General features: G+C 45.6%; 3 protein-coding genes and 2 long non-coding RNA genes across 19 annotated transcripts; 4 read left to right on the forward strand and 1 right to left on the reverse strand.

The window, feature by feature from the left end:
- Window positions 1-1507: 1507 nt before the first annotated feature.
- On the reverse strand, window positions 1508-112189 carry ZBTB46 (zinc finger and BTB domain containing 46). 6 transcript variants are annotated; one of them, XM_075900976.1, is made up of 8 exons: window positions 111898-112186; window positions 110801-111023; window positions 103424-103556; window positions 80300-81269; window positions 45148-45429; window positions 37439-37611; window positions 36308-36359; window positions 19675-36227 (listed from the first exon to the last, which is right to left on the reverse strand). In XM_075900976.1, exons 4-8 carry the CDS (start codon window positions 81234-81236, stop codon window positions 35641-35643), a joined length of 2031 nt encoding a protein of 676 aa, XP_075757091.1. In that variant the 5' UTR covers window positions 81237-81269; window positions 103424-103556; window positions 110801-111023; window positions 111898-112186; the 3' UTR covers window positions 19675-35640. The 6 variants fall into 6 exon arrangements, with proteins under 6 accessions (XP_075757095.1, XP_075757094.1, XP_075757091.1 ...); XM_075900977.1 differs by lacking the exon at window positions 111898-112186 and adding an exon at window positions 111358-111586; XM_075900980.1 differs by lacking the exons at window positions 19675-36227; window positions 36308-36359; window positions 37439-37611 and adding exons at window positions 1508-7038; window positions 19482-19657 and having other exon boundaries at window positions 111898-112100.
- Window positions 112190-112203: 14 nt separating this feature from the next.
- Window positions 112204-174174, forward strand: LOC142818830 (uncharacterized). Its single transcript, XR_012896480.1, has 3 exons — window positions 112204-112293; window positions 149901-150039; window positions 171909-174174. It is a non-coding gene; the product is annotated as an uncharacterized LOC142818830 (long non-coding RNA).
- LOC112547378 (uncharacterized) lies at window positions 112300-115138 on the forward strand. The gene is made up of 2 exons (XR_003091116.2): window positions 112300-112582; window positions 114805-115138. It is a non-coding gene; the product is annotated as an uncharacterized LOC112547378 (long non-coding RNA).
- A 16470-nt stretch (window positions 174175-190644) lies between the features above and the next one.
- ABHD16B (abhydrolase domain containing 16B) lies at window positions 190645-192626 on the forward strand. Its single transcript, XM_075900981.1, has one exon. It carries the CDS (start codon window positions 191074-191076, stop codon window positions 192418-192420), a length of 1347 nt encoding a protein of 448 aa, XP_075757096.1. The 5' UTR covers window positions 190645-191073; the 3' UTR covers window positions 192421-192626.
- Window positions 192627-192835: 209 nt separating this feature from the next.
- Window positions 192836-242999, forward strand: TPD52L2 (TPD52 like 2). Of its 10 annotated transcripts, none has more exons than XM_006132471.4 (8): window positions 192836-192973; window positions 194095-194285; window positions 207200-207345; window positions 209117-209265; window positions 214034-214093; window positions 222164-222265; window positions 232967-233015; window positions 242603-242999. In XM_006132471.4, the coding sequence occupies exons 2-8, from the start codon at window positions 194204-194206 to the stop codon at window positions 242672-242674; spliced, it is 660 nt and encodes a 219-aa protein (XP_006132533.3). In that variant the 5' UTR covers window positions 192836-192973; window positions 194095-194203; the 3' UTR covers window positions 242675-242999. The 10 variants fall into 10 exon arrangements, with proteins under 10 accessions (XP_006132533.3, XP_075757097.1, XP_075757098.1 ...); XM_075900982.1 differs by lacking the exon at window positions 242603-242999 and adding an exon at window positions 233325-236495 and having other exon boundaries at window positions 192837-192973; XM_075900983.1 differs by lacking the exons at window positions 214034-214093; window positions 242603-242999 and adding exons at window positions 212661-212720; window positions 233325-236495 and having other exon boundaries at window positions 192839-192973.
- The last annotated feature ends 6550 nt before the right edge of the window (window positions 243000-249549 follow it).

Here is a 249549-nt window from a genome sequence, read left to right on the forward strand (position 1 = left end):
AGAACTCGTGGGGAAACCTGGCTGGCAGGCTACGTTTACAGGCCCCAAAGGGAACAGGCAAAGGGACTAGGGGCTCAAAGGAAACCTCAGCTCCCTACAGCTACCCCTACCCTTCCTAGCCAGCACTGCCCTGAAACAACAGAGGTCTCCACTCCAGGGTAGCCCTGAGGACAGCGCGATTCCCCGTCCTTCATGCCAGAGCCACAGTGGCAGCCTGTGGCCAAGAGGAATCACCGCAGAGGAGTGAATTCCTAACAGCCGTCGATGGGCGCATTGGAGAGGGTGGGGTTGGAGCTGGACCAAGCTCCTTGGAGGTGATCTAAAAAAGGTGAGGCAGAGATCTCCAGTTTGATTTTCAGGCCCCTTTGAGACATTTTCCCCTGCATCCGCAGAATGGAACATCACTTTCCGAAAAAGCCTGTTCTGAGAACGGCATTGTCTGGGCATAACACAAATGTCACGGGAGTCATACCCGTCAAGCACAGCTTTTAAAGTCAGACCTCCTTTCACCTTCTCCCATAGCTTAGTCTAGTACAAAGGGCCGGAGCCAGCAGCAATGGCATCAGTTAAGAAAGGGAGACCTTTTGCTTAATGATAAAAACTTCCCAAGGGGTGGAATGGCTTCCCATTGTTTGGGACATTTAAAACTAGACTTGTCAAACAGTCATGAAGGTACAACAGAACCACATTCCTACACCAGCAGGGAGATAAGCTAGAGAGCTACTCCTGGAATTTCTAGTACCATTTTTCAATGAGGCCGGAAGAAAAACCGTTTTCAGTTTAGTGAGAAAATCTAAGGGAAACATCCTTCAAAATGTAAAAACAGCAAGTAGTCCCGTGGCATCGTAGAGACTAACAAAAATAGATATGTATCAGCATGAGCTTTCGTGGCCAGAACCCTCTTCCTCAGATGGGCTGGAAAAAGTTCTAAAATTTAGAAATTTTAAAGAAAGCTTCAAACCCAGGGAAAAATTCAATCAGACTCCAGATTCATTGATGTGGGGGAGGAGGGCGGAAGGGGAGGGGAGGAAGGAGGTTGAGCAAGAAGGAATATAATATGCTTCGGTATAAATCTCTGCATGAGCTCTACTTAACCTGGCCCCCTTTTATTCCTAAATGAATAGCTCTGATGCTCAGGTGGCCTTCAAGAGCATCTGTCTGTGAAAGCAAGTTAACAAGGGGAAAGGCCATTCAAGATGCTGAACCAAACTCTCTCCAATGATATTATGGGACTCCTGGACATCTATCATGACCTTCTAGTGTTCTATGATTCTATGATTGTTCCTTCTAAGATTTTTCCATACGTGAGCGGAGCGAGTTTTGTCTTGTGCACCAATATTGACATCATGTGCGCTTAGCCTGATGTGCGCCACTGTGGCACCCACCAGTTACTAACAAAAGTAAATATAAATGTAAATTGTGATGTAAGAAAAAAATACTAAATCAAGGGATAATTAATGTGCACGACCCTAGACTCAATCAGCATGTGGAATAAATCAAGACAATGTTTGTAGCAGCAATTTCCCAATTTATTGAAACTGATTGATTTTGCAAGTATGTCTAAGCTAATCCCATCACAGAAAGTAATCATAATCAGTAGGCAATACCTTTGGCACGCCTAGGCAGACAAGAAACTGTGAGATCAACTAGAAAATAAGGTAATATTTACCTGAACTACATTTACAGAAAATCAGTACAACACACGGTCATGTTCTCCCACTGACTTCTGATTACTAAAATCTCCCCACCTCCCCATAATATTAAACACATCTTCAATACAAACACAGGTTTATAATAATTAATATAAAGTCAGTATAATATAGAATATTCCCAGCAAAAAAAAAAAAAAATAGTCAACAATCTTCAAACACTGTCCTGGTGTTTTTTTTTTAATTTTTAGTTTTATTTTTGCAGACAGGTTTAAAGCATGTTGAAAAATAAATATATATGAAAGCATACACACAGCACTCTTACTATGCAGAAAGTCTAAAAAAGGCAGAAATCCAAAACACAATATAGAATCTAAAAATAAAAAGAACCATTAAGTATGGCTTTCTTAAGAGTTGCACATGTCACAGAATGAGCTAAAATAAGATTATCTTTCATAATATTGCAAAAAATTCCAGTTTTTGCATTTTCTTGGAGTTTTTTTTTTTTAAAGGGTGATGTGCAAAATTGGAAGCATTAAGGTGGATCTTTTTCATGGAGGCTCCTATTCAAAGATGGCAGTGTTCTGACGGAACCCTCTACTGCAAATGGAGAGTCAAAATATACAACTTTGTCAGGAACAAGAGTTTGACACACAATCCAAAGTAATAAATTCCCAAATATACACACACATATATAAAAAGTCAACTGAATGCAATTTTCACTTTGGAGTTGCAGAACATTTAAAGGCATAATTCAAGATACAAAACATAAAATGGGACCTAATGCTAAAGTAGGTTTCCTTTTGATAAGAAAATATTCCTTTAATAGTCCAAGCACTATTTGTTTTTCAAAAGAGCCAGTCACTTTGAAAACCTTCATGAGACATGTCCCCCTTCTTATGTCCCTGCAAAATCATTCTGTATCTTTGTGAGGTTTTTATGGTGACCTTACATTTTATATATTAAACCAACTATATTCAAATATATATATAAATTAGGATTTTTAAAAGATTTTTTGAAAGAAACAAAAAGTTGACAGGAAGGAAAAGCCAAGAACCTAAGTTGCCTGCATTGTTTGAGAACGTTTAAATGCAGTATTATACAAAGATATAACTTACTGCATCATTTAGCATTCTTTAGGTATTTATTTATAGAACTGAAGAAATACACTGAACTGCATGAAAACTTAGCAAAGCTTTGTTTGAGATGCTGTTTGTAGTTCTGGTCCTGTTTTATATATAAAAAGAAGAGAATAAAAAAAGAGATTTGGGATATAGTGATTACACATTACATATGCTTTAATAAAAAAAAAAAAAAAAAAAAGTTAACCACAACATTTCCACTGACACCAAATGTCTTAATTTTTCATTTTGAAGGAAATTATTTTCTGAAACTCAATCTGCATTTTTTTTAAGAAAATGAAATTTAAAAAGGGAACCTCAATAAAATATAAAAGTTTCTAAAGGGAAATATAAGAGTAGATGATAAAGATTATTTGACCTAGTGTTGGACAGAATGACATTTAGGTAAAATTTCTTTACATAGAACAGCAAAGAGAGAAATGTACATAGGTAGCTAATTTACACAAGTATCCGGACAGAGAAAAATGTGAGGTACGGTTGCTAACTCTACTCCTCAAACTTACAAAGTCTTAAACACCTGCACAAAGTTGTGCATTTGCTTATGGCTTTGCGGAATTGGGCCTGAAGACAGACCTGGAAATTGCTGGTATCTTTCCATGCTTAATTTCCTGCTTTCAAATCTTTGATTTCTTTTCATTTTTAAAATTAACCCTGCAGTTAAACACAGTGCAGCTTCAGATTTAAGTTTATAAAACATAGATAAGTGAAGTAACTGGTAAAGTTGTATAAAGAGACCCCCTTTCTATTTGATAGAAAGCATCACTGTTTTTAGAATCAACTTCTTTTTAAAAATAAAATCCCATGTCTCTCTGCAATAGGGTGTGGAAGTTTAAAAAGCTATTCCTGACAGGTATTTAATTTCCAAATCTGCACACCTCCATCAAAAACAAAGCACTTAAAATTATACATCACATATTAGAATGATTTATTTGGTATATATATTTATTTAGTGTAAGTTAGTAATATAGACACATGTGCTATATTATAATTTTAACAATATAACAAGTTAGTTTTTTGTGGGTTCCTCTCTCTCTCTCTCTTTTTTGCATCCTCAGTATGAAGAGCACAGAAGTGGCACTAGAAGAAAACATTTATGAAAGCCATTTGGCTTATTGTCCGCCATAAAAAAAAGGAAAAGAAAAAAGCAATATAAAATATTTCCAAATAAAACACAAAATAAAGCTAAGCACCCCCAAAATGTTCATACAAAATCAAGTTTGCCCAAAATGAGGGCGGGGACAAAGTCAACTCAGGATCAATACATTTTGTTTCTCCCTAGTGAATTTGTACAGTGGGGTGAGGGTGGACGAAAGAAGTGGAATGTCTTAGGAACTGAAGGTCATGTAGGTGGTTTCAGGGTTTTTTTCTCCATTTTAAAATAGATTTTATATATAAAGAGACAAGCTACTGGTATCTCTAAAGTATGTATTTGTCTATATGTGACCTGTGACTGCTGGAAGTTTAGGAAAAAAACGTAATATTTACAGAATAACTGGCAATAAATTGACAGCCTGCATATTTGATAGGTGAAAGTACGCAAGTTCATGTAACAGTGACCTGGTTTTATGATAACACAGAATGGACACAACTGCTGATTTCTTTTGCACTTAGAAAAAGGGATATAAAGGTCCAATCTTAAAACACTGGTTCTTTTAAAATATAGTAATAGGGCTTTATAACAAGCTAAAATGCAAAAAACAGCTGTTTACAGTTTCATAAACATGGTTTTATATGACCCTCCCACACTATTCCTTGAATATTCAGAGAATCTGGTTGCCCATTTTTGTTTGGTAATTTTCTCAATCCTAAATACGAGCAGCAGTGTAGACAGTAATAACAGAACTTTGCTTTGTGCTACCAGTAGATTTAAGAACATGGACTGTTTTAGAAAAAACATTTGTCCAAATTACCGACCAATACCAAACTTGAACAGTCACAATTTTGGTGCTTATACACAATGTGAAAGTACAAACCACTGTGAGAAGAGTCCCACAGTTTGGGGAGGAAGAAAACATGCAGAGGAAAACCGGTCAGTTTCTTGAAAAGAAAAAGAAACTCAAGATAGTTGCAGAGAAAAGGAATAAAATACATTAAATAATGGTGATTTGACCTTTCAAATACAGCAATGCCTAATGGTCCAGCTATTCTAGGGTGCCAAGTAGGTAGACACTTGCATTATGACACTTCACTGGGAAGAGATCAGTGGCACCAAATAGCTGAAATACCTAAAGATTTATTTACTGTGATTTTGTACAGTAGACTCTGCTTTTATTTTATTCCCTGGGTAGAACCATGCTTTCCATTTTTAAAAAAATTAAATACAAGGACTTAAAAGGTTTCCCCACAAGAAATTGCCTTTCCCACAATTGGGGGAAAAATAGCACCTTTTAATAATTTGGCTTCCTAGATTTAACTGGTTGCCTCTTGGTCTTGTTTGTGGCAGGTTTCAAGACCATCATTATCATAGACATTGTATAAAAATCTGCTCCAGAGCTAGAAAACAGTGAGGTCCTTCAGCCTTTTTATTTAAAAGCACCAAAACATAAAGGTGAAAGGTGAGCAGAAGCTTATATTCTGACCAGGACACTTTCACTGAGTTTTTTAAGTAAATGTCATAGGAAGGCAGCAGTGGCCAATATGACCTGAACTATTTGGAACACACCCATGTAAATTCTACTCTATACACAAAAAAAAAGAGAAGAGATGCTCTAGTGGAGAAATCTGGTTCTGTAAAAGGGAAGGCTCACAGAGAATCAACCTGGCTGAAGCAAAGGTAGTTCTACTTAGTCAGTTAAACATACAGACTATACTTACAAATTAAGTAACAATGCTTTAGCTTGGCAAAGATGAATAATATAACTTGGGTGAAATCTTGACTTTGGAGCTAGGATTTCTCCCCTTGTTTCTTGAGTTTTCTACAATTCATTTTGTTAACTGACTAGCACATTCCTAAAATTTGCATATAAATATGAAAAAAAGGCAGTTCGTTGACACCTAAGGAAGAAAGGCGACAACATGCATGTAAACCAAGCAACTGGGTACTAACTCCATGGGTCTTTTATAGCAAACACATCTTATGGACACACCAACACTCATTTCACACCATATTACTAAATAGGGTTGAAAAACTGGACACTGTTAAAAGTTGCCAGTGGGTTCAAATAATTTAATGATCTTTAACCTGATGGACCATTTGGAAGTAAAGACCCATGGTTGTGAAAGGGGTTCTTAAGGCGGCAGCCCGAATTGCTGTTTGATCTAATAGGTTCCATAAAAAAAAAAACATAAGTTAAAACAATTAAATATTTAAATTAATTATTTGTGCGAAAGACTTGGGGTATTATGGAGAAGCCCTCCAACACACAGGTCAATTTGCTTACACGATGCTCGTTTGTAAGTAAGTCCACTGCTGCTGTGAATTTAGAACAAACAAAACTTGAAAAAAAGTTGTTTGGGACACAAAACCTCCCTGCTATTTAATTCAGGGTGGGGAAGGTTTATAACAGGAACACGTACTTTATACATCTCCTAGTCTCTCTCTGTCTCTCCCTCGCAGTGCTCACGTCTTCAGAAACTCTAAGTCACTTGCATGCAATCTGATTTGCTCCCACAGAGAGGCAAAGACAGACAATCATATGTTTCCATGGGGGAAGAAGAGGAAGGGTAATGTAACTGATGCCACTAAAAGTGACACTTACTAATACCATATCTGAATGGGAGAGATAAAGGACTTGTTTGTTTAAAAAAAAACACAAACAACTGTTTTGCACACATGGACAACGACAAGGCTACTTAGTTTTTCCCAGCACACACTGTCTTCCCTCCCTCCCCCTACAAACAAAACTTTCCCCACCTCCCTAAGAAATCCAAGTAAAATCCTTGTCATTCTCCCCAGAGTTCTCTTGCTCCTGTGGAGAGTCAACATCTTCTTTGTCATCTTCTAGAATCACGTCATCCTGTGAGATTCCGACGTCATCTTTCCATTTTATATCATCGTCATCGCCCATCTCTTCATCTCCCTCCACTTTCATGTCATCTGGATCTTCCATGTACTGGCCTTCGCCAGGATATAATTCATCTGGAGAGCCTTCGCCTCCGTTCTGGTCTAAGTGGCCTGGTATGCCTCGACCAGAGCAATCGGCACAAACTCCGTGGCGGCGGGAGCCGTGCTTGATTCCCACGCTGGCTGCAGACATGAACACTCTGTTGCACACTTTGCATACGTATTTTTTGTCTTTGCTGTGGACCTAGGGAAGGAAAAATCACAAAGAAAAAGAAATTAAGGTGGAGAAGACGAAGCAGAGAATTGCAAACGTGGTCCATGAGAGAAGCAATGCTTTCTGTTTTGCTGTAAAGGGGAAAAAAATAGTGTGGCTTGTGACTATCACTGGCTGCTATTTGGGACAGAAATGATGGATCTCAAGTATGACTTTTCCCCTCTGTAGTTGTACTAATATTAGTAGGAAGGTATTTTACAATGGAAAATCTTTTTGTTTTGAAACACCTCCGACTGTGAAACCAATAATTTCAGTCTAGGAACCAACTTCTATTGGTCTACATTTACCATGGGGCAAGAGAGCACACACGACTAAAATTCCTACTACATTTTGAAAGTCACACATAATCTTAAAATAGCTACCACCAGATGTTAGTTAAAAGCTACCGGCAAACATGTCTCAAGGATACAACAAACATTTCAGTGTTTGCTATAGGTTGGATAAGGGGTCAGTCTACCTCAGGGCTGTGCCTAGACTGGCAAGTTTTTCTGTAAAATCATCTGCTTTTGAGGAAAAACTTGCCAGCTGTCTACACTGGCCGCTTGAATTTCCACAAAAGCACTGACGATCTCATGTAAGATTGTCAGTGCTTTTGCGGAAATACTATGCTGCTCCCGTTTGGGCAAAAGTCTTTTTCCGAAAAACTTTTGCACAAAAGGGCCAGTGTAGCCAGCAGAGATTTGTTTTCCGCAAAAAAGCCCCGATCGCGAAAATGGCAATCCGGGCTTTTTTGTGGAAAAGCGCGTCTAGATTGGCCACGGACGCTTTTCTGCAAAAAGTGCTTTTGCGGAAAAGCGTCCTGCCAATCTAGACACTCTTTTCCGCAAATGCTTTTAACAGAAAACTTTTCTGTTAAAAGCATTTCTGGAAAATCATGCCAGTGTAGACGTAGCCCAGGAGTATTTTGACTGGTATATCTATGTCAGCATAGCTACTGTGTGCAAAACACTACTATAGATACACTGCACTGATGTAAAGAGAGGTTTACTTTGGCAGCTCACCAGTTTGCAAAGACATGCCTTTGCAAAGCTTATCTTGGACTGGTAAAGTGTGTCCATGTGAGAGGTGTACCCTGTGTTAGTTGTATTGACACAGTTACCTGGGTACATTTTTCAAAAATGCTCTCAATGAAGACAGGTTCACAGGTGATAAATTATAAACAGCTGTCAGGATACTGTAATGGATGAATTTAGCAGTCTTTTTTCCATCACTATCAGCACAGGTGAAAGAATTAAAACCTTGCCAATGAATCCACTGAAATAAAAAAGCTAAACAAAAAAACCAAACCACCTTCTACTGCCCATCAGCTTCAAAAGTTGTGTCTGCTTTGACAGCTGAAGGTGGTTTGTCACAAAAGTTTCTGTTCCTTGAAAGAGTCACACAGCATTGTGTGTCTGAGCCCGGCATTATGCACTGCTGTTCCAATTACAGAGTACAAGCAGCTGTGGAAAAGTAATCTGCAGGATTTATTCAGCGGGAGAACATTGTTCGAATTGACCCAGACTTCACAGCATAATAACCAGAACTAAATACTTGAAGAGTGTGTATGTTCAAACACAGCACTTTACAAAGTACCCTCATACATGTGATCGCTGCCTTAGAGCATTTTCACGTTAGATGAAGCAAGGGATTGCATTTGCTCATTAAGCTCATTTGCTACACTCCACTCCTAAAGAAAAGAAAGCATCGGCTGGGTCAGGATTACTGAATTCTACTTCAATAGAGTCACACCAAAAATACTATGGTGTACACACGCTTTTAACAATTCTTTCTGTTAAGATGTTACGGTGCCAAGAGGGCTCTGGAAATAGGTATTCAAATAGATTGTGACTATTCTTTGAACTGATAGGCCTACCATGTCCACCAGAGAAAAGACCAATCTAATTTTGTCTGTTTGAGGCTACAAGCCCTGGTCTACGCTAGGGCGTTATTTCAACATCACCCCCCCCCCCCCAATTCAAAATAATAAGCAGAGCGTTGACACCGTCAAGCCCATTATTTCGAAATAATAGGCTGGTTATTTTGAAATCTGTACTCCTGCTTTTCTCAGGGAATAAGGCTTATTTCAAAATAGCAGTCGTGTGGACGCTCCGATGATGCTATTTCGAAATAACTCCCCAGAGTAATTTGAAGTAATTACTCCTCAGTGCTTCCTGGGGCTCTCAGTCAAGGTAGCGCATCCGCATTAACGGAGCTTGCCTTGGACTAATTTCCAGGCTTCCCCTTAGTGGGGACACGCTACAGTATTTCAATTTTGTTATTTCAGGAGTTATTTCAAATTTAGTTATTTTGAAATTATTTCCTAGAGTAGACATGTCCCAAAGCAATACAAACTATGTTGGTTATGCCACACAGTCACTGTAAGAAGGAATTGATTAAAAAAAAAACAAAATTAAAAGCTAGACTTTGACCTGACAATCTGAGTTATGAACAAATGCTTCCTCTCTTTCAAATAAGGCAGTAGCTTGGGCTTTTCAACGTAAGGAGATAGGAGGCCAAATTTTAAAGCAGAGCAACTTACATCACCTGATGCAAGGTATTTGTGTGACAATCTGAAATTAATCTGAAACCAATCAGGAAACATGCAAAATGCCATTGAGAGAGAAAAAAATAGGTCCAGATACAGCTGTGCTCTTAGTCTCCTTTGAACAGGAGATGGCAGTCTTGTAGCAGAAGAATGGGTCTGGACTCAGATCTGGGTTTAATTCCCAAATCTGCCACAGGCTGCCTGGTGAGCCTGGATAATTCACTTCATACTTGTGCCTAAATTACCGATTTGCCAAATGGGGAATACTACCCATTTCTTTTCTCCTACCCTTTGTCTGCTTTGTCGCAAGCTCTTTGGGGAAGGGGTCAGCCTCTCATTATATATTTGCAATAATGGGGCCCCAATTATGGTTGGCTAGCCAGGCACTATAATAAACTGTTTGGGTCCCTGGGGGATATAAATAATGAATAAAAACAGGCAGAGGAAATCCATTTTAACTAACTGCAGTTAAAAGAAAGAACTCTTGAAATTCCAGTAAAACCTGCATAGCAAACTTTTCTCTTCTTTTGGTGCTTTCCAAATTAATTGTATATGACCGACACAGCTAGTGCCAAGGCTAAATGCATGCAAGAGCGGGCTGAGCTGCTCATACTTTTGCTGCCTTCAGGAAAGGCTAGCTGTGCTGCAGGACCGAGAACTGCAATTACTGACAAGTCTGAATCCCCCAATGCCCTGTCTCAGCTCAAAGGAAAGGGGTTTCTAGATGTTTCAGAGTCACTGGATTGCACTTGACCACTATTGTGACATTGGCACAGACCCTGTGTCTGGCATTACATTCCCACAACAAAACATTTTCTTGAAATTTTATATCTACGAGCAACACTTCCTCACATAACTGTGGAGTTGTCAAACACTCCACTCCAGAGAACACTAAGCTCTCTGCTGATTTCTGTTCCTTAAAATTTGAGGCAGCTGGGAGTATAAAGAACACAATATCCCCAATCTCAGAGTTAGGTTATTTGATCAGTCTGTAATCATTCTGTTTAGCAATACTTATGGATTGTGTTAGGTGAGGGGCCATATGAGACCAGCACGTCTATGCATACCGCGCTAGAAATCGATCTTCTGGCACTCGATTTAGTGGGTCTAGTTAAGACATGCTAAATTGAACACTGAGGGCAGCTCTGGGCAATGCCAGTACTCCTCGCAGTCACAAGGAATAAGGGAATCCAACAGGAGCATTTGCTCCCGTCGGCCTCCTTTTGTGAAGATGACGTCAAGCTCGTCTTGCATTAAGCCGACTCCAGATACATGTATGACGCAGCTGGAGTTGTGTACCTTAACCCAAACTTCCAGGTCTAATGTAGACCTGGCCTTAGAGACTGACTATTAGGCTTATTCCCTAAAAAAATCTGTTAGTTTCTAAGGTGCCATGGTTGTTTTTGCAGACCAACATGGCTGGTCCTCTGATGGGCCCTCAAAGCTGCCAAGAAATGCAACTCATGAATGAGGAGCACAGGCTCAGGAAGCAGCTTGCTAGTCCAATCTGTATGTCTTTCCCCTTGAAGCACACAGCTCAATTGTGAGAACAGGTGTCTTGGACACATGAAAGAAGCCATAACTGGTTCCCCACCCTCCATCACAAGCACCATGTAGTTTTCTGGTCACTGATGGACTAGGCAATGTGAACGAGAAAGGAGAAAAAAAACCAAGAGAGCAAAGTCTAATTAAAATGGTCAAGAAAAAGGAGGAATGGGAGTAAGAGGAGGAGCATAAAAAAGAAGCAGAAGAGTAAAGTGAGTCAACAGAAAGATTAGAAACACAGTAACTGAATCAGCAGATAGCATGGGGAGATGAAGGACTTCAATAAAAGAAGAACTGCCTGTATTTCTTGTGCTCTTAACATAGTTGCACACAAAGTGCATCTACTCAAAGGGGGACATGGTGGCCCAAAACCCAAGGACAAGCATAATGATCACATCCGGGGAAGTTGTGGCCTCTTGGAAAAAAACTGGCCGAGGATCATGGACCACTTTCTAGGTGTCTGTTGGCATTCCAAGGCATTTGGGATCATGAGTGTGGGGGAAAAACACTTACTCAGAAGAAGGCCAGTTAAGAATATCATTAATTGAGTCACAGAAGAATTATATTTCCTGGATCTGATTGCCAAGCCAATTGTTCTATGGCAAGTCCTATGTTCTTATTCCTAGTACAAGCCACCTGGATCACCACCAGGCTACTAGGATGTTTAATTTCCTTTTCCGTTACCCAGCTGAACTAAAGGTATCTGTAGAGAGAACAAATGAACCACCTTTATCTACTCAACATACCACTATAGATAAGCTAGTTATGCTTCTGTTTTGATCAACACTTAGTTTACCAAAGCCCTGTGCATTCTTACTCCTATCAACTACACATTCTTCCATGCTCTGAAATAGTTTTCAAGTTGGGTTCTTGAAAACTATTTGAGATGATACCAGTGTATGTATTTCCATACATATGCGAAGCACATTTTTTTAAAAGTTGGATAGTAGACCTATGCTAAGGAAGGGATCTTAAAAGCTATTTAAAATTATCTTTGCTGCTTCCATGTATCAAATCATAGTGACTCACATTATTGGATTTTGCCATCCAAGAGAATTATTTTCATTCCCCTGGCTAACTCAAAAGACATATGATCTTTTGAAAATGCTGTTTGTCTCCAGCATTTAAAAATGACCACTTTCATAGAATCACAGAACACTAGAACTGGAAGGGACCTTGGAAAAACATCAAGTCCTCATAGCAGGACCAAGAACTGATCATCCCTGACAGGTGTCTGTCTAACCTGCTCTTAAATATCTCCAGTGATGGAGATTTCACAACCCTCATAGGCAATTTATTCCAGTGTTTAACCACCTTGACAGTTAGGAAGTTTTTCCTAATGTTCAACCTAAACCTCCCTTGATGTAATTTAAGCCCATTGCTTCTTGTCCTATCATCAGAGGCCAAGGAGAACAATTTTTCTCCCTCCTCCTTGCAACACCCTTTTAGATACTTGAAAACCATTATCATGTCCCCTCTCAGTCTTCTCTTTTCTAAATTAAACAAACCCAGTTCTTTTAGTTTTCCTTCATAGCTCATGTTCTCTAGACCTTTCATCATTTTTGTTGCTCTTCTTTGGACCTTCTCCAGTTTCTCCACATCTTTTTTGAAATGTGGTGCCCAGCACTTGACACAAGACTCTAAGTGAGGCCTAATCAATGCAGAGTAGAGCGGAAGAATGACTTCTCGTGTGTTGCTCACAACACTCCTGTTAACTCCTATTTAAATCCGTTAATGGCAGACAGACCCTGTCTTTATTGTATTCGGGAAAAAGAACATTCACCAATATTTCAAAGGGGGAGGGGAGGGTGGAATTGCCCTTGGTGCAACTGGTTTAAAAAAGAAAAAAAATTGTTCCCAGGACTAAAATGATCCAGGGAACCAGCTGGCATGAGAAGGTGTCTACAATGGCAAAACTAACAACAAAACTTGGAACTTTTGTTCCTGCAGGGGACAGAGCTGACTGCTTGGATGTGCCTACTGAACACCAGAAGACTCTCACCCAAAGGAAATAACAAAGAGACATCTCAGGGAGCAGTTGGTCCCAAGGCCAGATGGCTGGGCACTCATCCGAATGGACACATACTCATGGAAGGAAGTAAAAGATGATGGGGTTTTCGATACCATAGCAACCGATAACATAAGCCCCTTGATCATTCTGGTTTACGCGGTACGGGCTAACTGCCACCCTGTATATAAACACCACCATTTGGCAAGCTAAGACAAGACACTGGCATCTGCTGAAGGCAGACAACTGCCTACCAGCTGACGACATAACAATCCTTCCCAGAAAAAAGGAACTGAATATTGTTTCAGAAGGCATGCGTGAACTAAAGAAGCTGCATCCACGATGTAATAGCTACATGGAAAATATCCATTTTGTATTTTTTAAAAAGCTGTATCTGCTACCAGGACTTGGGTGTTCAGTAACAAGGGCAGCTGTTATTCTACTACATTTAAGTAATTTCTGGTCACTGTGGACACTTCAACCAGCAGGGGTCAGAACATTTTAGCAAACATAGGGACAACTCCCCATCCTCCACCAAGGAAAAAGCAAAACAAAATACAACTCCCAATAGCTACAATAGTCAATCAATGCTTTTTGCTGAAGCTGTTTAAAAATATTTGATTAGAGGTTTACAAATTTCCCTTGTAAGGTGGCATCTACTTTTGGTACACAATGTGCATTGCAACCTCAAGGAAAGCGAGTGATGATGTAATGTTAACCTATCCACATTATCCACTGATTACTTTTCCTACTATGTCTAAGCCCTAAGGGAAAGGTCATTAAAAAAAACTTATTTAGAATAGGGATTTCTCAGTACACATCGGTAAATCAGATAAAAAAAGGAAATACTGAAGAGATATTATATACCATCTGAGGTCATTTGTGTGTTTTGCAGAAGCACTCCTGCTGATCAAACTTCTCATAAAACTGACTTTTTATAGACAGCATTTTAAAGGGACAATATCAGATTTAAAACCATATTTTTAAAAATTAATTTCCCTATCCATGTTAATGTTGCATACATTACTAAAACTAGAATCTGTGTTGCTCAAACATTTTATATTTCACTCAACCTTGACAATGAAAATAAAAGATCGTCTGTTTTGTGTTTCCAGTCAATTTCACTTTCAGTTTCTTATCCTCTAGCTGCACAAAGAGAAAGTACTGTATGTGAGAACAAGGAATGCAAGGAAAATATTTGTTTAAAAACTTGGTCTGGATTTTAAGAAAGATACAACATAGAAACATTTCTACTGATCTTAGGTTATGCAAAATCTTTTTCAAAAAACATTTTTAAAACAAAAAATTGGGCTAAACATAAGCTAACACCATTGCTTTAAGCCTGGCATGTTAATTGAGGAACTGAAAGAAGCAAAGGCTTGGGTGGTTTAAATGCATTTCCTTTTCTCTACTTCAACTTGTTACCCTCAGATGTATGTTTGGGAGTTATTTTTGTAACAGGTGCAGTTTGCACTTGATGCACATCTACATTAATCTCAATTCTACCAGCAAACTGGCATTCAGAAGCACAAATGTCTGACGTACCAAAATAAAGTTATAAGACAAATAAGCACAAGACCCCAAGAGTTTCCTTACCTGTATTCAATTCACACAACCCACAACACATCCCTCTAAGTGAAGATCAAAATACAGACTGACCTAATAGCTTGTGGAAAGGAATACTTTCCTAACTGGGGAGAGGATATCCAACAAACACAACTATCAACTTTTTTTACTCTTATACAAAATCATTCCCTGTAGGGCTCCCATTTTTTGTGACAATATTGTCAGTGGGCTCCTCTGTGGAGTTTTTTTTTTAATCAGTAAACCTAATGAGTCCCTATTGTAATATCCAAAAAGTAAAGTGAACCTACCTAGTGCTTTTTCAGAGGAGGAACAATGGTCTGAACACAAAACCAGTTATAACTTTAACTTGATCTTAGTTGTGGTTTTCACTGTCAGGTTCGGGGCACCACACCTTGAGAGCTGATACACTCCAAAGGACAGCAACAAAAATGATAAAAGGTTTACAAAATGTGACTGATGATGAAAGGTTTAAAAAACTGGACATGTTCCGTCTTGAGAAAAAAAGGCTAAGGGGGAACCTACTAATCTTCAAGTGTGTCAAGAGCTGTTCTAAAGAGGACAGTGATCAGCTGTTTTCCATGTCCACTGAAGGTACAAGGAATAAACCATTTAATCAGCAGCAATGCGGACAGGGTAAACTTTATAACTATAAATATAGTTACATTATGGAACAGGCTTCTCAGGGAGGCTGTGGAGTCTCTGTTACTGGAGGGTATTTAGGAACAGATTAGGCAACACCCATCAGGGATGATCAAGATCAGGGCTACTCAACTTTGGAAGTCCTGGGGGTCACAATGATACAGCACATACAGAGGGCTGCAACTTAAGTGTGGTTGCGTATGTAGCCCAAGGTCCAGTGTGGTTCAGCAGCAGCCCTGGGAACTACAAGTTGTGGACTACAAACTGCAGCATATTGGAGAACTTCCTGGTTCCTGCCAGGATGCGCCCTCTACCCCCAGCAGGGTCTCAACAAGGACTGTGCTAGAAGCAGCACCCAGGCTGCATGCTGAGAAAAGGGGCTGCTGAACTGTTTTCCTCTTCTATGTTTTTTACAGGTAGGACCAGAAAGGGCTATAGAGGAGTTTAAGTGACACAAAGGGGGAACCTGGACTTGGTTATGTGGTTTAGTTGCTGTGGGAGTAGGAACATGTGTTCCAAGGGGGGCTGTGTTGTGTGCTGTAAGCTCTGCCCCCAGGAGGGTCTCAGCAAGGACTGTGCTAGAAGCAGCACCCAGGCTGCATGCTGAGAGAAGGGGCTGCTGAACTGTTTTCCTCTTCTATATTTTTTACAGAATAAAGCCTGTTCCTGGTGATTTGTCGGAATGGGTCTGGTCTGAGGTGCACTCACACATACACAACGCAGAGCACACCAAGCAGCCTCAGGCCTAGGTCTCCCCCGCCCCCCGTGGTATAAGAAGTCACAAGCTTCCCCTACGCTGAATAACCTCACACTGGGCTAGCCAACAGGAGGGGGTTACACATATATATGCAAACAGCTTCTTTCAGAATGACGGGCATGTATACAAAGATTAAGGCAAGACTACACAACACGCAGGCTCCATTTAAGTCAGTTCTGCTGCTATTAATAAAGTGCAATAGTTACCCAATTTCCACCCATGACAGCACTTTCAATGAGCAATGACAGTCCAGGAATTTTACTACTAAAATGCGTATCAACAGAAGACCATTCTACTGACTCGCCGTTGGGAAGCGTGTTCCCAGCGGAGTCCATGTTCAAAGGACCCCACCCGGGCCGTGTGTTGTACCCCATGTAAACCCAACCTGCACTGTGGGTTGCAAACAAATGGGCTGCAGGCCACATGAGGCCCGTGGGTTGCATGTTGAGTAGCCCTGGTCTAGATTTACTTGGTCCTGCCTCAGCTCTGGAGGATGATTTGACCTCTCAAGGTTCCTTGCTAAACGACATTTCTATGACTATTAACCCAATCTTTAGCTGATTGGACTCATCTGCTATATATTTGAGAGAGTTTATTCTCTGAGAGTGAGCGAGTCTGCCTGTCCATTCAAGAACTTCTCTCAAACGGTAAGAGCTAGAACCATCAAATCTGGTATGCAGCTTCTGCTTATCAAACTTAAAGCATACTCCTTGGTATGCAGCTTCTGCTTATCAAACTTAAAGCAAGTTAAGGGTTTAGATGTGCCATGGGAGGCTGACGTTCCCCACCCCCGACGCATACGGGGATGCATAAACCATACAGAAAAGAGACAATCAGCAGAGAGGTGAAAGGGGCTGGCGGGGGGCACACCTCCCTCCCAATCCAGAACTGCTCCAGTCCAGAGCCTCCCACCCCAGGTGTTCTTTAGGGAAAGTGGGGGGAGGGGACGTGCAGCTCCCCTCCCATTCATACAGGAACATGGCTGGCTGTTCCCCTTCATCAGGGAGTGAGGGGGAAGTGCACAGTTTGCTGCATTCCTCACTGTGGCTGGGGTGGGGGTACATGGGGCAGGCCAACCTGGACCTGCCTGAGCCAGGAGACATGCACCCTTCCCTCTGGGGCTTCCACAGGCAAGGAGAGGCTCTTCTCACCAGGCCCTAAGCTGCAGTGGTGAGAGAGGGCTGGGGCGGTCCTCTCTCCCAGTGGCAGCCTGCATACTGAACCCCTTCTCCCTAGCCCGACCCCAGAGCAATGATTTAAATGAAGAAAAACAAAAAATAATTGAGTTAAGGACCAAAGCATCGCAGGGTGCATTTTCTAGTTTTGATAATATCAATAGGAATTCTTTCTATTCCAATGTGGCACTTTCTCAGGACTTCATTCCTCGCTCGACAATTCTGTACCCCCAGTTGGCACTTTCAAAGCAACAAACTTAATTCTGGCCAGTGCTGGATTCTGACAGCAGACTCAACTATCTATATAAAAAAGTTATAGATCTCACAGAGATGTCTGATTCCACTGCCCATGTATATATTAAAAGAACTTTAACGCCACCTATAACACACAATGGTGTTTTTTCCACTATAATAAGAAAACACGTGCAAATTTCAGACTATTCAAATGAGTTATATTGAGCTCAAATTATCGTTTTAAATCACCTTTTCAAAATTTGGAGGCAGGAAATAGAGCTTCTTTGTGACTATCTGCTGTTTAAATTGTAACCAGTAACAAATACATCAGTTTACATTTATTTTTAATCTTTTGTGGTACCTTAATTTACATGTACTTCCCATGGAATCTATATCATCCAGAAAGAAAAGCTGTCTCCATCTTATATCTGTCAAAACCCATTAAGGTCTGTCTTATTCTGGAACGTGTTGGTCAGTCTTACAGCCCACAATCAAGGAGTGTTGCTTCTGAAGATAATACTTTCCACTGAATTCTCTAGTTAGAGCTATTTATAAATTAAAAATTAAAAAGGTAAGAAAAGGTGAAAAGCAAGCAAGCTACCGAACAGGGTCTAGTAATTTTTTTTTAGTGATTTCTCTTTTACTCTTTCTCTCCCAAAGTGATACAAGTTGATGTACGAGAAACTATTACTATGAAGCTGCTACCATCCCTAAAATGAAATCTGAAACTGGTGTTTGTACTACAGACTTGATTTAAGAGTGAGAGGGATGGTGTTAAGTCTTGGCTTTTGAAACTACTGCCAAAGTTGACATAAAATTTGTTCTTTTTAAACTAAAATGGTTACAAGGTGGGGTTTTTTGTTGTTGGAGAAAAATGTGAGTTAAAAGTTTAAAGATTCCTGTGTGTCGCATTCTAGCCCATTCTATTAAAAAACTTCACAAGGTTCTAATTTCTAGCTCTTCTAGTTTGTGTTACTGAATTTATTATAAAAAACAGAAACTGTCAGGATATTAAGGTTTTGAAAAAGTATCCAGTGAGTATGAACAACAATATTTGCCACAATATCTAATTTCATATCGCCAGATGGGACTTCATGTCATCATGGGACTTCGTGTCATCTGTACTACCCCACAGTATCACGCCACACCATCAAGGAGATGGACTGTCAAGTGCAAGTCTGTGAAAATCATGCTAACAAATACATGGAAAGCAAAATAATACTCCCAAGGAAATATGACCAACCCCCCAACATGGTGCATTTATAACAACATTGCAGTTGAGACAAGCTAACAAGTTACAGCAGCACACGGTGACCTTCTAGCAGCTCATTGAGCAGCAAGCAGTCTTTAATGAAATGAAATGATGTATTCAATGATAATTAAACACAACAGGATAGCGGTAGTCTTAGATCAGGATTTCTTTGCTTTTACTGGGTGGTGTATTACTTAAAAAAAAACAAAAAACAAAAACCCTGTTCCCAATTATTCAGCCTATTAGGCCAACATTTTTTATCTTAAAGGTAATGGTGCCTTGAAACACCAAAGCCTAATAGGTCCTCCATAGCAGTTTATGTTGCATTAAAAAGTAGTTTAGTATATTAAGAAGTGAGGATTGGAGTTTCAGTTTCCAGCTCAGTCCCTCACCTTGGGGCCAGGAGCACTAAACAGGGCATGCAGACCACTTCAAATAGTTCTTCAGCAATTCCTCTGGCTGAGTTGGAGGACCAGTTGTTGAATAACTCCAGAGGAACAGTAAGACAGACACTGGTGCTTTTAAAGGTGGGAAAAACAGGAGAGAGGTCTTCTGTATTCCATAACAGACTCAGAAGAGCACCAGGGGGAAAAACAGAATACAAATCTAAGTCAGGTGAAGTTCCTCTTCTCCTTAATCACAACAAACCATCGCTCTGTTTTTCAAATACTTCAAATGCTCCTACTTACCAAGGTGTGCCGTTTCATGTGCTCCCTGCGCGTGAATTTTTTTCCACATATTTCACAAGGATAGGGTCTTTCTCCTGTATGGGATCTCATGTGTCTCTTCAGGATACACTGATGCATGGCTGAGAAACTGCAGTATGGGCACTTGAATTTCTTTCTGATGACTGTGAATTCATTTACTGAAAAACAGCAACCAAATGCAGCAGGTTACAACTCAAAACATTGCAAATCATCCATTTTCTTGCTTAATTTTCATTTGTGTTTTTGCTCTCCAACCACAGTCCCACTGTTCTACGCTCTGCATAAGGAAAACATTTAACAAGCTCAGTTATGTTGCCCTATCTTTCTAATGTCTGCTTTAAGCAGCAGATTTTAACTACGGTACTTATACTATGTCAACACAGCTGGGAACTTCCAGTCTCTTCCCCAGAGAAGCCTGTTGATAAGACAGTCCATAAGGCTGTCAAATATTTAGCAACAGCAAAAGAATGAGTCAATTTCCTTAATGCCTGTTCAAGTACAAACCAAAAGGGGATTATAATCTGCTATAATGCTACATTATGTTCAGGAATTAGTTGGCCAACACAGAGATACTTGAAATTTGAGGACAGTTCTAGTTAGTGGTATTGCCCTGATGGACTGACCTGGCTACATGGAGAATCAGGTCAGAAGTAACTTGCTGTGAAGAGAGGATCACAGATGTGACATGCTGATGGCAGCGTATAGAATGTCTCTTTAAAACCTTAGGGTGTGTCTACATAGCACCCTAAACTTGAAATAAGATATGCAATTTGTGTTATTTTGATTGAATTTCGAAATAGGCTATTTCAAAATCTGGTGCATCTACACATTGCCAAATTTTGAAATAACACGCTATTTCGAGTCATCCATCCCTTAACCCTTGTGGAACGAGGGTTACCGGGATGCCAAAACAGCATGCCCATTATTTCAAAGTAATGGGTGGCTTGTTAAGACGCGGGCTAGCTATTTTGGGATCCCTTTAGGATCCCAAAATAGCTGCCTAGTGTAGACGTACCCTTTGTAAAACAAATGAGTGAAATGCAGTGTATAATAAACCAGGTGCCATGGCAGTGTTTTCATTCATGTTCAAAGACTGTGGGTGATCTTGAACAGATGATAAGAGTTCACCATGCAAGCAATAGCCATCTTGAAGCAGTATTACTATTTCTGTAAGGACAGAAATAGAAAGCACAAACAAAATGTTGAATTAAAGCACAGTTTTTTAAAGGGTGCTCACAGTACTTTGTTAGTTTAATTTTCTTATCACATTTTCCTGAATGATTTGGAAGAGAGAGTACTCCTGTACTGTCAATATTTCATCTTTTGTCATTCCTTTAGAGATAAAGCACACACATACTAGACTCCAGAGATACATACAGTATGAACAGCCTAACGGTCTACTTTGCTAGCAGAATGCACACAAACTGTGCTGATGTTCCCCCCTCCAAGCAAAAAATGAAAATGGAGAACAAAGTAGGTGAAAACAGAAGATCAGATATTCCTTAATGGAACCCATACATTATACATTTGAAGTCATTGTCGCTGTGCATGTAGTGTTTGATATCCTCTCACTAGTAAATCTCTTACTTGCCATTCCTATATGTTAAATATTTCCCACTTAAATTATCCTCTTTGGACAAAGCAGCTTTTGGAGAATGAAGGAAACAAGGTGGCTGTGTCTAGACTGGCAAGTTTTTCTGCAAAATCATCTGCTTTTGTGGAAAAACTTGCCAGCTGTCTACACTGTCCGCTTGAATTTCCACAAAAGCACTGATGATCTCATGTAAGATTGTCAGTGCTTTTGCAGAAAAACTATGCTGCTCCCATTCGGGCAAAAGTCTTTTTCCGAAAGACTTTTGTGCAAAAGGGCCAGTGTAGACAGCAGAGATTTCTTTTCCGCAAAAAAACCCCAATCGCAAAAATGGCGACGGGGGCTTTTTTGCGGAAAAGCGCGTCTAGATTGGCCATGGACGCTTTTCCGCAAAAAGTGCTTTTGCGGAAAAGCGTCCTGCCAATCTAGACGTTCTTTTCCGAAAATGCTTTTAATGGAAAACTTTTCCGTTCAAAGCATTTCCGGAAAATCATGCCAGTGTAGACGTAGCCAGTAAGTCTAAGGTCTATTAGTGTCTTATGTCAACGGTACACGGTTAAATTATTAGTCACTTTCTCAAATATTACATCCTGAAAAGATCCCACTAAGTCTGAGCTAGAGGCTCTCAGTACCTTACAGACTCATGCCCTTCAAGTGCAGTTGTACTCTGAAAAATGAACTATTTTAAAAGGACATCTTTGTACTCAGTAGGTCTGCGTGCTCCCTGTGTTTGTTCTGTCATCTGTGCTTATGCTGATGACTAGTTATTTAAAAAATAACTTTTATTTGCATTGTAGAGCAAACACAATGATGGGGAATTTAGGTTGGATTCTTCATGCAAATATAGTGAATACAGTCCTGCGAAACTCCAGTGACTAGTATGGGGTTGCATAACTGGAACTGAAGGAGATGCATAGGAACACATGGAAACAATTCGGGCAGAATTTTTATGACTGGAACTGATGTGTATGAGAAGGACAGAGTCTAACTTGACTGTCTCATTATTAAGTTTATAGGGTTAGTAATTGGAAAATCAGTCTTCTTACTGGTAAACTACACACACAAAGTAAAAATCAACAAAACCATGGAACCCCAGTGGGTTTTTTTTTTCAATAGACACTTTTCAGACTAGACCCTTACTCACATATAGGTGGTTATCGTTACTCAATGCAACTTACTTCTAAGCGCATAGACTGAAAATCCTTCACTCTTTTGGCCCACATTTAACTATTTAAAGTGCTGTGCCCTTAATAATGGCGAAAGAGTCATTCTGGTCTGCTATTCAACATAAAAAAAGATGTGTCTTGATATTCCATTAATTTCAATTGAATAATTTAAAAAATAGAATTATTCTTCCTCTCCCTCTTTGGGGCCATTTGCTGAATACTTGTATCAGATTTGGCTATTACATAATGGTTTCCTATACATTTAAATGTTACTCTTTGGCTGAATTCTAATTTTGAGACCTGAAGGTTGTGGATTCAAATAAAACCCCAAGGCAGAGGCACCTACCCAGTGTTTCAGTAGAAATAGAGGGGGAAGTACTATTAGGGCTAAAAACATTATCCCTTAGGGGATCATTCAACAACCTCTTCTATCTTTTGCTAATTGCCAGGTAGAAAGCTGCAGAGCACTTTAAAATAAAAAAGAAGGAAATGAGCATATTTTCATCCGCTGCCAAAAGCTAAGCACTAGTGACGCAAAAACATCGATTTTAAAAAATATTAAATGAAAAAATTGCCTTTTTTAACCCCCCATGCCTCCCAAAAAAGGATTTGACTTACTCTAGCACTGGAGAAATAATCTTCTCTGGACCAGTACTTAAAAAAAACCCCAAACTCCCCCAAAAAACCCACCACGCTCTGGATGTGTGCTGCCACATGCTGTATTTCAGATAATGCACAAAAGTGTTCCTAACAAGAACTGGTTGGAACACTATTGGCAATGTATTTTCATTGAAATATACTATTAATTTGAAGATTACATGTTTCAGAGACCTATTAGTTTTCTAAGGTTTTGAAGGTCCAAGACTCGTTGGTCATTTCTGACAAGTGAGATAACCAAACTGAAAATCTGATCTTTCTGTTCAGAAAAAAAAAAAGATATATCAGCACAATTCTATTTTGTGGGAACATGGGAACATTTGAGAAGGTTTTCGTTCGAACAGGGAAATCCGATTTCAACAACTCAAATGTTGCCGCAAAAGAAAATAGTCATCCTCCAGCTGGCTATAGTCCTGACCACTTATAGAGAGAAGATCCAAAGTATAGTTTCCTGCTCCAGCACATGGGACAGATATTTTTAAATCTCCTCAAATCAGCACTTGAAAATGAATAGTCATCATGCCTTTTCCCAAACTGTTGCTCTGTTGTATATTCCATAGCTTGTGTGTTCCACTCTGAAGTTACTTAAAGCAGCTCTGGAAAACTGTCATGAAAATTTACTAGTCCAAGCACAAAACCCACTCACCCACTAGTATCACGGCAATAATAGTGATGAATGAAAAAGAAAAAAGCCTATTTTATTCACTTGTCAAGATTAAGGGGATTACACACAGACATGCAAACTGCTTTGGGAGCGTTTGCCATGGAAGGGGCAAAATAAATGAAGGATGTAACATCTGAGTTCCTGGCACCATTCACAGTCTCAATAAAGCATCTTCTAATGTTCACTGCTCTGTGCCAGCTATTGTTCATAACACAATAGCAATAGCTTGCTTGAAAAGTTACTGTGCAATCAGTATTTAACTTGTTACTTATAAAGCACTATTGAAATAAACTAGAGAATGGAAAGATATTCTAGTCTATTTTATTTTTCCAATTTGCCAAGGAGAATTTACAGTGTATGAAAAATATTTTGCCTTTATACTGTTTCTAACACATTTCCCAGTCTATTTATTTTACGAGCAATCTTTAGCAGGTCTGAATATTATGAAGGATAAAGACATTTATGATAATCTGTTACCAATTGGAACGGAGATAGGATTTCTTTGCTGGTTGACCACTACCAATAAGTTATACAACCAAAATATCTGCACTCCACTGGATCACCATAGACCAAATAATACAGAACCTAGACTAGGTAAACAAGCTATAAGCAGATCAGGTAAAATCAGCCAAGGCCATTTTCAGTACTAACAATTTAAACATAACCTATAACTTAATAACACCCTTATGTAATTCTCAGCTTTCTAGTTCTGGAGGATTCCTTCACAGGCCTTTACAGGAATTCAGCTGCTCACAGGTGCAATAAACAAGGCTCCTGCAAGGCCAGCTTTATGAACAGATCTTCCCTCTCAAGCGCAGTTAACCAAATCAGTTAATAAAATGCTGTCCTATAGCATCTGAATTCAAACCCAACTGGGACCATTCAATGAAAATGCCTCAGGTTAACAGCACATTTGTGATATTTTGGATTAGCCTTCACCATCACCTAAACAAATGTCATTAATAGCAATCTACTGGTGAAATACACTATAAACAGAGGACTTGATCCTGTCTCTGGTGGGGTGTAGGAAATTTTCCCCTGCGGGTGTGTGAGCAGAGATGTGATCGCTGCAGCTATTTCTGCTGAGTTTAAAATGTTCTTAAGAAAAAATAAGTATAATCCTTGCAGTTGCAAAGGGAACCTTCCAAATGACAACTACCGTAAAATCTCGAGTATAGTGCGCACCCTGATTTTAGACTCTTAAAATCATGAAAAAACCAAACTCCTATGTATAATGCGCACCCATTATACAGGAGAACGGGAGGGAAGGAATGGGAAGGAAACCTGCCCCCCACCCAGCTGCCCTCGCGCTGAGCTAGTGCCTGCCTGGGGGCGTCCCCCGGCCAGGTGCTCGCGCGCTGAGCTCACGCCTGCCAGGACCACCCCCGCACCTCCCCAGCCCAGCTAGCGCCTCCAGAGGGTGAATTTAAAACTTTAAAAATAAAAAACACCTATGGATAATGCGTACCCCGACTTTGACGCTAAAAAATACGTGAAAAAGTGCGCATTATACTCGCAATTTTACGGTAATGTGGAACTGCCTTCCTGAGTCTTGAAAGGCCATTGTAAGTGCCTTTGCTGCTGCTACTACTATTGCATTCCCAGTGTAAGTGAAGTCAAGCTGACAAGACTATGGTTAGGTTCACTGCTGCTATTCAGAATCCTGACAACAACAAAGAAACTGTAAATCACCTTCATACTGCTGAAACCTCTTACTAGCAACAGAAATAGGTACCAGAGCTATTCAGAAGAGGTAACATGAAACAAAAATTGAAAAAGACTAATGTAGGTTAAAAAAGAAAATAAAAGAAAAAAAACAGTACTGGGCTGGTTAGAAAAACTGAAGAAAAAGTGCTGCCTGTTTCAACTGAAGAACTTCAGGCAGACAGAATATAGTTAACAGAGTTAGAATTAGGCAGCATGCCACCAAGGAGCAACTCTCAGAAATTAAGTGCCCCGAAGACTTTTCTGTGATACAGTTACATTCTGATTCATAGATTACAAAGGTAAGAAGGGATTACTGGGATCCTCTTGGCTGACATGCTGAGTAATTCAAGCCACAGGACTTCCCTGTATTAATTCCTGTTTGAAATGTAGCAGACCTGTTAGAAAAGCATCCAAACTTGATTTTAAAAATTTTCATTGATGAATAAACCATTATGACTCCTAGTAAACTGTTTCATTGGTTAATGACTCTCACTGTTAAAGATTTATACCTTATTTACAGTTTGAATTTGACTAGATTCAACATCCAGCCATTGGCTTTTATTATTAGACTTTTTTTCTTATCCTTTTTCTTATTTTCTTATTAGAAATTTAGATTTTAAATTGTGATCTAGTTAATCCTTAATCTTTGCTCAACTAGAGAGATTGAGCTCCTACAGTCTCTCACTCTAAGGCTTGTTTTGCAACCTTTTAATCATTCTTGTGGCTCTTCCCCAAAACTTCCACAATTCATCATCATCCTTCTTGAACTGTGGGCACCAGAACTGGACATGGTATTCCAGGAGTGGTCTCACCTGTTCCAGACATACAGCGGTAATACAACTCTCTACTCTTACTTTAGATTTTCCTGTATATGTCCAAGACTCAGAACATTTTTTTTTTGGCTACAGCTTCACACAGGAAATGCAAGCCTAGCTGATTATCCTCCAGAACTAGCAACTCATTTTTCAGAGTCACCGCTTCCCATAATAGTGTCCCCCATCCTGAAAGTGTGGTACATTCCTTATTCCCTAACTGTGCGACTTGATACATGGTCAGATTTAAAAAAAACCAAAACATTATTTGCTTGCTCTCAGATTACTAATCGATACAGACTACCTTGTTTCAATGATTTTCCCCTTTTATTATTCCTCCTCCTCCAATCTTTATAGCCTCTGCAAACCTTATTAGTGGTTATTTTATCTTTCCTTTCAGGTCCTTGATAAAAAACAAAATGCTAAATACAGTAGAGGGCTCAGAAGCAATCCTTGTATGTCTCCATTAGAAACACATCCACTCATAATTGCGCCTTTACATTTCAAGACCTGTCAGTTATCATTTTTAATCCATTTTAATTTTGCATCATTCTAGGTTTTTTTAAATCAATATGTGGTGGGGGACCAAGTAAACTATCTTACCAAAATTGAAGTATTTTCCTCCAACACTATTATAATTTTATCAACCAAATTCTTTAAAATGAGATTTCAAGTTAAGTCTGACAGTATTGTTTTCCATAAACCAAAGCTGATTGGCATTAATTATATTATCTTTCTTTAACTCTTTATTAATCATATCCAATAAAAGCTATGCCACTAGTTTGCCTGGAACAGCTGTTACACTGACAGGCCTATAGCTACCCATATCATACTGCTTACCCTTGAAAATACTGGCACCACATAAGTTTTCTTCCTATCTTCTGGAACTTTCTCAATGTTTCAAGAATTATTAAAAAAAAACAGTGTGATTGGTTCAGAAAACTGAAAGGTAAGAATGCCTTTTACTGTACACATTATTTCCTACAACACAAATGTGCCCCTTGGAGCGCTTCCCTCCACTTACTGTCCAGAAAACATAGGTTACGTCTAGACTACATCCCTTTTTCATAAAAGGGATGTAAATTAGACATATCGCAATTGCTAATGAAGCGGGGATTTAAATCTCCCACGCTTCATTAGCATAAAAATGGCTGCCGCTTTTTTTCGGCACGGAGCTTTGCCGGAAAAAAGCGCCAGTCTAGACGCTGATCTTGCAGAAAATAAAGCCTTTTCCGAAAGATCCCTTATCCCTCTTGAAATAAGGGAAGATAGTTATGTTTGAAGAGGTTATGTTTGTTACTGCAGACATAAAAGCCCCCAATTTCAAAGCTGAGGTATATAGTTGCAGAAGTTAACCAGTCACAGCTATATACAGCCGCTCCCCGACTTACGGCCACCTCCACTTACGACCAAAGCGGTCATAAATGCGGATCCGAGTTACGAATGGTGATCCACGCTTACAAACTGCGCGGTAGCCATGTAAACTCTATGGGATCCGAGTTACGAACAGTTCGAGTTACGGACCAAGTGTTGGTCCGTAACTCGTTCGTAACTCGGAGAGTGGCTGTACATATTTCCATTTACCCCACGTTGGGTGCATTCCCATAGTACATTTATGCAAATAAAGCAGGGCTGGGCAAAATGTGGCCTGGGGGCCAGATCCGGCCGACAGACTGTATCTGGCCACTTTCTATTTATACCTTACTGCCCAAATTTCTATACGGTGGCTCAGTTAGCAGATCCCATTTAAATGCCTCATGGTTGCGGTGCTACCCCGAGCTCTTTAAATAGCTGCAGCAACTCTATGCAGCTACCAGGCAACATGGTAGTGGTAGGGATGGGAACGGTGAGATCTTTGCTTTTTAATTCAAAGCCTGGGCCCACACAATTCTGAGGGGAGGCTAGTCCCCAGCCCCACCTCTTCCAGGGAAGTGGAGCCGGCCCATGATCACATACCAAAATTCATTAAGTGCCCCCCTCTGCCCACGAATATTATTGCCCACCCTGAAAGAAAGCCTGTATCCAGATACCTAAACAGTAAAAAAAAAAAAAAAAAAATCAGGCACAAATGCTCAAAGAGAATGGAGGAAGTCGATTAAACCAGTTTAACTATTTCTGCACACCAAGAGGAAGATACGAAAGTTATGTTAAATTCAAATACAAACTCTGTTTCCAATAACAGATCCAGAAAATTTTATACTAATGTCCCTCAAATTTACTGCTTCAGATATTACAATGAATCTCAATGCAGAGGACACATTTTTCCAGATAAACTCCATACACTTCAGATCAAACAGAAAAGACAATTTTTACAGTTTTAATTTTATTGAAAACTAAAACTATTTTGTCAAATATCCATATTTTTTATTTCTGCATTTATAAACCAAGCATTTGAAAAACAAAGGCATCATTAGAAAAACTGAAATACACAGCTTCATTTTAGAGTTTTCACAGTACAGTTAAACACATATGCCTACTATAAGCACATACATTTAGTGAACAAAATATTAAACCTTGGAAAAGTCATAAGAGTAATTTTGTCTAAATGACAAAACTTAAATGTACAAACTATTTGCCCTTAGTAAAAAGCCTAATATTAACTGTTGACAACACTTAAGAATAGCAGCATCTGTAAACAAGGATATGATCATCGGCTAGTTTACCTAGATCATTTCCAGTAGCAATGTGTAAAAAATCTCTGTATCGGGGTGGACAATAAGAAGCCCATGGCACCAGAAACAATTTACCAGGATTAGCCCCTGGCAGGCTGCCAAACCCTTTATTTACCTAAGCATCTGCAAGTATATTCGTTTGCAGCTCCCATTGGCTGCAGTTCACCATTACCCACCAATGGGAGCTATGGGAAGCAGTGGACTGACCTGCGCTGCTATCTGCAGCTGTCATTGGCAGGAAACAGTGAACCACAGCCAACAGCCATACCTGCGGATGTTCAGGTAAATAAAGCATCTGGCGGCCCGCCGTGAGCTAACTCTGGAGAAATGCATCTGGCCTGTGGGCCACTTATTGCTCACCCCTTTTCTATAAGAAGAATAGCACCAAGTAATGCATTACAAATAGAGTGGTATTTTTTAAAACGGGCAAAAATAATTTTAAAAACAAATCTATAGAAAGTTAGTAGTTTTAAAAAAAATATCTACAGTACTACAAGAACTTTGGTGTTACAGTCTCAAGTTATCTTACCTATTACACTGAGGTATATATTTTCACAGTTTTACAGTTTTAGAATTCTCTCCTCGCTAGTACATTTTATTTCCCCTCCTGCTTTTCAACCTGAAAAAAGTGATGTGCAGGTTTAAACTAGGGGTATAAGTCAGTAGTTGAGTCGAGTACTTGACTACTCCCATCCTCCCCTTGCTGTCTCTGTATCAGAGGCAGAAAGGGGGGGGGTGGTGGGAACAGGAGCCGGTGCTGGGGGAGTTGGCTTAAAAGCTGGCTCCCCCTAGCACCGTCTCTGCAGTGCTGCCTGCCCTCTACCACGCTGCTGCTTGTATCAGAGGCAGAGGCGGTAGGGAGGGACCATGGGTAGGGAAGGCTACTGCAAAGCAGCCTCTGCCTGCAGCGGGTTGAGGCTGCTCCGGCAGCAGCTCCTGTTCATGGCAGCCCAGGCTGGCTGTGGGCAGAGGCTGCTGTTGGAGCAGCCTTTATCCACGGCAAGCCCCGGCCGTTGCAAACTGGGGCTGCTGGACCCCGGCATGAGCTGGGACCGAGCAGTCCCGGCTCATGACAGGTCTGGCACTATTGTGACTCTGCATTTTAAATGTAGTAAGAGTCACCCGGCTCTCACTACATTTCAACTGCAGAGCCGCAGCGGGGCTAGCTTCTGGAGCAGCAGGAGCCAAGACAAAGCACCTTCCTTTATTGACTAATTATGTAGTCAATACAAATTGTGTCAACTCCACATTTAGTCAATTATCTGCCTCTTAACACCCATAGGTTTAACACAATTCTGTTTTATACACACATTTTCTGCATACAGTCTTTAAAAAAGTGTTTCAAGCCCCAAACAAATTCCCAGTGGTGAAAGATTAAGACTTTTGTTTCGTATAAATCTGGTCTTGTCGACTGTCACTGCTAAACACTGATAAATGTGTAGATGAAATAGGGGAAAAAAACCATTGTGCAAAGTTAACATGCGTTACTCCTATCATGTAACATTCACATCAATGATGTTACTTCTACTCTAATTTAGAATATGTACTCCAAGTCAATGACAAAGGGAAACTAATTTCACTTAGCACCACATAGTCTACAGAAGAAAATACACTGTGAGGTTTGTCTGCAGTTTGGAAGATTTGTAGATAATTCCCCTCCTCCCCCAACTCTAATCAGAGCCAAATTATGTTCTCTTAATATCTTGCTAATCTCATTTGCAACAATTATTCATCATTTTCTTTCTTTATTGATGATATCTTTGGGCGCCCTGGGATGATATCTTTGAGGGATTATGGATGTTGCTGGACCAAAGGAACCCAAGCAGCCGGGAGTGGGAGCCAGCCAGGAGTCCAGCAGCTGAGAATCCCGACCAGGCTGGCAGCAGTGTGGGAAGACCTGGCAGAAACATTTGGTGACAGGGTGAAGATCCTGTGGGCAGCAGGGAAGCATTAACCTTCCTAGGTCCAGCAAAGTCCCTGGTTTAGGATGCTCAGGTTAAAAGGATAACTTGTTTCCTGACCAAAATTCTTTCTGAAACAGCTGCTACATTCCTACACAGCTACATCAATATCAAAAGTTGACTATTTTACAAAACACTGCAGAACTATTGAATAAAAGTGCTATGTAAAACTCAGTTTTATTCTATACGTCTGTAATCTCTGCATATACTGTGTTACTGAATGACAATTATTGGAATACCAAATCTTTTGGATGTCAGAAAGTATTTCACAAAATGACATGAGGTAAATTTTTCTCTTTTCATTAACACATTAGACTGCATTTTATATTTTTAAGATCAAATTGCAGTTTTGTTATTTACATAGTAAAACCAATAATCCTCATCACATCATCTCCTACTCCCAAATTTTGAGTTTAAAAATATAAGTTTAAGAAAGTTTCTGTTATAACTATATAAACAACTGCTATATTTTTCCCTGAAATTCTGATGTTTGTGTTGTTAATTAACAAGCTCCTATCAGTGAAGGCAAGAATTTGCAGATAATACAAGAAGTTTAATAAGTATTTATACAGGTGTCAGGAATCAATAAAATAGATATTTACTGTACGTATTATAGTAAAATGCCTACTTAACCTAATAGAAAATAATTTCTTCTACCGCTAAATGAGCTCATTTGGATGTTAATTCAATTAAGTTCCTTAAACATTAGGGAAAGGAGAGGGCTAATTTAGTTAAAAGAATGTTATCTAGACACTTTCATAAAGACTCACACACAAAACAAAAACCCCGGACAAATTAAAAAGCCTCAAAATGGCAAACTGCAGGAAAAAGCTAACGAAAAACATTCTGCAAGGGCACAGAATGAGAAGACCAAGAAGGAGATGGTAAAGGGTCTTGCATGATCTGCCTACTCATTTTATTTATAAGATATATTCTAGAGATGTGAGGGACTAGTCAACAAATGCTTATCGGATAGTCAACAGGCTAGTTGACTAGTTGCTTCCCTTCCCTTTCTGCCTCTATCAGAAAGAGGCAGCAAGGGGGAGGAAGGGGTACTTCAAACAGGCAATGCCACTTGGACCCTGGGGCCACACCCTGGGCTCCACGCAGCGCTGCCATTTTGAAACCCTGTGTACAGCCCGGGGCCAGCTGGGATGTCCCTGGGCTGCACATGGCATTTCAAAGCAGCAGCACTGCGTGGAACCAGGGATCAGCTGCGGATTCCCCTGCTGACCCTAGGCACTGTGCGGCACTGCCGCTTTGAAACACTGCGGGGAGCCTGGCGTAGGGATCCTCGTGGTGTTTCGAAGTGGCAGTACAGCGTGGAGCCCAGAGTCAGCCAGCTGACCCCAGGGCTCCATACAGCGCTTTCACCTTTGAAGTGTAGCAGCAGCCTTAGGCCTGTTGCAGACACCCTATTGACTAATCGAATAGTTGATGAAAAATGTATCAACTATTCAATGAATCGATATTTAATACATTCAGTGACTAACAGTTCCATGTGTGTTTAATTACATTTACTACCATTGTGACAATTTGATTTCTAAAGACTGAACTGTAGCATAAGTCAGTGGTCCCCAACATGTGCCCGCGGGTGCCATGGCGCCCGCAGGGCCATCTGTGTGCGCCCGCCAAGTACTTGGGGCTGGCCTGGCCCCGGGCATGTGGCACACGGTAAGCGCTGGGCCCAGGAGCGCTGCGGATTGGCTGCCCCCGCTCTGGGCACGCGGCGCATGGGGGGAGCGCCGGCTCCGGGCGCGTGTGGCGCTTGGGGGGGGGGGGCGCCGGCCCCGGGCACGCGACCCTTGGAGGGGGCGCCGGCCCCGGGCACATGGTTATGGGGAGGGCCCGCCCCGCTCCGCCCTCTGGCGCCCGATGGACAAACGGCCACGCCCCCTGGCGCCCGGCGGACGAACGGCCACGCCCCTTGGTGCCCGGCAACATTAAATGGTTGGGGACCACTGGCATAAGTGAAGACAGACAGGAGCCAGATTTGTAATTGATATTGCACAGGTATTAATTCCTATAACACATAACTGCTCCCTCCCCCAAATAACTAATATGGACAGTATCTCTACCTGTAGCACATACCATCCTAACTTCCTGTGGGGTGTAATACTTTGGGTTAGCTGAGTTTAGTGTGCAGGTGTTAGTGGCTTGAACACAAAAGGTCAAACCATCTAGTAGCCCCTTGTTACCTTAAACTCTATGACACACTGTCACATGACAGTAGTCCTTTTAGGTATGCTGTGGTTACTCATGCTTCCCTTTCTGTTATCATCCAGATACGCCCTTATTAGCTCCTTCTATACTGCCACAGTTATTTTTCGAGAGGGCAGAGATCTTTTCCCCAGCTCCTTCTCATTGATCAGTTCCTTCCCACCTCCTCTCCCATCTGCCAAAGAGAACAGTAAATTTACTTAGCAATTGCCAAACATCAAAAAGGCAGATTAGTCACATCCATAATAGGAGGAGCAGGTTTATTCTAAAGCATATTTACCCATATCATTAATCAATAAGGGGAAAGTGCAATATAGACAAGAGAGAGTTTAACATGGCTTTCTTGCTGTATCAATTAACATGATGTGTTAATAGTTATATAGGTGCGGACTCTCAAACTGGGCCTGTGATCTGCTCAGACAGTGGGGTTGGGGCTGAGGTTGAGTGCAGTTTGAGACTCTCTGACCCTCAGCCCCCCAACTCTGGAGCTACAGGGAGGCAGACATAATTTACACCAGAGGAGGACAGAGTATAGCGGAGCACTGCTCCAGAATGCACCATTTCCTGACCAGACTGGGGGTCATGGAACCACCTCTTCCAGCTTTCCACTGATGGACAGTGCCTCTGCATGAGAAATTCTCCACTGACCATCTCCAGCTATTTTATCCCCACTTTCAAAAGCTTGCAAAGTGGATTTAGCAGGATAAGGAATCCGGCCCTTCATATTTAATCACCCCCCAAGTATATAATATTGTTTGTGCAAAGCTAAGCATTTCCCTGACTTGTTTTCCTGAGGTATGGCCACATCACAAGATAAGTACTTTGTTTGGAAATCACAGGACTACTTCTTCTAAAAGTTTTGTTTTCGTTTCCTAGTTACGTTGTCACGTGCATCAAAAGAACCATGATACAAATAAACCCTAACACACTATATAACACTTGAGCACCAAACTAAGTTGCTGACAACTTGTGAATTGTATGGAGTATTTCAAAAGCACTCTTCCGGTGCCTTCAACTACAACTGTCATAAGAGTAATTAAACTAATATGTATTTACATGAAAATACACAGCAAGCTGGGAGCTAAAAGTTCAGAGCTTTCAAATAATTGAACCAAAGTAATAAAATGGAAACTACAGTCAGACTTTAAAACTTTCAATAACAGTGTCTGATAGTCAAGCTCTCTCTCTCTCTCTCACACCAATGCAGTATTAACCTTTTTGGAGCAACAAGATCTATTTTTATGTACATTCAATTTGGCTAATTCAGCCACAATGTACAAGCCAAACTAATGTAGTTGAAAGACTAGAAGAAACTTAAAGTTTTTGAATGCCACACTCTTACTCAAATATAGACAATATCTCTAGGTTAACATTCAGCAGCATACTAAATCAAACTATTCTTAACCTTGGAGCAATTTAAAAACATCCTCGCATAATGTATAGAACATATGCCCAAGTAGCACAGTTTCTTAATGAGATACAGAAAACTGAACTTCTTTATAAATACTTTGTGGCACTGGGCAATAGCATAGTACTTTCATTAACTGGTAGTTTGGGGCAGAGATGGAACTAGCAGCTCAATCCCACAGTTGTGCAATTGCAAAGCTTGGCTCTTGTGGTTCTGTTTCTTTCATAACTTGGTTGATACAATATCAATCTAACCTTTGTCAAATAGCATTCCAGGAGAGTTATGTGGTCTTTAAAACTAGTATAAATGAAGACATCATTCAGCAACACAGAAATACTTGTCACAGTGGTTCAACATTGTCTCTCATTTAATCCAGGCAACAGAGTGCTTAAGAGAAGAGGAGGTGGCGGAGTACACCTATATGGTACATTGGCAGGAAGTTTTTTTTTTAAATCTCAAAATGTCATAATTTGTTAAACAGAAGGTCAGCCTCACCTTTTCTGGTAGGACTAAATTCCTCTTCCCACACCCGAGATCTGCTGCGATTTGTACTTCTCAGAACATATTCATTTAAACTGCAGTGCAGAACAAGCTTATAGCTCAACTTTGTAAGGCCTAACATCAGAGGGGGAAATCTCCTTTGATGACAAAGTCAACAAAGAGCCACGCCCAACTCCCAAATGCAGCTATTTTGTATACTTCTCAATAAACCCTTTGAGACTATTTTTAATAGAATGTATAAAGCAGAATTTTAAACCAAGGAAATGTTTACAATCACTTATTTTCATTAATACAGACCCATCACAGTATATAGGTACTGCATATAACATATTGCTGTAAATTGAATCTTTTAAAACCACTTTTAAAAATAACCAAATAAAAACTAATTATTGTTAAAACCATTATCTCTGTATAACAAATTCAGTCTTCTGTAAAGGCTTGAGCGTACATTAAAAATACACACAAGCAAAAGTTCTTAATCATGACAAGTAAAAATATGAAAATAACTCAATCTTTAATCATGAATAATCCAAAATGCCATTATATCATCTACTATAAAAATATTCTTACACAAAACTGCATCTTGATTCTAGAGTTTTTAGTTTAAAAAAAATCTGGAGCTGAAACAGTGCCTGACTAATCTGTCCAATATCTGGGAATTAGAGTGTTATAGTTTATCAAGTGGTAAACCCATTTTCTGCAAGTAACAATGCAGCAATATACGCCTTAATTTATGGATTTAATAAAAATTGCTTAAAACGCGATCCCATCTGACACCAATCTCATGGTTTTCTCATTTCCCTAAGATAGGTTTGATAAGCCTCCTCGGGTTCCTGATTTTGATCCAGAACTTCTTCACCTATTGGCTGAGCAGAGCCCAGGTAACACACTCTCATATGAGTGGTGAGGTTCTTTTGTGTACCAAAACCTTTGTTGCAAAAGAGACACACAAAAGTACGTTCATCTGAGTGCACAGACATAAGATGACGGTTCAGGTCTGTTTTGTCTCGAAAGAGTTTTAAGCAGTCAGGACACTGCATCTTCTTACGGTTAAAGTGGATTGTCTTTTCATGCCTATCCATATTTGATTTTAGAGTGAAGCTCGCAGGGCACTTAGAACACTGGAAACGGGCAAGCTGATCCTGGGACATATGATCAGTGAGGCTAGCGAGAACAGGTCTGGCATAGTCAATTAAATCAAAAGGCAGAATCATGGAAAAAGCATGCTCATGTATGTGCTCCTTTAACTCTTCAGTGCATTCAAAAACCCTTCTGCAGAAACCACAAGTCAGTCTCTTGGTTAGAGCTGAATCCAAGAACAGGTCTTCATTGGTAAAGTCTGTTTCTTCAGATCTTGAAATGTTCATATCTGAAACAGAAACACACACGTGTTAATTACTTTAAATACAAAATATTTTTTTTAGTAAAGGTATTCTTCTCTCCATTTACCTGTGTCAGAGTTGTCAAACTGCCACAGTGCTAAAAATCCATCATAGGAGGCCTGCAAATGGAAAGTGCAATTAAGTTAAAATAAAGACACACAGAAAATGCTTTTCACCCATACCCTGCCACCCACTGCTTTAACTGATATCCAGCATTCCATTCAGCAATAACTAATTTCTCTTCTACAAACTTTTCATCATTAACAAAATTCATATTTAGACTTAACTAAATGTGGTGGTTCAATTTTCAGAGTTGCCTAGCACACACAGCCCCCTTCAACTCAGCAAGAACCATGGGTGCAGAGCAATACTGAAAGTTAAGGTACTTTTATTTAAGAGCTGGCATATGGATCCAGGTATCTAAATTTGCCCTTAACCGCTATTTCTTTCCACAGAGAAATACCCATACCAAACAAAAGCATGCTCTCCTTAGTTTCATTTATGTTAAGCCTACATGATATCACTGATTCAAATGACAAATACAAGCTGATTTTTGCATAAGCGATTTGCACTATGCCATTGCACAGATGATAGCAACTCTCTCTATGGAGTAGAATGGATGATGTGGTCTAGGAAGGTTTGACCGAGATTGAGGATGGGTAGAGTGGTAAATTAACCTTTTTTACCAGGTGCAAAAAGAAGAGCTGTATTTTCCTCCATTTGTTTAATAAGGAGGCAAATATTTCATTATTTAAAGTTCATATTTTAGTTCAGAAACTTTTCCATTTTGAAAAGCAAGTCCTGTTTTTATCCACATTTGAGTACTAAAAGCATAATGGATACCTGTGTGTTCAGGCATCCTTATACTGTATTATAACTCTCTGTTTTTTGTGATAAAATGCACACATGCCATTTTTGTAAAAAAATACTAATTATTTTCAGATGCATGCTCCATTGAGGAAAGGAAAAAATAGGAAAGAGAGCTGCAAAGTTTAGGAAAACATTAGCTAACCCAGCCCAGAGCAAATTTGGATATATTTTTTCCTGAAGTTTAAAATTAACTATATTTTGAAAATGTAGCTCTCCAGTATGACATGGTAAAAATATAAAATATGGTTACTGCACATTTTTTTACTAAGGAGAATTTGTGTTAAAATCTAACATTTACAAATTTTTTACAGCTGCCTCTTGATCTTACCTGAGCTGAGGAAGACAGCTTTCCTTTTATCATGGTTTCTGGTGACATTTCACCAGTACAGGAGATCAGAGGGGGGCTCTGAGTGGCAAGGTGTGATGAAGGCAGCAGGGGAGATGGTGCTTCCACTTTGCCATCAAATTCGCCCCTTGAACGATTCAAGTTGGCGCCAGGCCCTGGGGAACACAGGAAACGAGTCTCACCCACGTGAACTAGCACCAGCTGGTGGTTTTAAAAAAGGCCCTGAAAAGGCAGTGAATGAGCACTTGCAGTTTATCTTCTGTCAGTGGGAGGGAACGCAGCAGTGTAGTGATGCCAAGCCTTTTGTGTTTTTAAAACCAGCCTCCCCACCCAAAATGCCAGTTGTTTGCATGTGATGTATGTGGTGGGGGGGCAAAATGGTCACAGCAGAAAAATGGTCACTAAAAAGAGTCACACAAGAAAAAGAAGCACAAAGTAGCACAAATATTCTGAACAATTACATCTCTGAAATACACTGCTTTAAAAAGTACTATTTAAACACAGAGCTCTAAGTTTTCCATGAACATATATACACAAAGGATTTATGAACTATCCATATAATTGTCTTAAAAATTTTTGTCAAAGCCTTAAGCCCAACATGTAACCATAATAAATAAATAAAAATAATTTGTTTTCTTTAGAATCCTTAATTCCAGGTCTAGAAAAGCTTTACAAAGGTGAGAAAGTATTACCCACATTTTATAACATAGGGTAGGTCCACACTGCACAGCTATTTCAAAATAAGCTATTCCAGATTAGTTATTCCAAAATAGCTTATTTCAAAATACCATGTCTACAATGCAGGGAAGGCTCAAAATTAGTCTGAGGCAGGCTTCCCTAATGTAGACGTGCTATCTCGATTTGGAGCCCTAGAAGGCATTGGGGAGGAGTAACTTAGAATGGCCCTGGTGATGGGCTATTTCGAAATAGCAGCAGTGGAGCATCTACACGTGCCTTATTTTGATGTAGCTATTTCGGAATAGGCATTATTCCTCATAGAATGAGGTTTTCAGACTTTGGAATAAGCCATCCATTATTTCAAAATTATTTTGAAAGAATGGAATGGCTGTGTAGATGCTCGCATTTTTATTGCAAAATAATGCTAGTTATTTTGAAATAACGGTTCAGTGTAGATGCACCTTCATGAGAGAGCAGAGAAATTAAGGGACATGTTCAAGAGTGCACAAATACTGTAAACCCTAAAAAAAAAAAAAGTTACATTCCACACCTCTCCTAAAATTTAAGGGAAAAGAAAACTTATTGGCCACTAAAAGGTCAACTTATTTTTGCTGTGCCAGACAAAACAAAAAAGTATATTCCTTTGTTCATACTGTGACAGCAGCTAAATAGCATACAGTACTCAACAGTATGCTGGCAATCAATGGTGAAAATATATAACAATGTTATGGTCAAGACAAGTTGCTATATAAATTTAAAACAGTAAATTAAACCTTAACAGCCATCTTAATTGTTGCCTCATTTCAAACACACAAAAAACCTTTGTTTGTGAAAAGAAAGTAGGCAAAAATCATCAGGAACAAATACTGTATATTCATTGTTAAATATGGTATTGTAAACTAAGCTGTAAAAAAGTAAAACTTAAAATACTTTATGTTCTTTCAAAGGTTTTTCATTCTTATTATAAAAGAGTACAATAACTTGCTTGCAAGATAGCAAAGGTGTGTAAAACTCGGCATAATTTTAATCAAATTATTAAATGTGCAAATATTAAGTCGCATGGCATAAACAATTATGTCACTAAAGATACAATCAAAATTACAATGTAGCTTTCACCTAAAACTATGTAAGAGTCTCTTATTTAAACCATTAACCACCAAACACAACCACCTAACATTTAATTAAATACCAAAAAAGATTAAAGTGACTTTAAGATGTCTTGTAATACTGCAACCAGGATTCCCCATTACTTTCTCAGTTTATTTAATTTTTAGTTCATGTGAAATATTACTGCTACTCTTGCACTACTGGTTGGCCTCCTCTGTTTCAGTCTTCTGTATTAAAGTTACTTTCACCATTTAGTTAGTTACATTCAGGGGTGATGAGCAAAGAACATTCTTAAGCTTTCCCTCTGATGGTGTTTCTATTTAGCAATAAACATTGCAAGGCAACGGGGAATGCCAATGAAAACTAAATGTAGGCAGCAATGAGGCAAATACATTATTAAGTAACTATCTCCAGTTTATAAACAGGTGCATTTATTCTCTTAATTTAGCATTAACATTTATGTGATTTCCAGGTGAATGGGCAATGATCTGTGGCAGTTTCAAGACACGTGGAGAGTACATAAGAATTTAAGAATGGCCATACTGGGTCAAACCAATGGTCCATCCTGTCCAGTAGCTTGTCTTCTGACAGCGGGCAATGCTAGGTGCTTCAGAGAGACTGCACAGCACAGGCAAGCATGGAGTGATCCATCCTGTTTGCCCACTCCCAGCTTCTGGCAGCTAGGGGAGCCCCTCGGCAATGAATTCCACAGATTGACTGTGCAGTGTGTGAAGAACTTATGTATGCTTTTTTTAAACCTCTTGCCTATTAATTGCATTGAGTGACCCAATTCTTGTGCTAAGTGAAGGAGTAAATAACACTTCCTTATTCACTTCCTTCACAACATTCATTATTTTATAGACACCTCTCATGTCTCCTCTTGGTGATCTCTTTTCCACACTGAACATTCTGAGTCTTTTTAGATCTCATCATTTTTGTTGCCCTTCTCTGTATCTTTTCCAGTTTTAATACATCTTTTTTGAGATACAGAGTAAAAAATATTTTCAACATTCAAATGAAGCAGGAAAAAAATCAGGCTTATAATATTACACCACTTTGGGTAATCACACAATCAATTCCCACCTACACAAACATATGAGATTATCAGGTGTTCTGAGTAAATCTACAATACCAATGCAGATTACTCTGTTTACATTGCAGCTCTGCACTGTAACTCTGGAGAACTTGCAGAAGGTGTCCAAATCAGGCTAAATGTTGCCTCAATCTTAGCAAAGTAAGAAATGGTGTTTTAGCTTTTGTAGTTTCCTTGCTAGTTCCCTTAGGAAGCTATACTTGGTATTCAATGTGAAGTGAACAGTTAGCCATTTATTAAAGCAACAGCAAAGGTTGACAGAATGGGCAATTTTTTGGATACTAAGGGGAAACAATATGACACTCCCAGACCTGCCAAGGGGGAGAAGCAAAGGGGGCAGTTGTCCTGGTACCCAGGAATTCCAAGGGGTCTGAGGCACCCAGCTGCCACCACCATAACTACGGCATCAGCCTCAAGTCCTTTAGAATCGCAGACAGAGTACCAGGCGGCATGCTCCAGAGCCCCACACCATGCACTCTGGCCAGCTCTGAGAGCTGGCTGGCCCAGCCCTGCCCCTTCCACCCAAGGCCCCATCCCTTCTAGAAGCACAGAGCTGCCCCTCCCACACATTGTTCAGTGCCCCGGCAACCATATTGACCCACTTAGACTCCCCTGAAAACGGAAAGGAAAGATATGCAGCATCAAATAGATACATAACAACAACAGTTAATATCTACTTATTTGTTTCCACAAATTACAAGTATCAATGTTTCATTAATGTTCTATATTATACATGTAAGTAAGTAAACAGTATCTGAGTTTAGATTTTAATCCATTCTAGCTAATATAGTAAGAAATATTAAGATTACTTTTTCTTTAAATTCTTCCATGGAAACAAGACAATCTTCTTAAACAGAAATTAAAATGATCAATTGTCCTATGATTAGCATGCTCAGGGAAAAACATGCACAGAGCTCAGTGACAGCTACATGAAAATAGTATCTTCCATTGCCAAAAGCACTAACAGATTAGACGGTAAACGTCTATGGAAAATTTACACTGAAATGCCAGAATTGTTATGACATGCTCAAAATGACTTCAACTCTCCTCTAAATATTGTAAGAAGTCCATGCCTACATGAATATCACTCGGGAAAACTGTGTAAATGTATTCATTTAACTTTTAGTGAAAGTATGAATTATTAGCTTCAATGAATATCTAGAAATAAAGTAATTAATTGGTTAGCCCAAAAGAAAAAAGCCCTTCGTACCATGTAATCTATGGTATAACATGCTTCATTATTAATTGCTTCTATAAACAGTTTCAATTACAATAGAGTAAAAAAGGAAGAGCCAAACATTTGGAGAACTTTATAACAGATGAATCTGAAACTATGAAAGGAGTAAATATTTTTTTAAATGAGAGTTGACTTCAGTCACCAGAAAACTAAAAACTTAACTGAATTGTTAGCTCTGGAAAACACGGAAAAAAATCTGAGCAATTTATTTCTTATATATCACCTGAATGACAAGAACTGAAAATCATCCCTTTTATTTTTAAGCTGATTTGAATTGGTTAAATTTACAAATACTGAATTATCATCTGTTCAGTTGTTCTACCCACAATATATTAATATCCACTGAAAAAAAATACTGCATTCCCATTGCCCATTAACTGAATATTAAGTATTCCACACCTCTCAGTGTCATCATAACAAAAGGTACAATGCTTCTGCATCCTCTAAAACGAATATTCATTAACAAAGAACTTTTTACTTTGTTTTGTTAACTTAATGTTTACAATACAGATCCACAGTAAAGTTCACAGGAAACAAAGCCTTTTAGTAAATCAGCAAGCAAAAAGATCTCCTGGGTTTAAATGTATTACAAAAATCAGTGAGGTATGAAGGCACCTTAATATATTTTCAATTAGCTTCTTAGAACAGCATGAACTACGCCAGAGAAAAACTAACAAAGCTGCATTTCTGCAGTAGCTAGGTCTGTAACCAGAATTTTACTAAGGAGGGTGCTCAAGAAGTTCATGAGTGTGTATAGGTTCCTCTCCGAAACTGCTGTGATCTCTTCCCACACGCCTCTCACAGAAGAGACACTGACTGACTGACACCTCTCCCCCATTATCACCCTTGCAAGTTGGGTTCCTCTGCCCTTCCCTAACCTGCTATGGCCATGGGGAACATAGACCCTCCCCCCTCTTCCTCCCCAGATTCCCCACCTCATTACATCCCTGACAATGACTGAGAAGTATACCCCCTTAGAAAGCTTGTATTTCAAACAAAAGTAAATAATCTTACAACCTGTTCCTCCTTACCTCAACCCTATTCACAAAAAGAGCAGTAAATATTAACAGCACTATTTAGGTCATGTCCTCACAGGACTTTTTTTTCGGTCAGGAAGACAACTGAATCAACAGAGGTTAAAATCAAACACACTTTTTTTTAAAAGCTTCAAGCTGAAAACTATTCTAGAAATGCTTAGTACACATCATTTTCAGAGATTTCTCAAATCAGAAAACAATGTGTTCTCATAGAACTTTGTTCACTACCTTTTCAACAAAATAAGTACCAAAGATTAAAATGACAAAACCCTAGATTTGTAAAAAAAGGTAAAGAATTGAAATAATAGGAAGAAAACATCCAAAATCTATTACTAACATAAAGTGATTGTACTTTATGAATCCATTAGCAGTACCCTAATCAGTTGATGCATTATAATTTATGAATATAGTCCTAAACACTGATTTACAAGCTATCACTTATGGCTGTTAACAAAAAAATAGGATATAAAGTTTAATGAGAAATGTAAGTGCAGAGAGTTAAATATCACTAAAGAATGAACATTAGAAAGATACTCAGATTGAAGTGACTATTTAAAAAGTTTCGCTTGCATAAAGACCAGATAATTAGGGCCTATATGGGTGAATTTCATATGCTGGTAAAAGCGAAAGGGAATGTGAAATAAAGTACCTGCCAACTTAGAACCAAGAAAAAGGGCTGCAACAGGGCAATCCTCCCAGTGTTGTTACCTTTGCCTATGAAGCAGAAGCTGCTTCATCATGTTATTACTCCCACAAGTAGTGGCTATGACACACTGCCTATGTAACAGGTAACACTCTGTTGATTGGCTCTATTTCCAGCCTCCAACCCATCTACAAGCGTGGTGAAGAGACGCTTTCTACAGAATGCAAGCTAGGCAAAAACTCTCCTGTGCATATACTCTACCTACTGGTTTCTCTATATATTTACAACAAAAGTTTAGGTGGCCATTGGAATGAGGCCATTTTCTCTCTAGGAGCAAGCAATCTGAACAACAGAGTATTCTACTATTTTGCTTAGAAAGATTAGCAAAGTAAAGAAACCATCCTAATATTAAAAAAAGATAATCCCTAAAACAAAACAAGAAAAAAGATATGCCTAAACTTTAAAAATACCCCACAGTTTTCTCATTTTTAAAATGAGACTAACTACACCAAAAATAAATTCCATTATTTTCATTTGGGGTGTGAGAAGGAATATTTAGATTTGCCATTATATTATTTTCAATTGCACTGTCACTGCACGGTATTCACCATGCAATTCAGGTGACTGTTAGTTTAAAAGGTGACCTAAACACTGGGCTTCAAAAATGAAAATAAATAAAAATCAAACACTTATTAAATGCTCTTTTCACTTTGTTTATTTGAGCCAATTATTTTCTCCCCTCATTTCTGGAAATTTTAAGTGAATATACACTGCTAATGGCCATCTCTGCTTTGTATAACACTCTAGTTTGTGTTTTGCTCTGCCAGTACTACTGAAAATACCATCTCAGTAACATACATGGTTCTTACAGCTATTTTCTTCAGCACACCTAAGTTTTACTAGTTCTATACCCTATAGAATCTAAAACATTTATAAAGACTTATACATAACTATAGATCTACCTTACAGGACAGGCAGGATATATACTCCGGTTCTTAATGATGTGTGACACAAAACCAGTAGAGTATAATCTGAATCAACAAAGAAATCATCCAGTACTATCATGTGTCCACATGCTTCAGACTTGAAGAAAGTACGTTTCAAGTTAGTAACTCACAGAATGATTGCTTTTGCTCTGAAGAAGAGTTCTGTATAAGCTCGTAAAGTTCTCTCTTTCACCAACACAACTTGGTCCTATAAAAGGTATCATTTCACCTACCCGGTCTCTCCAACAGCCAGGGACCAACAGGCATTACAGCAACAGTATAAATACTTTTACACAGATTATTTGAGGATATTTAGTAAATGTGTAAGTGTCTAGTTACAAGATGCTATCAAGAATTTTCCTTCCTTCCTCAATTCCAGTTTTTGTAATAATCAAATATTTAATTCTAAAAACACCACAACAAACAACAAGCATTCCTCACTGTGCGCAAGCAAAGTGGAAGTCAGTACAACTATGGAACCTCTATTGGTTCGTTATCAAATGCAGAAAATCTAAAGGAGGAAGCAAAAAAAGATTAGGCTTCTAGGATCTACAAACATGACTACACCTCTCATTTCCACCTGGCTTTAAGATTGATTCATTCTGAATCCAAATCCTACACAGCATCTTTAACAGAAAAAAGCCAAATATTCCATATTCTTTAAATGCATAAAGCCAGGCGCTAAAAATCTGTCAATAAGAACAATGTACAAATCAATGCAATAAAGTTGATACCGCATAACACTAGACAACAGGTTTCCAAACAATGTGGGATGTGGGTTCATACAGAAGTATAACCTATATATAAACAGTAATGGAATAATAATCCTAGAGTAACCTGAATTTCCTCCATTTTTCCTAGTTAGTTTTAAAATTAATCTTTAAGGAAAAATATTAAAGTATAAACTTACGAGATAAAGAATGTGTGCCTTTGGGTAAGTACTCGAATAGCAGAGAACTGTCCTCTCCCAGCATGTCAGCTTTCAGAGATAACAAGCTGTTCTTACTCATGAGGGCTGCTCGCAGGTTAGCAACTGTTGCAGCCTGAAGTGCATCATCCTTCTCTGGCGTAAGAGGCTGAGATAGGTAGCTAGCATCACCTCCTATGAGTGCTTCATCAACACTTGCGTAGAGGTCTGATCTCTCCATGCGGCTATCTGAACTGCTGGGATCTGTCACTGCCACATCAGCACCTATGTAAATAAAAACACCATTAAAGAAAAATACAAAATATTCAAACTTTCACGGTGAGATATCTACCACATGTGCATTTCTAATCTTAGGACTAAACAGATAGGCACCAATACTACATAGGAAGAGGGTTTATGGGTACTGTTTTCATAAGTAGATGATGGTGAGTTCTGGTTTGGGTCTCAACTTTTACTGTCCATAATATATTTTCTTTTTAACCAGTTACACATTTTTACCCAACCCAAAACATGCAACTCATATGCTTTTAATGTCCAGACTACAGTAAGATTAAAGTAAAAACTGTGTTAGCCTTTTCTGTTGCCAGCCAGTAAAGATTTATTCTAATATATGGTAAGAAACAAACTGAATGCAAGTACCTCTTCCATCCTTTGAGAAAGCCAGAGGGTGAATTGCAATATTATGTGATCCACAAGAATGGCCATACTGGGTCAGACCAAAGGTCCATTTAGCCCAGTTTCCACCAGATGCCCCAGAGGGAGTAAATACAACAGCTAATCATCATGTGATTCCTCTCCTGTCATCCATTTCCAGACAAACAGAGGATAAGGACACCATTCCTACCCATCCCAGCTAATAGCCAGCGATGGATCCAACGTCCATGAATTTATCTAGCTCTTTTTAGAACCCAGTTAAAGTCCTACTCTTCACAATATCTTCCGGCAAGGAGTTCCACAGGTTGACTGTGTGCTTCATGAAGAAAAACTTCCTTTTGTTTGTCTGAAATCTGCTACCTATTAATTTAATTAGGTGACTCCTAGTTCTTATATTATGGGAACAAGAAAATAACTTTTCCTTATTCACTTTTTCTACACCAGTCATGATTTTATAGACCTCTATCATATTCCCCTCTTAGTCGCCTCTTTTCCAAGCTGAAAAGTCCAATATTTTTTAATCTCTCTTCATATGAGACCCATTCCAAACCCCTGATCAATTTTGTGGTCCATAATCTTGAAACAGAGTAGTGTACACTAGGGATGTGTCAAGTACTTGAGTACTCACATCCCCTCCTGCTATCAGAGGCAACAAGGGAAGGGAGTAGGAGCTGGTCCTGGGGGGAGTTGGCTTAAGTGCTGGGAGGAACCGGCTTTGTCTCTGCAGTGCCATCTGCCCCTCCCTCCTGTGCACTGCTGCCTCTATCAGCCGGGGCTGGCCATGAACAGAGGCTGCTCTGGCAGCAGCTGCCAACTGGGACCCTCACGGACAATGGCTGTTGGACCTCGTGTGAGCTGGGACTAAGCAAGCCCAGTCCAGTCCCAGCTCGTGCCGGGTCTAGGAGCTATCCTTGCTGCAGCTGTGCAGTTTAAATGTAGTAGGAGCCAGACTACCTGCCCACAGCCTCAAAAGCCACAGCGGGGCGTAACTCCTGGAGGCCTCCTCTCTTATCAACTAATTGTGTAGTTGATAAAAATTCTATCGACTACATGATTAGCTATTTATTTGCTTCATAATATCCCTAGTGTACACATTACAAGATGCAAGAGATACATCAGAACCAATTCAAATAAGGTTCTCCTCCAGATCTTATGAACTAGTGGGATAGGGAACAGTATGTCTCTGTGTGCTGCCTCTGCCCCCCAGCACTGTCGTAACAGCCCTCATTGGCCAGGAGCCAGCCAATGGGAGCTGTGGGCACAAGCAACAAGCAGAGACATGCTGTTCCTATCCCCACAACGGGAGCACAGAGATGAGCCTGCAGCTGGCTGCTTCTGGAGCGGCATGGGGTCACGACAGGCAGGAAGCATGTCTGAGCCCTGGAAGACTGTAGTGGCTGGGGTTCACAATTGACTGACTGAGGCTCCAGGACTGAACATTCAATCGCAATTAAAGGGCTGGTGACTACTGCACTGAAAACTATAAGATCATAAGAACAGCCATAATAGACGGATTTTTGCTGTGACCAATATGTAGTCTTCTGACAGTGGACAATCCCGGGTACCCCAGAGGAAATGGGCAGAACAGGTAATCATCAAGTGATCCATGCCTGTCTCTCATTCCCATCTTCTGGCAAACAGAGGCTATGGACACCGTCCTGCCCATCAAGGCTAATACTTATTGATGATCCTATTCTCCATTCATTTATTTAGTTCTTTTTTGAACCCTGTTATAATCCTGGCTTTCACAACATCCTCTGGTAAAGAGTTCCACAGATTGACTATGCTCTGGGTGAAGAAATATCTGAAATATCTCCTTTTCAGAGAATCACAGAATGCTAGAACTGGAAGGGATCTCGAGAGGTCATCAAGTCCAGACCACCGTCCTCACAGCAGGACCAAGCATTGTCTAGATCATCCCTGACAGGTGTCTGTCCAACCTGCTTTTAAATATCTCCAATGATGGAGATTCCACAACCTCCTTAGGCAATTTATTCCAGTGTTTAATCACCCTGCATACTTGCGTTATTTGCTTTTATTCATCCTCTGTAATTTGACCTAGCGATGTTAAAGACTAGTCGACTATCGGATAAGCATTTGCTTACTGGATAGTCTTTTGAATAGTTGATATCTCTTCTCCCTCCTGCCCCCGCCTGCTGCCTCTGTGAGATAGTAGCAGCAAAGGGGAGGTGAAGGGGTACTTAAAAAATGGTAGTGCGAATCAGCTGCCCACAGCGTTTCCCTGGAACCTGGAATCAGCTGGGGAGTCCTGGCATGTTTTTGAAGAACCATCTATTTCTGAGTGGTAACAGCTAATTTACACCCTATAACCATGGTGTCCAACATGCTAGCCACTAGCTACATGTAACTATTTAGCCAGTTGAGTGTGGCTAGTTAATTATAACAGTACTGGTAACTGCTTCAGAACTGGTTGGACACCATGGCCCTATAATTTTATATGTATAGTTGGGATATATATATGTATAATATGTATGTTTTCCAATGTGCAAGACTCTGCCTTTATTGACCCTGAATTTTAGCTGTCATTTTGTTGCACAGTAACCCATCCAGTTTTGTAAGATCACTATAACTCTTCATAGTCATTTTTGGATTTAACTGTCTTGAGATATCTCAACAGCAAGAGAGTGAAAGGGCTTTGTTTGAAAATAATTCTTAAGTGGAAACCGCTACAAAACATAGAGAGATCAAAAAATTAAAAACTGAGACGATGGAGAAGGTACAAATACAAGCACAAATTAAATATTCAAAACAGAAAAATGTAAGGCAATCTACTCTGTGGGGAAAATAATCCACAATTATAATGTGAGTGACATGCTTGGAAAGCATGAATTCTGTAAACTACACAAAACTATCATCAAAACATACCAGCCCTATCAATATAACCATTTATCCACCCTTTACATCATGATGATGATTGACTATAATCTGTAAAAACCTGTATTTTATTCACCTGCCATAAAGCTTACTTGCCTAAGTCAAGAAAAATTTACAAAATTGGCTAAAACATACCTGGGGAACAGGCAGGAGTTTGAAGGCAGCTAGATACTGTGTACTGTGATACTGGACATTAAGTTGTGTATCCAGAAACATCATATACTAGGAAAATAATCCTTCCATATTGCATTGTTTATACTACGAAATGTATCAGACACTGACATTATGCCTCTGCAATGCATATAACTATACTAAAGCTGAAAATAACTACAAATGAAAACAGGACAAAAAACCCACATTCATCAGTGTTTCATAAACAGTGGGTGAGCACGACTTGGTACAAAGTTCAGCTACTATTTCTGAAACTGCTATGACACATTTGGTTTTGTTGCTGGTTACTAATTTGAAAGTCCATGTCTAAGTTCAGTCTGTTTACCAACTCCAGGTAAATCCCAGTATTATAAGAATGTTGGGCTGGAAAAGATCTTAAGAGGTGATCCCGTGGTTTTCAAAGCTGGGTTGCAGGCCCGCCCAGGAAAGCTTTGTTTATCTAAGCATTCATAGACACGGTTCACTGTTCCAAGCCAAGGTGAGCTGTGGGAAGCAACATGGGCCAGCCTACCGATTCCCGCAGCTCTCCTTGGCTCCCACACTGAAGCTCTGTCTATACTAAGATTAAAGCGCAGTCATGGTAGCACTTAGTGTGGTACTGTGGTCATGGCCAGAGCGCGCTCTCAGCACTCTAGCTAAATCAGCTTCACAAGAGTAACAGCTAACAGGCTGGGTGCCTGTTTACACTGGCACTTTACTTGATGCGTAAAGTAACTTGATGCGCTTGGGTGTGCGTGTGTCTTTTTACACTCCTGTGCAAGAAAGTTACAGCACAGTACCTTGCCAGTGTAGACAAGCCCTGAGGCAGGATTAAATATACATAAGCAATCCCTGACAGATGTTTTTCTAACTTGTTCTTAAAAACTTCAAATGAGAGGATTCTACAGTTGACACAGGTAACCTGTTCTAATGGTTAACTATCATTATAATTAGAAAGGTTTTTTTTTAGCACCTAACCTAAAACTCCCTTACTACAAACTAAGCCAATTACTTCTTGTTCTACCCTTGGTGGACATGGAAAACAATTCATCACTCTCCTGTTTATAACAATCTTTTCTAAAGAGTTACGTCACATCCATGTGATTCGAGATGGCATATCACTGAGTTCCTTTAGCTTTCCTCCCATTCAGGTAGACTTGAGGTTTTTGGAGCGAGCTATGTCTAGAAGGGCTATAATGAAATGTTTCAAAGGAGCAAACTTACACTTTGAATACCTTCCTAGAAAACCTAGTGCCACTACTGAATTATTTTCCACAGTAATATTTGATCAGCTAATCTCCAATTCTCATTCTAGGCACCTATATATTTATTTTGAACACTTAGCATAGGACATGTTCTTGGTAACTGTAGCATGAAAGAAACAAATGTCACTTGTCAGACCACATTACTCATGTGTCACAGCAGATCAGACTCAGAACGCTATTGGGATTTAGCACCTCAAGAAAAAATGCAGCTGATGCAGAATGGGGTATAGTCTTGACGACCACCAAGCCTCTCTGCTGAGCAGACCAGCCACCAAACTGAGGGTTCAGAGTTATAATGGAATGGCACTGAAAGGCAGCTGATCCTTTTGACCTGAAAAACAAGGAGCTCAAAGACCATTTCAAAACTCTTATGTTGCTAATTTGGGACCCAATGCAAAAGATTCTACACTCAAAGAGGATGATTCCAATCAAGAGGTCTATAAACAGTCACTAAGCTTTTAAGAATTTTTTTGAAGACTTCCACGTTAACTTCAGAAATCAGTCATATGGGAAGCTATGGAAAATGATAGGTACAACTTAACATACGCCTCCTGGGACCTGATAGCTTGAGTGACATCTGTGAGCAGACAGTAATGCATTTATGTCAGTCTTGCTACTCAAAGAAAACTGGTAATGCTCATGTCTGTCTATGATTGACATTAAGATGACACTTGGTTTAGAGCATGCAGATTATTGGATTGCTTCAAGTCTAAAGATATCTTACAATAATTGCAACCAATAAAACATGCATGTTTAGAGACCCTTAAAAAAGCAAATATCAAATAGCACATAATTTTTGAAAAGATCAGAAACTGAGCATTAAACTCTTCAGACCATACAAGAAATGCAAATTTATTTCAAACTATTTTGTTCTAAAAAAAATAGCAATTTGACCTTGACATACATTTCTCATTCAAGCCACATAAAAGGAATAATTACTCCCTGCCTTTGTTTTATAATCACTGCCTAATATTTGTATTACAGAACTGTTTTACTGATGTGCCATGAAAAAAAGGACTGATATTTCTGGACCATATACAAAAGAATGCTGTAGGATAACATTCTACTACTCAAGCTAGTTAAATACATTAAACAACAAGAAAGTTATCATGACTGCAAGAATTTCAGATTTTTTTTTAAGTTTAGGTTATCCTGTCTCAATAATCATCCACCAAACCTGTGTCATGTAACCAATGAACCAAAACCTGTTCTGTCCTTGATTAAAATTTACTGCTGCAGTAAGGAGAAGAGCAAGTCCATGAACTATGTTACAGTGCAGATAGAAGTTGACACAGATAAATGAAAAATTTAATTAAACTGTGGGAGTAGGATCAGAGAGTAAGAGTGAGCATTTAAAACATGCTTCCATCAACTAAAATGTATTAGCATCAGAGATAATTATTTGCAGGTCCATCAGATTTAATAAGCTTTTTAGATAAAGCTCTAATTATAAAAAGATTGTATTGTCCAGAAAAACAACATGAAGTATTAGTTCTCAAAGTTATCTGTGAAGAATTAAAACAAAAATAAGATGTGATAATGTAGCTCTAAAAATATTTGAACAACAAAAAAAGGAATAATGCATAATTCTAATCTTAAAGAGCTTGAAAAACAAACTTGACACTTACTTTTAAAATGACTAAACCTATTAACCTGGATGAAAAATATATGTGCCAACATCCCTAGACACAGATCATATGCTGAAAGAAAAAGCTCCTGCAATTTAAAGGTTGAATACAAATTGTGTACTGTAATTTCTTATTCCATTTAAGGCATCTGAAAAAAACTGACTCTTGCTTTTGTCATCCATTTATCGCATGTTGGCTTCACTCCACTTTTTGTTTTTATTTCCCACGGGATGAACTTCTTTAAACTGTTTTCCCATCTTAGTCTAACTCCTCCTAAACATTTTTTCTATCATACTTTTCTTTTTTCCCCCAGGTTCCAAAATCATTCTTCTCTTTTTTAATTTGTTCCATCCATTTCTTCCCCCTTTCTCCTGAATAGTGAATTTCTGAAAAAATGTTAACCCTCGCGTGTGAGAAGGCAGGATATTGATATACTAGGAACCAGCTAAAGTAATGGTGTCCAACCAGTTCTGAAGCGGTAGCTACTATTGTGACTACTGCTATAGCAAGCTAGCCACACTCAACTGGCCAAATAGCCACATGTGACTAGTGGTTAGTGTGTTGGACACCACGAAGCTAAAGGGAATTTGATTCCTCTACCATAAGTCCCTCTGTGGCTACCAGAATGAGAGAAAATAACTGTTTTCCCATCTCAGTCTTCAGAGACTCCTGAATGATGAGAGTGAAGACAAATCTCCACTGGAAGCTGAAGCTATATAAATTCAGGCTGAAAATAAGGTGTAAATTTTTAACAGTGAGGGTAACTAACCATTGGAATGACTGCTCAAGGGTTGTTCTGGATTCTCCCTCACTGAGCATTTTAAAATCAATATTGGATATTTTTCTGAAAGACACATTCTAGGAATTATTTTAAAGAAGTTCTGTGGTCTATGTTATACAGATCACACTAACCAAATGATCCCTTCTAGCCTTGGAAACTATAAATCTATGAATAAATTACCTGATTATTTTCTCTGTCTGATTTTTGGGTTCCCAAGCCAATAATTCCAGTGCCTGAATCCGCTGCTGTTATACACAATTTTAGGCACTGCAGCAGAATGAAAACACCCATCACTTTGGCTATGTAATTATGGCCTTTATGGTTCTGATTAGTAACATAAGAACTGATACAACTTTGGTCACTTTCATTCTGCTGAGGTGTGGCAAAGCTGTAAGTAACACTAAAGATACAAACTGCAGCACTTTATATTCTGTTTATGTTTAGAAGGTCTTCTTTAGCATAAGAGTTAGAAACTATATTTCTTTTAAATTAAAGCTTCAAGACTCCACCCAAGTAAATTCCTATATATGTCAATTCCTATATATGTAGTATCATATGCATCTGCAAAGCAGCCACTACCATATTATCTGGACATCTAATAAAGACAGACATTCCAAAGAACCTCTTATAACCAATTATGAATGGGCAATCCCACTTCTACTAAAGAAAGAACATCTTCTAAAATGTGTGGTTGTGATGGCAGGGAGGCAAGGAATTTTGATTTTGTGGGACCATACAAAACAAAAGGTGAAAACAGCTTTTCCTTCAGAAGTTGCTAGAGTTGATTTTTCTGTGGTATCACATTTTCTTCAAATGTCTTTATCCTACGTACAATAATGTTTCAAAAAAATAAAATAAAGTCTAGCATATAAATTGATAGCAGTGTATGATCTAATCTGTGGAAGCTAACTGTAATTATATATGCAGTCATCTGTAAGGAAGCTAGATGAATACCTAGCACACAGTGAGTACTACTGGAAATAAATATTTGGCACAGCAAAAATACAGGCATCTGATTTGTACTCTATAGTTATTTATAGAATATCTTCCTCATGCCCCCAGGTGGGATGAGACCGGTATATCCACACGTGGATAGATATGTTTAAAAAATATTGTCACTGAGGAATAGGAAGTCACCAGTCCCATCCACAGTCAGATGGGATTCTAGCCGGCAGGTAGAACAGGTTTATTAATCCACAGGGATACAACATAAAACAGACTTGTCATCTCAGAAACCAAAAACAGTTAGTACAATACACCTTAGGGAGAGAGGGCTCAGAGCCAAAGGCTCTGCTCTCCAAGCCAGCGTGACTCACTCATACAGCCAGCAGCCCATCTTCCCCTGCAACCAGCCCCACCTCCAGCTTTTGTTCAGCTTCCTAAGCAAAGGGTGCCACCTGATTACAGCCCCCTCCTGGGCTCAGGTTACAAAAAGCATCAGCCATTGTGTACCTGACACGGAAATTCCCACCATCATAAGCACTGGTGCAATGCCCAGGAAAACTGACACACACATGCACACACGCACACACACACTGGGTTACTACAGGGCAGTAGAAATCACATGCAACATAAAGCGAACAGAGCAAATACAATCCCCACTTGGTTACAACTATCAATAATATTTAACTTTGCATTTTAAACATGTCACGTTTATTTATAAATGTTGTGTTCATGTGTTTGTAACCCTAAATTAAGTGTGTAACCATCCAGTGTGAAGGGGACATTAACTTCACAAGCATGCACTGCAGCTGCCACAATGGCCTGCATCCAGCCACCTTCAGAACAGAACAAACCAAAGCTTTTATATGTATTGCGTTCTAGTGCAGTGTTTCTCAACCAGCGGTACAAGTAGCCTTAGGGATACTCGAGAGAAATCTGGGGGGTACATCAAGACAACTGAAATTTGGAGAAAACTGAATATTTGTTTTAAGTTTAACAGCGCTTTATTATTTTTGTACTTTTTATACCCAAAAATTTCATTGCCTGCCCGGCTACGATTAAGTTGTTTAAACAAATGTGTTGCAATGGTAGAAAAAAATTGTGTGTCTGTAAACTGCAGGTACTGGGGGTACTTATTTTTCTTTTTTGAAAAGGGGACACTTTATTAAAAAAAAGGCTGAGAAACACTGTTTTAGTGGCCATCTACTTTGCCCCCACTCTGAGTGCAGGAGCTCAGGTTTGCACCCTGGGGAAATAAGTATTAGAAAGACTGCCAGTGCCACATTAAAGATATAAACACAAACCCTCTTCTAAGTGACCACTTTAAAACACAAGATTGAAGGAAAATATTGTTTAAATGGAGTTGTTAAAAGCACATTAACTCCAGACAAGTTTAAATGGTCAGAGTAGTTACAGAATATTTTAGTTACCGGGATATATATTCTCCGGTGTTTTTAATCTGTAGAATAAGAGAGACCTATAGCTTTAAAGAAAAAGACGGCAAAGATAAAGATGGTAACTTTAAATAAACGGAAGTACTGAAACTCTAAGTTATAATTCATCATGAATAAAAACCCTTCATGTGTTTATATAGCATTTTCCTTCCCATCCCCCCCAAAACACCCAGGCTACTGTAAAGTTAGAGCACATTCAATCTGAAGTCAATAAGAGTTAAATATAACTTATGTATTAAAACAGAGGTTGACACAAAAAGTTATGTACAAAAATAACTCAGAGTCTACAACTCTGTTTTATCTTCAATAGAAAAATAATATCTAAAGCTCACAGCTGAATAAAACAAGATAGGATTCCACAATAAAGAAGACCCAATATCCAAAAGATACTTCATTTCAAGTACTTTCCCTAATGGGATGTGCCATTATAGTAATATATTAAGTTCCATATCTAGCATTTATGGCTAGCCTATTGTTGCTGGAAAGTCAAGTAAGTTCTAAAATATTTAGGTGCAAAGTCTGTGAACACATACATGCTTAACATTTTGCAAGCGGGATTGATGTTAGGGGAGGTCTACTGATGTGCATAAAGCTACCATATGTACCAATATTTGCAGGATTGAGGCCTTCTGATTGTATGATTCGTTATTTGTAAAATACTAAATTTTTTACACTGTTATAATATGTTAGTTATAAGAACAGATTCTGGCAATTTATTTATTGCATATTCCTTAAAATAGATAAGTCTACAAGAATTACAGGTTGGATCTCCCTGGTCTGGCACTTTTGGGACTTGAGTGGACCCAGATGAGGGATTTTGCCGGACGAGAGGAAGTCATTTCTGGTCCCCATGCTATTGGCCCCATCCTCTGCCCTGCCACCCCAATGGGCTTCCTGGCTTCCCTGGGCAGCCCATCTGGGTTGCTCGCTGGTCTTCCCCCCAGGAGCTCAGCTGGGTTGCATACTAGCTCAGGCCTCCTCTCCCAGATCTGCTAAGCCACATGCTGAGCTCCTGGGCCCCTCCTCCCCTGCACTGCACTGGGACTCTCTGCTGCTGGAACATCCATGGTTTACATGCCAGATCAGAGAGTCCCAGTTTATAGACAGAAGAGATTAATAGATGACATAGGATTGATAGAAAACAAGCCCTACTGTAGCTTACTGCAGAAGTGGAGCCCAGCAGCCAGTGGCATTGGAGGGGCCAGCACTGATATAGCAAATCCCCTGGTTCAGAACCGGTCAGGTCCAAGAATGCTGGACTATGGAGGTACAATCTGTACTAGGGATGTAATAGTGTAGTCCATTAACCGATAAGCAAAAGTTTATTGATTAATGCTATAGACTACATGCATTTCCCTCCCCGCCCTTGCCAGTAAAGGTTTTAGCAGGCTGGCCAGCAGTCCAGCTCAGTTCTGGCTTGCAACAGGTCTGGGTCCTACCCCTAATGCATCTGTGCATTTAAAGTGTATTAGGAGCTGGGTGGGCAGGCAGCCCAGCCCAGTTCCAGCTCGTGCCAGGTCCCGTAAAGGAAGCTGGTTTTTAAACTGGCTCCCCTTGCGGACCATCTCCCACATGGCACCCCATGTGAGGTCTCTGATACAGAGGCAGCAGCGAGGAGCGGCAGGGGGCTTCTCCAGCGTGGAGCCAGAGCACACTGGCTACTGACTCCGCCCCCGGGGACTACAGAATAGTTGACTAACCAATAAGAATTCATGAGGTTACTCGACTATTCAATTAACTGATATTTAACATCCCTAATCTGTACATGAAATTCAATAGGGCATTCCTTGCTTGTTTTATATCAACAATGCACTGTGAAACTCAACATTATAAAACACAGTTGATCTGTGTTCCTGCTAAGCTGCAGGGCAGCACAGCTTCACAGGCGATTAATCAGCCCCACCCAGTGAGAGACTCAGGGCTCCAAGCACAGAGCTGACTGAATGGGGCTGATGATCACCTGTGAAGCTGTGTTGCCCCACAGCTTAGAGGGAACACTGCAGTTGATTATGGCAACTGTGGTACTGCCAAGGCATTCCCTTCATGTACATACATGTGCATGTCTTCCTGCATGTATGCATATATAAAGAGCAGCTCTGTGTAAGCTCAAAGGTGTCTCTCTTTCAGCAACAGAAGTTGGTCCAATAAAAGCTATTACCTCCCCTCCCCGCTATCTTTCCAAGAATCCTACAACAGATGAACTCTGAAGAAGAGGGGAAAATAGTATGGCTTTGAACAGGCAATACTCTCAAAGAGCCACAGTCAGAATATTAAACTGTTTGTTCTTTTTTCTTAAGAGAGACCTCTGCATAATCCTACTTGCAAGATGCTAGCAACCCAGGAGGTTGAGCTGAAGAATTCTAACACTATAAAGATTGTAAAACTACCCTCAAAAGGTCAGATTCTAATATCCTTCTCTGTGTTTAATAATATTTTCATGGAATCATAGAATACTTGAACTGGAAGGGACCTCGGGAGATCATCAAGTCCAGTCCCCTGCAGGGCCAAACACGGTCTAGATCAGGGCTCCTCAACTTTGGAAGCCCCGGGGGCGATAATGATGCTCTCAGCACATGCCGAGGGCCACAACTTAAGTGTGGTTGCAGATATATGCAAATAGCTTCTTTCATATTGATGGACATTAATACAAAGCACTTCCCACAATGCCCCAGCGCTCCTGGCACCTTCTCCCTGAGGGCTAGAAACGCCAACACCCTGTACCTGCCTGTTCCAGCCAGCCCATCCACTTGCGTCTTTCAATGCTCACCCTGCCTGGGAGCGTGTTCCCTGTGAAGGCCATGTTCAAAGGATCCCATCCGCGGGCCATGTGTTGAGCCCTGCATAAACCCAAACCGCACCACGGGCGCAAACACAGGCTGCATGCAGCCCAAGGGCTGCATGTTGAGTAGCCCTGGTCTAGCTCATCCCTGATCGGTGTCTGTCTAACCTGCTCTTAAATATCTCTAGTGATGGAAATTCCACAACCTCCCTAGGCAATTTATTCCAGTGTTTAACCACCCTGACAGTTAAAAAGTTACAGTTTTTCCGAAACCTCCCTTGCTATAAATTAAGCTCATTGCTTCTTGTCGTATCCTCAGAGGCCAAGAACAAATTTTCCCTCATCTCTGTAACACCCTTTTAGATACCTGAAAACCTCTATCATGTCCCCTCTCAGTCTTTTCTAAATTAAACAAGCCCAATTCCTTCAGCCTTGACTCATAAATCATGTCTTCTAGACAATTAATCATTTTTGTTGATCTTCTCTGGACCTTCTCCAATTTCTCCACATCTGTCTTGAAATGTGGTGCCCAGAACTGGACACAATACTCCAATAGAGGCCTAATCAGTGCAGAGTGGAGCGGAAGAATGGCTTCTCATGTCTTGCTCACAACACTCCTGTTAATGCATCCCAGAATCACGTTTGCTTTTTTTTTTGCAACAGTGTCACAATGTTGACTCATTTTTAGCTTGTGGTCCTCTAGATCCCTTTCTGCAAAACTCCTCCCTAAACAGTCACTTCCCATTCTGTATGTGTGAAACAGATTATTCCTTCCTAAATGGAGGTCTTTGCATTTGTCCTTATTAAACTTCATCCTGTTTACCTTAGACCATTTCTCCAGTTTGTCCAGATCATTTTGAATTTTGACCCTATCCTCCAAAGCACTTGCAACCCCTCTCAGCTTGGTATCATCTGCAAGCTTAATAAGTATCCTCTCTATGACATCATCTAAATTGTTGATGAAGATATTCAACAGAACCGGTCCCAAAACAGACGCCTGCGGAACCCCACTTGTTATGCCTTTCCAGCATGACTGTAAAACCTTTAATAACTCTCTGAGGTTATCCAGCCAGTTATGCTCCCACTGTATAGTAGCCCCATCTAAGTTGTATTTGCCTAGAAGGTCATGCGAGACTACAGGCAGTCCCCGGGTTACGTACAAGATAGGGTCTGTAGGTTTATTCTTAAGTTGAATCTGTATGTAAGTCGGAACTGGTGTCCAGATTCAGCCGCTGCTGAAACTGACCAGCGGCTGACTACAGGAAGCCCGAGGCAGAGTTGCTCTGCCCCGGGCTTCCTGGAATCAGCCGCTGATCAGTTTCAACAGGCTGAATCTGGAGGCCAGTTCTGACTTACATACAGATTCAACTTAAGAACCCCAGGCGTCCCCAAGTCAGCTGCTGCTGAAACTGATCAGCAGCTGATTCCAGGAAGCCTGGGGCAGAGCAACTCTGCCTCGGGCTTCCTGTAATCAGCCGCTGGTCAGTTTCAGCAGCGGCTGACTTGGGGACGCCTGGGGCAGAGCAGCTGGGGTGCTGCCGGGTTGGTCCAGTAGCGCCCAGAGCAGTGCTGCGGGACCAACCGGCAGCAGCCCAGCTGCTCTACCACAGGCGTCCGGAGAAAAGCCTGGTCTGCTGGGGGGGAGGGGGGCGGCGCACTAGCTGCACCTCCCCCCCCCCCCAGCAGACCAGGGAGACGCGGGCGGCGGGACCGAGATGCACCGCGGTCCGGCCGCCCGGGTCCTCCGCGGCTTTGCTCCCCAGCAGACCAGGGAGACGCGGAGCAGCTTTTCTCGCCCCGGAGGACGCGGGCGGCGGGACTGCGGCGCATCTGGGCGTCCCGCCGCTCCCGTCCTCTGGGGCGAGAAAAGCCCCGTTCGTAACTGCGGATCCGACATAAGTTGGATCCGTGTAACTCGGGGACTGATTGTATATCAAATGCCTTACTAAAGTCTAGGTATACCATGTCCACCGCTTCTCCCTTATCCACAAGACTTGTTATCCTATCAAAGAAAGCTATCAAATTGGTTTGATATGATTTGTTCTTTACAAATCCATGCTAGCTGTTACCTATCACCCTCCAGATGTTTGAAGATGAATTCCTCAATTACCTGCTCCATTATCTTCCCTGACACAGAAGTTAAACTGACTGGTCTATAGTTTCCTGGGTTATTGTTATTTCCCTTTTTATAGATGGGCACTATATTTGCCCTTTTTCAGTCTTTTGGAATCTCTCCCAACTCCCATGATTTTTCTAAGATGATAGTTAAAGACTCAGCTACCTCCTCTGTCAGCCCCTTGAGCTGGCCCTGGTGATTTGTAGACATCTCACTTTTCTAAATAATTTTTAACTTGTTCTTTTTTGTTGTTGGTTTTGTTGCTTAACTTGTTCATTTTTGTTCTAAAGGTATTCCTACTGAAGTTAATGGTACTTTTTCTGGAGTAACGCACTAATCAACATATTTGGCGGGTATCAGAATATATCCCAATGCAGAATATCTGGATGCCAAGTTAACTGTGGCCAATACAGTCAAAATGAATACCCTTGATATGGGAAAAAGAGAAAGGACACTTCTCTGTACTAATGGCAATTTTGCAACAGAAACAGGAGGTATTTTATGGGAGCCAGTATGACAACTATGTGTGCAAGTAGCATCCTTTAAGGAGTCCTTTAAGTCAAAAGTCGCAAACTGGCTTAGATAGAAAGGGCAGGACTGATTAAAATTAATCTTTGAGAACTAGAAATTTCTGATGAAGCTGTTTGATTTCTGGAGGTCTGCAATGGGATGAAGACAGTCTTTTGGATATGATTCTGAAATACTGTTATATTAATTTACTACCACCAACCTATTTATGGGGAGATAACATTTTAAAAGTGTGGGTAACATGACGGAGAAAGTCACTCAATTATATGAGCACAAAGACAGGAGGGTGCTTGTGAAAAAATGACTATCCCAACTATCACACATGGCCTAATACCATTAAAGCAATGAAGTTTCATCTACTGATTCAGCAAGGTTTCCTGATCAATTTTAAAAATGGTAAATCCTTCCACAAAATTATATCTTCACAAAAAATAGTTTTCACATTAAGTCTGTTACTTTTGATATTAAATGGTGATGCATCCAACTCTCAAATTACAGACTGAAGTGGGTAAGGGAAAGCAAGAGTGGCGTCTGTTTAAGGGTATGTTATAAGCTTTGAAGAAATGTAACTGAATTACAAACTCAGCTAGAGAGCTGAAAACCCCCTTGTAAAATGCTTGAAAAGCATCTTGCATCAGAAGATTGAGACCCTGGAAAATAATCTTAAATGTTATAATCTTAGAGAGACATAAAGAAGTGCGGGATGGCATCCTTGTATTGTTTTACCTCATTTGACAGAAGTGTCCTTTTGATAAAAAGCTTTGGCTGCCTTAGCAGATAAATAAAGCAGTTAGAATGCCTTATAAATGTATTACTGCTAATCCATTACTGCTAAGCACTTCATCTAAAACAGTTTTAGGCCACACTTTTAAACATAGTTTTAACTTTGGTTTTAGGTAAGTGCCATATTATAAATGATATTTGGAAGTATTTAGGACATATTTTGTATCAAGGGAAGAAAATATATATTTTCCCAGATACTGTTTGGAAACTACAAACACAAAGGAAAAGATTTAATATCCTTGAAATAAGTTTCTTTGAGGACTGAGCCTAAGGTTTTGTACTAAATTGCAATGGTAGTTGATGGGAGGTAAAAATTGGATTTAGACACTAATTTTTTTTTAATCTGCACAATCCAAGCAGCATGGAGACCAAGAAAAGACACACAGGAGAGACCCAGATTAAGATTCTAATCAAAACCAGGAATGACAAACTATTGAAAAAGTTTTTTTTACTTCTGTTGTTACATCCAAATCAAACTTCGAAAATTGGAGTTAGACCCCAAATTTGCTCTCCCTGATGTGTATGGTTCCCTATTATAGCTTAACTGTTTAAGAGTTACATCATGCCACTTGGTAATAAGGAAACATGAGCCATTGGTCAATATCTGCTAATTTACAAACAAAAATCTTTCAACTGACCACTGAGCATCCAATGCTACCACAAAGGAGACCAACTGCTGTCAGTGGACAACAAACACAACCCTTCTCCTGGTGCTGTATGAAAGTCTTGGTTGAAACTTCATGTGGACTCTGATTGAGAATGGGCAACAGAATGGATAGCAAAGGTGTGTGAGGGCAAGGGATGTTAAATATTGGTTAACTGAATAGTCCATTAACCTTATGAATTCTTATTGGTTACTCAACTATTCTATAGTCCCTGGGAGTGGGGCCAGCAGCCAGCACACTCCAGCTCCATTCCTGAAGGGCCCCTGCCACTCTGCGCTGCTGCCTCTTCATCAGAAGCTGCAGAGTGGGCTGCTAGGTGGGAGCTGGTCCACAAGGGGAGCCAGTTTAAAAACCAGCTTCCCGCATGGACCAGCTGATACAGAGGCAGCAGCACAGAATGGCAGCAGCCTCTGTCCAGGAGGAGCGGCTGAGCTCCCAGACCTGGTGCAAACCGGAGCTGAGCTGGGCTGCCTGCCTGTCTGCACCTAATATACTTTAAATGCAGAGCTGCAGCAGGGGCCAGCCTGCTAAAAAAATTTACTGGCAGGAGGTGGGGAGGGAGGAATGCATGTAATCTATGGCATTAACCAATAGGCTTTTGCTCATCAGTTAATCAACTACACTATTACATCCCTAGTGAGGACTTCTGAATTTCATTTGTTAAGTTTCTTGGAAAAGTCAACTTCTATATAAAATCCTCACATTTGAATAAAACAGAATTTTTAACTGAATTTAATCCGTGCAAGTTGTTCTACAGGTCTTAAGCAAAGGTTTTTTTAACTGTTTATTTATACATCAATACTGGGGGTAAGCCCCCGGCGCACTATGTTCACCAACCCCCGCCCCCCTCTCTCTGGCTGCTTTTGTGGCCAGACAGCCTGTTAATCTTGCACGGTACCTGACTGCACTCTCCATGGCCCCAAGTCACTCTACTCTTCTCTGCTCCCTCCCCGCCACACCCTGAACAAATCCTCTTGGACAAATCCTGCCCCCTCACAGCCTTCAATTGCCAACCAGCCCTCCTCGCACCCTTCCTGCTCCTGCCCCAGCCGCCAATAAAACTGTTTGTTCGCATACAGAGTTCGGAGCATCTCCTGGCAAATAGCATGGGGAAGGGCTGGGCTCTGCAGGACTGTGAACCTCATGTGTAAACAAAAACCAAACACAATTAGTAAAATTGGGCCAACTCCAAATGATCCCCTTCATTCTGGGTGCTCCTGGGCAGCCAGCTCACTACAGAGGGGCAGGGGTTGGGTTATATGCAAGCAGCCAGGCAGGGAGAGAATTCCCTGCTGTCTATACACGGTTACTGCCAGTCTTTGCAGGGCGGCAGCACTCCAGATGTGCCCTTCCAGCTGGCAAGCGAGCTCCTGCTGTGGGCCTGGGACATGCTCTGTGCAGACAGGGCGCAATGGAGAGAGATGGAACCATGAGGGAGTCCCCAGCTTTACATGCCCACACCCTCCATTCCTACACCCCCATCATCCCTAACCCCTCTGCTCTGCACCCCCACATACAATCTATCCCTCTTTCTCCCTCCATATATACACCTTGCCCCCTCCCATAAATTCGTTGAGCTGTGTGCTCAGGCTCAGCCCAGCCTTTCCAAATGGGACTGTTGGGGTTTGAGTAATACCATGTGAACAGCCCTTGGGGTAGCTTTGCTCCATGGTGAGCCCAGGGAGCCCGGAGTGCAGAGCAGCCACTACGAAAAGCCGGGGAAGCAGCTGTGGTGCAGCATAACCACATCATCCCCAAAGGGCTAGGTGTGCAGTGTCACCGAGACCTGCCAAGCTCAGGACAGGCCTGAGAGAGCCCAACTGAGCCAGGGACCAGGCCCCGATGCTCTAATGGGTGCACCCCGTCCCTGCAAGGCTGGAGCACAATGCTGTGAGCAGAGCCTCCCTGGGAGCTAGAGAAGGAAAGCAGGGAGCTGGGGCCCAGCAGGAAGGGGGCAGTGCTTTGTGGTCAGAGGGGTGGACAAGGTGCCCCCAGACAGCGAGGCCTTCTCGAGGGGGCCCAAGGGACCCAGAGGGGACAAACCCCCAAAGGACTGTGCCTCCATAGCATTTGCAGGAGCCTGGGTGTCTTGGGGTGGGAGGCCCCTCTCTGTCTGTAGACCCTCAGCACCTCACTACAGGGGGCACCCAACACAGGCTGTGTCTGTGTCCTTGACCTCCTGCAGGATTCACTGATGCTTAGGGAGGCTCTCTGCCATGTTAGGTGGGAAGGAACCAGGCAGCAATGCTTCTGTGGGATGTGTTGGAGAAGTTGTTTGGCAGCTGCTGCTAGGGGACCAGGCCCCTGTGCTCCCCATCCCCACCCTGAAAGCTGCAGTACAGGGTCCCATCTGGGAGGCCAGGAGGTGCCGCCATGCCAAGTCCACCTGCTCCGCACGGGGGAGGAGGGAGGCCATGTGGCTCCCGCTCCCTCCCCCGGAGAGGTTGCATGGCTTGTGGCTCCCATGAACATTGGGGAAGGGGGAGGATGCATGGCTCCTGCCCACCCCCACCACCGCCCCCAAGCACTGAGGAAGGGGGAGACTACGCAGCTCATGGCTCCCGCAAGTGGAGGGAGGAAGGGGGGGAAGAAGGGGAGCGGAGGGAGGGGAAGGGAAGAGTCCTTGTGGCTCCTGTAATTTCCCAGAGCACAGGGTAGGGTATGCATCTGAGGGTGGAGAGAGAGGCAGTGGCATGCAGAGTGATGCATGATGTCATTTTGTCATCCTGCAAGAAATGTACACATGTACACACACACACACACACACACACACACACACACACACACACACACACTAATTTCTCGAGCTGTGTGTGTATCTACTCTCCTGTGGCGAGTAGATTTCAGCTGGTCGCCCCGTTCACTGGCAGTGCACGCATGTGCAATGCGGGTCTGGTGAGTGGATTTCGCTGCGGTTTGTTGAGTTGTGTGTGTGTGTGTGTGTGTGTGTGTGTGTGTGTGTGTGTATAAAGAGAGAGAGAGAGAGAGAGAGAGAGAGAGAGCGCAAACCTAAATTTGGGAGGGGGTGGATACTGGCTTGATGTCCCTTTAAAATACAGAACATGTATTTTTTTATTATTTATTTTATCTTCATCAAATTCAGAAAGCAGAACAACACTTTTTAACTGTTCAAAATGCATTTATAACTTTTATTTTCTTTTAAATATTTCCACTTTTAGGAGAACAAACTGTCCAGAACTGGAAAAAAACTGCAAGAAACTAGACTTATTCAAGGTGCCAAAGATGAAGCAGGTCTGGAAAAACATTCACTCACATTTCCACTTTTAATCTATTCAACAAGAACAAACTGAAAAGAGCTAAATTTATATAAAGCAAGATTGATTTGCAAACAACCAGAAAATATTCTTTGATTTGTCAGTGCTTTTATAGTTTTTCTCCATTAATCTTTTTAAAAAGAGGATTGTGGAGATATGGGTGGGTGTAGAAAGTGATAATTCACCTCAGGATGGCTCTCCAGAATGAGGCAACAGATAATCCCTAGTTAGCAAAAATGAAAACTCCTAGCAGACATAATTTTTCTACATATTACTATTTATTAAGTGAAGCTACTATTTTTACTTACAGCACTTAATTTGCATGATAGAATTCAGACATATTATACTAGATTCTGGATTATTTACACTTTGAGTTTTGATTGTTTAAAATATATATAAACAGCTGTAAATAGGATAAAAATGTACAATACTTTATAGAAAGATATAATCTTGGTTATTAAAGGAAAGATAAAAGGGCTTATTTGCATAACAATTCACAGCTTTATTACAGGAAGGACAAAGCAAAAAATGAATAATCAAGCACAAACTTATTCTAAGAACCTCTTGAAAACATCATAGACCTTCTAAAGTACAACTACACTTAACCAAAACAGTAATTTGACTAAGTTATCTCATTGGGGCTATACTTCATTTTCAATATGTTATGGGTTCTACAGAAACTTTTTACTGGTGTTCCCTGCTTGGACCTGGAGCGCTCTCTAATTTGTATAGAAGGCTGGCTTTGGATAATTCGTATTATTTTGTAAAAGTAGCCAATAACTTTTCAAATTTGCCATATATTGCTAAGTACCCAAAGGGAAAACTTCAAAGCTTGCTAGGCCAGCTACTCCATGTATTGTTTTAGCTAGAAAACTTCAGGCCAGGTCCCCTTTTGAGTGTATGCCCGGTGCCATGACACCAGTGGTGCCATTGTAAATCCAGTACTGGTTCTATTGCAGTTCAGTCTCCCTGAGTATCTGAACAACAGAACATCTAGAATACAAGGGGTTCAAAGTGCATTTCATTTGAAAGGTGAAGTTCTCCCAACTTTGCAAAATGGACTATGAACTGATTGTTATATGCCATTAATGATTTCCATATGACCAATGCAACAAATACATTTGATTAGAAAATCTAGAATCCTATTTCTATAATGAAAAGTGTTAACATAGAATATACCTGTTCTTCCAACAGACAACTCCAGATGTCTAAATGAATATAAAAGCAAGTCAAGAAAATGTTAGAAACACACCAAAATCTAGACTTGTCGAGTACCTGAAAACAGTACTTCATATTCTAAAAAACCCAACACTTACTCTTTCTAAGCATGCTAAAAAGATTTGTTTGCGCCCCTAGACTGGTTAAGGTCTATCAGAACCAGGATATTCATCTGAATACAAAGATGCATATTTTAGGAAAGATCACTTAAATGCCAAGTACTTTAGCCTACAAGAGGATAAGCTGATTTCCCTTACTGACAAAGTACAGAGCAGCTCAAATATGGGCTAATATGCTGTAAATCAGGGGTGGGCAATAATTTTTGCAGGGAGGCCACTTCATTAATTTTGGTATGTAGTCACGAGCTAGGCTCCTCCCCTCTGGAAGGCGTGGGAGTGGGGCTAGAGAAAGAGTGTGAGTGTGAAAGAGACACTCTGTATAAGAGTGATAGAAATGTAGCCGTGTTAGTCTGGTGTAGCTGAAACAAAAAACAGGGCTATGTAGCACTTTAAAGACTAACAAGATGGTTTATTAGGTGATGAGCTTTTGTGGGCCAGACCCACTTCCTCAGATCAAACAGTGGAAGAAAATTAGCATGACCATATATACCAAAGGATACAATCAAAAAAATGAACACATGAAAAGGACAAATCAAATTTCAGAACAGAAGGGGGTGCGGGAGGGGGGAGGAAAATGTCTGTGAGCTAATGATATTAGAGGTGATAATTGGGGAAGCTACCTTTGTAATGGGTAAGATAATTAATGTCTTTGTTTAGACCGAGGCGTAAAGCGTCAAATTTAAGCATGAATGACAGTTCAGAGGATTCTCCTTCAAGTCTGGTGTGAAAACGTCTTTGAAGCAGGATGCAGGTAATTAAGTCGTTGAGACAATGCCCTTTCTAGGTGAAGTGGCAAGAAACTGTTTTTTCTTTGTGATCCTGTCTGATATCTGTTTTGTGGGCATTGATTCTTTGGCAAAGTGTCTGAGACGTTTGTCCAATGTACATAGCAGACGGACACTTTCGGCACATGATAGCATAAATTATATTTATGGATGAGCAGGAATGTGTGTTCTTGATCTAACAACTCAATTGGTTAGATCCAATAATGGTATCAGCAGAGTGAATATGTGGACAAAGCTGGCAATGGGGTTTGTTGCAAGGGAAGGTACCAGGGTTGGTAGCAGTGTGATATGTCCTGTGGTTGTTGGTAAGAATCGTCTTGAGGTTAGGTGGTTGTCTATAGGAGACTATGGGTCTGTCTCCCAGAGCCTCTTGGAGTTTAGTATCCTGTTCCAGTATAGGCTGTAGTTTATTGATAATGTGTAGGACAGGTTTAAGCTGGGGGCTGTAGGTGATGACAAGTGGTGTTCTATTGTTGGTTTTCTTGGGTCTGTCTTGAAGTAGTTGGTTTCTAGGTATTCGTCTGGCTCTTTCAATTTGTTTTTTTATTTCTCCGGGTGGGTAGTTGAGGTTTATAAATGCTTGGTAGAGATCCTGAAGTTTCTGGTCTCTGTCAGTGGGATTAGAGCAGATGCGGTTGTATCGAAGGGCTTGGCTATAGACAATGGATCGTATGGTGTGTTCTGGATGGCAGCTGGAGGCATGTAGGTAACTGTATGAGTCGGTGGGTTTTCTGTAGAGAGTGGTGTCTAATTTTCCATTGGTGATTTGTACTGTGGTGTCCAGGAAATGGATCTCTCATGTAGAATGGTCCAGGCTGAGATTGATGGTGGGGTGTAGGTTGTTAAAATCTCTGTGGAATGTATAAGAGAGACTCTGTGACAGACTGAGTGTGTATGGCAGAGAGACTGAGACTGTGTGTGTCACAGAGACCATGGTGTGGCACAGAGACTGGAGAGTGTATGAGGCAGTGTGTACATGACAGTGACTGTTGTGTGTGGCATAGACTGTGTGGGGGATAGTGACATGGACTCCTGGTCTACACTACATTGGAAGGCTGAAGATACGCAACTCCACCTATGTAAATTACATAGCTGGAGTCAACATCTTATATCGCGTTTCCATGCCTTCCACCCAGCAGGAGGCTGTTACTCCTTGTGAGGAACAGGAGTACCGGTGCCGACAGGGGCACCCTGTGAGTTTGATTTAGCGGGTCTATAACCAGACCCGCTAAATCGAAACTCGGAAGGCTGACTTGCGCATAATGTAGACCTGCCCAGAGTGTGCATGTGCTGGCTTTTGCAGGGTAAGTTTCTGAGAGAAGCTACGCTCTATCTTCACTCTGCAGATGGGGTGTATGGGGAAATGGGGTGTAGGAAGAGTGTGTGTGTCAGAGAGAGAGAACGTGAGCAGAAGCACTGAAATCTTAGAAACAGTGCACTGCCTCTAAGACAGGTACTCCTTGGAGACACTTACCATCCATTCTTCTGACTGGAGTAGCTTTGCTATCTGTCTCCCTCTCCCAGATCCCTACTTTGCAGATATGGGATACGGGGGCAGGGGTACACTGACTTCAGCACTGCCCACTCCTCTCCCCACACAGCTAGCAGAAGAATACTGGGAACAGCTTGGCAGCAGGACGGAGGAAGGTGGGAGAAAGGGCAACTGAACACACGCTGCCAGCAGTAAGTATACACGCTTTGTTAATCAGCTGGGTGGGGCAAAGAGAAATGCTTGGCAGGCCTGATTTTGCCCACCTGTTGTAGATGGCATATCATTAAGGTCTACTGAACAACATTATCAGTCCACTAAATGTCAAAGGACATTTTGTCTAATGAGATGAAGAACAGGCTTTATTAGAGTTTAGTAAAATCTATAATACAGTGTTTTGAGATTTTGTACTTCTAAGAGATGCTGTAGATTGTATACTTTCTTTTGTAGATCCACTGGTTAGTTGCCAGATAGCTATGATGTTTTTGCTTAGCACTGCCTTTGCACAGATGTGGAGAAGGGGGGCGGAAAATAATTGGTCCAAGACATGTGCATTACAACAATGTTAAGCAGTATGAGCAGAATGAAGTTACAAACCTTTTTTTTTTTTTTTTTTTTAAATTCCAAGGTTAACTGTAAAATTGAACACTGGTGTTTCAATATTGCTACATTAGTAAACTAAAAACTGGTTTAGTAAAAAGTTGAGCTTGTCAGAGTAATAAGTGATGTTTTAAATTATAAAATTCAAGCCCGAATGTTGCTTCAAGTAGATTATTAGAACTACTTGGTTATTTAGACTTTGCTTTTATGCTTAGTTTGTGAAAGATCACATTTCTCGTTTTAAGTAGGAGACAGAATTATAAAGGTGGTTCTTGAGAAAGTTAAAGGTTAAGATTCCTGTGAAGATATCAGAATTTTTAGTATATGTACACTGAAGAGCAAAGTGACTGATGTTCATACTGGAGCAAAACTAACAACATGCCACTTCAAAAAAAGCTAATTAAAAATAGATTGTATCATAACCCCAGCTTAGTTGGCAAATTGCCAGACTATTATGGTTACCTTGCTATTACTTAGAGGTATACGGAAGATGCTAAATCAATTTGTGAAACAATTTTGCATTTTGTGACACTTCATGGTAGGTGGTAATACACTCAGTTCTTTCCCTGGAGAGCTGGGCTCTCTCTCTTTAAGGCCAGACGGGCAGGAATTTATTTCGGTGCTGTAATACCATCCCCAGGATTCTTGTTTTTTTTTAGTCTAAATGAGCTTAGGTCAGGTTCTGCATAGCACTGGGATAAGAAGATGGCCAGATTTTTAAATTATTGTGGAATACTCTCCCCTGCAAATGTACAAAATGTATAATTTTAATATATACAAGGAAATTGGCTTTAAGTAGCTGCCAGTTGCAGCAAAACAAATACAATGAATCCTGTATTAGTCAGCAGAATGTTCAATGAAGAGTTCATCCAAGAATATTCAGTGAAGTGTTCAGATACTTCACAATTAGTTATACATTTATGAAATTAATGAGATACAATCTTTACAGGAATAGCAGTTTCATGTTTCCATTATTAAAGGGTTAAGTCACGTTATTTTCAAGTCTCTCTGGAAATTGCTTTAAATTCAAAATTTTATTCCTTGCCTACACCCTTGCTTTAAAATGGCTCCACCCTAAACCACTTTTAGCTCAAAGCTGTTTCCTTTCCCCACCCTGCATTCCTTTTCCCCCAGGCTCCAAAGCTATTCTCCTTCTCCCTCTAAGAACAGCAGTGTTTCTGCTAATCTGCTTTAACTCCACAGATCAGAGAGCACTTCTCTTCTGAGTTTCTTTATTGCAACTTTAGTGCATTTGCAGCTTGAGTTGAGGCTATACCGTTCCCTATTATTTATCCACCTTTTTAACAAACATTCTATTATAATTTTGTTTAATCTAGACTTTCCCCTTATTTATAACCTTTTTTGAATATTGGAGATCAAGGGAGATCAAGTCTGCCTCTCTGCTGATGGACTCCGGACTCTCCTGGGGCCCATCAGCAGAACCAGTGGGGCTCTCCTCCCAGCTGCCAAGTTCCTGGCTCCACGCAGGGGGCAGAAAGAGGGGATGCTTCAAAGCAGCAATGCCACATGGATCCCGGGGCCAGACTCCAGGCTCCACGCAGCACTGCTGCTTTGAAACACCACACGAAGCCTGGGGCCAGCTGGAGAGTCCTCAAGCTGCACGTGATGTGTTTCAAAGTGGCAGCACCACATAAGCCTGGGGTCAGTGGGAAAATCCCCATCTGATCCCAGGCTCCATGAGGTACTGCCGCTTTGAAACGCCGCAGAGAGTCCAGTGTCAGGCTCCATGCGACATTTCAAAGCAGTACCACCACATGGAACCCGGGGTCAGCAGAAGAGTCCCCAGCTGATCTCGGGCTCCATGCGGTGCTGCTGCTTTGAAACACACCAAATGTAGCCTGAGGAAGCGTCTTTATCGACTAATCGAATAGTTGGTGCTCAGGAAGGAGCATGGCGGAAAGGGATCTAGGGGTCATAGTGGACCACAAGTTGAATATGAGTCAACAGTGTGATGCTGTTGCAAAAAAAGCAAATATGATTCTAGGTTGTATCAACAGGTGTGTTGTAAGCAAAACTCGTGAAGTCATTCTTCCGCTCTACTCTGCACTAGTTAGGCCTCAGCTGGAGTACTGTGTCCAGTTCTGGGCGCCACATTTCAAGAAAGATGTGGAGAAATTGGAAAGGGTACAGAGAAGAGCGACAAGAATGATTAAAGGTTTAGAGAACATGACCTATGAAGCCAGGCTTCATGAACTGGGCTTGTTTAGTTTGGAAAAAAGAAGATTAAGGGGGGACATGATAGCGGTTTTCAAATATCTAAAAGGGTGTCACAAAGAGGAAGGCGAAAATTTGTTCCTCTTGGTTTCTGAGGACAGGACAAGGAATAATGGGCTTAAAGTGCAGCAGGGGAGGTTTAGATTGGACATTAGGAAAAAATTCCTAACTGTCAGGGTGGTCAAATATTGGAATAAATTGCCAAGGGAGGTGGTGGAATCTCCCTCTCTGGAGATATTTAAGAACAGGTTAGATAGACATCTGTCAAGGATGGTGTAGACGGAGCTTGGTCCTGTCTTGAGGGCGGGGGGCTGGACTCGATGACCTCTTGAGGTCCCTTCCAGTCCTATTATTCTAAGATTCTATGATTAATCAATTAATCAAAATTTAACATCCCTACATCAAACTGAATACTTACTTCAGAACAAGTCTGTCTTAGTTCGGTAAATATTACTATAGCAGCTTAAATGAATTACAACAGATGTTTTTCCTTAGCGCTCTCTCTCCAGTTTATATGAAAATGGAATCAGCTGGTTGATATTTTGACAATTTAATTTGACTAAACACCAAATTCTAGCACTGCTGTGGGTAGCCTACAGGCACTGTCTCCTCATAGTGAAGCTGATGGCATACCAATAGAGAGTTAAAATATTGTATACAAATATTAGACACCTTACTTGCCCAACACCACCCTAGAGTTGGGGTTAACAAAAAATCTCAACCTTTCATTCAAAAAATATCCATTTGTTTGGGATATTAAGGACTGCTATTCTCAGACAGAACTCCAGTAGATATAACTTCTTCCCATATACCAAGCCCAAAAGAAAGAAAAAACCCATGGCTACCATTTTTCTCTAGTCTTTATGAAGAGCCACAGCAGAGGTCTTCAATAGCAGCAGCAGCAGGACTGCGTGGAGTCATAATCAAACTAGGTGACTGAGGCTATGTCTGTACAGCAGCATTATTTCAGAATAATGTCAGTTTATTCCAAAATAAAGTAGTGCACATCTACACAGCAAGCCTTTTATTTTGAAATAAGTTCGAAACAACAGGCTTTTTACTTTGATATCTGTAAACCTCATTTCATGAGAAAGGGAAGTCAGGGGAAGAGTGCCCTATTTCAAAATAACTCCTGTGTAGACAGTGTCAAAAGTCAAAATAAGCTATTTCAAGTTAAAGCGACTCAATTAGCATAGCTCAAGTTGGGTATCTTATTTCAAGTTTAGCCCTGCTGTGTAGATGTGCCCTAAGCCTTCTACATCATTGGCAATAATAAAAGTTGCACAGCATAAAGTGTTTTGACTGAAGAGTGTTTGGGTACCAACAATTTTAAGGCATAAAAAAGCAACAAATACATCTTGAAAACATGACACAGTTGTGATGGTAGATTAATTTGACCACAAATGGTAGTTATATCAGTTTACATTCCTAGGAGATTAGTAACAACTAGAGCCCCTCATTCAAAATACAGGTACCACGGGTGCTAACTGCTGAAACTTGGTTATAAGTTCCACAGACTCTGTATCTTGGAAAATGAATGGGTTCAGTTTCGGTTTGAAAAAAATCATTATGTTCTGCTAAGTGATATTGTTAATAGTAAACAAAAAAAGTGGCAGAGTTTAAATTATTTGAAAAAAGTAACATCTGTTTTTCAAGGCTAACAGCTCTCAATTTAACTTTTATAAATTGTGATTGCAGTACGTTTTGTCAGAAAAGGCTTACTGTAAAGGAGCATGTGTCTTTCCACAAGTCTCAATACCTCCTTAAAGGAAGAATGGAGTACTTTATTTCTAATACATCACTTGGTTACTCTGCTAGTTTCTTTTCTACAAGTCAAGATCTAGTAATCCTGTGACAGTGGTTGCCGCTATTGCTTGAAAGATATGAATATAACGTAGAGGGGTCAGTAACAGGAGCATGCCATAAACCCGTGTTTCTTAAACTTTTTATGACCAAGAAACACTAAACAATTTTTTTAAAATGAGGAACACCAAGGATTTTTGGTTGGGGGGGGGGGGAGGGAGTCGGGGAAAAAAAGGGACGGGAGAGGTGTGGGAGGAATTGAGAAAAAAGGGTTGGGGGGGGGAAACCCAACAAAAAAGGGTTGCCTGCCCCTTTAAGGGCAGCCATTTTGAATTCTATTGTTCTCTGCAGCACACCTCCAACTGCCTCGCCGCATACCAGTATGCCACGGAATACAGTTTAAGAAACTGCCATAAACCCTGCCTCTTTTGCCTTGCCTGGTTACTAGAACAACTAAGTAGCATACATTTCCACGCCTGGTCAAAAAGGCACTGTGGCAGCTCCCATTAGCATCACCAGTTGAGCCATTCGAAGTCCCGTCGGCGGTGTTAAGGCAGGGTAGTCCCTACCTGTCCTAACTTCGTACTGCACCCTGGAAGCAGCCAGCCATTCTGGCTCTTGGGCAGGAGGGCCAGGGAGCTCCACACATTACCCTGAGCACCAGTTCTGCACTTCCATTGGCTTGGAACTGTAGCCAATGGGAGCTGCAGGGGCAGGGCCTGCAGGCAAAAGCAGCATGTGGAGCCTCCTGGTCCTCCCCTGCCTAGGAGCGAGACCTGACAGATGCTTATGGGGTGCAGCTCAGAGCCAGGACAGGCTGGGAGCCTGTGTTAGCTCACTGCCTCGCTAACTGGAAGCCTTTCCCACACCCCTGCCCCAGGCCAGTGAAAGTGACTGAAAGTGGGGGAGAGCAAGCCACTCAGGGAAGGGGATGTATGACTCTGCTAGGGTGCTTGGTTTTGTGAGAGTAGAAAGCTGGCAACCCTACATACACTTAAGAAACTGAGCAAATGGGGACTGGACTCGATGACCTCTCGCGGTCCCTTCCAGTCCTAGTATTCTATGAAATAGCATAGCGATTTTCTCCCCAGACTGAAAAAGGGAAGGGTGGATTGACAGGTATGTCATAGAAAAGTAATTGACAAGACAGACAATTAAATCATCCTAAATTATGAAAAAAACCCAGCAACATTTATCCCAGATGTGAGGAAAGAGAAAGGCAGACTGGCAACACAATTTACAGTATTCCAAACAGTAAAGAAACACAACAAAAGCAATGAAGGAAAAGGGAGACTGAACTGCGTAAAGACCCTTTCAGACAAATATTATTTTCTTAGCCTTTTCACTAAGGGTATATCTAGACTACATGCCTCTGCTGACAGAGGCATGTAGATTAGGGTACCCGACATAGTCAATGAAGCGGGGATTTAAATAATATGTTTCACAGGGCATAAGGGATCGGTCAGCAAAGGCTTCCCCGGCCGACAGATCTGCCTCTAGACTGCCTCGCTGCGCCGGATCAGCTGATCGTCAGCACAGCATGGTGGCCATGTTTATTTTAATGACATTGACTATGTCGGGTACCCTAATCTACATGCCTGTCAGCAGAGGCACGTAGTCTAGACATACCCAGAAAATATTCAAACTCTTAGGGTATGAGGCTCCAGTCTAGTGGATTTAAATACAGCCTGCTTGGAACCATTTTAGTATGCACTGCCTTAGTAATAGAATGTATATTTTCTATTGAAATAAGCACCCCTACCTTAAGGGTCTTTACAGTTCAGTTGTGTACACTAGCAAACAATTTCAGAAAATAACTTATTACAAAAATCAACTTCATAACAGCATTGAAAAGTTTTAATACAAGGATTATTTTTGCAAAACAAGGGAGAGGTTTCAGGATTAGTACAGGTTACCTTCAACTCCTTACAAGAAAGGAAATAAATTTCATTCGCTTCCTATGCCAGCCCAGAAACTCTAAAATACACATCCCTCTAAAGCAGGGCTATTCAACATGTGGCCCGTGGCCTGTTGGTTTGCAGCCCGTGGTGCAGTTTGGCTACTCAACAGCCTGTGGGTGGGAACTTTTGAACATGGCCTCCACTGGGAACACGCTCCATACTGGCGAGACAATATAATGGTCTTCTTACCCAATATAATGGGTAAGGCCACTTTCAGATTCTTGACAGAGAAGCTTATATAAAAAGTTAAGGACAGTTTGAAAGGTTTTCATTTAGGGTTGCCAGATGTCTGGTATTTGCAGGCTCCATCTGGTAAAAAAACCCAGAAAATACCGGACATGTGAAATGTCTGATATTTCCTGTTTCCCTCAGATGGAAGCCCAGTGGGGACCATTTTCCCCTGCCACATCTGGTGAGGGCAGGGGAGTGAGGAGCACGGCAGAGTCGTAGTGAAGGGGGGCAGAAGGGGGCACTTGCCGGGCACCACGCTAGGGGGTGCTGAGCTGGGGTGGGAGTGGACTGTACGCTGCTCTGGCCCACGTGACCAGCAGAGACCCAGGAGCTGGCCACGTGATGCCTCCTTCTATACAATGTGAGCTGAGGCAACCGGGCCAGGCGGCAGGAGCAGCGACTTAAAAAATAAGATTAACTTACTCGTCCGTCCCATTCTTCTGGTGCCTGGCTCTGCCCGGGAGTGGCGGGGTGCTCCCGGTGCTAGAGATGCCTGACTCAGGGGGAGGGGGGAGTGCACTGGGATGGGGGACACTGTAGGGAGGCCTGGCTCTGGAGGAGGGGTGAGTGCATTGGGATGAGAGGACTGGAGGACCTGGCTCGGGGAGGGGTGGGTGCACTGGGGGTTAGTGTATGGCCCCAAACTGGAGGGAGTGGTGCAACTTTTACTAAAGAACTTTGGTCTCTCCCCTCCTTCCCCACCCCAACAGACTTTTTCCCCCCCAGTGGTTTTTTTTAGGGGGAGGGGGGCAGGGTGTTCGTTATTTTTTGTTAAACCATCTGGCAACCCTATTTTCATTAGAGTGGAGATTATTAGATTCACAGTAAGGAGAGGGCCGGAATTTGTTAAAAGGTGATGGTAACAAAACATGCTGAATATTCTAACACCTTGCTTGGGGGAAGGTGGGGGCGTGTGCCATAATCTAAATAGGTAAAACAATAGATGATCAGTTTTCCAGGGCTGGAACTTATCTATTACAGGTTTGTGAGGTGCTTAGCATATTTTTGGACACTAGCTTTCTGATTACCTATTTAAAGAAACCAAAAAAATCCTGGTGGCTAATCTAAGCACAGCTCTGAAGCCTAGCAGCTAGTAAATCTAGTAGCTAGCAAGAGGGCTGCTTCCATCTGCTGGAGATGGGAAATATTTATTTGAGACAGAAAGCTCTATTACTCACAGAAGTGGAGGAAGTGGTCATTTAAGCTCTGATTTCTTCCTACCTCCACCCACTGGAACTGTGGCTAGGCCTATGCTATAGCCTTTTTTCAGAAAAAGCTACACAAATCGTGCTCCACCATTTGCATAGCTTTTTCCAATTGCTTTTCCAGAGGAGGCTTTTCCACCATTTGGCCCCATCTAGACGGGGCCAAATGATGAGAAAGCTTCCTCTTTCGGAAGAGCCTGTATTCCTCATAGAACAAGGCATATGGGGCTCCCCAAAAAAAGTGCTTTTTCTCTTCTGCCTTTTTTTTTTTTTTTTTTTTTTTTTGCAGAAGAGCAAATGCATTCCCTGGATGTAGCGGAGTTTTTCTGGGATACCTCTGGTATCCCGGAAAACCCCCGCAGTCTAGATGTACCCTAAGATGAGAACTCATGTGAATTGCCTATTTAATTAGATTTTATCCACTGTACCTGCAGAGTTGAGCACAGGAAGGAAACTTGCAGCTGGCAAGCATCCTAAGTATGAAAGATAAAATTGTAACCAGGAAGAGGAAGCAAAAACACGAGATATGAAACAGAAAAACTGTCTCAGTTGCTTGAAACTCTTTTAGGGATTGATTCTGGCACTGTGGTGGATCTCAGAGTGCTCTTGCAAAAATATGTCAAGCACCATTTAATCTGCTTGCTCTTGTGGCAGGAAACAGTCTTGTGTAGAAGTTGCACATATGCTGCAAACAGGGCCGGACTAAGGGGTGGGCTAGCCGGGGAGCTGCCCAGAGCGCCATCCTATAGGGGCGCCCAGCTGCCGGCAGGCTGCAGCGGCCGCCCAGGGTGGGGGCCGTGTTAACGCCCAGCTGCCGGCAGGCTGCAGCGGCCGCCCAGGGTGGGGGCCGTGTTAACCCTCTCAGCACCAGCCAGCAGCGCCCTTCCCTCCGCGGCCACAGGGCCCTGCACGGCCAGGCGCAGCCTGTCTCAGGCTGCGCACTATTGGCCGTGGCTGGGCTGACTAGGCAGCACATGTGCTGTGCATCCGCCCACATGCCCCAGGGGCGGGCCCGCACATGCACCGTGCACCCGGAGGCTGGTCCTGGCTGCAAAAGAGCAACATCACTTCTGCAACAGTGAAGGGTGGAGAATTCAGTCTCTGATCACTTCTCCAGCTGGCTGAAGAAGGGATACCATGGGCTGGCCAGCCTTAAGATACCTCCCTTCTTCAGCAAGATTGCCTGTATTCAGGGCCATAGTGTTTGTAGAGCAGCAACCAGAAAGATGTCTGTAGGGGTAGGTCTACACTACCACCCTAGTTCGAACTAGGGTGGTAATGTAGGCAACCGGAGTTGCAAATGAAGCCCGGGATTTGAATTTCCCGGGCTTCATTTGCATAAAGCCAGGCGCCGCCATTTTTAAATGTCTGCTAGTGCGGACTCCGTGCCGCGTGTAGCCGCGCGGCACGGAGTCCGCACTAGTGGACATTTAAAAATGGCGGCGCCTGGCTTTATGCAAATGAAGCCCGGGAAATTCAAATCCCGAGCTTCATTTGCAACTCCGGTTGCCTACATTACCACCCTAGTTCAAACTAGGGTGGTAGTGTAGACATACCCTAGGTTCCTATCTGTGCTGGAATCCCACCATTTGTTTATTGATCACTGTCCAAAGTGAGCGAGCGAAATGCCAAAAATAAAGTACTGTAGGTTGTTTCTAATTAGTTTCTCTGATTGAATGGCACTACTGAAATCTGTAGGTTTTTAAAAAGGATTGAATTTTAAAAGTTCAGTAAATAGGGCGTACTAGGGGCTGCGCCCTGTGCTCTCCAACCTCCACCACCCTCCACAAAAGCAGCCAGAGAACCTGATGATGTCATTTTGTTGCGCAGCAGGAAAATCTTTGTAGCGAGAGAAGTGTTAATACACAAAATATTAAGGCTGCCTTAAACTATCGGACCGTTGTCTGCTTCCGTGAATGCTGAGGACTGCACTGAATCAATGCTGGAAATCTTTTTTTGGGTGGAGGGTGTTTGTGTGACCATTTTCAAGTTAATATGTTCAGTGCCTTAACAATGAAGAACTCAATTACACAGATCCTATCAATTCCAACAGCAGAATCTCTTATATTGTGCACTGAATATCTCTGACATATGTTTTAAGACAACTGTACTTTTAAAACAATCCTTGAACATACCCCTGCAATTAATTTTGCAGTTCCACTTTCACAGTCATTCCAGCATACTTGTATTTTACTCTATAAACCAGTCCAAAATGTCCACATTGTGGATAATATAAATGCTTGAGTGCTTTTTATGAGGTGGTGTGCAAGCCAGAAATACTTACGCTTAAACAACATCATATGCACTTAACTGGGAACAACAGGCTTTATTTAAGCCTGAAATTTGAGAACTATAAATGCAAAAATCATTATAATCCAATATTATCACTAGGTTATTTGGCATTGTTGGTTTTAAAATATTAAATAATTTAGGCTTTTATCATCAACCAATAAGAATGATCAAAATTACATGCAAGTTTGCTGCTGCACACAACAAAATAAATCCAAAAATATTTCTAGACTGTTACCCATTCCATCTAATTTGACTTTTCAAAACATTTAACATTCAAATCTTTTATTAATACTGCCCTTCAGCTTCAAGTATCATCAAATATATCAAATCTTTTCCCTAAAATTATAGTTCTGTTTTTTACAAGATATATGAAAGCATGTAATCATATTTACTTATTCATCTCTCTCTTTCTCCCTTCTTCCCCTTTTCTGGCTTTACCTACCAGCATGCAGTAACACAGATTTTGCTAATAACTCATGACAGGCTAGGATTTCCAAAGAATGCCAAGGGAGTTGTGCACCATAGTGCCATTGAATTTCAATGAGTGTAACGCCCTGAGCCTCTTTTGAAAATCTTGGCCATAACTTTGACAGGCAAATATTTATTCTTGAACCTATATAATTGGTGAATATAGTACATGTAGATGGACAATCCTCATGATTTTAAAGATAAACAAGGATGACGATTTAAAAAAGGTCCAAGAGAGTGTTTGTCTCCCTTACAATGCATTTGAAGTTGGTCATCTGAAACACTGCAGCTATTCATAATAAACTAATCATAAAGCTAAGAATGGAAGTCCTCCATGTAAAGCCACTAAACACTTGGCTGATATTAGATTAAGGAGGAACGTGGATGCTACGTTGTCCTTAACTGCCATCTGTCTACTGCTCTACAGAGGAACAACTACAGTGTTATCTAAGCAGGCCGTACAACTAAAATTGGTGCTCATGTAGGTACCTCACAGGCAATGTTAGCAACAGTAGTCTCATTAAGCTGCAGAGATTAGAGTACATGCAGTAGCAATTAAAAGACTATTTACTCTACACACCCCATGCTCCTCAACCTTTACCTGAAATGACTATTCTAATAGGTGGGCAGTTTCAATCCTTTACCTTATCAACACTCCTAGTAAGAATGGGAGTTTTGGTGACAAACAGATGTACATCAAGGATCTGACTTGAGCTACTATTTCATTCATAAATATTTATGAGATGACTAGGACATCAATTCTGTAACAACTAGGGATACATTTGAAAAGAAAAAGAAAAAAAACCCTCTTACTTGGGTCACGACTGTTATATGGCCATCCGGAGGCAGATAAAAAAGATGGCACTGGAGAGCTTGCCCTGCTGTCAGTCTCTACTTGCTGTGTAATATGACGCACAGTTTCTTTATTTTTTCTATTCTTTCTGCGTCCTGTGGGCTGCCAGCCATCTCCTGCTCCTTGTTCTGAGAAAGTGTTCTGTATTGCACTATCCTTGGCAGAACGCAAGTCATTCCCTCCATAATGAGAAGGTGAAATTTGCTCCTCTTTGATACGCAAAGACCCATAGCCCATGTCACTGGACCAAAGAGACTGGGATGAAATGTCATCGTGGCTATCTGTTTTTGGTTCCTGATCCTCTTTTCCATAACTGCTCCCTCCTTCATGACAGCTAGCAATGGCTGAATCACCAGAAGAGTTTGCTGGACTTGTTCGTCGAGCTAACCATGGAGAAATGCTCCTACCAGCCACCACTGCTGAAATCAAAGCATCTGTACTACTGCTGGAAGCAGCCCCAAGTTCATAATCAACAAGGTCATCTGAGGCATCAGACTTTATACTTATGTCAAGAGCCGCTTTTATGAAATTGTGACAGGCTTGTACAATATCAGTCATCTGAAGATAGCTAGCAGCAGACATCACCTCGATAACATTTCTGCTGGTCAATGCTAAGTGAGCAGAATACATGAAGTCAATGATAGCTTTAAAGCCCTGTGCAGTTACAATGTCTAAATGAGTGACAGTGGCCTGATCAGATGTTTTCTGAACCTGGCAGTACAGAGTCTTGAAGTAGCGGCTGCTCCCGAGCAGAACGTTTTTGTGAGCCTTGAAGATCTTCCCCTCCACTATAATGCAAACATCACAGAGGATGCCATGCTGTCTCTGCTCATTGAGCTCACGAAGCAGATGACGGTAATGGGAGGCAATTTCCATATCTTCCTTTCGGTTATTCATTTGGGAATCTTCCAGTTTCCTCGTCCACAGACTCTGAAGAGAGTAAGCAAAGCGTTACCTCAAAACACAAAACAATGGTAAGAATGTATTTTGTCAATAGCACTGGTGAAAGGATTTCAAACTGTACCAGACTAAAAGCTCTTCTAGGACTATTTTATCATAAAACAAAAATTACTGCCCAACACAGATTGTGTGTTCCTAATGTGATGAATCTTACCCATAATACTAGTATTCAAATAATTCACATTAAAAGAAATCAGAGTGAAAGTTCAATTCTACATCATACAGGAATATCTCAAATGTTATTTTACATGTACCAATAACTATATTTTAAGTTACTACAGGATTATGCTGAAAAAGTTTGTCAATAAGGGCTTGTTTACACAGTTGGATAACACACTATGGGAGGTAAGATTTTTAAAAGTGCAGTGATATGTGCATTAATTGCTGCAGGAGTACCCTGCTGGTGTGCACTAAAGGTTCCCTAGTGTGCTTTAACATAGGACTGTTTCAAGCAGTACTGTTACAGAACACTAGGGAATCTTTAGTGCACACAAGCGGTCAACAAGGTCCAATTAACATGCAACATGTTAGTGTTGTAGACAAGCTCTGTGTCCTAGTAAACTACCTGTCAGTTTTTATCCTAGTAAAATACCTGTCCTAGTAAACTACCTGTCAGTTTTTACCATTTAAGACTCTATAAAGAGCTAGAATTGAAACACTTAATGAATGCAAACTATGGATGTGAATGCTTAATCAATTAACTGGTAATCATCACCATTACTGGATGATGCTTACTGGTTACAGTTAACCAGCAGGGGCTGGAGCAGCCCCTGTCTGCGGTGACATTCCTGCCCAGACAGAGCAGCAGTGAGAGAGAGGGGCCACTCATCCTGGCCACGGTGGGCAGGAAGGCCATTCCAGCCCAACAGGGTTGGAACAACCCCCCCACCCCCATTTAAGTGGTTAACCAGTTAAGACATAACGTTTAACCAGTTAACTGATTAAACAGGATTTTACATACATAATGTAAACCACTGAGTAGTATCCTGTAGCAATAATATTTGAACTTGAATGGATTTGATTTATTCTCTGTATAACCATACTTTTTTCAGTACAGGGCCACTAAAACACTCTGTTTACCAGACACTGTGGACATATGCTTAGTAAGGATTCTCAGACTCCGAGAACAGTATTTGTTCATCAAACCTGGACTTTTAATCACCAATTCAGCAAACCCTTACAGTAGATTCCTACCAAGACTGGATGATGCTACTAGCTTTGCCAACATCAATAACTGTATTTTTAATTTAAATTCAATTTTTTAAATTAAAGAATGTTAAGGGAATATAATATACAATACACCATATATTGTATATTATATATAATCCCTGACATGTAATTTAAAATATATATATACACACATTTAACTACAAGAAGTCTCCCCTCTTAAAACAGCCAAAATATTAAAAGTTGATTTTTCTAAAGAAATTCATAAAACAAGATTGTTACAATTAAAAGGTTATTTTTCCATAATTCAAATAGGATCAAATTCACAAGACAAGTGATAAACGACTATTTAAATTTTAATACTACAATATCAACATGGACATAGTTCATATATGGTTTCCATACAGCATTAAATTAGGCACCTCTGTCTTACAGAGTGATTGATTTTTCTTCTGTGATACCAGGAATTAAGCTCATTATCCACTCAGTTTCTGCCAGACATGTATTCTCCTTCCAGGGACCTGAGAGAATTATTTCCACTGATATTATGCACATTATCTTTGACTGTCTCTCAGGTGAAATAATTCCATCTTCAGAAAAGTTATTTGGAATACATGAAGCAACCCTCCCCAATACCACACATCAGTATTCACAATCTCATTTGTGTGTTTCTAATCCCATAATTATTTTAATGTTTCTCCAGCAAAATTTTTAACTCTCCCAAACCCAGTCTACTGATCTTATTTGACGTCCATTGCAATGGAATTATAAATTAGTATCTAATTGTTTAATAGCTGTGAACATATAGGAGCCTCCATTATAAGGCAGAAGGTACTGTTTTGGTGAGGTAAAATAAGAAGTGAACAGTCCTGCGTCTGTCACTAAACCTTGATCGAACAGAAAACTCCCCAACCCCATGAAAATGGATTGAAAGTGCTATGTATCTGAGTAAGATATTAGAGATATAGGGCTGCCCCAGTAAGTATGGGCAATTATAATTACTTCAGCTTTTTCCAACTGAATTTTTGGCATATTTCTGCAAAGCAGAACACTCAGTGGGAAGTAGAGAAGCTCCTTGTTTCAAGGCTTGAACAAAATATCCATGGCAAAGGCAGGCTATTCCTCTGCCTGGAAAATCTGAATTATTTTACCATACTCACTCTACTGAGTGCCTTCCTTACAAGTGATCATTGCACTGTATAAAAAGTTGTGTTGCCTGAATTCCTTCTCCCGCCCATGAAAGCAGCTAGTATTCAAAACTAAATCACCACCAATTACTTTCAAAAATTGGGATGGGGAGGTATTCTTTTAGATCAATAGATATAAAAGTTTCTCCTTGAAATATGGCTGAAAGGAGTGAGTTTTAGCTCTCCACTGCAGATCTGGATTTATTAAGAGTCTGAGGAGTAGGATTACTGAAGTACAATCTTTCAGTAATCCTTTAAGGGGAAAAAAAGGAGAGGGAAAAGCAGATAAATGATATGCTATAAGATCTCTCTGATTAGGGTTCCCTGTGCTGATTATGGGACACCAGGTAAAATGACTCATATTCAAATGAATTTAACGACAATCAGATCTGTGAAGTACAAATATTCAAATTAACATCAAGTTGACTAACATCAAGTTGAAATACTGTGTAATTGGATTCTTTTTATTTATCTTATTTTTATGCTTTTAGGACTTACATGGTGAGAGATCTCACACACACACACACACACACACACACACACACACCCCTGCCACTCTCACACGGGAGGTGACTGACTGACCTAACCGTCCCTGCCCATTCCTGGCCAGCACCTTGGGCTGGAAAGTCTTGGACATTCCCAGAGTGTCCACTCAGCTAGTGGCTGTGAGGGAAGGGGCCTGCTAGCCAGTCTGTTGGTGAGCTAAGCACTCCATACAGGAACTGGATCTCTATGCAGCACTGGGAGAGGGATGCCACGCAAGGGAGCATATGGAGGAGCAGCAGGTGGAGGTAGAGGACAGCAAGAGGAGGAACATGTAAAAGGGCCAATGGGTGAACAGCAGAGGTGACACAAAATTGGCTGCTGCCTGTTGCCTGCCTGCTCTCACTAGTCACCACAACTCACAGTGCATAACCATTGCTGTCTGGAAACAGAATGAGGGGCAGAGGCCATACTGTCCAAGATCTGGCATGCAGAGGGATCTTGTGCTGATGGACCAGCAGGGGGAGGGGTCGGTCCAGCGTGTGTTGCAGCTTAGCCCTGCCACCAGCCTTCAGCCACTGGAACACTCCCCCCCCCCCCCCACTCTTTGCTGGTAGGTAGGTGGCTGGCGAACAGGGATTCAGGCGACAGCAGGACCCACCAGTACTAATGGGACACAAACAATACAGAAAAATGTGCCCATTAAAAAAAAAAAAAAAAAAAAAAAGTGGGACACTTATTGGCTAGCTTAAATACAGAGTCATGCCTTTAAAAACAGGACGTACAATCACACTTTCACTGATGACTTCAAAAGGTGAGCTATTGTTTCACACATTGCTTTGTCTATAGAGGTTCCTTAAGGTCTGCAATAATATAACAGTCTCCTCAGGAATGTGAAAAAAGAAACTCTTTTTAATTCAAGCAGGGCTTCTTTAACTGGGCCCCTTTAAGACTAAGCCCCTAGAGCTAAACTGAATCAATGTTTACTAGCCTTGTCCTTATGCACAGAGCATTTGCTAACCTCCCTAGATGAGGAGCACTTCTCACTGGATTTCACTATTTTCTGTTCAGTATATTCTTACCTGATTCTAGAGTCTACCAATAAAGGACAAAGTAGTACTTTCCCTCCCAATCACCAAGACCCTGGCAGGCTGAAAGAATCATTAACAAAAGTAGAGCAGAAGCTGGATGATCCTAGCTGGCTTGCCCATATTTCTAAGGGCAGTAAAGAGGAAGTGGAAAGTTGGAAGATACATTTGATGTTGAAGCTCTGAGCTCTCCCCCCCAAAACGTTTCCCTGTGGGACAGGCTCTTCTCACTGTAGGCCATGCAAATCTGCCAGGAATCTTGAGCTGGAAGGCTGACAGTAATATTTCTCCAAACCTGAAAAACCAACATGCTAAAATGGCAGTGTCAAGCTACAGACAGACTGCATGAGAGCTAAAGTCAGTTTAGAGTGGAGATTTCCCCCAAAGAAAGTGAGGGAGCTCAATTATTCTGCTCTGAGTTAAGGCTCTACTCAAATATTACGTATACAAGTGGAAAGAGTACCGGAAACCAGGCTGTGCAGGGCCATAGTAGGTGGCTTACTGCAAAAGCACCATAGTTGCATTACTGTAGCACCTAAAAATCTTAATCATGGACCAGCATCCCACTATGGGTAGAACATACACAACAAAAAGATGGTCTCTGTCTCACACATCTTACAATCCAAGGATAACACTAAATAATACAGTAAAAGGAAACAATGAGACAATATTGGTCAGCATAACCAGTCTCAGCAGTTATCTCACTGATGTGCTATCAAATTTTTCTATGTACCATGGAAAGGTTTTGAAGGAGCATCGTGACGTAACTTTGTAGATGGTGGGGGAGTGGGGCTCCTCCTAAGTGTGATGGATAGAGTAGGCAAAGGCATGAAAGAGCTTGTTTGAAAGTTTAATGGAGTTGGCAATGGAGGGTGCCATCAGCAGACCGATCAAAGGCAGAAGTCATCTCGATAGAGAATGGCATGACAGGTAGGGTGGAAATAGGCCATGAAATTCCTTGAAAGTGAAGACAAATTGCTTATGTTTCATGCAAAGAGATGTGCTGCATACTGAGAATTTTCTAGTCCTTGGGTTCTTTGATACTTGAGAGGGAAGGAGGAACACTAACTCTGAGCCTAACAAAAATCACACAACAGTAAGTCTGAGACAGGCAGTATAGCTGCAAAAGAAAAGTGGAAAAAACAGGTAACACCTTGCTCCTGGAAAGAAAGACAGAATTTCTCATTCCTGTGTCCTTATATTGAAGGAAACCTGGAGACTGCTATCTTCAGTTTTTGTAGAAACTTCTTGTGGGGATTTCCAGAGGGAGTGACAGCCAGGAGACGAAAAAACTGCTTTCTACCACCAGTTCACAAGGCAGTAAAAATGTTTTTTGAGAGGACTAGAGTCCATCACAAAACTAGAATTCCATATTATCTATCACCTTCAAATCTCTGGACAATAGTAAGAAAATCTGTGTTCAGTATGACTACTGGAGTTCAATTACTCCATCTGTACGTCAGAGATCCTGTCACCTTATACACTTTGTTCCACATTCACCATGTTTAGAACACCATTCTACTTTTTATGTAAGAGGTCTTTGGAGGAGAAAATTAAATATGCCTCAAATTCACAAGAATTAGTTTTTTGTCTATCTATGTCAAACTAGAGCATCTGTTTTATGTCAAGGATCATTAGGGAATTAGCACAAGTTAAATGTAAGGCAATTTGCTAGTAGTTAATAATTCAGTAAGCTTCAAAGTCCTCCTCTCCCATGTTCCAGTTTTACATATTGCTTTGTGGTTTTAAGATTTTGTTTTTTTACCCTCCTTTGTGATTAGATATTCCTATTTAAGCGAAATAATGGAAGATGTTGTATAGAAACGTAGCCCCCTCAACAACTAATGGGAGCACCAGAGACTAAAGAAAAATAAACTGTGGAGTAGAAGTCAATTTTAGAAAAATGGATCATCCCATAGACAAAAAATAAGAAAACTGGAGTTTACCAAAGCTCTTTTTAATACAGGTAGTACCTCCCTTAATCAAGACTCCCTGGTCCAGCAACATTTGTGGGCCGGCATGGACCACAGATGTTCCAGGACCAGACTCCCAGAAGAGAGCTCTGTAAGGGGAACCAGCGACTCAGCTGGGAGCCCAGAGTGTGTGTGTGTTGAGGAGGGGGGAGAGAGACAGATGGCATGGTGGGGCATTCTGGGAGCTCTAGCCTGGCTGCAGCTATGGACCTCCAGCCCCAGGCAGGGAGCTCCAGCCATGTTCTGGCTCCAGAAGCCAGGAAACTTCATCCTCAGCAGCAGCCAGGGAGCTCCAGCCCAAGCCACGGAGTTCTGGCCCCGTCCCTCATCCCCAGCCGCAGAGCTCTGGCCCCAGCCATAGAGCTAGGCAGCTGAACAGCTCTGCCCCAGCTGCGGCACTCTGGCCCCAGGGCAGCAATGAGGCCAGCAAGAGCCCTGGGGGACTGAGGCAGCAGCAGGGACAAGCTGAAGCCCTAACCCGGTGGCAATACAGCCACAAGGAGAGGGACCTTCCCTGGTCCGGAAAATCCCCTCATTCGTGACCAGTCAGGTCCCAAGGGTGCCGGACTAGCAAGGTCCAACCTGTACTCTAAATAAGATCTTAAATTACTGAGACCGGATTATTTAGGCCTGAGTTCCACTTAGTATTTACATGTAATGCAGTTCCTGAAACAGTCCAGCAACCTCGAAACCTGACCAGTGAAGACCCGGAGAATTTGCCAGACCACGGGAGGTCAATATTATCCAGCAGCAGCATCAACACTTCCACTGCTTCCTGATCTCTTACTGGCGCATGAGAAGCAGACATCTGGCTAACTGAAATCATGCTGGTATAAGGATATTGCCAGACCAGAGAGAGTGCCAAACTAGAGAAGTTTAACCTGTAGAAATATTTAATAAGAGAAGTCCTAGTTTTGAAGAAAATGGCAGATTTTTTAAAAATGAAAATACCAGATGAAGTCATACATGTGTCTAACACATTTCTACTAACCCAGCTAAGATTTCCAAAACCAGAATAATAATTGACTCTCAATTTCTGAAATGATTTCACTAACAAGGAACATAATTAAAAAGACACTGCATCGGGGTATTATAATTCAGGTCTCAAATTAACAAACTTGAAAGTTTTACTATTGGGTGCATGGATTAGCATTATTCTAACTTTGCCTCAAGGAGGATTTTAATCCTGTACTTTGGCCTCCCTCCCGCCCCCCCCCCCCCCCACTGCCCTCTCCACCACCGTGTGCTCTACCAATCACACTGCCAAGCCTGAATTCTTCAAAGTCTAATGTTTGTAAGGCTCTTGAAAATGTATCTATTTTTATTGAATATAAAGATATCCACAGCTTCATTTATTCTCAACTAAGCCTTTACTTGTTTGTGCGATGTAACCTGCATATTTAAAAAAATGTCTTGCTTTTTATAATTTTGGCTCAAATTTGAAATATTTGCCCGTGTGCATAACTTTACATATTGTTAGTAGTCCCATTAAAGTCAGTGTGAAACAAAGTTAACCAAAAAGACTGTGTGGATTTATCAGAGATTAAGGCCTCATTTTACAAACAGGCTCAATCTATAACCAAACGTTAGTATAGCTATCTTCATGTCAAGATACCCCAAAACTCATAAAGAAGCAGACTTTAAAGAAAGAATGAAAGATATGAAGAGTTTCTCAGTTTGCAGAGAACAAAGGCTAAACCTAATAATCTCTCAGACAAAAAATAGAATACCAAAAACAAACAAGTTCCACTTCTGGATCAGAAAAGTCCACACTATTATTGGAAACAAAGTAAAAGAGGTATTGGTTCTTTTGGCAGATACTGTTTTGTGACAAGTGAAATAGAGCTACAGAATGTATTTCCTACTTACATATAATTGATACTATTAAAATATTTGTTCAAACTGTATATATTTATTTTGGAAGTTAAGTAGTTTACAAATCCTTGCCCTGTAAATATCAGAGACAAAATCTCCCAACAGTGACAATTAGAGAAATATACAGGAATAAAATGAAAAATTTGATGATTAAATAGTAGGTATGTTAAACTTAATTTATTTTGGTAAACGTGTACCTACTGAAATTTTCAGCAGATAAGTGTTTACATGTGGGGGCGGGGAGGGGAGCTCCACCTGAGCTGGCTTAAAACCTGACCCTCCCCCATGAGCACCGGTTCCCCCATCCCCTGCACTCCCATGCTGCTTAAGGTTAACTGATGAACCCAAGCTCATCAGTTAACCATTTGCTTGTTTATACTGTGACATCCCTATTAAATAGGGTGCTACTATATTACAGAGTGAGCATAGCATCTTCATACTACCATAGCATGTTGTTTCTGGAATTCTGTAAAACATAGAGAAACTTCTGATTACACATTTAACAAACCAGGCAAGTTCATCAACTGTTAATACCCGAAGTTGGAAAGCGTTCCTTTCGGGGGCAGGTGAGTTTACTTAAGTACTGAAGAAATTGTAACCAAAATACTTAAATATCAATTTTCCTCTGTCTATATTTATGGGTACATTGTTGGTGCATCAATTTTCCTTAACAATAACCTCCCACACTTCTGAATGATTCCTCTAGCTTTGGACTATTTATTTTTTTTCCCAAGGTTTTCAGTGCCTTGCATCTACTAGCAGATGAGAAAGTAATTCTTCACTTCCTTGTGTGTGACCACTTCCACTAGAAAGCCCCAGCAGGATTACCAAAGGATCATTTGATAATAAATGTTCCACAGTTGTGGTATTTGGTTCTGAGCTGCATCCGGTACTCTCTTATGACAGAACATGTTTACTGTGTATGCATAAGTCTCCTCTCGCTCCAATTTCTCAGGCACTTATCCTCATTCAGTCCTTCTCTCTACATATTAACCTGACCAATGTGAGGTACCCTTGAAAAAACATTATAAAGATTGAGATTGCTAGCCCTTTTTTCCCTGACCAAATCCCATTTTATCGGCTAATGTACCTGTACAGACCATTTCACCAGAATGTCTCATGTGATGTCACTAAAATTTTAGGTACATAAATTCGACAAACTTTGTGCTACTATGCAGTGTTCCCTGTAAGCTATGTGTTTGTGCAGCCACTCGGGAGAGATCAGAGCCAGCTGATTAGCAGAGCCCAAAGTTAGGTTTTTTGTTTCTACTGGTGGTGCACATAAAGAATTAATTCTGCACGTGGATGGAAAAAAACACACACATAGATGGAAAAGGTTAGTGGGAACATTGCTACTATGTATTCCTCGTTAAATCCATGGAATTTTACTTTGTGCAATCCAATTCCAATACTGAACTATCATATTCAAACTTCCAGCCTTTCGGAAAAGCGTCAAACAGAATATACTCAAGTTTGAAGTGTTGAATACTTTATAAGCAGGAAACTGTACATTGGAGTCACAATGGATACAGACCTTCCGCAAAAGAAATTAGCAACACCTTTACAAAATATCCATTAATATGGTACAAACCACCAACCAAAGCCCTCTATCTACAACAGACTGTCCGAATTCCTAGGATAGTTGCATAAGATACTAACAGCTAACCCACAGCTTTACCTTCACTGCAGTGTTAGCCCACAATAACTGCACTAAAGTTAGCCTAGTTTGCATGACAGCAGTCACGCTGCAAAATATTTGAGCTGTACAAAATAACTGAGCTCCCACTCTATTACTAGCTCAACCCACACCGCGAGTGGCTAGTCAGAGTTTAAAGCACCACTTCACTCAATCCAGAATTGTGTATGCATGGAAATCAGGTTAGGGTGGCCCTGGAATAATACCTCAAACTAACACTGAAAAATGGGCAATACTCCAAAGAAACACTGTGCTAAGGAGAAAACGGTTCCCTCCATGGCAGGTATGCAATAGTCCTCTCCCACAATGGGTGCAGCCTATGTGACTACAAGTCTCCTGCTGGTTTAGGAAGTGAAAAAATTAACTGAAACTAGTGGTACCTTTGACCAGTAGGATTAACTAGACTATTTTTCACTTTGCAGAATGTTACAACCCATTGAAAGAAACCAGGAATAAATAAATAGCAAGCTCTCAAACCCTGTCTGGGTGATATAAACCACCACCAAACAGCTGCAAATTTTAGTAATCCTACAATTAAAAATCCACTGTAGAAAGACAGAAGCATTGCAGTTTTACAACACTGTGAAAATAGTAGACAACAGATACTATGGAGATCAGGATATTTATAGTTTCATACTACTATTTTTATTTTACAAGAGAATAAATTAACTTGCTAACCAATCTGAGCAGAGGAAATTTTAATTGATAAAAATAGTTAAGCCTTGGAGAGTTTATCTCCAGTGGTTTAAAAGATATGTATTAGATATTCCATTCAAAGCGTTTAATATTTTACTGGGCTTAACTTCAAAATATGGTAAATTGTAACACTGTTCTGCATGACTGTGCACAATGACCATATTAGTTGCCGAGTACAGCCTCTCACTTTCCAGAGACCAAACAGATAAGGACACAGCAGAGAAAGCATCCCCAATCTCCAAAACAGAAAGTCTCTCACTATTCTACTGGACCTTTCTGATTGATCTATCCGTTATTAGAACGGCCTCCAAGGGAAGGAAAAATCTGGTCCTCTGATGAAGAAAGGTTGACAAAACACTGCCTCCCAAAAGACCAGCGAACCATGAAAGCTCATCTATAGGGACCCTGACAAATCCTCCCCCACTGAAACAATAACTGGAGTCTGAACATATTTTCTCCACAAGTTAATGTGCAAATATAGTAATTTGATTCTACTGAAAGCATATTAACAAATAAGCTGCAAAAACAGAATAGAAATTGTTTCTAAACAAAAAAAAGGACTTATACATACTAGTAAAACTAACTATGGACTCTTAAACCTCAGCAGATTTAAATTTTATTTAACCAGATATCAACTTAAAGCTATAGGTCAGAGTGACGCTGATCACATTTTACAGCCTACGTGTGAAACTAAATATTAAAAATACAAATCTAAAGTGCTGTTAGAATTCACCTAGTTCTACAACTTCCAGCATTTACTAGTAAATTCCAGATACACTCAATTGAACCAAGTCAGTGTAATCGGTTGGTGAACAATAGAATTCCCTCCTTTAGTTCTTTAACAAAATAATAAAATACAGCCTGATCTGACAGAGAAAATAACATCCTGTGTAAGCCTAAGGACTGTCATGCTCACATGTTCTAATCCACCTTTTGTAAAATGAGAAATAGTCATTATCTATTAAACAACACAATAGGATCAAAGCTGTAAACTTCAGAACCCTCAATCTGGTAGCCTCCTTAAACTATACCAACTCTTATTGAAACATGCTTAAAACGTTAATACATAACTCGTTAGAAATCCCACTAAACTATCAAAATGGCAGTTACTTGAGGTTGTTTGTTTTATTAGAATGGGCTTCCAGTGGAAGTTCAACAATGAAGGACTTCCCTGAAATACATCTCTTTAAAAGGTGGCCAACACAGTTAAACATCTTACTTTCCACAACATTACCTACAATAGACAAAGTATCTTAAGCTTCAGAGGGGTACCCGAGTTAGTCTGTAATAGGAAAAACTTAAAAAACAACCAATAGCCTAGTAGCATCTTAAAGACTAACGAAACATGTAGATGGTATCATGAGTTTGAAGAAATGGGTTGTGCCCACAAAAGCATCTTAAATATTTATTCTAAATTGCACACTGAATTCTAAACCTCTGAGTACCAAATATTCTATACTTCATAGAAGTAGTATTTCAATGCCAAGTAAGTCCTTGGAAAAATCATATTTATTGCTTCAACTGAGTTCCCTGCCCCACCCAAGTAATAGTCTCTCTTCACCTCAAATATAATGTAAGCTGGTTTCTACTCAGCTTTATTTTAAAATATTGTATTTACAGATTGAATTAGCCTCTGAAAGTTAGAACCTTAAGGGCACAACCCTGTGCTAATCTTATCTTCAGTGTGCTAAGTAATCTAAGCAATTCAAAAATTGTTGGTCTTACACCAATACCTAGGCACAAGGATGTGACCTCAGGATAGAATAGCAGCCTTACTAAAACTGAAAAATCATCAGTTAAGATAGAACCATCCTTTAGAATGGGAAATATGTATAATCCTGTCAATGTTATGCTTATGACTAGTCCCACAATTAAGATTTAGCCAAATTGAAATCAAAGGGTATATATATTTAGTCATGAATAAAATGACAGGCAGAAAAAGCACTTTGTGGGTGCATGGTAAATTTACACAACTGTCCCCCAGAAAAATCTTGGAGACAGATTATAACAATTCTAAGATACATTTTGTTTCCTTTGCTCTGAAGAAAAACAGCAACAAAAAACATAGATTATAGCTTCTTTGATCAATCCAAGTCATGATCCCGAAGAAAGATTTTTAGGACAAAAGCCAAGCAAAAAAAGTGTACAAATAATTTAGCTAGTTTAAAATTAAATACTACTACGAAATAATAGGCTACCATAAAACTTATTAGTGTATGATATATATGCCATACTAAGAACCACCTACCAGTCCAAGCTCACTTCAGGGAAAAGCTTAACAGGAATACAGACAAAAAAATTCAGGTGTTGCTCAGAGACATCAAGATAAAATAGATTTAGCTAACAGATTAAGGAAGAACTGAATCTGAGTCCAAAAGTTTACTATGTAAAATTAAATGAACACAATCCCATATTTCTACTTCCTTTATCCCCTGCCAATATCCTCACCTCCACCAGCATTCCAAAATGGTTAAAATTCCAGTGCAGACAAACTCTGCTAGGTTGGATCACACTTTCAACTCTTCTGTTTGCAGAACACAGCACAGGGTAATTACCATTTTCACATGGATCTCATTGAGAACACTGGGAAAACAACATGTACAGGAATCCAGGCACAAGTGTGTTCTTACACTACTACAAATGCAATCAGAAAACATAAAAACAAAAGAAGATTGTGTCTATGCTTGGGTTCCTCCACCTACTTAATGGATCAGAAGCAGCAGCAGAATTAAAGCGCTGACAGATGAAGATTCCCAGCAATCACTCACGTGCTAGCAATGGAAGAGCTCACTCTCTAGAAGCAAAGACTATATTTTTGTAAGGATGTGTTTCAGAGGGGCAGGTGGGAGTATGTATGGAAGAGAATTTCAGGGATGAGATAGATGATAGAGAACTTCCAAAACAACTATTTAAGAAAATGTTTATACTAGATATTCAAAAACATGCTCAATTTGCAGGTTTAAAAGCTCAAATGTAAATCTTAACTAATATATTTGACTATAATCTTGACAAATATATTGAATCAATATATAACAAATCCTTAGTTTGATTCAAGAAATGAAGTCCTTTTGGCCAAGAAAAAACAAATTATGAATTCCAGATTCCTTCAAATGTAGACTTGTGTCTGTGGTAAGGACAAATCGGATCTTTGAACTTTTGGTGTCACTGAGAACTAGATATGACTTGCAAAAGAGCATGATGAAGACACTTCAATATATCATCTTATCCCAATAGATAATAGAGAATGAAGACATTTAGTTAAGGACCAGAATGGTACTTGCCCTTATTTTTACTCCTGCAACTCTCTCCCCAAAAGCACTGTCTTCTGATCTGAGAAACATTATGGATAATGCAGAAATCTTTGGCACATCATTTCCACTGAAAAGACTTAATATTTTAAACAGTGTTTCACTTTTATTAAACATTTACGTAAGTAGACAGTTTTCAGCTAATAAGCCACTTAAGTACCACTAATAAAGTAATAGCAGCAGTGAAACAAAAGTTAAAAGTCTTTGACCGGACACCTTTTCATGGCTCTTCAGAGGGATACAATAAACTCTCACCATTTGTGGTGGACACCTTTCTGGCACCACTGCAAAGGGCGAAATCCGCAAATACTGGGAAAGTGGAGTGAGTGCTCCATTTACCCACAGTTCCTGGACACCAGTTAGTAGGGGGTGGGAGTTGACTGCTGCTGCTGTCCTGAAACAGGCTGTCACAAGGTCACATGTCCACCACCACCCAGCCCAGGGGATGCCATGCAATGGGGGAGGATGGGAGAAACCTAGAAATATGCAAAATTGCAAAGAGCAATTCTGCGAGTGCAAGAGTCTCCTGTAACTGCTGCCTTTGCACACGCAGGCCTGCTAATAGGGGGGTGAAGGAGCAATTGCCCTGGGGCCCAGCGATTCTAAAGGGCCTGGAGCTCTGGATGTCACTATGGTGGCAGTGACAGCACCCAGAATTGCCGGCCCTTTAAATTGCTATTGTAGCGGAGCATGGCATCATTCCAGCACCTCTAAAGGCTGGGTGAGGGGGGCCAGCATGCCGCAGTTCAAGTGGGCTGAGGGCTGATTACCCCGCCCTGCCTCTTCAGCTCAAGGCTCCACTCCTTCCAGGAGTGCAGAGATGGACTCCTGCCTCACCTTGCCCAGGGGCCCAGCATGTATATGAGCCCACCTATGCACATGCAAAGATTCCCCTTGAATCTACAAGCACTCACTTTAGATACGAAGGTTCTCACAGGTGATAAAGCAAATATTCTTTTCCTCATAAGTTTAGGCCTGATCCAGCAAAGACCAACACATGCCTTGATTTCAATGGTACCAATAAATTAAGCTGGTCTTTGTACAACTGAGGCCTAAAATTGCATTCGACTGAATATTTATCATGCAATCTGAATATAAACATGACCGATAAATCTACTTTCCAAGAGCATCCCACATCTGGAGACTTTGTACTTCGGAATCTTTGCTATCACAAACTCTATGAAACTCAAAGGAAAGGAAACTATTGCATTTTATATTTAATGGGACAATGACAAAGTGAACAAGTTGCAAATTTTTTGAAACTACTGTGCTATAAAATAAATAAAATTAGGTGATGACACAGCCTAGGATCTTTCAGTCTTGATAGTATTCATTAAGACTATGTCTTCATTAGTCATGGTGTAATGAGCCTGTGACTATAATTAACAATCTGGTTGAGGAATATGCAACAGGATTTTGGCACCAAGTTTTGATGAATTTTATGCTGCAGGATTATTAGGAGATTGCTTAAAAGCAGCAAGGAAGGTTTAGACTGGACATTAGGAAAAACTTCCTGTCAGGGTGGTTAAACACTGGAATAAATTGCCTAGGGAGGTTGTGAAATCTCCATCATTGGAGATATTTAAGAGCAGGTTAGACAGACACCTGTCAGGGAGGATCAGATGATGCTTGGTCCTGCTATGAGGGCAGGGGACTGGATTTGATGAGCTCTTGAGGACTCTGCCCATTCTAGTGTTCTAGGATTTTATGATCCTATGACATTATTAAAGTTACTACAAGAAAATTTCTTCCTTTTAGAAATTCTTATGATAGACAGTGTCCAAGAACACAGAAATAAACCCAATTCAATCAATACAAGAATGTTTGGCAACGCCACCCTCAGCTAACATGTTCTTTAAAAAAGTGAATGAGGGAGGCATTCACCTGATTCAGTCAGGCTATTTCTAAGCACTCTACCTCAGAAAACAGGTTCAAACTCTCTGCCTGTATGGAGCAGATTAAGTCAGGAAACTCAAAACATGGTAAAAGATGAAAGCTTAGAAATCAGTGAAGTCTACAGTTAGAAGATGACCTCTTCTAGGAGGAGAACTGTAGCTGTCGGATGGGCCAGAACTATTTATTTTCTTTGGACTGTGCTACTGTAAAGCTTGAGATAAATAAAAACACATTCAAATTCCAATAGCCAGAACTGAAATAACTGGCGGCAATTGATACTGTACTCCCAAACCTTGATGGGCAAGACTTAGTCAGTTTGACCAATGTTTATCAAGAGCTATGAGCATGCCTCAAATTCCTAAGGGACATCTGGCTACAACCGGGTCTCTTGAGACGTATCCCAAATCCTCCCACTCAAAACAGATTTTACAAGATGGTAAGCTATATGCTGTCAAATTCACAAAATTCTAGAAAGCGTCTAAACATGTTACAATACTAGCCTACTTAGTCAGGATAATGCTGAAGGTGAAGTCAAGCTTTCAGAGGAAAAAAACTGAAAAAGTTCAAAAATTAAAGCATGATAGAGAATGTTAAGCCTGATCTACACTGACGAGATTTGTCAATCTAAGTTATGCTATTTAAGTTACATCAGATACATACCTTAAGTCAATGTAGCTTAAATCAATTTACAGTTGTGTCTACATCACACTATGTAACAGAAGACACTCTCCTATTGACACAACTTCCACCTCTCAACGAGGTAGAGTACTAAAGTTGACAGGAGAGCACTCTCCATTAGATTTCTCTCTTCACCAGACTTGCTAAATTGATGCCTGCTACCTTGATCACAGCAGTGCTGATTTAGCCCATAGTGAGGACAAGCCATTACCCTTTTTGCTTCGAGAGAAAACCTAAAAGCATGATGTTTTATGACAGATTGAAATGCAAGGTAAGTTAGGTAAACAGTTTTAACTGTACAACAGGAGCACACAGGTTTATATTCTTTAACAGTTAAAAGAAAGAAAAATCCACTTTCCTCTTAATAGTCACAAGAAGAATACAAGGTTAGTATTGAGGATATTAAACATCCTACACCACCATAGGCATTGCAGATCTATGAGCTGTTGTATATATTTCTAAACATAAGAATGGCCATACTGGATCAGACCGAAGGTCCATCCAGCACAGTATCCTGTCTGCCGACAATGGCCAATGCCAGGTTCCCCAGAGGGAGTGAACGGAACAGATAATGATCAAGCGATCTCTCTCCTGCCATCCATCTCCACCCTCTGACAAACAGAGGCTAGGGACACTATTCCTTACCCATCCTGGCTAATAGCCATTAATGGACTTAACCTCCAGGAATTTATCTAGCTCTTTTTTTAAACCTTGTTATAGTCCTAGCCTTCATAACCTCCTCAGGCAAGGAGTTCCATAGGTTGACTGTGCTCTGTGTCAAGAAGAACTTCCTTTTATTTGTTTTAAACTTGCTGCCTATTAATTTCATTTGGTGACCCCCTAGTTCTTATATTATGGGAACAAGTGAATAACTTTTCCTTATTAATTTTCTCCATACCACAGATTTTATATAACTCTATCATATTCCCCCTTAGTCTCCTCTTTTCTAAGCTGAGAAGTCCTAGTCTCTTTAATCTCTCTTCATACGCAACAGGTTCCATACCCCTAATCATTTTAGTTGCCCTTTTCTGAACTTTTTTTTTTTTAATGCTACTGTATATCTTTTTTGAGATGAGGAGACCATATCTATACGCAGTATTTAAGATCTGGTATGTTATTCCTAAACCTCCTATAGGAGAAAGAATTCTGATAAAACCAAAAACAATTATTAAAATCAAAAGTACATAAATAAAACACTTATAGAAATTCTGAAACTCTTGCAGTGAAGCCCCTTAAGCTGAAAAGAGTTGAATACCTGGCTAAGATGATGAAATAAACATGCTACTGAGGCCCTAATGTAGAAGGCTCTAGAGTTTGTGAACACAATTCTAAGATCTACAAACCATGTGAGATTCATCAGCATCAACCACCATGGGCTCCACACCCACAGGTTTCCGATGCCTCCCTCACTACTTCCTTCCATCTTTCCCTATCCAGTGTGGAGTGGCTTAGTTTCGGTAAACTAGCTCCGCACCAATCTACTGTATCATCTACCCATTCTCTGTGGGGTCTGCCTCTCCTGTTCAGACCATCTATTATGCCGAATACCAAGGTCTTAACTTTTCGCTTGTTGTTCATTCTGCAGATATGCCCAAATAGCTGTAACTTCCATTGTATAACTTTCTGCAGTAGATTCTCTTTCAGCTGTATCTTCCTATATAATTCCTCATTGGTGACCTTCTGCATCCTAGTCTCAGGATCTTTCTATAACTCCGCTCAAACACCAATATCCTTCTCTTCGAATCTTTCGTTATCACCCATGTCTCACATCTGTACAACATGCTGCTAAATACACGTTTTCAAGATGCTCAGCTTCGTTCCTAAGCTAATCGCTTTACTTTTCCAGATCTTATCCATCACCTTCAAATTCACTCTTGCTTTCGCTATTCTAGTTGCTATTTCCTTCTTACAGTCTAGATCATATGTCATGTCACTCCCTAAATACGTGAACTTCTCTACGTTCTCTAGTTTGATTGCATCTACACTGATCTTCCTTACTATTTCCTTATTTCCAAATACCATTGTCTTCATTTTATCGATATTCATAATCAGTCCATATTGCTTCCCTTCCTCATTTAGCACCTGCACTGTTCTCACTGACTTCTCTTTATTGCACAATGGGAATCTCTGCAGCAGTGTTATCCTGAAATGTATAGAATCAAATTTTAGAGTTCACACATTTTAAACAACTCCTTGGAAAAGAATGTTTTCGGTTTTGCAGCTTTTTAAAATGTATTCTTAATTTTAAAACCTGTTTTTAAAAGAGAGTTGTTTGTGATCCTAAAGGTACCAATCTACTCCATTTAATTAATAAAACATTAAAGTTAACCTTAAAAATTCAGTAAAATACAGAGCTTCTCTAACAGTTAACAATAGAATTTAAGAGTATGCCCTCCTGCAATATTGACTCAACTGCCAGTTTTATTAGATCATTCCATATTCTTAGATTAAAAGACCAAAGAAACTCAAGACATTCCCATAGATGCGTATACACACGTGTGTGTCAAGAGACAGACTTTCCAGTAAGAGGTTTTAATTGGTTTTGATTACAGAAATAAAATGGTTTGGTATACTAGTGCCCCACTCCCCTTACACACACAGAGCAGCATCTGTATATGTTCTTTCTTTAGTTACATGATTTAACAAGGTAACACTAAGTTCTTTCATATTCACATAAAGGTTGATTTGTATAGAGAAGAATTAACTGATACCAGAAGAGTTAATTCAACATAGTATTTATAATTTACATAATCCTTTGCAGACATTAGTTCAATAACCCTGTGAGGATATTATCACCATTTTACAGATTTAGAAATGACAGCAATGTTTAAATGATTTACAAAGGCCATACAATGAGTAGAGAAACCAATAGTAAAGCCCTGGCCCCACTGAAATTAATGGCAAAACTCCCACTGACTTATATGGAAGCCAACATTTCATCCTAGGGCAGCAGTTCTCAAACTTTTTTGGCCCATGGCCCACCTGGCTCAATGCAAACCTTTCCGTGGACCACCAGTTGCTAATGGAAACTTGCTGTTAATTACATAATTATGCCTGAGCCATTTTGCGAGTGCTGCAGCTAGGGAGAACAGTTTAATTTAACCAGTAAGAAAGGAAATATTAAATTATTAAACAGATTAAGCGCTTTAACTTTCTTATCTTAGTTTAATCAAGCTTCATTTTAAAATCAAATACAATATTAATTTGTGTCCAACACAAAAGGTTGCAATGTTTTATTTATGGCAGGGGTGCAGATCGGGGGCCGCTGACCCACAGAAAAATTATCTGGGGACCACACAAGTGAGAAGCAAAAAAAGCTCCTCCAAAAAACCCCAACCCTCATTATTGTGGCCCTCTAGTGGTCTGTGGACCGCAGCTTGAAAACCACAGTCCTGGGATAATGTGTGCTCATTCTTCTAAACGATATTGTCTATCTACCAATATGCATTCTGTATGGAACTGTATATAAATATATTGCTAAATGTGAACTACTATTAAAAGTGCTTAACAAGAATTAAAATTTAATTTTAAACAGAATTCTTACCGTAACATATTCCAGACAAGATTAAAGAGCTAGTATACAGGCAGTCCCCAGGTTACGTACAAGATAGGGACTGTAGGTTTGTTCTTAAGTTGAATTTGTATGTAAGTCGGAACTGGTACATATTGTACCCCAGGTGTCCCCGATTCAGCCGCTGCTGAAACTGACCAGCGGCTGACTACAGGAAGCCCGAGGCAGAGCTGCTTTGCCCCAGGCTTCCTGGAATCAGCCGCTGATCAGTTTCAGCAGCAGCTGACTTGGGGACACCTGGGGTAGAGCAGCTGGGGTGCTGCCAGGTTGGCCCCCGCAGCGCCAAGGTGCGGCGCTGCGGGGACCAACCCGGCAGCGCCCCAGCTGCTCTGTCCCAGGCGTCCAGATTCAGCCGCTGTTGAAACTGACCAGCAGCGGCTGAATCGGACACGACTGGGGAAGAGCAGCTGGAGTGCTGCTGGGTTGGTCTGGTAGCGCCGACCCTTGGCGCGGCGGAACCAACCCGGCAGCACCCCAGCTGCTCTTGGGGACGCCTGGGGCAGAGCAGCTGGGGTGCTGCTGGGTTGGTCCCGCAGTGCCGCTCCTCGGCGCTACTGGACCAACCCGGCAGCACCCCAGCTGCTCTGCCCCAGGTGTCCCCAAGTCAGCCGCTGCTGAAACTGATCAGCGGCTGATTCCAGGAAGCCGGGGGCAGAGCAGCTCTGCCTTGGGCTTCCTGTAGTCAGCCGCTGGTCAGTTTCAGCAGCGGCTGACTTGGGGACGCTTGGGGCAGAGCAGCTGGGGTGCTGCTGGGTTGGTCCAGTAGTGTCGCACCTCGGCGCTCTGGGACCAACCCAGCAGCCCCCCAGCTGCTCTACCCCAGGCGCCCTGATTCAGCCGCTGCTGAAACTGACCAGCGGTAAGAAAAGCCTGGTCTGCTGGGGGGGGGGGGGGAGAGAAGAGGGGGGCACTAGCTGCGCCCCCCCCCCAGCAGACCAGGGAGTCGTGGAGCGGCTTTTCTCGCCACGGAGGACGCGGGTGGTGGGACCGCGGCGCGTCTCGGCGGTCCTGCCGCCCGCGTCCTCCGCAGCGAGAAAAGCCGCTCCGCGTCTCCCTGGTCTGCTGGGGGGAAGTGCCCCCCGCGACGCCAGAGGCGGTGACAGTGGGGGAGGCACCCCGCACTAGCTGCGCCCCCCCCCCCCATTCGTAACTAGGGGCCCGACTTAAGTCGGATTGACATAACCCGGGGACTGCCTGTATAGCACTCTACCTAGAAGTAATTGTCACACACACTTCCACTAACAAAAAAACAAAAATATAATGGCAATTTTAAATTACAGTTTGGACTCAATTAAGCAAATCAGGAATTCCAACTATCATACCAACAGGTATTTTTCATGAATTTCTATTTATTTTATATGGATTTATTTTTGTATGCTGTGGAAAGGAAAACATTTGAAGAGACCTCCCAGACCTACACACACAGGTCCTTATCTTGCAAAGTCCCAACAAGCACAACTAACTTTACATAGTGCCAACAGTCACACAGAAGCTAACAGAGTACAGTTTCCAAGATCAGGAATTTAGTTCATAGATGAAGAGGTTACCAGACTATTTCAGCCACTTTTGAGGGGGAGGGCTTAATAGGATAAGGTATTTAATCTTACATATGACAGTATTTTTATTCAAGAAGATAAAGTCCTAACCGATAATGTGTCATCTGCAATTGTTACGTATTACTTATCTCCCTCCTTCAAAACATGAAGAAAATTCGTTATTCAAGAGTCTTAACACTTACATTTTAATCATCTTTCACTCTACTGTATTGTAAATGTAATTTATGTGTTGTAACTTCACCATAAGTTATTCTTGAGTATATTCCCAGTCCTTTCATGCATTGGACTCCACTTTTTCTTAGAGAAACCTAACCCTAACCTTTTGACATTCATGTGCCCACATTCTAAGAGCTGTGTTCTGTACAGTTACTAGTCACAGACAAGCTCTGTTAAGAAAGAGGATCAACAATATCACTTTCTTTAATGACATAGTATTAAAACCAAGCTATTTTAGTCAGCCTAAGAAAGTTTGAGGGACAACAGCTTTTTTTTTCCCAAATACCAAAGTACAGTTCTACACATCTGTTGTTATAGCCCATCATTACTAACTTTTGTTTCCACTTTTCTAACCATGGACTTCATAGAGATAGAATAGGAACAGTAAGAGCAGCAAAGCTCCTATCTTTCCTGTTTTTGTAGAACTCCTACATTTTTTTCTTGTTTTAAGTCCTATAATATTCCCTCTTCCTGCCTCTCATCTACTCAGAGGGAACAACAGATTGATCAGGAATAATGAAGGGAATAATGAAGGGGCCCAAGACAGAAGGTAGGAGCAGTACAATAGCTAAAAAAAATTGCTTCAGGTTTTAATTGTTTAATTTAAAAATTAATTTTCTTTGTCAAAGTTAAAATGTAGAAACAATCTAAAGTCCTCAAGCCAATGTTCTTTCCAATTCTTTCCCCTTTCTCCCCACCTCACACAAAACTCACTTTAAGTGTTCTAAACTTACCAATAGTTGAAAATTGCTTCCTTTAGTAAAGATAAATGCCACGAGGTGTCATGGTATACCACACATGTTTTAATGAAAAGAGGGAAAGTGTTTCTGGTAATAGGCTTTGAAAGGTTCATCAACTGTACTGTACCTGGAAAGGAAGAAGAAAAGAAAAATAATCTTACTTTTAAGCTATTTAAAAGTCAGTACACTTTAAGTCAGATACATGCTATGACTTCCATAATTAAAGAAAGCCAAGGCTGGAAGTTGTCTTATAAGTAAATAAAAAGAATGAACGTACATTAAACTGGTATACCTACTAAATAATTAAAAATACTCTTACATTTCCCAGCTCATGAAGAGAAATTTTCTTGAACTACCATCTAAAAATGTTTATGTCTAAAATCAGCTACATAGGAAGCAAACTTATTAATTTTGCAGGTAATTTTAAAAATACGGATTCCAGTGTTAATTAAGGATTGCATACTATAAATGAACATGTGTTGAGCAGATCTCATTATGAAAGAAATCTTGACCTCAATGCTTCCAAACCCATTTCAATACAGGAACTGAATCTTTATAATATTAAAGAAGTGGCCTCACAGCTTTCACAAGAAACCAAAAGAGTATTTCTATATATGTTACATAGAAGTTTCTTCTGTCTGAAGTGTGACACACAAAGTCAGATACATTAAAATGCACTGACATTATAATAAAATGGAATACAGTTACTACAGTGATCAGGAAAAGGAAAAATCTACAGTACAAAACTTCAGACTTCCACCGCACAGGATAATAGTGCAGGAAGCTGCCTAGTCATCTCAACAAACTATATGCCCCAAAAGTAAGCAGTGTGGACATTAAACACACACACGTTTACTTTTGTACTGTTGTACTTTACATTTTCATTACACCATCTATCAACGCATTTGAATAGTCTTAATAAACATTAATTTAACCTAACACCACCCTCATGAGAGCTCTCTAAAATGGAGATTTTTGCTAAGGCAACTTAATTGACAAAGCTTAAAACAATCTGTCCAGTACCATACAGGAAGCCTGCAGGGAACCTGAGTTCTATTCCCATCCCCACTGACTCCCAGATCAAAAGACAATGCCATCTTCTTTTTAGCCCAAATTACAGTTACAGGAAACCACTGCACAAGCACATTAAATGAATTGTTGCCCTTTAGCAATTTGAGAACCTTTTGAAAAAAAATAGCAAGGATATGAAAGGCGGTACAACTTAAGATACCTAACTGAACTTAAAGAAGCTGGGTTGTGGGCTTTTTTTTTTTTTTTAAAAACAGCTAGACAAAACTTTTTTTAAAAAACCCACAAAAATTACTTTAGCCAGGACCTCTGTATATTCCACTTGATAATACTGCTGATACTTATGTCTGGATGGCATCCTCCCTCCCAGCTCACCAATTAAAAATCAGTCTTTTGTGACACTAGAAGTTACCATGATGTATAAACCTCTCTTGACTTCAAAATGTTTCAGTTTGAGAAAACAATGTAGAACACAATTTCCCCCTTGTTATTTCTCCTCTTATCCCCTCTTTCTGTATTCCCTTTGTACTTCACTTCTAATTCATTTTCTTGTGTCCTCCTCCCACCTCTATTCATTCCCCTCCCTTCTCTCCATCTCCTTCCCCCACCATCCATGTTACAGGAATATTGCTTATGCAGCTCTCATCTTGCCACATCTATGCTCCTTCAGTTTGTAAGGTATGTAGCAGAGACAGAACAGCAGCTCCATCAGTGCTCACACCACTGGGCTTGTATCACAGAGGAAAACAACAAATGAAGCATCTGAAAAACAGGATACCTTATAGGATGCTTGAGAAGCATGCCGATGTCAAGCCCTCAAAAGCAGGTCAAACAACAACTAGAACACTAGCAGGAATCCCAGCATTAAAGACTGCACCTCACCAGATATTGCTCCTAAAGAGTGAGATCTCTTCACCCCTTTGTTTTTTGGCTGTTAGATTTAGTACACTCACTAAGGGATGTCTGACAAAGTTTCCAAGTTCAATGCGAAAAGAAGTGGGTGAGAGAAAGAGGAAGAATTATGAGACATCAGAGAGAGCTATGGTATTTAGAAGGATTTTGCAGAAGACATGGGAAAAAGAAAGAAAATGTAAAAGTTGAGGTAGAGAATTTAACGTACATACAAAAAGTTAAGAAAGTCAGAGATGATAAAAGAAAAAAGAACACATTAAAACACTGCAGAATTAAATATAACATGTTTGGGCTCTCTAGACAATCTGTTTTTGTTATTTATGGTAACTAGGCATTGTAGACAGACGTCCCTTTTATTATTTTTATAAATATTAAACTAAATTAAAAAAACTATCATAAAAAGGCCGGCAGTGTAATAAAACCAAGAACAATATGATGATAGTAAATTCAAAGGTTTCTTTAAAAAGTCAACAATAGAAAACTATTTGACAATATGTTACAAATAAACACAGTATTATGATATAGGTCATCAAGTGCCAACAATGCCCCTCTGTCACATATATTGGCCAAACTGGACAGTCTCTGTTACAAAGGATAAATGGACACAAATCAAATATCTAGAATGGTAACTAACAGACATAAACCTGTAGGACCATGTTGTCCAACACACTAGCCACATGTTGCTATTTGGCTGGTTGAGTGTGGTTAGTTTGCAATAACAGTAGCCAAATGGCTACTGCTTCAGAACTGGTTGGACACCACAGCTGTAGGGGAACATTTTAACTTCCCTGGACATTCAATAATGGATTTAAAAGTAGCCCATTCTTCTACAAAGAAATTTTATCACCCAATTACAGAATCCATTTACAAGTTTGACACTATCAACTTGGGCTTGAATAAAGATATTAACTGGTTAACATACTACAAAAGCAATTTTCCTTGCCTTTGATTTGTGCATTTCCCCATCAAATGCTATGGATTGGACACATCAGCCTCACTTAATTAGCTTCATTAACACTGGTCCTACAATTGACAGGAAACTGCTTTTGCTGTTAATATACCCTGAATTCTGTAATTTCCACTCCAACTCATCTGATGAAGTGGGTTTTACCTAATATATTTGTTGTTCTCTAAGGATAGTTCACAACCATTTCATTATTTAAAACATCAGGTCCATAGTTCTGAGGGGTGTGGTAACAGATTTTTAGCTCAGTCCCCAAATTATCTGGTATTAGGAAAAGTTTTTTTCCCCCCAAGTACCAAATAAATACACACACTAACCAGTACTCGTGCTTCAGCCAGCCAGGGCCAGGAAGAAGCTTCATCCAATGCTACAGTATTGCACAATTAATATTTAGCACCTTCTCTTCAAGCGTCTGGTATCAAGTGTCACCAGAGAGATGGATGATAGGACCAACTGCCTCTTCTGATACATTTTCCTGACTCTACATTGCTTAACTTGCGACAAAGCGAAAACTGGCTTGGAATGAACAAAGCAAGTAATTTATACCCAAAGAGCTTTAGTAATAACGTAAGAAAAAATTGTGAAAGGTAACTGGGTATGTGTGGAACTACTCTTAATTATAACTGTATTCCTTGGTATGTGAGCCCCTGCTAAGTTTGCTAAGTACAGTCAGTAGCTAAATTCTTGGCACATATACCCTGCCATTCTAGTTACTAAGTATATTTCAGCACATACACTAGTGAATAACTGCACATGTAGAGTATTTTAGACTACTTTGCTGCCCCTAATCTGGAGACTCCCACTCCAACCTCATAATGTAAGTGAATTTTAGGTATTTATCTTTGATATACTAACTATTCATGTTATAATAAATGTGTAAATTAATAAAAATAATTAAATATAAACAAACCCCATAATAATAATATGGGAATGGCGTGAAAGTATGTATATATTTAAAGGGAAACTTCAAGTACCTACTCTCATTCTTCAAGTACCTGTTACTTTTCAACTAGCACATTATCTACGGACATACTGCCCATTCTTGTGCACACAAATACACATGTATATCAAACCTTACCTTAAAGCAGACCAAGTGTGCATAAGAACATTACAACAGTAATTTCCTCTAACTATACAGAAGAATGAAATACAATCTTCTTATAGAAATATTGACCAACACACCAGAAATTTGAGACTATTTTGCTTTAATTAATAAAGAATACGCATATTATGTGCTAATACACAATCTATGGATTTGGAAGAATTTCAGAAGAGGTGGGTAAGCATTAGCACCCCCATTTTACAGATGACCAAAGAGATACCCAGAGATTAAATGACTTGTACACTGAGTGAACCACAAAGGTGGGAACAGAACCCAAATCTCTCACCTGCTGTACATCCTGATAAGTCAAGGCAGCACTGGATTTAATACTTTTGACTACAGGAGTCAAAATTCTTCTTATTTACCCCAAGACAGTGGCAATTAATCCATTAGAATCCACAAAACTATAAGTAGTCTGAGAAATAAGAACTAACAAAGACCGCTGGGGAATATGCTTTTGATACAAACCCTCAAACAATTGTTTGTTAACTTAACACTTGAAATGTCTGTGTCTATATCTTAATGTAAGCAGCATGAAATATCACAGGTATCATTAAACAGCTAGTATGACCATTACACTGTCAACAAAATGTATGCATCCCACAACTTTGTTACAAAAAGAAGGTCCTATCTGTGATTTATAGACAACCATCCAGGGCATTTTCCATAATCATTAATGAATTGCAAGATATACAAGTGTTAGAGATATACTGTATAAGTACACTGCGTATTCAGAAGGGTTAAGGCAGGCCAGCAGTATACTGACAGCAAAATAAAAATGTTATATTAATCCTTTTGTGTAAAGTGTCAGAAATTTCAGCTGTAGTTTGGTGCCAGTAATGGATAGAAACTGCTGGCTCCGGGGAATTACAATGAGTATAAGGAATAACCATTAGAACAGCAGGTAGCTGTTCAAAGATTTAAACTAAGCCCTCTCTTTACTCTTTGTTTGCCCATTATACTAAGCAAGTAGGAGCAAAGAAAACCCATGTGAGTGCTTCACACCAGAGCAAGAGAATTCAGACATTATCATGGAATGCTGACTAGACCAGCCAGTTAACAAGGCTTAGTGACTGAGAAAGAAGTCCAAGGTTGGACTGTTATAGGAAATGCTACTAAGAACAAAAATGTGGATTGGGTGGTAGCCTTTAGATTGCAGGACAGGAAACATTTTGTTAAATCAAAATGAGTGGCATTAGAAGAAACTTCAACTGGGAAGAAAAGAAGGCAAGGCAAAAATAGTTTCAAAATATACCCAACCCCATATCAAGGCAACACAGTGCCAGAGCATGAATGCATGCAGAAAAGGTAAGTAACAGGCTAAAGATGTTTCCTTTCTGCAAGGGAAAAAACCTGCCTGTCAAACTGGTTTTCTTCTAAGCTTTCCAATTATAAAAGCCTCCTGCATAGAACATATTCACTGTTGTACAACTGTCCCAGAAAAAAAACCCACAAATCATGGGGAGAAAGTGGTCCACTTTCTTTAGCCTCTAGGAATCACGTATACAGGACATACTTTCAAAGGTTAAATTTATTAAAATGTAGATCATCATGCTGTGGCTTTTATAATATGAAACTGTCATTTTCACTCAAAGTGCGTAAAACTTACTGTTTTGCATATAGCACTCTAGACTCATAAAACTTTATTTCCATCACTTACCTGAAAAACAACGAAGTAAGTGAAAGTGTTTGGCATCTAAAAGGATGCTATTTTACTATAATAACAAAGTTGAAATATGAGGAAATGCTCCATCAGAAAAACAAAAAAGTCCATAATTTTCCATTTAAATTGCAATTATCCCATTAGTCTATCAAACCAAATCATAATTTTCAGGAACATATGAGCATTCTAGTAAATACAAATATAAATATTATTATGTAGTTCCCAGCCTGGCCCCTGGGGCAATCTTCTCTATCATCTTCTACGTTAGCTCCCAAAAACATCTCGAAGTGATAATTCTTCACCACATGTTGAAAATGTTGTGACTAATGATACACTGACTAACCATTTTTCCATCACTAAAATGATTTCAAAATAGAGAACTTGACAAACAGTGGTTAAATTCAATTTCTTTGAAATTAAGTCAGTAAAGCCAAATTTAATCCACAATAAAATAAAGCTTGCCATAAGAAGTTAACGTATTGTATTTAACTCTTGCAAGAATAGTTATGATATACGTTAAGATAACTAAACAAAAATTCTGTATACGTGGGAAAAATATCTAGTCACTGTAATCTTCTTTTGTAAAATTACACAATCATTTTTGTCTCACTATTTTTTAAATCATCTTGTTCTTTCTTTCAGTTACTGTTCTCTTCCTACTCCCGCCCAATCCTGCCTTTGGAAAAAGTCCTTTTAAAATAGATAATTTAGCAAAAATAGAACTATACAGAGAAAAAATTTGAATATGTAATAACTATTTTGTCAAGAGAAAGAACTAGGAGCTAGACCCATACTAAATTAAATGTATAAAAAACAGTACAAGTGCGGCAATTAAAATGCATGCAAGAACTTTGACACAGGTGCCTGCAATAGCACTGTTTGCAAAACGTTTCCTAATTAGCATATCTTTAAACAATGCTGATAATAATCTTGTTCCTGTAATCCATGTGGAATGAATCACTGAGATTGTAAAATAGAAAGCATGTGGAAATTCATTAAAAGTCTCTGTTGTACCTTTCTTTGTTTATATTTTCCTTGTCAGGTGCAAAAAAATAAAATATCGTTCTACATATTTGGATTTCTTCAAAGTGTTCAGTTACACATTTTAGCACAGGCTCTTTCATGGTGCATTAAGTATCAAGAAAAAAAATGTTATCAAAGAGAGAAATCCTCCCACTATTACAGTCTTGAAAATCTGCTCTATTCTCTATTTGTCATCTGGGATTGAGTTATCAGACACTACTTGTATTACTTTTTTGAAACTGACATGTCTATTTGCAGAGCTACAAAGGCAATCCAGTACAACAAGCCCTTATTTTACAAACACCTTCCAAAAGATCTCTTCTCTCCTCCCTATTTTTTATAAATACTTTGTCTTTTTCAATGGGGTGGAAGAGGTTATACACATTAGTTTTTCACCTTGACAGAAAACAATTTCCGTCACTTTTGCACTTGTTACAAGTATATTAAAAATTACCTACATCTCCAAAGAGGAGAGACATTGTTTTGCGGGGTTTGTTTGTTTGTTTGTTTTTTTTAAATAGGGTCACTTCCCCCATTTCAGCTTGCAATTAAAATGGAGGCAAGGCCAGGCGATCTGTGTCTGGCTTTAGGGGGAGACAATAACCCAAAACAGGCCTGGCTTTAAAAGAGAGAGAGCGAGAAAGAAAGAAATACAACATGCTTCACCAGTATTATTACCTCATCCCTTTTTCCAAGCAGTTTTGAGCCACACTCTTGACAAACTCTTGGTCCAACTTGCACAGATGCTGATTTTTGGGGGGTGGAAAGCTTTTTGATTCTGGAGCCAGAATTCAGGCTTGTTATTTGCAAGTGAAGCTGCTGTTAAAATGCCCCCTTGTCTCCTCTCCTCTCCCTTGAGCTGGGTGTTGACGCAGCAGAAATTACCAGCTGGAAAATTCCCCTTTTGGAGGTTACAGGGAGGGGGGAGAGGGAGGGGAAGAGTCATGGGGGATGGGGGTTAAACCCTGCCACTCACCTAGTTATCCCATCCACCCACACCTAGTAAAATCACGCGTGCCAAAGGGGGCTCTATGCCCCTCCACAAAGGGGAATGGACCCCCTTACTCCCCCCCCCACTGTAGTGGGTTTTGCCCAAGGACCCCCAGGGGGCTCTCAGAGGTTCAGAGCTAGAGAAGGGTGTTTTCAGGGCAGGAGAGACATTGAGGCTCAGACAAGCCTCCCCACAGTCAAGACCCCAGCACCTGGGGCATTGCCCCCCCCCGAACCCCTCTTACCCCACTCCCGGAGGAAGAGCAGAGCAGGGAGCAGCCCGGGAGGGGGGTGTCCCCGGCACCAGCTGAATCAGGCTCCCAGAACCACCCCCATTGCCCCCACTGTGCTGCCAGCACCTCGGGGGGCGGGGGAGGCGGGTAACTGCCTCCCTCACCCCCTTCCGAGGGCGCCCCCGCCGGGCCAGCGCCGCCCGCCCCCGAGGCGCCGCCCGCCCCCAAGTCCCCCCCAGAGTGATGCGGGGGCTGCTACTTCCCTAGCGAGCCCCCCCCCGCACTACAAGCGGCTCCTCCTCCCCACCCCCGCCGGGAACCCCCCCTCAGCGGGACGCCCCGGGACCCCGCGCTCAGCGGCGCTGGGGGGGACCCCGGACCGGGCTGGGGACGGCAGGTCGCTCGGGGGTCCGGGCCGAGCCCCTCCCCCCTGAGAAGCGGGGAGAGCGGAGTGGGGGGGTCACGCCCGGGCCGGCCGCCCCCTCTCCTCAGGGGGAGCCATGCCAAGCCCCCGGGGGGCAGGGGGAGCCAGGCTGAGGGGGGCTCGCTTACCTGGGCCCCGGGCAGGAGAGCGGGGTCTCGGAGCGGCCGGAGCTTTGGCTCCTTCGGTCACTCAATGTCTCTCCTCCCGGGTGGGGATGAAGGGGGGAAAGCCGGGGGAGGGGGGGGGGGAGGCGGGGCGCGCTCCCGCCGCTCCCCCTAGCGCGCGCTCCCAAGCGGCGGGCGCGCGGGCGCGGGCCCGAGACCGGTGAGGGGAGGGGGGCGTGGCCCTAGGGGCGCGTGCGGCCTGCCCTCCCTCCCCTGCTGCGCTCCCACTGGATGACGCCGGGCACAGGCCTTCGTAAGCCCCGCCCCTCGCCCCGCCCCCCCCCTTCTCTCCCGTCTCCCTTGCGCCAGGGGAGAAGGGGCGCCGTCAGCAGCTGCCACGGCCGGACACCGGAAGTGAGGGTAGGGCGCGGAGCATCATGGGAGAGACTCCGTTAAGAGGCTGGGCGCGTCGCCCCTGCTGTGGGGCTGCCGGCGACCCCTTCGGCCCGCGCCCCTGAGGGGTTTCTAGTTCCCGCCCACGGGTGTTGCCCCCGGGCAAGCAGGGCGCTGGCGGGTTGAACGGCTCCCCTCACGCCGGGCCAAGCGGCTTAAATGTCAGTAAAGGTCGGTTCCCCCCCCCTCCCCCCACGGGGAAATGCTCCCCCGGGCCGCGCCGCCAGGCACCGTGAGGAGCGAGCCGGCGGGGACGGTGAGTGTCCGGTTATTTACCCGGCGCGAGGTTGCGCCCCCGCCCGGTTTCGTGCCGCTGGCCGTGGACATAGTGACTCGTGTGTGAGCGATACACGCGCCGAGGCCGCCAGGCCCTGCTGTAGCCAGGGGAGGTTCAGCTCAGCTCCCTGGGGACGAGCCCACTCGGGCAAGCCGGGTGGGGTCACCTCGCTCCTTGGATGCGCGTCTGTCGCTGCCCACGGGGGCTTTCTGCTCGGCAAGTCACGGGCTGTAACTGAGTGACACGCGAAGCAGGGCTCCTCAGAAAGGAGAAGTTGTTCCCCCGGAACAAGGCCACCTCCCTGCTCGCGTCAGAGCCCCCTGGCTTCAAGGACACTGCAAGTGGGGGGTTGAGCAGAGAACGTGGCTGGGAGTCAGGAGAATTGTTTTCTGCCAGTCTGCCACAGTAAAATGGAGAGGATGCGTAACTGGCTTATGTAGGATGCCTTGCGAACCATGGCTGACAAACATCATCTATGTGCCAAGTATAGCTAGGATAACTGGGTCCAATGTGGTCCTTTGACTAGAACAGCAAAAATGATCTGTCCCATCGTTCATGGGAGCTAGCGAAGTGCTCTGGAGCATGCAGGAAGGTACCCCACTCTTCCAATGGCTTTAACAGGCAAGACAGCAGCTGTGGTGGTGTTCAGTTGTAATGGAGAAGGATTTAGCTGGACAGATGTAGGTCCAAATGTCCAAAGTATTGAAGTGCGTTCACTTACTGTGATTATGCACACAAATTGAGTAACTATGTATGCAAATAACTGAAAGTGGCCATTTATGTGTAGTTATCTGATTTGTGTGTGTAACCTTAGTAATTGCACAGACAATTGTGTTCTAAGCTCTGAGAAGCTGCTCCCTAATTTCCTTTTCCTCAAATCATAGTATATACAAGGTAACTTATTTAGAATATTTTTCCCATGCAACAGATATTGGGTCAAATGAAAACCTACTCTTTACTTAAGTGCATTTCTAAAAGGATCTTTTGATCCCTACTCTGTTTTAAAGTGGATAAACAGGTGTTCCAACATGTCTTTCTTCCTACTCCAGCCCACCCCTAAAAAATCCAAAGTTTTATTTTGGAGAAAAAAAACCCATTGCAACTAATTAGTGAAAGTGAAATGTCTTAACTCCAGTATATTTTTCAATTACCTTTTCTTTTGTATTGCTAAAGGAGTCCCACTAACGTCTTCCTAGAAGGAATTCCATTAAAATGCAAATGAACAGTTTGCAGTAATTGTCTATGTATATAACGAAGGGTGCAGTTCTTAGCTTAGGGAATTCAAAATTAAAAGTAATGGGTCTGGTTTTTAGAACCCGCCTCTTTTTATGCAAACTCATTCTTGTGTGTGCACATCTGTGCATGTTCAGTTCAAAGTTTCTGCCACCAGTGTGCACTGTGATAGTTTTAACACACAAATCCCCATTATCCATGTTAAATTATCAGATGGGTTTTACATGTGAATTTATCCTTACATGTACCTACAGATACTAGGATATTTCCACTGGGCTTGCAGTAGCTGTATGCACCTGGTATTGGCCACTGTTGGCAGACAGGCTACTGGGCTAGATGGACCTTTGGTCTGACCCAGTACGGCTGTTCTTATGCTTTAAAGCTGAATCCCAGTGCCTACAATTACAGGTGCACAAGTAGAAGCTTGGTCGTGGGGGAGGAACACCTTAAATCAGGCCATATAACTATAGCTATGTATGTGTATAACACACTGTCTTATCCCTGGGTTCTTCTTGATTCCAGCAGCAAACCATCCTATTATTCTTTTCCTGGTCTCTTCTCTTTCCAAAACTCTGATTCCAGGCAGGAATTCCCCTTTAACCCCTGGACTCCTTTAATTCCAAGCATGCATGCCCTAGATCTACCCCTACCCAGATTTCTTCCTCTTCTTTGTTAGAGGAAAGTATTTATTTAGTTGTGTGTGTCATGTTGGACTCACTCCCCCATGAGCTGCAGCAGCTGCAGACTGGGCACTGCCCTGGGGAATGCTTTCAAAGAGGGGGAGGGTAGAAAAAGGCTGAGTTTCCTGAAGCTGCTCAACACAAAGGGATGGGGAAAGCAAGCTGGAAGGGTTTAATACACTTTAGCCTGTATTTTGCTGTCCAGAGGTAGGCTTTTTGTTTCTTTGTTTTGATTAGCAGTTTGTATTGCATTTTAAGTAAGTGTACAGTTATACAATCTGTCCTCAGAAGAAAGGAAGCTGCTCCCCAGAAAGAAGAAAAGAACTGACAGTGGGAAAAGAAGAGAGAAGAGGAAAAAAAAGACAGGAAAAGGACGAGAATGTGAAAAATTGGGACAGGATCCAGGGGGCAGTAGGCACCTATCTAAGACAAAGCCCCAAATAATGGGTCTGTCCCTATAAAATTGGGACATCTGGTCACCTTAGGTGTGCTCCAAGAAGTGTGTGGTGAATGAAGAGCATGTCAACTGGAAGCATGATACAGAATTTAACAGTGTATAACAATGGACCATTGATAATGTATGTCAAAGATTAAAGACCACATGTTTTCAGATTGAATGTAACTCTTCTGTATCCCACCCTTTCCAAGGCTGCCAAATCACAAAGATCATACATCCAGACCACTATGCCCAGGGACGTTGAGGCGTTTATCTCTGCAGCCTTAGTTTTTAATACCAAAGAAGCATTTAGAAGTCACATTCTTGCGGGCAGCTCTCTCGTGATAAGGAATATAACACTTTAATGCATTCTGTTATTTGCATGCTTACTCTACAGACACAGTCATGATATGAGCATGTGCAAATGCTGATCATCTAGTCACAATAAGTGTGTACACAAATTAGGCCCTCATTTTTGCGCACATGTGCTAGGAAACTGATTTAGAGTTGCAGATCCCATGAGTACTTCTCAAGTATCCTCACTCCCAGTCCCCCGTGCAACTCGTGACACATCCATCCCCCTATGTATCTATAATCCATAACAGACATTGTATTCGATAAATACAAAGTCATTTCTTCTAGCTCTTTCTAATTTTGCCAAGTTCAGAATGTGTTGTACTGGGGACCAAGACAAAATCTCAAATGGCTGAATTGCCCATTTTCTCTTGTATCCTAAGATATGTGCAAAACCAAATAACACACATTTTGAGCTGAGAAGCTGCTTCATCAGAGTTCTTATTTTCAAGAGGCCATTCTGACAGAGTTTTCTATGCAGCATACAATCAAATCCCAATTCTCAAAGCCTATTGCTTTCTGACCAGAGAGGGAAGCATTTTGACTGGGACTCTCACCTTTTACAACCAGTTTCCTTCCAAACATCTGATGTCAAAAGTTAAGGTTAAAAGGAACCACATTCCTGTCCATATTACACTGAATCAAAGGTCATCCGGTTTCTTTGTCAGGGAACCATAAAGGAAAAAAGGGAGGTGATGTGCAACCCTGACCAGGTCATTCTAGGAGTAAACCACATTTAAACTGAGCTAATGAAAAAGTATTTGTCTCTCTCTCTTTCTCAAAGACATATTCCCAGCCAGTGCTTGCTTGGTGAGTGAGAATTCCTTCTCTAGTGGGAGTCAACATGTCAATTGTATTTTTTCCGTGATGTGTAAGGAGGCATTCACTAGGTTGTGGGAGTAAACACATGGGAGAATTCTCCATGAGCTAGTAAGGGCAAATCACAATCCTACTAAATATGGTGAATGAAAGTTACAAAAACCCTAGGAGGATAAAATTCCCTCTCTCCAACCCCATCCTTTTCCCCCTCCCGCCACACACACTTATTTTTTCTCATTAACATCATCTGCTGTTCAACTGCTTGCATGTTAAATCTATTTCTCTTTGTGTTACTAGATGCACAACGTTTTAGTTTTATTCTGTGCACTGAAGAACAGAACTGGGCTAAAATTATTTCTTCATTATTCACCAAGGCACATCATTAGAGAGGAGCAAACACTAAGTATTCAAATAGTAGGAAGCAACAAGAAATGGTCCTCAAGTTTGTAAACTTGAGGGGGGGGGAATAATGTTCATTTGTACCATATTTAACCAGCCACATCCTGCTGACCTCCTTTGGTGGAGTTCTTGAAAGGAATTGGCCCGACTTAGATCTTTTATGCTCCAAAAATACATTCCCCTCAAAATGTTCAACTTAGAGAAGAGGCCAAGCTGCAAAATTCAGGTCCCATTCCAAGTTTGTCATAATCCGGAATAAGGATGTTAAGGACTAGTCAGTCGACTAGTTGATTTCCCCCCCACCTTGCTGCCTCTATCAGATAGAGGCATCAAAGGTGGCGGGAAGAAGGGGTACTTCAAATCGGCAGTGCCAGACAGCTGAGCCAGGTATCAGCTGTGTGGTGCTGCGGCTTTGAAATCCCAAGGTGGGTTCTTTGATCCTTTGATCAGAAGTTTTCTTTTTGCAGATCTTTATTTAAGATGGACTCGCTGTACATCTGGGCTATGTCTAGACTGCAAGCCTCTTTCGAAAGAGCCTCTTTCGAAAGATACTTTCGAAAGAGCGCGTCTAGACTGCACGTTGAACTTTCGAAAAAGTGGCTTGCTTTTTCGAAAGAAAGCATCCAGTGAGTCTGGATGCTCTCTTTCGAAGAAGCCCTATTTACATTGAAGAACGCCTTCTTTCGAAAGAGGAACTTTCGAAAGAAGGCGTTCTTCCTCGTGAAATGAGGTTTACCACCATCGAAAGAAAAGCCGCATTCTTTCGATTTAATTTCGAAAGAACGCGGCTGCAGTCTAGACGCAGGTGAGGCTTTTTCGAAAAAAGGCTACTTTTTTCGAAAAACCCCCTGAGTCTGGACACAGCCCTGGAGAGAACAAATGACATGGGCAATTTTTTCTGGAACCCAACAGTACTATGTTGACATGTTTAGAATAAATTGGATTTCTCCTTTCTTTTTTCATTCCCATGTTTCATCATCCTTGCAACCCAGATATAAACAGGCAAATAGCCCTCGTTAATTGCTAATATCTGCATCTTTAGATAATAAACCAGTTTTTCATTAAACTCAGACCTTTCTCCTACCATAGAATCATAGAATAATAGGACTGGAAGGGACCTCGAGAGGTCATCGAGTCCAGCCCCCCGCCCTCAAGGCAGGATCAAGCTCCGTCTACACCATCCCTGACAGATGTCTATCTAACCTGTTCTTAAATATCTCCAGAGAGGGAGATTCCACCACCTCCCTTGGCAATTTATTCCAATATTTGACCACCCTGACAGTTAGGAATTTTTTCCTAATGTCCAATCTAAACCTCCCCTGCTGCACTTTAAGCCCATTACTCCTTGTCCTGTCCTCAGAAACCAAGAGGAACAAATTTTCGCCTTCCTCCTTGTGACACCCTTTTAGATATTTGAAAACCGCTATCATGTCCCCCCTTAATCTTCTTTTTTCCAAACTAAACAAGCCCAGTTCATGAAGCCTGGCTTCATAGGTCATGTTTCCAACCATCTTTCCAACCATTCCATTTTTATAGGAAGGACTCCACTGAGGGATTTCCCTATTGTCTGCATGAAATGTTCTGTTTTCTGGAAAAACCAAACAAATTGCAGGGCTTGTGTACAAGCCCTTTGTTTCATGTAGATTGCATAAATAGTGTACCAGTACAAGTAATATATCTGCTTAAAAAATAGAAACAGCAGTTAAACTATATATAACTTCTGAAGAGGCTGTGCTGTGTGGTTTTGGGTTTACTCAGACAATTTGGAGTTTGTACAATTGAGGCCACATTCTAGACTAGCTATCTAGGTTAGATACTATGAGCCAAATTCTGCTCCCATCTGTGCGCAATGGCAGCTGAAACAGTGGGTCTTGCACCATGTATCTGAGGGCACAATGTGGTCTCCTAAAATGCTTCAGTTATGTATGAATGAACTATAAACAAAGCACTCCTCATCCAATTCTTTTACCTCTCTGGAATGAACAGAGAGAGATGTCTCCTCATAATTCTAGTACTCCAGCAAAAGAGATGACTCATAGTCCCCATAAATTAGTCAGAGAGTGATCAGTGCTTCAGCTTGCATCTACTCACTGATCTCACATCTGAAAAATGGTAATAGGTGAAAACACCTGAGCCAAACATTTCTCTAAAAGATTTACTTGGTCTGCTCAAGGAATGAAGTCTTCTTAAAACAGTGGAGGGCAAACATCCCTGGTTTAACTCCATTGAAATCAGTGAAGCTTTGCTATGGATAAATTTGGCCTATGTTTCTATTAAGTATATCTGCTCCAAGATCATGTGTCCCTTACCTCCACTGACCTGGATTTACTCCAGTGTCCCAAATTTCAGGACACTTTATCAGTGTCCCATAATAGCATAGTGTGTGCAATTCAAAGTATTTGGTGTGGAGATATCTGTGTCTAGGTACTAAGTCATAAAAAATGGGAAAAGCAATGACAGAAAAATGCACTGAATCAGTTTTAGTTTAAATAAATGTCATTGTACATCATATTTGAAAGTCAAATGTATGACTTTTATTTTACACAAAGTTGGTTAAAACTATTTACGATATTCAGTAAGTAGCTTAGCCACATTAAAAAAAAATCCTATACACAGGGCACATTTTGAGCGAAATCTGAGAAATCATGCAGAAATAAATCTTGCTTAATTGGGGACTGGCTGTGGCATAAAGATCATGATTTTTATGGAAAAAATCTACGAAGCACAGTTTTTGTCAGGAAATTGATGCCTATTAGTCATAGGCCTCATTTCTTCAAAGATTTGTGCCTCAGTCTAACTTTATGTATACGAGTTGTCCCTCTGAAATCAATAAGGATACTCCTGCGTATAAGGTTCAGCATGTGAGTGAGTTTTTGAAGAGCTGGGGGACTTTGTGATATCACACAAAACACTTCCAACACTGTCAGTACCACAGAAGGCTACCACACAAAAACCTAAAAGGGTGTTACAAAGAGGAGGGAGAAAAATTGTTTTCCTTGGTCTCTGAGGATAGGACAAGAAGCAATGGGCTTAAATTGCAACGGAGGCTTAGGTTGGACATTAGGAAAAACTTCCTAACTGTTAGGCTCATTAAACACTGGAATAAATTGCCTAGGGAGGTTGTGGAATCTCTAGCACTGGAGATATTTAAGAGCAGGTTAGAGAAACATCTATCAGGGATGATCTAGATGGTGCTTGTTCCTGCCATGGGGGCAGGGGACTGAACATGATCACCTTTCAAGGTTCCTTCCAGTTCTAGGATTCTATGACATGGCAAGGGCAACATTTTCAAATGGCACCCAAGTAACTTGTGCCCATAACAAACATATATTTACAGAACTTATTTAGTCTGCCAATGGGGTGTGCAAGTGAAAAATCTGGAAATCACACACAAAAATGATACAAAGCATGAGCTCTTGCACAAAAAATAACATGCAAGAGCCTGTGCTCACAAACTCTTTGAAATTTTGGCTCATAGGCTGAAATTTTTAAGTTTTAGTATCTAAAGTAAGCCCCCTAAATCCATGTTTAGGCACCTACATAAAGGCAGCATGATTTCAGCAATGCTGAGCACCCACTAAAGTCAGTGAGAATTGTGGGCACTTAGCATTTCTGAAAAGCAGGTCATTTTTATTCTATGTGCATAACTTTAGGCACTGGAGCTGAAAATTCAGTCGAAGGACATGTCTACACTGCAATTAAACATCCACAGCTGGCCCATATCAGCTGATTCAGGCCCATGTCATCTGATTTGGGCTCACGGGAGGGGTGGAGGGAGGCCAGCTGCGGGTGTTTAATTGCAGGGTACATGTACCCTAAGTGACTTAGCTGAGAACAGAACTCATGTCCTTAACTGAAGCACTGCAATGGTCTGCTGGGCTACAAAAAGAATGCATGGTAATTTCCACTGAAACGTTCTCCCACACAGCAGCTAAAGAAATCTCTGTCATATGGTATTGAAACAAAATGTGAAAGCCTAAATGCTGAGGTGATAGGTGCTGACCACAGCCTGCCAGAGAAGTCTTGTGGGTGATACACAGTGGTTATCATTAAAAGGTCAGCATTTGCTCAAGCCCACCACTCAGTGCTACCTGTTTCCTCCAGTACTCGGAAAGGTACTATTAATACCAGCTGTATGGCACTGGGTGACAAAATCTACCATGTTACAGGGAGATCAGTATCTCTTTCCAGGCTGTAAGCTCACAGTGACTTCCTATTTCCTCAGAAGTCGGCAGCATGCAAGGTGACCTGGTGCAGCCTTTTTCCCCAGGTGGGTCTGGTCCACGTGGGAGCCATCCAAGGCACTCAACCGTCATGTTTCCAGCAGCGGGGTGCAGTTCCCACTGCATTTGGGCCTGCCTGTATCTGACCTGCCAGCTCACTTCAGAAAACTGAACCCTGTTCCCTTGCAAGCCTGATAAGCTGCCCTGAACAGGAAGTGCTGACTCCCATGTTGGCTGGACATGCAGGGTGGGGTGGGGAGAAAACAAAGGGGAGAGGATGAAGTGGGGGTGGGCAGGGGGAGTTGTCAGATAAGCTATAAATGGAAACACAAAACGGATACAGCCCTCGGGGAGGGTGAGCCCTGGGGCCCAAACATTTCCCTCACACTGCCCTGAGTACAAGGCAAGTAACAGCTACCAGATCCCAGAGATGAAATTACAGCCAGACTGACCTTGCACCTGAGCTGGGGATGGGCTTGCCCTATGCACCCTGTACCAAGCAGTCAGCTGGAAAATCCCTGCCAGACCTGGTATTCTTCTGAAATATGTTGCCTCTTCCCCAGCAAACACTTCCAAATCATTTCAGGTGTGGTGCGGTGCAGCTTTGTGCTGAGGCTAATAATAACAGTGAGCAATTAGGAAGGAAGTGTGATCTAGAGGTTAGAGCGGGGCACACAAAAAGCTGTGTTCTAGTTTTGGCTCCTTGTGGACCTTATGCAATTCACTCAAAGTCATATTTTCAGTCTCCTCTCTGGTTTAGTATGTGCACTTTTGACCCTTTCTAGAAGAAGAATGAAAGGAAAAATGTGTGGTCGGGGTGCCGTGAGCAATGGTCTGGGGGCCAGGAACTTGCCAGTTATAAGCCTCGCTTTGACACTGAGTCCTTTAGTAGCTTCGGGTAAGTCACTCACTGTCCTCACTCCTCGTTTCTAATCTGAAAATGGGACATGTACTTGTCTGGGGCATTGTAATTCTCTGCACAGTCTTACCCACAGGAAATTTGTCTGCAGCTGTAGAGATGCATGCAAGAGATCTCTGATGTGCAAGTAAGAATGTTAAAGACTAGTCGATTCCCCCCCCCCCCTTTGCTGCCTCTGTTAGCAAAGGGGGGCAGCAAGGGACGGAAGCGGGGGTACTTCTAAGGTCAGCGCCGCACAGCTGATCCCTGGCTCTGTTGTGCGGTGCTGCCCCTTTGAAATGCTGAGGTGGCATTTCAAAGGGGCAGCACCGCCTGGAGCCCAGGGTCAGCTGGGGACTCCCCAGCTGATCCCAGGCTCTTTGTGGCATTTCCGCGGAACCCAGGATTAGCTGGGGAGTCCCCAGCTGACTCCGGGTTCTGGGGAAATGCCATGCAGAGCCCAGGATCAGCTGGGGAGTCCCCAACCCTGGGCTCTGGGTGGCATTTGAAATGAGCAGCACAACATGGAGCCCGGGGTCAGCGGGGGACTCTGAGTCCCCTGCTGACCCCAGGCTCCATGAGTGCGCTTCCGCCTTAAAATGTACAATGGGACTCTTGTACATTTCAAAGCTGGCACGCCGTGTGGCCCAGAGTCAGCAGGAATTCCCACTGGCCCTGGGCTGCACAAAGTGTTCCGCATTCCTCTTTTGACATGCACAAGAACCCCAGCGGGGGTGTTTGTACATTTCAAAGGAGGAACAGGGAAGTGCCTATTGTCTAGTCCATCGACTGCTCGACTAGTAAATTAACCACAATTTAACATCCTTATGTGCAAGACTCTGGTGTGCATATGCACTCTTGGTAATTGTCCTGTGGCATGCTAGCAAGATTTGCGTAGTTGTTCCCTGTGTGCTTTATTAAATCAGGGGGTCTGTGCTGAAAATGAAGTGAACTTCTCAAACCAGGGTAGTGCACACTCCCATTAAGTCCCCTAGTAACACTTTGAACTGATACCTTTCCCTGCTCACACTACAGACACAGTCCACATGCTGTGTATAGCACAAGCTCTCCCATCCAGGGTCTGGCTTACTAACACAGAAACCAACAATCCAATAACATCATAGTTAGCTGAGATCTTTTCTCCAGACTTGGTCTCTCCTAGGGTTCCTCTTTCAGGTCTCTTTACCCCACACATTAGCCTCTTTTTCCAGAAAGCCATGTCCACTCACCTTAAATTCAGATGGAGAAATAATCATCCACCAAGAGGACCCATTTAACCCTCTGTCAGTGGGATCGGTGCTGACTAACAGTGGAGTGTTTCAGGCAATCAGGGCTGGCCTATTCCCAACTCTTGCCTAGCTCACAGGTGTGTTGTGAGGCTTCATTAACGTTAATATGGGGCTTTGAAGATTCTACAAGCTGAGAATTATTACTACCAAGAACACAAGAGAGAGTCTGTGGTGTCCCGAGCAAGCTCCCAGGAGCGCAAGTGATAAAGAGGAGGCTATTTAGTGCCACCCTTTTTTTTTGTGCAGTTAGAAGTTCCAAATCCCCCGAAAAAACATTTAATACACGTCTCAGAACGCCTTTCCAAACCTAACATCGTTGCTCTTCTCACTCCCTTTGGCGAGTCTGCTCCATATACTGTATTAACTACTCTCAGCATAAAACATTTCCACATGAATCCCTTTAGTGTCCAACCCTTCCTGAGCTTTAATTCGTGCCCTCCATTGTTGCATTTGACACCAGTTCAAATAGCTTGTAGTGTGTCTCTTCTGTTCCCTCCAGAATTCTGTACACTTCAGTGAAATCTCGCTTAATCTTCTCTTTTCTAAAGCACAGAGACCTAGTTTCTCGAAGCTCTCTGTTTAACTAACTTCCCTGTGCTGTTCAGGCTGCCTTTCACTCTTTCCTCTTCATCTCAGTCATGTGATCCTTTTTGAGAGCGCGGTGAGCAGAGCTGAACGCAGTGTTCCAGATGTGGCCTCAGCAGCCCGTAGGGCAGGAAGGTCACAAGTCACCAATGCAAATGGTGGGAGCAAAACAGATTTCCTCTCCGGATGAGAGGCTAGAAGGGGGGCATGTCCTAATCTCCAGAGCACGGAGATTTTATACGTGGCATTCCTATTTGTGTGGAAAGGTTTTACCATGATGGTCACTGCTCTGGACAAGGAGGAGACCATGTATCCCTGAAATAGATGCTTCATGGTAGTGTGGAGAAAGTCAGAGCCTGCTGTTAATTCTGCCAGTCCAAAGTGAGTGCAAGAGCCGTCCCTCCACCCCCTGTCTTGGGAAAGTAGTAATGTTTGGGTCGGACTCTCTAGTGCTTGGCTTTCTCCCACTGTTCTGTATTGAGGATTATTTTTTAAGACCCTCATGTGCAAACACCTCCATGAGTGGTGGGTGAACCTAGGCCTGAGGGAGGCAAGCCCCCAACTTCCACTGGAGGCCCCACACCTGCCACCAAGGGCCCCCAAGGGAGCCAAGACCCTTCCCCCCACTGTAAGGGCGGGCCACACAGCTCCAGACTTCCCCTCCAGCACAGGTAGGGTGGGCAGCACACAGCCCCAGCCTTCCCCAGAGCATGGAGAGGGCAGGCTGCTCCCCCTGCATCGGAGGGTGGGTGCTGTGCAGTGGGCAGCCCCTCAGTCCTGGATCACACGGCCCCAGCTTTGGTGAGACTGAAGCCCAGACAAGTCCCAGAGACTGGGAGAGCCCCACTGAACGGAGGTGGGGAGGAATGTGGGCAGGGCCAGGCAGTTTGGGAAGTCGTTGCCTCCCCCTTGCCTCTGATACCTGCCACCCATGGACACCTCCCATCCAAACCACAGGCCCACACCATCCCTACAGGCAGCATTTGGCTCTATGATAAAGCCACAGAAGGGCCGTATGAAGAGACCAGAGGAAAATATTCAGTTCTAAGGGGGCAGGTGCAGCTGCTCAGTTGAAGTCCATGTTCTGCATTTGGGCTGTGGATTTCCTCTCCCTGCATGGAGGACTTCATGTTTATCAGGCCCCAGTACTGTGCAGCTGCCTGCAGGCTCCAGTCTCTCCCTTACTTGACTTCGCAATTTGGTTCTCTTTAGGGGCACGTGCGGTCATTGGCCAGTCTGACCGAAAAACCCCTGGTGAAGAAACACACAATGGAGGGTGCAGAGTGATTCTTATAGAAGCCCTAATGAAGTTGTGATGCTAGCAGCTGCCAATGCTTGGAGAGGTTCCCATCCCCATTGCCACAGAAGACACCAGGACACTTTAGTGAGGAGCAGAGAGAGAGACAGACCACCTGGAATGACTCCAGCTCTGTGCAGCTTAATGAATGATGGCTCTAGTAAATGCAGTCTCCAGACTGAGAAAATGACCTGCCAAGAGCTGCATTTGCAATTCTTTTCTCCCCACTGCCAGTTCCAGCGTCCACCGCTGAGCTGGAGTCACATCTGTGCTCATAGACTGTGCCCAGATGCTGCGCTTCCAGAGCCTGGCTCTCTATTGCCTTACACTTTCAGCCGTCATTTACACTAGTGTGAAATGCTGCCTCTCAGGCCTTGTCTACACTGGCACGCTTTGTCTCCAGAAACTCCCTTTTGTCGACCAAACAGTGAGAGCGTACACATTGCAATGCAACTTTTGTCAGGAAAAAGACCCAGTTTTGGCAACAAAAAACGTCCACCCCTGCGAGAGACTTTTGTGTTTTCCCGTCCCTTTGTTGTCAACAGAGAGCCAGTGTGGATTCTGTTGTTTGTTTTGTCAAGAAAACTGGCTTCCACCAGTATCCCACAATGCCTGCCCTGGTAGCTCTGCTCAGTGTTTCGTGATCTCTGCTGCCTTGAAGGCACGCACCCCTCCCCTTTCAAAGCACTGGGAAGTATCTGACAGCTGAGTGAGCTGCTCCATATGGGGAACAAACAAAGAGCCAATCATTGGAATGCTCCTGTTCTGCCCTGTTAGGAACACAGCGGCAGGCAGGCTGCAGCTGCAGGAGGAGGGCTGGAGAGACTGCTCTGCAGCTCTGACATTCCTCAGCAAGGAGAGCTCACAGAGCTGCTCGTGATGCTGCTCCCAGCCGTTGAGAATGCTGTGGGAAAACTCGGAGAGAATCGCAAGACGCAGGGATCAGCTCTGCCTTCCCACAACACTGCCCTGTGGTATGTTTACCCACATTGTTTTGATCTATCCATTGACAGGGACAGCTAGCAAGGTGGTCATGAAATGTCAACAGTGGGAGACAGAAAAACTGGTCTGACCGGTTTTCACTTTTGTCGACTTTTGCCTGTCGACAGCACATTTGTCGCCAAACCTTCCTCGTGTAGAGAGAGCCTCAGATTCTGCTAGTAAGACATGCCCACTCCCTTATCAGTGACAACACAAGGTGAGGGGTATGGGAGGGTCATGCTTCCGGTATCTTTGCTTTCAGAGCACATGGGGATCCCTCGAAAAGCATGATACTAACCCAGATTCTGCTCTGTTTTATCTGGCAGGGCTTAGGTTGCAGAACAGCAAACACACTGTTATTCGGCTTTTTTCCCTCCCCCTAATCTCAAGGGAAATCTTCACACCTTCATTTGCTCTTTTCTGCACCAGGCCCTCAGCCTGACAACACAGCACCTCCGTGGGGGCTGTTGCCCATTGATCTACAGTTGCAGTTTTACATTTTTCTCCCCCTCTTCTTGTCTTCTGCCAAGTACCCATGAGTCACCTTCCCCTCTTCAGTGGCTGACCAAAGATAGCCTCCTCCTTACTGCAGCCAACATACAAAACTGTCATGCAAAACTAGTAGACAGTGTGAAAGAACAAGGACAGGAGGATCAGTAGGCAGAGTCAAACTCGGTAGGAATAAGCAAAGTGTGATACGTAACTACCTGGGAGTCAAGTTATCTTTGGTGTCCTCCGTTAACTTCAATGGCATTACACTGAGAATGAAGCCAGAGCCGTGGTGTTTAGTCACAGAGAACATCAGGGGCACGAACCATGGTACATCAAGAGTCACCTGCTCCATATTTTAACAAAGGGAGTCACCTGCTGACCTGCTGTTCAGAAGGGCTGATACCGAATACATTTGGGCTCCCCTTTCACGGGAGGTGTGGGGGCATGAAGCAGGTACTGCCTGCATCTGTGCAGACGGTGTGTGTTTGTGCTTGCCAGATAATTTGATGAGTTTATCTGATCTCAGGTTTTCCTGAGGAAGGAAGGGAGAGTCTGAGTCACTTGAAAATGGGGGCGCCCTTCTTCTCTGGGTATGACTAGCTGAACCACAGCGTGACGTGAGGAGAAAGCAGAGAATCTGGCCTCTTTGGCTAAAGAGGTTCCAGAGCTGTTCCTCTTTTTAATTTCCAGCCAAAACTGGCTAGGGGCTCCACGAAGTATTGACAGGCAGCGTAGCTGTTTCAGTCATTCTTTGACACAGCAAACAGATGGCCAAGATGTGTGGCCTGAGGAGAGGGAATCATGAGTTCATATTCCAGCACCGACAAAAACTCAGGTCACCAGCGCTCCGTGCCTCAATTTCCCCATGTGTAAAATGGGTTAATAAATGCACTCTCACAGGGGGAGGAAGAGGAAAGAAATTTGGGCCTTAGGCTGGGATTCTCCAATCAGCCATGGGGATTTAGACATCCACATCTCTAGCGCCCTTAGGTTGCTTTATATATCTTAGGCTCAGTGTCTGTAAAGTGCTTTGAAGATGAAACATGTTGCTAAGCCTTGATCCTGCTGTAACGTTGAGCAGGTGATGGGAAGAAGAGGACAATTCCCTCTCCTTTCCCCTCCCAACTTCTGGAATGTGAACTCTGGCCAGCATAGAACATTTAACTCGGACGAACCACAAATAAAACCCTCCCCACTCTTGGGCCAATTCATTTGTATTCCACAAGCAAAACAAGCTACTGTGAAGGCCCTGTCTTTGCCAAATTGGGCTGAAATAAAACTCAGCTCTTACACAGCACCACAGTTCTCCCAGAGCACGATGTCAGAGATGAGATGCAGCTGCAGAGTGGGGATGAGCAATGAGGGGATCCCCGCAGCCAGGTCTGGGTTCTCTCTACTAGACCACACTGCTGCCTGAATAATGAATGTGAGCATTTGAAAGGATGCCAGGTTTAGAATCTTTCAGGAACATTCTACTGCCGAGGTGCAGGGATCTCCCTTTGATTATCAAGACCGTTGTGCTGGAGAAGGGATATTTCCCTTTAATCCAAGGATCTCACAGCACTTTATGAGCACTTACTCAGTACACTTACCAACCCCCCACGTTTTATGCTCATTCTGTGTTTTTCATGGCAACCAGCAATGGTGCTTGTCATCACTAATGCTGCAGTTCCTGGCTGACTCCCGGTCCCTCTCCTCATGTCACTCCCCCAAGGCATTCTAGTTCAGATGGAGTCCGAGCAGCCAGAGAGATGGAACAGCCCCCTCCTTCCGTACGCTCCCAGTGAGAGCATCAAGGAAATACCCAGAAACAAATGCCACGGAAGAAAGAACGAGAGAAGGCATTTACCGTTTTCATCAGGAGAGTGAATAAGGGAGTTGCTGACATGATGCCCGGGGTGCAGAATGCACCATCACAAGAAAATTGAAAACAAGAGATAAAAATCTACCAGCAGTGGATAAATTCAACAAAGAGACAGGTTCATGCCCTCCTAGAAGAAAACCCAGATAATTAAACTCCACTACTCTGCTAATGTCGTGGGTGACTTTCAGCTAATCTTTTTTCTTTGGAGAACATCAGCTATGCCAGCCAGGAAACTCTGGAGGAGCGAGGGGCACAGCAGTGTTCCCACTGAGCATGGCTGAAGCAGCTCGGGGTGCCCAGTGAGCACATGTCGATGTCTGTAGAACTGGTACCACTTCTTGGCTAGGACACAAGAGAAATGAGTTGGGCCGTTTCAGAAGAGTCCTTGGTGCTTGTTTATATTGTGGGAGGGGGGAAAACCAACAACCCAGCTCCAGTTGATTCACTTAAAACAGTAAATCTTTGCTCAGGACGAGGCTAGCAGGGAGAGTGGAGGGTCTGCATTCAGGCACATTGGATTGAATGCTGGGATAGCGGTAAAGGCAGCCAGGACTGAGTTGCATTAGCAAAGCTTATGACAGGAGACTGGACAACGCTTAGGGTATGTCTACACTTGCACCCTCTTTTGAGAGAGGGATGCAAATGAAGACATTCGAAATTGCAAATGAAGCCGGATTTAAATATCTTGCGCTTCATTTGCATATTTGCATTATGGCGCTATTTCGAAATAATAGATGCTATTAAGACGTGGTTATTTCGAGAGAAAACCCTTTCCTCAAAATAACCCTTCTTCCTCATACAATGAGGTTTGCCAGTTATTTCGAGAGAAAGGTTTTCTCTTGAAATAACCGCATCTTAACAGTGTCTGTTATTTCAAAATAGTGCTATTTCGAAATAGTGCCATAACGTGACTATGCAAATGAAGTGCAGGATATTTAAATCCCGGCTTCATTTGCAATTTCGAATGTCTTCATTTGTATCCCTCTCTCGAAAGAGAGTGCAAGTGTAGATATACTCTTAGATCCCACATGTAAGAGCCTATTGATTTTACCAGCAGCCAGGTTATAGAAAACAAGTGATAGAAGATCTGGATTGGCCTTATATCTATTTTTTAATAACAGTATGTGATTTTCCCGTATAGTTCCTCAAAGCATTAACACATGGCACATGCGATTGTGAGGAGCTGGAGGCTTTAAAACTTTTACTAACTCGGCCAGGCTTACTAGAGAGGAAGAGAGCAGCAATATGCTGAATCCACATATAGAGAGGCCTCTGGGATCTCAAATTAATAGGCTAGAGAAGGGGCTGTTCCCAGCATGTTTTATTTATGGGAATCAGGACAATTACGTTCTATGAATACACAGAACTAGAGATCAGTGTCAGCCCCTGGTTTGCAGTGTCCGGGACCACAACTTTGGTCAATGTGTAAGTGTGAAGTCTTGGAAGATCAAGAGCTAACTTTAAAACAAAGCGTGTGTGAGAGAAAGATTTCACCTATGGGGCATTTTATCTCCTTTTTTGGACTTAAATAAAATTAACTTGTGAAGAACAGGAAGTTACGCTCCAGTCACTCAGTACCTGACTCCTGAGCCCTCAAATTGTCCCACTCAAGTCACTGGGGCCAAATGTGGTGTAAGCTGCTACTCCATCATTGGGCATAACAGTCTGGCCCATATTAGATCATTTTTTCACAGTCAGGTTTAACTCAACTTGGGTGAACTTCTCACAGTGCAGAGGTGCCCCAAGTTGCACCTGCATCCTATTTTGTGGGACTTACGGGGTGCCAAGGCCTTGTTCTGGCCCCTCTGAACACAGGTGAGTTTCAGCCAAAGCAGTGCAGTGACTCCTAAACACAGGGCCATCTCTGGACACCTCCAAAAATCTGCCTGTGTTCATATGGACACATACCATGAGACCAGGCCTGCTGACAGAGGCGGGTAAAGGGGGAAATTGCCCCAGGGCTTGGTGCTTCAAAGGGGCCAGGATCTCACGGCTGGAGCCCTGAGCCCCTTTGAATTGCTGTCGGAAAGCAGTGCCGGGTGCTCCGCATGGCTTTGAGGGCTGAAGGAGGTGCCTAGTGCTGCACGCCAGGCAGTGGTATGGGCTAAGTGCCCTCAGCCCCACCCCTTCCACCTGAGGCCCCGCCCTATTTGGGGTGCACAGAGTGACCCCACACACACACCTTACTCCTAGGCCTGCGGTAGCTGTCAGTCCCGCCGCATGAGACTGGGTGAGTCTGCCATGTTGGTAGTGATTGCAGTACTGTGTGTGCTTGAGTGAAGCTAGGCCCTCTTTGGCCTAGAGCAGCGAAACCCAACCTTTTCGAGCATATGGACCCCTTTTCAATCTATGAACATTTTACGGACCCCCCTCCCCAAACAATATAGCGGTTTTCAAACATCCTGTTATTGGATACTCCTTTGAAGTGTGTAATGGTTCAAGTTATCTAAACAAATAGGCTACGTCTACATTGGCCCCTTTTCCGAAAGGGGCATGTTAATTTCAGAGATCGTAATAGGGAAATCCGCGGGGGATTTAAATATCCCCCGCGGCATTTAAATAAAAATGTCCGCCGCTTTTTTCCGGCTTTTATTCAAAGGAATAAGATCCTCCGGAAAAGGGCGCTTTTTCCGGAGGATAGGGGCCAGTGTACACGCTCTTTTCCGGCTTTTCTAAAAGCCGGAAAAAAGCGGCGGACATTTTTATTTAAATGCCGCGGGGGATATTTAAATCCCCTGCGGATTTCCCTATTACGATCTCTGAAATTAACATGCCCCTTTCGGAAAAGGGGCCAATGTAGACGAGCCCATATAGTAGTATTGAGAGAGAATACAGGGTGACCACATTGAAATGTAACAACTGTGAGGTGCCATATATATTTTATTGAATAATGTGTCGTCCCCTTGCTAAAGGTGCCTCTGCTTATTCTCTGCAGCTTCAGGGGGTAGCTGAGTTAATCTGTTGCAGAAAAAACAACAAATGGTCTGGTAGCACTTTATAGACTAACAAAACATGTAGATGGTATCATGAGCTTTTGTGGGCACAGTCCACTTGCTGTGCCCACGAAAGCTCATGATACCATCTACATGTTTTGTTAGTCTATAAAGTGCTACCAGCCTATTTGTTGTCTTATTCTCTTGGAAGATCCTGTGTGCTGCAATCTAGCCCCAGAAACTACAATTCCCATGAGCCCTGGAGGAAACCAGGAAAGAAGTGACTCTTTGTTTGGGTGCTGGGTCTCTCCACATACATGGAGAGACTCTTAGCAGTCTGTGGACTCTTCCCTTTGTTTTGGGAAAAGAGGAGCCAGGCTGTTGTGGAGGAGTTTTAGCCAGTCCAGGAGCTATTAAGTTGCAGCTACAGACTTGGATTCAGAGCCTTTGGGACTGGAATCTAGCAGGCTGCTTCTGATTGCCCTTTGGCTGTACCTGTAGCTAGAAGTGCTACTCTGCACCCAGCAGGAGACTAGAATCATCCACTTCAGCTGCAAAATCTTCAAGCGCGTCCATGCAAGCAAGAGTGTGGGACTGTGAGTCCAAAGCAGTGCACACTCTAGGGTGTGATAAACAGGGGCAGTGCAAATGCCAGATAGATACGTTCCTATTATTTCTTGTTAATGTTATTCACTGTTAATCTGTTAAACTCTGTTTCTTTAAATTGTTAAGTAAAGATTGTTCTTTCTACTGTAATCTATCAGATGTAGACTATTTATGATTTGTAATTGTTGTTCTGGAGCTAGATCCAGATTATTGCTGGAATAATTTTATTCCTGGAGGCTCCCAAGGCACACTAGTAAGTGTGTACAGAGCCATCCAGGTGGAGGCACCACCATGATATGTTCTTTATGAGCAAGGGACAGCAGCAAGGGGGTGGATAGGGTTTCCCCAATTAAACAACATCACCACTGGGGTACTCAGGATCTCCTTTTATTTTAAAACCACCAGGCGCCCAGGCACACCTGTGAGTATGACCTGCTCACGAGTAACCCGGGGAGGAAAAAGGGGGTTACAAATGCGTAAAATGCTTAAGTTACATTTGGCATATGGGTACCCATTATTAGGTTACATCCGCTCCCAGTCCCTGCCTTTCGCTGTTCTGGGTCAGGGGGAGCGGCAGCCAGCACATCCTTTGGCCTGCACTGCTTCCTCAGCTCCTGCCTCCCCTGCCCATCTATGGAAGATACGACGAGGGCGGTCTCATGGCTAAAGGCAGCTTGGCCGGGCACGGAGCCCTGGGGGAGAAGGAGAAAAGAAAAGTAAGGATCGAGCCACCACGGGACTGCGAGGAGAGAGAGGGCTAGAGTGTAAACAGCAGCTCAGCTGGCAGTGGGAGGACAGATGGACGCGAACAGAGAGCCCCAGGTGAGAATTGCCTAGTGGAAAACCCCAGTCCCGTGGCGGGCCCGATTCTTACTTTTAAACTTTCCACGGACTGCCTACAGTACTGCCCCGGACCACTAGAAGTCCATAGACCACGTATTGGGAACCGCTGGCCTAGAGAGCACCAGAAAAAGGAAGCTTTGTTGACTGGGTGGGATCTACAGCAAGGTTCTGCACTGGAGAAGAGCAAATGCACTTTCCTTTCATTAATCTCAGAGGAGTAGTCATGTTGATCATGTTATCTGTAAAAACAATGAGGAGTTATGTGACACCTGCCAGCAGTGCCCCCTGCCATGTATATTGGCCAAACCGGACAGTCTTTGCGCCAAAGGATAAATGGACACAAATCAGATATCAAGAAAGGTAACATACAAAAACCAGTAGGAGAACACTCAATAACAGATAGTAAAGTAGCCGTCCTTTTACAAAACAACTTCAGAACCAGACTACAAAGAGAAACAAACAGAGCTACAAGTTCGACATGATCCAAATTAGGACTGAATAAGGGCTTAGAATGGTTCTCTCTCTATAAAGGCAATTTTCCTTCTCTTGGTATTCCCACTTCCCCATCAGCTGCTGGGAGTGAGCCACATCCACCCTGACTGAATTGACCTCGTTAACACTTGATAAGTAACTCCCTTCTTTTGATATTCTAGTCAGTGTATGTACATGTATACTTCCTTTCATCAGTCTCCTTAATCAAGTGCAGGTGAAAAGTGCTGGAAGCTGCACTGACCAAGGCAAAATGCAAAAACTCCCCCAATCCATCTAAGGGTATGTCTACACTTGCACCCTCTTGCAGACATTTGAAATTGCAAATGTAGCCGGGATTTAAATATCCTGTGCTTCATTTGCATATTCATGTTATGGCGCTATTTCAAAATAACAGACGCTTTTAAGACGCGGTTATTTTGGGAGAACACCCTTCTCTCGAAATAACTGGTAAACCTTATTGTATGAGGAATAAGGGTTATTTCGAGAGAAGGGTTTTCTCTCAAAATAACTGCATCTTAACAGCGTCTGTTATTTTGAAATAGCACTATTTCAAAATAGTGCCATAATGTGATTATGCAAATGAAGCGTGGGATATTTAAATCCTGGCTTCATTTGCAATTTCAAATGTCTTCAGCTGCATCCCTCTCTCGAAAGACGGTGCAAGTGTAGACATACCCTCAGAGAGTGAGAGGAGAGTCCATTCTCCTTGGCCTCTTGGAGAGAGGCAGCACGGCCACCAATCACATTCACTAATGAGCCCAAATGATATGATTGTAGAGGAACTGCTAATACAGACAGTGGTTCACTAGGCCAAACCAACCAATTAATTTCACACAGGCCACTAACACATCCATCAGTTACCAACTTGAACCAAGTGGGGACCAATGACCTAACGGAGGAAGCTGCCCTATCCCATAACCAGTTCCCACAGCTATTCATTTTCCTGGAAGAGGAAGAATCTTTTTGGAGGAACCACCTGTACTATGTGTCCAGAAACCTATATTTATTCTTCTGTTTTGGCTGGAAAAATATGTCTGGTCACCAGCTTGGAGATGGCATATGGTGACAGTGATATTGTACCTGCCCAGATGTAACCCAGCAAAGGATGTTGTGGATCAGAACTGAGGGTTGGTGAGCATAAATACATGAAGGGAGCTTGCACGCTACTTGTCTGCTCTGACCCCGGCTCCAGCCAATGCGATCAATCTCTCCTGACAGAAGGTCAGAAATTACAATTGCAAGAAGCATTGCAGGGACCAACAGCGGAGAGCAGGATTGTCACCTTTTAGAGGAAAACTGGCCATGACATAAATTTCCCCCTGGCAAGCCGCAGATCTAGGATTTTGCAAAGAAGGGCAGACTCAGAGCTGGTAAGTTAATATTCGATGCAAAACATACCAGCAGGCAAAAGTAAAAACAGGGAGCCAAGAAGGTGTGTGAAAGAAACTAACACCTTAAAACAATGACATTTTATTTTCCCTTTTTTGTAACTGACAATTATTCCAAATTTTTCCTGATCTTAATTTTCTTTACAGATCTTTTTAAAACAAGAAATGCCCCTTTCTCTTTATTTCATGGGAGTACTGCCCAAACCCAAGGGGCTGAGTTCAGAGCCTTCTCAGGTCTCAGCGAAGAGTATCTATGGGTGAAAAGACAAAGTTTTTCAGGCCAGGGACTGTCAATTACTTGTGACTAGGGCACAGACCAGGGTCTCAGGAGAGCTGGGGTCTCATCTCAGCACGACATTGGCCTGCTGGGTGACTGCAGGCAAGGCATGGCACAGCTCAGTGCCTCAGTTTCCCACAGGAATTTTACGTGTGTGTCTGACCCTCTTTTTAAGGCACCCTGAGGTCTACTGATGTTATTTGTAAGAGCTAGATATTATTACTGTGTCTGTATAGTGCTCGGTTCAATGGGAGCCCAGCCTAGCTGGCCTTTAGATGCTATCCTGCTACTGCTAATGAGTAATAATGATGATGACAATACCATATTAATAATATCACTTTTCTTTGTCTTTCATCCATGAGATCCTGCAGGGGGGACTTTGTTTTGCTTTGGATTTCTGGTAGGGTTTTCAAAACTAAATGCCTGATTTAGGAGCACAAGCCAGGGATCTTAGCAGCTCTCTGACAAGCCAGCCCTCACAGTCAGTGGGTTAGATATTCTGTGGCTCAGCCAGAAACACGTTTCTTATTGTGCCTTTGACAATCCCCGCCTAGCAGGAGCTGTTAGCGGAAAAAATTGTCTTGCCAGCAGCAGTCTTTAAACTTGTCCACCCATGTTCCGGGTTCCACAGCGATGCTGGGGCAGCGTGAAGCTATTCAATACTTTCCTCCTGGCCTTTCTTCCCCTGCAAAAGTGCAGTTTGGGTTCGAGGACAAGAAATCCCCAAAACAAAACCCAGACCTGTCCTCTAGTTCTGAGGCCAGATTGCAAATCTAGTCCCCAGTTCTCCTCTAACGCTTCCTGGTACAACTCAGGAGTCATCTCCCTGAAGTCAGTGTCATTGCACTTGTATGCATGAGAGGGGAATCAAGCCACATCCTCTGCTGATCAGTTGTGAATGCACCATATACCTGATTCTGCTCCCTTTGAAATCAATGACAGAACTCCCATTGACTTCTACCGGAGCAGCAGCTGGCCAATGTGGAGAAAGACTCAAGTATCTGCCACCCACAATATGCCAGTGATGTTAGCCCTTTGCAGTCACATTGCTCAAAAGGTGCTTTCTCTCAAAAATCAGAATGTAACCGCTGTTGATGGATAAGGGAAAGACCAAAGGCCTCGAAGCAGTAACAAAAAGCAGGTCAGTTTTTCAACATGAATTTTAAGTTTGCTTTGCTAATTCTGCACCAGAATCACCGGCTAAGAATAAGGTGGCTCTCACCAACTCTCCTACAATCTGGCTCTCGCCAAATCTCCTAAAGCCAAGTTTACAAGGGCTTTAGGTTTCTTTCCTAACAGCACACAAAGCTGCCAGCTGCAGCAGTGATCTCTGAGCCCAGTGAACAGGAAAGGCTGTCTCTAAAAAGGCACACAGGAAGTGGAAGGGGCAAAAGGTGCCACAGCTGCCCGTGGAAAACAGAGACCCTGTTTTGACCCTGGGCCAAATTCTGATCACAGCTAGATCAGTGTAAATCGGGAGTCACTCCATTGCCTTCAGTGGAGATACTCTAGATGTCATGGAGACAGGACTTGGCTCTATATCTTTATCTGGTATGGACACAGATCTCATTCAGGGAACATGTAGTTTCATTTTACTTCAACAGCAGGACACCACTTTGGGCTGATTACAACACAACTCGGGTGGCTTTTAGTGTCATGCGGCAGAAGCCATGATCAGAAGCAGACACACCAATCAAAAGGCAGAGGCAGCTAAATAAATTTCCCACTAAACACCAAACCACCTCACGTTTCCCTTGTTTGTAATTTAATTCCCTTACTGTGGCAGGAGGAGTATGGAGACCCAGGTTACAGACAAGGAGGGACCACAGTGAAGGGCCTGTGCCTGAAAACTCTTAGGGTACATCTGGACAGCGGTACTATTTCGGGATACCTCTGGTATCCTCAAAAAGCTATTCTGCATCTTTTGAGCAAGCCTGTTATTTCGAAATAGATTTTGAAATAATGGGCTCGCTATTCCGATATCGGTTTAGTGAATAGCCGTTTATTTCAAAGTTAGATCAAAATAAGATACGTAGCTCAAATTGCGTATCTTATTCCGAGCTACGGGTGCAGTGTAGACGCACCCTTTCCTCACATGAGTGGTCCCATGAGACCTGTTTCTGATCTCAGTTACTCCAGGATAAATCCAAAGTGACACTGGCAAAATCAGGGGAATCCCTCTACATTTGCACTGATGGCTTAGTGGGATGGCTCACATGAATCAGTCTTGCCAGGATCATGCCCCAAGTTAGAAGCACACCAATTAAATCCCGTGTCTCCTCAATATAGGAACATCAGCACAAAGTGACAGTGTATAAAACCACGTCACATGCACAATACTTTCTCCACTAAAGGAACCTGCATTTCAGACTGATGCAGGGAAATGGACAGTCACGGCCACACAATACTGAATTTAACACCAAGCAGAGAGCAAACATGCAGCCTTCATATCTGTAACCATTTTTCTGCACGTCTCCAAGCAAGCTTTCTATCAACCGTTTCCCCACTGAGTTATAACAATAATCGTATTTTGTACTTCTAGAATGAGGATGGCAAACAGCAATTAATTAAGCACTCCCGATGGCAGATACAGTAATAGGCTACGTCTACACTGGCAGCTTCTTGCGCAAGAACTGTTTTGCAGAAGAGTTCTTGTGCAAAAAGTCTTCCACAAGAACGCGTCTACACTGACGTGCTTTTGCGCAAGAGCATCTATGGCAGTGTGGACTCTCTCTTGCGCAAGAAAGCTCTGATGGCCATTTTAGCCATAGGGGTTTCTTGCGCAAGTAATTCATGTTGCCTGTCTATGCTGGCCTCTTGCGCAAGAGGGCTTCTTCCTCACGGGGAGAGGAATAACTTCCGGAAGAAGCCCTGTTTTCTGATGCTGTACTGTAAATGTACTTGTGCAAGAATGCCCATGCAGTGTAGACACCCGGCACGTTTTTGCGCAAGAACAGTTGTTCTTGCGCAAGAAGCTGCCAGTGTAGACATAGCCTATGTGTTCTTGTAGAAAGTGAGTATTAGTGTACTCATGTTATAATGTATGAATTAAGTGACTAGCTCAAGGTTGCACAGTGAGTCAGTGACAGAGCTGCAAATAGACCCAGCAGTTCCTACCATCCCTTGTTCTAACTACTAGACATCCCTTCCCTCCCTAGCTAATAATTAATTCCGTTATATTCTGTTTCAAGCATTAGCCTTGTATTTCCCAGTGACTTCTTACAACCTCCACATTTGCTCCTGCTGCTAAGCTGAGCTCAGCAGACTAGAGTCGCTGACTGTGTTTTACTCCTTTGAAAGTTTTTTCTTGCACGAAAACAGGTATTCTGCCGGGACCGACCTCAAATCACTAACCTGCAGCTATTATCTGTGTCTGTGTAAAGTGCTCTTTGGAGTGCCATTTTAAACACACAAGGCATTTCATTATTGCTATTATTTGTTTACTATTCTGATTGTTCTCCCCTATCAGCTACTCTAGAGTATAGCCAGCAGAGAGGCCCAGCCTGTCCTGGGATGTTGCTCATGAACCAAGGAGCTGGGATACCCTGGCAGATGGACAGCACAAGCAGTAAACTGATCAGCCATGGCTGAGACTTTCACCAGTCACTTGGGGTATGTCTACACTACCACCCTAGTTCGAACTAGGGTGGTTAATGTAGTCATCCGAAGTTGCAAATGAAGCCCGGGATTTAAATATCCCGAGCTTCATTTGCATCTTGCCAGGCGCCACCATTTTTAAATCCCCGGTAGTTCGAACTCCGTGCCCGCGGCTACACGCGGTGTAACGGTAGTTCAAATTAGAAAGCCTAATTCGAACTAGGGTGGTAGTGTAGACATACCCTTGCTTCCCAATAAGCCACCAATGAGCAGCAAAACCCAAGAATTTCCTAGGGAAGAAAGATGCTCCCCAGTGTTTAGGGCACTATCGTGGCCCTAGGGCAGTGGTGGGCAACTTGCAGACCACAGGGGTTCTGTGTGCAGCCCACGAGACATTTCATTACCATTGCCCACGTGCAGGGTTGCCAGATTCTGCTGGTTTCCATTCACTTCGGGGAGGGGGGTTTTCTACCGGCCTTACTAAAGTGACATGCACATAAAGCCAGGGCAGGTATGTGCTGTTTGCACACAACACTGACTGCGAGAGCCGTGCGCTCCCTCTGCAGCCAATCAGAGCGCTGCTACGGTCCAATCGGCCCACCCCACATATTCTATGGATGCTCGTAAAATCCAGGAGACACTCTATCCCAGGTGATCGTCTTGGTTATGACAATCTTGCGGCCCACTCACTAGCCTAGGTTGCCCATCGCTGCGCTATGGAGACTTAAGTTCAAATCCCTGGTTTGCTACAGGCCTCCTGCTTGACTTTGGAGAAGTCACTTCTCTCTGCCCCCTTCCCCTCTTGGAACAATGGGGGAGAACAGCCTCTCCCCTGTGCACAGCGGTGCTGGGAGGGTACTTCCATTTAAGATCAAGGGGTGCGCATATAGTATGATAAAGGGGGCTGTTGGAGAACCTGACAGCTAGAACAAGCACAATAAAAGGGCCAGTCGATCCTGTCCATGGGAAGTGGATGTGGCCACAAGGATCCCCTCAAAAGTTGTGTCTATGCTGGGAGGAAAGACGTGTTTGGCAAAGTGTCTTCGCACACACCTAGCAGAGACCACATCTGATAGCAGCTCTCGGCACTGTGATCCCTAGAAACAGAGTGTGCGTTTTAACAGGTGTGAGCTCACGTCCTAGTGGAGACAAGGCAGCTGCAGCTTTAAATGAGCTAGGTGGCATTTTTGGTCATATTTTTTTGAGTCTTGTTTGCGCCTCAGTTTCCCCGAGATTCTGCATTGTTACCCAGTGCAGGGGGGGGGGGAGGGCGGAGGGAAAGGATTGTGTATTCCCAGGGCAGGCTAGGAAATAAGTTGTCGGTGTCCCCTCACTGGATGAACCTTAATCTGTATATCTGCAGAGCATCTGGGAAGACAATGGGAAATCCATTTGCCCAGACACTGATATCTGGCCACCAGTGACCCGGAGAGATACAGACTTTCCAGCCTCTCAGCAAGGGGCTGAGCAGCATTTCCCCAGCTCGGAAATAAAGGACTGAAGAGGTGTGATGTGGGGGATAAATAAGCCTGGGTTGTTGGAGACAGTTGGGGATCTCTGGCAAGGGAGGTCAGGTGGAGAGAGAGACCCCCCCCCCAGACATTTATACAACTGGAGTAAGCTTGTCGCAGACCCCACACAGCCTCAGGAGGCCCTGCTGGGCAGCACAGTCCATGGAGGGACTGGCCAGGGGATAGAGCTGGTGCTACTGCATATGCAGCTTCCTAGGGCACCACAACATTTGGGGCACTTTGTTGCCTTATTTGTGTGGTGCCCTACTCTGCAGTGTGTTTTGCGTATTGGTAGGGATGGCCTGGCTGGAAATAGAGCCCATCTTCCTGCTATTCTCCAGAATTATTATCGTCTCCATTTTAGAGAGAGAGAAATTGAGGCATCAAGTGATTAAGTGACTTGACCAAGGGCACAAGGAAGTAACACAAACAAACCCTGGTCACTGGCAGGCAGGATCAAACCTAGGACCTCAGTGCATGAACCTCTACTGCAGGAGCTCTTAGCTAAGGTGGTAGCAGACTAATCCCTGAAGCTGCGGCTACACTGCTGGTTTTTTTCAGCAGAAGATATGCAAATCACGCTCTCATTTGTATATCTGCTGCTGATCCTTTTTGCGGAAGAGGTTTTGCCGCTAAAAAGCCCTGCGTAGACAGGGCCATTTGTCAGAAAAAACCCTTTTTCGCAAGATTCTGTAAACCTCCTTTTTTGAGGAATAAAGGATCTTGCGAAAAAGGAGGTTTTTCTGACAAATGGCCCTGTCTACACCGAACTTTTTAGTGGCAAAACCTCTTCTGCAAAAAGGATCAGCAGAAGATATGCAAATGAGAGTGAAATTTGAATATCTTCAGCCAAAAAAAATGGCAGTGTAGACATCCTGAGTGGTTTTAATGCCATGTGAGGGAACAAAGAACCACACCCAACACATGTATGGGTTACACAAGGCTGTGGCAGAACAGATATGAGAACACCTCTGCTTCCCATTCCTAACCCCTCTCCGCATTCTGCTATATCACTGCTGGTCTGACATGGACACACAGGCCTGGGGACACACACACTCCTTGAGTTACCGGAAGGTTTTTTCATGCATTTCACAACTTCCAGATTAAATTAGCAAAATGGTATATTCAACAATATGATTGCAATTTTCCACCTGAAAAGCCATTTGCCTGGTTAAGGTTGCAGGCATTGTTTGGCTGTAACAGAGGCTTTTACATTAACCTTTCCACCCCCAGATCCTACCAAAAAAAAGAGGAAGATTTATAAACGGGACATGTGAAGAAGAGAAAACATAGTAAAGTATCTCACTCTTCTCCACCTGTAAAAAAATGCCCATTTGTGCCGGGTTCATCATCTCTACAAGCTATTGGTCCAGGAGTTCTTTATCGCTGTAGCTATATCCACCCAACATGGTAGGGATGCAAGGAAGGGCCAGGCAGGGACCGTCCGGCAACATCTTAAAAGGAAGCCTCAGATTCTACATCATGAAACAAAAGACAGGACTATGCAGCACTTTAAAGACTAACAAGATGGTTTATTAGGTGATGAGCTTTCATGGGCCACCTAATAAACCATCTTTTTAGTCTTTCAAGTGCTACATAGTCCTGTCTTTTGTTTCAGCTACACCAGACTAACACGGCTACATCTCTGTCACTATTCTACATCATGACACAGAACAGACCTGAAAGGTTCTAACCTTCTCCTGTTTGGAAAATAGCTCTTTCCTCTCCAAGACACCTAGGTCAGGCCTAGGGTTGGCGGTGGTGTATGAGCATGTGTCTGCTCATTCCCACACCTGGGTTTAGATTCAGCTCATCCCTTTTTAAAACACAAACCAGCCAAGCCCATTAACCCGCTGGCCCAAAGATGATTCTGTGCAATATTACCGCACGGGATAAGCAAAGTCAAGGATTATCAGAGAATCAATAATGGCAAATGCTGTTCTCTCGCTCCCTGATTAGAACAGGCATCCTCACTCCAGGTCTCAGTTTGCCAGCATGCTGCACCTTCCAGCCCCTGCCTCTTGGTAATTTCCAAGGATGCACTAATCCCTCTGCTGTATCTGAAATCATTTAGTTAAGACCCTGCGAGGCTGTATATTTCCCTGGTTCTGAAGGTGAACTCAGCTCCCGGTGTCTTAATTCCTTGCATGAAGAGGGATGTGCGTCTCCACATCTGGCCCTAATTTAACACTGTCTAGTAAATGCCCAATCCCACCCCATTGCTATACATCAGTGGTCCCCAACCTTTTGGGGCTGCCAGGCACCCGGGGGCCAGGCAGCTCATGCTCTGGGTGTCCAGGGGCGGGGCCATGCATGCACTGTGCACCTGGGGGCGGGACCACCCATGCGCCACATGCCCCGGGACCGGTGCCTCACATGTGCTGCGTGCCTAGGGCAGGGGCCGCCCATTCGCCGTACGCCCAGGTCTGGCACCGCACATGTGCCACACACCCGGGGGCAGGGCCGGCCCAGATCATTCTGCGGGCGCAAATAAATGCCCTGGCGGGTGCCATGGTACCCATGGCCACCGTGTTGGGGACCACTGCTATACATTTTCTATGTACTTGTAGCAAATACCTCTGGTCCTTCCCAAGGTTGATTAGGCCCCAAGTGACAAAATGGTTGGATTTAATTAGCTCATCCCCAATATCTAGCTCAATGTGTTGTAATGGCCATTGGCAGAGAGGGGAACTTTTTATTCTTTCTTTGCATTGCAGTGGCCGCAAGCAGGGTTCCTGGCGCCGTTGTGCCAGGCGCTGCGCACACACACAATAGAAAGGTGGTGCTTGCCCAGAGAGCTCGACTAAATCAGGATTTTCAGTGAGCTACAAAGATTTCTCTCTCTCAGTCCAGGATTTGAATCCAGGCCAGGCGGAGAGAGGTGGAAAGGCTCTGACTGTTCAGTGTGCTGTGAGAATTGACTTGGAGGTCTCCCTCTAATTTCTCGAAGCCAGGCGGCCATCTCTAGGTCATGCAGAGCATGGCAGATTTGACAGCAGAAGCCCGTGGTCAAGAATTTTAAAAACGGGGACCCAAAGATCGGCTGGAACAGGGTGGTTCCATCTGGCTGGGAGAACCTGGGGCTAAAATAAGATGACAGGATCTAAATAAGTGGCCTGGTTTTCAGATGTGTTGAGGACCCATTCGGCTGACATCAGTGGGGGTAGCAGGAGGCTCAGCCCTTCTGAAAAATAAGGATTTAGGAGCCTAACTTTAAGCCCTTGTTTTTTAAATCTTGAGAAAGGACTGGATGCACAGGGTAAAAGTTACGATTGTCTTCACCCTAGGAATGGTCCCTCCAAAACAAGATACCATCAGACTGGCAGAGAACCAGCATGGCTATTGCCCATGCTATGCCTGGTCTGTGGGTACAGAGGGGATTTCATCTGCAGCCCTCCAGCGGCGATGACTTTGTTCTAAAGAGAATAAGGGAGTGTACAACGTTTGGGGATCCTTCCAGTCTGAACATTTCCCCACAAAATCAGGGGCTTTTCTATTTACAAAAAAAAGGAAGAAAAAAAAAAAGGCCGCGGCTACGAGGAATAATCAGAAAATAAACCCAGTCAAAGTACATTTACCGGATCAGAACTGGCATCTCCAGTTCTTCGGCTGGATAAAACTGCAAGAGCTACTATTTCTGCTGCTTTAGGGCATGAGCTAGTCACCAGCTGGGGACAGGAGAATTTTTCATCCCATGCCACAGTCTTGCACAATTAGGTGCATTATCAGGATTCCGAGCCTTCCTCGGGAGCAGCCAGCAGCCCTGCTGGCGGTCAAAAAGAGGACGTTGGACTGGATGGACCATTGATCCGTTTCACAGTGGCATTTCCAGAGTGACGCGGCTCCTTGGAGAGAGTTTATGGCTAAGAGGAGGAGAGGTTTACAAGCGGGAATGTGGGGTGAGCTCTCTGCTCCGTAGCAATGAATCTGGAATGGCTAATTGGGACATTCTGTCACCCCTCAAAGAGTTCAACAGCATCACAATGTGCGGCGCCTCTTCTCCGGTGCACCAACACCCCAGCAACAACTGGATTGGTGAAACTGGGCAATCCCTGCATTCTTGTACGAACTCACGCTGGACAAGGATAAAAAGCAAACCCCCCACAATGGCTCAGGGGGTGAACACTTCTCGCAAAAAGCTCCTTCCATTTCTGACCGCTCAGCCCCAAAGGAACCTGCACACCCCTTTCAAAAGACAAGTCTGGGAGCTGAAATTTGCAATGGTGCTAGACACGAACAATCAGGATCGTCAGGAAAGCACTGAAATTACCGTTTGTTGCATCCTTCCACCCACGAATCCCCTTTTTGCCCTGCGACTGCAGGCGCGTTAATAGGCCAGAGCTCCTCGAATAGTCCCTCCGAATATGTGCTGGCTACTTACACTGCACAAGACCTACTTACGCTGAGACCTGAAGCAGAGCTCTGTGTGAGCGCAAAAGCACGTCCCTCGCACCAACAGTCGTGGGCCCCATAAAATATATGACTTCCCCCACCTTGACTCTCTGGTAGCACCACGGCAGATGTTTAATTACTTCTGTATTACTCCTCCGGTCGGAGGAGGCTGCTGCTGACGTTGCTCCCTTACCTTGCGCACGTTTATGTATGCCTCTGAGCCAGGGCGTCTGACACAGATCTTGCTCACACTTCACAGTAAAGCACAGCTGCAGCAGTGCTGCCGCGGTACCGCTTTAAACGGAACGTGTGACCCCAGCACGAGGGAAGTAGCTAACAATGCTGAGAGTGCAGCCCCTAGCTGGTTCATACTGGTGCTTTACAAAGGATGTGAAAACCCCTTCAATTGGCGAACCGGTTAAAAGTTACGTTTAACTGATTAATGGATTGAAGGGGAAGGGAACGGGTCCCCTACCAGAGACCAGGGCTGCTCCAGCTGTTGGCGGGAGGCTGGGCTGGGCCCTCGGTGGACACAGACTGCTCCAGCCTGCAGTGGAGGGGCCAGGCTGGAACTGGCATAGACAGGAGCTGCTCTGGCCCGTGGGCTGGAGCAGCCCCTGCCTGTTGTGGGCCTTGTGGGGCTGGAGCAGCCCCCTGTCCGCAGCGGGTGGGGAGCTGCTCCAGTCCCTACTGGTTAACCGGTTGACCATGCACATCCCTACGCTTTGCAGTGCTGTAACTTGCTGCCAGGGCTGGGTTGAGCCATTCCTGCGCCCTGGGCAGCAGGTGCATGACGCATGCGCAGCTCCGCAATCGGGCACATGGCGCATGGCGCATGTGCTGCCCTGCCCCCCGGTGTGCTGTGCACCTTACAGCTGCAATCGGGCATGCGGTGCCTGATGGCAGCTCTAAGGGACGCCGTGCAGCCCCCGGCCCCGGGCACATGGCGACTGATGGCAGCTCTAAGGGGCGCCGTGCAGCCCCCGGCCCCGGGCACATGGCGACTGATTGCAGCTCTAAGGGGCGCCGTGCAGCCCCCGGCCCCGGGCACATGGCGACTGATTGCAGCTCTAAGGGGCGCCGTGCAGCCCCCGGCCCCGGGCACATGGCGACTGATTGCAGCTCTAAGGGGCGCCGTGCAGCCCCCGGCCCCGGGCACATGGCGACTGATTGCAGCTCTAAGGGGCGCCGTGCAGATCCCGGCCCCGGGCACATGGCGACTGATTGCAGCTCTAAGGGGCGCCATGCAGCCCCCGGCCCTTGGCACATGGCGACTGATTGCAGCTCTAAGGGGCGCCGCATGGCCGGGCACGTGACGCCCCTTTCAGCTGCCATCAGGCACCCCCCCCATAGGTTGGCACCCCAGGCAGCTGCCCGGCTAGCCCACCCCCCTTAATCCAGCCCTTCTTGCTGCACTCAGGGATGGCGGTGTGTTTTTTCACACCCCTGAGCCAGAAAGTTACAGTGCTGGAAAGCACCAATGTAGATGTCCCGCAGGAGAGAAAGGACTTCTCGGCTACATCTAGACTGGTACGATTTTCCGGAAATGCTTTTAATGGAAAAGTTTTCCGTTAAAAGAATTTCCAGAAAAGAGCATCTAGATTGGCATGGACGCTTTTCCGCAAAAGCACTTTTTGAGGAAAAGTGTCCATGGCCAATCTAGACACGCTTTTGCGCAAAAAAGCCCCAATCGCCATTTTCGCGATCGGGGCTTTTTTGCGGAAAACCAATCTCAGCTGTCTACACTGGCCCTTTTGCACGAAAGTTTTGCGCAAAAGGGACTTTTGCCCAAACGGGAGCAGAATAGTATTTCCGCAAAAAGCACTGATTTCTTACAGTAGGAAGTCAGTGCTTTTGTGGAAATTCAAGCGGCCAGTGTAGACAGCTGGCAAGTTTTTCCAGAAAAGCGGCTGATTTTCCAGAAAAACTGGCCAGTCTAGACACAGCCCTCTTGTATGAAGGGCGTCCCTGTGATGCACAGGAAGATGATCCTTTATTGAGATGTCTGGACAGAGACACATGGCCGTTCCTCTGGGCTCTCCAAGCCCCATGCTGAAGGCTTGTCTCCACTAAGTGTCTGTGGCAAGCTGGGGTGTCGGTCTCCCCTGCACTAGCCTGCCAGGCACTCACTGTCCATGTGGATCCTTCCCGATGCCAGTAAATAGCTCCACCCCGTCCCCAAGCTCCCTCCCCTGAACCACACAGCTGGGGACTGGGTCGCTCTGCTTCCTGCTGCCAGTGAGTCGGGGGGGCCCAACCCCCACTGCTGGCACCTGGGGAGCCCTCCCCAAGCATGGGGCCCGGTGCAGTTGCTCTGCACCAGCCCATGGATGGGGTGGCTTTGTGTAACACTGGACCTGGCCCATCCGGAGCTTAGTGCATGAGCCTCTACCGACAGCTTGAGCCTAAAAGCCAGCGGGCTCTCAGCTAATACTAGGGAGCCAACACATTCTCTCTCTCTGTGAGGGGTCTAAGTGCCACTCCATGGGACAGTGAACCACACCCAGCCAGTGTGGGGGTTACAGCTGCATCAGTTACTGACTCCTTGCCCCTCCCCCCACAGCATTTGTGGGGGGCACACAAACCTTTGTGTCCCCTCCCCCAACATTGCCCCTGGCACTGAGGGAGATGTTTAGAAAAGCCCGGAAAGTCAGTCAGCGTGCGGGCGGCTGGAACACTAGCGGCAGCGGGAGCCCACCTGTAGATCTTTTAATAAAGAGCCGGTTTCATTGTAGACACGTGGAGTCTTCTCACGCTATTATCCACCATGCAGTGCGGCACATGGAACATGGCTGTTGTAACAGGGTAGGCTGGCCCTGTAAGGACAAGAGGAATCAGGGAGGGATGAAGGACCAGGCTACCCAGTTGCAAGTAGAAGACCTGGGGCCAGCAGAGACAGAGGTGGGGAGAGAGTAAATGGCCCATGGGGAAGACAGGCAAGAGACGACTATTTCTTAGGGACCCATACGGTGTAGCATAGGGCAAAGCTCCTTTCTCTCTCAGGGTACGTCTAGACTACATGCCTCTGGCGACAGAGGCATGTAGATTAGGCTACCAGACATAGGAAAATGAAGCGGCGATTTAAGTAATTGCAGCTTCATTTAAATTTACATGGCTGCCGCGCTGAGCCGACAAACAGCTGATCAGCTGTTTGTCGGCTCAGCGTGGTAGTCTGGATGCGCGGGTGTCGACATCAAAGGCATTTGTCGACCACCCAGGTATACCTTATCCTGGGAGGCATACCTGGGTGGTCGACAGATGCCTTTGATGTCGACACCCGCGCGTCCAGACTATCGCGCTGAGCTGACAAACAGCTGATCAGCTGTTTGTCGGCTCAGCGCGGCAGCCATGTAAATTTAAATGAAGCTGCAATTATTTAAATCGCCGCTTCATTTTCCTATGTCTGGTAGCCTAATCTACATGCCTCTGGCGACAGAGGCATGTAGTCTAGACGTACCCTCAGTCAGGCAATCAAGACAAAAGCCCTAAAGAGGCCAGCATAAAAAGCTCCTTATTGTTTTGTGGGAAGGGAGAGTAGAAAGGGCCTGTTTGTTAGTGGATCTTCAACCCCTGAAGGGACAGAGGTGACCCACAATTCCCTCCCCTACACTGTGGAAGAAGAACACTAGGAGGAAGGACTTTGACTAGGTTCGGTGCTTGAGGTACTTTTATTGTGAAGGATGTTTGTGGCTAGCTTAGGTGAGGCTGACCAGGGGAACTGAAAGGGCCTACTGAGACAGAGAAGGGAGGATAGATGCAGATAGATGCAGATGATTCTGAGGCTCATGTCAGAACCGCTGTTGTGTAGCCGTAGCTACAAGGAATATCTGGAGTCTAAAAAAGAGCCACGTACAAACAAATCCAACTAACAACCATTTACTGAAAAGGCGAATTTGTCAAATTAAATAACCCTGGAGTGGCTCTTTCCCAGTGCCTCCATATGAAGGGACTGTGTCATTAACCTTCAGTTACTGACAGGAGTGACTGCTTTGTTTGTTACTGAAGGGAGAGGGGAATGGGGAAGGGAGAGGGAAACTGATGTGAGTTTCTGAGGCTTCCCCCCCTCTAACGCAAACCATGATTTTCTGACTTAGCAGTTGAGGTGACATGGTCTTTACACAAGCACCTCCCTCCTTTGGAAAGGATGTCTGGTTTCAAGGATTTTACATCCCCAGATGCTCATTCACATGTGGTTTGCACCATCCCCGCCTCTTGCAAGTCAAACAATTGGGCAGCTCTAGACCCATGTCGTGGGCAAGGGGGTTTATCATTCACTGCTATCGGACCAAGGGCCAAATTCATCCGTGGGGTAACTTCAGAGAGTGATCCCAGGGACAACTGTCCAAGGGCAGTGCCTCAGGGAGCAGGTAAAATCAATAAATAAATGAAAATAATGCCTAGTGTTTCTAGAGCCTTGTATCTTTGAAGCCCTGCTCAGGCTTAAACCAATTAGCCGAGTGGAATCCTCTTCCTAACCACGTTGGTCCCACGGATGCAGATCTTCAGGGCAATGAAGCATAACATCTAAGAAATTGCTGCTGTTGGTGGGACATAGTCTCCCTTGCACTGAGCAGATGGGCGGTGCAAGAAGAAAGGGCGCCGGGGAATGAGCACAGGCGTTGCAGCAGACATGCCAGACTTGCTCTGTGGAGAGGTTCAAATTATATTCATTGTGGTCCATGGTCTGGGCTATAAAGCCAGGGCCTTGATCCACTGTGAATCCCACACTGGCAGCAAAGGGAGAATTATAGAAGACTGGAGAGTGGAACAGGAATCCTACACTCTCATGAAGGCCCCAAGTCGCCGTATTGTCTTCTCCACTCGTGTTTCAGGGCTCACGTTAGTCACTTGCTTTAGTACATTCTGAGCAGGGTTCCTGAGTGTGAGGTGGTAAGTCACCCGTGTGTTCAGAATTGTGCAATGGGGGAACATAAGGCTAGTCACTTCTAGAAGCAGTGCTGGTTCTGTTCTTTTGTTTGCCATTTGCATGAGCAGTTACCCAACTGTGGTCAGCATGCAAACTAGATGCACAAATGCATGCCTAAAATAATTGAAGAGGTAGCAGGACATGTCTACACTAGGGAAGTATTTTGAAATAACTACATTTGAAATAATAACTCCCAAAATAACAAAATCAAAATAGCGTGTTCCCACTCCATGGGAGCTCAGTTATTTTGGACACGCTACCTCGACTTAGAGCCCCAGAAAGCACTGGGGAGTAATTACTTTCCATAACTCTGAGGAATAGTTATTTTGAAATAGCAGCAGCAGAGCATCCACACTACTGCTATTTTAAAATAACTATTTTGGAATAAGTGTTATTCTCTGAAGAAATCAGCAGTATTTATTTCAAAATAACAGGCTTAGTAGTGTGGATGCTCTGCTTATTATTTTGAAATAAGGGGGGTTATTTCAAAATAACTCCGCAGTGTAGACCAGGGCCAAGTGAAAAACATTGGTGGTACTTAAAGGACTTAATGGCCCAGTGATCAAGACAAGGATCTGTGAATAGTCTTGTTTTTCCTGTAAACCTGAACTGTGGTTGGTCCTACAAAGACAGGTGACCATGCTCCCTAGTGCTAGAATCCATCTTGAATTTGGTATTTTTCCACAGAAGTAAGGCGAATGGGACAAAGACTTCCTGCCCTGGGGAAATTCTATTTAAGGAGTGGGAAACAAATGATGATAGTCCTCTGCTGGCTTCACAGACTGCTCCCCACCCAGAGGATACATGAAAGCACCTGGAAACAAAAGAACTGTAACGACAGGGGTGGAGGTGAGCTGCTGGACCCAGATCAGAAAGAACCGCTCTGGCCTGGAAAGACTTCACCTGAAATAAGAACTGGGGTAAGAAATTATTATTTGTAACAACTTCTCTTAATTCAGTAGGCTTAGCTGGCATGTTTTGCTTTATTTTAGCTTAATAACTACTTTGAGCTGTTTGCCATCACTTGCAACCACTTAAATTCTACTTTTTACACTTAATAAAATCACTTCTGTGCATTATCACACAGGGGGGACACCAGCCATGCATCTCTCTCTCTTTCACTGATAAAGGGAGGACATTTTATGAGCTTTCTCTGTGTAAAACTATTATACCGAGTAAGACAGATTTAGTTGGGGTTTTGATCTCCTTGGGGCTGTGCTCCTGGGTGCTGTCAAATCCCTGTAACTGACCTTCCCAGATCTGTTAAACCATAGACTAACCATCTTTGTTAAACCATCTGGCAATCTTAGGCTTATGGGATACAAGTTAGGTGAATTTCAGTCTTGTTTCTAATAAATAGGGGCCTACATCACAAAACCCTCCACCCCACAGGGCAACCCTGGCAGTATGAAGTAGGCGACTGAGGGTAGCACCCAGAAGGTGCACTGCCCCCCTGTATCCGTGCCAATATTTCAATTGATAAATGGGGTGCTCATTCATGCCCCCTCCCTGTTCCTCTGGGTAGCCCTCCCTGCGCCCCCTCCCTCCGCAGGCGCTAGTCACCTATGTAGTGCGGAGATGGGTACTATAAAAATGCCTAGATAATAACCATGCTGGCGGTCTCAGGAGAAAGACCAAGCGCTGGGTAAGAGCTAGAGACAGGCCTAGTGTTTCACCCCCAAGGCTGCCCTTAAGGTCAGGGCTGAGGCAAGCTGGCCTGTGAGTGTGGGAGAAGCTTGCAAAGCAACTATCTGCTGGGAGCCGGATCCTCCACTGCATCTCACCGTGGTGCACGTCACGGGAGGAGCAGTTCCTGTGTCTTTAAACAGGGAGTGTGGGCGTCTGATTCTGTCCTCTCCATCTGTGTTGCTCTCGGGCTCCTGACTTATGCTGGTGTACGTGCGTGGGGAGAAGCAGCCCCTTGCTCTCCTGGGCTTGCAGTCTAGCACCTTTCACCAACCACTAAATTCACACTTTCAGAAAAGCACAGACATGAACAGTGAGCTGCTCTCACATCAGGGGAAGGCTGATGGCCTGGAAAATGGGTCCCAGTGAAACAATAGAAAGTTAATGGGGCTCTGTGCAGGGGCGGGGAGAGGCAACCGGACCCAGCAGCCACTAAAGAAGACAGAGTAGAAAAGCAAACTGCAAGCGCACGGCAAAATCATGCATGCACGGGGAATGAGCGCTCTCCTCTGAAAGCCAGTAATCTCCAAATTCTACCAGGTCTCTGCGCCTGGCAGCTTAAGAAGCCCTTAATTAAAGTGACTTTCTGTGCGGCTTCATAATATTTGTTTAAAATGAGCTGGAGGAAATAGCGAGTTGCAGCTGGATCAAACACAGGGCTGACAGCAAGCTTGGGGGAGCTGAGCACAAGGGGAGAATTTAAGGACAGACAACTGAATGAGTCTGGAGAATTGACAAGAATCAGAGGGGTAGCCGTGTTAGTCTACATGCATCTGACGAAGTGGGTCTTTGCCCACGAAAGCTTATGCTCCAACACTTCGTATAGTCTACGGTGCCACAGGACTCCTTGCCACTTTTGGAGAACTGACAATTTTCAATAGCCTGAGATTGCAGGAGAGATAAATGCAGGTTATTTACTTGTTCCCATAATATAAGAACTAGGGGTCACCAAATGAAATGAATAGGTAGCAGGTTTAAAGCAAACAAAAGGAAGTTTTTCTTCATGCAGCACACACTCAACTTGTGGAACTCCTTGCCAGAGGATGTGGTGAAGACTTGTACTTTAACAGGGTTCCAAAAAGAGCTAGATAGATTCATGGAGGTTAGGTCCATCAATGGCTATTAGCCAGGATGCGTAGGAATGGTGTCCCTAGCCTCTGTCTGGAAATGGATGACAGGAGAGGGATCATGTGAGGATTTCCTGTTGTGTTCACTCCCTCTGGGACATCTAGCATTGGCCACTGTGGGCAGACAGGACACTGGGCTGGATGGACCTTTGGTCTGACCCAGTCTGGCCGTTCTTATGTTCAGGTTAATACAATCCAAAAGCACTAATATCACATGGCAATACCTGTAAAACATAAGAGCTTCCGCTGACTAAAAGGCAGAGAAGCAGAGACAGACTGGGGTGGGTAGGCTGCCCCAAGAAAGGCCAGTGCTAGCTAGGGATGTGTGACTAAGCTGGGGGGAGAGGTAGATACGCTTAAGGGCAGAGATAGGGTACAGAATGACTTAGACAAATTGGAGGATTGGGCCACAAGAAATCTGATGAGGTTCAACAAGGACAAGTGTAGAGTCCTGCACTTGGGACGGAAGAATCCCAAGCATAGTTACAAGCTGGAGACCAACCGGTTAAGTAGTAGTTCTGCAGAAAAGGACCTGGGAGTTAAAGTGGATGAGAAGCTAGATATGAGTCAACAGTGTGCCCTTGTAGCCAAGAAGGCTAATGGCATATTAGGTTGCATTAAGAGGAGCATTGCCAGCAGATCCAGAGATGTCATTATTCCCCTTTATTCGGCTTTGGTGAGGCCGCATCTGGAGTATTGTGTCCAGTTCTGGGCCCCCCACTACAAAAAGGATGTGGACGCATTGGAGAGGGTCCAGCGGAGGCCAACCAAAATGATTAGGGGGCTGGAGCATATGACTTATGAGGAGAGGCTGAGGGACTTGGGTCTGTTTAGTCTGCAGAAGCGAAGAGTGAGGGGGGATTTGATAGCAGCCTTCAACTTCCTGAAGGGAGGTTCCAAAGAGGATGGAGAGAGGCTGTTCTCAGTAGTGACAGATGGCAGAACAAGGAGCAATGGTCTCAAGTTGTGGTGGGAGAGGTCCAGGTTGGATATTAGGAAAAACTATTTCACTAGGAGGGTGGTGAAGCACTGGAATGGGTTACCTAGGGAAGTAGTGGAGTCTCCATCCCTAGATGTGTTTAAGTCTCGGCTTGACAAAGCCCTGGCCGGGTTGATTTAGTTGGAATTGGTCCTGCCTAGAGCAGGGGGCTGGACTTGATGACCTTCTGAGGTCTCTTCCAGTTCTATGATTCTATGATTCTATGATGTGTCTCAGTGCACATAACAAAATTTATTCCACACACAGACTGGAAAAAATTAGAGGGAACGTTAGTCAACATCCCTTAGAAAGGAGCTCTAAGCAGCACCCCTCCCAGCTCTCGCAGGGTGTGTCCACACAGTAATTAGACACCATGTCTGGCTAGTGCTGGCAGATTTGGGTTCAGGCTAAGGGACTGTTTATTTATACAGACATTTGGGCTTGGGATCTTCGCACCTCACAGGGTCCTAAAGTCTGTGTGTACGTCTCCACCACAATTACACAGCCCCATAGGCCATACCCCGCCAGCTGGTTTTGAACTGTAATGTGGGCATGCCCTCCGTGCCTGCCTGAAGGGCAGTGGCTATAGCTGATTTCATGGTGGAGCTCCTCTCTAACAGTCCCTGTTCTCTCTCAGTCACCCATCCCCAGCCTCCAAGTCCCTCTCCGCTGCCCAAAGCACCACAGCGGCAGCAAACACCTCCCCCTCCCATCGGCAACAGGCCAGACGGTTGTGCCCTGTCCCACGAGACGCGGCCGTCGCCATGGTGATCCCTGCACTGCTGGGCTCAGTTACGGCACCTGATTATAGCTACGAACGAAACGTGCTCCCCAAAGCTCCAGCGGGTCCAGAACCCCAGGGATCCCGCCCCCTCGGGCAGCAGCTCCCTGACTGTGGGTGGCCCAGGGTGAAAGTTGATGCCTTCAGCCTTCAGCAGGGGCAAATTACAGGCTTCCTTCCTGGGGCTGATGCCCTGGGCCTTTGGCTATGGCCTCCCCTTCCAGGAGCCATGCGGCTCATGCTTTGGATTTGGCTCTCCCACCTGGTCTCAGTGCTGACTCCCCACCAAACACAGAGTTCAGTTCAAGGCCTCTGTCATGCTCATCTCACCTCCCCATGGGACTGGCCTGGCTCCCTGAGAGACACCCATCCTCCCACAGCCGGGGCAGTGAAACTATCCGCCCTGGGCGAAGGCTTGTGAGCGTGGGAGACAGAAATCTCCTGGGAGAACGGCGCTGAGGAGGGCACTGCCGCAAGAGAGGAGCGCTGCCGCAGGCTAGCCGTTTCCAGGACTCAACACAAAACCCACATCTTCAGCTTCGTTTCCCCCCTCACTAATTTCTTCGCACCCACTGCAACGCGCCCACTCGCTCCCGCACACAAATATAAACAAACATGTTGAGAACGGCCAGAACAGCCTCTCGCCCGCTGTGAGGAGAGAGATTATCACAAGTTATTTCTATATTTCATTCCTTGGAGGGGGTGCTCAGACTCTGGTGTCGAGGACCAGCGACGCAGCTGGACTGGCAATGAGGCTCCATAACTAGAAATTGTCTTGAAGAGACGAGGTACATTAAGAGATTACATAGGCAGCAGTGCTTCACCAGCACACGCCCCTTCCCTCTAGCAGTGGTTCCCAAACTTTTCAGCATCACGCCCCCTTTTTGATTTTTGAGAAACCCTCATGCCCCTCCACCCCCCCCCCCCATAGCAGCAAAACTTGTTGAGAAAAAAAAAAAAAAGGAACTGACCGGAGCCGAAAAACAAAAATAGCAGCGAAACTTCACGCCCCCCCAGGGGGGCACACACCCCAGTTTGGGAACCAATGCGTCTAGCATCTAAGGCGGCCATGACTTTGTGATGGTGGCCATCTTGGCTGACACAATAGGCACGTCCAGTGCTAAAAGCAGAAGCTACTACAGCAGAGCTATAGCTCCCTACTTAGGGCTGAAACAAACTCCTGTTCTCCGTGGCTGGTAACACGCACTCACCAGGGGCTGTCAGCCTCTGTTGGAAAGAGCAGCATTTCCACAGGTGGTTGTCAGCGGTAAGCGGGGCACATGCAGGCTACAGACGAGACAAGGACAAACAGCTGAAACAGAGGCTGAGACATTAATTCTAGGTGTGGACAAGGCTTGAGGCTTTGATCCTATTAGCGTTTTGTTGGGAAATCTCCCCCCACAGTTACTCTACCAGAAGCTCCACCAGTGGGAGCAACAGCAACGGTGGTAGCCCTCCTTTATACACTGGCTGTCCTCAGCCAGTCTAGTTAAGAACACTTGCGCCCCGTTTACATGGGCACTCCCACCATTGCCTTCATCACTGGGGCAGCATGTGTACTAGTGCAACAGCAGGAGACGTCTAGATAAATCCTCATGTAGAGAAGGGTGCAGATTCCATGACATCCTGTCCTGTACTATAGCTAGCTCTGATCCCTTATAGCTCACACAGGAGCATCTTCAGCTGAGATGGTGACCTCTTCTCTGGGGGAGGCAGGACATTGCTGTGGGGAACAGTTGTGGATGACATGCCGGCTTGCTCAGAGAGACTGCTCTACACACAGACAAGGCCATGGAAAGATGGCAGGATATCTGGCAGGCAGAGAGCTCTGGGGGAGATACACACCCCACAATGAAACAGCCACAGATAAAGGCGATTTTCAGAAATGCCTTAAGCCAGTACTGAACCTAGTGCTGAGAGCTCTCCCTGGGCTTTCTACTGTCTCTTGTGCCCAGAAATGGTCTAGGAAGTCCTGCTGGAACAGAGACAAACATCTGCTGGGAAATTCAGAACAGGCCATAAGGCGTGTCTGGGACAGGGTAACTCCAGAGGAAAGACTATTTGAATCTTTCTCATAGGGGTATTTCAGGCACTGAATAGTGACCAAAGAAACATTCCTTGTACTTTACAGCCACTGTCTTCCAGGAGCTTTCCAAAAATGGGTAACTATCATTCTCCCCACGCCATTGGTAGAGTCAGGAACAAACACCAGCAATCCCTGATTTTAACAGAGAGAAGATACTAGTTTCCCTTTGGGAGGAGTTTCTTTGCATAGTGAAATTTAAAAAAAAGCATTTTAAAAGGTCCTGTAAGGAAGAGTGCTTCACACTCTGAGGGTATGTCTACACTACAAAGTTAATTCGAACTAACAGACGTTAGTTCGAATTAACTTTGATAGGTGCTACACTAGCGCTCGGCTAGTTCGAATTTAAATCGAACTAGCGGAGCGCTTAGTTCGAACTAGGTAAACCTCATTCTACGAGGACTAAGCCTAGTTCGAACTTACTAGTTCGAATTAAGGGGTGTGTAGCCCCTTAATTCGAACTAGTGGGAGGCTAGCCCTCCCCAGCTTTCCCTGGTGGCCACTCTGGGCACCACCAGGGAAACTCTACTGCCCCCCTCCCGGCCCCGGAGCCCTTAAAGGGGCACGGACTGGCTACGGTGCCCATGCCAAGTGCAAGCCTGCCAGCACCCAGCCAGCAGACCCTGCACCTGGCATGGCTCGAGCCAGCCACCCGATGCCCCCCAGCCCTCCCCCTCTTCCCGGGACCAGGCTGGCGGCTCTCGGGAGCTTGCCCGGGACCGCAAGAGGCGGGCACCCGCCTGGTCTAGTGCGGACATCGTGGACCTTGTCCACGACCTCCGCACTAGGCACAGGAAAGTGGCCATCTAGGGCAGGAGAGCTGCCAGCCTGGCCACCCAGGAACAGGTGTGCATGAAAATCAAGGTGGTCCACTGAGACTCCCGACCGTGAGCCCTCAGCTTACAATGGCCGTACTGGGTCAGACCAAAGGTCCATCTAGCCCAGTAGCCTGTCTGCCGGCAGCGGACAACCCTAGGGACCCTGGAGGGGATGGACCGAAGACAGTGACCAAGCCATTTGTCTCGTGCCATCCCTCTCCAGCCTTCCACAAACTTTGGGCAGGGACACCACTCCTACCCCCTGGCTAATACCACTCCATGGACCCAACCTCCATCACTTTATCTCACTTCTCTTTAATCTCTGTTCCAGTTGTAGCCTTCACAGCCTCCTGCAGCAAGGAGTTCCACAGGTTGACTATTTGCTTTGTGAAGAACAACTTTCTGTTACTACTTTGAAGCCTGCTACCCATTCCTTTCCTTTGGTGTCCTCTAGTCCTTCTATTATGGGAACTAATGAAGAACTTTTCTTGATGCACCCTCTCCACCCCACTCATGCTTTTATAGACCTCTATCCTATCCCCCCTCAGTCTCCTCTTTTCTAAACTGAAAAGTCCCAGTCTCTTTAGCCTCTCTTCATATGGGACCTGTTCCAAACCTCTGATCATTTTAGTTGCCCTCCCCTCTCCCACCCTCTCTCTTCCCCTCTCCCACCTCCTTTTCCCAGTCTCCCCAAGTTTTGTTCAATAAAGAGAGATTCTATTTTTGACCACACGTGTCCTTTATTTTGTACATCAAGAAAAGGGGCTAGGGAAGGGTAAGTGGAAGGAGGTGAGGGAGGAATGGGGTACGAGCCCCCGATGGAGAGGACTGGGCTGGCTCTGTGGGCTTCTGGGGGTGGAAGCTCTCCTGCAGCCCCCCAATTGCCCCCTCTCCCCAGATGGCAGCCTGCGGCAAGTGCAGCCGGTCTGATGGCCGAATGCTGTGATGTGCCCAGTATGGGCACTCAGGGCACTCCAAGCCAGGACTGCTTTGCAAGCGGGGCACCCCTGAGAACTGTCTGTCCGGGGTGGGGGTCGGGTCCCTTTAAGCACAGCCCTCGGCTAGCCTGAGGTAGCATCTCCACGCTCTAAGTCCTCATCTGATGCCCTGCCGGCACTGCTTCCGGGCATCCTTAACCCCGGTTCAGGGTCCACTTAATGTGGACATGCTAGTTCGAATTAGCAAAACGCTAATTCGAACTAGTTTTTTAGTCTGGATGCGTTAGTTTGAATTAGCTGAGTTCGAATTAACTAATTCGAACTAAGTTAGTTTGAATTAGCGCTGTAGTGTAGACGTACCCTAAGGGCTTATCTATATGGCAATGGGACTGCACTAACAGGTTGGAAACAGGACCACCCTACTACATAGTAGGGAATTTTAAGTGCCGTCCAGAAAGAGCCACATGGGATCCTTAGTGCGTGACATGCTTGTGTGGGCTCAAATTTCCCCCTGCGGTGTGGATTAAAGCCCTAACACATGGGTCTGAAACTGGGCGGAGTGGCACTCTCCCAAGCTCTTCTTACCAGCCAAGCTCTGTCCGCTTGAGGTGCCAAAAGAAAACACCCTTTGCAGCAGGGTGAGCAGATGTTCAGAAGAGCCCAGCCCCCACTCGGCTCCCCTTGGTGGGGTTCACATCTATCCCGTGGCAGGCTAGATGAAGACACAGGTTTCTGCTTGATGGGTCTGTCTCTGTGCACACTGTGCAACCCCTCCCCCGCCACTGCAATCCCAGGAGGCGTTGTGCTGGTGGAAATGCAGTGGCAGGAGACATCCCGAAATGAAAGCTGAGATTATGGAAAGCAGCTGCAACATGACCCAACTGGAGTTCTGGCCCAGCTTGACTGGAGTCTTGGTACCCTGCTTTAGGAAAGATGATTAGAAGAAAGGTCTGATTTGTCATTAACATGCACCTTCTACAAACGAGGTGGACTCTAAGGGTACATCTAGACTACATGGCTCCGTCGACGGAGCCATGTAGATTTGTTTGTTCGGCAAAGGGAAATGAAGTCACAATTTAAATAATCGCGGCTTCATTTAAATTTAAATGGCTGCCCCGCTCTGCCGATCAGCTGTTTGTCGGCAGATTGGGGCAGTCTGGATACTCCCCTGCCGACATGAAAGCCCTTTATCGACCTCCCCAGTAAACCTCATCCTACGAGGCATAACAGGGAGGTCAATAAAGGGCTTTCAGGTCGGCGCGGGAGCGTCCAGACTAGCGCGCTGAGCCGACAAACAGCTAATCAGCTGTTTGTCGGCTCAGCACGGCAGCCATTTAAATTTAAATGAAGCCGCGATTATTTAAATTGCAGCTTCGTTTCCCTCTGCCGATCAGCCTAATCTACATGGCTCCATCGACGGAGCCATGTAGTTTAGACACACCCTAAGAGGGCATTGTTTGGACCCAGTTTAGATTTGGAGAGGGGAGCAGGTTCCATGGGGCTGAAATCTCCCATCAGGTTCCTGTCAGATTTCAGCCCCAGGCAGTGAAAATCCCATTGACTTTTTTCCTACCCCCTGTGATCGCATGTGAATCAGGCCAGGGAAACAATCCCTGCCTGATTCTGGAGCTGATCCAACCCTGATAGGGCAGATGGCGGACTGGAGACTCTCCCCGAGCCCTGCTGAAGCGTAAGCCCATCTCAGTCCGCTTAGAAAGTCCTCGACTGAGGCTTCCTCACCTTTTGCCACTGTGCCCATTGACGTTTCTTTGGGGGTTGCAGGATGCTGAGGCTGGGGGACCAGCAAGTACCCCCGGATGGTCAGGCAGGGACCCTACGGGCAGGGACCTCACAGGCAGGGACCCCACCCCTCCCTTTTAGATCAGTGGCGCGCTGTCTGAGAGGACAAGGGAACTGTGTGCTAGAGGCGGGGAGGGCAGGCTGGAGTCTATTCGGAAGGCAGTGCAGAGAGGAAGTAAGAGGCAGCTAAAATAAGCAGATGGGTGGACAGGGAGGAAATTCTACTAGTGAAACCGATAAGGGCTGGGTGTTTGTGGGGGAGGGGGGGATCTCTACAGGAAATAGGAACAAAACCCCAGAAAGAAATAGGAAGGTCACTCAGGGGGTATCTCACGGCAAGGAGGAGGACGTCAAAAAACAGGGGGAAACTCGGACCATCTGCTCACAAAGGGCATTTCAATATCATGCACTTGGCTGCAACGTGGCGGGAATGCAGAGAGCAGCGGGATCTCCGTGTCGAGGGAGGGGGCTCAGCAGTGACCGGAGAAAGCAGGCAGGCTTGTCATGCTGGGGAGATCTCGGAGGTGCTGCATGGGGGAGCCGTAAAGTGTAACGAGGCTGATTCCTGTTCTCCCAAGAGGCTGTGGTGGGGGCTGAACGGGCCCTGTAGCAGTGAGGCCGGCCCTGAAGGGCTGTGTGCTTGGGGCCAGCCCACCGGATTGCTGCGGGAAATGCTCCAGCACTCCATCCTGTGTTAACGGCCCGCCATGGGGCCTGAGGGAAGATGGCCGATTGCCTCAGAAAGGGCAGCAGGATGAGGGTGGAGGGAGCTACCTTAGTTCAGAGGACTGAGGGCAATCCGCTAGAGCAAGGGTGGGGAGCCTAAGGCCCATGGGCCGGATGCAGCCCCAAGCTTGCCTGGATCCAGCGCCTGAAGGTCAGGGCTCCCCTCCCAATCTGGCTCCTCCCGGCCAGATCCCACACGCCAAGCCACTTCCCAGCAGCTCCCTCCCACACACTGAACCCCTCATTTTGGCCCCACCCCAGAGCCTAGAAGTCCTCACAAAATCTACTAGCCTGGCCCCCTAGGCTCTGGGGTGCAAGGGGTATGTGGGGAGTGTCTTTCTGCTTCTCAGTCAGGGCCACTTTTTTTTTCTTCTTCCTTTGGTGCCGCCCCACCCTGGGCTTAGGCAGGAAGGAACTGGAAGGTTGAGCTCCAGCTTGGGGCTGCCTAGGAGTGGGGAACGAATTAGGATGCTGCTCCGGGAAGGGGGGCTGTGGGGACTCCACCCAAATGGCAGGGGAGAGACACCAGTGGGGGTTGGGCCCAGGGGAGGGGTCCATGTGTTCACCAGAGAACTGAACAAACTGGACCTCTGCAGGGGAATGTTTTAAATAACGTGGGGTATGTCTACACGACCATCCTAGTTCAAACTAGGGTGGTAATGTAGGCAACCGGAGTTGCAAATGAAGCCCGGGATTTGAATTTCCCGGGCTTCATTTGCATATTGCCGGGCGCTGCCATTTTTAAATGTTCGCTAGTTCGGACTCTGTGCCCGCGGCTACCTATTCCGAACTACCGTTACTCCTCATGGAACAAGGTGTACTGATAGTTCGGAATAGGAAGCCTTATCCGAACTACCTAGTTCATGCCGCGTATAGCCGCGGGCATGGAGTCCGAACTAGCGAACATTTAAAAATGGCGGCGCCCGGCAATATACAAATGAAGCCCGGGAAATTCAAATCCCGGGCTTCATTTGCAACTCCGGTTGCCTACATTAACCACCCTAGTTCGAACGAGGGTGGTAGTGTAGACATACCCGTGGACTGTGATTTGTGCCATTGAGACGGGGTCCTGCCGTGGGGCAAACAGAGGAAAGGTGGATGGCCTCTGGCTAGGTGGGGTGTGGGAGGCAGCTGCCCCTGCTCCACGCCTTAAGGGAGTACTTCTTGCCGAAGGGGACAAGTCCAGCCAAATTCTACCCTTACTCAGTTACCAGCCGGGAAGGGATGTGGATGGAGCTCATTATGCTCCAGCTCATGGGTTCCCAAACTGGGGGGCATGCCCCCCTGGGGGGGTGTGAAGAAATTCCAGGGAGGGGCACAAGGCGACCTACCCCCCTCTCATTAATCCCCCCCCCCCCCAAGTTTTTCTGCTATTTTTGTTTTTCGGCCCAGGTCAGTTCCTTTTTTTTTGCTCAACAAGTTTTGCTGCTATGGGGAAGGGGAGGAGCATGAGGGTTTCTCAAAAATCAAAAAGGGGGCATGATGCCGAAAAGTTTGGGAACCCCTGCTCCAGCTAGTCTCTGCTCCCCGTGGCCACGGCAGCCCCTCGGAAGCAGAGTGTACTTTACAGGACACCAGTGGTTGCCTCGTCCTTCAAGCTGAGACGCACGGCCTGTGGGTGTCTCACAATGGACGATAGTACAGACGGTGAGCGGGCAAGGCGAATCCCTGGCAGGAGCTGCCTGGCCTGGTAGGAGGAACGTGGTGAGGAAAAACGATCCTTAAAGACAAACTCAGGGAGGACATGCGGGGAGGTTGGGGGAGCTGCGTGTCCCACACAGTCAGAGAAACCCCCTCCCTGATTAGGAACGCTGGAGTGGCTGTAAATGAGGGTGAAATTCTCTGCCCAGAGGAGAGCGCGTAGGGGGAGGATGATGAATAAGGAATCTCTCTTCCAAGTGCAGGTAAATGCCCATTTGGTGGAAAGCTGATGGCAGGGGCGTACACCAATCACTGCTAGAATGGGGACCGGGTACTATAACCGGCTCTCGGCCTGGGTTGCAGGCAAGCCTTTCGGATTCCGGGGACTTGGGAAGGAAAGGCCAGGGAAAGAGGCAGTGAGGTCTCCAGGCAGGAGATGGGGAGTGATTTATGGGCAGGAAAGGTAAATGTTAGCTCCCTCCGGTGAGTTATTCGTCTCATTTTTCATGAGGGAATGGGGGCGAAGGCCAGAAATTCTCTGGGGCAGGAGCAGGAAGGAGAAATTGGGACCAGACCAGGAGAAATGAATAAGGCTCTCAAATAACTCCAGTGCCACGTACATGTGGTGCTGGATGGGGGAGCTGTCCCTCAGGCCAATCGCTTTACACCTACAGGAGAGGGCAGCAGTAGCAGGGTCAGCGGTGAGGAGAAGGGTTGGGTCTCCTTGATTACCAGCCCTTTGGGCCATTTAAAGGAGTGGCTCTGAGTGAAATCCTGCTACAGCGTCCTTAGGCAGAAGGGCCTGGTGGAGGAGCTCCAAGGGTGAAAGCAGGAGAAAAAACAGCAGCTCTACTAGACTCCAAAAGAAATGGCGAAGAGAGGGAGGGGAAGGGGCAGTGTGGTACAGTGGTTAAGGTATGTTTCTGGGGGAGGGAGGTGTCTTGAGACCAGGGTCCTATTTGCAGTGGAGGCATTATGTCACTGTGACCTTGGGCCAGAGCTGGCCCAAGCAATGGGCTGACCAGGCTACTGATAGACCAGGCAGGGTCGGGGCCACGCATGCGACGGGTGCCCGGGGGCATGGCTACGCATGCGCCAGGCTCCTAGCGTCCGGGGGCACCGCGTGCCCTGGGGCGGGGCCGCGCATGCGCCACACTCCTGGATGGCTCAGGCCAGCCCTGCCTTGGGCAACAGCATTTCACCTTGCTGTGCCTCGGTTTCCCCATGTGCGTAACATGGACCAACAACACTCTCCTGTATGCAAATAAAACATATCTTTGCCCAGTTCTGTGACTGGTGGCTGCTTGGGAAATTGGGACTGTTTCATAGGGCTCCCACCGTGTGCTCCAGAATCTTTTTTTATTTGATTAGTCTTTTAACGTGAAGGATTACAAAGCAAACCTTCAAAATGTCAACCCGATATATAAAGCCGTGCAGGGGCAACCGCCTGAGTCAGCAGCCAGCCTGAAACGGCAGCTCTGAAAGGTGTGGAAAAATGCTCCCTTTCATCTCAGTGGTTGGGTGTAGGATGCGATGCCTACCTCTGACCATTTCAATATTGTTCTAAGTATTTCACTGTGAGTAAAGCACCCCAGAAAGAAGACAGAGAATCGTGCTATCGAGAGCTGCATCTTTGCTGTGGGTAGCATCGCCTTTCAGTGCCAGGAGTGGGTAGGAGCTGGGCTTGTGGGCAGAAGGAGGAAGCACGACGCTACTCTTTTTCATCCCGTTTGTCCCAAGCCTTATGTGCGCAGCACCGTCGGTGTTGGGGGTGGCCCAGTTCTGAGCTTCCTGGCACTTCTGTTTGGATGTCACCTCCTGCAAGTTCCAAAAGTGTAGAGGGAATGTTCTAAATAGCAGTGGGCGGGACCCTGTGGTGAGGATGGGAAAAGAGGAAGGAGAGAAAAAAGGGACTCACGTAGCCCTTTGCCTCTGGCTAGTAGGCCCGGCAGCTTCCACGGCCTCTGGAGTTCCTTACAGATCAAAGAACAGTTCCATGCTGGCCACGAGCAGCTTGTAGGGTTGCCAACCCTCCAGGATTGGGCTGGAGTCGCCCAGAATTGGCAACACTCCCCCAGTGACTTTTGAAAAACTATCCTGGAGACTTTAATAGGATACTTTAGGGAAATGAGGTTCCCTCATGTTGGGGGAGAAAAACCTCCCAGAATCGCTTCAGTGAGAGTTGGTAACTCTACCCCCTCCTCCCTCCCATGCCAGGGGCTCTGTGGGGGAAAGGTGGACACATAAAAGCATAAAGCAGGGCCGGGGAACCTTTTTTGGGTCGGGGGCTGTTGACCCACAGAAAAATCAGTCGGGGGCCGCACACAAGTAAGAAGCAAAAAAAAAAAAAAAAAAAAAACCAACAAAACCCCCTCACTGACGTGCCCCCCCCGAGAAGCAGAAAGACCCTCCTCACATTCTCCTCGCTCACCAGAACCTAGAGGAGCCCAGGCTAGTGGATTTTGTGTGCTCCAGCCTTGCTGGGGGGCAGCAGGGGGGCTGGAGCACCAGTGTGGGCTCCCCAATGCTGGGGGGGGGGGAGCCCTGAGCCTCAGGGGCCAGATCCAGGCAAACTGGGGGCTACATCTGCCTCTCAGACCTGAGGTTCCTCACCCCTGGCATAAAGGGAAGGAAATGGACACACGGCGCCCCTGCCATGGTGGGACAGAATGAGAGAAATGCATCTAGACAGAGCTTCTGGCATATGGTAGAGAGGGAACCGCACCCCCTAGCATGGAGGGCAATGGAGGACCCTGGGGTGAAGGAATGGGGGACACACAGAACTAGGTGGCATGATGTGTGTGTAGCGGGGGAGTCTTGCAGGGAGTCCTTGTAACACAGCGGGGATTGGTGGGTGGCACACAAGGGGTCCACACCAGGGGCAGGACAGGGGGCAGGGAATGGAAGGAGACAAGGAATCCCTGCTGCCTGCAAGGAGTTCGGCCTGCAGAAGTTATTAAAAAGCTGCTCGTTACGACCTGCTAATTATTACAGAGCCCGGGACATGCTCCCTTCCCTGTCCCCGGAAAGTACCCAAGGGTGTTTGTATCCAGAGCATTAACCTAAACGGGGGAAGGGGAGAGAGCAAAGTCAGGAGGGCGCCCGCCGTGGACCGGGGAGGAGGGGGGCAGAGGCTGTGAGGGAAAGGAAGGGGGCAGCTGGTGAGCAAAGCCCGGTGCTGTGAGCTCCAAGGCGTCCTGCCCTCCCAGCGCTTGCAGGTGGAGGCTGCCTGTGTCGCCGGCCTTGGGCAGGGCCTCGGCTCCGGGGTCTTGGAGCCGGCCCAGTGCAGGAAGAGGCTGTTTCGCTGGACAGCAGGATACACAAGGCCACTCTGTCTCTGCCCTGGGAGTTTCCACATTAACCACATACTGTTTGCATTTGAGCATTTTCCCCTCCACAGGGCTGCTGCTGCCGGGGGGTTATTTCCTGCCCTTTTCGCTCTCCCCCCCCCCCCAGCCCCCCCACCTTCCCCTGCTTGCAGAAGCCTGTCTGCTTCCTCTCTTACGCCCCGGGGGCTTTCCATGCTGCCAGAAAATAAATCTCAAGCTATTTTTAACAGAGGGGAAAATGCGAAGGTCTCCTGCAGCCTGGGTCTGCTGTGCTGATAACTGCAGCCAGGCTCCCCTGGTGAGATGAAGGAGGGAGAGGAATTCACAGGGAAGGATGTGGGAGGCAGGCAGGCCGGGCATGCTGCAAACCGCTTTAATCTCTCTGCCTTTGGGCAGGATATTCAGGGGAGGGGCAAGCCAGGGGGGCTCAGAGGGTTTCTCACGCTCAGATGGGGGCAAGGAGGACGGGGGGGGGGTTGTTGAAAGGATAGCTGTGGGGGATGAGGAGAGGAGGAGGGGGTGTCAGGGAGGCTGGGGCAATGCCACTTGTGGGAGGGTGGGGGACCATTCTTTGCAGAGCTCCAGTTACAGGGAGGCAAACATGCGAAAGGCCTCTGAGGAATTTGCCCGAAGCATTAACCCTTTTCCAGCCATGGGCGTGGCCCGCCCCAGTCTCCCGGCCCCGCTCACCAGCCCCCTTGCCTTGCTACTGCACGAGGGCCTCTGGGGTGGAAGAGCCAGCACTCAGCCCCTGCATCCAAGCAGCCCAGAACGCTGAGGCAGGCGCCCGGCTGCAGGGTGTGTGCGCCCCGGTGAGATCCCCTCTCTCGGCTCCCCACAGCAGCAAGGGCCAGGGCACAAGAGAGGCCGCTTTCCCTGCCGGGTGACGGCGAAGGGCAAGTCCCCAGTAAGACACCAGCACCAAGGCCCAGTCACTGCAATGCCACCTCCGGCCCTGCCCCTGATGGCCCATTGCTATTCTTGTCTGCCTGGCTTTAGTGCAGGGTGGGGGAACCTACGGCCCAGGGGCCGGATGCGGCCCCTGGCTTGCCTGCATGCGGCCCCCGAGGCTCAGGGCTCCCTCCCCAGCATTGGGGGGCCCGTGCTGGTGCTCCATCCCCTTCCCCCCGGCTGTCCCACTGAGGGACTGGAACACACAAAAGTCGACTAGCCTGGACCCCTCTAGGCTCTGGTGTGTGAGGGGAACGGGGGGAGTGGCTTTGTGTGGCCCCTGCCTGATTTTTCAGTGGGTCAGTGGGCCCTGACCCAAAAAAGGTTCCCCGCCGCGGCTGTAGTGCCTCTCTCCCCCGGGGATCAGGGCACCACCGTCCCGTGCTGAGTGGCTTGGGCCCCAGAGCAGGGCCAAGCTGTCAGCTGCAACGCGCCTGTGCTGCTCTGGGAATCACCGTTGAGCGCCGGCTGGGTGCAGCCGGGCGTGGGGCTAGTGTGCTGTGGTCGGTGCGGGGGGGGAGGGCAGGGTTCGAAGCGCCTGCTGTCTGCCCGGGCACATGAAAGCAGCCCTGGGCCCCTTCTGGTCGCTTGGCTAGTTCCCCTGCAGGGCGGTGGGGGCTGCACGAGTTCCCGTCTGCAGGCAGCTGCAAGCTCTGCTCCCCCAGCCCCTGCCTTACGGATAAGGGGTCCTGGTTCGAACTCTCTAGCCCGGGGCGTCCCACTCGGGAGGAGGCGCGAGTCCTACCCAGAGCTCTGCGAGGGCAAATTTACCCCCCCCCGCCCTGCTTCCCTGGGACCTGATTCTGCAGCCTCTGCTCGGCCCTTGGAGTGCGGGGAGCGAGGTGCGACTGCTCCCCCTGAGGAGAGCCAAGCCCTGGGCAGAGCCAGCAGCAATGGCTGCCTAACGCACGGAGGGGAGCCAGCGAGGCTGAGTCCCGGACCCCTGGCGGCGTGGCCTGTGTCTCATCTCCCTGCTCCGTGGGTCACGGTGGGGGGCAGGGGAGTTAATGTTCGGGGCTGTTCATTATCTGCGATGCTGCCCCCTCCTGGACCAGACTCCAGCAAAGCGACCCCAGGGGTCGGGGAAGATGAAGGGGGTTACCATGGCTACCATAGGGATGGAAATACCCAGCCTAGCAAACTCCAGGAGGTTTCTCTCAATCTGCTCTCCTCTCCATGGGCAAAGCAGAGGGGGCCCGTCCCAGCCACCTGGGGCACATCTGGAGGTGGGAGTCGGCCACCAACACCCTCCCATGGGTGCTGGCAGAGGGGGCTCTGCTGGATCAGCCCGTGAGTATTCCCTGTCAGGGGAGAGGAAGCCGCTTCTCCGAAGTCAGAGACAGCAGCTTCTGGGGGAGTCTGCTGGGCGGCAAAGGGGCCACCGTGCTGGCGAGGTGCTCTCCGTGGGCGCCCGGGCAGAGCCAGGCAGGAGCCAGCCAGCCCCCAATGTTCCTGGGTGGGGCTGGCAGCAGCGAGTGGACTTTGGGTCCCACTCGTGTCTCCTGCCATCGCAGCCCCCACCAGGTACGGCGGCAGAAACCGCCTGAGAATGCTGCTCTCCTGGGCCTCCGGCAGCTGCGCTCAGTGTATTTGTATCCCAGCCTTGCTTGCCTGTCCCCAGGCTGGCTCTGACAGGTGGGTGAGGGAAGCCGAGGCGTCTTTCTCCCCACCAGTGAAATGCACCCAGGTCTGGGGTGGGACAAGCCAGCTGTGTCACAGTACCCCTCAGGGCATAGGCTGGAGGAAGGAAGGAAGAACACTGCAGCCAGTTGAGGTTTTATGGTGGGTGTAAATTTCCGTTGGAGGGGTGCCGGTGTCTCTGGCCACGCACAGGGCTCTCTGTCAGTTTCTCCTGCCACGCGGTGCGCCACACACGTCTGGCCCCTCCTGATAATTAGAGAGGGGATGAATCTAGCTCTGGATCCAGATCCCTTCTCCCCTCTCCCTGTCTCAGAGCGAAGTGGGGGTTCAGCCTGGAACCCTGGCTCAGAACTTCAGTGGACCAAGCCAACCCCAGATCCAAACCTCTCCTGTTTTGGGAGGCTCCCAGTCCAGCTTAGGGGCGTAAGCGGTTCACAGTTGAACGGCTGCCTGGGAAGAATTAGGCTTAGCGGGATGCTTGCCGGGTAACCAGCTGGAAAGCCAACTACCCCAGTCTGGAGCAGGCCTGGCTGAGTCCTGCTGGCAGTGGGGGGGCAGCAGGCAGGACCATGCCTGCACTGCGCCCAGCCCCCCAGCCCTCGCCATACTGGAGCGGCCTGGGCAGCCAAGCAGGGCCTGGGCCTCGGGAGTGCTGGAGCGGCCCAGGCTGGTGGGACCCCGGCCTAGCCCTGGCTGCACCGGAGTGTCCCAGGTAACCAGGCAGGATCCCAGCTCTTGCCAGAGTGGAGAGGCCTGGGTGGGTGGGCCAGCAGGACCTGGCCTCAGTTGCAGCAGCCTCGGTGGCCAGGTGGGACCCCAGCCCCGGACTCAGCCGCGCTGGGCCATCAGGCAGGATCCCGTCCCGGGAGGGTGGGTGGGAAGCAGGCCCCAGCTGCCGCCCTCCCTCCTGCCCACAGTTAACGAGTTAACCGGTCTAATTGTATTCGTTTAACCGGTTAACGATGCTAATGGTTATTTCCATCCCGAGTCCAGCTCCGGCCGGGAATGGCGAGGCTCAGGCCCCTCTCTGGCGCTGAGGCTGTTCCATGGCTCGTGCCCCGAGGCCCCACGGGCTGGGGTATGCGGGCGCAGCTCACAACAAAGCCAATAGCAGCTGCCCCTGGACTGAGGCTGGGCTGGGTCCTCAGCCCTGTGCTGGGGCTGGATCCGGGAGAGGCTGCGCAATGTAAGGTGGCCAGAGCGAGCGTGCTATTTCTGCCCCCTCCCTGCCCCCACATAGCCTCCTGCTTCTGCAATTCTCCTGCCCCCCTCCCTCCAGAACCCGCAAGGAGGGCGATGGTAAGGGTGTGGTCCCCTTGGCTTCCCGGGGAGGGGATGGCTTTGCACACAGAGATAATGCTTTGCAAGGCAGCCCCCTCCCTGCCCTCCAGCCCCGGGCTCTGTGTGGAGCAGCAGGGACAAGGGGGGTGGGCTGAGAGGGGGGGTTGCAGCAGCCCCCAGAGAACAGAGAGCACTTGTGAGAGAGGCTGGGGAGGCCGCCTTGACGGGTATCCCCTGGGGTCAAGGCTGGGACAGTTGCTGTTCCTAAGCTGTCCGGGACTTAGAAAGAAAGAGGCTGCAAACTAGACCAGATGGCTAATGCCAGAGGCTGGGGAAAGGGGAGCCCTGGCTGTGGGCAAGGCTGGGGCCCGGGATCCTCGGGCGGTGGGAGGGGGTGGCAGAAGAAATGGGAGTGGGATGAGCCCTCCACACGCCTGTCTGTTCCGGCGGGGTACTGCAGGGCCCCAGGAACCAGGGATTCCTTGCACCTCTTTATTTCAGAGCAGGAGCTGCCTGAGCGGTGGCGATCAGCGCCCGGGGGGCGGAGGGGGCGATTGAGAATGGGCATGGGGTGTTCCTGGGGGTACAACATAGGGACCACCTTGGACAAGACGCTTTCCGTCTCATGCGACCTCGGCTTGCCCTCTGGGCCACGGGGCAGAGACACGTCACCGGCAGGGGAGGGAAGGAGGCCCGGGTCCCGAGAGAGGGCTGGATTTTGTCCCGCTCCCCACAGAGTGGGCCAGAGAGGGGCTGGCTGCACGGTGTGGGATCTCTAGCTCTGACACCCGGCGCCGGACCCCTGGGCTGGCTCCATCCCTGGCTTTTCCCTGGCACTAAGTCCCCTCCGGAGTGAGACCATCTGGTGAGCTGCCTCCCCTCCTGGCTTCCCAGACACCCTGGGATTTGCGAGCTCGTGTCACCCCTGTGGCCACTGCTGTCACTGCCTGCTCTTCTCACCCCCCCTTTCCTAGCACCCTCCTTCTCCAACGTCAATTATCCCTCCCCAGGCCAAATCAATTCTCATTCCCCACTGAAAGAAATTCTGTCCCTTGCACATTCACAGTCAACACCCCCAACTCCCATTCCCCTCAGAACTCGAGGAGGATGAAAGCACTGGGGGGGGGGCGGGACGGGATCTGTAGCCCACCGGCAGGGGATGCTGGCCCTGGCAAGGCCGAGAGAGGGATGCTCAGGTCAGGAGGTAGCTGCTGGGAGCCGCTGCTACAGCTGTTAGGTCCTTATGGGTCTGGTGAGAAGAAGGACTGGAGGCTCAGAGTAGGGAACCAAAGAGGGTGGCACGTTGCCATGCTCTGGCCACACAATATGCTGAGAGCTTCCTGTTTCCCCATGACTCCAGGAGCTGGGGCTTTAAGGAACACGTCTAATAAAATCGTTTTTATTTTATTAAAACGTTCTCTCTTCCTGACCCGCGCCCTTTGGTGTCACCGATCCCCGGCGCTGCCCTTTGTCTTTTAGGGATATCGTTCCGCAGCTGCGCTAGTTCTGACACACGGGCTTTGGTACCGGGCAGTAGCTGCTGCTGTGACTCAGGTCAGCGCGGGAAGAAAGGGGATGAATAGAGGGGGAAGGGTACAAATACAAGCTGTTTCCACGCATTGATTGGGAGGGGAGCAGAAAACTGGAACGGGTGGAAACGTCTTTCATCGAATAAAGTTTCGGCTCCTGGCACGGCTCGGGCTCCCTGCCTCCCCTGGGCACCGCACAACTCACCTCTAGAGACAACACCTGTGAGCAATTCAGCCTTCTGGGCTGGGGATGGAAGGAGGAGCAATGGTCTCAAGTTGCAGAGGGGGAGGTCTAAGTTGGATATTAGGAAAATCTTCCCCTAGGAGGGTGGGGAAGCACTGGAATGGGTTCCCTAGGGAGGGGGTGAAATCTCCATCCCTAGAGATGTTTAAGTCCCAGCTTGACAAAGCCCTGGCTGGGTTGATTGAGTTGGGACTGGTCCTGATTTGAACAGGGGGTTGGATTTGATGACTCCTGAGGTCTCTTCCAGCCCTAGGGGTGTGTCTAGACTACATGGCTCCATTGACATTAAAATAAAAATGGCCGCCGCACTGTGTCGACAATCAGCTGATCCGGCACAGCGCGGCAGTCTAGATGCAGATTGGTCGACAAGGGAAGCCTTTGTCGACCGCTCCTGTAAACCTCGTTTCTCAAGGCATAAGGGAGTGGTCGACAAAGGCTTCCCTTGTCAACCGATCTGCGTCTAGACTGCCACACCGTGCCGGATCAGCTGATTGTCTGCACAGCGCGGCGGCCATTTTTATTTTCATCCCCGCTTCAATGACTATGTCGGGTAAACTAGTTTACAAGGCTCCATTGACGGAGCCATGTAGTCTAGACACACCCTAGGATTCTACAAATCTATGACAGAGAAGCTGTGCCTTTCTGCCCTGTTCCTAATTTTTCACTGTGAGTCCTTTTGCCTCTGGAGCCCGAATCTCTTGGGACAAGGAAGGGCTGGTGTCTGACTCACCTTTCACCAACCCCAGCTGGATTTCAGGGCTTGCTCACCCTGCCTCCTTTGGGTGATGCTCTTAACTGAGAGAGACCATCTATCTCCTGGCTCCAGGACTCCCCTATGTTAAGCCAACAGGTTGAACGCACTTCTACTGTTCATCCAATGCCAAAGGTTTCTGGATGAGTCCATGCTTGAATTTACACCTTCTGGGGATCCCTTCTCCACTTCCCGGCTTTCTTTCCACAAGGAAAGTCCTGGCTGCCGCGCAGGTGACGTGTGTGATTGCTACTGATGAGGGAGTTGCTTGGTTCTTATCCCTCTGCCCTTCCAAGGGATGGGAGAAATCATTCTGGACATGTCACAGAAGGAAGAACTTGTAGCACAGAGATTCTCCTTGCCGGGTGCCCCATTGGGGCCAAGAATGGCCTGGATTTAACCGGTTCCTGGGTGTTTGTAGCTCTGAGCAGTTGGCTCCTTTCAAAGTCAGAAAGGGACTGGCTCAGGCATGTTTTCTTTTCAGCTGCTGTGAGGGAGAAGAAGCTGTCTCCAGAGACTCCCCCACCCGCCCCTGCCCACCAGAGCTTTCCTGGCCTGGAGCAGCAAGGGACAACTGAGTGGGCTGCACGAGGGGCCTCCTTCATCTCAGTGGCCACAAGATTGTTGTAACCGAGTTGGTCTCCCGGGACGGGCTGGTTTAGCTCAGTGCGTTGGCGTACCTAGGATTTGCGGGGGGTGCCAGTTGATCGTAGCAGCGCTGGGACTGGCTGCAGAGGACGCGCACGGCTCTCACGGTCCGTGTTGTGTGCAAACAGCCCGCACGTCCCATCATGGGCCCTGGCTTCACGGGCCTGTAGGACAAACACGACGCGGACAGAAACCAGCAGAATCTGGCCCCTCTGCGCGTGGGCAATGTCTCAGGGGTCACTCATAGACCCCCGATGGGCTGCATGCTGCCCGCAGGTCTGGCCTGGGGTCTGCCGATCTCCCTGTCCCTTCTCACAAACACCACCCCCTCCTCTCTCATGTACGGAAAACCCCCCTGTCCCTCCGCCTGGTGATTCCTCCGGGGAGGGCTCTGACTGTAGGCAGGGGTGTGTGTGTGTGGGGGGGGATCTTATTTTTTTAATCAAAGATCTGAAATGCTGATTGATGATCTAGCTGGTGGGATTTGGCTGTTCTGATTCTTTATTTACCCTTTGCACCGCGGTAGCTCCCAGCAGCCCAGGTCAGCGCGGTGGCCTCCATGCAAACAGCCCATGCCTCACAGGGCTTCCAATCGACCACAGGAGGACTTCGACTCAGGGGAAGGTGACAGCGACAAGAACGTGTGGAACCCACCCACGCAGCGTGGCTCACTATCCCACCCCGTGGCACTTAGACCCCTTAGACAGAGAGAATGAGCTTGCCCTACGGCCCTTAGCTGAGGCTTTTAGCTCAAGCTGTAGGGGCTCACGCACTACGCTCCAGAGATCCCAGGTTTGGTCCCGCCTGTCGGCATTACACATGCACAAGACAGGCCAGCTCTACCTTCTAGGGGTGCTGGCTCCATTCTGTGTTGAAGGGGTGCATGTACCCTATCCACTGTGCCACTGGACCCCCCCTTCCTTCAGGGCCCCCCAGATCCATCTTATGTTCAAAGGGTGCCAGGTCCCTCCATCGCAAAGCTGGCATTGGGTTACCCCATTCTGGGTGGGTGGGGCTCAAGCCCGGAATCCTGCGGTCCTGCCCCCCCCCCCGGTGATCCCAGTGCCGCCAGCAGCGCTTGGACTGGAAGGAGACAGGGCGCTTGACTTCCTGGCCCGGGGCAGGGAGGGTGTTCCATGACAGCAGGGAGGAACGTGTCTGTGGGAGGAGCAGACAGAGACCCTGGGCCCGATCCTGAGCCTCGTGAGCAGAGTTTGCTCAGCCTGCTAATGCACCCAGCTGGGCTTTTAGCACTGCCATCGCCAGACTTTCCGGGAGCCATCCGGGCAAAGTCCTTCCTGCTGTGGGAGGCAGAGGGGCAGCGGTCTAGCCTCAGAGATGATCTCCAGCTATTGGGGAGGGAGCCTGGGGCTGCAAACATCCCCACAAAATTGCCCTTGACTGGTGTGGGGAGAGGGGGACAGAGCTGCAGAAAGAAACAGACGAAAGCCCCATGGTCCTGCCTTCCATGGTGGGCGGCCCCACCAAAGGAGCAGCGCCGCTTAGCCTGTTCCCACCCCGCCCCCCACCTCTACTTTCATCTGCTTGGACCCTGCCCTTCCTCCCGGCCTGCAGGAGCCTGAACTCTGCAAGGGGAAATAGCCTGTGAGTCACTGTGTCTGCTGCCAAGGAGCCCGGGCTTGGCTTGCTTGTGCCTGAGGCCAGCTCTGCTGGGTTGGAGGATGTAGGGCCACGGCTTGGCCCCAGGCTCGGATCCTGGGCGCTTTGTTTGTCAGCGCTGGACCTACTTGCTTCTGGGGCTCTCCCAGGCTGCAGACACCCCCCTGCTGACTCAAAATACAACCCAGGAAAGTAAAACCAGAACAGCAGCAGCCCCCGCTCCCCTCCACACCACGCAGCCAGTCAACCAGGGAAACACTGCAGCTCAGACTTTCCTGACCCCTTGGCTGGCCACCGAAGTACGTCTACACTGGAGCCGGAGGGGGGATTTCCATATCGGCGCAAGCACCAATTCACAACAACTAGCAGCATCACTGCAGCAAAGCAGGTAGCAGGACGGGCAGGCTGCCCCGTGCACAGTCCTGGCTGAAGCTCTCCAGTGCCAGGGTAGACCAACCCCAAACACGCTCAACCCCTGCCCAACACCAGGTCCCAAGGCAGGTCCCAAGGCAGGGGAAATCAATGCAGTGCACCTGCCGTCAGCCCCCTCTCTCCGGGAGGTCTCACACGAGCACTTCTGCTGACCTCACGCTGCTCGCTGGAGTGATGGGGGAGGTGGGCTCTCAGGTAGTTTGGTTTCAGGCCACATAGGGCTTTACAGGGCAACACCGCCACTTTAAGCTGCACTTGGAGCCAATCAGCAGCTACCTTGCAGATCCAAAAGCAGGGGTGACATCTGCCCCCGGCCAGATCCTCCTCTTCACAGGCGAGTCTCCACATTCAACACCGAGTTCCTCAAGGATTTGCAGTGCGGCCCTAGGCGGAGAGCACAGTGGTCCAGCCCAGAGGTGACAAAGATATGGGCAGCCTGGGCCCATCCGGGAAGAAAGGACACGTGCGGATAGATAGAAGCGATGCTGGTCAGTGCTGTTGTTTGACTCTGACTGGACCCCCCCGGTGTGGATCTGGATGACAACGGAAGGGTGAACGCCCTCAGTCAGGGCTGGCATCGTTCAACCCAGAACCCTAATGTCATTGGAAAATCAGGGCCCTCGCCCTTTGTGGAATCATGTTTTTTTTTTTTAATGTACCAGTCATCTTGTGCACGACACGAACTGAAGGCCGAAGTCCTTGTCTGTCTCCTGAGAGATACAGATGGAATGAGGGTACCTAGGGTGCATCTACACTGCACGGCTATTTCGGGATATTGGAGGTAACCCAAAATAACTATCCCGCGTCTTAACAAGCCTCCTGTTATTTCGAAATATTTTTGGCATTCCAGAAACCCTTGTTCCACGAGGGTTAAGGGATGTCTCGAAATAGCACGTTATTTCAAAATTCAGTCGAAATAAGATACACAATTTGCCACCCTGCACCATCTGTTGGCATTTTGTGTGAGAGGAGGCTGTTGACTGCAAGGTGAGTCTCATCCCAGGGACCCAACTTGATGCAGGCCTCCGGGGTACTCTAGGGACAAGAGCACGGAGCCTCAGCTTCCTGTGACTTTAGGACACTCCTCTCTCCTGCCTCACATGGGATCACAGGAAGATCAGGCTGGAGCTGGGAACAGCAGGAAAATGGTGGCTAATCAGTTTTAGGGTCAGTGCTGATGCACTAACGCATCAAAGATTAAGGCCATGCCAAGGATTCTGGGCGACATAAGACGCAGCTAAAGCCAGAGGCTCCTAAGGGAGGCGAAGGAAGGTTAGAAACCCTGGTAAAATCCCTTGTTGTTCCTTCTGAATCTTTCCCTCGCTGCTGTGCTTGGATTAAGATTTCAGCGAGGCAGTGACAATGAATATGAGATGCAATTTGCCTACAGACAAATCCTGCTAGGATTGTGTGGTAGGTGAATCGTCGGCCACTTCAGCTTTTCTCTTCCCCCTCTTGCAACCCCTGGATTAGAGAATAGATGGTCTGTAATTTAATTGCATTCCTCTGACTTTTACTCCCTATTTCTTTTCTGGGGAGCTACTATCACTCTTGTGGCAACCCTGGCCGAAACTCCGGGGGAGGTGACCCAACGCGGCAGGGAGTGCAGATCAGATGTGGTACATTTGCTAAAGGAATCTGAAATGCTGACCCAGAAAAAAGAGGAAGCATTCCCCGAGAGGGCCTGGCCCATCACATGAAAAGTACACCCAAGCCGGGTTTTTCCGCTGGCAGCAGAACCACGGAGGAGAAGGGGACAGTCCCCTGGAGGCGGGGGTGCACCAGGCAACATCTGTGCAGAGTGACAAAGACAGACAGACAGGCGGGGGAGCAGCTCGACTCTCTTTCAGGGAAACCTGCAAATCTCCAGGCAAGGATTTGCCTCTGACTGCAGGAAGCACGTGGGTTAACAGTCTTGCAGGAGGGCCAAGAGAGGCAGAGGACCCTGCCAGCCTGGTCTTCATGGAGAGTGAGGTTAGGACAATCCTGCCTTGGATTTCGGGGACAATCTGGAACAGCATCTAGGGACTGCTCTAGGGAGGAGAATAACTGGATTTCGGAGGCCATCTGGAACTCACAGCCTAGAGAAGAAAATAACCTGAACTGGACTCTTTGCCTGTCTGGAATGGACTCTGTGCTTAACACTGATCTGCAGCAAGGTGTACGGAGGCCCAACTTGGGTTAAATGTTAAAAGAAACTGATTGGACACTAAGGAGTAAAGGGATTTAGTTTGCATAACTCCCACTAACAGTCCCCCAGGAGCAGAGGAATGGCCCTCCAATGAGCCATCTAGGCCGGTATTCTGTCTGAGGCAGTGGCCACTGCCAGATGGCTCAGAGGAAGACCTAAGCTCCCCATAATGCACCTAATTGTGCAATATTGTAGAGGGAAAAGTGTCCTGATCCCAGCTGGTAATCAGTTTAGCCCCGGAGTCATTAGCTGCGGTTACTCCAGCTCGTTTAAGGAAAGAGGCTCCGTTTAATGTGTGCATCTAATCCTTTAACAGAAAAATCTTTCCGGGATGTTTGTGGCAATAATCATGTGGCAGGGAGTTCCGTGGGATCGCTACCTCGTGTGTATAAAAAGGCAGGTTCCTTGTCTGTGTTTTAGATCCACAGCCTTTTCATTTCCATTAGAGTCCTCTTTCTCCTTGACACTGTTCCCCTGGGCCAGCCCCCTGACCTGCCTTCCTCCATCCCCAGAATGAATTCCTAGGGGGGCAGGAAAGAGCTGCCGTTTCATAGCGCTCAGCTGCACCAAGCAGCAGGCCAGGACTGGGGGTTCACAATGCTGCACCCAACTGAACCAGCAAGACTGGGTATAAGTAGGCCCCGGCAGACGCCAACCCAGCAGGCACTAACAGCCGTGTAGTGCTCACCAGCTTGGGTTAGTGCTTGCTACAGCGTGTGATCCCTTTGCAGGACAGGAGACCATGATTGAGGTGCTGCCTGAACAACTCCAGCTCCAAGTGGAAATCAGGGCTGTGGCCAGCGAGGAGCCTTGGAAGCAGAGCTCAGACGGGATGCTGGAGGGGGCGCCGTGGGGCTCAGCAGGAGACCGTTTCCAAATGGGTTACCCACAACCAACAAGAGACCATGAGACTGGGCTGCCAGCCCGGGGGTCCCTTGATAATGGGGGCTTGCTTTTCAGTTGTGGGGGAGGTGTCAGGAAAACAGCTGGGGAGTGACTGTTCCCGGGGCACTGCGGGGAGGGGCATTTCACCCAGGGTGTGGAGCATCGCTCTAGGGCAGCGGGTTTCAAACGGTTTTGCTCGCGACCTAGTTGAAGAAAATTGTTGATGCCTATGACCCAGCATGATTATATCTCTTGAGTGCAGGCTCCAGGGCGAAAGTCTGGGGCGGGGCCAGAGATGGGGGCGGGGCCAGAGATGAGAGATTTGGGGTGCAGGCTTGGGGGTGGAGCAGAGGGGTTCAGTATTTGGACAGGGACTCTGGGTTGGGACGTGGAGGTGGCGTGTGGAGGGTGCAGGCTCTGTCTGGGGGTGCAGGCTGTGGGGTGGGGCTGGAGAGGAGGTGTTTGGGGCTCAGGAGGGGTTTCTGTGTTGGGGGCTCAAGGCTGGGACAGAGGGTGGGGTGCAGAGATACAGGCTCTGTCTGGGGGTGCAGGCTGTGGGGTGGGGCTGGAGAGGAGGTGTTTGGGGTTCAGGAGGGGTTTCTGGGTTGGGGGGCTCAAGGCTGGGACAGGGGATTGCTGGGGCAGAGGCTTGCCTCCGGTGGCTCCCAGTCAGTGACGCAGCGGGATGCTGAGGCCGGCTCCCTGCCTGCCCTGCCCAGGGGACCGCACTGCACCCTGGAAGTGGCCAGCAGCAGGTCCAGCTCCACAGGCCTCCCCTGCCCCAAGCTCTGGCTCCTCCCCCCCATTGGCTGTTCCTGGTTGTCGCCAGGCCTGGCCGAGCACAGATGGGTGGGGCTCACGCCGGGCTTGGGTTGCCATGGGACGGGCTTCATTGTTTGGCTGGTCTTGCTTTTCTGTCTTGTGGGGGTCGGCGATTCGCCTCCTCCTAGGAGTGGGGCCTACTGCTGGCCACTTGCAGGGCGCAGCGGGGTCCACAGCACCAGGCCAGGCAGGGAGCTGCCTCAGGGCCCCCGCTGGTCCCCTGGCCCCCCTGACGCAAGGCGACCCAGCACCTGTCTTTCTATGCCCCGTACTTTGAATATCACTGCTCTGGGATAATGGGGGGGTGGCTGTTCCACCATGGGATGAGGGGGGCTAGCAGAGGGGAGGCTCACTTTGTGGGGTGACAGAGGCAGAAGGAGTGGTCTGCCTTGGGGAAAGGGGGAGGAGGGTCCCCTGGGATGATGGGAGCTGTGGGGGTGTTTTACCCTGGGGGGATCGAGGGTGCGTTTCACTCTGGGGTAGATGCATCACCTGGGAGAACGTGTGGAGGCTGGTGCCAGCCAAGTGTTTGGAGGCCCCCAGACGGGTGGGCGGAACGAATGACTCAGCATGAGGAAGGATGCACTCGTGAGGGGCCCCCTGGCCTCATCCAGGCCCTGCCGGTCCCTCCTAGCACCCTTTGACAGCCCTCCCCGGGGCTGCTCTGGGGAGTCTCCACACGAAGGGGTTGGAGACGGGGGAGTGAAGAGGATGAATGGAGAGAAACATCTGGTAAACAAGGACGGGGCAGGAAGCGGAGAGCGGGCGGGATCCACCCTCTGCCTGCCTGCCAGTCGGACTGTCCTCTGGGGTCCTTGGGGAGTTCTCTCGGCTGCCAGATGTTCTGCAGCTGCCTCAGCTGTTTCCTCCCTGGCCTCCACCAGCCCAGCATCCTCCTGGAGGCTCTGCCCTGCGTTTCCTCCCAGGCTGGAGCCTCTCCCCACCTTTCCTCCAACCCCGGCTTCCGGAGTGACACAGTTTACACAGTAATTCAGCGCTTGCCCCTCCCTTTCTGTGCCTTTTCCCCTCTGCCTGGCTCCCATCTCTCCTTCTAATTCCTTTCCCCCTCTTCTTTGCTGTCCTGGCTGCCTTTTGCTGCCCACTCTCTCCCTTTCTCTCTGTCGCATCTTTTCCTCCATCCCCCTCTGTGGCTACGTCTACACTGGCCCCTTTTCCGGAAGGGGCATGTAAATTTCACTAGTCGTCGTAGGGAAATCCGCGGGGGATTTAAATATCCCCCGCGGCATTTAAATAAAAATGTCCGCCGCTTTTTTCCGGCTTTTAAAAAAGCCGGAAAAGAGCGTCTAGACTGGCCCCGATCCTCCGGAAAAAGTGCCCTTTTCCGGAGGCTCTTATTCTTACTTCAAAGTAAGAATAAGAGCCTCCGGAAAAGGGCACTTTTTCCGGAGGATCGGGGCCAGTCTAGACGCTCTTTTCCGGCTTTTTTAAAAGCCGGAAAAAAGCGGCGGACATTTTTATTTAAATGCCGCGGGGGATATTTAAATCCCCCGCGGATTTCCCTACGACGACTAGTGAAATTTACATGCCCCTTCCGGAAAAGGGGCCAGTGTAGACGTAGCCTGTGTCTCTTCCGTCCCTTCTGTTCCCCTCTCTCCGTGGCTGGTTCTCCCACGGGGCCAGCCCTGCGCTTTGGGTGGCTGAGGGTTTTGCCTGTGGAGGCACTGCAGGCTCAGGCCTATGTCTTTGCTCTACATGAGGTACTCTGGAAAATGGACCCACGAGAGCCAGCAGCTCTTTGCTGGCCAACTCCCTCGGGCCCCGTGTTGGGGCAGGCGGGTGTTTCCGAGCTGGGGGGAGCGTGTGGTCTGATATTCAGAACAGACTCCAGCAGAAAGGGGCAGAGTTCAAAGTGGGCCTTGTCAAAGGGATGCTATCCCGCAAGCAAGGGCGGGGGCAGAGGGGGGAGAGGGTCATCTGGCAAGGCAGCAGGAGGCCCCATATGTGGCCTCCACAACCGCTGGGATCATTAGGGGATTAGAAGCGACCCTGACTAACCCTGGGTGTTGGGAATCACGGACTCATTTGCAAAAGTAGCAAGGGAGGTAGAATGCAAGCAAAGGTCACCCACTATTAACCTGGCACAGCCAGGTGCCCAGGGAAGCAGCTCCCTCCCCAGCCTGACAGCTGTGTCGGAGAATCCTTTCGTGGGGGGGCCAGCAGAGGTGGCAGGTTACGGGGAGACGGCTGGGAATGAAGATGCTCAAAAGGCAGGTACCCAGTTGGGGCCGGCCTTAGCCACACTCTGGAAAATAAAGGGCTGGTTGGTTGAAAGCAGAGCCTGACCGAGAAAGAGTCGACTCGGGGAGGAATTCAAGCCCCCAAGTTCTCTCCCTGGGCTTGAGATGAGCTCACTAAGGCACAAGCCGGCGTGATGAGCTGTCTCGGCGGGAGCTCTGAATAGCAGGAGGTGCTGTGGGGTCAGGCCTGAGGTGCAGCTGCAGAGCGGTAGGAGGCGAGGGCTGGCGCGGCGGGGGGTGCTGCAGAATCAGCAAGGAGGCGCCCTGCAAAAAGGGCCTAAAGAGTCTGCTGCATCGAGCTGTTTTCAATGCAGGGAACTGGCTCTCTGCAGCTCATTTTCAAATACCAGGGCCAGATTCCCCTCTGGGACCGTGATGTCAATCCGGAGCGGCTCCAAGGAGGTGCATAGTTCTACCGACTGCTGAGCCTGCTTTAAGCACAATGGGGCCAACAGCCGCCCAGCCCCTTCGCTCTGGTGACGCCGCAAAAGGAAAGTGCCGCAAGCCCCCCGAATGATGCCCAAGCATCAGCCGTGGCATAAAGCAGACCCTGGCATGTGCGCAGCTGTTAGTAGCCAGCCTTGTGCCTGCCCATGTGAGAACCCGGGGGCATGTGGCAGGGAGGGAGGACGCATAACTGGGGCATTTCTGTGCCCTGGCTGTTCCCGTCTGCTGGAACAGCCCCTAGCGGGTATTACAAAGAGAGTGCAATTAAGGGCAGCTCCTGGCATGTCCCAGAATAGATCAGAGCCTAGCTCTGGGGAGGGGATGAACTGGCCTATAACCGTTTATGAAACGGTCATTGATTTCCCTCAGAGGGGAAGGGTGCGGCGGGCTGGAACCCAGAGCTGCGTTTCCTGCTCTTCAAAAATGTCTGCAGAATGGGTGTCCATTTTTTTTTAACATGAAAGTGGAAGATGCAATCTGGCAGCCTTGTGGGGGGGTGTCTATGAGCTGCAAATTGGGATGCCCAAGGTATTAAAATACAACAAGCCGACCCCCCCTCCCCATCATCCCATTTATAATGGAAATGCCAACGGAACCTTAATTACAGCTGACACTGCAGAGCCCGGCAGCAACTGCCGACACTCCACCTGCGCTCCCCGGGGACGGCTTTTCAGAGCTGTGGCTGTCACTGTTCATATATCCCAGCAAACTTGGGCCATAGCTCCATTGGCTCCCATCAAACCGCCCGGCAGACCATACAGACTGGAGGGAAAAGATAGGATTCAGAGAGCTTAGAGCAGATTAGCAGGCAGGGCTTTTTCCAAGTGGCAGATGGTGCTGGATGGCTCCAAAGGTGAGGGGAGCTGGACGGGGGAGAAGGCTGGAGACGAACGATTGCTCCAGACTAAAAAAAAAAAAAAAAAAATCAAAGTTCTACAACAGGATCGACAAAAGAGGGTTTGTAGCAGGGGTGGGAACCGAGGGCCCAGGGGCCTGGCTTGCCTAGATCCGGCCCCCAAGGCTCAGCTTTGTGCTCCATCCTCCCTATCACCCACCTGTGGGGCTGGAGCACACAAAATCTACTAGTTTGGGCCCCTCTAGGCTTTGGTGTGCAAGGGGAATGTGGGGAGTATCTTTCTGATTTTCAGTCCGGGGCTTCTCACTTTGCTTCTCACTTGTGTGGGGCCCCCGACTGATTTTTCTGTAGGTTGGCAGCCCCTGACAGAAAAAAGATTCCCCATCCCTGGTTTATAGGGTATATCCCTGTACCTCCTTCAGTGGGCGCAGATGTTCTGATACCTGGAAGACCCACTAATATTAAGGGTCACATTTCAAAACAGCCTAAAAGTGACATGCCAGCGTAAGTCCCACTAACTTTCTAGTGCCTATAGGCCAGGTTTTCAAAGGCAGCTGTCTGAAGGTTTGGGTGCCCAGAGGGAGTTTCAAAAGCACCTTGAGGCTCAACTCCAACTGATTTCATCGGCGTCTTTAGATTCCCTGAATTCTTGGGAAAATCTGGCCCTAGCTCACAGCTAGAAATGGGACACAGGTTCCTACAGCCTGCGGGTGCTTCTGAAAATTGTATCCTACTTACCTTATTAGGCTAAATTTCCAAAGGGCTTCATTTGGCCTCTCCCTTTGCACTCCCAGCCACTGAGGGTGCAGCACGTGCAAATCCTAGCACATCTGGAGCCATGCGTGTAATTAGAGACCCTGCCCAGCAAATCTGGTCATGGATTCTCTGGATCTCAAACCATGACCCGAATTCAGCCGCGTACCATCTGAACTCATTCAACTGTGCCCAGAATCTCTGCAGCCGGGCCGGGCCCAGTAGTATCTAGTCTGCTTCTGGGCAAATCAGCAGTAAATTTCAAAAAGCTTTACAGCAATGAGCATCACCTCCATTTTCTAGAGGCCCAGAGGAGATGAGGAATGTGCCCAAAGTCACACAGCAGCTTGGGAGGGCTGGGTGGAAGAGAGGAGACCAGCACCCACCCTCCCCATCTTGGGGCCTCTCTTTAGATTTACCCTGCATTGCTCGGGTCCGTAATTCAGGAATTCCATCAAGTGCATTTTGTTTCTTCATCCCTATCAACTCTTGTTCTCTGCTGGGTTTTAATAAGAAAGGGCTACTAGAGTCAGTTTGGTTTCCAATACCGTTTTATTCTGGTTTTCCAACTTAAGCATTGATTTGGCTGTAGTGAAGCAGAGCCTACTTCAAATCATGGGCAGTCAGTGAAGGTAGGGCTGGGGGAGGCAAGTCCTCCATTCCTCCCCCACCCATGCCCCGTCTGCGTAGGCCCTCCCACCAAGCATCACGGGGACAGCGGGTGGCGCATGGCCCCAGCCTCCCCGGCACCTGGAGCACAGGGAAAGCGCAAATACTCTGCTCCCAGTATAGCTACAGTAGGCGTTCTGGGGGCGGAGTCTGGGCGGGGCCAGGACGGCGGTTTGGGAAAACCGTGCCTTCCCCCACCTAGCATACTCACCCCCCATGCTCCCAATGTCTCTTATCTTTTTTCTGTAAGGTTTCTTGGGAAGCAATCCCAGGTTCATCCTGTTTCTGGCTCATCTTGGTTCAGTCTCCTTCAACATTCACTCCGTTGTGTCAGTGGTGTGGACTGGACTTGCTCTGGTGAGTCTGTCTCATATCTGTATGGTTTTACGAGAAGCAAACCCATTCCAGGCACAGCCTGTTTTCCTGGCCCAACCAAACTCTTACCCTGCTTTAAGTGATGATAAGAGGACGGGGCGGCCCGTGAGTAGAGGCCGACTTGGCCGTCGCCTAGGGCGCCGCCTTCAACGGGGCGCCTGATGATGACATCACGCAATTGACGGCGCCATTGACGGCTGCGCAGGCGGGGGTGCCAATCGTGTGTTCCGGTTGGGGTGCCAGCTGCTGCAGCTTGCCTTGAGCCGCCCCTGTAAGAGGAAGCTGTATACCGAATTCGGGGGCCCTAGCACATACCCTTTAGGAAGAATTCTTGATCAAACAGACAGACACACTCTCTCAAATACACAGTAGATAATTGATTTCAGTAGCATCTAGGCGCTCCCACCACAAACAGGCCCTCACTGTGCTAAGTGCCTTGCAGACACACAGGGAGAGCCAATCCGTGCCCTGTGGAACCTACAGTTTAACTAGACAAGGGCGGAAGAAAGGAAATGTTCCCTGCTTTAGGGCCGCGGGGAACTCATTCCCAGGGCTGACCGGCATCTAGGCATGTGAATAAGGAGCCACGTTTTCAAAAGCTCAGCCCATGGGGGGGCCCTGTAGAAAACCCAGCCCTAACTGTGGGTGCGGAGTTCTTGGAAACTTGCTCCCATGTGACTGGCCCCCGGGGAGGCTGGGTCGTAGCCAGAAATTGACTCCAGCTGTCCCATGGCTCAGGCCAGTAGCTTGACCCTGTGACCATCCTTCTTCCTTTTTCACATTCTTAACTTGAGCTGGTTTTAGTTCCTCCTGCCTGCCAGCCTCGTGTGCCCCCCGCTCCCTGGCCTCGCAGGAGCCGCCCGAGCCGGGGAAACACGGCCAGTCCAGGCTGGTTTACATTTTATTTTTTCCTGTTGTGAGAGGTAACTCGGCTCATTCCTTTAGGAAAACATGTTTTTGTTGCACGCAAAGTGATTTCTCCAGGGGGAGAAACAAGGGCTGGTGATAAAGCTCTAAAGATTTCAGGAAGCCCCAGTCAGACTCTGTTCCCAGCCCTGCCCCTGGGGAGAAACACTCCAGGCACTGGTGTTTTCCTACCTCCTCGCGCTAAGTAACAGCGACCTCGCTGACCTCTGCGCCCCGCCTCAGGGAATGGTCTCGGGGAACCCAGTACCACGGACTGGCTGGAGAACAGGGTTTAGGGGCGGCCTCCCCTCCCTTTCCTGCCCCTCTGAGCTCTTGTTTCTTTACTTTTCCAGGTCAGGTCTCTCATTTTCCAGCTAACTTCCCGTCCCACTCCTTCCCAGCTGTCTCCCGGAGCCCTGCTGACCCTTCCCTCTCCCTTTCTCTTTTGCCCCCATCAATTATCTCTCCCTCCCCATGGATGAATTTGACCTGCCTGTTGGCTTTTTACCCTTTGAACCCATTATGCTCTGCTTCCCTCCTGGCCTGGTCACCCCCACAGCTTCTCAAGGGACCCCCCTTTGTACAGCTAGACCGACTTCGGTGCTTTGCTTTGCGGCCTGGTCCCAGTAGCTGCCCTGCTGTGGAGGTGAAAGGCTCCAGAATGTGGCAGGGAGGGAAGGGCTGATGTGAAGAGACCACATGGGGGGGGGGGGACGGTTCCCCAGGTCGGCCATATTGTGGATGTGCTTCTGCTCACAGCTGCGTAGGGATGTGGCAGAGAGGGCTGAGGGGAAGTTGCTAGTGGAGCCGCAGCTGCCTTGTTATTTATGGTTATTTGTATTATTGTAGATCCCAGGAGTCCGAGTCACGGACCAGAGCCCTGTCCGTGCAAGGGGCTGTACAAACGTGCCATGCTACTCGGCCCAGCCCTCGTTAGCTCTTCCCATCAAAGCCTGCTCGCACCGGGGTGGGGAGGAGGCAGCAACATTTGTCCCGGCATTTTAACGGTCGTGTGTGGACAGAGGCTCCAGGGCTGAGACGAGGCCGCCAGCCTGTGAGCACAACACCGTGACGCCCACTCGCTCTCTGGTGCTGCCCTGCTGGCGTCAGGGAGGGAGGTTGCTGGAAGGGCTGTGGACGGGACACTGTCCTGTGTGCTCTGGGAGCTCAGGCACCAGCCCTAGAGCTCCTCATGGGTTCAGCGCGTGGAAGGGAGAGTTCTTCTTCCGTGCGGTTACTTTACTTTCCAACCTACAAACCGTGAAGTGAAAACGATACCCAGGTCTGGGCAGTGACGCTTGTGAAATTCCTCAGGTGGGAGGAGGGAAGCTACACGAATGTCTCAAAAATAGGAAGGGCAGTAAATGGGCGTGTGTGTGTGTGTGTGTGTGTGTGTGTGTGCGCACCATCGCCATCTACTGGAGGGAACAGAACTGCTCAGCTCTGTGCCACAGTCCTTATACTGCTCACTCTCAAGGTTCCTGTGTCTCTGCAGCAGGAAGATCTGAATGCTGTTCCCACTGACCCCCCCTCCAAAGCCGTAGGGAGCAGTGTAGGACCAACTGTGAATTCCTGAGGAGGCGAAGGCAGATCCTGAGGAGGGCTTGATCCCCACTCTGCCCCAGAGTTGGCACCCATGTTTGAAGGCCAGGAAACTGCTACACTATTCACAAGCCCGGCCAGGTTCTTTTTAAACCAGTCAATTTCGGTATGAAACTCCTGAAAATTGATGGGAAAAAATACCCCATGGCCGTGAACGGAAATGCACAGCCAACCAACAGGGGGAAACCATTGAAAGGCCGGAAAAACAAAATAAACTAGAAGTGGGAGGAGAGCAACCCCCAGACGGGCAGCAGGGAGAGGAGCAGATAGGCTGGTGACAGAGAGAGCGGCCGGCAGACAGATGCTTTTTCCAGCAGAAGCAGGAGTTTTTTCACAGCTGAGAACCACTGAAAAATGTGTCTTGGGCACGGGGCTAAAAATAGTTGTGCTAATGAAGGAGAAATTAGGGCTAGCATCTGCGGACTTGGCAGACTAAAGTTAGACTCCTGAATTGCCCCTAAATAGAGCTGGCCTGGTTTTCTGAGGCCACGTGCGGAAGGGAGGAGCCCATAGCTGGCCTCAGGCAGGGTGTGCTGGTTTGCAAGTACTCCCCAGGAGTGCCAATATGACCCATGACAAATGAAATCAAATGGGATCCTGCCACGGGCTGGGACTTAGCAAAGGCTACCACCAGCTCCTGAGCCATCTGCGGGGACTGGGAAAACACAAGCCCAGGGAAAAGATAGTTTGAACTTCCCTTGCTTCTTGCTGCTCCCTGCAGGGCGGGTGTGATGGCGGTTGCTGCTGTCTGTCTTGGGCCTGGTTTGGAGTGGAGGGGAGGTATCAAAGGGTACATCTACACAGCACACGTATTTTGGAATCAGCTATTCCAGAAGAAACACTCCGAAATAGCTTATTTCGAAATAGCGCGTCTACGCTACAGGAAAGCCTCAAAATTAGTCCGAGGCAGGCTCCCCTAATGTGGACACACTACCTTGATTTAGAGCCCCAGGAAGCACAAGGGAGTAATGACTTTGAATGGCTTTGGGGAAGAGCGTCCACACTACCGCTATTTCGAAACAGCTATTTCGGAAGAGGCGTTATTCCCTGTGCAATGAGGGTTACAGACGTCGGACTAAGCCGCCCGTTATTTTGAATGGATTTCGAAATAGCGGAATTGCCGTGTAGACGCTCGCGTTGTTATTCCGATGTAACGCTGCTGTGTAGCCGCACCCAGAAAGAACCTGCTTCTTCAGGGCACTTCAGGTGCTTCTGAACCTGGGGATATTGCATTTGCATGGGTCCCAGACTGGAGATCTGATAGAAACTAGGCAAGACCGAGAGGCCTGCTTCACAGAGACATCCCCCTTATGAAACTAGTCAGTCCCCAAGCCCACCGCGGAACGGGTTCCCACGTTCCCCCTCGGAGCCTGGAGCTGCTCTTGTTTTCTAGTCCCCTGTCCCTCCCCGTTCTCCCCTTCGCAACCCATGTGCAACCACAAGAGTTCCCGTCACAGCTCACCCACTTTATTCCCCATCCTCACACGAGGCCCCGGGTCTGAGGCAACACCGTTTGAGGGAGGCAGCTGTAAGGCAGGGGCGGGGAACCTCTTCTGGGACCACGGACCCTTAGAAAAATCAATCAGGGGCCACAAGTGAGAAGCGAAAAAACCCACCTCACTGACAAGGCCCCCAATGGAGAAGCAGAAAGAGCCTCCCCCATATTCCCCTCACATGCCAGAGCCGAGCGGGGCCCAGGCTAGTAGATTTTGTGGGAGAAAAGCCTCCAGGCAGCGCCAGCTGCGGGGAGGGGAAGCAGAAGCACATGAAGCCGATTCCTCCCCACACCAGGCAGAGCCTGCGGGTCGGATCCATCTCTGGCTTGCCATGACTCCGGCCTGCCAGGGGCTCCTCTCCCCGCAGTGGGGAGCTGGCAGTGGTGCTCCTGCCTCGCAGGCGGAGCTGTGAGGGGTGGGTCTGGAGCACTAGCATTGGGGGGAACCCCTCCAAGCAAGCTGGGGCTGCACCATGCATTCCCCACCCCCTGCTCAAACTGTCGGCTTTGGGTTAGCTCCTTCCTCCCCGTGTAGTTCTGGGCCCACTTGATGATCCTGGTCTCTTCCCCCAAGCTGGCTGTGCCAAAAGAGGAACCGTGACCCCCAGCTGTCTCCCCAGTGGGGCTTGGGGTTATTTTAGGCTTTGAGAAAAGAGGAAGATTGTGTATGGTGACGGCAGTTTTGAGGAGCAGGAAGGCGATTCCCTTGCAGTGGAGCAATGAGGGGTGTCAGGAGGTCTGAGAAAGAGGAACGCCTCTGGCCGTCATGGGGGCACTTCCCTCTGGGCTCCTGCCTAAAAGGTGGAGGTCACAGCCTCCCGGCATGATACAGAGAGAAGTTGAGGCGCTAAACAAAGAAAAGAGGATCTAGCTCACCTGATGCACAAGGGGGATTTTCCAGCCAGTAAAAGCAGTGACTTCCCAAAGATCAAAGTGGCGAACATATGACCCGGGGGCTGGATCAGACCCCTGGCTTGTCTGGATCCGGCCCCTGAGGCTCCTGTACCCTCCCTCTTGCCCACACTCTAAGCTCACTTCCTGGCAGCCCCCTCCCACACACTGAACCTTTTGACCCCACTCCAGAGCCTCGAGGGACCCACAAAATCTACTAGTCCCCCCCCCCCCCCGGGGCTCTGGTGTGCAAGGGGAACGTGGAGAGGGTCCTTCTGTTTCTCAGTCAGGGCCACGTCAATGATTTTTTTTTGCATCTCACTTTAGTGCAGCCCCCAATGGATTTTTCTACGGCCCCCAAAAGTTCCCCAGCCCTGCAATAGATCCAGCTGGTGTTACCTCTGCTCCACCTCTTGCCCCAAGGTGACACCGTTCTAAGCATCACGCCTAGAACCAGTAATGAGGAGGAGTCCCTCCTCCGTGGGGAACTAAATTGAGTTCCCGGGTGGATGAGCAATTAAAAACCCAGCTCCGGTTTGCTCACTGTGATCTTTAACCGTATCGTAGAATCGAACAGTGGGAGTTGGTACTGGGTTCCAGGAACATTTTTCCTCCCCCTCACTAGCCATTGTCATCACCGCCCCAGAGAGGGCTGCATGTCAGTGGTGTTGCTTGAACATAGGGCCTGGTCTTGGGAGATCTGGGGGTGATCTGCGAGTCTGAGGACCTAGTTCTTTATCTGAGCACAAATAACAAGGTAGCTTCCCAAAGTGGCCTTTTCTTTTCTTCCCTGAGCTGTCTCTTTGCCTGCAGACGGACATCACAGCAGCGGGCACACGAGCAGTTATGTGGAGGGGGGAACAATAAACGTTTTTTTAAATCCACTTTTAATTTCACTTTTGTTTGCCTGTTGAGTCTAAGAACATCTTCCTTACCGAGGCACAGAGGTGTACGGATTCTCTGCGGCAGCACAACAGAGATCACAGAAGGTGGATGCTGGCTTATGCTCGACAGGGTTATTAGAGGTCAAAGAAAAGGGTATGGTTCATAAACATAACGGGCTTGCTTTGTTGTTAAAACGTTTCAGATCTGCCCTGGGAGCAGTATGGGTACATCTATACTACATGGCTCTGTCGACGGAGCCATGTAGATTTGTTTGTTCGGCAAAGGGAAATGAAGCCGCGATTTAAATAATTGCGGCTTCAATTAAATTTAAATGGCTGCCACGCTCTGCCGATCAGCTGTTTGTTGGCAGATTGGGGCAGTCTGGACGCTCCCCTGCTGACATGAAAGCCCTTTATCGACCTCCCTGGTAAACCTCATCCTATGAGGCATAACGGGGAGGTCGATAAAGGGCTTGCAGGTCAGCGCAGGAGCGTCCAGACTAGTGCGCTGAGCCGACAAACAGCTGATCGGCTGTTTGTCGGCTCAGCGTGGCAGCCATTTAAATTTCCCAGGCTTCATTTCCCTTTGCCAATCAGCCTAATCTACATGGGTCCATCGATGGAGCCATGTAGTTTAGACACACCCTATGTGAGGAGAGAAGGGAGGTGCCCGCAGGTATGAGGGGCAGTTTTGTATTTTATTGTGATAGCTAGAATGGGTTGAACCTCTCAAGTCTGGCACCCTTGGGACCTGACCAGCGCCAAACTAGAGAATTTGCTGGACCACGGGAGTTGAATAATGTCTAATAAGGATGTTTAAGTATCGACTAATTGACTAATCGAATAGTTGAAGCATTTTGCATGGACTATTTGATTAGTCGAGAGGGCGCCTCTGCCTTTGAAGTATAGCAACAGCCCTAGGGCGAAAGCGCTATATGGAGCCTGACGCCAGGCTCCTCGCGGCGTTTCAAAGGGGCAGTGCGGCACAGAGCACAGGATCAGCGGGAGAGTCCCCAGCTGATCCCAGGCTCCACGTGGTGTTGCTGCTTTGAAACGCCGCATGCAGCTTGGGGACACCCCAGCTGGCCCCAGGCTGCATGCAGCATTTCAAAGTGGCAGCGTCGCATGGAGCCTGGGGTATGGCCCTGGGCTCCACGCAGCGCTGCTGCTTTGAAGTACCCCCTCCGCTTCCCCCCATTGCTACTTCTATCTGATAGAGGCAGGCAGGTGGGGGGAGGGAGGAAGCGACTTATTGACTAGTCCTTCACACGCCTATTGTCTAGCAGCATTACCAACACTTCCACTGCTTACTGGGCTCTGAGAAGACACTTCGGGGTCAATTAGAGCTAAACAACAACACAGAACACTGAAAGCCAGGACTGGTGGCTGTTAACGAACTTTATGGGACCACAGGAAACTTGGCTACACCCACGATAAGTGGACATCCGGCTCACTAACATCATGCCGGACCACAGATGTTGCCAGACCAGAAGGTGCCGGACTAGAGAGGTTCAACCTGCAGTTACTTCAGACGACCCCTACTGGTGTTCAGTGATAACTGCACCCTGGTTTGCCACTTGCTGGCTGAGCCTCACCCTCAGTGAAGGGCATGCTCATAATGGAGGTCGACCCCACTCATTATTACGCTGCCTTGCTTACCTGGCCTATGGAGACCCTGGGGGAAGTGCCTCTGCATTTCTCAGGGGCATCGCTGGGCTTACAGAGGAGGCCTGTCATGGCGGAGGAGCTGTAACCCAGCTATTTAACGTGGAGCTGCCGCTGACGTCTGCTAGGGAATCTCTCCAATGGAGGCCCGTGGCGGGAACTGGCCCTGTGAGCGCTAGCTTTCGTGGCGCCCCTTTCCCTGTGCCCTTGCTATTTCTTTCTTGCATGGACAAGGCCCTCCGCTCCCCCTATGTGTGTGATATGCTTCACCAAAGCTCTTGGCCATGTGTTCAAAACATATCTGATGGCCAATTACAACTTTGAGTTCAGGAGCTGGCCCGTGGACTTCCGATGGGATGAGGCCGGCTGCCCAGGGAGGAGCCCCGGCCACAAGGCTGCGTCCCAGACCACCGCCCAAGAGGCTCTGCTGAGATCAGCATCGCACGGAAGGCCTACCACTGCTCAGTGTAGCTGTCTCCGCAAGATGAGGCAGTTGCCTAGCCGGCTGGTCTGCTACGTCATGGCTCACTCCTTAGGCCGGTGGCTGCTTTATCCTGGCTCCCTGTACGTCATGCAGAAAGCCCTGCTGCCTTTACTGGTGAAGGGGCAGGCTCGCCTGCTGGAGGAGTTTCACGGGAAGCGGGCCAAGCTGATGGCGTGCGACGGGAACGAGATCGACACCATGTTTGTGGACAGGAGGAAGAGCGCAGGAGTGGAGGAGGAGCAGCGAGGGAAGCGGCTGGTGATCTGCTGCGAGGGGAATGTGGGTTTCTACGAAGTGGGCTGTCTCTCCACCCCGCTGGAGGCCGGCTACTCGGTCCTGGGGTGGAACCACCCGGGCTATGCTGGAAGCACGGGCCTGCCCTTCCCGGAGAATGACGCTAACGCGATGGATGTGGTGATTCAGTATGCCACCTGCCGCCTGGGTTTCCCGGTGCAAGACATCATCCTCTATGGCTGGTCCCTGGGTGGCTACACAGCCACCTGGGCTGCCAAGACTTACCCAGAGCTGGGGGCCCTGATGCTGGACGCCACCTTCGACGACCTGCTCCCCCTGGCCCTGAAGGTCATGCCTAAGAGCTGGACCAAGCTGGTGGTCCAGACGGTGCGGCAGCACTTCAACCTCAACGTGGCCGAGCAGCTCTGCAGCTACCCGGGGCCAGTGCTGCTGATCCGGAGGACCCACGATGAAGTCACCACCACCCACGTCCGCACCTCGGACCAGCTCGCTGACATCCGGTCCAACAGAAGCAACGAGCTGCTCCTTCAGCTGCTGAGGCACCGCTATCCTGAGGTCCTGTCCTGCGAAGGGGAGGCGGCGGTCCGTCACTGGCTGCGAGCCGTCAGCCCCACGCAGGAAGAGGCCGTCTGCAGGCGCTTCGAGGTGGAGGACGACTGGTGTGTCAGCAAGTTGCAAAGCTACAAATCCTGCCTCGGAGGTGAAGACAGCTTCCCCTGGAGGGTCGGGAAGGACTTGACCCCCAGGAGAAAGCAGCAGCTGGCCTTGTTTCTGGCCAGGAAGCACATGAAAAATGTGGAGGCCACACACTGGTCTCTCTTACTGCCCGATGAGTTCCAGATGCCCTGGAAGCTATAGCTGGGGAAGGGTAGGACGGTTACCCCAGGGGGGAGAGAGAGAGGTTGGACTTAACAAGCCGGGGTTTCCCTCTTCAGTACGCTCGTGGTGTGTGTTCCCAATCTGAGCGCCCAGTAAAGATGAAGTGATGAGCTCTGCAAGCACCAAGGAGCATTATTTCACCCCGGGGGCAGTGGATGGATGGAAATTAAAGTGGTTGAAAGATTCGTGACGTTGAAAATGATTTGCAAATACCACTGGGTCCCAGGAAGGGGGGCAGGCCAGGGAAGGGCAGAAGCTGGCTGGTTTTTCACCCCGTCCACCTGGCCATCTTGTGTCCCCCCCCCAGCTGCTGCCCAGGGCATTGTTGAGCTGTGACTCAGGGACCTGAGAGGTGGGATTGTGACATCACTGTGCTGAGAGGTGGGACAATAGCGGTGAAACGTCCCACCCACTGTGTCCTCCATCTCCCGAACCCCTGCTCCCGCTGGGCATGCGGGCTCCTGGGAGAGGTACATCACCCCACCCTTCTTCTTCGCCCCACCTTCTCATTTGCATTTTGCACTCTCATTGGGTGAGTCAACGGCCTGGACATGGCAGGCAGACCAGCTGCTCATAGGGTATGTCTAAACTACATGCCTCTGGCGACAGAGGCATGTAAATTAGACATACCGACATAGTCAGTGAAGTGGGGATTTATATATCCCCCACTTCATTAGAATAAAAATGGTCGCCACGTTGTGCCGGCTCAGCTGTTTGTCGGCACGAACCGGCAGTCAAGACGGGGATCGGTCGACAACGAAAGCCTTTGCCGACCAATCCTGTAAACCTCGTTTCATGAGGCATAAGGGATCGGTCAGCAAAGGCTTTCCTTGTCGACCGATCCCCGTCTTGACTGCCGGTTCGTGCCGACAAACAGCTGAGCTGGCACAATGTGGTGGCCATTTTTATTCTAATGAAGAGGGGGATATTTAAATCCCCACTTCATTGACTATGTCAGTATATCTAATTTACATGCCTCTGTCGCCAGAGACATGTAGTCTAGACATACCCTTAAACGTGGATTTCACAGGGGTGAGGGGTGTAAGGACGCCCAAGATGGTGGGACTGGTTCTCGGTTCATCGTCACATTGCAGCCGAAGCACCCGATTTGGTAATTAGCTAGTCAGTGTTTCGTATAGTGGGAAAGAGACGGGCTCGTCCTCATACAGGGGCCCGCCATTGGCTTCGTGCCTCCTGGAGTTTTGGCGCGGGACAGCGTGCGGCATTCACGGGGGGTGGGGGTGGGGAAGCTTTCAGAAGCCATCTGTGGGGTCAGTTTCAGTGCTCAGCACTGGGCTGTGAGCAGTGACCGAGGGGGATTAGAGACTCTCTCCGGAAGGAGAGGCATAGACAATCTCTCTGGGGAGAGATGGGGAGATCCGGGACCACTGGGAAGGCTCTCCAGGGAGGGCTGAAGGTTTCAGGGACATGGGGGGAGGATTTAACTTTTTAAGACCAGGCCGGGCGAAATCAGCCAGGCACGACCAGGCAGCCCCTACAGGGTGTGAGGGAGGGTGTGAGGTTAGGAGGCACCTTACAGGAGCTGCTGCTGTCACAAAGGGCATGGTGAGTCTCCATGGGGCTGGCTGGCATGGAGGTGGGGTAGAGGCCGCAGGGACAGAGCAGCCTGCCACTTCTTTGCTTTCACTACAGGAACCTTGTGCTGCAGCCCGGGCGTGGGAACAGGCAGCAGGCGACTCCTTAGAGCCCCCAACCCATCTTGGTGCCTCTCCTGGGGGAAATCCGGGTGCAAGAGCTTCTCATGTGGGGGATCACGCCCCTGCCCCCACTGGGCAGCAGCCGGCAGCTGCGTTCGCTTGCCACCAGCAGGAGCAGCAGAGGCGGTAAGTCCCCAGAGAGGCTGGGGCGTTAGATGGAAGAGGCCAGGGCCATGGAGCAGAAGGGAAGCACCACTGGAAGGGAGGGTAACAAGAGCGTGACTTGCGTCAGAGCTGTGATTTGGGGTTCCTGGCAGGAGGGCAGGGTGTGGGGAAGTCTGCGGGTGAAAGGCAGAGTGGCCTAGGGGACAGTGCACAGCAGGCCACAGTGGCAGGGACCAGTGTTCCCTGTCAGCCGTGCTCTTGTGCGGCCGCTCAGGAGAAATTCCAGTGCTGCCCAGCTGATTTGCAGAGTTCTCACAGCTAGGTTTGTGTTTCTCCAGGTGGTGCACATTCACACATTCCTCAGTGCACATAACAAAACTTATTCCGTTCATATATATATATATATATATGGAAAAACATCCGCGCATGGATGGAAAAGATTAGAGGGAACATTGACAGGGACTGCTCCTAGTGCTGGGTAAGTTACTTAGGGCCAAGGTCTGTGGCCCACATAAGGACTGCAGCAGGTCCGGAATGTGGCAGACAGGATCTGCGCAGATCTACCAGCCAAACCGTCCCCTGGGGGAAAGAGACAGAGATATTAGTGGTGGCTGGGGACTGGCTCTGTTGCCTTCATAAGGAGAGTGCATTCTCCCCAACATGCAACCACTTCCCCTGGACTGTGCGTGAGTGAGAAGATACGGCCATTCCCCATTGTGTGCCTCAGTTTCCCCATCCCAGGTGGGGCTAATAACCCTTCCTCCCCACCTCACAATGATGGTTTAGGAATGTGGAGTTAATTGTCAGATGCTGGGGAAAGGTGCAGTTCTAGGCAACAGTGGTATGGCCCTGTCAGCTGACACAACTTGCTTTATTTGCTTGTATGAGTGCAGGCCAGGATGTCTTTACAGGGACCTTGTTGGGTCCTCACAGAGGGGAAGGGAAGGGGGCGAGTGGTGCTTGGTGGGCATTGCTGGTGGGTCAGGATTTTCTCTCACCGAGCCCAGTTCATTTCTGATTCCAAGGGACCCCACAGACTAGAGGAGTCTGAGCAAAGATCAGCCCCTGAGAAATGACAGACTGGATGTGTTTGTGCCCACCGGGGGTGGATTCAGGGTTTGTCCCAGGTTCCGGAAGCAGCTGGTGCCAACAGGAGCCTGAGCCCTGGGCAAACCCTGGCATCTGATTTCAGAGACCTGAAGCAGATGGCAGAAACAGCCGCAGCGCACACGTACTCCTAGGGCTGCGGGTTTCATGTGCTGCCGCCAGAAACCAAACAGATCTCCCATCTGACGAGGAAGGAAGTTTGGTGGCCACACCCGGGCTGAGCTGGACAGGCACAAGGTGTGCTGCCCTGCAGTGCCCCCAGCTTTCTCTAGACGTGCAGCCGGCCCATGGGACTCAGGCTAGCATCCCCCTGCCTCTCTGAAAGCCACAGGATGCTCCCTTTGCCCTTCAAGCCTTGCCTCTCTCCATTCCCAGCTGCACGCAGCACGGTCGGGAAGCGCTGCGGGTGCATGTGTGTGCCGGGGATTAGCTATGTGGAAGGGGAGAGTACACACCGCTCCCGTGGGGGCGTAGGAGTAAATCTACCAATTATACATCCTCTGCTCAGGGCCCCATGCGCAGGGAACTGAAAGACAACAGGGCCCAGACCTGATGCAAATGTCACAGGCTGCTGTGGAATAAAGAAAAGGCAACAAGCCCACACGGATGACAAATGCCACAGCATTCAAAGGGGAACTCAGGGACGGGGTGGGGTGAGCTGGGCTGTGGTGGTGGTGACGAGAGTGACCTAATGCTTCTGAAACGGGCTGCCTGGAGGTTTGGAAATGAACACGTCCCAGAGAGAGGCACGCACACCGCACAGTGCCCTGCACCCTGGCTCAGCTGGAGTCAGCTCTGCTCCTAGGAGCCAGCTTTAAAGGGACCCTGTAGCGTTGACGTGGTTCCAGCGCTAGCCAGCTCCATTCCATCTGCGGAGATGAGCCAGACACTGGTTCGAATGGGGAAAAAAAATCAGCCTGGCCCCAAACTGGTTTCTTCTTCTGTCCGGATGTGGAGCGGCACTCTCCCTCTCTCAACACTTCATCATCCAGGGGGGCAGAACAGGAACTAGTTAGTGCAGCACCAGGGATAAATGTAAGGTCCAATGCCTTGAGACTGAGCAAACCTAGAAACTGGAGTTTATACCATTGGGCTATGTCTACACTACAGGGTTTTGCGCAAAAACCCGCGGAGCGTCCACACCTCAAGCGCTTTTTGGCGCAAGAAAAATTACAGTAAAACGGCAGAACAGAGGGGTTTTAGCGGTGTAGGTCTACCTCTTTCTATGAGGAATAACTCCTTTTTGAGCACGAGTTCTTGTGCAAAAAGGTGTGTGTGGACGCTCCACAGGGGTTTTGTGCGCAAAAAGAGCTGATCAGAAAAAGCCCAGGTGAATGGTCGTCAGAGCTTTCTTGTGCAAGAGCATCCATGCTTTTGCAATGCGCTTTTGAGGTGTGGACACACTTTTGCGCAAGAAGATTTTGTGGAAAATCTCTTCTGCAACAAGCTTCTTGCGCAAAAACCCTGGAGGGTAGACAAAGCCTTGGAGAAGGAGACACTCCCAGCTTCTCAATGTTCTCGATGGGAAACACACAAGCTCTTGGAAGGTCTGGAGATACCGGACTTCACACACGAACAAACATACAGACACGGAGCAAACACCTCATTTTTTGAGAATCCCTGCCCCCGCCTTTGTGGATGTTTGTGTGTCCTTCAGACATGGAGGGATTAGCCACGGTAGCTGCATTTCTTAGGGAGGTCCTGATCAATATGAATAGTAATAGAAATGTAGCCGTGTTAGTCTGGTCTTGCTGAAACAAAATACAGGACTATGCTGCACTTTAAAGACTAACAAGATGGTTTATTAGGTGATGAGCTTTCGTGGGCCAGACCCACTTCCCCAGATCATGGCATGACCATATATACCAAAGGGATACAATCAAAAAAAGTGAACACATATAAAATTGACAAATCAGATTTTAGAACAGAGGACGGGTGTGGGGGGTAGGATCAATATGGATACTCTAAATCCTTTGGCGACGAATGGGCAGGAGCCTGCAAATGTTTCATTGTGAATTAATGAGCCCTCCTGAGAGTTCATTCCCTCTTGGGAAGGAAAAGTAGAATTCCTCTTGGCAGGGGAGAAGTTTATCTCCTTGTGTCACATGGTATGGAAGCCATATGGTTGCTACCAGCAGAGGTGTCTTGAGATGACCTTTGTGGGCCTGCCTACAGCTGATAATGAAGGCACAACATGCAAGGCCAACAGTGGGCTGCGGGGTCTCTTAGTGGCAAGTGAAATCCTAGATTAAATGGAAAGGAGTGTTGCTGTTTTCTGCTGTGCTGGGGTATGACTCCTTTGCGAAGGGGTCTTGCAGAGGAAGAGATGGCTTACAGTAGTTAGGCAGTGGATAACTCGGTGCAAAGGAGCCCTTTGAAAACAGGGAAGGAAATATGGATCAGCATACAATGGCTTTTTCTATTCATTCTTTTCCAAGTGTTTGAAGAAAAGGGTATTTCTAATGCCAAAGGACATGGTGGGCTCATCTACACTGGCCCCTTTTCCGAAAGGGGCATGTTAATTTTACAGGTCGTAATAGGGAAATCCGCGGGGGATTTAAATATCCCCCGCGGCATTTAAATAAAAATGTCCGCCGCTTTTTTCCGGCTTTTAGAAAAGCCGGAAAAGAGCGTCTACACTGGCCCCGATCCTCCGGAAAAAAGCCCTTTTCCGGAGGATCTCTTATTCCTACTTCAAAGGGCTTTTTTCCGGAGGATCGGGGCCAGTGTAGACGTAGCCCTTGTGTTTTTTTAACAGGACCAAATCACGGCTTTGGCTCAAGTCTACGTCACAATTGGGGTATAATCAGGGGCGGCCGGTGCGTATAGGCCAACTCGGCCGTCGCCTAGGGCGCCGCGTGAAACAGGGCGCCCAACGATGATGTCACGCCATTGAGGGTCCTGGAGGTGGGGGTGCTGATCGTGCATTCCGCCTGGGGCGCCAGCTGCTGGCAGCCCGTCTCGGGCCGCCCCTGGGTATAATAATAATAATAATAAAAATAACATAAACAGCACTTGTCCTGGCTGTTGGGGGCAGAGAGGATTCTTGTGCTGGTACTGCCACCTTCCCTTCAAACAAGAGCATAGCAAGCAAGAGTCGAGTGAAAGAAGTATAGCTGCAGCCCGTTCCTATTCCTTCCACCCTTCTCCACCTTCTAATTCTCAGTCAGCCCTGGCTCAATTCATTTTCTGGGTGAAATGTACCTCCTAAAATGCAAACAAAATTACATACAGGGCTAAAAACTAAAATGTGATGGGTTTGGGAGGAGAGCATTAGTTTACTGCTGTATCATCTTTAATGAATCAAAATACAGGACTATGTGGCACTTTAAAGACTAACAAGATGGTTTATTAGGTGATGAGCTTTCGTGGGCCAGACCCACTTCCTCAGATCAAATAGTGGAAGAAAATAGTCACAACCATATATACCAAAGGATACAATTTAAAAAAATGAACACATATGAAAAGGACAAATCACATTTCAGAACAGAGGGAGGATGCGGGGGGGGGGGGGGGGAAGGAAGGTGAATGCCAGTGAGTTAATGATATTAGAGGTGGGGAAGGGGAGATGTCTGTGAGTTAATGGTATTAGAAGTGATAATTGGGGAAGCTATCTTTGTAATGGGTAAGGTCTTTGTTCAGCCCCCTGCAGAGAGTGTCGAATTTTAGCATGAATGCCAGTTCAGAGGATTCCCTTTCAAGTGCAGATTTGAAAGTCTTCTGAAGTAGGATGCATGTGATTAGGTCATTGAGACAGTGTCCTTTCTGGTTGAAATGGCAAGAAACTGTTTTTTCTTTGTGATCCTATCTAATGTCTGTTTTGTGGGCATTGATTCTTTGGCGAAGTGTCTGAGACGTCCAATGTACATAGCAGACGGACACTTTCGGCACATGATAGCATAGATTATATTTCTGGATGTGCAGGAATATGTATTCTTGATCTTATAACTCACTTGGTTAGGCCCAATAATGGTGTCAGCAGAGTGAATATGTGGACAAAGCTGGCAACGGGGTTTGTTGCAAGGGAAAGTACCAGGGTTGGTTTTAGTGTGGTATGTCCTGTGGTTGTTGGTAAGAATCATCTTGAGGTTAGGTGGTTGTCTATAGGAGACTATGGGTCTGTCTCCCAGAGCTTCTTGGAGTTTAGTGTCCTATTCCAGTATAGGCTGTAATTTATTGATAATGTGTTGGACAGGTTTAAGCTGGGGGCTGTAGGTGATGACAAGTGGTGTTCTATTGTTGGTTTTCTTGGGTCTGTCTTGTAGTAGATGGTTTCTAGGTATTCGTTTGGCTCTTTCAATTTGCTTTTTTATTTCTCCGGGTGGGTAGTTGAGGTTTATAAATGCTTGGTAGAGATCCTGAAGTTTCTGGTCTCTGTCAGTGGGATTAGAGCAGATGCGGTTGTATCGAAGGGCTTGGCTATACAAGCCCTTGGATCGTATGGATACGATGGATCGTATGGTGTGTCCTGGTTGGGAGCTGGAAGCATGTATGAGTCAGTGGGTTTTCTGTAGAAGTTGGTGTCTAATTTTCCATTGTTGATTTGTACTGTGGTGTCCAGGAAGTGGATCTCTCGTGTGGAATGGTCCAGGCTGAGGTTAATGGTGGGGTGTAGGTTGTTGAAATCTCTGTGGAATGTCTCCAGTGTTTCTTGGCCATGCGTCCAGATCATAAAGATGTCATCGATGTAACGTAAGTAGAGAAGGGGTAAAAGGGGACGGGAGTTGAGGAAACGTTGTTCTAGGTCAGCCATAAAGATATTAGCATACTGTGGGGCCATGCATGTACCCATGGCTGTGCCGCTGATCTGGAGGTATAAGTTGTTCTCAAACTGGAAATAATTGTGGGTGAGAACAAAGTTACCTAGGTCTGCTATCAGGTTGGCAGTGGTGTCCTCTGGGATAGTGTTTCTAATAGCTTGTAATCCGTCTTCATGTGGGATGTTGGTGTATAGTGCTTCTACATCCATGGTGGCAAGGATGGTGTTATTGGGGAGGTTATCGATGTTTTATAGTTTCCTACAAAGGTTGACCCCCGACCAGGATTTTTCTATCTGCTTCCCAAGATCCATAAATCTGGACACCCCGGACGCCCCATCATCTCTGGTATCGGCACGCTCACTACTGGTCTATCCAGCTATGTAGACTCTCTCCTCAAACCCTACGCAACCAACACCCCCAGCTATCTCCGAGACACTACTGACTTCCTAAGGAAACAAAGGACTGAACAAAGACCCCAACTACCTTACCCATTACAAAGATAGCTTTCCCAATTATCACCTCTAATACCTTTAACTCACAGACATTTACCTTCCTTCCCCCCCCCCCCGCATCCCCCCTCTGTTCTGAAATGTGATTTGTCCTTTTCATATGTGTTCATTTTTTTAAATTGTATCCTTTGGTATATATGGTTGTGACTATTTTCTTCCACTATTTGATCTGAGGAAGTGGGTCTGGCCCACGAAAGCTCATCATCTAATAAACCATCTTGTTAGTCTTTAAAGTGCTACATAGTCCTGTATTTTGTTTCAGCTACACCAGACTAACACGGCTACATTTCTATCACTATCTTTAATGAATGTACATGTTTCCCCAAGAGGTGCCTCCATATTCAGGAGATGCAGTGCAAGATGCGGTTCTTTAGACATTTTATGTCTAAGCTAGACAAAGGACTGGATAATCTATTGCCTGGAACTATCCTGTACTGGCCAGAGGAAGAACTGCATGGCATAATATATCTCTTCTATGTCATACTTCATTGATTGGGTGTTTTTCATAACCAGTGCTAGTTTGAGACCTTACAGTAGCAAACTGAAACGTTGGAGGAGTCCTCACTGTGTTTAAAGGTGGCCACTGTTAGGTCTGTTTCATAATTGGGGAAATTGGCATAATTACTCAAACAGCACATTGGGGAGTTGTCATCTCCCAGCTCTCTGTACAATGCTGACAAGCACCAGGCTCACAGCCGCACTGATGCTAGCTCCAGGGACCACAGAGGTAGCACAGGCTTCCTGTGGGGTCAGAGGGCAGTTCTGCAACTGCGCGCCTGTCCTGGAAGAGCGCGGGCTCCTCTCCCCCCTGCCCCAACAGCCAGCACGGTACCTAAAACGCTGGTCCATCATGCACTGAGGAGGGGGTGGGGATCTGGGACTGCACTGGCTCCAGCTGCTTGAGTGGCGTGTGCTGCTGTGGGAGCAGAGGAGCAAGGCATGCACTGCCCCAGAGGTTGGGGCTGGCGCGGTCCGGGACTCCCCCTTCCCCCGCACAGGAAGGCATCAGGCGTGCGATGGACCAGTGTTTCAGGTAGTGTGCCACTGTTTGGGGGATGGGGGAGCAGTCCACGCACTTCCTGGGCCTAGGTGCGCAGCTGCAGGATCCCTAGGTATCGGTCCCTGTCCCCTCCCCCCCACCCAGATCCCCACAAGTACCCTGCCCCAGCACCCACTGCACCCTGTCCCTTGCCCCAGAACCCTGTCCCAGCACCCACAAGCACAGTTGGGGCCACATTAGTGAGGTTTGAAGGGTTTGGAGGGTTTGTGTTTGTGTATCAAGCTAAATATGAGTCAGCAGTGTGATGCTGTTGCAAAGAAAGCAAACATGATTCTGGGAGGCTTTAACAGGTGTGTTGTGAGCAAGACACAAGAAGTCATTCTTCCGCTCTACTCTGCGCTGGTTAGGCCTCAGTTGGGCTGTGCCTAAACTGGCAAGTTTTTCCACAAAATCATCTGCTTTTGCGGAAAAACTTGCCAGCTGTCTACACTGGCCGCTTGAATTTCTGGAAAAGCACTGACGATCTCATGTAAAATCATCAGTGCTTTTCTGGAAAAACTATGCTGCTCCCGTTCAGGCAAAAGTCTTTTTCCGAAAGACTTTTGCGCAAAAGGGCCAGTGTAGACAGCATAGTACTGTTTTCCGCAAAAAAGCCCCGATCGCAAAAAAGGCGATTGGGCTTTTTTGCAGAAAACTGCGTCTAGATTGGCCACGGACGCTTTTCTGCAAAAAGTGCTTTTGCGGAAAAGCATCCTGCCAATCTAGACATGCTTTTCCGAAAATGCTTGTAACGGAAAACTTTTCCGTTAAAAGCATTTTCGGAAAATCATGCCTGTGTAGACGTAGCCTTGGAGTATTGTGTCCAGTTCTGGGCACTGCATTTCAAGAAAGATGTGGAGAAATTGGAGAGGGTCCAGAGAAGAGCAACAAGAATGATTAACGGTCTAGAGAACATGACCTATGAGGGAAGGCTGAAAGAATTGGGTTTGTTTAGTTTAGAAAAGAGAAGATTGAGGGAGGACATAATAGCAGCTTTCAGGTATCTAAAAGGGTGTCACAAGGAGGAGGGAGAAACTTGTTCATCTTGGCCTCTGAGGATAGAACAAGAAGCAATGGGCTTAAACTGCAGCAAGGGACGTTTAGGTTGGATGTTAGGAAAAAGTTCCTAACTGTCAGGCTCATTAAACACTGGAATAAATTGTCCAGGGAGGTTGTGGAATCTTCATCTGTGGAGATATTTAAGAGTAGGTTAGATAAATGTCTATCAGGGATGGTCGACAGTACTCGGTCCTGCCGTGAGGGCAGGGGACTGGATTCGATGACCTCTCGAGGTTCCTTCCAGTCCTTGTATTCTATGATTCTATCTCACTTGTGTGGCCCTGTGAAGGGGTGGCAGAGCCCCGCACTTGCAGCTCTCCACTCCTTTTGGGGGATGAGTGGCAGGACACAGTGTGGCGCTGGCCAGCGCCCTGCACAGACGAGCCAAAGCGGCCGGATGGGGTATGCGCTGGCGGCGCCGTGCAATGGGCCAGTTCGCCCAGGGTTGCTGGGCTACCGTACGCTGCCCCAGCTGACAGGGCCGGTGTGTGTAAGGCCGGCCAGGAAGACATAGGCGGCAGCGGCGCCACGCACGGGGCCGCCTCGCCCGTGGTTGCTGGACAACCACCCGCCGCCCCAGATGCGAGCGACGGCACATTTGGGGCCACGCAGGGAGGCATGGGCGGATGATGCGGGACATCATCCACTGGCTGCGGGTCGGGTGGGAAGACAAAGACGCGGAAGGGGAGGAAGAGAATAGGCGAAGGAGGGAAGGACTTACGAAGGGAGCGGGACCGGAAGAGTCTGGGGAGAGAGGGAGCCCGGACAAAAAGGGGTGTAGTGAATCTCGGATGCCGGAGGGAGAATGCCCAATAGAGGTGGAGCCAGGTGAGCCAAGAGGGGGAGGAAGTGGCCCTGAGCAGGGCTAAGGAGATAAGCCCGCGGACTGGTGAGTTAAGGGGTAACGCCCCACCTGTCAGGTCACACGAGGGAGTTGTGACTCTCCCTCGACCTTAGGGCCCTGGGTTGGGACTCGGAGAGAGGGCGGGCCGGAGTCCCCCTTCTCCTCCTCCAAGGCACACTATCCTGGGTAACAGGACAGTATTTGGAGCGGCTGATAGGGGAATAGCTCTGTAAGGCCCCACAGGGCCAGTGACTAGAGGCTAAGACTGGAGAGGCCCCGACTGACTTTTCTGTGGGCCAGTGACCCCTGACTCAAAACTGGTTCCTCACCCCTCTCATAAATAAAGATGATTCTGAAACCTTTTGTGTCTGACAATATTTTATTTAAAAATGAAGCCTGGCCAACAAGCCCCCAGTTGGGACCAAGTTGTCATCTGGCCACAGCATCATAACACTCCTGTAACTCCCAACCCTGACTCCAAATCTGAGCCTATCATACACTAGAACCCCGTCTTGAGTCTCTCACATCCCCAAACTCCGGCACCCTCACATAGACAAGCCTGTGGCTTGCTCAGCACCCCAACCCTCCACCTGAGCCCAACACTCCCCAGCCTGGAGCCCCCTCCTCAGCATTCCCTTCTCCACATCCTCCTGCATCCAAATTCCCTCCCAGGGCTTGCAACTCTCACTCTTTCCTACCCCTAAATCCCTCATTCACACCCCAGAACCCGCACCTCCTGTCTCAACCCAGTTTCTATGCGTTTATATTTCTGGGCTGCAAAAAACGGTACTGAAAAAAAACGGGTTCCAACTATATAAAGTTTGGGAAACCCTGGGCCCAACAGTCTAGCCAGCTTTCTTTCCATCTTATAGTCCATTTATCCAATTCATATTCCCTTAACTTGCTGGCAAGAATATTGTGGGACACTGTATCAAAAGCCTTGTTAAAGTTGGCACTGGGGGCTTTGGGAGCACGAGAAACAATTTATTTGCATAGTCATCATTTGCTTAATGAGTATACAAATAAATGTCACCAATCCGCCAAAAGCTTGTGAATGGGTTTACTGGTCCCCAGAATCAAAAAGATTGGGAACCACTGATCTAGACGGTGCTTGGTCCTGCCATTGACTTGACCTTCAGAGGGGCCCTTCCAGTTCTAGTGTTCTGTGATTCCTAACAGGAGCACACACATCCTTTGCTCCAAGTTCCCATGACCCCTCAGCCCCCCCATTCCCCACCCCCAAGTTCCCATCACCCCATAATCCCCCATTCCCCACCCCCAAGTTCCCATCATCCCTGAGCCCCCCATTCCCCACCCCCAAGTTCCCATTACCCCATAGTCCCCCATTCTCTGCCCCCAAGTTCCCATCACCCCTCAGCCCCCTATTCCCCGCCCCCAAGTCCCATCACCCCTCAGCCCCCCATTCCCCGCCCCCAAGTCCCATCACCCCTCAGCCCCATTCCCCACCCCCAAGTTCCCATCACCCCTCAGCCCCCATTCCCCACCCCCAAGTTCCCATTACCCCATAGTCCCCCATTCCCCACCCCCAAGTTCCCATCACCCCTCAGCCCCCATTCCCCACCCCCAAGTTCCCATTACCCCATAGTCCCCCATTCTCTGCCCCCAAGTTCCCATCACCCCTCAGCCCCCATTCCCCGCCCCCAAGTTCCCATCATCCCTGAGCCCCCCATTCCCCGCCCCCAAGTTCCCATCATCCCTGAGCCCCCCATTCCTCACCCCCAAGTTCCCATCACCCCTCAGCCCCCCATTCCCCGCCCCCAAGTTCCCATCACCCCTCAGCCCCCCCTTCCCCGCCCCCAAGTTCCCATCACCCCTCAGCCCCCCATTCCCCGCCCCCAAGTTCCCATCATCCCTGAGCCCCCCATTCCTCACCCCCAAGTTCCCATCACCCCTCAGCCCCCCATTCCCCGCCCCCAAGTTCCCATCATCCCTGAGCCCCCCATTCCTCACCCCCAAGTTCCCATCACCCCTCAGCCCCCCCTTCCCTGCCCCCAAGTTCCCATCACCCCTCAGCCCCCCCATTCCCGCCCCTAGGCTCCTCCCCCATCAGTTTCCTTCTGGCCCCGCCCCTGCCCATGACGCAATCCTCTCGCGGTTTCGTGCCGCGCCCCTCGCCCGTCCCTCCCCTTTTCGTGGCCCCGCCCCCTGGGAGGCTGCTTCCGCTCCGGCGACGTGGCGTCGTCGATGACGTGTTGTGCCCGCGCCTCCCCGGAAGCGGGCGGCTGAGGGGGTGACAGGGTCGCGCGGCCGGGTGCCTGCTGGGAGTCGGCGGCGCAGCTCCCCTTCTAGAGCCGCTACGCGGGGCCGGGCCCGAGATGGAGAGCGCGAGCCAGGGTACTGCGCGGGGCGGGGCCGGTGGGAGGGGCTCGCGCGCTGGGGGGTGGGGGGTCCCGCTCCGGCCCGCCCGGTGAGGGGGGGTCGCCTCGCCTCGGAGCGGCGGCGGGAGGGGGAGGGGCGGCGGCGTCGCCTGCTCTCGCGCTTGCAGAGGCCCGGGCGGGGGGACCTTTAGCTGCCGCGCTCGGTCGGGTCAGGGGGCCGGGGCCGCTCCAACGGCGCTGACACCCTGGCAGCCACGCGGGGTCCCTCACCGGGGAGCCCCCTGAGTAGGCCTCTCTGGGGAAGCCCCCCTCTTGCTGGCTGAGGGGGGACGTGCCCTGGCCGTGTTGTCGGGCATCGGGCAGAACCCCAAGAGACACCAGAAGATGCTACATCAGAGGTATCCCAGGTGAACTCGGTTTGGCAGAGGAAATAGCGTCACTTCTCCAGTGTCTCATACATTTGCAACCTTATCTGGATCTGCAGTCCGACCTGTTTTTAATAGAGAAAGAAATGGATCCGTTCACCACCGGACTCCCTCAACACCAAACCAAAATCAAACCCAAGCTTGTTTTAGAAGTTATGAGGAGTCTGTAAACAAATCTGTCTGCACTTACAGGGATGAGGCTATCCGACTCCATTCTTTTACAGTAATTATGGCTTGGTTCTGTCCATATGTAGATGCCACGCTGCTCTAGAATGCCCTTGCTGGGATGACTTCAAAGCTTGCTTGCCTCTGCAATGCTGCCTTACCGTCAGCACTCATAGGGCATAATTCAAGCTAGTAGTTGAGGTCATGACACTTGTTAATGAGAGCTGACTTGTTGGCTTCCCTTATATGCTTTCTGTAAATGAGAGAGACACTGAAAGCTAGTTCAGGGGATGTACTGGCACAGATGTTCAGTGCAGGACAGTCTCTGGAGTGTTATATTTCAATGGATTGCTCAGTTTATAGTTAATTTCAGATCCACTCCTGTGTAGAGAGATGCATCTTGTGTAACTTCTGCCTGTTTACCATGGACTCGTATATTAGTAGTGTATGTATTCAGTGATTAATGTTACCTTCTTAGGTCAAGGAGCTATTAAAATATTTTGACTAGTACATTTTTTTCTGATATTTCAGAAAGGTGCTTTAGTTTTTTATTAGATGAGAATTTTCTCTTCCTCTTTTTCTCACCAGCACTCCCTCTGCATGTAACCGTGGAGCACATTTGCTTGCATAACATGCTTTGCTTGCTAGCTGCTTATTTTTCCCACGTTCTGCTTCTTGTCTGTGACAGATATCAACCTTAACTCTCCCAACAAAGGTCTGTTGTCAGATACCATGACAGATGTACCTGTGGATAGTACTGCTAGTGCAAGGACCTCTGTACCCGAGGGGCTGACTGAGGCTGAGGAAGAGGAGTTAAGATCTGAGCTTGCCAAGGTAAAATGGAAATACCATTTCTGTTTAGACTGTGCTATTATATGTGTAAGAAGTAAAAGGGACAAGTGGTAAATCCCTGTACTATAAAAAAGCTTAAGGGATGCGAAATATTTTAGATTTGAGCAATGGTGCAATGCGAGTCTCTTCTGCAATCTAAATTAAGGATGTTAAGGACTAGTTGAGTAGTCAATCCTCTCCCCCCCCCCGGCCTTTGCTGCCTCTGAGAGAGGCAGCAATGGGTGGGGGAAGAGGTACTTCAAAGCAGCAACTCTGCATAGCTGAGCTGGGGATCAGCTGTGTGGTGCTGCTGCTTTGAAACCCCAGGTGGCCTTTCAAAGGTGCAGCTGTGTGGTGCTGCCCCTTTAAAATGCCAAGCCTGGGGATTCCCCAGCTGACTCCGGGTTCTGCATGGCATTCCCCTGGGTTCTGGGGAAATGCCATGTGGAACCTGGGATTAGCTGGGGGCTCCCCAGATGACCCTGGGTTCTGGGGAAATGCCATACAGAGCCCAGGAATTCCCAGCTGACCCCGGACTCTGCGCTGCATGCAGCATAGCATGGAGCCTGGAATCAGTGGGGGACTCTTGTATATTTCAAAACAGGCACCCTTGAGTCAGCGGGATTTCCCGCTGGTTCCGGGCTGTACTTGGAGTTCCGCATTCCTCCTTTGAAATTTACAAGTGCCTATCAACTATTTGAGTAGTCGATGGAAATTCCATCGACTACTTGACTAATCAGTCAACAGCATTTTAACATCCCTAATCTAAATCCATCACTGCTGCTGAAACATAAAAGTTACTACTAATATTGTAGACTTCAACAATATGCTTTATTTCATGTTTTCCTTCCTGGTTTTGCTGCAGCATTTAGCACCTTTATCACCCTTGTCCTGACATCAAAGTTAAAAGGAAAATGGTTTTCCATAAACTGAGGCTAAACGAAAAGCCACTCTATTTTAAGCTTCTTTCAGCGTGAGAAAACAGGTGAAATATGGGGGAGAAATTATGAGAACATGGAGTTCCTTTTAATGCTCCTTCCCATTACAGGTAATGGGTTTGGTTCTAAAAGCTTTTATGATATTGCAGGTTTGCAAAGTTGAATGGGCAAATAAGGTAACCTCTTCAAATGTCAGCTCTGGTTACTTGCACCTGAAATAAAAAAGGAAGTAAGAGCTACAGCTGTTTCCCTGAGCTCACTGAGGAAAACTATTCTGATTCTTTGACTTGAACACAGTTTCAGTAATGAAAGCAGTCCAGATTTACTGAGTTGTGGCTTGCTAAGATTTTTTTTTTCTACATCCACCTATTTTCTGATGCTTACACTTATGATGGCAAACAGGCTTGAAACCAGAAAATAAACCACAGATATAGATGTATCTTAGTTTCTCAATAATAACAAATGGACAAAAATAAACCTCTCAATAGAATTAACTTTTACCGAGGATCCAGTCCTAGGAAAGGCTTCTGTGATTTTTTTTTTCACGGCATTAAGTGTTCAGTAGGGTTAGTTTTTTTAACTTAACCCTGAATTTTAACTGATGTTATACTAAAGCTTAAGCTGTCTACAATTTTAAAATCAAATTTAATTTGGTTTCTGGAATTAGGATTTCTTCTCACATTTTTAGAATGTTAGTGTATATCAGATTTACGTTGAGGCAGCTGTGAAAACTATTGCCTATTTTTTTCCAGGTTTAATCATTGTATTAAAAATTGTGATCAAACTGGAGTTGGGTAACATTAAGGCATGCTTCTAATTGGGAGCCTATCTTGTAGGTAGAAGAGGAGATTGGTACCCTGCGACAGGTATTGGCTGCCAAAGAGAGGCACTGTGGGGAGCTGAAGAGAAAACTGGGTTTGACCACTTTTGATGGACTGAAGCAGAATCTGTCAAAGAGCTGGCATGATGTCCAAGTCTCCAATGCGTAAGTGTTCCCTGTGCCATAGATTTCAAACATAAATATAACTTACTGTAAAAAGCAATTCCTTCCCAGTAAGGTTCCTCTGTGACATTTATGTGACAGAGGGTAAAGAAACCCAGCAAAAAGTCCCAGAACTCTAGCATTTGTGATTGTCTGGGAAGTGATTTGGGTAAAACATCTTGGCTGTGTCTAGACTGCATCCTTTTTCCGTAAAAGGGATGCAAATTAGACATATTGCAATTGCAAATGACGCGGGGATTTAAATCCCCTCTGCTTCATTATTTTAAGAGGGATAAGGGCTCTTTTGTAAAAGGCTTTATTTTCTGAAAGATCTGCGTCTAGACTGGCGCTTTTTTCCGGCAAAGCTCCGAGCCAGAAAAAAGCGGCAGCCATGTTTATGCTAATGAAGCGGGGGGGATTTAAATCCCCGCTTCGTTTGCAATTGCGATATGTCTAATTCGCATCCCTTTTACGAAAAAGGGATGCAGTCTAGACACAGCCCTTCTAATTAGTGCATGTCATAGTTCAGTGGCTTGATTATTTGGAATGGTCCTGGAATAAGTACCGTATATACTCGAGTATAAGCCGACCCGAATATAAGCTGAGGCACCTAATTTTACCACAAAGAACTGGGAAAAAATATTGACTCGAGCATAAGCCTAGGGTAGGAAATGAGGCAGCTACTGGTAAATGTAAAAAATGAAGATAGATACCAATAAAATTACATGAATATTTATTTCAAAGAAAAACAATAACAATAAGCCCCACTCCTTATAGAATCCACCCACTCCATCCCCTGTATTCCACATATTGTGTAAGGAGTATACAGCTCAGCGTCATAAGTTGAGAGAGATTGTATATTAATTAATGATCATCTAATAGATCTCACTGGACAATAAACTTTACATGCAGGGTTTTACCTTTTAGGACAAATTCAGTGCAAGTACTTAAGATTTCTTGGTAGGAGAAATAAATAAATAAATAATGTTAAATATTAGAAGATCGCTTGGACACTCGGCCCAACCAGCTCAGCCCCCGCCGCCCCCGCCCGGACCTTTCCCAGGCCAGAGCCCCTCTCGGCTGCTCCCAGAGCCTCCCTGCCGGCGGCCCCGGGGTGAGGCCGCTGGCTCCGAGCAGCACCTGCGGGCGCACCCGCAACCCAAGCGGCCGGCAGAGGCTCCGAGCGCCCCGCGCAGCGACGGCCCCTGACCCACGGAGCCCAGCCCGCTCCCGGCAGCGCCCCCCGCCCCGAGCGCCTCTGTTACTGGGGCCGGAGCTCCGGGCTCACGCGGCTAGACCCGGCCGGCGGCAGAGACGCGCTGAGCCCGCCCGCCTCAGTTCTCGAGACGCTGACTCGAGTATAAACCGAGGGGAGCATTTTTCAGCACAAAAAATGTGCTGAAAAACTCGGCTTATACTCGAGTATATACGATACTTACTTTTTCAAGTTTGAAATGCTAATTCTCATTCAGTGTTTATAATGAAAACCAGTATGTTGGCTCAATGAAAATCTGTTCCATTAGTCAAACATACGGCTTTTAATTGTATATCTTAACAGGGATTAGAATTGGTTTTTAGTGCATGTAGCCCTAGTGCATGTAATACTCATTACCGCTCATTTGATGGTCAAAGGTGAAGAAAATCAAACTGAAATTGAGCTCTAAATCTCAATGCCCCATTTATTGTGTCCTAAATGAAATATCTATTCTGTGAGCTCAAGCGACTCCTTCCTTAACAGTTTCTGTATTAGAGAATTTGCAGAGATCTCCCTGCTATTAAGCAGAACAGTCTAATCTCTTTGTTTCTGTACCTCTTAGAGGGCCTTGCCTACCGACAGCATGCTGTACATACCAGCGCTCTTGCTGGTGAAACTTATGTTGGTTGGGTGTGTGGGTTTTTTCCACATGCCTGTCTGACAAATGTGGTGATGTAGACAAAGCCTTAGTGTTCAGAAGAAATGGCACAAGGCATTTCTAATATGTAGAAGACCGTATTCTCAATCCCTGCTTCAGGTCACCAGTTTTTGAGCCCTTTAAATAGGACTATATCAAAATCGTGGTCATAGATGAAATCTATTTTTAAAATTCTGTTTGCTTCTGAAATTTTATGGTGGTGTAGTTGGAGGGGTCCTAACTCCCAGAGGAGTTGTCGGACGGGGAGGGGGAGGGGCTGTCAGGTTATTATGGGAGGAGTTATGGTGCTGCTATCCTTATTTCTGCACTGCTGCTGGTGATGGCACTACCTTCAGAGCTAAGCAGCTGGAGAACAGCAACTGCTGGTTGGGAGCCCAAGTCTAAAGGCAGAACTGCTGCCTGCCAGCAGCAGCATAGAAGTAAGAATGGCTTAATATGATATTAACACCCTTACTTCTGTGCTGCTGCTGGTGGGACACCGCCTTCAGAGCTGGACAGCTAGTCAACAGCTGTGACTCTCTGGCCACCCAGCTCTGAAGACAGCGCAGAAGTAAGGATGGCAGTACAGCAACACTGCCAACCCCCTGCAAAAAAATAAAAATACAAATAAAAAATTGAAACTACTTTGTAACTCCCTTTTGGGTCAGGTCCCCCCGTTTGAGAAACACTGGTCTCCCTTGTGAAGCCTGTATAGTATAGAGTAACAGCAAACAAAAGACCAGCTTTCATGGGTGGGGGGAGAAGAGAAACCAGATTTCACGGTCTGTGATGCACTTTTCATGGCTGTGAATTTGCTTGGGCCCTACCAAACTGCTCCCAGGCACAGAATATAGTGAGGTACCTACACTTCATGGAAAAGAGATGAGGTTATGGTTTAGACTGGCTGAGTCATTCCAGACAGTTTGTATCCCTGACGGGTACTACTACTATTAAAATTAAGAATTTTTCCCCCATCTGGCAGTATGAAGCACATACAAACAAGGGGAGTTAAAACAAAAGACAGGACTATGCAGCACTTTAAAGACTAACAAGATGGTTTATTAGGTGATGAGCTTTCGTGGGCCAGACCCACTTCCTCATCACCTAATAAACCATCTTGTTAGTCTTTTAAAGTGCTGCATAGTCCTGTCTTTTGTTGCAGCAAGACCAGACTAACACGGCTACATCTCTATTACTAAGGTGAGTTAAGAGCACCACCACTCCTTAATGATCCTCTTCAAGAGGGAGGGGAGGCATTGCAGCCAAAGGAATACAATCCCATATAAGTATTCTCATGTTGGCTATAACTAGAGTCTGAGCTGACTGACAATGCCATCATATGGGAAGAACTTTCTTGCTCTACATCTTCTTACCCATTTCTTCTCCCCTCAGTCTCTGATCCTTGTCTGATTTCACATGTAACTTAAATTTCAGACGTGTTGACTTATCCTTATTAAAATGTTCCCACTTGAAAATATGATTCATCACCAGGTTTTTTGTTTCCAGTTATATGAAAACAACTGAGAAACTTGGAGAATGGAATGAGAAAGTGACACAGTCTGAACTGTGAGTTCCTTTGGTCATCAGCAGCACCTACTTGTTCCTCGCTCTGTTCTCCAATTTGTACTGCATCTCATTCTTTTAGGCATTAAAGGGTTGGTTGTATGCTTGGGTCAGTGAAGCCACGTTCAAGGCTCTTGCTTATTCACAATGACTCCCAGGCAAAGTATCTCTCGGCTGCAGAGGTGATGGAAGCAAAAGATATTTCTGTGATCTCTTTGGCTGTCTGTTGCCATAGCTGAAGAAAAATTCCAATCAGTTACCAGACCACACTTAATATTAATCCTTCATTTTGTGTAAAGAATTACTGTTGCCTGTCAGCTAGGCCCTGTTAGGCAAAGTGTGAATGAAGTTCCATGCAGTATCACAATGAGTCTTACATTTCCTATTTTAAAGCTAATCTGTGCTTTCTCCCCTTTGCTCCATAAAAAACATAGCAAATACTTTGGGGCCAGCTGACTCCATTCTGCTGGCTTCAAAGGTAGACAGGATGATTGGATCTGTTCAGTGCTAGGTGGAACGAGGGCCAAAGCTGCTACTGTCAGTGTAACTTTGACCATTTACAAGTAAAGGCTTTTTGTTAGTCTGTTAGATGCCAATATAAGTTAGAATGCTGTGAATCTTAGTTGATGTAGTGTTTAGTAGCAATTTAGTTACTAGCAGACAGTAGTTATTACAGTGCATTTCTTGTTACCTGCTCATCTGTCTTTAGAATATGTTCATTAGTTAGTATTAGGCGTTCATTGATCGTAGTTCTAAAATCAAGTAGATTATGCCAGTAGTAGAACTTCTAGAGTTCTACTAAGTTTCTTAAAGATCTTAAGTTTTTTGGACTTATGTGATTTCCTGCTAAAGGTGAGGAAATGGAGAGAAAGTTGGCATGACCCTGTTCAAGTCATGTAAGAATATGAGAGCTGGAAATATAACTCTCATTCCTGGTTCCTATGCTCAGCGCTATACTATGCTGCAGTGTAGCTGTTATATAGTGAGAAGGGAGGGAGAGACTGATTCTCCATTGGAAGCAAAGTGGCAGACCTTACAACTTAATTTGAACTAGTCTGATATGTTCTGTACTCCTAGCTTACATCTGTGCAATTTGTTTGGCCATCCACCGTTATTGGAATCAAGAGGAAACCTGGGCTTGGATGTTTGCCACTTCTAAAAGAACAATTTGTTTTGAGCTGTTCCCTCCTCCTGCTAGCTGTCTCCCGGGAATAGAACTTGTTTTCCTTACGCATCTAATGTATCGGAATGTCCGGGAAGGAGGGCATCTGTTTTGAAAGCATTGGCACCTTTTCTAATCTCCGTTGTATTTGTAGATATCTTTCAGCCAGCAGCACACTGGAGGACTGGAATGAAAAATTAACCCAATCAGAAGCGTGAGTGTTTCACGTCTAGTGTTAACCAACTCTTTCAAAAAATCACATTGCCACTAATACTCTCTGCCCCAAGCTAACAATTTTCTGCTTTGACTAGTCCCATAAGTACTACCTATAAAATCCTCTTATGTTCATCATATCTAGATGTATATTTATTGGGTAAATACCGTGATGCAGCATGCACTTATTCCTATGTGGTATCTGATCTCAGAATTACTAGGACTTCAGTTTCCAAGGCAGTCAATATACCATTTTAAGAGTATTGAGTAAATGTGAAAAGCTTACGAATTCCACAGCTATTCTATTCTGTCCGTTGGTCTCAAAGCTCTTTCCTGAAATTAAACAGTCCCTTTGGATGGAGGTTCCTCCTTTCGATGCTGATTTTGGGGTATTAGCAGTGTTGCAGTAAAATCTAGGTCTAACCAGTGAGCTTAACTCATGCTATTAAAGCAGATTGTTACATCTCACATCTCAGTTCTTCAGGATTCCTATTAACTACTGTGTTCTAAAGATAAACTTTGCTTAGCTTGCATAATAGCCTTGCTGCCTGTCATAATATGGCCAACATTGCCTGCTGCATAGTATCTTGACTGCGGGATTTCTTACATAATGTGTTTCCTTGTTTGGAATTGCATATTAAATTAAACTTTTTTTTCTTTTGCATAGCTGCCTGAATGAAATCTTACCTTGAATAAATGCCACCAGTATATTATAAAAATTATCCCTAGCCCTCAAACTGTATTAGATTTTTAATACCATCTCCATTTGTAATGGACTATAGCTGAGTGGATTATGAGAAGCAGGTAGGATCCCCTTAATTTTCCAATTTTGCTTAGATAACAGCAGATGTAGGTCCTGGGTCACTTGTAGTTGAATACCCTTCTGTACGTTTTGGTATGGAACTTTGTTTATTTTCTGGTAACTTGAATTATATTAACTGCCAGTGTATGTGTGGCAGCATAAAGGTGGCTTCCTGCCAGGGAGCAAATGGAAGAGTTTTTTCATTGTGTTATACAGTGTAGACTGAATGTGTGTGTGTCGGGGTGTGTGTGTGTTAACGTATCAGAACTTAAGAGTGTGGGGATCTATTTTCAAAGTAGTTTGTCCACTTAAATTACAAAATGAGAGTAAATCCTGACTGTTCTGTTTCTTGGTGATGCACCTAAGCCAGCAAATAGATTTCTTTGGTAGCATTTAAGCAGAGTTCTCTCCCAGGGTGTGTTCTTACAGAATAAGACACTTTCTGTTAGATAATAAATTTCCAGAAAACTACAGTATGAAGCCTCCCTATGTAGCTTGTCCAAGAGCTGAGTGTGTTTTTTATACTTTTCACATGCCAGTCTTCCTGCTTGGATTGACATTAGAAAGAATGTTGTTTGGCAGTTGCAATGCTAGCAAGCTAGACAATGTTGTTGTCGTGTTGGTCTCACATTGGAGAGAGACTGTGAGTGAAGTATTATTTTTATAGGACTAGCAACTGTAGGTGAGTGAGACTAGTTTTTGCTTATTTCTCTCTCTGACAGAAGTTAGTCCAAATAAAGATATTACCTCATCTGCCTTGTCCCCCTCTAGCAAGCCATGCACAAATTTTAAATTAAGTGGGGAGGGATAAAAAGTGATATTCCTAAGGTATTCTGGGAAACAAGTGCAGAACTTCCTGAAGCTAGGATTTAATAAAAGCCCATAGTCAGATTCAGGAAATACCAAGTTGTTTTTCCTGTCGTGTTTCTTGGGACTCTTCTGCTGAATAAGTAATCCTTGTCTGTCGTACCACTGCATGAGCTGCTCAGCGCCACAACTTATAAGCTTCCTGATTGAACTGAAAGCAAATACCTGATCTATGACCGTGGTTTCCAACCACTGGTGCATGGACCAGTGGTAGGCTGTGAACCCCTGCCTGCCAGGCTGCAGCACTCTGCCGGGCTATGCCCCCAGCTGTTAATGAGCCCTGCCTGCTGTGGTGGGGGGAGGACGAGGGAGAGCTCTGTTCCCTCTAAGGTGCGTGCACTAAAAACTCTCCTCCCACAGTGAGCGACGCTATGGACTGCCCTGTGTTCCACGGCTGGAGGCGGGCTGCAGTGAAGCATGGCCCTGGTTTCAGCTCTAGCAGTCGCCACTTGGCGGGTGGCTACCCTGTGTCCTTTTAGTTGTGGGCAGCATGTTCGGGACCAGGGGGCGGAGCCTTTGGGGCTGTAAGTGTCCTGGCCTGTATCGATATTTTCGAGGGGGATCAGATTAGAGGCCCCAGTGAGCCATGCTGGGTGTCTGATTTCTGTCCCTCCACCAGAGGGCCTGGCTTCCCCTGTGGGGTCTTCCCCTGCTGGCTCCAGCCTGCACCACGTGTCTGGCCGCATCCCAACGTCCCAGAGTGCCATAGCTGGCAGAGCCAGTCGGAGTTGTGCAGGGGGAGCCAGGCTACCTCACCCAAACCAGCGAGTGTCCAGGGGGCTAGTACTGCCTGGCTGTTGGGTGGGTGCCACGAGCCCAAGATGCACACAGGCTGAGTGACCCTGTGCTCCTTCACCCCAACTGTTAATGGCCTGGGGAGGAGCTCTCGAGCCACCAGGAATGTGTGTCCTCCCCTGTCACTTATGCTGCAGACACTGCCAATCCCATGCGTGTGTGGGTGCTGGGCTGTTGCCAGGCCAGGCAGGGCAGGTGCAGGGTCTCTTCCTGGACGTTAAGAACCGTTTGCTGCATGGCGGTAGGACTGTACAGAGCCCAGAATGGCAGCCTTAGAGCAGCTGTGACCGGGGCAGTAGCACTCAGCTGGTGGCTGGGAGGCAGCGCAGGACTAGGTGAAGGGGGCGGGGCAGGCACTGCGGTCTCTAGGGGTGCAGCTAGTGCTGGAGGTTTCTGGGGGTGGGGCTAGTTCTGGGGGAGTGTGGGGGTGAGGGGGCTCTAAGAGGCAGGGTGCTGGTACTGGGGGGTTCTGGGGTTTGGGGCTAGTAGTGGGGGGGCAAGGCTTGCACTTTGGGGTTTTGGGGGTGGGGCTAATATTGGGCGATGGTTTGGGGGTGTGTGGTGGGTTTCTGGAAACAGACTGGCACTGGAGTCTGGCAGTAGGGGACTCTGAGGGCAAGAGGCTGGCACTGGGGGTGGTTCGGTGCAGGGGACTCTACGGTCAGCGGCTGATGCTGGGGTAATGGAGGGGTGGGGGGGAATCTAGGGGTTAGGGCTAGCACTGGGGGACTTTGGAGGCTGGGGCTTTGGTGGACCGAGAACATTTTATTTGCATATTTACATATTCTTTTTTTCCACGTGTGACACTGCCGCTTTGAAATGCTGCAGCCAATTGGGGTGTCCCCAGGCTGCATGCAGCTTTTCAAAGCGGCAGCGCTGCATGGAGCCTGGGGTCTGGCCCCAGGCTTCAAGTGGCCCTGCCACTTTGAAGTACCCCCTCTTTTCCCCGCCACCCTTGCTGCCTCTACCTAATAGAGGCAGCAAGGGGGGAAAAGCGACTAGTTGACTATCCTGTCAACTATCCGATAAGCATTTGCTTAATCGATAGTCGACTAGTTCTTCACATCCCCAGTTCAAAAGTGCTCTTATATCCTTGATGCTCCCACGTACGACTCTGACACATGCAAAGCTACCTCACTTCGGCAGCAAGCAGTTTAAGTCTGTTCAGCTCACTACACTAGTTCATGCTTTTGGCTTGCATATAGCAATAATTCATTGTATTCTCCCCTTTGAGACCACTTGCATTCTGCACTGGCTGTAACTGGCAGAGTCAGTTGCTTGGAACATATTAGACCAGTAGTTCTTGCTTTCTGGTCACTTCCAGGTACAATTACATTTTTAGTCTGAAGTCCTGTATAGGTCGGGTCCTGGCTCTTTGAGAGACCTGCCTCTCTGTTTGACCTCAGCTGTTAAGAACATCAAAGTATCTCAAATTAGTAGTCCCCATATTTACGTAACTGATTTGGGGGATGGTGGAATGACAGCATACTTGTTGAAAGGCCCTAGAAATTGCTCCTAGTCTGGAAATTGGTTCTTTGACCTCTTATAGTACAGTAAAGCTTTCTCTGGCTTGTGGGAAGCAGGGTTGTGTGTAACTCTGTGGGTACATCCCCTGTCTGGGCTGGGCTTGTAACTCCTAGCTCATGACATAGCCACAGTAACTGTAGTTGAGCTAGTGTGCTAAAATTGGAGCATAGCAGCAGCAGGAGGTACCAGCTGCCCCGAATGCATGCCTAGTCTCTTGGACAGACCTATACTTGGGGTGGGCAGCCCTTTGCACTGCTGTGGATTTAGCTTGTTCAGTGCTAGCATGGATAGCAGGCCCCTAGCTATTCCCTTATTTGAGTCTGCATGGAGTCTTGCCTGTCCCTACTGGAGACAGTCTACTTAAGTCATTTGTTAAACTTGATTATGATGAAAGTAAAGTAAAAATGTTCCTGTTGCTAATTACCCTCTGTTTACACTAGCATTTCTGTCAACCTGGACAGTGGAAACTAATGATGGCACTAATTTTTATCAGTTGCATCTACTTCCAGGTTCCAAATGGTGCATTATTGAAAACCCAAACATTGCAGCATTACTTTAAACGAGGGAGTTTAGTTCTTAAACACTTGGAATGCTCCATGTGCTCTGTTTCATAAAAATTAAATACAGGGCCAATCGAAGTTTATGAAATATTACATATGTACCCAGTGCCATAGTACCAGTCTTTATTAATATGCACAACCCGCTGTCCTAACTTGCATTGGAACCTGGGGCCTTGTCAGCCGACGGTCAGGGCAGTGAGTGAGTGTGTGTGTACTATACACCCGAGACTTCAACTGCTGAGACCGGGGTCCCTTGCAGTGGGCAACCTGGAAGAGGTTGAAGGGCTCCCCAATAAGTGTACAGAGAGAGCTTATTACACTTCAGATTTCAGCTGCTAGAATTCATAATTCCTTCGCAGCGGGCAGCCTCGGGGAGGCTGAGAAGCGCCCCAATGGATTTTGCCACCTGGATGTGACACATATCCAAACTCCCAAGCTCTCCCTATATCTGTCCCTTTATGACCGGCTGAAGTTCTTTTAAATTGTGCTTGGTTCTATTACAGCAACTGAAGGAGTCAGGTTAAAACTTAAACAGTTACAGGTTTATTTGAGGAAGCTTATAAATCATATGGTTGCAATGGCTATTGTTCTATTTCTTAACTACTAGCAAAATATAGATCTTAAAAATGGTTACAAAGAAGATAAAGATAGAAAAATAGAAATAATGGTACCAAGTAACAGCTTACTCTTTCTATGTGTACACTTAAGACAGAGGACCACATCCAGGTACAATTTTTACCCCCTTCTGTGCCTCTCGACTCCAGCATGTCAGGCCAGGGCCGGTCCCTCAATTCCTAGGAAAGACGAAAATACGAGGTGGGCGTCCCCATAGAACCTCGGGAGGTCAAACACCTAACCCGACCAGCAGGTAGAGGGTAGAATGACACTCAAAGTGAGTGTGTGCTGGACCAATCTTTTATACTCATGGGGTCACGTATTTCTCTTTCTTATCTGTCATGCCAAATGGGGCTGGTCTGTCTTTTGTGAGACCAGTTCTTACGAGGGAATTGTGAACTTAATTTACACTTGTAAGAGAGATAACTAAATTGGAATTACTGGGGATTCTTTTCTCAGTGGGAAATTCCTCTCCCAGGGACTGTGTGTGTGTTCGAATCAACATAGGTGCCAGCCGGGTACTTCTTGCAGCCTCGAGCTTAGCTTATTTCCTTAATCGTTACTCAGAGTCAGAGAAACTCGCATATCCTGGTCTCGCATCAAAGCTTAATGGCTATGCTGATTGTTCCTTCTCTGCTCTGTATACAGACATCTCAGAGGGCAAGCAAGATTGTTTGAGATGGGGGGGGGGGGGGGGGCTGTCTGGCTACAGGCCTCTCAATTTATGGGCATTTCTGGAGTCCAAAAATGATGTGTGGTATGACTTCAGTTCTTGTCACATTTATGTTGGATTAGGGATGTTAGAGAGCGTGTCACTGAATAGTCATGTAACCATTAAAATTTGATGTGGTTACCCCACTATTTGATAGTTACCCCACTATTTGATAGTCCCTGGGTTTGGGGCCGGCAGTCAGTACACTGCTGGCCCCACTCCTGGGGAGCCATTTGCCCCCCGTGCTGCCCTCTCTGTTGCAAAGGCTGCAGCACGGGGTGGCAGGTGGGGCTGGTGTGCAAGGGAAGCCAGTTTAAAAACCAGCTTCCCACGCAGACCCAGCTCCCACTTGCTGCCCTGCGCTGCTGCCTCTGCTAAAGAGGCAGCAAAGGGGGGGGGGGGAAAGAGAGGGAGGAAAATGCATGTAGTCGACAGGATTAAGTGATAAGCCCAGGCTTATGGGTTAATCATGTAGTCATCTACATGTTGACATCCCTATTTTTGATAGCACTAAACATTGTGACAACCTGCCCGGAGATGTCCAGTACCCAGGAAGGATGGGGACAAAAATCTGAGTTTTCCAAGGAAGTTTTGACCCTGCAGGTCAGGTATAAATTTATTAGCTGCAACAGTGCAGGAAAGTTTGTTAAAGGTAGCAGCATTCAGTACCTGTCTCTCCCCTGACATTGTTTAATTACCACCACTTCTGACCAAAAAAAAAAAAAGTTGTGCTGTGGAGAAAGGGGATCCTGAGTGATGCAGGAATATCTGGATGTTAAATATTGACAGTAGTCTCTGGATTTTGTCTTTATCTAAATTTGACTAGTGTGAATTTGATAAATGACTAGATTACACAATTTGAGTTGCCATTCTTGCTGGGACTGGAGGTGAGGAAGTAAAGTTGGTTTATTACTGAGCTTTGTAAAGTACTAGGCATGTGCAGTAACTAGTGTATTTCTGAATCAACCAGGCTTGTTCATGTTATAGCATGTGGGCTGTTGGACTTAAAAAAAGCATAATTTAAGAGGATTTCTTGGAATCTGTCTCAAAATGCATTGTGTTATCTCCCACACTCCCATCTGGGGAGTGTGAAATAGAAATAACTAAGTCAGCTTTACTTGCGTACTTCAACCAATTGCTTCTTGCTTTGGTTGGTATTTGAGGGTTGTGAGAAAAGTGGGTGACTCTTATATGCCCTGTTCCAAAATGCACTAGCAGTTTATATAAGAAGATAACTTCAGCCTTAAATACTCAGGAGCCAGAAAACCCAGGTTTAATTTAATTCTAATTTGTTGCTCCCTTGTTAGGGTTTGCATCTTTTGTGTGTGTGTCTTACAAGATAAAAGTTGTGGAAGATCTAGATGCTGATGGTCAGCCCAAGCGTAGTTTGGATTGGATGCAGATGTTCAAGTGGCTGAACATGTATTTTGAGAGGCAGCTAAAGTTCTAATGTGGTCCCAGAACATGGCTTGAAGGAAATAGAAAGGCTCTTAAGAGCCTCTTCTCTCCAACGCTCTGACAAACTTTTCAAATATTTATAAAATCAAACTGATGATGTGCTGACCAAAACTAATTTTACTTTCATTTACCTGTGGTTTAAAGGTAACTGATGGGAAACTTTTCTAGCTATTGGTTCTAAGCTGCAGTTGCAAAGGTGATGCTCATTCTTGCATTTCTTATCTATTTTGTAACATCTCAGTATTGCTGGTTTCTTCTTCTATGCGGAACACTGCAACACAAATACTTTCTCTTCCTTCAGGGCTGAAAGTTTATTTATCAGAACAGTTGTTCAATACTGAAGGGGACAACTTTTTTTCTTAAAAGGAGCAAAAGAAGAGTGGGAAGCTACAAACACTTAAAAAAAAATCCCAAACTAGAAATTTTGAATTGTTAACTGAAATATTTTTTGATGATCAGATTTAACGATAAACTAAAATATCAGCCTCGTTTAAAAATAGAGTAGGTGTGAAGAAATAAAGTTAAATCTACTTGCATTTTCTTGCTGAAATTCAAAGCCTTAAGTATATACGAGACCTGAAGAGTAGCTTTCAGCCACGTTCATGTAGTTTGCTAATCTAGTTCTCCTCTCTCTTTGCCTGGGCATCTTTTCCAAAATGCTGGTGGTTGCTTCTCACTTGTCTGCTTGTAATATTTCCCCCTACTAACCTTTAGTTCAAATTTTTTCTGCTTTAGTTATAAGAAGACTCAGGAAACCCTGTCCCAGGCAGGACAGAAGACTTCAGCTGCCCTTTCCAATGTGGGCTCTGTTATCAGCCGGAAACTTGGTGACATGAGGTAAGCTCTCTGGATTCCAGTGCTAGAGTGAAAGTGGAACAGGGCTCACAAAGTTGAGAGCAGTTAAACATCTGGAATTCATGACTAGGTTTTTTCCATTTTCAGTTCTGTACATTGCAGTTGATTAGCAAAATGTATCTGATACAACTGTTCCATGTGATCCAGGATATAGTGCTCAGGTTTTAATACATAATTTTTAAGCTATTTCTGGTCACAGCTCTATTTTCAGCAATCCTTTCTCCAACACTTTCTCTAACAGTGTTCTGAAAGATCTGGCTTTGATAACTCTTATTTCAATTTTCAGCAGTTTCCAGAACATTTAAATACCTGATTCTCTTGTTCCGCAAACTGATAACATATTGTAGTCTTCCTCATACTGGGAAGAAGTACCTTATTGTTCCATTGCAGCTCATTCATCCTGTTTCAAGTAGTGGTGTTGAAAAGATTTGAGAGCCTGTTCTGTTCTTCTGCAGGAAGATGGAACTCTATTTTAATGCCAGCATAAATCATGAGAAAATGGAGTCTAGCCCTTTGGCTCCATCACAGATGTAGAGACCTTCAAGTTGGAGACAACTGGACTTGTAATATTATGCAACAAAGATAATATGCATCTGTAATATTACAGGTCAGTCTGGGCACTGCTAACAGTTAAATCAAGGCTAATTGCACAAAACCCAGGCTACTTATAACCCAAGACTGGGGTCCTTCCCTGTAAGGCACCAAATAGTCACACAGAGCACTACAGCTGACACCTTAGCCAGCAAGAAACCTCACAAGCAAAGTCCCATAGACACCCTGGCATTCCCTGTGCCACAGTCAGACCGTAGGCAGGCGAGAGGTTATAAAATCCATTCTCACCATAGCCATACAGGATCTCTCAGTCCCAAAAGACTAGCCACAGTCCCAGGTAAATTTTTTCCTCGAATCTTACCCAATAGAGCATACTGTGCCAGTCCTTTAGAAACTAAAATCTAAAGGTTTATTAATAAAAGAAAGAAAAGGTTGAGAGTGAGATTGTTACATCTCTGCTAAGAGCTTGCATCAAGAATTTGGTCACTGATGTACGTAATGGATTCTCTAACAAACTGCCAACTTAAGTCTCTGGTGTACATCCTATGTCAGAACAGGTCACCAAATCCTTGTGGGCCCTCTGTCCCCACCAATGTTGCTTCTGGAGCAGAGGGCAGGAGTGAAGACAATATGGAGGTGCCCTCATGGTACTTCTATAATCTTCCCACGCAGAGAGAAAATCCATTCCTTTTCTGGATGCTGGTGCGTCCCAAAACGGGCTGATCGCATAATCCATGAACCAGCTTCTACCCATTTTAGTCCAGGAACCATGTAGTCCGCAGGTGTGTCCTCCTCAGGCTAGGGGCCATTATGTGCGCCTCAGGTGTCAATTGGTGACACCCAAGAGCCATTATCCGTGCAGTATTGAGCAACTGCCCATCCCAGCAAAGAACATGTAAAATATAAATACAAAGCCCATATTCGTAACTTTGCACACACAGATTGTGCAAGTATGTAAGTAGCTTAGACAGTGTCAGGGTTTGGGGCAAACACACACTAGTGGGTGCAACAATGATCTACCTACACTCATTAAAATCCAATAACATGAGAGCATCAGTTCTCTGCAGTATGAAAGTTAACATTCCTTGCTAATAAGCACAACTATCTAGCATAATGGGGAGTGGATGTTTGGAGAGGGTGGGGTCTAATAGGGGAAGTGACTCAGTCCATGTGTTCATTACTGATGTGGACTAGACCAGTGGCTTTCAAACTTTTGTGTTGATGATGCTTTTCTCACAGCACACTCCTGAACATGACACTCCCATATAAATTAACACTTTTTAAAATATATTTAACACTGTATTATAAAAGGTGGAGGTTGACATTTTGTGACCCCCATGTAATAACCCTGCCAGCCACTTGGGTCATGATCCCCATTTGAGAACCCCAGGGCTAGACCTTGATTCCTTTTCATGTTCAGTGACTACAGAGATCTCTGATATTCATCTATGAGTCCACTAATTTGATGAAAGAGAACAGGAAGAATTTCTTAAAGCTCTAGAATCACTGTAGCTTTCCCCAAATTCTCATATCTTTAGATGCAAAAACTAATATTAAAGTACTGCATAGATTTTTAGACACTTGTGTTAGCTGCTGTACCAGCAAGGCTGCTACTGTCTCACTGTGCAGTGGAAGAGGTAGCTCCTTGGACAGCAGGAGATGGCTTCAATAATTGTGGGTAACACAAAACCAACTATACTTGAGCTGTTTTTCACTCTAGGGCATGGGGAATATATAACCTCATAAATATTTCCAGTGACTTGAAGTTGGTATAACCACTAAAATAATCTAGTAAGGAATTACAGCATTCCCATATATTCATGTGCAATCAATTCAGGATTTCACTAAACGCCATCTAGTGTTGGTTTGGCCTAGTTGTGAGGGCAGGAAGTGTAGCAGTCAGTAAAAGGCCTATGTCCAAGGGACACTAACAAAGTAATCTAGTTTCTTTTTGAAGTCTGTCAACTAAACTATGAGAATGTTGCAATTCACTTTCTTCTGACATTTTTTTCTAGCATTTCATTTGGCTTGGATAGCTAATTTAGTCAGTTTCTAGTTCTTACACTTTTGCGTTCATAGCTTTTCAAAGGGAAAGTTCTAAGTTAAAATAGTCTTCGCTGAACTAAGACAATTCCTAAGCAACTGAATTTGGCAATATCTGTAACTCAGATGTGTCAAAAGGAAGTGTGCAAATCTTGATAAGGTTTAGCCTTCACTTCGGGCTTAAGGCCAGGTAAGAACTAGGATTCAGATTGGTTTAAAAAAATCCTCTAGATTTTAGCTGTACTTTATGAAAAATTATCCTTTTGGCCTTGTATGTGTGCTTATTCTGATCTAGGTACTTATGTCACACCCATCAGTGTATGGTGCCAAACAGGGAAACCAAATCATAAGGGTAGATTTGAGTCAAGGGATCAAATGGAAATAATTCAAAGGCCTTCAGATGAACAATTGGAGTTTTGGATCATCTCTAAATATCATTATTGCCTGTGCTTGAGTATTAGTGGCCTTGATCTGGCAAGGCTGGCTACTAAACACAATCATATTTAGTCCAGAATCTTAATGTAAAATTAGTATCTACTAATTGTAGAGCATAAGCCTTTCCGGGGAGGAAGGAGGAAAAGAGCACAGGATGACTTCAGCCAGTGCTAATAAACTCCATTACATGAACATTAGTCCCAAGGGAGTTAAATTATGTGGGTTGTATAGCTTTAGAGGAAAAAAACCTTTGCAGACAGGTTCAGTGCAAAAGCATTGTGATAATCAAGGTGTCTGCACCAAGAACAGCAGAAACTCACTTACTCCATTCTGTGCCAGAACTGTTTTACATGGGCTGAACTTAATGGAGAGAGAAGATCTGTTTGAAGTTAATTAATGAGTTTACAGAAAAGAGATCCCATAAAATACAGTATTTAACTTTTCTCCAGAGTTGTTTGCAGGGCACCAACTCTTATCCTGGACTCTGTGTACTCTAATACCTAATTTATTAAAATAACTTTTTATAAAGAGCAGACTCTTTAAACATTGGGCAGTTTCTTCATCATAGTTCTCATTCTTCCCAGAGATTCTCCTTTTCCTATGTGGCTGGGAATACCCAGGTGGTAAGCATTTGATGTAATCACTGATCGCATAGTGCTGGATATTCCAAATAGACAGAGTTGCACACAGCATTCGTTCCTGGAATAGCAAATATTAGTGCACCTCTTCAGTAGCACCCAGCTTGTGTGAATTTGGCAGAGAATTAGTCTTGTTTCTAACCTTTCTAGTGTGCATTTGACTCATCTTTCCTAGTAACTGCCTCTGCATTTTTTACAAATCTTTTCTTTCTACTATTTATTTTAAGGCTATGGCAGACTGAAATAGGCACAATGTGGTTCCTTTTGCCAACGTCATAAGTGTATATTAAATGTGGGGTCTAGTCCTTTAGAATGCTATAACCAAACATCGCAGCTGTGACAAAGTGTGTGAATTCTGTCCCCTTTGAGCCCATTCACTTAACTGATTGGAGCATTTGTGCTACCACTAACCTGGCACAACTAAATGACACACATGCTCTTTGTTCGGCAATGTGAACTTGTTAGTTCTAGACTTAACTCTTTAACTTTAAATTTCTTAGAACAGTGGCAGTGTATCCACATCAAAATAGATAGGCTGTACAATATTAATTCATCAAGAAAAAAGTCTAGTAAAAGGTACACTGTAATTGTAATTGAATTGTCTACCTACACCTGTGTCATTAACGTTGTCAAAACACACTATGTTCATGCAATTAAGACTTGGAAGCCAAGGTGGGGAGTCTGTCTACAGCTTCTCTGTCTGTCAGAAATATATAACACAATTTAAAGCATTATTTAATAAATCCACAGCAAATCCTACTGAGTTATGGCCCTATAGTGGAAAACTAATGAAAGTAACCTTTGCTGCTTTCCCATGAAGATTTAATAACTCTTCTTCCAGTCTTCCTCTGTTCTGCGGGTAAACCTGGATTGCTGTTTGTACTTTGCTGCAGTTTTCATAGAAAAAATACAGTCCTAAGACTTTGCTCCAAAAATATCAACTGAATCTCTATTCAAAGTCTTCAATAGCAACATTCCTTCCAAATAGAACTGTAAATTGTTGGTAGCTGTGATGTGATCAGAGATTACAGTGAGCTTGGTTTCTTGCAGTGAATAATTTTCCTCTGAATGTGTGAGATGTTGCTTGCTTTCAATGACTGAATGCTAGTGTAACTCACACACCTTGTGTGGTTCACTGTCCCATGTAGTGATACTTAGGCTGCTTAGAGATAAAGAACAAAGGAACTCTGCAGCCTAAGATGAGAGCCAGCTGGCTTTACAGCTGGAGCTGGAGTGACTCCAATACTAAGCTCCAAAGATCCCAGGTTCAAATCTGCCCCGTTGTGGTTACACTAGCCTTCAATGTTGGTAATTAGAATGTTCATGTGTCTTTTTCTCTGCCCCTTCAGATGAGTACTTTCCTTCTAAAAAAGCAGCCATTTATCTTCCCATCTGCTGGAAGTATTGAGGTAACAGCAGGAGACACTGCAGGCTGTTTATCATCAGCCTTCGTTAGCTGCTAAAAAAAATGCTAGAAATGGTCAATGACAACATAAATATGCAGAATGTTTGGTCACAATTCCTTTGTAAAACATGTTCATATCATGATAGAACCACTCCCTCTCCAGTATATCAATTACTTGCCATACTTTGCTCAAATCTAATAGCTTTATAATTCACCGTGTTCAGTACCTACGCTGTGGTTCTTGAAGATGTCTCTAAGAGACTAATGCTTCAAGTTACCTTGGTACATCTTCCCAGCCCCCTAATCTAGTCCATATGGTGACTAGCTTAATTAATGGGAGTGGGTGTTCTGCAAGTTTTCTGCAGCATTGCTGTTAAAGCTACGAGTGCCTTAACCAGTTTAGCTTTCTTTGTTTCTGCATTCTTCTGTGATGCAGGTCTGATGTATAAGCTTAGGGATTCTTACCTTAAAGTGTTTTACTGTAGTGTATGGTTCTAGTAAATGAAATCTTAGTGGAATGCCCTCTTCCTCATTAGAGAGGATAACTTTCAGAATGTATATTTTCTAATATACATTTCATTTCCATGTTTGAAGGGGTCTATGCCACTGTAGGTACTACTGCAAGCAAATTAATTATTAAATGTTATCTTGAGTTGATGCTGGCTGGCTGCAGAACAGCTTCTGAATGTGTGCAACCTGGAGACATTTTATCAAAGAAGGAAAAGGGCTACAAACAGCACCAGTGGATCTTCAGAAGTTCAGTTTCAGATGCTAAACCAGCTTGAGCCATGCTTGTGGTAATACATACAATGTTGGAAGTGGTACATGAGTTTATGTATATTGTCCAAGTTAATTTTTACAGGAGCGAGTTGCAGAAACTCCCACTTTCAAACATGCAATAGACAATATTCTGGCTCCGGCTCTGGTTCGGGCTCCGTCTATTGAAGAGATGGCCTGAATATATGTTTGGAGTGAAGCCACAAAGCCTGACTAATTGAGTGTTTACACTAAACAAAGCTTCTTGTTCTTCTTGGCAAGCTTTATCTGAAGTATGTAGTAAGACTACTTAGTTTGCTACTGCACCACAGTGCTGCAAAGGTGATGTTCTGGCAGCTATATATTTAAATAAACTAAAATGGAAAAAGAACTGGGAGTAGCAACAGTAAGTTCATTTTACACCATCTCCATGTTCTCTTCCTGCCTTGGACTCTTTTGGCAACATGTAGCCATAGTAGAAGCTGTCACGGGCATAAGTGGGGTAGATTAGTCTTGGCAGGTGGGACTTGGCACCCAAGAATGGGTGGAGGACAGTTTGGGATTGTGGCATAAATGATTGGAGAGGTGAACAGTTCTTGTCATTGTGTGCCCACCAGCCATGTCTATGGACTCAAGAAGAAAACAGTGCCATGGCTTTCATTTGTTTCCTGGAAGGAGTGTTCACAACAGCCAGGCTAGAAACATTTATCTTAAATGAATTAGGGTGTGGCCACTGTAAGGGAAAGAAGTGAGTATTGCACTGTTTGCTAATAGGGATGTTAGTGTATGACATTCGATAGTCCCCGGAGGTGAGGCCGGCAGCCAGTGCACTGCTGGCCTACTTCCGGGGAGCCCCTAGCCACTTTGTGCTGCTGCCTCTGATACTGGCTCCCTGCGCGGACTGGCTCCCGCCTGCCGCCCAGTATTGCTGCCTCTGCTGTAGGAGCAGCAGCAGCCCCATCTGCAGGGGGAACAAGCTCCCCACAAACAGAAGCTGCGTTGGCATCCACGGAGCAGCCTCGGTCCATGGTGAGCCTGAGCCTGCTGCAGACAGAGGCTGCTCCGTGGCAGCCTCTCATGCCCCCTCCCTGCCTCAGAGGCAGCAGGGGGCGGGGGGAACAAGTGGCATTGTGGGAGCAGATACACATGGGGAGCTGGCTCCCCGTGTAGACTGGTTCCCGGCTGCCCCACCTCACACTCTGTGCTGCTGTGGCCTCTCTATTAGAGACAGCAGAGCAGGGATGGAGGGGCGGGCGGCTCCACGGACACCAGCTCCTGCTACTCCCACCATCCCCCACGGCCTCTGATACAGAGGCAGCAAGGGGGGGAGGGTTAATGTATTTGACAGGATTAACCAATAAACCCAGGTTTATCGGTTAATCGTGTAAGCAACTGCACATTGACATCCCTATTTGCTAACCCTAGGTAAAATCCTAGTGTGAACAACATATGGGTTGAAACCTCTTTTTCTAATGGCATGTCTACACTGCCTGCTGGATTGCTGGACAGCGATCGATCCAGTGGAGGTTACTAGATGCAATAAAGCATAGACCTGATAAATCAACCGTCGAGTGCTGTCCCATTGACTCCAGTACTCCACCAGAACAAGGAGCATATGTGGAGTCGATGGGAGAGCGTCAGCCATCAGCTCACCGCAGTGAAGACACCAGAGTAAGTAGATCTAAGTGTCTCAAATTCAGCTACTTTATTCACATGGCTGAAGTTGCATAACTTCGATTGATGGCCTGTGGTGGTGTAGACCAAGCCTAATAAAGACATGGCTCGAGTGTGTGAACCCAGCTTTGCAGCAGGAATTACATTCAGTAGTGCTGGAATGTGGTGTCTAACTTCTTACTGCAGGTAACTGCCATTATTGAGCTTTGTAAAACTTCATAAGATCGTAGGGTAAGAGCTCTGTCTTGGGCAACTTTCTTAATTCCTCTTGAGGCATATTTCATTCTAGATAGGTGGGCTCGCTGTCATGGCATTTGCGTGCAAGACTTAAGGGCAGCTGTGTGGGTCAGTCAGTTAGACATTGGGGGCTCAACTAACATTTCACCTTTCTCTCCTGCTGCTGCTGCTGCTGGGTGCTTCCAGGGCTCATCCCTTTTCGCATTCCTTTAGGTAAGACACTTGGCAAGGATGCTAACAGAGGAGATTTACTTTTTTATGCTACTCTGGTCAGGGAACACTGCAGAGCTGACTATTTAGAGCCTATCTGCACTGCTAATACAGATTACTTAAGGAACTTTGTTGCAACAGGTGCCTCTTGTCTAGCTTAACAATGTGACTGCAATTTAGTAGGGAGGGTTGAGTTTTAATCGCAGTGCTATAATTGATTCCCTAGCTTGGTCATATTTGTATTGTAAATGGGGCTGTAGACAACAGCTTCTTTAGTAAGAGGCTGACAGTTCAGTGGTTGGCTGACTGCTCAGAATGGTTCCATACTCATGCTCTCTGCATGCTTCTTTCGCCTCTCCTTGTTACTAAATTCTGGGAATATTCTGCCTCTTACTTTTACCAGGGTTTAATTTTAACTTGGTACAAGAAAGCAAGTCATGGACCTTATCAGCTCATTTTGTGGTGCCAATGCATCACTTCTTCTCTCTGAAATAAAAATAATCTAGTCCTTGATTTTGGGACAGATGCTTTGTCTTGATACTCTTGGACCTAATATGGTGCTTAAAAAGCTTTTTCTAAATTAAGCTACTTTCTGTGGGAGGTTTGGCTCCTTGTACTGACAGAAGCAAATCTGTCAGTAGTTGAAGCACAAAGCCTCTAAACAGCATTCATGCTGTCCATATCTTCCTTTCTTCTGGTAAATATTCAGGCTAACTATCCTATGATTATTCTCGATTGGGCTGCACAGTGTATCGATGGGTGAGGGAAGAATAGGATTTTGTGGCTTACTTCTATTGCCTCAGCTATTTGCAGCAGCCTTAAGGTTGTTGGGTACAGTAAGTGTTTGGGAATTATGCAAGACCTAACCACACACGGGTGCTGCCAGTGTCTGTTTTGAATTGTCTAACTCTTCCTTCTCCATTTTTAATGCTTCCAAGTAGCAGTTATTCCATTCGCCATTCGATAAGTATGCCGGCTATGAGGTAATGTAGCAAACGTCTCTGTAAAAGTGGGATGGGTGGGAGATGTAGTTAATTCCAACCCACTTCTAGGGACTTTACATTCAGCTTCCATTTTGTGTATTGTGTATCTGTTTCCTTCAGTTGACCGCTGATGTGCATTGGGGAGTAATTTCTCCTGCAGGAACACTAGTTCAGGGCTTTGAAGCCTGCTGCATAGGTTTGCAAGTTTGTTAGGCTGTCTTCTAATGACGACTCAAGCGAAGTGTTGTAACCCTGCCAAAACTCAGATTGTAATTGTGTGGCTCTCAAGGGTCCCTAAAGAGAATTCAGATACTTTTTGTAAGAATTGTATTACAATTGTAACGAGTAGTATAGATGACCTCCTGCTGTATCCCTGGTTTACAAGCTAATGGTCCATCAGGTCCTGACTGTTTCCTTCTGGGGGGATTCTGTGCCAAAAAAGCTCAAAATTCTGCATATTTTATTTGGCAAATAATGCAATATTATCTTATCAGATTCAGTTTTTTTGGTAATTTATTTAAAGCACAATACAAAAATCATGTGTTTAGGAAATGCTCAATAGTTAAAGTTAAGTTACAAACTCTTGGTAACCTACTGCCCTGCATTCCAGTTACAATGCTGCATTTTCATTTAAATCACTAAACAGTGCAAAAAAAAGTGTCTTTTTAAATTTCTCAGACTTTCACACATGAAAGTTGTACAGTTTTGCTTATCATTGACCTGGACCTAGCTAGGTACTTTAGGAAGTGCTTGGTTCTGATTGTGCTAACATTTTATTGACTGCTTGATAAATGTTTTCTTTTCCCTCGAGTCTTTTTTCATGAATAAGTAAAATAAAACTTGAGCTATAATCTCACCCAATTGTGCCACTTTGGCACAGGACAAAAGTGAGATAGCACATGGATTTTCCTAGTTGAGGATTCCCTTACTGTCATTTATAATGCTCCTTTGCATCACACTGACAATGTAGGAGCTTTATAACTTTTACAGGTTTTATGCTCCTGGGGGAATTGACAGAGAATAGAAACAGTCATAATGTTACTAAACAGGCAGGCAGCTATATATCTGCCTTGGGACAATAGCCTGCCTTGTGCATAATAAAAAGTCCTACCCTTCCATGCCAGCAAGTTGCAGTAGCAAACAAGAGGCTGTCAGTCAGTCAGTCTCTCTCACTTGCTGGCATGCATGTACACCCCTCTTGCTCCACCCTGTGATCACTCCCCCTTCCCTCCCAAGCCCTTATTTCCATTGCTGAGGCTGTTCCAGGGGGAAGAGATGCATGTTCACCTGCAGCCTTCCCTCCTCCCCCCTCCTGTGCAGGGATTACAAATACGTGGGCCGTAAGGGGCACAGAAATCTGTCAGGAGTAACGTTGCCTTAGAACAATGTCTTTCCTGTATAGTAAAATCACAGTAGTGTAGGGCTTGGAAGAGATCTTGAGAGGTTACCGTCCCTCCCGCTGTGCTAAGACAGGACCAGGTATTGCTGAACGGTGTGGTATAAATAGCAGCCTTCCATGCTGTATGGCACCTGTCTAATATGCAGTCAGATGTGGAATCCCAACTTGCAGGGAGAGATGGTGAGCTGAGTGATAACTGACTTGGGTGCAGTGTGGGTGGTGGTGCTGCTCTTGCATTTTGAATGGCTAAGGAACTTTCACAGGCTTGATAATCTCCACCTGTTCAAACTAAAAACCGGTTGTTCTAGCAGCTTACCTTTATGATTTTTATCTTGCCTTTTTTCCTTCCAGGAACTCTGCAACCTTCAAGTCATTTGAAGACCGAGTTGGGACCATAAAGGTAACACCCTCTTGTTGTTAAATTCCTAATTATATGCATGTTAAACAAATTTCCATGCAAGAGAGTCTGTGAAACTCGCTTGAAACTGTCTAAGGTGCTTACAGAGAGCCTTAGGGGTAAATAGCACTTCAGAATCCCTGTTCTTGGTGTGTAGTCTCTAAAGACTAATAACTGGTAATAGCCTGGGCAGAGGGAAAATAACTTTACTTTGTCAGTATACCCTTTGGAGAAATAGTAACTGTTTGCACTAAGGATGCAAGATCAGTGTTGTTCTCTTATCACCTTTAACGACTTATCTTCCTTTTGCAGTCCAAAGTGGTGGGCAGCAGGGAGAACAGCACTGACCTCCAGTCCCCGGCAGGCTCTGGTGACAACCCCCCCCAGGACAACGCTCCTTTCTAACCCCACGGTGTAGCTTTTTGCACGGCTGTGCACAACTGCTGGAGCCCCCCTAGTTCTTCACAACAGTAACAGCGTGCAAAGGAAGGGGGGCAGTTCCCATTCTGAAGAGAAGTCTCCATACATCCACACATAGACATTGCTGCTGGAGTCAAGTAAAATAAAAACAACATTTTGTACACAAATATTTTACACTAAAGTTTGTAGATGAAATGTATCACTGTGCTGTCCTTTTGGGAGAGCAGGCAAAAAGGAGTTTACTCAGCCTTTTTGGGTGCCAAAAGTATGCATTTCTCACTCAGTGATAAGCTGTTTGAGTAGGCAAGATTTTTTTTTTTCTTTAGGCAGGGTGGGAAGACCTATTATGGAAGAAGCCTGGGAAATACCAATCTTCAGTTTTCAGCAACTACCCTCTGTTCTTAATTATTTACGAAGAGAAGTAGTTGGTCATCTCTTCCCAGTCTCCCATCATTGCTCTCTTCCACTACCACAGAAGTGCAGAGCCAAAGAGGCGTTGAAAACCTCTCATTAATATGGGAATGGGGTAAACAGTCAATTTTTTTCTGGGCTCCCAAAAAGGAAACTATAGCAGCTGCCTAGTTGTTACACTAATGCTCTAGCTTTAAGAGAACTAAAATCTTTATTTTTTAATGCAATGAACTTCAAAAATAAAAGCTACATGAGAGCTTTAGCATCATATAGGGAAGTTGATACCTTGGATTCTGAAGCTGAATTGCAAGCCTTACATCACCTCTGCTTTACTTGTTTATAATCTTTTTATATAGAAAGAAATGTGAGGGTTACAAATCTGGGATTGACGCACCGGAGTTTTGCATCATACAATAGTAGCAGCATGCCTGTGTGCCAGTTGTTGTTTCATTTCAATGGTGCACTCTGTTGCCTGTGTATAAAACTTGCTTCTCTGTTCTTGGGTGTATGCCTTTGTCCTTTAAGGAAGAAGTTCTGAAGGCAGCTAGCAGCGTGGCCAGGATAGAAAAGAACAAAACTGTGTGTCAAGCAATGTGGGCACTGTACTGGAGAATCTTGTCTCTACACTGCCACTGTGCAGGTGGTTCAGTTTGGAGGGTCCTAAATCTACATTCTCCTGGCTAATATCTCCACCCTTAAATCTTTGTTTACAGTACTTGCAGAGAATCCTGGAGTCTAAATTATTCCTCAAGTGTCTGGATGTTATGCTAGTCTCCTGTCCAACCCTATCACTCAGGGGCCATAGAATGAAAGGTTACCCTATGGTGGCCCGATCTTATTCTAGGCAAAGGTGCCTCCACATAAAAACCTAGAGTGAGCAATTCTGTGCCTTAGAGGCTAAGTGGGACTTACTCAGGTCTTCAGGTTTCCTCACATGCATATCAAAATAGTTTCTGTAGTTTGAGTCCCTCGGGGTGGCAATTTTTTTGCCCTTCTCTAGAGAAGCAAGTTTTGACATTTGAATCTGCTGATCATAAACCTCAATGCCCACTCTTGTTCCCCCATTTTTCAGGTATGTGTGTGGGGGGTGAATATAATGAAAAGTTAGAAGGAAGATGTAGGATATAGGTGGAGTGTAGAGTGTCACTTACCAAGTTTTGTTTGTGGCTGAAATTCCCCTCAGTAAAGGGAAAACAGTGTCAGTTAAATGGGGGACTGCTGGCGCTTAGATATTGAACTGTTTCTCTCTGCAGGTGAATATTGGGGAAATTTGTCAATAAAGCTTTCCTTTGGGAAACAAATTGAAGTTTTGGTCCTGCATTTATACTTCAATAACTTAGAGATTTGAATGAGTAAGTGCAAAGACTATGGCAAGGGCAATAGTAATTATGGAAGGGAGATCTCAGCTGGTGACTTCTATGTAATGTTTGTCATTCTGTCCACTGGGAACTGCTGTATGTGCTATATATACTTCAGCTGATAAACTGGCACCTCTTATCTTACACTTCACTACAGCAGCAACTAGCGAGCATCAGTTGACACGCACAGTATGTTTCCATGAACTTTTTACACAACTAATTGAAGGAGGGGATAGGGGAAATTGCATGCAGTTTAAAATTAGGGGAGCTGGCCCCTGTCAAGTGGAGAGACTGGAACCAAAAGGACCTTGATATGTAGGAGTTGTTAATCGACTATGCTATTACATTCCTATTGCATAATGCAATTAACTGATTCACCGATAAGCATTTCCTCCACCCCCTACTTGCCAGTACATTTTTTTAGAAGGCTGGCCAGCAGTCCAGTCCTGGCTTGAAAGCGGTTTGGGACCTACCCCTGCTGCGGCTCTGCATTTAAAGTGTATTAGGAGCCAGGTGGGCAGGCAGCCCGGCTCACTTCCAGCTCACACCAGGTCCGGGAGTTCCGACCCCCCTACACAGGGGCTGCTGCCACCACACACTGTTGCCTCCTTATCAGAGGTAGCAGCACAGGGCGACCGGCAACTAGTCCGTGGGGTGTGGGGGAGCTGGTTTTTAAACTGGCTTCCCTCGTGGACCAGCTCCCGCCTGGCATCCTAAACTGCTGCATCTGATAGAGGCAGCAACATGGAGTGGTAGGGGTCTCCTCAGGAGTGAGGCTGGAGCACACTGGCCTACAGAATAGTCGACTGATGAGAATTCTTGAGGTTAGTCAACTATTCAGTTAACTGATATTTAACATCCATATTATGCAATGAATGAGCTGGAATGAGTGGACTTCATGGTATCATCAGAGGCAGAGCAGAACATACTTTCTGGTACAACTCCTTTGGGAAGCCTTGAGCCTAGTTTTAGGAAGGGAAAAGGTGCAGGATCATTGAAGGATGCTCATGTCCCATTAAAAAGAACATATATAAAAAAAAGATCAATGCCAGTCTACCTTTTTCAACTAGTGTACTCCTTTCAGCACTAAGTTCTTGCATACCCACCTGTTTCACCTCACTTGAAAAGTACTTGTTTTTAAAAAGCCTGTATAAAAGTACAGACATGTCATAGCACATTTACTGAAATATTGCTTTCTCGTTTTATCCTAGAATTATAAAATCGATTGGAATGTAACTATTTGCATTTCAGTATATATGACAGTATAAAGACATTGTATGACATTTTAAATGTGTACTGACTTTGCTAGTGCTTCTTATGTAGCTGGTTGTAAAACAAGGCAAACTCTGAGATGAGTTGATTTATCCCCTGGAAGACCTCTGCATACCCTTGGCTGACAGCCACAGCTATATGTGATGCTGGCAACTGGTTAAACAACCGTAGGCCAAAAAATGACTCTCGGGGAATGAGCCCCTGACTAGTTCTTCAGAAATGTCAGATCACCCTCATCCCCTCAGATACTGTTTTCATTTATATTTGGCCATTTCTTCATTCCCTGTGGGCAGGGCTGTCCTGGCCACACAGGCAAACTAGGTGGGTTGCCTTAGGTTCTAGGCTTTAAGACAAGCCAAATTAGACAAGTGATTTTTTTTCTTTTTTTTTTTTTTTTAAATATTAATACTAGAAGATTTACCTGGCGTTGCTTGGGCTGGTATTGTTGGGAGGTACAGGAGTTGGGGCAGGGGATTGGGAGGCATGTTGGGGACTTAGGGCAGGGCCTGTGCTGCCTAGCCAGCAGCTGCTTCCTGGGACCAATTTAATGTAACATAAATAGAATTGTTCTCTATTTCGATAACTTAGTTGAAACAGGTGTATAACATTTTTCAGAAAATTAACACCATGACAGATAAAAAGAAAACTGGAGCTCGGTATGAATGAGGTGGGGGGACATACCAAAGTCATAGTTCGCCTGCAGTGCCAAAATCCCTTGGGCCAGCCCTGCCTTTGGGAATAATTTAGAACAGGGGATGGCTTTTTTAAAAAAACCTTCTCTTCCTGGTCTCACCGCTGAAATGAGCTGGAGTTTCCAAACATAATCTCCTGCACATCCAACTGCCTAAAAACCCCCCATTTCAATTCTTAAACAGCTAGGTCTTCAATGAAAGCATGACATGTAAGTGGGCTTCTAAGGCTATGGAACTGCCATTGCACAAGAAGTGTCAGTTCTTGCCACTGATTCATCATTGCTGTCCCTATCATTGATCTGCTTGAATTGGGGATTTCTCACGTACAACATTCTGCTAAAAATGTATGTTAAAGATTAATAGAACTTGATTTTAAGCTTCCTTCCAATAACTCCTTCTCCACTTTATTTTGGGCTTCTGTTAGGGTAGATATTTGACCTTTGGCGGCAGCAGCAGCAACAATTCTGGAAGGTCTTCAAGCCTGAGAAACTTGGAATATAGAAAAGCCGCGGCTGAAACACTGGCTTAAATTTTTAACATGATAATCTTGGAAACTAGCTTCTTGGGAGCCATGTTGACAGTTATGTATGACTGTAGCGGTGCAAGGAAAGGAGAAATTCTGAGTATGGGGTTAGTTTGGGGCTCCTTTTGGATAAGGATGAATGTGGAGCAGACATGTTTCAGGGAAAGACAGCAGAGCTCTGTGTCCTCGTAAGGAAATATTTTCCCCTTTCAGAGGGCTGCCATGGAGACTTCTGTTTGCTGGCCACAGAAGCTGTTTGCTTGTTTATTTGTGCTGTCTGATTTCCAAACATGAGGCCATGTCCTATCATTAATGCAGACATGCAACACCTGGTATTGTGATTGAGAGCAAGAGTCATGGGCATAATATTGTTGAAAGCACCAGATGCTAAAGCATTTTTGAGGTGTAGAAAAGGTGCGTGGGTGGAGGGAAATCCAGAGCACCAGCTCAGTTTTCAGTTTATTTAAGCTGGGACATAACCAGCTACACATAGGTGAAAGAGTAAGGGTATGTCTACACTTCCCATTAACAAGTTTTATCAAGGTGCTTAAACCTCCCCTCCCTCCCAGGAATGACAAAGTTTTGCTCGGGCAAGTGCAAGTGTGAATGGGGTTAGAGAGGGCACAACAAAGTCATAGTTCATCTAGAGTGCCAAAAACTCTTGGCTGGCCCTGCCTTTGAGAACACTTTACGATAGGGGATGGCTTTTTTTTTAAAAAAACCCTTCTTTTCCTGTTCTCACCCCTGAAATGAGCGAGAGTTACCCAAACAACCTACTGAACACCCAACTGCCTAAGAAACCTTTTCACCTGCTTTGTCGGCAGGAGCGCTCTCCTCCCCAGAAAGTGAAACCTGCTCGTTGGAGGGTGGAAGTATTTTGTTGGCAAAAGTGCCAACAAACAGAATTTACGTACGCTGACTTTTGTTGCTAAAAGCTGCAAAGTGTAGACATCCCCTAAGGAAATCAGCCCTCTGAGTTGTCAGATATGGATATGAATTGCTCAGGGTGGAATTAACATGCTGGATTTTGGATTTCATCCTCTCTCTCTGTTACTACAGTTTGTATTTGATCTTGTGGCCTGTTGCTACATGATGCAGTGCACCGCCTTTCTCCCAGGGCTAAGCACAACTTTTCCCACTGATTTTTTTAGGTCTTTTTGAATTGGTAATTTGAGAATCTCATGCACTTCCTTGCATTCTGGATGCTACAGTAGAAAGAGCCTCTTTGTTGCAGTGAGGGCACGGTCTTACTCCTCTCTCTTCACCTGATCCCATTAGAGGAGGGCGACTGCTCTCCTCAGTGAACAGGACTTGGTCTATTGTCTCAAGTTCTCCCTGTTACCACCTAGCCATGAGCTATCAAAATACCTTTCTCATCCAAGGCCAGACAGGGAATGTGTCAGTCCCTGGTACATCTCCTTGCTGGCTGAGCAATAAGGCAAGAATGTTTGCTTGTCTGAAGCTGTTCACTCAAGAATTACAGTTGAAGATATTTTATGTCAGGGCACGTCTACGCAACAGGGCAAAAGTCGAATTAAGCTAGCAACTTGAGCTGCGTCAATTGTGTAGCAGAAGTCGTAATAGCTTAATTCATCTTATGGCGCTGTCTACACAGCAGGAAGCCGAAGGAAGAACATTCTTCCTTCGACTTCCCTTACTCCTTGTGAAATGAGGGATACAGGAGTCGGAGTAAGAAGTCTTCCAGCTTGCCATTATTTCGAAATAAAGGCTTGCTGTGTCGACATGCTTTTTGTTATTTTGGAATAACATCAGTTATTCCTAAATAACATTGCTGTGTAGATACGCCCCGAGTGTGAGGGCAAGGTTGCAAGCGGAGTCCAAATCCCCAGAGACAGTTGCTGCAGTTGCTGTCACGGATGGGAGAAGAGATTTGCGTTTGCACAATACCTCCATCAAAGGATCTAAAAGTGCTTTACAAACACTGATAAACCATCTGACTACATCTGTGTCATTTGAAAACTGTTGTCCTTTTGCAGAAGAGGAAATAGGACTGAAGGGCTACATTTAAAGGTAATTCCCTTTAGATTTCAATATGAGACTCCCATATGAGTTATGCACTTAATTCCCTTTAAAGCTCTAGCTCCGAGAGGGTAAGTGTTCTTCTCGAAGTCACACACATAGGTCTTGTTACCATTACAGGACTACCTGCATCTTGCCCTCTTTCTGGTCTGCATGCAGCCCTCTCAGTCAATTGGCAGGCCTCTTGTCTAACTTCCACGGAGTGGAAATCTGCAATTCTGCTTCCAGAGCAGGCCCTCAGCTACCACACCCAGTGCGCTAACTTTGTTTTCCTAGTAGGTCTGACTGGGTGTGGTATCTGTAGTTCTTCCTTGTGCCAGTTTGTAACCAAAGGCATTGATGCAGTGACAAAATAAAAGTCTCAGAGGCTCAACAGTGTTAGTCTGTAACTGTAAAAACAACACTCAGTCCTGTGGCACATTAGAGACTGACTAAAGTATTTGGTCAGGAGCTTTTGTGGGTAAAACCCAATTCATCAGATGAAATCATCTGATGAATTGGGTTTTATCCATGAAAACTCCTGACCAAATACTTTAGTTAGTCTCTTAAGGTGCCACAGGACTGAGTATTGTTTTTACAGGAACAAAATAGACTTCTTAAAACCCAAATACTGTTTTAATATGAGGAACAAAGCATGTAAAGAAAGATTTTTGAACACAACCTGCATGAGTCAATTGTACCCTCTTCTCTTCCTCCCCCCCCCCCCCCCATGGCAGCCAAAATAATCCCTGCCCCTGCTAGGACCTTTGTCTCACATGACTGATGGCTCTATTCTCTTAATCCCAGCAGAGTGATTTCCTAGGCGTTCACCCGAGTCACCCAAACTGGTTCTGTAAATTGGTTGGTACGGGCCAGTAGAATCTTCCAAGCTAGTAGTTCAGGCTTTGTCTCTTAACCTGTTTTCTGAGGAGTGGCTTATATTGAGCCATTGTTCCCTTCTGCCTTCCCTGACAACTCCTTTATTAATCAATCAATGTATATATACAGAAAATATCTCCAAAACCAGGTCACCAGGCGGTGTTCATAAATTATTAAAAGAAGGTTGCCGGCAGAATGTGGAACGTAACCTCATTCCCTTTTCTCTGGCTTTTTTTTTTTTTTTTAAACATGGTTGTTTCTTGTTGCTCTGAATTTATAAGTGCTTCTATTCAATGGTCTGCATTTTAACTGCGGGTGGAGTTTTATTCCCAGCTGTGCTTGCCCAAGATTCTGGGGCTAATTTTTACCCGGTTGGATACCTTTTAGTTAATACTGATGTTTCTCCCATACTCAAGCTGATGACTGCATGGCAGTGACACTGCATCTTGGACCCTCTCCCACCACTCAGAAGGCTCCTTTTCTGACCCCACAGTTGCTGTATTTCTTTTCATGGTTGTAAGGAAGATATTCATGGTGCAAACCTCTGGGACTCCATCTAATGTGTAATCTTTCTTAAGCACCTACCACTTGGATATTAAGACAGTGATATCTATTTACTCTGTGCCCTGGACAGGTGTTTTGATCTTGGGTCTCCCTCAGTGCAGCTAGAAAAGTGGGCAAGATTACAGTTGTTGGATGGAAAATGGAGCTAAACTATCTGCCTGAGAGGATCTGCTGCTCACATATAAAGGTGTATCAGAGATTCACCTCATCCTGGAGAATTTGATACTTCATTAAAAAACAAACAAACCCAACCCTTGGGGTGACTGAAGTCAGCTTTTGTAGAGAAGTAACTCAGGCACGCAAGGCTTGGCCACTTTCCTGTGCCAGTCTGAAAATTCACAGTGTTGAAAAGCAGTTCTTTCTCAGCAACAGGAGTTACAACACGCATCCACCAAGGGCCACAGAGATGGGAAATGAACAAGCGAACAATCAAAGCAGGGAGTGGCTGGATTTCAAATGGGTGGTTTGTAACTTTAATTTTCAATAATCCATCCCTGTCAGTGAAAATATTTTAATTGAAATACAAGGGCATTAATAATTTATATATAAAAAAAAGCCATCAACTATGGCAGCGGTCCCAAAGGACCAAAACACAGATGAAGAAATCTGATTTTTCTCCTTTTAATGTCCAAGTGGGAAAGCTTTCTGCAGTTATTGTAGATCCGGAGAGGGAGAGGGGGAAGGAGAAGGACTGTTTTTGGGTCGGGGGCCAGGGCCACTGACCCACAGAAAAAAATCATTGGGGGACCACACACAAGTGAGAAGCAAAAACAAAAAACCCACCCCTCACTGTCACGGCCCCTGACTGAGAAGAAGAGAAGCTTACAGCCTAGGCTGTCCCAGGCTAGTAGAGTGTGTTCTCCAGCACCATGAGGGGATGACAGAGGGGCCGGAGCACCAGAGCGGGCTGCCCTAAGCTTTGGTAGCCAAATTCAGCTCCTAGGCCTTAGGCTCCCCACCCCGTTGTAGGTAAAATGTGTCTCGGGTTAGCCATTACCCTCTGTTTCTTCAGTTTTGAAGGATTAGAGAGAAGCATAAAACTGACATTATTCTTAAAGAACATAGTCCGTGTCTAAACTACAAACCTTTATTTCGAAATAATGGCGAGCTGGAGGACTTCTTACTCCAACTCCCGTAACCTTCATTTTACGAGGAGTAAGGGAAGTGGAAAGAAGAGTGTTCTTCCTTCGACTTCAGTGTCAAAGGCTGAATTAAGCTGTTTCAACTTAAACTACTCAATTGACGTTGCTGAAGTGTTGTAGCTTATTGTGGTTTCAGCCCTGCTGTGTAGACATGGCCTTAGAGAGTAAGCAGTTTGGAGTGGGGATCATACCCTGAATTGTTTGCACAGGCTTTGTTCCCTCTAATGCATTGGGGACCTGATTCTGTTGAAGTCTGGGTGCTATAGGAACATAAATATTATTGAATAATAATGAATTATCTTCCATTTAGGAGCAGCCCACAGCTGGAGATAGGATGGACCGTGGATCTGTCTCAGCATGTAATCAATTCAAGGAATACTAATGAGCATGTTTATCTCTCTCTTCACTTGCTTGGAGCTTTATGAGGTCACAGCGTAGCTCAATTCTGCTTGGTGATTTTTCAGAGTGGGCACTTGTCTACCGAGGTAATGAATGGCACTACTGCAGCATTACAGCATTCAGCCTGATTATTTGATTAGTGAATGCATTATAATTTATTTCTTAAAAATGTAGCTCAGGGTGGTTAAACAAGGTGGTTAAATGTCTGTCAGAATGGTGAAGCTGTACTAATGCATATTACTGCAAGAAGTGATCTCGTCCAGACCCTTGTATGGAAGCAGCAGCAAATAAATGTATGCCATTCTTGACAGTTTGTTCAACCAGTTCTTAAAAATCACTGATAACAGGGATGCTATGAGCTCCCTTGGAAATTTATTCCAGAGCATGACAATCCTTATAGGTATGGGCTACGTCTACACTGACAGCGTCTTGCGCAAGAACTCTTTTGCCGAAGAGTTCTTGTGCAAAAACTCTTCCAGAAGAGAGCGTCTACACTGGCATGTGCTTTTGCGCAAGAGCATCCATGCCAGTGTAGACGCTGTCTTGCGCAAGAAAGCTCTGATGGCCATTTTAACCATAGGGTTTTCTTGCACAAGAAATTCATGTTACCTGTCTACACTGGCCTCTTGCGCAAGAACAGTTGCACAAGAGGGCTTCTTTCTGAGCGGGAGCATCATAGTTCTTGGGCAAGAAGCCCTGATTTTATACAGTAGAACGTTAGTTTACTTGCGCAAGAACACACAGTCAGTGTAGACAGGCAGCAAGTTTTTGTGCAAGAGCAGCTGCTTTGGCGGAAGATCACGCCAGTGTAGACACAGCCATGGAGTTCCCCCTGTATCTAACTTAAATCTTTCTTGCTGCAGATGAAGCCCGTAACTTCTTGTTCTATCTTCAGCAGACATGGAGGACAGTTGTTCTCTTTCTAGCAGCCCTTAACGTATTTGATTACTGTAATTGAGCTCCCTTTAAGTCTACTTTTCTCAAGACTAATTGGCTACGTCGAGACTGGCATGATTTTCTGCAAATGCTTTTAACAGAAAAGTTTTCCGTTAAAAGCATTTGCGGAAAAGAGCGTCTAGATTGGCACGGATGCTTTTCCGCAAAAGCACTTTTTGCGGAAAAGCATCCATGCCAATCTAGACGTGCTTTTGTGCAAAAAAGCCCCGATCGCCATTTTCGCGATCGGGGCTTTCTTGTGGGAAAACAAATCTGAGCTGTCTACACTGGCCCTTTTGCGCAAAAGGACTTTTGCCCGAATGGGAGCAGCATAGCATTTCTGCAAGAAGCACTGATTTCTTACATGAGATCATCAGTGGTCTTGCGGAAATTCAAGCGGCCAGTGTAGACAGCTGGCAAGTTTTTCCGCAAAAGCAGATACTTTTGCAGATAAACGTGCCAGTCTAGACACAGCCATCATGTCCAGTTTTTTTTTTTAAAAAACTCTTCTCATAGATTTTGTGGCAGAGCTCAGGCTGTGCCTCCTGGGTCCTGCACTCCCTGGGAGGTTTTTGTGTGCCTCAGAGGTTCACGGTGACCCTACCACTGCCGCATGCTTTTCTCAGAGGCTAGGGTACCCCGCTTCATGAGCCACTTTTATCATCAGCCAGTCCCTAGTTTAGAGGGCGAGCTCCTCCACAGTCCAAGGGTCCTTTTCCCCTGTTGGCAGCCCACTGGCAGGGGTAGGGTTATGGGGAACCCAGTCCCACTCACTTGCTCCAGGGCCTATGTGGCAGCTCTTACCTTTATCCCCACTGAATAGCAGCCCCTCCCTGGGCTACTTCCCCAAGCACTCCCTCTATACTGCTTCCCTGGTGTCTTGGAAGAAACCTCCCCCTTGCAGCCTCTAGCTTTTTCCCTTGCCACTACCCCTCCTTGCCTGAGAGGAAGGCTTTTATAGTGGGTCGGCAGGCCTTAACTGGCAGCAGGTGTTCCAGTAGGCTGCACTCCAGGCCTGCTCCTGGTGAGTTTCAGGTGCCTGTCTGATCTGATGGCTGAGCAATAGTCTCTGGCAGCCTATTCAGGGAACATGAACATGAACCCACACACCCAACTCCCTGAACCCACACACCAGACTCCTGCAGACTGCCACCATTTTCAAAGCCTTTTATACTTTTTGCTGCTCTCCTCTGCTCTCTATCTAATTTCTCCACATCTTTCCTGAAGCATGGTACACAGAACTGGACACAGTGCTCCGGCAGAGGCTTACTAATGCCTGGTAGACTGGGACAGTTACCTGCCATGTCTTACCTATGGCCCTCCTTTAACGTACACCAGAATGACATTTGCCGGATATTTGCAGCTGCGTCACAGTGTTAGGCTCTTCTTCCATCTGTGCTCCACTACAATCCCCACATCTGTTTCCTCAGTACAGTGGAACGTCTCTGGTCTGGCACTATTGGTTTGGCAACATGGATGGTCCAGGAGCAGAGCTGGTCTGGTGACCAGGGAATCAGCAGCCAGGAGCAGAGCTGAGCCAGCGGCTGAAGAACTGGCCAGGGCTGAGAGCAGAGCCAGTCTGGCAGCCAGTGAGCCAGCGAGCGGCAGGGAGCAGCCTGGCTGGGGTTGGGAGCAGAGCTGGGTTGGCAGCTTGAGGGCAGGGAGCCCGTATGGGTCCAGCAGTGGAGCCCAGTGGCAGATGCCGGCAGTGGGGTTGGCAGCTAGGAGAGGAGCCCAGCCATGAGACTGGTGGCTCCCTGGGAGAACCCAAGGGCCTGCTGCAGAGGAGCTGGAGTTGACTTCCCCTAGTGAGCAAACTCCTTTGTTCAGGATTCCTCAGGCTCTGAGGGTGCCAGACGAGGGAGATCCAACATATACTACTACTTAGCTGTAGTAAGATGAAACAAATGCCCATATAGCACAGGCCTGATTTGAGGCCTGAGGCCTAGCTAACCCTGGACAACACTTGGCTAATATAAAGCAAAGCGAAGCTGTGAGCAAGCGGCAGGCCCTTGCTCACAGAACTTGGCATGAATAGGGCTGAGTGTGCAAAACACAAATTGGTAATAGGTCCAGGTGTAGAACAGTAATTGGTACTGGTCAGAGATTGAAAGCATATTCCAAAAGGATGGTAACAGCAGCTCGTTAAAAAAGACCTTGGTACCCTCACTCCCCACAGATACCGACCCAGGTTCAGGAAAGGGTCTGAACTGTCAGCATGATGGATAGAGATGTTCGAATCAAGCCACGAGGTGATGGGTGGTACCTAAGTATGTCAGAGGGTGGCAGCCTGACACTTCAGGAGTGATGTGTAACTTGTTTGTACGTGTATATCAAGTAGTGTCTTTGGGGGGGACAGTCTTTGTCCAGCCAAGGAAATAGTGGGACCTCCCACTGACTGAGCTGAGACTATTGTTACAGGTACTTATTTGTAGCGGTTCGGTAGAGTCTACTGGCAGCTGTGACTGTACTTTGATTCACAATAAACCTGGCCCATCTGATTTATAGTCTTTAGGGGCTCTTCTTGGAGCCTGCTATGGTGACTAATTGCGCAAGTCAACATGGCCCACACCACTGAGTGCACACGCACACAGCCTTCTGGTTATCCTCATCGGTGGAGCAGGAGACCTCGGAGGACACCGTGACAGTAAATCCTGACCCTGCTACACTAGCCAGTTGTTCCCCGTTTTGTGTTCGTGTATTTGATTTTTGCTTTCGAACTGTAGTATTTTGCAACTCTGCGCTGGTCTTGATTGATTTTCATCTGGTTGATTTTAGACCAGTTCTCCAATTTTGCCAAGGTCATTCTGAATTCTAATCCTGTCCTCCACAAGTACTTGTGACCCCTTCCAGCTTGGTGTCACCTGCAGATTTTATAAGCATACAGTATTCTGCACTTCATTGTCCATGCCATTCATGAAAATTTTGAATAGTACCAGGCTCAGGACAATCTCCTTAAGGGTAATAAAAAGGCAAACTGGAACTGACTGACGGGTATCAATGCATGTGACATCCTTTGAACCTTCTACTCAACTCTGCAGAGCTTCTATGTGAGACTCAGTGCTTGAAACCCAGCTATGCCAGGGCTTCATGAAACACTGCAAAGGCACCAGAGTTCCCTGCTTAAACAATGGTGGATTCATATTTCCAAAGGCATAAGCTTGAAGGAAGTTCACAATTTCAACATCCTACATGGACAATGATATCACCATTGGGAGAATAAACAGACACATCCTGGAAATGTAAGCAACTGGGACAAATGCCCAGACTTTGAGTCTTTTTTTGTGTGTGTACATAAAAACATAAAAGTGATATATTACTGTGCTATAGCTGCCATCTTTCCTGTGCAAAACAAAAACCATCTCAGTCATTTTAAATAACACACATACCACAAATTGACAGTCATGATTAAAGGTGGGTTACAATAAAAAGGATGCTTTTAAAGATGCCTTAAAACATAGCTCAAAATAAGCTGCGTTTATTTTTATGTGCTAAAAGCCCAAATGCCAACAAGTAAGACAAATGTGTAAACTTCAAATGTCTCTGAGTGACTTGAAAACACAAAACAAACATGTCAGTCAGCTCTCCTCGAACGCTGTGGACATGAGCTATCGTGGAGACCTAGCAGAGTATGGAAGTGACCTCGGAGTGGTCAGATGCACACCTTTTCTAGCATTTGAAGAGATTTGGCAAGTAACAGAGATCCTCTGCAATATAAAATGGTAAATGAAGCATCTTCCAGGGGAAAAATCTTCATTTTATCTGCTCCTCTACTGTGTTCTCCATCTGAACTCCATACACTGTTTCGGTGCGTCTAGACTGGCAAGATTTTGCGCAAAAGCGGCTGCTTATGCGCAAAAACTTGCCAGCTGTCCAGTGGCAGCTTGAATTTGCGCAAGAGCACTGACTTTGTAATGTACAAAATCAGTGCTTCTTGTGCAAATACTTTCACTCTCCCGCTCAGGGATAAGCCCTCATGCACAAGAATACTTGCGCAAGAGGGCCAGTGTAGACAGGCACTTATTTTTTTGCGCAAGAAAGCCAGATGGCTAAAATGGCCATTGGAGCTTTCTTGCGCAAAAGCGCGTCTAGATTGGCACAGATGCTTTTGCGCAAAAGCACTTTTTGCGCAAAAGCATCCTTGCCAATCTAGACGCTCTTTTGTGGAAATACTTTTAATGGAAAAACTTTTCCGTTACAAGTATTTCCGCAAAATCATGCCAGTCTAGACGCACCCTTTGTGTATGGTGAATGTTAAGCCGGGAAAGCAGACTGAAATGGAACCAAGTGATGTGATTTTGGGAGGCTTGAAAGCGAGATGTATAATGTATGTATCTCACTAGTGCCACATCCTCCATCAGGCAGTGGCCTACTTGGAGGAGAAGACTCTTGCCCTCACAGCTAAGAACAGAGGGCGGAGAAAGGAAAAAGAAAGAACTTTCTCCCAGCAGGCAGCTGACCTACCAGAAAATATCTGTACTAATGCGGGCAGACCTGCGGTGCCAGCATCAGACTCCTGAGTCATCTCAGGACCCATATGTAAATCAGTGACAGATCATCCTCCAGTCGAGGAATCACCAATGATGATTTATCTCACCCATCTCATTTCTCTTAATCACTTTTGCTCAAATTTAAAAAGGAAATCCCTACTGAGGCAGAGAGAAAGTGTGAAAGGTTGGTTCCAAGCAGTTAAAATTTGCCAAAGTTGATACCAAGAGCTTAGCAAGACTGGACATTTATATGGGTAATGAGAACACCTAGGGTGCTTATAAATTATGCTAACAAAAATTCTGGAAGGGAAATTAATCTTTGTGGTTTGGGGCTTTAAACCCGTTGCTATTAGAGATTAAGATGAGTTCAATGTGGGGGTCTGAGTATTCCACATCTGCTGCTGCAGAGTTCTTACAGCCTCCTCTGGAGGTGTAAGCTGCTGCCAGAGACTGGATTCTGGTGGGATGACTCTGGGGCTACGTCTACACTGGCATGATTTTCCGGAAATGCTTTTAACGGAAAAGTTTTTCGTTAAAAGCATTTTCGGAAAAGCGCGTCTAGATTGGCAGGACTCTTTTCCACAAAAGCACTTTTTGCGGAAAAGCGTCCGTGGCCAATCTAGACGCGCTTTTCAGCAAAAAAGCCCCGATTTTCGCGATCGGGGCTTTTTTGCAGAAAAGAAATCTCTGCTGTCTACACTGGGCCTTTTGCACAAAAGTCTTTCGGAAAAAGACTTTTGCCTGAATGGGAGCAGCATAGTATTTCTGCAAAAAGCACTGATTTCTTACAGTAGGAAGTCAGTGCTTTTGCAGAAATTCAAGCTGCCAGTGTAGACAGCTGGCAAGTTTTTCCGGCAAAGCGGCTGATTTTCCGGAAAAACTGGCCAGTCTAGACACAGCCTAGGAGTCTGCTAAGTTCCTATGCTATAAGCACCTGGAAAATTAAGATTTAATGGAAAGTGTTAACTACCCTGAACTCGAGGCATTAGCCCACCACTAAGATCCATGCAGGGCTGACGAGATGTGCCTTGTATGTCGTTTGACTCTCATCACCTCTTCTTCTCTCCTACCTAGCTGCAATAGCTTTGCATCTAGCCGGGTTGCAAGGAAGCAAGCCCCAGGAGGAGACTGCAGCTCCTCCTCCCAGGTCAGCAAGTGCCACTGTCGTGGTGTGTGGCGTCCGTCTGCCAGCCAGGTGCCCCCCCCTCTGTTCTCCCTGCTGTCACGAGGCTATCTTGCAGCTCCTCCCAGCCCCAGCAGTGTGTGGGGGGGGGGGTAAGGGGGCAGCTGGGTGTGTGGGGGGGGGGGAGAGGGGATGTGATGCAAGGGTAGAAGAAGCTAGATGGGGGACATGGGAAAAAATGGGAGGGGGGGGCAGAGGCTGAAAAAGGACAGGGGAGCATGGGGACCAATGGAAACAGCCCCGAACATC

This window comes from Pelodiscus sinensis, chromosome 18, assembly GCF_049634645.1.
Source record: "Pelodiscus sinensis isolate JC-2024 chromosome 18, ASM4963464v1, whole genome shotgun sequence".
Taxonomy (NCBI): domain Eukaryota; kingdom Metazoa; phylum Chordata; order Testudines; family Trionychidae; genus Pelodiscus; species Pelodiscus sinensis.

Excerpts from the sequence above, each read along its gene's own strand:
- TPD52L2 (XM_075900982.1), top strand. The coding sequence starts at position 194,204 with ATGTGGGGGATCACGCCCCTGCCCCCACTGGGCAGCAGCCGGCAGCTG. Across the intron at positions 207,346-209,116 it reads TAAGATCTGAGCTTGCCAAG|GTAGAAGAGGAGATTGGTAC; the intron begins GTAAAATGGAAA and ends CCTATCTTGTAG. Across the intron at positions 209,266-214,033 it reads GATGTCCAAGTCTCCAATGC|ATATCTTTCAGCCAGCAGCA; the intron begins GTAAGTGTTCCC and ends TTGTATTTGTAG.
- ZBTB46 (XM_075900979.1), bottom strand. The coding sequence starts at position 81,236 with ATGAATAACCGAAAGGAAGATATGGAAATTGCCTCCCATTACCGTCAT. Across the intron at positions 45,430-80,299 it reads ATATAACAGTCGTGACCCAA|GTGCTGATGTGGCAGTGACA; the intron begins GTAAGAGGGTTT and ends TTATTTACATAG. Across the intron at positions 36,360-37,438 it reads AGCTGTCTTCCTCAGCTCAG|GCCTCCTATGATGGATTTTT; the intron begins GTAAGATCAAGA and ends TTCCATTTGCAG.
- ABHD16B (XM_075900981.1), top strand. The coding sequence starts at position 191,074 with ATGTGTGTGATATGCTTCACCAAAGCTCTTGGCCATGTGTTCAAAACA.